Source organism: Chlorocebus sabaeus, chromosome 2 (genome assembly GCF_047675955.1).
Source record: "Chlorocebus sabaeus isolate Y175 chromosome 2, mChlSab1.0.hap1, whole genome shotgun sequence".
NCBI classification, from domain to species: Eukaryota; Metazoa; Chordata; class Mammalia; order Primates; family Cercopithecidae; genus Chlorocebus; species Chlorocebus sabaeus.
The window spans coordinates 98948394-99234867 of record NC_132905.1 but is presented as its reverse complement, the minus strand read 5'-3'; the positions used below and the strand labels follow the sequence as shown (position 1 = coordinate 99234867).

Below are 286474 nucleotides of genomic sequence, written 5' to 3'. Positions count from 1 at the left end.
CGACCACTATTTTTATTTTATTTTATTATTTCACCTAGAAATTTTGCCGCTGGTTTTGGTGGTTAACATCTATAATCCCAGCACTTTGGGAGGCTGAGGAGGGCAGATCACTTGAGGCTGGGAGTTCGAGACCAACCTGACCAACATGGCGAAGCTCTGTCTCTGCTAAGAATACAAAACATTTAGCCGGGCATGGTGGCGCGTGCCTGTAATCCCAGCTACTTGAGAGGCTGAGGTGGGAGATTCACTTGAACCCAGGAGGTGGAGGTTGCAGTGAGCTGAGACGGCGCCACTGCACTCCAGCCTGGGCAAAAGAGTGAGACTCTGTCTCAAAAATAAAAACAAATGTCCTCTTCAGCATGAATATAGCTGCTTTGATTCTTGTAACTTCTGTCATCTACAGGCCACAAGCTCCACCACATCTGATCACCCCCCCACCAGCCCCCAGACTCTGTGAGGACGTGGTGATCACGGACAAGGCCTCAGGGCACAGGAAGGCTGAGACCCTGGCACAGCCCGGCACGGCCACGCTACCACCTCTGCACTGTGTCCCATCCTGTGCCGGGAACCTCAGTGGGCTGGCGGCTGGGAGATTCCCTCTCTTCTTAAAGCAAAGAGCCAGTTTGGCCAAGGTGCTCGGCCCTGGCTGCAGGGAGGAAAATCACTTGGGAGCAGAAAACCTGAGGAAGCTGGGTCTCACCTGCAGGGCAGGCAGGTCCCGATCCCGGCTGGTGGGGCTGGTTTTGTGCAGGGGCAGGCCCCTGGGGGTGCCGCTGTGCAGCCGGGGGAGGGTGTGGGGCCCAGACAGTGTTTGCTGCTCTGCGGGGCAGGTCCCAGCGTCTCACCCCAGAGGCCATCGGGACCAGTGGATTCCCTCAGGGAGGGCACCTGGCCTGGCTGTGGGCACCGGAGGAAGTGCAGCCCTGGTGGGTGAAGGGCCTGTGTCCACGTCTGGAGCTTTGCTGCTGTCACCATCATCCTCGGATGACACGGCCTGACTCTGGGGATCATGCTGTCCCCATTTTCACAGTCATTTGATTCCTTAGGCCCAGTCCTGGGAGGACAGATGCGCAGCCTCTGGGCCCTGAGGGGAAATTGTGTCCTTTTCCACCAAGCAACCAGCCCAGTGCTTCAGCCGACCCCACTGCAGGGGCTGGGGGCAGGGGCTCCCACACTGTGCAGTGCCCAGTGGAGGGCCAAAGCCCCACACCTCTGCAAAGGGCAGATAAAGCCAGGATCAGCTTTAGCAGGGACAGGACTCCTGCATCAGAGAAGAGTGGATGTGGCCTGTGGTCGGTGGCCCCTCCTGGAGGAAGACTGTGACTGGCAACAGGCGGGTGCAATCACCAGATAATTGACTGCCAGCTTTTCTACGTGACACTCTCTCCGTGGACAGCCCTCCCTGAGCCCCCTTTCAGAAGCTCCTCCCCACCACCCGAGGGAGCCCCGCACGGCCCAGCCCGACAGTTGAGCGCAGCCATCCCCCTCTTCCCTCTCCTTTCCCATTCTGTGGACTTCCTGGGGCTGCTGTGACGAATGGCCGCAGGCTTGGTGGTTTTAAACAACAGAAATGCATGCTCACGGTCTGGAGGGCAGGAGTCTGAAACCAGCATCACTGGACCAAGGGGCTCCTCTGAGGCCCAGGAGTGGGTCCTGTTGGCTTCTCTTTGCTACCAGCGGCTGTGCACTCCTTGGCTTGCGGCTGCATCGCTCTGACCTTTGTGGACAGCCTCTTCACGGTGCTCTCTTTCTCCGTGGTCCATGGCTTCCTCCGTGTCATCTCCCTCTCGTACAAACCTTGAGACAGTCCTGGCATGAAGGTGGAGATGGATGTCCAGGGCTGTGAATGTGTCTCCTGGAGGTGGGCCCGGCAGATGCCAGGTTCAAGGCAGAGGTGAGGGGTTGGCTTAGGTCTTTCGGGTCTGAGGGGCTCAGGGAGGTGCAATCATCCAAACCAAGTCAGTCCCTGGACAGGGGAGTTCAGAGAAGGAGCAGGGATAGCACCCCGATGGGGATGGCGAGCGCTGTGACCAGGGAGCAGCAGAGAGGAAGGTGCAAACCAAGCCTGATACCCAGGGGGCTGGGGAGAAGGTTCCGAGGAGAGCGGGATGGCTTCCTGTGGCTGGCTCTGGGCCACCATGGCCCTGGTGGGAGCGGCTCTGGACAGTGATGAGAAGGAATCAGGCGGCTCGTGGCCACTGTGGCCCTGGTGGGAGCGGCTCTGGACAGTGATGAGAAGGAATCAGGTGGCTCGTGGCCACTGTGGCCCTGGTAGGAGCAGCTCTGGATAGTGATGAGAAGGAATCAGGTCTCCAGTTTAGGGACTCTGTTCCTGGTGACCCCTGAGCTAAAGGACTAATCAGGGGAATCTGAGTATTTTCCCCGACATGTAAGTCACTGAGGAGGGCGACGGTATGGTCACAGCAGTGCAACGTGCCTTCCTGTCACCTGAGAGGTCACCCAGGGCCTCACCTGGCTGCTTCTGTGAGGCCTCCCTCCCTGGCCAGCCCCAAAGGAAGGTGAGACACTGGGAGGGCAGGGGGAGAACTGGGGGGATGGGGAGGAGTTTGGGGTCAGGCCCTCCCAGAGCTGGTTTTGCGGGAAGTCCAGGTCAAACCACAACCACCTTGTCATGCAAAGAGAGGGCCCAGCAGGGACCGGCCTGGCAGTGCCCTTGTCCCTGTGTATTGGGTGGAAGTGGCGGAGAATTCTATGCTTGAAACTTCTATGCTTGAAACCCAGGGCTGGGTGAGTGGGCTGGAGACCTATATTACTAGCCAGGCAGGCTCCATGTGGCTCTGTTTAGAGTTTCAGTAAGAGTCGGCTCTGTCTGTTCGGTTTGTTTGTTTGTCAATGAAGATTGCTTCTTCCTTTCGAGTCTTTAGAGGAAGAATCACAAAGAGCCTGGGGCTGACTGGAATTTTCTCCTGAGCAGCCGTCCAGCGTCCCCTGGCCGTGTGCAGCATCTCAGTGTGCGAAGCCTTTTGTATACTTCCCTGGAATGTGGTTTTTATTTTGTAACAAAGCAAATCTATCACTGTTGGTTTTCCTTTAACAAACAAATATTGGCTCCAACACATGTCAGAGAAAGTCTACAACAATAAACCCAAGTATCTGTGATTCACGAAGGGAAAAATGATCCTCCCCACTCTTCCCCTCCCGAAACATAGGTCCCGAGATGGGATTTTCAGCCACAGACCCCCCTGGAGCCTGGGTGGGTTTCTATACTTTTGGGTGGTTGAGTTTTTTTCTGTGGCCTGGGGAGGCCCCATCCTGGAGTCCTTTATCTGCTGTTTCCCACATGTCAAGTGGGGCTAGAATCCAATAATGGGAGAGATGGCCCTGCTGTGCTCTAAGGAAGGACCCTGTGCAGAGCTGGTACTTACTGTCACATCTGTGTTTTAAAAAATACAAGGCCAGTGTGTTGATTCTCCCAGGAGCCTTACGGTATCAGCCAGCCCCTGGGCACTGTGGGGCTGGGGTAGCCCTTCCAAGTAGCCCCTATAAGAGCTGGGGCCTTACGGACCTTTACATACCGTATCCTTTCCTATTGGCTTATTTGGGGGAGGAAAACCTTTATCACTCTCCTCAGGTTCTGTTCCTGAGGCCTGCAAATTAAACTGATCAAAGACAGATTTGCAGCAGAAAACATAGCAGAAAATTAAATTTACATTTGAATGTTACATGCATGGAAGCTTCACAGACAGGAAGCCAAAACCCAAAGAAGGGGTGAGACACAGGGACTTATATATCATTTTAACAAAGGGTGATAAATTGTGGAGAAGTCACTGGACAAAGGGGAAAAGGGGGTTTGGACTCCCGGGGTGGTAGATCGTTGGAGGTGATTAAAAAACGTATGTGAGGTAAGGGTTGTATGGTAGGGGCATTTTGTAGTTAAGAGCCATTCTCCTCTGCCTGGTACTGGAAAGAGGAATGCCTTTTCCCAGAGAAATGTGTGCCCTGCTTTTAGGCAGAAAGAGGAGGGCAGAGAGCTCTCCCTGAATCTGTAGCTTCTGAATTGCCTTCAACTCAAAATAATTCTTATGCAAAACTGGCGTATTTTGGGGTCATGGATTACAATCCCCTTCACTAAGGGCTGTTCCCAGAGGGGGTGCAGTTGAACAAGGCAGCAGCCAGCATGCCCAGCAGCCGGATCCCCAGGGATCTGGGTAGGGCCCTCTGACCTCCACCACCAAGACCTCCCAGGCTGACCAGAGTCATCCCTCGAAGCTGACACCCCATTGGCCAATGCCAGTTACATCGGCTTCACCATCGAGAGGTATTTTTTCAAGGAAAACATTTGCCTGAACAAGAATGCAGGATTGCACCGCAGCCTTTGCTGAAGGCAGCAGTGGCTTCTGGTCGGATCTCACATGCCCTCCCTCCCCTGCAAAGCGTGGCCAATTCCCCAGGGGCTGGCGTCCCGCTCTCATTCCACTGATGTCACAGGAGCTCTGAGTTTGGTTCTTGCAACATCTGAGTTTGTTTTATGGCAGCCGTGGGTTCCCAGGGCAAAGCTCCCACAGAAACTCAGCCCAGGTCCAATTAATGGAGCATGCTCCCCCTTCTCTCCAGCTGCTGCAGAAGCCCCCACCCAGCAGAGAACCAATCTTGCTGGGGAGCCAGGGCTCCCAACAGGGACCCCCAGAGACACTGGCAGACAGGTGAGCCGGCACTCAGGGCCACACAGGCAGCTGGAGGGTGTCCCTGGGCAGGGTCTGCTCATCCCTGTGGCTGGTGGGGGCTTGTCAGAATCACAGGGACTGAAGCTGGGGGAAGTGGCTCAGCAGTGGCTGGCTGGGCCTTCCAAAAGACCCCTGGCTGCCATGAGGATGCAGCATCGGGGACCAGCCACCTCCAGGCCACCTCCAGACTATCATCTGTAGGCCACGTTCAGGCCATCTCTAGGCCATCATCTCCAGGCGACCTCCAGGCAGGATGCCCAGTCGTCTCTGTGCTTTACTCTACTCTTCCTCTCCTGTCTCTGGCGTGGTCTGCAAGGGCCTCTTCCCCACTGCCTCTTTCTCTGGTCTTCAGATACATCATCTAAAAGTCCCAGGGAGGATTGCTTGGTGATGTGAAACCTCCCTGGCATGTTCACCGCTGGTCTGTTAACCTGGGAGTTCCCATCTTGGGCTTAGGTGCCTGGAGGCTATGAATGGAGCTGAGCTGTGAGCCGGGCTCCTCTTGGGGGCATCAGGGTGGAGAGGAAGGGATATGGGCATGGGGCGGTTTGGATGGAGAGGGCAGGGGTGGGGAGGAGGCAGGGGAGGGGTGGGGGGAGGCAGAGGAGGGGGAAGGATGGAGAGGGGCAGGGGAGGGGCAGGGGTGGGGGGCAGGGGAGAGGGAGGGGCAGGGGAGAGGCAGGGGTTGAAGGGGAGGCAGGGGAGTGCAGGGGAGGGGCAAGGGAGCGGAGGAGGCAGGGGAGGGGCAGGGGTTGAGGTGGAGGCAGGGGAGGGCAGGGAAGGGCAGGAGTGGGGGGTAAGAAGGGGAGAGGCAGGGGTTGAGGGGGAGGCCAGGGGAGGGCAGGGGAGGGGCAGGGGTGGGAGAGGAGGCAGGGGAGGTGCAGGGGTAGGGAAGGGCGGGTTGGGGAGGAGGTAGGGGAGGGATAGGGGTGGGGTGGGGTGGAGGCAGAGGAGGGCAGGCGGGGAGGAGGCAGGGGAGGGTAGGGGTGGGGGGTATGCAGGGGAGGGGGAAGGATGGGGAGGGACAGGGGAGGGGCAGGGGTGGGGAGGGGCAGGGGACAGGCAGGGGTTGAGGGGGAGGCAGGGTAGGGCAGAGGAGGGGCAGGGGTGGGGAGGGGCAGGAGGAGGTAGGGGAAGGGTAGGGGTGGGGTAGAGGCAGGGGAGGGCAAGGGTGGGGTAGAGGCAGGGAAGGGCAGGTTTGGGGAGGAGGCAGAGGAGGGGCAGGGGAGGGGCAGGGGTGGGGAGGAGGCAGGGAAGGGCAGGGGAGGGACCGGGGTAAGGAGGGGCAGGGGTGTGGAGGAGGCAGGGCAGGAGCAGGAGTCGGGAGGGGCAGGGGTGGGGGTAGCGCTGCAGAAGGGTGGTGTTCATGTATGGGTGTCTGTTTCTGTTCCCTCCAACAGAGCTCCTGGTGTAGGCTGTGTGGGTCCCTCTGGGCAGTGTCCACCTCCAGGGCTTCCCTCTGCTTTGGGTAGTGCTTGGACATGGTGGAGGGGTAGGCCCTGCCCTTGAGCCAGTGGCAACATCCTCCTGGTTCCTCAAATTCCCCCTGCAGCTGCCTGATCCAGTCCCCCTTCCCTACGAGGGCTGATTGGACCCGAGGATCCAGGGAGCTTGTCTTCCACCCTGGAAGGAACTCTCTGTAGGAGGCACCGACGCCTGCACTGGGCTGACGGTCACCCCCATCCCAGGGGCGTCCAGCCCCCAGGCTCTGCAGCACCTGGCTGTGGCTCGGCCCTGCCTCCTCGGGTCTTGGTGGGCTTCTCTGTCTTTGCTCATGGCACAGTGTAGCGACCCCACCTTGAGCTCTCCCCTCATTAAGAGGGATCCCATGGGGAGGGGCTCACAGCCAAACCCAGCTCAAGGGCTGTGCCCCAGGGCTGGTCTCGGTTGGGTGGAAGAAATAAGCAGGGGTTTCTGAGGAGGCTGGCCCATCTCAGCCCCTGCTGCTGATCCTGGCCTTCAGGCCAAGAGCTCCATGGCCGAGGGACAGCTCCTATTTAGGGACCACCCAGGGTTTCTGGGCATTACCGTCAGAGTCTGAGTTTGAAAAGGATGATGGCAGGGGGTTGGCAGGGTATCACCGCTGGTCTCAGGTGAGGTGAGTGATGGCATTTCTCCACTGACCAGCTTGGGCGTGGGATCTCAGAGGTGTCCATGGGACAGGAGTGCCCATCTACCACACTCTCAATGGAATGTGGCGGTGGCTCAAAGCAGCTCCAGAGGCAACTGTTAGGTCAGCCCCTGGCCCTGCTCCAAAGCAGGTGTGAGCTGGGGGTGAGGGATCTTACTTCTATGTAAAATGGGGTGTTTCACACCTCCTGAGGGTGTTAAGAGGATAAGGTGCACAGAGCAGCTTCTGCGCCCAGTCAGGCTGAATGAGTGTTAAGTATTCATGTGCTCCCTGATGCCCCCTGGCCCGCGGCAGGCAGCGGTGGGTGGGCCTGTCACTGACAGTGAGTCTGGTGCATAGACTGTAGTGATGGCTCATGCCCCCACTCTCTGGGTCCCACCTTTGCTGTGTGACGTGGGACACCGCAGGCTCCAATAATGACCCAGTCACGTGACTGTCTTTGGCCAAAGGGATGTCAACAAACATGGCCCAGGCCCAGGCCCAGGCTTCAGGAGTGAGGTTGTGTGGCTGGACTTGTTTCCTCTGGTGCCTCTACCACCACCATTAGACCATGCCTGGGCTAGTCTGATGGAGGAAGGAGGTGTGCGTGCACTGGTGCTGAGTCACCCGCAGCCAACCCCAGTGTGGGAGCTCGCCCAGACAAGTTCAAGACAAATACAGAGAAAAATACACCTACACATATCAGTCAGATTGCTGAAAACTAAAGACAAAGACAAAATTTTAAAAGCAGACAAAAGGCAACTGCTTTCAAAGGAAAGCAAAACTTACAGCTAACTTTCCCAAGGAGACAATGGAAGCCGGGAGACAATGGAATGAGATTGTTAAAAAGTTTAGAGAGAAATCGCAGCTGTCTCCTGGCGTGCAGAGTGGGTTGGTCCCAGGACCTCCTGGAGATGCCAAAATCTGCAGATGCTCAAGTCCGTGCTGCAAAATGGTACAGTGTTTGCATATCACCTCCACACACCCTCCCATACGCTTCAGATCGTCTCTGTTACTTACAATACCTGATGTGCTGTAAATGCTATGTAAAGAGTCAGTATACTGTGTTGTTGAGGGAATCATAGCAAGAAAAAATCTGCATATGTTCCATACAGATGCAATTTCTGTTCCCAGTATTTTTCATTAGTGGTTGGTTGAACCCATGGAGATGGAGGGCTGGCTGTAAGTTCCAACCAAGGGTGTTTTGAGGGTTAAATTTATTTAAATTTGTATTCTGAGATCATTTTAGACCTTCTACACAAGAAGCATTATGAAAATAGTCCAAGAGTCCACATATTCACTGAGCTTCCCCAATGTGAATGTATTACATAGCCATGACACAATTATCAAAACTAAAAAGTTGTTGGTACGTTACTATCAAAGAACCAACAAGCTCTAGCAGCATTTCACCCGTTCTTCACTAACATCTTTTTCTGTTCCAGGATCCCATCATGCTTCTCCTGTCAAATCTCCTTCGTCTCCTCACATCTGGGACTGTTTCTCCGTGCGTCCTGGCCTTTCACGACCTGGACACTCTTGAAGAGGATTGCCAACGATGTTGGAGAGTGACCTGCAGTGGGGGTTGGGTTTGTCTGAGGCTTACTCACGACTGCGGTGGGTTATGGACTTGTGGAGAGAAAACCACGTACACGAGTTCCCTTTCATGACATCATATCAGGGTGCAGGGTATTGCCCTGACTTACCACTGTGATGTCACCTTTGATCACTTGGGCAAGGTGAAGTCTGTGCATTTCTCCAATATAAAGTTATTATTTTCCCCCTTTCTTGCTCAATTCATGGAAACTGAGTCACTAAATTCAGTCCACACTCAAGGGGAGTGACATTAAGCTCCGTCTCCTAGAAACAGGGAGATAAATGAGTGTGAGGACTCATGCTGCAGTCACTGCAATAATTACTATGTTGAGTTACCTAAATATCCTGTTTTTCCTTAAAATTCTGTGCACAAATGTTAGCATTTATCAGTGGTGACAGCAGCGATTACTACTGTAATGTCATAACAACGATTTTCTATTTTCCTTATTCCTTCTACGTTTATCCGCTGGAATTTTTCTGTAGTTAAGAGTTGCCCCTTCTTATGAATTTACATATTCAATCATTAATCAAATCCATGTGGACTCCTGGGTATTCATTTTTCCTTTGGGCTTTAAGTCAATAATATTGTAATTTATGTCATTGCTCAGTAACCAACTATCTTATATCGAGGAAAAATACCCTGTAAAAATGAAGTCAAAATACAAGCATTTCAGACACAGGAAAATAGAAAGTGTTTGCTTCCAACCAGGGGCACTGGAAGGCATTCCCAGGGGGCTGCTCTGATGAGGGGCGGCCGTGGCCCACAGAACACAGCACAGAGAGGGGGCGTGGAGGCCTTGGGGGGTAGGGATCACCAGAGTCACAGGACATCAGCGTCACATGACAGGCCTCACGGTTTAGAAGCAGGGGGTTAACACTCATGGAAACCACAGCAGAAGGTGTAGGAGGGAGATGCATTCATCTTCTGTGGCTGCGTAGAAATCACTGTGAGTTTAGCAGCTTGAGAACACACACCTGCACTCACGGACGGCATCTGGTGTCAGAAGTCTGGGGGCTCCGCTGGATTTGCTGCTCAGGGTCTCTCGGCCAGAGTCCAGGCGCTGGCCGGCTGGGCTCTGAGCGGGAGGCCTGGGAGAGGACCCGCTTCTGAGCCCATTACTGTTGTCGGCAGAATTCAGGTTTTTGCAGTTGTGAACCCAGGGCCCCCTCTCCCTCCTGGCTGTCAGCTGGAGCTTCTGCTCCTGAAGGCCCCACATTCCTCATCATCCTCCCCTTCATCTCCAAGCCAGTGAATTGCTGCAGCACAGGCCAGGGAACGTTCTCTGCCCTCGAAGACCCATGCGCTCAGACTGGGCCCATCCAGATGATCTCCGTATCATAAGTCCACGACCCTCTTTAAGGTCTCTTTTCTACTGTGTAATATGTAACATAACATACTCATGGGATCTAGGGATTCGAACAAACACATCTTTGGGGGAGGGGTCATTCTATCTGTCACTGGGAATCATGGAATTAAAGAGTTCAAAGGTCCTGGCATTGTCTGGGGAGAGGTAAAAAACTAACTTCCATTAGATTCTTAAAAATCAAAGATGCATATTGTAATTTCTGAAGTCACCACTAATAGAACACTAAAAGAATCTGTAGCAAGCTAGCGAATAGAAGGAGAGTATAAAATAATAGTTAATAAAGCAAAAAAAGAACATAATAAAGGAGAAGAAAAGATGGAACAGAAAGAGAAGCCACCTGCAGGATGAACGTGGAAACCCCACATATTTTCAAGATTACATCAATGGCAAAGGAACAAACACTCAAAGTCGAATATTGTCAGCGTTGGTTTAGAAAAGGCAGCAACATCCAGTAACATTCTGCCTATGGAGGATCCATCTAAATATACACGGAAAAATGGCAAGTAAAGGAATGCAAAAATACGTCATTTAAACACTAAGAAGAAGAAAGCTGCTACAGTTGCCGTGATGTCAAAGTAGCTGAGAAGCCACAGAGATGACCGTGGTTCAGCAGCACGGTCTTGGAGACAGTCTTGCTCTGTCTCCCAGGCTGGAGCGCAGTGGCGCGATCTCGGCTCAGTGCAACCTCCACCTCCTGGGTTCAAGCGATTCTCCCGCCTCAGCCTCCCGAGTAGCTAGGATTAGAGGTGCTCACCACCACGCCCCACTAATTTTTGTATTTTTAGTAGAGACGAGGTTTCGCCATGTTGGCCAGGCTGGCCTCGAATTCCTGACCTCAGGTGATCCACCCGCCTCGGCCTCCCAAAGTGCTGGGATGACAGGTGTGAGGCATCGTGCCCGGCGGGAAGGCCTTTCGATAAGCGGTGCTGTGTGGGTGGGAGGGCTTTTCAGTGGGCCGCGTTGCATGGATGGGATCTCTAACCAGGGAAAATGACCCCGTTCTCACCTCCCATCATTCTGAAGTATCAGTTCCATATGGATTATCGCTCTCAAGATAGAATAACAGAGATTTTAGAATGTGACATAGAGAAATACATAATCGTGATATTTTACACAGCCCAGAAGTGTGTATCGTAAGGTCTACGTGAAGTTTAAGGACTTCTGTTATCCAAAGACACTGTGAGGACTGAAAAGCCACACGGTGAGAGGGGCTACAGCACGCGCCATTTCTTAGGGTTGGTGGAGGACTTCTGTCGAGAATGTACGAAGAACTCTGACGAATCACTGAGAATAAAGCACCCGCCTGGCAGAGGCGTGGACAGACTGAGGCGTGTCTCGATGGGGGTGTCCAGTGACCACTGGGAGGGGCCCAACCTCACCCATCATCCGGGAGGTGCAGACCAAACCCTGAGACGCCGTCCTACCCCAGAGAGGCCAACATTTCAGAGATGGACAGCTCCAGGCGGTGGGCAGAGTGCTATGGCCAGTATGGAAAACGGTGGCCGGCATCCACTCCCGTCTAACGTTTCGTACCTGGGACCCGGCAGTTCCAGGCCTCAGTGTGCATTCTGGGCAGGAAGCACCTACTCATGTTCACCCAAAGACGTGAGGTTGTTTAGAGCAGCGTTATTCCCAACACCCCTGAACTGGAAAGAGCTCAGATGACCGCTGGCCGTGGGGTGGGGGTGGAACATCCACAAACTAGAACTCGGGGCAGCCACGAGACCAGCTCCTGGACGTGCAGCCACGTGGCTGCACCTCACACCCGGGAAGCACCTGTCGGGAGGCGCTGTCCCTCCCAGGCTCCTGCAAGCGTGGGGTGGGCACCTGGGATGAAGGGCGTCCTTCGTGCCGTGGCTCACTGCGGGTTTACTGCAGCCCTTCTCCGGGGTCCCCGGCCGTGAGGTTCCATCCCCATGGTGCCTCGACGTCCCAGCAGACTCATCGTCCTTCCCTTGCTTGCTCCACCTCCAAACCTTCCTCCCGCTCTGTGTCCCACAGGCTGCCCGGCAGGAGAGCTACAGGGTGGCCCATGAGGAGCTGAGGACACACACTGTCCTCCCTGTGCAGAATAAGGACAGAATCTCCCTCTTCTCTTTTCTTTAAGGTTTTTCTCTGTCCTTTTCAAATGTATGTAAATCTGCTTTCCAGCTAAGGAAGCCTCTGCCCAGGTTCACAACTCAGGAACGTTTCCTTGGGAGAGCAGCACCTCAGAGGAGCGGGCCTCACTTGCCAAACTGCAAACCCCGAGGAAGGCACAAGTGCGCAGTGCACACTCTGCTGTAAGGAGTGAGGTTTCTGTCTCCGCGATGCCTTCAGTGGGCTGCCCCGGCCACACCTCGCATCCTGGCTTACTCGGTAATAGAATTGCTTTTTCTCTTCCACCTTTCTGGAGAGGTTTTCCGGGTTGGAAAATACGCTGTGTTAGATTCTGTTTCCCCAGCAGACCTCTGCCAGGAGATGACAGCCGGGCGGAGAGCGGGCTCGAGGGCCTCTGCTGGGCCCCGGGAGCCGCCCACTCCAGCCTGGGTACTGTGCCCATCCCAACTGCGTGTGGGTCACTCTGTGCTAAACTCCCCTCCACTCCCAGGTTTGTGTCTCCCTCAGTCAGGCTCCGACCCGCCCTGGGAAGGAGCGTCTGCCTTGTTAGAGCCGGTTGCCGTGTGGAGGCTGCACTTGCTCCCGGTGGTCAAGGCCACACCAAGTGTCAGGAGTTCCAGGCCCTGCAGCAGCTGAACCTCTTCCCCTGGCTGCCGCACACGCTCTGCAAGACAAGACCTCACTGGCTCACAAGCCTCGCCCAGGGGCCGACCGCGGGATCCCGGGGACAAGGGCTTTGCCCTGTGCCTTGGAACTGAGGACACAAACTTTTCTTTATCTCTCCAAATGCTCTTTGCACAGTGCATGGCGGGTCAGCAACGTAGCCTGGGTTAGCTCTGCCCCGTGTGGGACGGCCAGGCCAGGCACAGCCTCCAAGATGCCTGGTCACCCTGCTGGAGCTCCAGGCAACACCCAGCCTTGTCTCCTCAGCCACGCTGGCCATGCCTGGACATTCATCAGACCTTCCCCCTCAGGGACCCTCAGGAGTACGTTCCCCAGGGGTCCTTCACTTCCCCAGCCCTTGTGCAGTCGTCAGGGACCATACATGATGGTTATGGAGGAGTGTTCACCGGCAGAGGCAGAGAGGAGAGGAATCTGCAGAGACAGAAGGGGCCAACCCACAGCCCAGCCTTGGCAGCCGGCAGTGGGAGATGAGCTCACGTGTATGTGTATCTGGAATGAGCGGCTGGGGCCGGATGCCCACGGGCCGGGCGTGGAGGAAACTGGTGCAGAGGTCGGGGAAAGGCTGGTGTGGGAGGCACCGTGCTGCACCGGCTGGAAGTGGCCCCCGGAGGCTTCACAGCTGCCTCGGGTGGGCATAGGATTCCCACGGAACTGGGACGGGGGCACGGGGCCAGGCTGGTTGCTGGTCTCCAGGGCCAGGAGGACCAGGCTTGGGGGCCCCACCCCACGTCCAGTTGCAGCGAGGGCTGCGTCCCTCCCCCACCAGCTGGGCCTGAGTCACCTCCGTGGCTGCTCTGTTCCCAGGCCCCACTGACCCGCCAGAGCCTGGAGGGCCGCCAACTGCATGCAACCTCCCTTCTCCAGCCTCCAGTTCCTCTCCCCAGCACCTTCTGTTCTCCTTCACCCCACAGGTCCAAGTCTGAACCCCGAGGACCCGTGAGGTGGCCGGGAAGACAGGACTAGGTGGAGGGGGTTGGACTCTCACTCCTCTGTTTAATTCAGTGTGAACTTTCCACAATGGGCTGGAAACGCATCTGAGCCCATGCTGACTTCTGGGCAACCCTTGGCCTGAGGGTCCTTCGCTGCCAGAAGGAAGTTGTGCCACCGCCACCCCCGTCAGGCTGTCCCCCTCACCAGGCCACCCAGCGGGAGCACCTCCCTGGCAGCAGCTCACACACCTCCTCTCATACGTGCCAATACCGCAGCCTCGCATCTCAGAGGGGCCGAGTGCACACCACCACCTGCCCCACTGCTGACCCGGAGGCCCCAGGAGTGGCCCAGGCAGAGAGGACTCGAGCTGAGTCCTGTGCAGCCCCCTTGCCCCAGAGACCCTTCCTTCAGTGATTCTTTTTTTTTTAGATGGAGTCTTGCTGTTGTCACCCAGGCTGGAGTGCAATGGCACGATCTTGGCTCACTGCAACCTCCGCCTCCCGGGTTCAAGTGATTCTCCTGCCTCAGCTTCCTGAGTAGCTGGGATTACAGGTGCCCGCCGCCACGGCCAGCTAATTTTTGTATTTTTTTAGTAGAGACGGGGTTTCACCATGTTGGCCAGGCTGGTCTCGAACTCCTGACCTCATGATCCGCCCGCCTCGGCCTCCTAAAGTGCTGGGATTACAGGCGTAAGCCACTGTGCCCGGCCCCTTCAGTGTTTCTTCTATAGCCAAGCTGCTGGTGCTGGGGAAACCAAGACGCCTGGAACCCTGATTTCTGACGTGAGGGATAGAACTCCTGATGTCATAGGAAGACACGGGCTCATGGGAGCCGACAGCGCCTGGTTTAGGAAGACACAGGCTCATGGGTGCGGACACCGCCTGGTTTACAGAGGAATGTCGTGAGGAATGTGGTGAGGAATGTCACGTTCCCGCACCTCCTTGGGCTCTGAACTCTGAGAATCTGTGAAAATCCCCCAAAGGCCATTCAAGATAAAAGGAACTGAAAAGGCCACCCCCTCCCAGTCCCCATCACATCAAAGCACAGATGGGAATTAGATTCCAGGCCAGCAGACGGTGGGAGGTCCTCCTCTCTCCACCCCGCGCTCAGAGGTACTTTGTGGGTCCAGTGACAACTGGCTGGTTCCACTGTAGCCCCTGACAGCCACACCTGGAGTCAGATGCACAAGTCACAGCTGCCTTCGGCTCCTGCCATCAGCTCCTCAGGGCCCCTTTCAGAGCAATCCAGTCTCTCATGGAGGAACTCCTGGTCTCTTCTGGGTGAACACTTCCATGGATGAATTCCGCGTTTCTCTCCTCTCAGGGGTCCCCGCCCTGGGGCCTCTCCCCGCTTCTCTGCTGCTCAAACAGGGTTTCTCCTGGGGAGTGAGAGCTGGGCCCACGCCTTGCCTCTTCCCCTCCCAAGGCCTGGTGCAAACCGTGTGCTCCTCCAGGACTGGGAACCCAGAAATCCTTTCAGTGCGGCCGGCTCTGGCAGACCAAGGATTGGCCGCTCACTATGGCCCGGCGACACTGCGCCAGTCAGGCTCCTCGGGCTTGACAGGGAGGACCGAGGTTGAAGGAGGCCCCCTTTGCTCCAGCCGGGACCTGGCCCAACTCCAGAGGCCGCAGCCTCAGCCCCCAGGGGCAGAGGTCTGTGGGGTGCCAGAAATCACCTGGCAGCATTACGTATCCGGCACTCCTGGGACCCCAGAGAGTAGGAGGGGAGGGAGGGCAACAGCGCGGCCCTGCTGTGGGGATGCTGGCAAGTCCCGTCCGCTCTTCCCACCCACAGCCTCGTTCTCCACCATCCCGTCTCCAGGCTGCTGGAATCAAATGGCTGGGATCGCTGCCTCGTGTTTTCAGGAGAAAGAGCAAACCTGACCATTCATAGACAGGGCAAGTCAGCCTCGTCCGGCCCCGTGTCCCGGTCAGGGAATTCCAGTCCACCCTGGCTCCACCCGGCCCAATCTCTTAGGGCAGCACCCGTGGGGTCACAGCTTCTCCGTGGGGTCACAGCTTCTCCGAGAGGCAAAGCTCAGCTTCACGGGGGGGGCTCTGGAAGAACAGTTTCCTGGGTCCCAGGCCCTACCCCTTTTTCAAACATCGCTTTGCTCTCTGATGCAGCTCCAGCCCCAGCCCCTGCCCCTGGCGACTCCCCCTGGCCTCCTGGTGCTTGCCCCAGGCCCCGGCCCAGGCTGAGCTCACAGGCTTCCCTGCCCCATCTCAGGCGCCTCTCCATCCTCTCCTCTACCCTGCAGCCGGGCCTGGTCCAGCGGCCCTGGGAGGGACTGCCGCGACACGTCTCACTGGTCGCTCGTGGAAGCGCACTGGGTGATTTTGCCGGCCGTCCCCGCGTGTTCAAGGGACTGTCATGGGCTCCGCAGACAGTGGGAAAGCGCTCCCAGCAGCCACTGGGAACTTGGCCGCCTGCACCCCATTGTCCACATTCCGGCCCCGCTTCCTTTGGTCGTGAACCAGCAGAAGTTGCTGAGATCTGTTTCCCCCATCAGGGTTCAAATGACCTGGGTGAGTCATATTGTGGCCACTTCCTTTTGGATACACTCACCAAATATCCACAATTTTACTCCCGGCAGCCAAGAAATTTCCATCTGTTCAGAACATACAATTAAAAATACATCCAAAGTGAAAGGAACTTATGACTCAGCAGGGCCCCGAGAGTGACTCACCGGCCGGGAGCCATTGGCCCGTGTTTCTGGCCCCGCACTCCTTTCTCATTGACTCAGCAGACACTCGCCAAGCTCCTACTGTGTGTCAGGCACCACGCAGAGCTCACACCGATGGCCAGAGGCCCAGTGTGCACGCTCAGGAGCGCCCAGTCTGGTGAGAGAAGGAGCGGTGGTCACAGCACAAGCCAGGCTGTGGCTGGGCTGGGGCTGGGTGTGGAGAGTGGGCGACGCCCCCGGACATGGCACGAAGGACGCCCTTCATGCCAGGTGCCCACCCCACGCTTGCAGGAGCCTGGGAGGGACAGCACCCCCCGACAGGTGCTTCCCGGGTGTGAGGTGCAGCCATGTGGCTGCGCGTCCAGGAGCTGGTCTCGTGGCCGCCCCGAGTTCTAGTTTGTGGATGTTCCACCCCCACCCCACGGCCAGCAGTCATCTGAGCTCTTTCCAGTTCAGGGGTGTTGGGAATAACGCTGCTCTAAACAACCTCACGTCTTTGGGTGAACATGAGTAGGTGCTTTCTGCCCAGAACGCACACTGAGGCCTGGAACTGCCGGGTCCCAGGTACGAAACGTTAGACGGGAGTGGATGCCGGCCACCGTTTTCCATACTGGCCATAGCACTCTGCCCACCGCCTGGAGCTGTCCATCTCTGAAATGTTGGCCTCTCTGGGGTAGGACGGCGTCTCAGGGTTTGGTCTGCACCTCCCGGATGATGGGTGAGGTTGGGCCCCTCCCAGTGGTCACTGGACACCCCCATTGAGACACGCCTCAGTCTGTCCACGCCTCTGCCAGGCGGGTGCTTTATTCTCAGTGATTCGTCAGAGTTCTTCGTACATTCTCGACAGAAGTCCTCCACCAACCCTAAGAAATGGCACGTGCTGTAGCCCCTCTCACCGTGTGGCTTTTCAGTCCTCACAGTGCCTTTGTGAGGAGGCCGTGGAGATGGAGGTGTTTCCCTGACTGTGTTCTTGCTGGGAAAAAGGACTCACGGGGCTTCTCTGTGACAGACCAGGTGCCTGCAGAATCCACACTCCACAGACCAGTGTCCCCAAGTCACCGCCCTGGGTGTGGGAGAGTTGTCACCGAACCCAGGAACAGAGCTGTCCAGCAGGCGCCGACTCAGGCCGGGAGGGTGACGCTGGGCCCCATGGAGGGGCGTTGGGAAGCGCCCACTCGCCCTGGGGGGTTCCGTGGGGCTCAGCCTCTCCTGCTCAAAGTCCAGACCTGATTTCTGCACTCAGGGCACAATGCACTTTGGGATGAGAGAGTGGCCTTTTGTGGGCCCTGGGGGCCCTTGTCGGTGGGACCACCCTCCCCTCCTGGGGCCGCTGTAGTGATTTTCAAAAGAAAATAAAACACAGATGAGGGTTTCTCAGAGTTTAAAAGCAACGCAAACCTGACTGTGTGCCCGGCAGCCAAGAAGAGGCCTAGACGTCTGAGATCAGCCAGGATCATTAAGGACAAAGATGCTCAAAGGAATTTGATGGAGAAAACCCCACAGAGGCAGTCAGAAATCCCAGCTCTCAGCGAGCAGCTGATGCTTGAGGATGTTCACAGCAGTCACTGCTGGGTCCTGGGCGCACCGGTGGGGCTGTGTTCCGGGGTCCCAGTGCCCCTGCAGGGAGGGCCCGCTGGCAGCTCTTTCCTGCTGACCTCTCTCTCCCTGCTGGCGTGGTCCGGTTGCTTCTCTCTCCTGCTCACAGAGAGGGGTCCCCTCTGCACCCTTGCTCTGTCCCCAAAGTCCTGATGCCACCCCAAAGGCGCCGACGTGAGAGGGGTGGTATGTCCTGGGTCTGGGGACGGGTGGGGCGTGGCTGGATGCAGGTGGGGGCCTGGGCAGAGCTTGGTGCCAGGTGATCAGGGAGGTGGGCGGGGGCTTCGCAGACCTCCTCACCCTGCTCCTAAGGGAAGGAGGCCCAGCCCCACTCTTGTGTCCCCGGGTAGGAGTGCCGGGAGAAGCACATGATGAACGTAGAGTCACAGCTCAGAGGTGACGCTGGGTTGAAAGCAACATTTTCAAATAAAATCTGTTGAAATTCAGACAGGCAGGACACGGGGGAGCTGGCCTAGGACCTGAAACCCAAACCTTGCAGGGCAGGGAGCTCACCAAGGCCATGCCAGGCAGGGTGACTCAGGCACCCCCTTCCCCTCCTGCCAAGACCCTTGAGTTTCACTAAGAGCCCCCTTGCTGTCAGCGTGCCCCTGCGGGGGGCCCTTCCCGCACGACCAGGCAGTCGGGCCTCTGGGTCAGCCTTCTCGGCCAGATGACTTGCAGGTGACCAGGGCTGTGGGGGGCAGCTGAGGCAGCAGGGAGGAAGGTCACTGGGGACCCCGAGCGCTGGCTCTGGCCCATCTGGGTCCTCAGGTGGTTGGCTCAGCCAGAGGCACCGCGGCTGCCTAGAGATGGTGGAGCTGGGAACAGGGGCTGGGCGGGCGTCAGGCTGAGCTCACAGCGATCTTTGCTTATCAAAGAGGGAGAGGTTTTCCGCAGGGAGACTTAGGACTTCGAGTGGGGCTTGGATTTTTGGGATTCCAGCCTGGCAGGGTGGCTTCTTGTGAGTCCTGGGCCCTTCCTTGGGCAGCCCACATGCCCCATTTTATGAGGCCGCTAAGACATCTGGACTCTGTCCCGTGGCTGCTGGAGGCATCTGCCTGCCTCTCCCGTCTCTGGGACAAGAGAGGGTTGGGGTAGCAGCCTGCCCAGTCTCTAATAGCAGGAAGGGTACCCAGGGCACCCTCCCCTCAGCCTCCAGGAGTAAGTGCCTCAGCTTCCCCTCCTCCCTACCCCGGGGCCTCGAGGTGGGGCCCCCAAGATTGTTTTCGGCTCAGCCCTCGCACAGAGCCTGAGGCTGATCTTAGCAATGGCCTCTGGCCCCCGCAAGGCTGCAGTACCCCAGGCCCTTCACCCTGCCCCAGGCACATACGAGGACCCAGCCTTGGCCCCTAATGGAAGCCCCAAAGCCAGCCCAGCGTCCTCGCCAGCTGCCCAGCTTTGCCTTCTGCTCAGGCCCCCAGAGCCACAGCCCCCGACACTCTTCCCTTCATAGATGTAACATTTTCTCTTCCTGTCTGTGCAATTTTTTTAACTTAAAAATTTTTGTGACATTTCTCCCTTTGTGGCACCTTTTCAATTCCCCTGAAATGTTCTGCTTCAATGTTTGTATGAGTTCCCTGTGGCTGCTGTGACAAATGACCACAAAACCAGTGGCTTAAAACAACACAGATTCGGCTGGCACGGTGGCTCACGCCTGTAATCCCAGCACTTCGGGAGGCCGAGGCGGGTGGATCACCTGAGGTCAGGAGTTTGAGACCAGCCTGGCCAACATGGTGAAACCCCATCTCTACTAAAAATACAAAAATTAACCAGGTGTGGTGGTGGGTGCCTGTAGTCCCAGCTACTGGGAGGCTGAGGCAGGAGAATTGCTTGAATCTGGGAGATGGAGGTTGCAGTGACCTGAGATCATACCACTGCACTCCAGCCTGAGTGACACAGCAAGAGTCCGTCTCAAAAAAAAAAAAAAAAAAGATTCATGATCTCGTGGCTCTGCAGGAGTCACTCAGGGTGGGCAGGGCCGGCTCCTCCCAGCCCCCAGGAGAATTGCCCTCCTGCCTTTCCTTGCCCACAGTCCCTGCTGTGGTCCTGTGCCTCGCCCCTGGCCCTCCTGCCTCCCTGGATAAGGGCCCTAAAGATTACCAGCAGATAACCAGAGGACCTCCCGTGTCAGAGGGCCTGGTCTTCATCACAGCGACCACGTCTACTCTGCACAGAGCCACACATTCCTGGGAGGGAGCTGGGTGTGATCACTGCAAAGACCGAGTTCACCCTGCCCAGAGCCACACATTCCTGGCAGGGAGCTGGGCGTGGAGGTTTTATGGGACGAGTATTCTGCTTAACACGATGTGCTGATAAAACCTCATTGTGTCTGGGGAAGATTTTGGTGGGGGCTGCTTTCCCCCTTCACCCTCCCTGAAGGCCTGGGCCTTGTCTCTGGTTCTGAGATGTCCATGTTTCCCTCTGGGCGGGGGAGGGCAGCAGGGCCCGGGGGAAACGGGAGCGGGGGCCGCACCTGAGTTATCAGACTGCACTGATGAGGATGAGGACAGGGACCTGTGTCCGAGGGGGTGGGGACAGTGGTGAGTGGATATTGTGAGGCTTCCTGGACACCAAGACGACCCGCACGATCCGCCTGCCCAGAGCCGCCTCCTCAGTTCCCACGTAATGAATTCGGGGATGGCTGGGTCTGGTCTAAGCAGTGAACGATTGCTGGTCCTGGTTGGACGTCCCTGGGGTGTGGATGGCAAGAGGGCAAAGCCACACTTGCCTGTCCTGGTGAACCTCAGAACAAACCTTTGCTTTGAGGCCCTGGGGAGTTCTCTGGGGACCGTATCCAGGAGGAGGGAGCGCCCTCTGCACAGGCTGGCGGCTTCCGGCTCTCAGGGTCTCCTGGAGGAATCGTCTCCCCAGCAGGACCTCCCACTCCCACCTAGAGCAGCTCCCATCCCCTCCCTCTCAGGCCTGTGCCAGCCGTCACGATGCCTTCACCTCCTTCTCACCTGCACGGAAGGAAGGCCCAAGACAGCAGTGGGGCCCGTCCTGTTTCCCTGCCCCTGAGGCCTCACCTGGTGCCCATGAGGACGCAGGGATGGTCGGGGATGTGGGGCTTCCCGCCCTCCAAGTGCCTAAAGCTCACACTGCAGTTTAAAGGCTCACTTATATTTGGCCACACACATTGCAAACCGCCTGTGCTAACGCTCGCGTGTGCCTGAAATTGCAAATAGGATGTCTTTTGTTCCATTGCGTTTTCTGGCTGGTGTACATGAGGGAGTGGGAGGTAGAGCCCCTTTCAGGACTCCTGGGGAGAGCCAGAGGAGGCATTAAACGCTGAGCTGAGGAAGGCATCTCCCTGGGGCCTTGACCCCTGGTAAGGTTCAGTGGGATTGGCCCTGCCCTTGGCTGCTTCCTGTGCAGGGGCAACCCACGCACAGACCCCGCTTCATGCAGCTCTCCTGCTCTGCGCCCAGACCAGCCCGCCTTCCCAGGGACTGCAGGGCTGGCCCCCACCCCCTCAGAAGCCCCGAGCCACCTCTGCTGCCAGGACACTCCCCTCCCTGTCCATCTGCTCGGCTTCTCATTCCTGGGCTGTGCCCCAGATTCCCGAAGGCTGAGACCGCCATGCACGCTGCCCTAAGCCCCCCACCTCTCTGTGGCCCTCTGGAGAGCTGGTGGACTAGAGCTTTGCTGTCCGATTCCCCAGCTGCAAATCCAAGCTCTATGATGCTCAGCCGTGCGGCCTCCCTGTGCCTCAGTTTCCTGCTCTGTCAAATAGGGATAGTGGTGGCACCTATTCGTAGAGTTGTGTGGCCAGGCTGTGCTCGCAGCCAACAGAACGTGCTAGTTAGGGGAACTGCTCTCCCACACTTGGTGTGGAATAATGAGGCTGATGAGTTGGACCTATTTTGTTCCATCGTCTTTTGTTCCATCATATTCCACCCAGGCCCCACGCCCACCTGGGGGCTCTGGCTCGATGGTGCCCCCCCAGGCAGCAGGGACTCGGGTACCAAGGATCATTTGACCAGTGGTGGAACGGCTGGATCCCCGGATCTTGGCTCTGACCTGAGCCAAGTTCTCAGTCCTGGAATTGGCTGTGAATCCAGGTTCTCTGTGGGGACGGGGCCCCGGTTCACAGAGCAGCCAGGAATGGTCGCAAGTCATCACTGGTCAGATTGCTGGCAGGAGACCACCATGTGTTCACCATACACGAGAAGGTGGCCTGACGGGGGCCGCAGCTGCTGCGGGAAAGGCTGCCTCTTGGGCTTCAAGCCTCACCCGTCGGGCGGCGTTTGCGCAGCTGGGCCCTTCCTGGCATCCACCACTAGGCCCGAGTGTGGGGCCCAAGTTGCTGGCTGGCCTGAGTGCCCTGGTCCCTGGGATCCCCATGGGGGATCGAGGGGCTCAGGAGAGGGTGTGGGTCTCTGAGGAGGTCCCAGGGCAGCTCCCTCTTCAGGTAGATCTGGGCTGCTTTTACGCTTCACCGATTGAGCCTCATTTAGACCAGTGCTGTTGTGTACGAAATCAACTGAAGACTTTGAAAACCACAGGACCGGGGAGGCCTGTCTCTTCCTTCCGCGTTTGACATGCTGTGAAACCAGGACGCTCCCCCCAGCAGCCCATAGGTGCGGCAGGGGCCAGCTCACCGTCTTGCTCCTGTCATGCCCCGTGCCCTGAGAGTGCCCGGCGTGCGGGAATACGCGTTCAGTGGTCAAGCAATACTAAGCTGGCTGGTGAAGAGAGAAATGAGTGGTGTGGGCCTGTGTGTGTCCGGTCCCACGCAGTTGGAAAGCATCACCCACAGTGAGACCGAAAGCAAAAAACTGAACATTCTTTTTCTGCGAAAGAACATCTGATTGGAAAAACATGGTCCCAGCTGCAGGCGCTGAGGTCAGCTTTGAAACGGGCCGGCTCAGCGTGTCTGACAGCGGAACCGCTCTGCAGTCCTGCAGTCTGCGCCTCGCTGGTTGTGATTGCGGACACACGGCCACTTCCCTGTGAGAGAAATCATGACTTTTCCTGGACTTAACGTTCTCCTTCTCTTCACTGCTGTATTTTGAAATTTAAAACTTAGAAGACAAAGTTGCGAGGATAGAGAGGGAGCACCTCACACGGACTCACTAACTTTGTGCACGTCGCCCCATTTTCTTTATCACACTTCCTCTCCCTCACTCAGAAGTGTTTTTAGAACCAAAAAAAAAAAAGGTGGGCGCGCAGAAGCCAAGGGAAAAACTTGCCCTTTGCCCTCCGAAGGTTCACTGGAAAATCAACTCGCAGAAGGCAGATTAACCGGAGAAAAGACCGACATGTGTTCTAATGTGCGTAGCACAGAGAATCTTAGGAGGATGATTATCCCGAAGCCCAGGGGGCCACACATGGCCATGCACCCCTCTTCTTGGGGGAAAGAAGATGGGTCAGTGTGGGTGACTTTAGGGAGGTAGTAAATGATTTTTAGGGAATTCAATGGGCTTGAAGAGCAGACAATGGCCTGGAACAAAGTCCGCTGGAGCAGACAGTGGTCGTGACATTTGCCAGGTGTGTTGACAAACCTCAGCCTTTCTTCTTGCGATAGGAGCTCAGTTAACAGAAACGCAGGGAGGGGACTGCAGGTCATTGTTATCTTCTTTGGCCAGTACGGACGGATGGACGGACGTCAGGCAGATAAGGGAGATTCAGGGAACAACTTTGTGCTTTGGGAGACACAGGAGCAGGGAGGTCAGAGAGACCTTGAGGCTGCCTCGGTTCACATCAAAGCTGCATCTCGGGTACTGGCTCTGAGCCCCAGCAAGCCGGGGTCATCATGTCCACTCATCCCTGTGATGTCAGCGTGTGCCTGCAGGGAACGCCCTTTGATGCAATCACCTAACGATGTGACACAACCACCTAGCGGGCAGGCAACTGTCAACTGTCCCAGTAATGTTCCTTCCCACCCAAGCGTGCAGTGCAGGAGCACGCATGGAATTTAACCGTCACGTCTCCAATCTCCTCGAACCCAGAACACTCGCCGGACCTCTCCTGTCCCTGGGGACCTTGGTGGTCTCTCCAACGCCCCTTACTGGCTATCTAAGGGGATGCCGGTGGGCCGAGCAGAGATGTGGTTCGTGGAGTCCTAGCCCCCGCAGCTCAGGGTGGGGTCCAGAGGGTGGGTTTGGGTGAAAGACCACACCTTCATGACAGGCGCCCTCTCCAAACTGCATGACTCTCGTTTGTCTCGCCTTGTGGCCTTGGCTATAATTTCCAGTACGGCACTGAACGGAAGTGGCCCAGCAGAAAGCCCCACCCCGTTCACAGACTGAGAGGGACGCCGTTAGGGAGGCCCACCCTAGTGGCCACATTTTCACTCGATTACTTCTGTAAAGATCCCATTCTCCAGATACAGTCACCTTCTGAGACGCTGGCGTTAGGATGTGACTTTTGGCAGTAGGGAGTGGGGCAAATTCAGGACAGAGCAGGAATTCTCCCCTCTTCCTCTGCTTTCTGAATGAGTTTTTGTAAGGTTGGCATTCCCACATCACATAGGAGTTTAGCTGGAGGTTCCTCATACGTAGCCCATAGCATACGGAGAAAGTTCCACTTTGTTCTTAGCCTGTCTCGAGTTCTTTTCTGTGATAACGGGTGCTGCTTTTTTGTTGAATGATTTCTCTGCGTTTGTTGAGATGACTGCGTTTTCTGCGATGACCGTGTTTTCTGCTACGGTGGTGAACGACATTGATTGATGCTCAAATGGTAAACGGCTCTTGCATTCTTGGCGGAAGCACGTTTGCTCGTGGTGTATCATTTACTTCCCTCGCTGGCCGTGATTGCTAACATCTGGTTGAGTGTTTTGTGTCTGTGTTGATGCGGGGGACGCTCCCCAGTTGTGTTTTATCATAATGTCTTTCTCAGGTGTCCTCTCAGGCTTACATCTGCCTGGTACCAGGCGCTGCGGATTTTATTAGTTTCCTTGGGCTGCTCCAAGAATGTGCAGAACAGGTGGCTGGAATGACAGACACTTCCTTCTCACAGTCTCGGAGCCTGGGTTCCGAGATCGAGGTTGGGAGAGCTGGTGCCTGGGGTCTCTCTTTGGCTTGCAGATGCCATCTTCTCCCTGTGTCCTCACAGGGCCGCCCCTCTGTGTGTGTCCGTGCCCTCATCTGCTCTTCTTATGAGGACCCCGGCAGACTGGGCCAGGGCAACCTTAATGACCACATTTTAACTTAATTACCTCTGTAAAGATCCCCTCTCCAAATACAGTTACCTTCTGAGGTGCTAGGGTTAGGATATGAATTTTGGCAGCAGGGAGAGGGGCAAATTCAGGCCATGGTAGAAGTTCTTCCTTCTGCTTTCTGAATGAGTTTGTGAAAGAGCGGCATTGTTTCTTCCCTACATATTTGATACAACTCACCATAAAACCATCAGGGCCTGCAGTTTTCTTTGCGGAAGGAGTTTGATAACGAATTCAATTATTAAAAGTAGATATAAGGCTATCCAGATTGTCTATTTCATTTCATGCTGATTTTGGTAAGTTGTGTTTTTCAGAAATTTGTGTCACCCGTGTTGTTAAATTTATTGACATCAAGTTGTTCATAATGTTTTATTATCATCCTGTATTGTCTCGAGATCTATATTGATATTCTTTCAGTCTAGATATTGGCAATTTGTGTCTTCTTTCTCTTTTTTAAATCAATCTTGCTTGAGAGTTAACAATTTTAACAATTAAAAAAATCCATTTGGGGTTTGTTGGTCTTTTTATCTGTTTTGTATTTCAATAATTTCTGCTACTACTTTCATTATTTATTTCTACTTTGTGGGTTTAATTTGCTTATCTCTTTTATGCTTCTTGTATTGGAACCATATTATTGATGTTAAACCTTTTTTTGTTTCTACTCTAAGCATTTAAAGCTATACATTTCCCTCTAAGCGCCCTTTGCCTGCATTTCCACAAATTCTTACATTCTGTATTTTCATGATCATTGAATTCAAAATATTTTCTTCAAGATTTCTTCTTTAAATTTTTTTTGTGACTGAGTCTTGCTACATCACTCAGGCTGACAGACTCCTGGGTTCAAGCAATCCTCCCACCTCAGCCTCCTGAGTAGCTGGGGCTATGGGCCTGAGCCACCTTGTCTGGCCTGCGATTTCTTCTTTGACCCACACATTATTTAGATGTGTGTTGTTAGTGTACAAATAGTTAAGACTTTAAAAAATATATAAAGTATGTATAGGAGACACTGCAGCGCCTCATGCCAAACCCAGGGCAAAATGTCCCAGCTTCTCGCAACGACTCTGCGAAAAAAAGACTATTATGATTCCTAGTTTTCAGGTGAGAAAACTGAAGCTCAGAATCATTAAATTGCCTTTTCAAGGTCAAGCAGGTTGAATATGGTCCAGCCAGGTCCTGAGCCTGCTCTGCTAGACTTTAAAGTTGGTGCTACTGACTACCTGTGAGTTGTGTGCACCTGTGTGCCTGTGTTTGTGTGCCTGCCTGTGTTCCTGTGTTCCTGTGTCTGTGTGTCTGTGTGCCTGTGTGTGTGCCTGTGCCTGTGTGCCTGTATCTGTGTGCATGTGTCTATGTGTCTGTGCCTGTGTGTCTATGTGCCTGTGCCTGTGTGCCTGTACCTCTGTGCCTGTGCCTGTGTGCCTCTGTGTGTGTGTATGTGCCTGTGTGCCTGTGCCTGTGTGTCTCTGTGTGTGTGTCTGTGCCTGTGTGCCTGTGCCTGTGTGCCTCTGTCTGTGTGTCTGTGCCTGTGTGTCTCTGTGTGTGTGTATGTGCCTGTGTGCCTGTGCCTGTGTGCCTCTGTGTGTGTGTCTGTGCCTGTGTGCCTGTGCCTGTGTGCCTCTGTCTGTGCGTATATGCCTGTGTGCCTCTGTGTGTGTGTCTGTGCCTGTGTGCCTGTGCCTTTGTGCCTCTGTCTGTGTGTCTGTGCCTGTGTGCCTGTACCTCTGCGCCTGTGCCTGTGTGTCTGTGTGTCTGTGCCTGTGTGCCTCTGTGTGTGTGTCTGTGCCTGTGTGCCTCTGTGTGTCTGTGCCTGTGTGCCTCTGTGTGTGTGTCTGTGCCTGTGTGTCTGTGCCTGTGTGCCTGTACCTCTGCGCCTGTGCCTGTGTGTCTGTGTGTCTGTGCCTGTGTGCCTCTGTGTATGTGTATGTGCCTCTGCGCCTGTGCCTGTGTGCCTCTGTCTGTGCGTATATGCCTGTGTGCCTCTGTGTGTATGTATGTGCCTGTGTGCCTGTGCCTGTGTGCCTCTGTCTGTGTGTCTGTGCCTGTGTGCCTGTACCTCTGCGCCTGTGCCTGTGTGTCTGTGTGTCTGTGCCTGTGTGCCTCTGTGTGTGTGTATGTGCCTGTGTGCCTGTGCCTGTGTGCCTCTGTCTGTGTGTCTGTGCCTGTGTGCCTGTACCTCTGCGCCTGTGCCTGTGTGTCTGTGTGTCTGTGCCTGTGTGCCTCTGTGTGTGTGTATGTGCCTGTGTGCCTCTGTGTGTGTGTCTGTGCCTGTGTGCCTCTGTGTGTGTGTCTGTGCCTGTGTGCCTGTGCCTGTGTGCCTCTGTCTGTGTGTCTGTGCCTGTGTGCCTGTACCTCTGCCCCTGTGCCTGTGTGTCTGTGTGTCTGTGCCTGTGTGCCTCTGTGTATGTGTATGTGCCTCTGCGCCTGTGCCTGTGTGCCTCTGTCTGTGCGTATATGCCTGTGTGCCTCTGTGTGTGTGCCTGTGCCTGTGTGCCTCTGTGTGTGTGTATGTGCCTGTGTGCCTCTGTCTGTGTGTATATGCCTGTGTGCACAGTTTGCTAGGTCTGTCATAATAAGCCACCACACACTGGCGGCTTAAACATCAGACATTTTTTATCTCACAGCAGGCTGGCTCCTCCCGAGACTGTGAGGGAGAGGCTGCTCCAGGCCCCCCGCCCCCAGCTTCTGGGCGTCCCACAGCCATCGCGGCTCCTCAGCTTGCAGATGCATCCCACGGCTGTCTTCACATGGTGTCCAGACCTCCCCCTTTAAGATACACAAACACACCCTAATTACCTCGTTTATACTTGATTAGCTGCAGACTCTATCTCCAGATCAGTTCATTCACAGATCCTGGGTGTTAGGACTCCAACATATGATTTGGGAAAGATGCAATTCAATCGATAACGGCATGCGTATGTATATGCTTGCCTGTGCATGTGTGTGCACATACGTTCGTATACCAGCGTGTGTGTGTTTGTGTGTAAACTGTGTGACTCTGCATAAAATCCTACCCTGAGGTTGACAGGTGGTGAAACCGGGGCACCGTGCAGGGCCAGGATGTGCCGGGATGATAGGAGGCGGGGCAGTCGCCTCCCCTGCACCCTCCCAGCTGACTCACCCTGTTCTGGGAGGTCAGGCTGCCCTGGCCATGGGCACAGGAATGGGCAGTAGGTTACCGATCCGAGGGTCTGCACGGGTCCTCCAGCCATCTGTGGAGGGGCCCCACAGGCGAGGGGGGATCAAGGGCTGTGTGTGCCTGGATGGAGGTAGCTGCTGGGTGGAGGGCTGACTGTGAGCACCAAAGAGAAAGCCTTGAAGCCAGAGCCAGAGGAGGCTGAGGAGGGGCTGGGCGGGGGAGCGCAGAGTCGCTGCGGGAGCCCTCGGGACTCAGTGCCTGGGTCCTTGGGAGGGACAGGGAGCAGGACAGTGTGGCCTGGGCGCCGGGTCCAGGCAACTGTCCAGTCTCTGGGGGCCAGGCCGAGGAGCTGGACTTCTTCTCCCACTAGATCCCTCGTGTGGTGTGGATTTCTGCCTTCTTTTTCTTTTTCTTTTTTTTTTTTCTCAGACGGAGTTTTGCTCTTGTTGCCCAGGTTGGAGTGCAATGGCACGATCTCGGCTCACCGCAACCTCTGCCTCCCAGGTTCAAGTGATTCTCCTGCCTCAGCCTCCTGAGAAGCTGGGATTACAGGCATGCGACACCACGCCCAGCTAATTTTGTATTTTTAGCAGAGACAGGGTTTCACCATGTTGGCCAGGCTGGTCTCGCACTCCTGACCTCAGGTGATCCGCCCGCCTCGGCCTCCCAAAGTGCTGGGATTACAGGCGTGAGCACCTGGCCCTCCTGGCTTCTCAAGTCTGGCAGATCCTCCCCAGATGCCTAGGCCCCCACAGTTCCCCGCATGCTGGGGTCCAAGCTGGAGGCAGCATGGCTTCTGTGTGGGCCGCTGGCTGCAGGGCTGACTAATGGCCAGGGCTGCCCTGGATCTGCCAGCAGTGACACCCGGCGGGAAGTGGGTCCCAGGTGCGGGCTAGTGGAAAGAGGAGGTTGAGCCACAGCCAAGCTGCTCAGATTTTCCAGGGTTGGACCCCTGGGTCATCCATGTGGGAGGAAGGAAGTGGTCCTGGGAGGGGCAGAGGGGCCCTCTGGCCCCCACAGGAAGGGTGGGCCCTGCATCCTCAGCCCATGCCCCTCTTTCCTAGAAGCTGGGGGCCCAGGTCAACCCCAGGGGCCTGTGAGGGCTGGTGTAGAGCTGAGGATGAACACATCCTCACAGCAGGCCCCACTTGGACGCCGGAACCAGAGGGGAAATTAGGGACGCTTCCCTGTTCCACTGCCAGTGCCCAGGCCATGCTGTCAGTGGACAAGTGGACAGGCAAGTGGGCAGGCAGCAAAGCCAGGCCTCTGCTGACCTCAAACCCGAGGTGTCCAGGAGGCCTCAGCGGGAGTGGAACACCTGTACAGCATGAGGTTCTAGTACCACATGTGCCAGGGCGGCAGCGTCTTTAACCACCACTCAGAGAAGTTGTTTGCTGAGTTTCTCTTGTTTTGTAGCAGCAAGACCTTTCCTCATTGTGGGAAGAGCTGGTGCAGAACCCCCCTGATCTGTGCTCTCTGTCAGTCTTGCCCTGTTTTGGGGGTCCATCCGGCTGCCACCACGTCCTGGTCCCCGAGGAGCCCCACGTACGCAGAGGCCCTTCCCTTCATCCTGGGATCTGGCTGCCACCAGGTCCTGGTCCCCACTGAGCCCCAGGTGTGTAGAGGCCCTTCCCCCATCCTGGGTCTCATCATTGCAGGGGAAACTCTGAGGCCCCCCAGCCTCCTGGTCCTGCCACCCTCCCTGGCAGGTTCTTGTCGACTCAAGCCCAGTGAATGAGGCAGCTGGAGGATGGAGTTGCGGTCAGCGCTGACACCGAGGCGGCCCTAGGGGGCTGCGCTGCCCACCTCAGCTTTGCCTCCAGCATCAGCTGCCCGGCTTGACCCTCACCCTGGGGTCCTCTGAAAATGCCGAGCACTGCAGCCCGTGGGAGGGGGCTTTCTCCTGGCCCCAGTCCATCTCCTGATCACCACACCCCTCTCACAACGGCTTCTGGGTTCTGAGGTTTTCATTTTCACACCTGGCTTCTGTGGCAGGTATATATGTAAATGCAGGTCTATGTGCAGATATGTGTACATACGAATTGTGTGTGTACATAGCTATGGCATCTGTGAGTGCATGCACCTGCATGTGTGTGTATGTGTGTGACATGCACCCATGCACATGTATGTGGTATATGTGGTACATGTGCACACATATGCAACACACGTGTATATGTGGCAGTGTGTGTGATGCATGTGGGTATATACATGTATATGGTGTGTGTGGGAATGCATCGCACATGTATTGGTCTATGTGTGATATGTATACACGTGTGTGATGTGCTGTGTGATGCAGGTCTGTGTGCACATACATGTGGTGTGGCACGTGGTGCATGTCTGTATGCATGTGTGTGGTGTGATACCTGTTTGTGTGCACATGTGTGTGATGTGTATGGTGCATGTGTCTATAAGCACATGTGCTGTGTGATGCAGCTCTCTGTGCACATACGTGTGCATGCCTGTGTGAATGCATGTACACGTGCACATATATAGCATGTGAGGGTGTGCACCTATGGTCATGGTGTGGTGTGTACACACGTGAATGCTTGTGCACACATACATGTGTGGCCTATGGGCGTGTGTGAATGCTTGTGCATGTGTACGTGTGCCTCTTTAAATTCAGGAGCTGCTCACTCGAATGACGTAGGAATGAGCAGAGGCAGGAACTCTGGAGTGTCCCTGAAGGCAGTAAGTTCTTCCAGATCTGGAACAGAGCTGCTGGCGAGCGAGCCCAGCCCCGCTTTCTCCTTCCTCCAGGGCGATAATGTTCCCATGAGGCTCATTAGAGAAGATGGATGAATCCTGGCAGCTTGAAGGCTTCCAGAGTCACGAGCGCACACACGCACACACACGCACGGCCCCACCAGTCTCATTACCAGCAGTTATGTAAAGCAGCTTCCTGGGAACAGCCTCATTAGTCCACTGGGGTGATCAAGCTGCAGAAAGAAGCCTCTCTTTCCCGGAGTGGGGCACACCGTGCCCAGCCGGTGCAGCTTAAACCTCACTCCGTTTCCAAAGGCTGGAAGTAATTTTCCGGCCCTGAGGGAATTCCCATGGATTTTTTTGTTTGTTTGTTTTGTTTTTAGAGAGAGTCTTGCTCTGTCATCCAGGCTGGGATGTGGTGGCACGATCATATCTCACTGCAGCCTCGAACTCCTGGCCTTAAACAATCCTCCTGCCTCAGCCTCCTGAGTAACTGGGACCTCAGGCACGTGCCACCACCCTCGGCTAATAGCTTTTTGCATTTTTTGTAGAGATGGAGTATCACTATCTTGCCTGGGCTGGTCTCAAACTCAGGGGCTCAAGCAATCCTCCCACCTTGGCCTCCTAAAGTGCTAGGATTGCAGGTGTGAGGCTTCGGCTGAATTCCCATGGATTCTATGTCAGTTGGTGCTGAGGACTTTGAGGCCGATGCCAGTGGTGATCCCTGGAATGTGGTGACCACCCACCTTGGGGATAATGACCCCAGATCCCCTCCCCCAGCCCTAATTAGAGCAGAAGCACCAAGGATTCTGCCTGGGAAATGGCTGGGAATACTCCTCCCCAGCCCCTGAGACTGGCGTACAGTGTGGGCATGGGGGCTGTAGGGTCCCAGGCAGGGCCTGACTCTGGCCTTCTGGGGACCCGGGCAGTCTGTCTCCCAGAGACTGGTGGTCTCGGCTGCCAGACCCCTGGTTAATGTGGAATTGGGGTCCAGCAACCCTAGATAGAGGCACCGGGCAAATGCTGCCGGCCAGCAGTGCTACCACTGGTTCCTCACATCCACGGCATGACCCTTGTCTTACAGATGAGGACTTTGAGGTCCAACAAGGTCACTAACTTGCCCAGGGTTGTAGAGCAGGAAGGGGAGAGAAGAGATTGGGAGTGAGGCAGCCTGGCCCCAGACACATGCCCCAGACACAGGCCCTCACTCACTGCTCTGCCCTGCCCTGGCCTAAGTGTTCACAGGAAGCCGATGATGGGAAGGCCTGGTGTCCTGACGATGCCCTGGGTCCAACTCCTTGGCTCCCAGGAGAACCCAGAGGAGGGCCAGGCCCTCCTACTCCAGGTCCTGGGATGCTGGTGGATAGGATGCTGGGACCCCTCCAGCCTGCGGTGCTGCAGAGGGGTGCCCCACAGAGGGGATTTGCAGACCACCTTGGAGCCCCTGCCCTCAGCCCTTGGAGCCTGAGACTCCCAGCACGCTGACCTGTGACCTTCAGTAACGATGATGTATCGGCTGGAATCAGACAGACCACCCAGTGACCTGGTCAATAAGGAGATTTCCTTTTACTTCGTTTGTTTAATGTCCTTCTTTTATCCACTCTTACATAATTGTATAACTTTTTATTAGGAAAATGAATCCATGAATGCATCACCAAGCTTCAGTGACAGCCAGGCTCCCTCTAGCCTCATAAATCCTCCCGTAGGGTATTCGAAATCAAATGAAGATGTCCTTCCACTGCGTCCCTAAACACTGTGGTATGTGCCCCCAGCAGATAAAATCTCTCCTTTTTAGAAAACATAGTCGCAATGTAATCACCACAACTGAGTCCTAAATATTCAGCCTGTTCACATTTCCCTGACTGAAAACAGCTGTGGTCATGTGTTTTCCTTGCTGCGCTGCCCGAGGTGTGTCTTCCGGCCCCGCGCCCTCTGTCCTCTCGCTTTCTGGGCATCTGCGTGTGGATCCCGGGCTATTCGTCCCGTGGGATCCCACTCTTGGGCTGCTGCTGCTTCTGCCTGGCCGGGTTTGATGAGCTCCTCCATCCCTGCATTTCCTCCAGCCTCGGGGTTGCCAGGCAGTGCCGGCTCCTGCCCTCAACACACTGTGGGGGCACAGGGTGTCCTGGTGCCTCTCGTCTGGGGATGGTCAGCCTGGTCACATAGGCCCCCAGAGGAGGGCTGGGTACTCCTGCCCCTGGTCCTGGGATCCCTGGAGGGCAGGATGCTGGCAGCCCCTCCAGCCTGAGCTGCTGCAGAGGGTGGCCCCGCAGGGGGAGTTTTTGTACCGCCTTAGAGCTCAGTGCAGTGGGAGGCTGCCTCAGCTCAGGCCCTAACCGTGGTCTCAAGCCAGCTCTCTCCTTGTAGGGACTCGGTTTCCCCATGTTACCCTACTCCCCTGAGCCTGACAGCTCAGCCCCTCTCGTGGCGGTGGCTCACCTCTGTCGTTTCATGAAGGTTTGCAAAACGGCGATCTTCGGATCCCATTGCTCCTTCTGCGTTTACTCGCTGGAGATCCTCTGGAAAGAGCTTTCTCCCGTGAGCTGCTCGGCTGGGTGAGAAAGTTCCTGTAGGAAAGCCGGGACCCATGCTTGCTTCCTCCCCCTATTTGCCAGTTCTCAGCATCATGGCTTGGTGCCCTAACCGCATCCGAGAGGGACAGGAGGTTTCGAAAGTGGTTTGATAAATTCACGGAGTTTTAACCATTTGGTGTTTTCTGCCATCACTACCATTAGTCTGTTCGATGTCTGTAGCGCCCCGGCTGGCACTGGGAGTCCCTCTGCACCCGCTCTGCACCCAAATGAAACCCCGTCTGGACAGGGACCCTGTCTTGCTCACCCACGGATCCTGGGCACAGCAGGGAAGACACTCCCCTGTGATTTCTTCCAGACGTGTTTGTGTCAGCCTCTGTATTTGCATCTGCAGACTGCACGTGGGAAGACGTGGGGCCCCAGCTTCCTGCATTCTGTATGGATCTGCAACTGAGTTGGCACCTTTAGTAAAGAGGTCCCCCGTTTCCTTGATCTGCAATCCTGAGTCTGTTGTGAATCAAGCGTCCCGTGTGTGTGTCTGTTTCTGGACCCTCCATTCCACTTCACTGACCACTGTGTGGCCCGGTCCAGACTCCTATAGCTTTGTAGTGGGCATTGGCACCTGTGGTCTGAGTTCCTCGCTTTGGTCGTCTTCAAGGTCGTCTTGCTATTCTTACCCTGTCCATTCCCATGTAAACTTTAGCTTGGCAACCCCCCCCCAACCCCCAACACATACACTCACACACATCGGCCTGGATTTTAATGGGGATTACACGAAATTTATACATCAATTTTTGTGTTTGTTAACTTGTTTTTAATCCATAAACATATCATATCCCTTCCTTTATTTAAATCTTCTTTTTTTTTCTTTTTTTCTGTCACTCAGGCTGGAGTGCTGTGGTGAGATCTCCACTCACAGTAACCTCTGCCTCCCAGGTTCAAGTGATTCTCCTGCCTCAGCCTCCCAAGTATCTGGGATTGCAGGCACACACCTCCATGCCTGGCTAATTTTTGTATTTTTAGTAGAGATGGGGTTTCACCATGTGGGCCAGGCTGGTTGTGAACTCCTGATCTCAGGTTATCTGCCCACCTAGGACTCCTAAAATGTTGGGATTACAGGCGTGAGCCCCCAAGCCTGGCTTATTTAAATCTTCTTTAATCTACCTTAGTAAATGTTTTATTGTTTTTGGAATATTTTTCTAAAACAATTACTAGGTAGTTGATGCATTTTGATACTACCAAAATGGTATCATTTAAAAATTCTCATTTTCTAATTATTTGTTGCTGGTCTATATAAAAACAATTAATTTTTGTATATTTAGCTTGTATCCAGTGTTGTTGCTAAATTTGCTTTTTAAAAATAACAGCTTTAGGTCGGGCGCGGTGGCTCAAGCCTGTAATCCCAGCACTTTGGGAGGCCGAGGTGAGTGGATCACGAGGTCAGGAGATCGAGACCATCCTGGCTAACATGGTGAAACCCCATCTCTACTAAAAATACAAAAAAATTAGCCGGGCGTGGTGGCAGGCGCCTGTAGTCCCAGCTACTCGGGAGGCTGAGGCAGGAGAATGGCGTGAACCCAGGAGGCGGAGCTTGCAGTGAGCCGAGATAGTGCCACTGCACTCCAGCCTGGGCGACAGAGCAAGACTCCGCCTCAAAAAATAAAAAAAAAAAAAAAATAACAGCTTTATTAAAATATAATTCACATACCATACAGTTCACCTATGTAAAGTGTAGAGTTCAATGCTTGTTAGTATATTCACAGAATTGCACAACCGTCATTGCAATCAATTTTAGAACATTTTTATCATCCTCCCTCACAAAAAGTACAACAAACAAAAACCTGTACCAACACTAAGTTCATTTTTCATCCTAACACTCACCTAGAGATTATTTTGGATTTTCTACAAACACAATGAGGTTCCTGCTGTGCTTGTGTTGGGAAATCTGCCGGAACCTACAGGAGGGAAATTTTAATGAAAGCACGGGCCTGCTGGAAGACGAACTGGGCTTTTGAAAAGAAGGGCTGAGTTTGTGCTGACATGAACAAGGTACAGAGAGATCTAAATGCATGGTATAGTGCGTGTTTATGTTGTCCAGAACGGCTAATTAAAATGTTCATTCTAACCTTAGACGTGGATTGAGAATTAGGCAGATGTATACAGAATTGAATTAGGAGACTCGGGCTACCAAGAATTTTGAGTGATTCCAGTACAAGCTCCTGAGGGTCTCATCGGTAAAGGCATTTCTGAATGCATCTTCTTCCCCTCCCCAAAGAAGAAGATTAAATGTGCCAGGTCTGTAGGGAAGGTCAGCAGGTGTGCTTGTGACCAAGCCTCCGACCCCTCACCTGTGCCGCTGGCAGGCCGGGCCCCCAGGCAAACCCTAGCGTCCGACTGGATCAACTGAGCAGAACAACCCTGGATTAATTAGGCTTCTGCCCCGAGCTTGGGGGAGCCAGCCACAGAGACCCCGGGCGAGAAAGCTGGGCCAAGCACGAGCCTTCTTCTGTGGGGGGCACAGCAGTAGCTGCTGGAGTCATTCCCAGGGGTCGGAGGCATCCACCCCAGGCTGCCTCCAGGTGATTTGAGCAATGAAGAGAAAAAATTCTGTGTCAAAATATGTTTCTGTGTTAGCCTAAGGTAAACTGAGAGAAAGAATCCCTGTTTAAGAGAATTTCTGCATAAGTAAGGTTACAAGTCAGAGTGAATTTCTGCATAAGTAAGGTTCATAAATCAGAGCTTGTGATTCTCTGGGGGAAAATGTCGTAACAATGTAGGAAACTTTATTTAGACAAGTTTGCTCATTCTATAACTTTGGTACACATACTACTATAAAATGTCAAGTTTTAACACCGAAAATTAAATTTCTGAGGGTAGCCAGGTGAACAATTCCCTCTGAGGAGAGGGAAGATCCACATTTGATGATTTATTTTCCACCTTTCTCTCCTTTTCCCTGTCCTGGGACTTCCAGAAACCACGGGAGGTGGGGCCAGAAGAGAACAAGGATCTGAAAAATGCTCTCATTCTAACTCCCATGTGGCATGTGTGAGCCAGTCTTAGCTTTGGTTTGCACTTTCTGAAAGGAAGGAATTATGTCGAAACCTTAGTTTGAGAGATGATGGATTTCTGGGTGGAAATGAGCAAATGGATGGATGGATGGATGGATGGATAGATAGATGGATGGATGGATAGATGGGTGGATGGATGGTTGGATGGATGGATGGATGGATGGATGGGTGGGTGGGTGGGTGGGTGGGTGGATGGATGGTTGGGTGGGTGGATGGATGGGTGGGTGGATGGATGCGTGGATGGATGGGTGGTTGGGTGGATGGATGGGTGGGTGGGTGGATGGATGGGTGGGTGGATGGATGCGTGGATGGATGGGTGGGTGGGTGGATGGATGGGTGGGTGGATGGATGCGTGGATGGATGGGTGGGTGGGTGGATGGATGGGTGGGTGGGTGGGTGGGTGGATGGATGGTTGGGTGGGTGGATGGATGGGTGGGTGGATGGATGCATGGATGGATGGGTGGGTGGGTGGATGGATGGGTGGGTGGGTGGATGGATGGGTGGGTGGATGGGTGGGTGGGTGGATGGGTGGGTGGGTGGATGGATGGGTGGGTGGATGGATGGGTGGATGGATAGCTGGATGTGTGGGTGGGTGGGTGGATGGATGGATGGATGGGTGATTGGGTGGATGGACGGATGGATGACTGGATAGATGGATGGATAGATGGATGGATAGATGGGTAGATGGCTGGGTGGATGGCTGGGTGGATGGATGGCTGGGTGGATAGATGGATGGATGGGTGGACGAATGGATGGATATGGATGGATGGACAGGTGGGTGGATGGATGGATGGATGGATGGGTGAATGGACAGATGGGTGGGTGGGTGGATGGTTAGATGGATGGACGGATGGATGGATAGATGGATGGATAGATGGATTGGTGGGTGGATGGTTGGGTGGGTGGATGGATGGTTAGATGGATGGATGGATGGATGGTTGGGTGGGTGGATGGATGGTTAGATGGACGGATGGATGGATGGATGGATGGATGGATGGATGGATGGATGGGTGAATGGGTGGATGGATGGACGGATGGATGTGTGCAGAGGAAAGAGGCAATGTCATTGGTCTCCATGTGAATTCCAGCCAGCAAGACTACAATGCGCCTATGAGACCAAACTGTATTTTGTTTCCATTTTGAGGATAAGCTTACGCTTAGAAGAAAAATCACGGCTTCAGCTTCTGAGCTACTGGTCTGTAAATTGGCAACAGCACGAAGCAGATAATGGAATACGCTTGCTATGGACATGTGCCCAGACATGAAGCAGATAAGAGAATACGCTTGCTATGGACATGTGCCCAGACAAAGAACAGTGGCTAGTTGTTCAAATATTTCCTTCCAAGGCTAATATTTTCCAAAGGAAAAATATAACAAAGGTGATTACTGCCACATTTACATCTCTGCAAGGCCCCGTTTTATTTTTAACCTGATAAAAGGGACCGGAACTAGTGGATCCATGTCATGACGCACTTGTCAAAACCCACAAAATGTTTGACACAAGGAGTGAGCTCTAATGTGAGCTGTGTGTTCGCGTGACTGATAATTGTACCAAATGCAGCACAGGAAGCAGGGTGTCAGTCCCAGAGGAGCCGAGGCACTGGGGGCTCCCTGGACCTGACACTCAGTTTTTCTGTAAACCTAAAAATGCTCTAAGTAACAAAGTCCACTAATTAAAATGTTTAAAAAGGAGCCAAACCATGCTCCTTCTTTAATATATCTTCTATGCTTTTCCCAATGATAATATGAATCATTTTAAATGTCCGATCTGGAGATTTTCATATCGTTTTTGAAAGACTGGGCATTTTGGAAATCCCCTTTTGGGTCATGTCATTACCTGATACAGTTCATTAAACATTTTGTGAATGACTCTGACACACATGATGGCTCCCTTGTTTTCATTCATAAATGGGATTTTATAGAAGCACTGATTATGTCATCATATTATAAAGGCCTACAAAATTGCTCCTGAACCTGAATTGCAGGGTGAAATTTAAAGGCAAGCATCGCTAATAATATCAATGTGGAAAGCTATTGTATTTTGATCTTATTCCATTACGGTTTCTGACATTCTCAAATGGCCTTTGCACTTTGTAGGAATAGGGCATTAAGAAATAAATACCTGGCCATGTGCGGTGGCTCACACCTGTAATCTCAGCACTTTGGGAGGCCAAGGTGGGTGGATCATGAGGTCAGGAGATCGAGACCATCCTGGCTAACACCGTGAAACCCCATCTCTACCAAAAATACAAAACATTAGCCGGGCACGGTGGCGGCTCCTGTAGTCCCAGCTACTCGGGAGGCTGAGGCAGGAGAATGGCGTGAACCCGGGAGGCGGAGCTTGCAGTGAGCCGAGATCGCGCCACTGCACTCCAGCCTGGGCAACAGAGCGAGACTCCGTCTCAAATAAATAAATATCTGAGTGTCTTTTAAAAATTAGAATTCAACACCAAATTGTGGGTTATTTAAAAAAATATGTTAAAGACTGACTATTCTGAAGATAAAAACACCTTTTTTTCTCTTCTCAGAGAACTGTACGACCTTAAAACCATGCTCCCAGGAACGACCACCTGCAAGCTTGCGCTCTGACTCCCATCCCCAGACGTTCAGGCCAGTATGAGCAGAGAGGTTCCCAGCACCGTCACAAGACCCCGTGATACCATTTTAGACTCTTTTGTGGCTGTTGACAACACCACACACATGAAATTATGCTCACTGGAATCGAAATGTTCAGCTAAACAAAGAATTGTATTGGTCATGAAATTATTAACAGGAGGGATAACATTCCAGAGTGGGCCATTCAAGAATTTGAATTCAAATCATTCTCATGTAAGATGTTGGAGCTAGATTTACACCTATGCGTGTGCACCCACCAGGTCAAAGTCTCACTTCTGCCCTGCCCCTGCCACAACCACCCCAGAGTCGTCAAAGGGACAGGCTGGTGGGGACTTGGGTGCAGACGGGAGGTAGTGCCAGTTCAAGGCGTCCCCATGGTCAAGTTGTGGCTACCTGAGCACTGAAAGAAAAAAAAAAAATCATAGTTACTTAAAATAAACTTATTACCTAAAAACTGCAAACCCCCAGTGGTACACAAAGACAACTTCCTTTTTACTTGTCTAATGAATAGTACGAAACAGAGGCCAATTGATTCAGTACAAATGCTACTCGCTTGAGCTGGGTTTTCATTGTGTTTTCTTTTCTTTTTTTTTTTTTTTTTGAGATGGAGTTTTGTTCTTGTCGCCCAGGCTGGAGTGCAATGGCCCAATTTCGGCTCACTGCAACCTCTGCCTCCCGGGTTCAAGTGATTCTCCTGCCTCAGCCTCCCAAGTAGCTGGGATTACAGGCACCTGCTACCACGTTCAGCTATTTTTTGTATTTTTAGTACAGACGGGATTTCGCCATGTTGGCTAGGCTGGTCTTGAACTACTGACCTTGGGTGATCCACCTGCCTCGGCCTCCTGAAGTGCTGGGATTCCAGGCGTGAGCCTCCGCGCCCGGCCTGTCTTTGCTCTTAAAAGGTGCAGAAATATGCATTCGTTTTCTGGGGCTGCTGCAACACTGTTCCACAAACCTGATGGCTAAGAACAGAGGTTGTCTCACAGATCTGGAGCCAGAAGTCCCAGATCAAGGTGTGGGGGGGGCCGCACCCCCTCCACAGGTCCAGGGAGGGGTCACAGGTCTGAGGAGGGAGCCCTGGCCCAGGGAGGGGGGCACAGGTCCAGGGAGGGGGCACAGGTCTGGGGAGGGGCACAGGCCCAGGTAGCACAGGCAGCTGAAGGCCCAGTGGGACCCTGACCCCTGACGGCCAAAAACACGAGGGTGACAGGCAGGCATCACGGCCCAGAAAGGCCCCCAGCCCCGCCTTTACCTACAGGCCAAGCTTCCCCCCACCAGCCACCCCCACGGGCCTCTCAGCTGGCGTGGGACACAGAACAGCATGTTGACAAAAACCAACACAAAGGCGGCAAAGCTGCCGGCCACGTCTCAGTGACTGTGAATGGATACCGGGGTAACGGTGAGATGTGTCCACGCTGAAGGAGCCAGGGGGTGGGAGTGGAGCACTGGAGGCCCCGTCTCTGCTGGGCAGGACACGGGGGAGTGGAGCGCTGGAGGCCCCATCTCTGTTGGGCAGGGCACGGGGGAGCACAGACCCCATCGTGAGCACAGACAGAGGAGAGCTCGGACTCCTCACTCCAGGGAAGGCATGTGGCTGCCCCCACACTGCACCTGCAAGACTCGACCACACCAGGAAGACCAGATTCATTTACCTAGAAATCAAGAAAGGCTCACATTCAATCAACCAGACACATCACCTGAAAATTTGGGGAAAAAATACTAAAAGGAACCCAAAGATAGATAAAGAACAGCACCAGTGAAGACAGCAGGAGGCGGGGACTTGGTCAGATGAAGGCCCGACTCTGAGGCCAGTGCAGTGCGGGGTGAGGCTGCTGAGAAACTCCTGGGAGCCCCCACAGGCAGACACCGAGGGAGGGAACCGTTCCCAGCCACGGCTTTCTTGGCACGACATAAACCAAGAAGCCTTTGAAGCCTGCAAGACCCAGGACCTTCTCCAGTCAAAGGCCGCTGACATCTGCTCCGTCCGTGGAGGAACCAGACCCACAGGTCACAGAAACCGTGGCCGAACATTTGAAATGATGAAACTCTTCCCCACCAGTTCATTATGTCTCCAGGGCAGGCCCTAGAAGTAGAATTTCCTGGTTGAAAAGACGGCATCTTTAAAAACCATCACATAAGAACAACCCTAACTGTCTTCCCCATGCTGGCCAACGCCGGCAGCCGCCTGCCTCACTCACTCCTCCCCACACCGAAGGCTTCAGAGTAGTTCCAGGCGCTGGGGATCCATTGCCACAAAGCAGGGGGAAATCCCTGCCGTGCAAACTCACGTTCCAGTAAGAGATGAGGAGACAGGCTGCTGGGTGCTGGTTGGGAAAGTGAAGGGGGTTGTCAGAGGGGCCTTGCTGAGAAGACCCCGAGAATGGAGGAGGCCAGGAGCGAGGGAGGCCTGCGTGGTCCGGGGAACAGCATCGCAGGCAGAGGGAACGTCGAGGCAAAGGCGAGTCAGGTGTGTGCCCGGTGTTCCAGGTTGGAGAGTCCATGTAGCCAGAGGGTGGGGAGGGAGCAGAGGACCTCAGGGCGGGACATGGGTGAGTTGGGAGCCACCCTGGCGGGTCTGCCAGATCCTAACAGAGTTACCAGTCTTCTGGCTCAAAAGCCAGCTGTCGGCCAGAGAGCAAGCTTTGGGGGCTGCAAGAGGGGTGACATTGGTGTCTCCGCCCAGCTCAGGTGGGACAGGCCGGCCTGGCTGACCCTGGGGTTTCTTGTCTGTCTGAGCATCGTCCCCACCACCTTACACGTCGGATGCACGTGTGGACAGTGATGACTGGTGGGCCTTTGTGGGGTCTGGGCTCTGCACAGGGGCTTGGTGGTGAGGGAAGAGCGGGGACGGAAGGGAACCCGCTGTTGGTGAGAACGTGCCCAGGACACCTGATAGTGTCTCATCTCAGTCCTGCTGTGCCGCTCCTCCTGGCTGCTCCCACACGCCGCAGGCCCCTGGACTCACGTGGACAGGAAGATGGGGGCACCCGCCACAGAGGGGAATGGCCCAAGTCTGTCAATGCTCTCCAGGTAGCAGCTTGTTGACGGAGGGCAGGCTCCTCAGCCCCACTCATGGCTGCCCCAGTAAAGCAGTGGCAGAAGCCAGTGGTTGAGGGCACGTCTCGGGTTTACCTGCACTTGCTGGGAACTGGTTTTTGTTCCTCCAGGGGCCCCGTGGGGTGGTTTCCATCTCTGAATCACCCAGGACTCCAGACGACCTCCTCTTACACCATGGGCGGACGCTAAGGGGGTTGCTGGAGGCTTGAGAGATGCAAAAGAGGGAGCCTGCTGGATCCAGAATCCCCACTGTGTCTCCTCCTCGGTGTCCAGAGGATCAGCTGTGTATATACACAGACACACATATGCACAGACACACGGACGCACAGACACATAGACACACACACAGATGCACCAACACACAGATACACACTGACACACACACACACAGTGACACACACAGACACACAGACGCACGGACGCACAGACACATAGACACACACACAGATGCACCAACACACAGATACACACTGACACACACACACAGTGACACACACAGACACACAGACACACAGACACAGACACACTGACACAGACACATAGATGCACCAACACACAGACACACACATACAGTGACAGACACACACACACACAGATGCACCAACACACAGATACACACTGACACACACACAGACACAGTGACACACACAGACACACAGACGCACAGACACAGACACATAGATGCACCAACACATAGACACACACACACAGCGACAGACACACACAGACACAGATGCACTGATACACAGATACAGACAGACTCACAGACACGGACACACTGACACAGATGCACAGACACACACAAACACCACACATGGGCACACACACGGTCCTGAAATTTAGGGAATTCTAAGAAAGATTTTTAAATGTTTAGTTTATTATTTTATTATTTTCAAATAGAGTTTTGTTCATGTAAAACCTAAAAGTGGCTTTAAGGCGATTTGGGTTTTATAAATAATCCTCACTGTAAATAGTTCCAGGACAACATGAGAGGGGGCAGCAGCCCCTGCCCCAGCCCTCCCCCTGCCCGCTCTCAGCCCCTGCCGCGGCCCTCCCCCGCCTGCTCTCCGGATAGTCGGCCCCCGAGGGTGGGTGCCTGTCCTGCCAGCGATTCCTAAGGAGGAAGGTTAGGAATCCTCCAGATGTCCTGCGGGGGCCACCCCCCACCCGACCCGCCGCATGTGTCCCCTCCCTCACTGCCCACTCTTGGCTAAATCCACAGGCACTGCTTGTCACGGCTGGGCCCTGTACACACAGCATTCCCCTAATCATCTGGCCCAACTCAGCTCTCTGGAGGCTCAGGCTCCTCCTCCCAGGACACGACCCCCGCCCTCTACCACACTCCACAGCGTGCTGAGAGGGCCAGACCCATTCCCCACATCTCCCCACGGGGCAACCCCTTGGTGGGCTGTGGGCCTCCCAGCCTGGGTGGTCCTGGCCCTGCCCTTAGCCAGCCTGGCCTCCCTGGGCCACCCTGTGCTGAGCGGCCGCCCCCACCAAGGCTGAAGCTGCCCCCGGGCTGACCTTCTTCTGCCTTCGGAGCAGGTTCCCGCTGGCTCACTGGGTATGGCCCGTGGGGACAGTGGGAACCGGGGGTCTCAGCATTCCTTCCAAAGATGCACAGCCCAGACTAGAATGAGGTGCTCATCTCCAGGGAAAAATTAAAGCAGAGAGCAGGAGGGTTCCGAAAACTCACTCATCAGAAAAGTGATATTTTAATGCAATACTTTTCAAAATCAAGAGTAATGCAAAAAATATCCATGACAAAAAGTCAAAACAAAAAAGGACATTCTTCTTTTCAAAAGAAGTCTTATTTCTTTCCAGTTCATTTTCCAAAAGTCTGAGGTGGTTGGGGGCCGCCGTGGATCGCTTCCCGTCCTCTGCCCCCATGCGGGGCTGTGGATGGAAGCTTCTCACCAATGCCCGGTGGCTCCACCCTGAAGGCCCCTCAGGCTCCTGGAGTGGCTCCACCTCCCCTCCCCTTTCCCACAACCCACCCCCCACCCATCTTGAGACCCTCCACCCTAGCAGAGGCCCCACCTCGGAGTTCCTGACCTGATGAGAGTCCACCCCCTCCCCCGCCACGGCCAGGGCCCCCCCCGCCCCCAGTTTCACCCAGAGACCCCACTCTGCCCCGTGAGGGTCCTTCCACCTGGGGCTGAGAAGGAGGACACCAGGCAGTGTTTGAGGAACCCCCTTCTGTGGAGACCTTCCAGTGGTTATGTTGGGTGAAAAGAAGGAAAACGATTGTGAAGAAGCCAGTCGGCTGTCCAGTGCCCAGCCCTGTGCCAAGCCCTGATCAACCTCCACCCCGAGGCCGTGGGCCCTGGCCACCCTCCTCCCGAGGCCGTGGGCCCTGACCATCTTTAACCCTGAGGCCCTGGACCCTGACACCCTTCCATCCTGAGGCCCTGAACCCTGACCCCCCTCCACCCTGAGGCCCTGGTCCCAGCCTGGCTGGGCCCCAGAGCAGTGAGCAGGGCAGCAGGGCGGAGTGAGCAGGTCCCCTCAGGTGACCATCAGGTGACGCCTGGTCCTGGGCACCCTGCATCCACTGTGCTTGGCCAGTGGCCCCTCCACTCAACGCTCCCAGAGGCCTGGGCTGACCCCGGCTGCCCTAACTGTGTTCGTGTATGGTACCTGAGGACTCAGGCCAGACAAGTGTCTATCAAGGGCAGCAGATACTGGGGCACCTGGCCCGAGGCCACAGGGACAAGCAGCCTCCCGCAGAGCCTGGCATGTGGGGGTTTGAATGCTCTCATCTCCCTGTTTAATGATTTCCTCAGCAAACACATCCTCAGAATTGCTCAAGGCTGAGGTCACTGTTCAGCTCAGCTTCCCAGGAGCCTGTGAAGACATTTGAAAAAGGGTCCACTGAAAACAGCACGGGCTGGGCTGCCAGCAACTTGGTAGGTGGGAGGGCAACTTCCAAACAGTCCTCCAGTCAGAAAACAAAATGGTAAAAAGACGTCTCCTTTGGGAGCCTGGTCTGTGACAGATGCACCTTTGAAATCCTGGGCCTGGTGTCTGTCCATCTGGGGCCAGACGAGCACTGAGTTCTTCAAGAGACGGTGGGGTTAGGACGCTGCACCCGTCCCTGGCGGAATTCCAGGTGGAGCTGGGAAAAGCATTGCTCCCACACACAAGAAAAAAGCTACAACAACTGCACGTCAACAGCGCGTGACCAGTCCAGGAGCCCGGAACCAACCTGGAAGAGGCAGGTTCCTCTGCGGGTGGGACCCTGGGCAGGTGCCAGGCCAGGACACCATGTCAGCTGGTGAGAAATGTGAGCTGGGGATGGTCAGCAGACTGCGGCCTGGGGTGGCTGCTGGGCGGGGTGGAGATCGGGAATCCCCCCAGGCTCTTCCCACAGTACTGGCTGAGGGGTGGCACCCTCCGGGACCACGGAGCCCAGGGAGGCCTGGGGTACTGGGATGTGGGTACATGTGCTGTGAGCAGTGCACCTGGAGGAGGGGCTGGAGAACTCTGAGCAACCTGAGCCCAGGCCCACGGCGGAGGATGTCCCTCTGGGCTCGGCAGTGGGCAAGACCAGGAGAGCTGTGAGGGACAGGTCTCTCTCTCTCCAACCCCTCGGGAAGTGAAGCCCCAGGGCCAGGCAGAGATAAGCACAGCTGTGTCTGGAGCAGCCTGAGGGTCACCGTGGCCACAGCAGACATCAAGCCAGGGGACTCCTGCAGGGCTGGGCTCAGCCCCATGGTAAAGGTAGGCAGAGGGTGGGGGCTGTTACGGGCTGAGTGGTGTCCCCCAGATCCATGCATCAAAGCCCTAATGGCCAGGACCCCAGAAGGTGACTGTATTTGGAGACAGCTTTTAAAGAGGTGATTAAGGTAAAATTCATTCCTTAGGGCAGGCCCTGATCCAGCCTGCCTGGGGTCCTTCTAAGGGGAAGGGAGGACACAGACACACGGAGGGACCACCCTGCGAGGACCCAGGGAATAGACGCCGCCCACAAGCCAAGGAGAGGCCTTGGGAGGAACCAGGCCTGCCACACCGGGACCTGGGACGTCCAGCCTCCAGGACGGAGAGAAATAACGGTCTGCTGTGGAAGCCGCAGCAGAAAACTTAAAAACTTGAACAGGATGCTCTGCTGCTGGCATGAGAGACGTTTTCCTGCGAGGCTGGGCAACTCCTCCACTGCTGGTGGACGGAAAATGGGGTGGCCTCCACGTGCCTGGTTTATCCCAGAGAGGGGAGGACCTGGGTACGCACAAGCGCACAGCCTGTGTGGCAGCGTCCGTTGCGGCAATGTCAGGACCGTGACGGCTGGAAAGGACCCGGAGTGCCACCCTGGTAATGGGGTGACAGACGGGAGCATCTGAGGCAGGAGGTGGGGCTCAGATACTGGACCACATGGAGGACTGGCTAACACAGGGCGGGGCAGAGGCAGCTTTCCATGAGACACGCCCTCCCGTGTGACATGTCAGTTAACGGTTGCCATGGCAATACCTGGGTGCTACTGCCCCTTTCCATGGCAACCACCCCACCACCCAAGAGTTACTACTCCTTCCCTAGAATGAGCGCCCACCCCACGCAAGGCCTGTGCCAGGGTGGGGTCCGAGATGTGTGGGGCTGTCTGTGGCCTTGTCGGCCTCGTGGGCACAGTGCAGACTTGGACACAGGTGGCAGGGCCGGGCGCTCGGAGCTGAGAACGGGTCCAGGAAATGCTGACACCAGCTAAGCTCCTGCTGTGAGACCCCTGACCCCCACCCTTTCTGATGGCATCACCCTCAGGGACAGCCTGCAAGTTCAGCGACGATGTCTCCATTTCACAGATGAAAAGGCTGAGGCTTGGTGCCAAGGGCTTCCCACATATCTGGGAGTGAGTGCTGTCCTCAGGCCAAGCCACCCTGGGTCCCTGGGAACTCGCTGCATCCTGTGGGTCAAGGGTTTCCCTGTGAGTCCCCCGCCCAGATCCCCTTGGCACCAACAGCAGCTTGGCACCAACACCTCCCCTGACTGCACAAAGAGAACAGCCACTGTCCCAGAACCCACCCACCTCAATGCCCTGCACGGCTACACACCCAGCCCTGCAGGCGGCAGCCCCAGGCGCAACAGACACCTCCTCACACACCTCCAGGTCCCCAGCGTGGCGCAGCCTCCAAGCACCTGACCACTGTGCCAGCTTCCGGTCCACCTGGCCCAGGCCCGCTCCCCTGGACTCACACCCCAGGCCTCCCGTCTGCACCAGCGTCTGCAGGCCCAGATCCTTCCACAGCCCTCCCAGCTGAGGACACACCCCAGGCCTCGAGGGGCCTCCTGGTCTCCACCTGCACCCACAAAGGTCTCTGCATCTCTGCCCGGCAGCCTCCTTCCCGCAGCTCCACCTCTGCCTTGGGACACTTGCCCAGCGTCCCCTCTGTCCCTCCACTCTCCCCTGGGTCTTCACACCCCCAGTGTCACCTCAACACGCCCTCGCTGACCTGCCATCCAGCCACATCCCCACCATCAGCACTGCCCTCACGCCACTGTGTGGGTCTCTCCCTTGGGTCTCTGCCCCGGCCGCCCCCAGGGCCTCTTCCTTGAGAGCAGGGCAGGTTCTGTGTGTTTCTTCCCCATGGGCTATCCCCAGCACCAAGCACAGCACCTGCCACACAGCAGGTGCTTCCCAAATAGAGCGGGGCGGGGTTTACACCGTTTGACTCCTCAGGCCACCTCTTTCCATTGCACACAGAAGGGGAGGAGTCGTTGTCACCCAGGCAGTCAGGGGAGGCTTCCTGGAAGAGGTGATTGGGGAACTGGGCTTTGAAGGATGAGGATGCCCACACCTCACCAGGCAGCAAAGCCCGGAGGTAGCAATGCAGCCTGTGAGCTGTGCCAGGGTGAATGCCAGCGGAATGTTAGAGTCAGCTCCAGCCAGGGGTGGGGCAGGAGGGAGAGAGCAGAAAAGAAGAGGAGGAGGTATCAGGAAGGGCCAGCGAGGGCCTCCACACCCAGCCACAGAGCGTGGGGCTGTCCTGTGAACACTGGGCATTGTCAGGGTGACTAAGAGATGACCAGCGCGGTGGTATCGGGGAAGCCCAAGGCCAGGACTTAGGGGGACCCAGGGCCCTCAACACACAGCTACAGCACGTCTGGGGCAGATCGACGGGACCGTATGGGCCAGGGCAGACACCGGGCGCCGGGTCAGACAGTGACCTCTGACAGTGTGTCCCCACTGCTCATGCGCTCATGGTTCAGTGCTTTGAGGGACATCGGATGATGCTGTGGGGGCAGGAGCAGGGAAGTGGACCCGAGTCCCACCCGGGCGTGTGGCGAGCCTCCTGCGTGCATTCTTCCGGAAGCTTCCCCAAGGTGTCCGTACATGTTTTTCTGTGGAAGTTCTCATCCTCTGCACCTCAGCGGCTGACTGGGGCCCATGCTGCAGCCTGGGGAGGTGCAACCCCCAAGGCCCCCCAAGGACGAGCCGGCCAGACGGTCCCGAGGGCCACAGCTGGAGGAGGGTCTTCCGGGCTTGGGCTGGGGACAAAGCCCCTTTGTGCCTTCCTGGCCGAGGCCCCATGGAGGACAGAGCTCCTTTCAAGGCCGCCCTGATCCTCCACAGTGAAGGCTGACTGGGTTTCGGGGATCCTGGGGCAACACCCTGTGGTCGACACCACGGACTGATTCGAAACAGCTGGCAAAGGCGCCAGGGCCCTGCGTCGTAGGGGGTGGTTTCAGCCTTTTCTAATCCGGGCTCTGACTCAGTTACCAACAGAGTGGGCCCAGAGCCTCCCAGGGGGCTGGTTAACACCCCCAACCTGATACAAGGGCCCAGAGCCTCCCGGGGCTGGTTAACCCCCCCAACCCCGATACAAGGGCCCAGAGCCTCCCAGGGAGCTGGTTAACACCCCCCAACCCCGATACAAGGGCCCAGAGCCTCCCAGGGGCTGGTTAACACCCCCCCAACCCTGATACAAGGGCCCAGAGCCTCCCAGGGGCTGGTTAATACCCCCCAACCCTGATACAAGGGCCCAGAGCCTCCCGGGGCTTTGCCAACTCCATGTGAAGACGACTTCAAGGCAGGGGCCACATGGGATGAGCCTGCATGGCAGGGGAGTGGCAGCCAAGGCCGAGACACAGACAAGCGCAGGGTCCAAGGAGACAGCAGTTCAGCCAGGCCCCTCAGAGGGCAGATGAGGGCCACAGCACAGCCCACAGGGACCACAGCCCACGTAACCTCAGCCCACGGAACCACAGCCCACAGAACCACAGCCCACAGAACCACAGCCCGTGGAGGGACCACAGCCCACTGGGACCACTGCCATGGAGCAAGGTTGGTGTCAGACAGCCAGGTGGAACCAGGTTGTGAACAGCCCCGATGCACCCTGCACCTTGCTCCTGGGATGCAGGCACAGCAGTCTCAACCCTCATGGGGGCCCAGCCTGGAGTCTGCTGCTCACTGAGGCTGCTCAGGAATCCCAGGGTGGGAAAGTGGGGCCGGGCAGTGGAGGGAAGCACCTACTCCTGGGGATGGGGTGTTGACACCTTTAGTGGGGGTTGGGGAGAGGAAGCTCTCCCAGGAACCACTGGCTCCCACCCTCTGCACTCTGCCCACGGCTCAGGCCTCCCACAAGCGTGGGCACCAGTGTCCTGCAGATAAGGGGGTTTTGTGGGTTTTCCCACCGGAACAGGCCAGTGGGACTTGCTGGGGTGTAGGTGGCTGGGCCACAGGTGTGGGTGGGTGTCACAGGCGATGGGGGAGGCTGGGGTGGGAAGGACGTGTCCACCTGCCACGCTGGGTCCCGGCTTCTCAGGGCTGTCCCGCTGGGCAGGGGTCCCCCACCCTCAGGGCACCTGCTCCTCCCGGGACGGCTCCTCCTTGGGGTCTTCCCTGCACCCCGGCCTCGAGGCCCCTCCGCACAGGCTCCTTTCAGCCCCGTCTCCTACGACTGTTCATTGCCGAGGAGCCCCACGTGATCCGTCCCCTGCCCTACTGGCACCGACTCTCCTTTATCCACTGGGATGTGAGTGAGCCCAAAGTGGGGGCACGGGGACGGGAATCGGGTGCTATGGCACCCATGGTGGCTGGGGATCCACTTTAAGATGGTGCAGGTGAAGAGGCCTCAGGCTGAGTCTGGGTGGCAGCTGGAATGGGACCCGCTGGCCTGAGGTATTGAGGGGGTCCTTCCCCCCTTCAGGCCCACACTCCATGGGACGCACGGCCACACTGTGGATGGGCACTGCCCTCTACACTCAGCCCCACCCAGCGGCCACTTCTGTCCACATCCTGCTGGCTAGAGGCCTGGGCATCAGACACCCCTAGACCGCCTGCCCCATGTTTGAGCAGACCCCACCTTCTGCCCTGGGGATTCCTGGCTGGGTGGTCAACAAGGGGAGTCTGGGGGTTCAGCACCCAACTCTGCTCGGCCAACATCCCCCTCGGGACTCACCTGGCCCCTGGGGGCCTCGGACACTGGGAGCACGGTGGACAGTTCACACTGAGCTCTCGCCTAGACGGTCCCAACCCAGACACAAATGCAGGAGCTCTTCCTCCTCCAGCATCCACAGTCACCCAGGATGCACCACGGCACCCAGACCCAGCTTCCTGACCCAGCCCTGCCCCTTCCTAGCTCAGGCCAGGGCCTAGGAGACCCCTCCACATCCCTCACCCCCACCCTACCCCATCACCTCCCTTCCACCCCCACCCCTTCACCTGCCTCCTGCCCCCCTCACCTCCCTCCCACCCCAAACCCTTCACTTCCCTCTCACCCCCACTCACCTCCCTCCCACCCCCATCCCCTCACCTCCCTTCCGCCCCCACCCCCTCACCTCCCTCTCACCCCCTCCCCTCCCTCCCACTCCCTCCCTCCTACTCCCCGGCACCCCTCATGTCTGGCTCCCTGGGAGGGTGACTCTGTCCTCAGTGTCCTGTCCGCCTCCACTGATGTCCGCTGACTGCCATTCACTCAAGGCTCAGCCTTCTCAGCCCCCCGGGCAGGACGGTGCCTCCTCCCGTTACTGCCGGAACTCCCCAGGCAGAGTGCATGGGTTTCTCACCTGGAGTTGCTGATGTCCGCTGACTGCCATTCACTCAAGGCTCAGCCTTCTCAGCCCCCTGGGCAGGACGGTGCCTCCTCCCGTCACTGCCGGAACTCCCCAGGCAGAGTGCATGGGTTTCTCATCTGGAGCTGCTGAGCCCCACCTGTGTGGGGTCCTGGGGCTGTCCCAGTCCTCAGAGCAGGCTCAGCTCATGGTGAGTGCTGGGGGGTGGGGAGGCTGAAAGAAGAAACTATAGGTGAGGCACCTGCAGGTCGGGAGGGAGGAGGGGCGGGCGGGGGAGGCGCCTTTAGGATGAGCCCAGTGAGGGTGACCCAGGGGACACAGTGCAGATCCCAGGAGCCCACACCCACTGGAGACCTTAGGGAGAGCTCCAGGCCCAGCACACCTGCCCCAGCCTTAGCCCAGGAACCCTGCCCTGTCGGGGAAGGAATGTGTGGAATGTTCCAGCAAAGAAGAGGTGAGTGGCACGGAGACCCTGGCCAGGTGAGGGACAGTGAGACCCTGGCCAGGTGAGGGGCACTGAGACCCCAGTGACCCCCAGGAGTGCTGTGGCCTGGAAGGAAGCAGAGGGGAGCTGACCAGTGAGCTGCAGGCCTGCCCACACCTGTGGCCCTGCTGGGACCCCTGGGGGCTTGGGGAGGGCTCTCTGGGGCTGGTGGCCTCCCAGTTTGGGGAGGTGATGTTTTCACTTTCAGAGTTCCCACGAAAATGAGCTCGCATCCCTGGGGATTTTCTGCTTGACCAGCACCCCATGAGACTGCCCTTGTGCAGCTGCCAGCCCAGCCCTCCCTGAGCGCCTTCCAGGGCCTGGCCCCAGGTCTGCAGGCAGGAGCCTCCGTGTAGGCAGCACCTGAGAACTTTCAGGTTTATTAAGGCGGAGGTGATTGAGGAGTGAAGCGCAGGGGTTGGAGGTGATTTTGTCCCAGGTGGAGAGGGTCCTGAGCTTGGCAAGAAGGCAAAGGGCAGCTGCATGAGTGCACACACGGCTGGCACAGAGCACCAGCCTCCTGGGGCCCACCCTGAGCTCAAGCTCTCGAGTCAGGGACGCAGACGATGGGCAGAGCCGTCCTGGCATCAGGGGGCATCCAGATGGCTCCTCCTGACAGACAGCCAGACTCTGCATGCAGGTTTGGCGGCACCGGCTCCGGGTTCTGGGCCCGCCTGGAGTACCTGCTCTGGCCAGGATGGGGTCAGTTCCCTGCATCCCTGGGTGTGGGCCAGGGCTGGGCATGGGGGGTGGTAAAGTTTGGGTGTCTCGAAGGAGAACACTGAGTCCTCCCAAGAGTCCCAGGCAGGACAGGACCTGGGTGGGGGCGAAATGGTGGCCATGGCTTCCCGCCCCACGCTGTCCTCAACGCCTCAGGGCTTGGGAAACAGCTCAGCAAGGAGGAACTCAGGGCCCTGTCCCCGACTCCATCCTGGGGAACCGTCAGACGTTGTGAGGCTCGGCCAGCCTGGAGGTGGCATCAGAGGGACTGCTGTGAGCAGAGGGCACTATGCAGAGATTCGAAGAGTCTGAGACTCCGAGACCTGCCTGAGGGGAGGGGGCTCAGGAGACGGAGTCCAGGCCATGACCTTGACCTGAGGGCTAAACACGGAGCAGGGGGAGGAAGGGCAGGGCCAGGACAGGAGAACCCATGTGAGGAAGAGGAGGGACGGGGCCGGGATGGCAGAACCCACGTGAGGAAGAGGAGGACGGGGCCGGGATGGCAGGACCCACACAAGGAAGAGGACGGGCCTGGGATGGCAGAATCTATGTGAGGAAGAGGAGAATGGGGCTGGGACGGCAGAACCCACACGAGGAAGAGGAGATCTACCACCCCTGTGATGGGGACTGAGGGTCGGCCTCTCTAACAAGCTGCTGGTGATGGTGACGTGATGTGATGATGTGACAGGGAGGGCCGGCTGTTCCAGGTGCCTACTGCATCTGGGGACTTCCTAGCAGTGCCTCCCTCACCCAGTCCTGGGGAAAACTCGGCCCGCTGGACCACCCGACTGCCAGCTGCTGATCCAATGCAGGAGGGAGCTCCGGGGGACGCTGGGCTCAGTGCCAGGCCTCGAGGCTCTGCTAGCAAACCACGGGCTGCCCTGCCCTCCTAGGGCTGGGAGGTCATACTCTGGGTCCTGGCCTCCCTTCACTAGTGTGTGCTCCTGAGCCCGAGTCCCTCTGAGAGGAGGAATACATTTCCCGGGATTATAGCCAGACGCTCCATCTAGTCAGGTGCACCTGGGCCACCTGCAGGAGGAGGCCCGTGGCCCCAGGAAGGCTCTCCCTGCGCTCACCCGTTTGGCATTTTCTCCGCATTGAAGTTATGTTTTTGAACCACTAAAATACATGTGTTATTTGGGCTCAGCCCTGGTGTTGGAGTAAGAGCTTCTAAAAATAAACCCTTGCTAAGCTCCCACAACAGATCCTCCAAGCCGAGGCTCAGCGGGACCAGACGCTCACCATGTAAGGCTGCCGAGGGCCAGCTCTGAGCGCCATCCCCCTCTTCTCTCCTAGGTCCCCCCAGGCCAAGGTGTTGGTCGAATTCCTTCAAACCTTAGGGGAGATTCACAGGAAACAAGAGGGAGTCTGGACCCCAGGTCGAAACGGGCCAGGAGCAGCCAGGTGGCCGTGTGGCCCCACGTCCAGCCGCAGCCCAGTGGCAGGGCAGACCTTGGCTCTCAGAGAGCATCTTAAGCCTGGACAGAGCCTTATAAGGCGCTCCCGGGGCCGTGACACACACTCCAAGAATAGCCTCCAGGCTTTGTCTTCTGACGGGCTGGCGCCAGGGTCCCGCAGAGAGTGCCCGGCAGCCAACCAGGGGCCCGTCAGGCACATGCACACCGGCCTCCTTCCTGCCAACCCGCTGAGCTGGGGTCTCCCGGGGCTGCAGGAAGGGTCTCCCGGGGCTGCAGCTGGCAGGTGCAGGCCTGGGTTCTCATCCTGGTGCTGACCCCACCTGGTCAGGCAATGCCCACACGGGACCAGACTAGGACCCTTAACCTTTTCTACTGCATCTTGCTGGCTGGCAGGCAAAGCCTCTGTGCTCACGGAATGCCATTTAAAAATGCGTCATGTAACATACAGGACCCTCACCCAACCATACTGCCATGCAGCAATAAAACATTTTAACTGTGTTGATGGCAAACATGTGAATTGAGTCTGGCTGCCACCACTGTCCTCTCTGTCCAGCTTCACAAGTGGCCGAGCTCCTGCAGGAAGGCCAGCCCCATGGCGTCTCTGGGTGTTGCCAACCAGCTATCTGGCAGGTTCCCTGCGGAGTCAGGGCCATTCCTCAGGCCTGTGCACCTGACCTGCTGCCTGCACACAGGCCTCACACCCTCACTCACACTCACACATGCTCCATCCTGACTCCAGCAGCCCTTCCCCCTCGGGGCCCAGGTGCCCCTTCCTGTCTCCCTCGTGCCTGAGGAGGGACCAGCATCTGGTGCCCTTTGACCTTGGCCTGGTTCTGAAGTGAATCACCCGGAAGGAAGGCGCTTGTCCTCCCGGACCCAGGTCTGCAACAGTTATGACCACGCCCATCCCAGTGGCCCTGCCAGACAGCGGGGTGGCCAGTCCATCTCCACGTAATGGGCCCCAGTCCTGGAGCACAGCCTAGGAGAACTGCCAGGCTCCCAGAGCACGGCCTGCAGAGCAGACAGACACAGGGCCAGGGCAGAAAGAGGCAGGATGGGAGTGGGGGCAGGAGAAGAGGCCAGAGCGGGGCTGCAGAGGGAGGGGCCTGGCCTCACCCTGGAGCAGGGCCTCAGGGGGCTGTGACCTCCAGGTTCGGTGGGCCCTGGGTGGGGAAAGGCACCCTTCATGTCATGCCCGGTGCATGCAGGGATCCCCGAGAGGCCTGGGCACCCAGGGACAGCCCCCAGCCCAGCCCACGGCCTGGCCTGGCGGCCACTGCAGGTGACCAGAAGGCTAGTCCCAGGCTGTGGGAAGATGGCCCAGGTCTTGGTGGGGAAAGAACATCAGGTGACGGGGCAGGAAAGGGGATGGAGCCCCTCTGGAGGAACCTGAAACCCCTGGGGTGGGGCACATGGAGTTTCTCAGCCAGGTGAGTGGGGGCCAGAGGAGTGGGGGCCAGAGGAGTGGGGGGCCAGGGGAGTGGGGGGCCAGGGGAGTGGGGGCCAGAGGAGTGGGGGCCAGAGGAGTGGGGGGCCAGGGGAGTGGGGGGCCAGAGGAGTGGGGGTGCCCAGCCCCTAGGACCAGCCTGGAGGTAACATCCAAATAGGGTGGGATTCCCTGAAGGCCACAGGAACCCCCATAAGCCCTCTCCCAAGTACTCCCACCCTGGACCCTCTGAGCTGGCCTGAAGTGGGGGTCTTGGGGTGACCGTCTCAGCCCCTCCTCAGGTCCCCAACTCCAGGCTGAACCAGGCATGGCCTCCTCTGCCGTGGCCTTCTCTGCCGTGGGTGCTGCGATTGCTCCTCTTCCTCCCACCCTGTTTCTTCTTGAGATCGGGGTGGGCAGCCTGGCTGGGGACACTCGAGGTCACCCTGGGCCCCCAGGGCCATGCATGGCGGGACCAGGCATCCTAAGAGGAGGCGGAGTGGGGATCCACTCACCAAGGCCACAGGAGATCCCAGGCTAACCCGGGTCCTTCAGACTGATGGGAATCTATGAAGTCAAACAGGGTGAATTTCTGAGACAAAAGCTGGTGTTGTTTATTTTTTGTGACTGAGTCACTTCCCAGCCTCTTCCCAGGATGGAGATGCCAACATTGTTTCTTGTCCCCTCGCCTCCTTCACATGTGTCCTCGACGCCCCAGTGAGAGAGGGAGGGACAGACAACAAGCTCAGGTCCCAGCCCCCACCCCACCCACACGCCCATTTCTGCAGCCCTCAGGAGCTGCAGTGCAAGTTCCATGCTAGTGGCTGGTGCTGTGAAGGTACCACCACCGGGAAGTGAGGTCCCAGGAGCAGCCTGGGCACCCCTGGGTGTTAGGTAGAAATGCAGAGTCCCAGGCTCCAGTCCAGACCTGCTGAGTCAGAATTTGCATTTTAACAAGAGCTGGTGTTCCAGGCCCTGTTGAGGGGCACTCAGGAGGCTCCCATTGGCCCCAGCCCTAAAGAAGTTGTGTGGCCTGTCCCGGGTACAGGTGTGACCATTTGGCCAAGGCTGCCCTTCTCAAAGGCCTGGGCGGGACCCCTAGATGGCTTCTTAGAGGCCTGGGTGGGTCACCCCCACACCAGGGTCTGGGTGGGCCCAGGCGCTTGCATTCCTACAGCACCAGGGGTGCCCAGGCTGCTGATTGGGGTACACTTTGAGCCACTCACAAGCTTAAGACAGCAAACTCCACCCACAGGAGCTTTTAGCTGCATTTAGGATAAGGATGGTTTGCACGTTTAAATGCTTGGAGAAAAATACAAAGAAAAACATGAGCAGAGCAGAGTGGGTGTAAGGACCACACGGCAGCAAAGCTTAAGTCCATGTTGAGGCTGGTGGGTCCCTGCTCTGAGTAACAGAGAAAGTAAAAGAGCACCCTAAGAGAGCCAGTTCCCTTTGATAACCACAGACCCTCATGCCCTGGCCTCCCCTACCTCCGGAGATCACACTCGTGTGCCACTGATGTTTGGTGCCTTCACACTTTCCACTCTTGCCAGTATTTTCTCTGGCTACCATGAGCTGAGCATTCTTTAGCATTTATTATTCCCCCATCCGCCACTGGCCTTGTGACTTGGTTTCTGGGGTCTTTTGTGATCAAGTTGTGTTAGCTTCAGTTGCAGTCCACTTTATCTTTTCCTCCTCTGCTCTGTGTGGGGCTGAGTCTGCGTTTGGGAGAGTTGCGACTCTAAGGTCCATTTGTCCTCTGATATCTTTTTTTTTTTAAGTTCTGGTGTATATGGGCAGGTTTGTTACATGGGTAAACATGTCCCATGGTGATTTGCTGCACCTATCAACCCACCACCTAGGTATTAAGCCCAGCACACATTAGCTCTTTTCCCTAATGTTCTCCATCCCCCACCCTCTCCCAATAGGCCCCGGTGTGTGTTGTTCCCCACCCTGTGTCCATGTGTTCTCATTGTTCAGTTCCCACTTATAAGTGAACATGCGGTGTTTGGTTTTCTGTTCCTGTGTTAGTTTGCAGAGGATAATGGCTTCCAGCTTCATCCACGTCCCTGCAAAGGATATGATCTCATTCCTTTTCATAGCTGCATAGTATTCCATGGTCTATATGTTCCACATTTTCTTTATCCAGTCTGCTGCTGATGGGCATTTGGGTTGATCCCATGTCTTTGCTATTGTGAATAGTGTTGCAGTGAACATACATGTGCATGTGTCTTTATAATAATTTATATTCCTTTGGGTATATACCCAGTTATGGGATAGTTTCGTCAAATGGGAATTCCGGTTCTCAATCTTGGAGGAATCACCACACTGTCTTCCACAATGGTTGAACTAATTTCCATCCCCACCGGTAGTGTAAAAGTGTTCCTATTTCTCCACAGCCTTGCCAGCATCTGCTGTTTCCTGACTTTTTCATAATTATCATTCTGACTGGCATGAGAACTCATTGTGGTTTTGATTTGCATTTCTCTAATGATCAGTGATGTTAAGCTTGTGTTGGCTGCATGTATGTCTTTTTTTGAGAAGTGTCTGTTCATATCCTTTGCCCACTTTTTAATGGGGTTGTTTGTTTTATTTCTTGTAAATTTGCTTAAGTTCCTTGTAGATTCTAAGTGTTAGACCTTTGTCAGACAGACAGATTGCAAAAAATGTTCTCTCATTCTGTAGGTTGTCTGTTCACTCTAACGATAGTTTCACTTGCTATGCAGAAGGTCTTTAGTTTATTTAGATCCCATTTGTCAATTTTTGCTTTTGTTGCCATTGCTTTTGGTGATTTCATCATAAAGTCTTTGCATGTGCCTATGTCCTGAATGGTATCACCTAGATTTTCTTCTAGGGTTTTTATAGTTTTGGGTTTTACAGTTAAGTCTTTAATCCACTTTGAGTTAATTTTTGCATAAGGTGTAACAAAGGGGTCCAGTTTCAGTTTTCTGCATATGGCTAGCCAGTTCTACCAGCACCATTTATTAAATAGGAAATCCTTTCCCCATTGCATGTTTTTGTTGGGTTTGTCGAAGATTAGATGGTTGTAGATGTATTGTGTCATTTCTGAGTTTTCTATTCTGTTCCATTGGTCTATGTGTCTGTTCTTGTACCAGTACCATGCTGTTTTGGTTACTGTGGCCTTGTAGTATATTTTGAAGTCAGGTAGCGGGATGCCTCCAGCTTTGTTATTTTTGCTTAAGATTTTCTTAGCTATGAGAGGTCTTTTTTGGTTCCATATGAAGTATAAAATAGTTTTTTCTAATTCTGTGAAGAATGTCAATGGTAGTTTAATGGGAATAGCAGTAAATCTGTAAATTGCTTTGAGCAGTATGGCCATTTTCATGACATTGATTCTCCCTATCCATGAACATGGAATGTTTTTCCATCTGATTGTGTCCTCTCTGGTTTCCTTGAGCAGCGGTTTGTAGTTCTCCTTGAATAGGTCCTTCACTTCCCTTGTTAGCTGTATTCCTAGGTATTTTGAACTCTATGCAAATAAACTGGAAAATCTAGAAGAAATGGATAAATTCCTGGGCACATCCACCCTCCCAAGACTGAACCAAGAAGAAGTTGAATCCCTGAATAGACCAATAACAAGTTCTGTAATTGAGGCAGTAATGAATAGCCTACCAACCCAAAAATGCCCAGGTCCAGACGTATTTATGGCTGAATTCTATCAGAGCGTGAAGAGGAGCTGCTACCAGTTCTTCTGAAACTATTCCGAACAGTTGAAGAGACTCCTCTCTAACTCATTTTATGAGGCCAATATCATCCTGATACCAAAACCTGGCAGAGACACAATTAAAAAAAAAAAAGAAAACTTCAGACCAATATCCCTGATGAACATCATTGTGAAAATCCTCTATAAAATACAGGCAAACCAAATCCGGCAACACATCAAAAAGCTTATCCACCACAATCAAGTCGGCTTCATCCCTGGGATGCAAGGCTGGTTCAACATACACAAGTCAATAAACATAATCCATCACATAAACAGAACCAATGACAAAAACCGCATGATTAACTCAATAGATGCAAAAAGAGCCTTTGATAAAATTCAACACCCCTTCATGTTAAAAACTCTCAATAAACTAGGTATTAAAGGAACATACCTCGAAATAATAAGAGCCATTTATGACAAACCCATGGGCAATATCATACTGAATGGGCAAAAGCTGGAAGCATTCCCCTTGAAAACCAGCACAAGACAGGGATACCCTCTCTTGGCACTCTTTTGTTTTGGTTTTTTGTTTGTTTGTTTGTTTTGAGATGGAGTCTAGCTCCGTCGCCCAGGCTGGAGTGCAGTGGCGTGATCTCAGCTCACTGCAAGCTCCGCCTCCCGGGTTCACCCCATTCTCCTGCCTCAGCCTCCCAAGTAGGTGGGACTACAGGCGCCCACCACCTCGCCCAGCTAATTTTTTTGTATTTTTAGTAGAGGTGGGGTTTCACTGTGTTAGCCAGGATGGTCTCAATCTCCTGACCTCGTGATACACCCGCATAGGCTCCCCAAAGTGCTGGAATTACAGGCGTGAGCCACCGCGCCCAGCCATCTCTCACCACTCTTATCCAACATAGTGTTGGAAGTTCTGGCCAGGGCAATCAGGCAAGAGAAAGAAATAAAGGGTTTCAAATAAGAAGAGAGGAAGTCAAATTGTCTTTGTTTGCAGATGACATGATCCTATATCCAGAAAACCCCATCGTCTCAGCCCAAAAGCTTCTTAAGCTGATAAGCAACTTTACCAAAGTCTCAGGATACAAAATCAGTGTGCAGAAATCACAAGCATTCCTGTACACCAACAACAGACAAGCAGACACCCAAATCATGAGTGAACTCCCATCCTCTGATATCTTATAGTTTCCTTTCCTGTTTAGGCTTTTACTGCCTGTGAAACATGTTTTTGGGAATGAAGGAAGGAATGGGGGGAATGGCTATTTATTACTGCCTCAATTTCAGAACTTGTTATTGGTCTATTCAGGGATTCAATTTCTTCTTGGCTCAGTCTCGGAAGGGTCTGACTTCACGTGTACTGGCGGGTCCATCGCACACCCCTCATTTGGGAAGCCACCCTTGTCACGGAGGGGACTCCCACAGTTGCGTGGAGCTTTTCCTGCCCTCTCCACTCCACGCTGCTGGTTTATTTCTCTGTTCCTGCTTCATTTACTCTCGTTTTCTTATGCATGTCTATTAGCGCAGCTTGTCCTTCTTAGTTTTTTTTAAATAGACTTTATTTTTTAGGGAAGGTTTAGGTTCACAGTAAAATCAAGCAGGCAGTACAGAGTCCCCATGCACCCTCTGCCCCGCCACAAACGTGCAGCCTCCCGCCATCAACACCCACACCGGAGTGGCCCATTTATTACAAGCCGTGAGTCTGCATGGCCACATCGTCAGCACCCAAAGACCCTGCTTCACACGAGGGCTCGCTCTCGGTGCTCTTCGTGCCATGGATTTGGACAGATGTGCAATGGTGTGGATCCACCATTGCAGTCCCACACAGAGCTGTTCCGCTGCCCTGAAGATCCCCTGGGCTCTGCCTGTCTGTCCCTCCCTCCTAAGTGCTGGTGACCATGATATTGCCTTTTCCAGAGTGTCATGTTGTTAGAATCTCACCGTACAGCCTTTTCTGTGTGGTTTCTTTCATGTTGTAATATGTAGTCGAGGTTCCTCCATGTTTTCTCCTGGCTGCTTGACAGTGCATTTCTTTTTAGCACTTTATTCCATTCTCTAGGTGTGCCACGGTTCACCTACCCCTTTCACCTACTGAAGGACATCTTGGTTGCTTCCAAGTTCTGGCGATTATGAATAAAGCTTCTATAAACATCTGCATGGAGGTTATTGTATGGAAATAAATTTTCACTTCCTTTGGGTAAATGCCAATGAATGTAATTGCTAGAATGTATTTAGTTTTGTAAGAAACTGCAAACTGGCTTCCAAAGTAGCTGTGCCATTCTGCATTCCCACCAGTGATAAGTGAATGCCAAACTTTGCTCCATGCCCTCACCAGTATTCAGTGGTCAGTGTTCTGGAATCTGACATCCTAACAGGTGTGTGGTGGCATCTCATTGTTGTTTTAAGTGCATTTCTTACAATCTTTACATGTGCTTCTTTGCCATCTGTGCATCTTCTCCAATGAAGTGTCTGTTCAGGTCTTTTGCCCATTTTGTAATCGGGTTGTTTGTTTTCTTCCTGTTGAGTTTTAAGAGTTCTTTATATATTCTGGATAACAGTCCTTTATCAGATGTGTATTTTGCAAACACTTTCTTTCAGTCTGTGGCTCATCTTCCCATTCTCTTGACTTTGTCTTTCACAGAGCAGAGGGTTTTAATTTTAATGAGGTCCAGCTTATCACCAATTTTTTTTTCATGGATTAGCCTTTGATGTTGCACTTTAAAAACTCATCACCAAACCCTAAGTCATCTAGATTTTTCTCTTGTGATACCCTCTAGGAGTTTTATAGTTTTGTATTCAACATTTAGGACTGTGATCCATTGTGTGTTAATTTTTATGAAGGTTTTATCATTTGTGTCTAGATTCATTTATTTTTTCTGCATGTGGATGTCCAGTTGTTCCAGCACCATTTGTTGAAAAGCCTATCTTTTGGTCCCTTGCACTGCCTGTGGGTTGAAGACCGGGGTTGAAGACCAAGTGGAGATATCTATGTGCATCTATGTGCACAGTGCTCTCCAGAGAAGCAGAGCCAAGAGGATTGTTGAATGGATGGATGGATGGATGGATGGATGGATGGATGGATGGATGGATTCATGTGTTTGTGCTGTCACTGGACCCGGAACATCCTCCCCACACACCTCCACCTGTGGACATGCTGTGTGTGTGTGTGTGTGTGTGTACACACGTGTACACATATTTTCTGGGCCACTCAGGTGTGGGTGTTGATGGCGGGAGGCTGCATGTTTGTGGTGGGGCAGAGGGTGCATGGGGACTCTGTACTGCCTGCTTGATTTTACTGTGAACCTAAACCTTCCCTAAAAAATAAAGTCTGTTTAAAAAAAGCTAAGAAGGACAAGCTGCGTTAACAGACATGCATAAGAAAACGAGAATAAATGAAGCAGGAATAGAGAAATAAGTCAACGGAGCAGATATGAGAGGGCAGGAAAACACTCACATATGTGTTTACACATATGTGGTTGCATGTGAGAAAGAGAATTTTGTTCTGAGGAGTTGGCTCACATGATTTTGGAAGCTGAAAAGCCTCACGATCTGCCATCTGCAAGCCAGAGACCCGGGAGAGCCAGTGTCATGGTTCTAGTTTGAGTTGAAGGCCCACACACAACGGGGGCTGTGGGTTCAAGTCCCAGCTGGAGGACAGGAGAAGATGCCACCTCTCAAGCAGTCAGGAAGAGAGAGAGAATCCTCCCTTCCTCCACCTTCTTTTTTTTTTTTTTTTTTTTTTGAGATGAAGTTTCACTCTTGTTGACCAGGCTGGAGTGCAATGGTGTGATCTCTGCTCACTACAACCTCCACCTCCTGGGTTCCAGCAATTTTCCTGCTTCAGCTTCCCAAGTAGCTGGGATTACAAGCACCTGCCACCATGTCTTGCTAATTTTTGTATTTTTAGTAGAGATGGGGTTTCGCCACGTTGGTCAGGCTGGTTTCGAACACCTGACCTCAGGTGATCTGTCTGCCTTGGCCTCCCACAGTGCTGGGATTACAGGCGTGAACCACTGCTCTGTGATGCACGGGTGGGCAAAGGCCTCTCTCACGTCTTCAGGAGACTCTAAGCCTCTGAGGGTGTCTGTTAAGGCCTGGAGGCCTTCTCAGAGGCATCTGACACTTCCTAAGTCCAAGGGCCAGGGAACTGACTCATCCCTGCTCCCTGGGAGGAGAGGCAGGTGCAAGGGGGTCAACCAGTGGTGGCAAACTTCCCACAACCTCTGCCAGGTGGCAGATCTGTCTCCTGGAACTGCAAGCCTCTGGCTCCGGAGCAGACCAGGCTGCTGGTGGACACAGATTTACCTGGGCTGACCTGGACCGAAAGGCATCTTGGGACAGGAGAGGTGGATGAGTTGGTTTCGGCTTCTTTCTTTCTGCAGGCTCTGGGAAAGGCCAGGGTGCCCAGTCATGCATCAGGGTCTATGGGTCTGCTACGGAGCAGCCCGGTTCTCAGATGTCCTCACCCTGCTTCTGGGGATTTAGTCCTTAGGGCAGCACCCAGGAAGTCAGAGGCCAGGCTGAGCTCGGGCACCGCCATCCTAGAGCCACCCCCCACCTGCCCAGCTTCCCCGGAACACCCGTGTTCAGGGCCAGGAACACCCTCCCCACACACCACCACCTGTGGACACACTGAGTGTGTGGGGGTTTGTATGTGTGTATATGTGTGTGCACGTATGTGCACATGGCTGCATGCACGGTGAGTGTGGGGGCTTGTATGTGTGTATGTGTGTGCACATGTGTGTGCACATGGCTGCATGTGCATGTTTTGCATGTGTGTACACGTGTGTGGATGTGTGTGCATATGGTTGTGTGTGCATGCATGATTGCATGTGTGTATGGATGTGTGTGCATGTGTGTGCATGTATATGGATGTGTGTGGATGTGTATGTGTGTATGGATGTGTGTGTGCACACGGCTGTGTGTGCATGTGTAATTTGCATATGTGTGCACATGTGTGTGCACATGGCTGCATGTGCATGTTTTGCATGTGTGTACATGTGTGTGGATGTGTGTGCATATGGTTGTGTGTGCACGCGTGATTGCATGTGTGTATGGATGTGTGTGCATGCGTGTGGATGTGTGTATGGATGTGTGTGGATGTGTATGGCTGTGTGTGCATGTGTAATTTGCATATGTGTGCACATGCATGTTCCTAGAGTGTCTCCATTATCCAGGACGGTGCCTGGCAGGGAGTGCAGTTCATCTCTAACCAGGGCCACCCCTTGCAGTCCAGGCCTAAAGCCAGTGTGCTCAAGGGCCCTGCACTGTTCCCTGAAAGTGTCTGAGGATCCTAGGCTCTCCGGGGTGGGCAGGCTGCCTTGGGGTTGAGAAGCGGCTGGTTTCCCAGGGGCAGCCCTTTGAACCTAGTTGGGTCACTGCCCCCTTCTGGGATTCTGTCTTCTCTCCCGTTTAAGGACAAATAGGTCTTTCCCTTGTGAGATGCAGTGCCTGGCCAGGGCAGGGAGGCAGATATTGACCCTGACTTTGTTCAGAGGCTGGGCTTCCCTGGCCCTGAGCCAAGAGGAAGCCCGGTCCAGAAGCCAGGAAGCAGAGGCAGGGCCAGCCCTGGCACTGCCCAGGTCTCCCCAGCTCGGCTCTGCTCAGCGCTGGCCTGGAGAAAACAGAATGGTGGCTGTCGGGGCTGGTCCACGAAGTGTTGTTTTGTTTTTACTTTTCTGATCAGGGTAGTGAGAACTAAAAGTTCAGGAAAAAACAGGTATTTTTGGACATTTTAAAAGCCATGACTCATTACTGGTAACTCATCTTCCTACAGATGAGTCAGATGAGCTTTTCTCCGGACAGCTGGAATGTCCCCTCGTCCTCAGTTTTGTGAAATTTGAATAAAATGTGCTACTTTGGGTCAAGGTGACAGTCTGCATGTGTCCTGGGGCTGCGGTAACAAAGTGTCACGAACTTGATGCTTTCAGCACCAGAAATGTGCTCTCCAGGTCCGAGGCCAGAGTCTGAAAGGAAAGCGTCACAGGGCGGCCTCCCTCCAAGGGCGCCAGGGCTGCGGGGGAGGATCCTTCCTGCCTCCTCCAGCTCCTGGAAGCCCCAGAGTCCCTTGGCTAGATTGTGCACTGTTCTCTTCTCTCTCCTAAGGACCCTTGAGATGTCATCTAAGTCCCCCCCCCCCCCGCCACCCTGATAGACCAGACCATCTCCTTGCCTCATGAGCCTGACCTCACCTCACCCACAAGACTCCCTCTTAGACAGGGTTCCATCCACAGGCTCCGGGAGTCAAACACAATGTAGGGGCGGCTAGGCTGGAGGAGGGCCGAGGCTGCCGGACGGCACCAGCGCTGTGGACTTCAGGAAAAGGTCCCTTGCAGGAAGAGGGAATCGGCTGCCACCCTGCCCACTCTGCCACAGGACCCTTTCAGCCCCCCAGCGGCACGAGACAGCGGGCAGGCAGCAGTTGTCTGCAGACGGCAGCCTGGGCTCAGGTAGAAAGGGGCGCCAGGCCCAGCCCAGCCTGCCAGGCACTGCCCCAGGTGCTCCAGTCCTGCCAGAGGCCCCAGCCTACAACTGAACTCTGGCTCCACGTTTCGCGTCCACGATTTTGCAATCTTCTCCAATGTTTATGAGAGCGTCCTCCCACTGCCCCAGCACACTGTAAACTCCCAGGGCCCACCCGGCTCTCAACTGTGGCTTTGAGGGCAGTTTCAGCAATGCTCCCAGTGCAGGTTTGGGGCCAGGCAGTTCATGGAGCTCCCACCGGCTGCCATTCCTCACACACCAGGACACTCCCTCCTGCTGGACCCAAATGCATCTCGGGTCCCACTATGCGAGAAGGACTAGAGTAGGGCATGGGCAGCCTGTGAGTGGGGCAGGTGGGAGATAGGCCCTGAAGTCCCACTGGACAGCAAGCCCCTGCTTTCATGAGGCTGCAGCTCTGCTGGGGCTGGCTGGCTGGGCTGTGGGTGTGAACATGTGAGTAAATGTCTTTAGGGAACAGGTTGCGTGTCTTCACTGTTCCATACAGAGCACTTCGTCTTTTTGTGCATGTCTACGTGTGCATTCCTGGCGTGTATTTGTACATCTGCCATTTGTGTGTGTTCTGGAGTGTGTGTGTGCACATGTGTCCCTGGTGTATTGTTCATGCATATTCCTAGAGCATGTCTGTGTACGTGTGTTCCTGGTTTGTATATGTGCTGTGTTTTCCTGGAGTGTTTCTGTGCACGTGTGTTCCTGATGTGTATTTGCACATGCATGCATGTGTGTGCTTGTGCACCCCAGCTCCATCTTCCTGTCGTCCTCTCTGCCCGCTGCCCTCCTGGGCCAGCCTCTCCTGTTCTGAGTGGAAGGCAATGAAGGCCAGGGCTGCACAGGCCTGTCTGGGGTCACAGGCGTGTCAGGGCCGCCTGCTCCTAAACCTCCTGCATTGAGATGGGGATGGAGAGAGGAGGCTGCGGGGTGCTCCTTCGGTTCAGACGCCTCCTCCCAAATGAATGGCAAATGTCAAATGCAGCCCCAAGGAAAATAGTTCCCACACCTAATCATGTCCGGGAGAGGTCGTGGCGGGGGGCGCCGGGAGCACATGCTGGGTGGGAACAAGGGCCCTTTGTGCGCCTTGGGCAGCTGTGGCCGCAGTAGCGAAGCTAAGTGGACCGGGTGTCTGGCCGCCTGGGCTGCCCGGAGACAAGCGCTCTCCTTCTTGTTGTGTCAGTGCCTGAGCCCAGCCCCCGCCGGGGCTGCGGGGGAGCCAGGGACACTGGCTGCAGGGAGGGGCACGCTCTCACCCGTGGAACATTCTCAGGCCAAGACAGTCACAAATGGGGTCACTTCTGACGGTGCTCAGCTGCCGCAGCGGGGAGCCATGAATCGCCCACACTGGCTTTGGCTGGGGCAGAGTCCCGGGGCCTGAGTGAGAGATGAAGCAGCAGGGACAGTGAACCAGACAGGCTCCCTGCGAGGTCCTCCCCATGGCACCTGAGGATGGGGCAGCAAGGATGGCCTGGGGGACCTTGCAGCCTCTGTAGGTGCCCCTTCCTCTGTTGTCTGGCCTGAGCACAGCTGCCCTAGGACTAGCAGAGCCTGCACCTCACCGCTGCCTCCCGCAGAGGGTGCGGCAGAGCCAGGGGCCCCCCTTCCACGAGAGATTCCACCCTTGCTTCGGAGAAAGCTGAATTCAGAAAGACCCCCTCCTTCCCACGCAGGCAGGGAGGGAGCCCGGTGGGGGTCTGGGCTCCATGGAGGAGGCATTGGAGCAGGACAGAGGGCAGCTTTAGGCGAGGCAGCCTCTAGGCCGGTCTGAGCCCCATGGGTCAGGAGACCGGTTACACACAGGAGGCCGAGCACGTGAGCACGTGTAGGGAGGCTGGCAGGGCCGACCGGAGGGGCGATGTAGAGAGGCAGCCACAGCGGCGCACGTGGTATTAGATTCAACCTGGAAGCACCAGAATGCAGGGTTCCCAATACAAATAGGTAGAAGAATCTGCAGATGAAATGTGTGTGCATGCGTTTGCAAAGTAAGAAAATGCCAGAAAACAAGGATGGACATGAAAAAGACATAGATGCCAGCCTGAAGGGTCCCCCGCTGAGACAAACGTAACATCAAAATAAACTAAATAAGGACAGGAACAGATGATGGCCCGTGCATAAAATGAGACTCTGTGTTCTATATAGATGTCAATTTACTTAATTAATAAATGGGGGAAAAAGAAAGCTCACCCACCCCAGTAGAATTCCAGCTGATAAGTGACGGCATGAGGAATTCCCCCCAGCAGCCGTTGCAGTCACCATTAATTCAGGCAACAAGAACATCAGTCAATGCCAAACCTTGTGGTGAAAGTGGAGTGAAGAATGGGGTTTTAAGTCACCTCTGAGTGTTCCCACGAAATGTGTATGAATTATAGAGAAGGAAGGAATTTCCAGTGGAGACCCCTACAGACGCCACGTTCCCCAGATGGTCAAGGTCAATGGCCCCCGGAGTGGACGCATCGGTACGCCCACCTCCCAACCCGGATGAACCAGCTCCCTCCACTGACAACCTGGGTCTAACCACAAAATAAATGCTAATTGAGAGTATTTCTCTTTTTCACAGAGTCAAGGTCGTAGAAGTCAAGGAAAGACTGAAGACTGCTCCAGGTTGAGGATGAGCATGAAGTCTCACAATCCATGTAATCCCAGCACTTTGGGAGGCTGAGGTGGGCGGATCACCTGAGGTCAGGAGTTCAAGACCAGCCTGACCAACCAACATGGTGAAACGCTGTCCCTACTAAAAATATAAAAACTAGCCAGCTGTGATGGTGCATGTCTGTAGTACCAGTTACTCGAGAGGCTGAGGTGGGAGCATCGCTTGAACCCGGGAGGCGGAGGTTGCAGTGAGCCGAGATTGCACCACTGCATTCCAGCCTGGGGGACCGAGTGAGATTCCTTCTCAAAAAAAAAAAAAAAAAAAAAAAAAAGGCATCATTGGGACAGTTGGTAAAACCCGAATAGGTCTCTAGGTGAAGAATACATACTCTTTGTACTGTTCTTGCAACTTTTTGGTGTATTTGAAATTGTTTTGAAATAAAAAGTAAAATTAAAAGCGAGAAGCACCCTGTGTGGCTGGCGTCCCCCGCTGCTTCCAGCATCTCCAGGAAGCAGCATGGTGGTGCTGGGAGGGCCCAGGCTGCCGCGGCCACTTCATGCTGCTGTAAGAAGGTACCTGTGACTGGGTGAGTTGTAAGGAGCAGAAATGTATCACTTACAGCTCTGGAGTCTGGGAAGTCCAAGACCAGGGCCCCAGCAGATTTGGTGTCTGGGAAGGACTGCTCTCTGCTTCCAAGATGGCCCCTTGTTACTGTGTCCTCTCATAGCAGAAGGTGGAAGGGCAAAAGGGGCCTGGCTAGTCAGACAGCCCTTTCATAAGGCTCTAATCCTACCCTTGAAGGTGGAACCCTTACGGCCTAACCCTCCCAAAGGCCTCACCTCTGGACCCTGTTGCACTGGGGATTCAGTCTCAATATGGATTTTGGAGGAACACAGACATTGGACCCACAGCAGCACCATCATTCCCAGGCTGAGACCCCACCTGGGCTCTCTGCCCAGAGCATCTCCTCCCTGGCCCCTGGAGAGACACAGAAGAAGGAGAGAAGGGCTGTTCTGTCAGAATTGCAAGACCGAGTGGACTCTCACCTGGGGGAGGGCACCTGCAGCCTGGCTGGCCCCAGGGATCGGTGGGCACGGAGCATGTGGCTGGATGCCTATCACCTTCTTCCCCACTTTATCCTGGGCACCCAGCCCCTGGACCACCACTGCCAGGCATGGAGCAGGTATGGAGGAGAGTTAGCAGAACGAAACTCACCCACACCACGGCTGCCACAGATGGACAGTCTCACGGAGAGGTGTGGCCAAGCGAGCAGGGGAGGGGCCCGTGGAGTCAGGTGGTCCAGAGGAGCGCCTTCTGGCAGGGGGCTTGTGAGAGCGTTCCAAGGAGGTGGGCGAGCTCAGCCAGGAGGGTGGAAGGGTAAGACAGTCCAGGCCAGAGGACGGCAGCCGCAGTGGGAGGGACGGTGAGAAGCCCCGTGGTCTGGCTGGAACTGAACAGATGACAGTAGGAGAGGTAAACATGGCAGGAAGATGGGGGCGCAAGCCGGTCCTTGGAGCTCAGAGAGTTTCTGGCTTTGGTCTGGGCTGTGTTTGGTGTGATGGCTGGGGGAGCTGCTGAGGTGGGAACGCCCTTGAGGGCTCTACCTTGAAGGGTGGGATTAGTGCCTCATGAAAGGGCTGTCCGAGAGTCCCTGTTTACAGGGAGATGGTTGATGTGGGAGGGAGTTCTGGCTGAATTCACAGTGCCCAAGGGCTGATCAATAACGAGCCCAGCCCAGTGTCACCCAAACCTCGCGGTCAGTTTAGCCTGCTCAGCAGCGGGGATAGAGGACCATGCACAGGGGCTTGGTGTCCCACACCGATTCTCCCACAGTCCTGCAGGGTGGGGCCAGCGTCCAGATGCTGTGGGGCCAGGGCCTCCGGGACCACCTTGGCTGGCAGTCAATGGCTCCTCCCATCCTCCCAGGGCCCCTCTGTGCTCTCTGTGTTCTCATCTCCTCCTTGGAAGTCAGTCCGGACAGGGCCACCCCAGTGACTCCCTTTTACTGTAATCACCTCCTTACAGCCCCATCTCCAAATCCAGTCCCACTCTGAGGTCCTGGGAGTTGGGGATCCAGTATATGGATTTTGGGGGCCCCACTCAGCCCTGACACTGCACTGGGCAAAGCATGCCTCCAATTCCAAGGGCGATGAATTCGCTGTGACCACACTTCTGTCATTAAACATCACTAATAACCAGGTGCTGACATTTGCTGGACGGGTGCCGCCCGCAGCCCCTCGCCACCCTGGGTCCGGCGGAGCAGCTGCTGATGCTGAGCTCTGTGGTCCAGACGCTGCTGGTGGCGGTGTCAGCCCAAGGGTGATGTTCTCGTCCCTCTGCCGGGAATACCCCCGGCAAGGACGCTGCTCACCCATCCCCGCACATGGAAAGGAGGTGAGGTGGCTGCGGCATCTTCACAGAACACGTCCCCCCGATACGCACCAGGCGCAGCCCGAGGCCCGGGCCTCCCACATGCCCCTGGGCTTCCAGCACGTCCTTCCCATGGCAGACACCAGACAGAGCCGGTGCAAGTGGCTTCCAGGTGGCGTGTCCCTTCGGATGGGCTCTGCCATCCCTGTCCTGTGCAGCAGCTGCTGCATCCACCCTTAGTGCCAGCTCTGGGGGCCTGAGCAGGAGCTCAGGGACACGAAGACCGTGCGGAGGAGGCATTCACTGTGGGGTGTCCCAGGGCTGGGCACCAAGGCAGGACCTCTGTGTGCCCCGAATGGCAGCTTCCCTGGAGACTGCAGTCAGCCGGGTTCTCTCACGTCAGCCTCCCAAGAGTGAGGGGGGCGCTTAGAAGCAGAAACACTCAGGCCGGGCAGGTTGAGCAGGTGAAGCTGCCCAACGCAGGGGACAGGACACAGAGGCGACTTACGAGCCCAGGGCTCCAGCAGCAACCAGGAGGGTCCTTGCCACGCCTTTCGCTCCCAGCTACCAGTCTGCCTGCCAGCATCGCCTTTGCTCGTGTGCCCGAGGCCCTGGCTCCCCAAGCAGCCGCTGACTCCTGGACGCCTGCTGGCCAGGCCCCAGTCACAAGTGCGTTCGGGGAAGGCTTCGGGCCTACAGGAACGGAAGGAAAAGCCATCGGGCCTCCCCGACCGTCCACACAGAAACTGATGGGTTCCCCACACACCGGCTGCCGGGACGCGCCTCGACTCTGGTTTTGGCACAGACAGGCCCTGCTGCATCCGTCGTCTCTGATGGAAGTGACAGCCGTTTCCCCTGCAGACAGGCCAGAGCGGCCCATCCACATTCCAGGGTGTGAGGCCAGTGGTAGCGTCCCCAGGGCCACAGCCCAGTGAGGCTGAGGTGGGGGAGCGTCCTGGCGAGGGCTGGGCCGCCTCCCACGTGCCCTGGGGAGCAATGCTTCGCACCACCCCGCCCTTTCCTGGCTGTCTGTGAAACTGAACATCTCCAAGTGAATGTTTTAACTGCTAAGCACAGGCAGCGCTTCGAGGCTTCATGATGATGACGTGGAAATCCTAACCCTGACCCCGCCGTCGAGCTGGGCCTGCATTTCCATCAGCACATGTGTCCCTTCTCCTCAGCAACCGCCAGCCCGGACAAGCCCCACACCACCCTGGTTACCTTCAGCTGTGAGACGGGAGGTGCCGGGCGCAGTCCGGACTGCGTCTGGTCCGTGCTGCCGGGATGTGGCCATGCGTGGGGCCAGGGCTTAGATCAGCCTCCTGTCGGGCTGAGCAGGGAGGCACACACCTGCCCCAGACTGCAGCTCAAAAGAGGCAGAGGCGAAGGTCAAGTGTTCCATACCCGAGGTCCCTGGGGCCCTGCCAGAGAAGGTGGGGGTCTCGGGGGGGGGGGTGGGTTTTGCTCTGTCTCCTGGGCCCAACCCCTGGCCAGAGCTGAACCTTCTAGAAGCCAGGAAAAGTCGGTACCAATTCCTGGACCAGACTCCCTGCCAAGCCTGCCCCTGAGTGCCCTGTGGCCAGTGTGGGAACCCAGAGGGAGACTGTGCTGGTGTCACCGGGGGCCTTCTGGCGGTCAGGATGGCTCACGGGGAGGCACTGGGGGGCTGTGGCCAACCCCGGGGACCCATCCACCCCCAGGGCTGCTGTGAGGTCTGAATGTGGCGGGGGCTCCCTGATGTGAGTCCCTCGTCCTCATCCTACAACGCTCGGTGTCGGATGGGGGGCAGGACCCACAGGCCCCTCTCAAGGAAACCCACAGAGGCCCCTGCAGGTGACCTCAAGGGAGGCCCCGTGTGGGGAAGAGAGCACCTGCCCCGCACAAGACAAATCAAGTGGATGCCAAGGAGCAGGCGAGTTTGGGGTGGATGAAGCCACAGGATTGCCCACAGTGAAGACGGAGAGGCAGCCTCGGACCCCCCACCCAGGGAGCCTCAGGGGTGGCCAGGGCCGCGGGGGTGGCACGAGGCAGGCACCAGGCAGCAGGCACGGGCAGCGCTCCAGGAAGCAAGGCCCGACCGGAGATGGTGGGGGTCTCAGGGCGACTCTGGGTTTTGCTCTGCTTCGTCTGGGGCTGAGCAGTGCTGAAGGCTGGTCTTGAGCTAATGGGATGCCAAGACGAAGGAGGACGGAGGATGAGGCAGGAGCAAGGCCTGGGGGAGGCAGCAAGAGAAGAGCTGAGGCACCCGGAGGGGAGTGAGCAGCTGCGGGAGTGGGGGGCTTCTGGGACAGGTGAGGGTGCAGGGCGGCCCTCTGACCCGAGAGCCACCCGAGACCCGAGCCACGGTCCTGGCGTCTTCACCTCTTGCAGGTGGCGCCCAGGACTCACGGGAAGTCAGGAGCTGCCTGAGACCCCACAGGGGCACCCTCTGCGTGCCTTGGGGCGGGACGTTCTGGGCAGGGGGCCTCCGATACAGAGCCACAGAAGGGGATGAGCCGCACGCGGGTCTGAGGGATGGGCTACGTGGGGCCGAGACCTTCAGCAGAGACAGTTCCCAGGCTTGGCCCCCGCCCCCAGCGCCGCGCAGTGCCTGCCGGTGTTCAAAGCCATTTCCTGACTTTCTCATGGTCTGGGATTCCCAGTTTCATGAGATTAAGATAGAAAGTTGTGGTTTGCGAAAAACCTTGCAGTTAGAGGATGAAAATTCCATCGATGGGAGCCTCAAGTGGTCTGGAGGGAAGGCCAGCTGTGGGAAACCTCTCCCAGACGACTGTCATTGTGCAGAGGGGCGGGGCCCTAGGGACCTCGAGGTATGGAATGCTTGACCCTCACCTCTCACCTCTGCAGGTCCTGGGCGCAGACTTCACCTTCTGGACCTTCTCCTATTTGGAAAGTGCGTGGCCCACACGGTGGTACGAGGAGCCCTGGGCTGGGCAGCTGCCAGCCTGGATCCGAGTCCTGCCCTGGTCAAAGTGCTGATTACTTGACATACTTCTGTATCTGCAGAACCAGCTGATTGATCCCCAAAGCCCAGCCAGCTCCAGCTCTGGCACCTGCACCCATGGGTCACCCTGTGCCCGGCCCACCCTCCTCGAACCGTGTTCCACTCACCGTGGCATGGCCGCCCCCAGAGCAGTTGGTGCCGTGTGCAGAGGACAGAGGCAGGCCCGGACAGAGATGTGGAGGGGTAGCCAGTATCAAGGGCACCCCTGCTTGCGCTTGCTTCCCCACCCGCCTGCTTTTGCCACTAATGTCCAGACATTCTTTTGTTAGACCCAAAGCCCCTGGGGTTCAGTTCCTGCTCTTGCAGCCCAAGGGCTCCATCAAGAGCTGGCGGCAGCGTCCACCTCCTGGGGGTCTCGAGGGGCTTCATAAGAACCCCTTGTCCTGAGCCCCCACCCAGGCTGAGCATTGGCAGCTGTTCAGTCCAGGCTGGCTTTAGTTGCTGTTGTTTAATATTCAATATTTGACATAAACTCTATTCTGATTGTGAAACCACTCAGCATTCTGTGGCCTCATTCCGGGATTTTGATTCTAAGCCCCTCTAGGAAATATCTGCCCCGAAGTGACCGTCTTGTCTAGAAGGTTCCCACAGAGCAGGGTATGATAAGAGCCCCACGGGCTTCCTCCCAGCGCAGACGCTGCTCCCGCGGCTCCGGCAGCAGCACCTTATCTGCGGATGACAGATGCCGAAACGTGCCGGGGCCTGTGAGCCTGTGCAGCGTCACACACACTCAGCCCCCGTGAGCTGCACACACACATCACTGTGTTTGCGATTATAGTTTTACAGTGTGTTGATTGTTGATGTCCCCTACTTTTCTGGATCTTCCATTTTTTTTTTTTTTTTTTTTTTTTTTTGAGATAGGACCTTGCTCTGTCATCCAGGCTGGACATTATCTCAAACAAACAAACAAACAAAATCAAAAGTGCAGCCCTCACCTCCTGGGCTCAAGTCAACCTCCCACTTCAGCCTCCTGAGTAGCTGGGACCATAGTTGTCTGCCACCACCCCTGGCTAATTAAAAAAAAAAAAAAAAATGTTTTTTTGTAGAGATGAGGTCTTGCCATCCCGCCCAGGTTGGTCTCGAACTCCTGCGCTTGAGCAATCCTCCTGCCTTCGCCTCCCAAAGTGCTTGGCTTACAGGCATGAGCCACACCCAGCCGTTCCCCAGTTTTGCATTGGCATTAGTAGCTTTAACTCTGTTGTGTTTCTCTTACAATAAGAACCTTTCGCAACACATTTCCTTCCATTGACAAAATAGGGAGAAAGGGGCATTTCCAGTGATTTAGATTACTTTAAAAAACATCTGTGTCATCTCTTTAAAATGTTCAGGAACTTTGTGTTGGCAGTGTTTTCCTCTGTGCCGTCAGACACATTCGGTACTGGTTTATAGAAAGAGTTAAGAGCCATCTCTGGAATCAAGGTGACTTTGGTAAATGCTGAGACCCGAAGGGATTTGGTGATAGCAACTCTCCTTTCAAATTCTGCAGGAGGAGTGGGTGTTAATCTGAGACGGCCACAGAGCTGAGGGTTCCCACAGGGAACGGTAACATGAGGTGTGTTCGTGGACTAGCCCCTGCTCCCCAGTCTCAGAAGACCTCGGGGAAGACACAGGCAGACACCTGGGACACACAGAGTCCCCGGGTCACAGGGACAGAGGAACAGAGAACAAAAGGGGCAGGTTTTTTCAATTATAAAACTACCATGTTCTGGCTTATACTGATACATTTTAAAAGCCAGGTTAAACAGATGATTTTCTTAGAAAATATAAAGTATGGCTGGGTGCGGTGACTCATGCCTGTAATCTCTGCACTTCGGGGGGTCAAGGCGGGTGGATCACTTGAGGTCAAGAGTTCAAGACCAGCCTGGCCAACATGGTGAAACCCCATCTCTACTAAAAATACAAAAATTAGCTGGGCGAGGTGGCACACACCTGTAATCTCAGCTACTCGGGAGGCTGAGGCAGAAGAATCGCTTGAGCCTGAGAGGCAGAGGTTGTAATGAGCAGAGGTCACTCCAGCCTGGGCAACAGAGTGAGACTCTGTCTCAAAAAATAAAATAAAATATAAAAACAACAACAAAAAGGAAAATATAAAGTATAACATTGACTCAAGCAGAAATAGAAAATCTGATTAGCCCTATGGGACATGGGCAGGAAACAGAAAAGAAAAAAAAAAAGTAGTCAAATGATATCCTTTAAAAAAGTACCAAGCTCAGGCAGTTTTATACGGGAATATACGGGACTGACCTCTGCAACGGAGAGACAGAACGACCGTTTAGGAACCTGTCCTCTGAAGGCCAACCGCTCAGTTCAAATCCCATCTTCACCCCCATGGCTGGTGACCTTAGGCAGATTACTTAAACTCTCAGCCTCTTCATCTGTCAGATGGACATGAAAGCAATACCTAGTTCACAGGGTTGATTCCAGGTTAAAGACTTGACTCATGTAAAGTATATAGAAGTGTGTTTGCTGCACAGGAATAACTTGATACAGGTGAATTGTTACTAAGAATTACTATTATTTCCAGGCACAGAAAAAGACAAAAGTATCACAATTTATTCTATAATATATAGTTGTGTGAGTCCATTCTCACATTGCTATGGAGAAATACCTGAGACTGGGTGATTTTTAAGGAAAGAGGTTTAATTGGCTCACGGTTCTGCAGGCTGTTCGGGAAGCATGATGCCGGCTTCTGCTCAGCTTTGGGGCGGCCTCAGGAAACCTTCAATCATGGCGGAAGGTGAAGGGGGAGCTGGTGCATCTTACATGGCCAGAGCAAAAGCAGGAGGGTCAGGGAGGTGCCACACACGTTTAAACGACCAGATCTCACGAGAACTCACTATTGCGAGAACAGTACCAAGTGGAAGGTACTAAACCATTCATGAGAAATTCACGCCCATGATCCATCCACCTTCCACCAGGCCTCACCTCCAACACTGAGGATTACAATTCAACATGAGATCTGGGTGGGGACACAGAGCCAAAGCACATCAATAGTTAACCAAAAACCTGAGAAACTCATGGCAAGAATAACACACACACATCTACACACAGTGATGCTGACATATTATTTATAATAGGGATGTAATCACCCAAAAATAAAAGTATTAACAGAATCCAATCCATCAGGAGCAAGTAAAATCTCTGGAAAGCAAAGATGGTTCAACATTAGAGAATCTGTTAGTACAACTCACTACATGAAGAGACTAAAAAAGGGGAACTTTGGGGCATCTCAAAAGATAGGCCCCTAATAAGCATTGGGTCAATTTAATATTTAGTCCTAATTTTAAAGCACGCACAACCACAAGATATTCAGAACGCTAAAAACAGCCAGAAACTTCCTTAACCTGTAACAAACGTTGTATTTAATACATGAGAACAGATATCAGCACACTTCTGTAAAGGCTCAGATCGTGAATATTCTAGGTTTTTCGGGCCATATTGCCTCTGTCTGGACTATTTAATGCTACTGCTGTGGCCTGAACGTAGCCATCAGACAATATGTAGAAGAATGGGCGTAACTGTGTTCCAATGAAACCACCTACAAGAAGAGACCACAGGCTGGATTTGGCCCCCGGCTACCAATTTGGAAACCCCCGCATTAGAATCATTCCCATTAGTCAGAAACAAGAGAAAGACACTTGATTTTATACTTGAGTCTTGGCCAACGTGATAATATATACAAAGTATAAATATTAGAAAGGCAGAGACACAACTATAATTACTTGCATAATTATATGACTGTTTACCCAAAAAGTTCAAAATAAGGAACGGACAAACTATTACAATCACAAGTGTAACATCAATATACATCGATCAACAGTGTTTATTAGAACAGCAAGACAGAATTACAACATTTTATGGGAAAGTGTCCCATTCATTATAACAAAAACTTGGTGGATTTCATAAAAATTCAGAAAATACTCAAGAACAAACCAAGAAATGAGCACGTCGGACATCAAAGAAATCTTTAAAAATCTGCCAAAGCTCTAAATTCGTTGAGAGCTGGAATCCATTTCCAAGTAGTAGGAATCTAAGTCACATGAATGTCAGTTTTCCCAACCGTCCCCATAAATGCTGCGCATCCCTTAAAACTCCCGCAGGACTGCTGTGGGTCTTGACACTGCTTCTAAACTTGACGTGGGAGAGGAAACGTGTAGGACCCGCTGAGGAATGCTTCTGAACGGCCTCGGGGAGGCAGCCCGCTGTAAAGTTGTCATAGTTGATGCAGACACAGAGGTCAGCCCCGTGAGTCAGGACGGACACACCAGAGACAGCACGAAGTATTTACCGGAACGTTGTTTACGACGATGGTAGCATTTCATGTCAGTCGGTGGAGAAAAGATTCCTTTTTCAATAAATGATGTGACAACTGGCTATGCATTTGAAAAAGAAAATGTGAGACCCGTCTTTCACACAACCCCAAACAACATTCCAGGGGATCAAAGAACTAACCATTTGAGATGGAGTCAGCGCTGATGCGTCCCCCAAATTCCCGTGTTGAAGCCTCACCCCCAGGGACACGGTGTCAGGAAAGGGAGCCGTGGGAAGGTGATTCCGTTAGCCAGGAATCCGACCCTTACCAGGAACCTGACCACGCGACACGGTGATCCAAGACTCGCTATCTCCAGAACCGTGGGAATAAGTTTCTGCTGTTTAAGCCCCGCAGTCTATGTCATTTTGTTCTCAGCCCTGGCCGATGAGAATGCCATTAGAACATCAGAAGCCAGAGCCATAGAAAGACAGAAGAGACACCGAAGTTTGTTTTAACCGTCTTGCCATAAGAAATACCCTGGAAGTCACACCCGAGACTCAGGCGTCCTAAGAAGGGGGGATGTGGACAGTCCCTCCAGCACCTCTCGTGGCCGGGCTGGGTGACAGGCACACAGGAACTCATGGCACTCACCTCATAACTATTGTTCACATTCAACATGTACCCAAATTTACAATAGGACCCCATCGACAAAGCTAAAAGGCAGGCAACGGATGAAAGAAACCATTTCCAAACTACCAAAGTGTCCCAAAAGGAAAAGACTAACTACCGGGCAGAAGATTCAGTTACACAAGTCACAGAAGAACCCGCAGGTTCCACTCCTGCAGAAGCTGGTCACTCTGCCGACACTGTCAGCGTCATGCGGAGGGGTCTCCTCCCCACATCCACAGCTCCCCGCATACTCTTCTGTGGGCCCGAGGTGGGTGTGTAGTGATTCGTCTACACCTCCGTCTGCTCCTGAGAGCAGCGCCCTTCACATCTGCATCCCAGGCCTCACTAAACACAGGACACGGAGGTCCCCCCGCAATTTATCAAATGAATGAACGAATGAAGGTCGTTTTCAAGATCTCTGGATCTTCTCTTAGAATCTCCAAGTCTTGCACTTGCACTTGCTCTGGAGGGGATGAAACAGACGCTGCCAGGGCCAGGAGGTTTACGATGTTTATGCTGAGGCTCAGGGAGCTACGGCCCCGTATGGATTTGTTACCCTGAACTCGGTGGCCAGGGCCTGCTCGTGAATCAGCAAATCCTCTGGTTGTGCTTCATTCCAGGGAGGAAACCCCAGCAGCCCTGTCCCGTCTGCGTTTCCGCTGGTTTCCGCTGACGCCATCACTGGAGAGGGAGAAGAGGAGTCCTTGAAACCAGCCCTCCAAACATAAATAAGCAGCCGGGTTCAGCGAAGCACATGACGCACTTTTCACCTCTGCCAGCGTCTCCATCTCAGAGAGTCCTGCGGGACAGATTCTCACAGTCCCCAGTGAGCCCCGTCCGTGACCCCCGCTCGCCCCCCACGTTTCCCAGATGACGGCAGCTGGAAAGCCTGCCTCCGACAGCGGCCCCAGGCCACAGAGAGGCGACCCTGCAGAGAGCGGATGTTTGTGAAGCTCCTCCTGGAGGGAAAGCTGCCGCCAGTGCAGAACACTCCCCTCTCGAGGCACAGACGGGGGAGCGGTCACGAGCCGGTCAGTCCCTCTTAGAGCCAAAATCAGGGGCTCAGAACATTTTCTAATGATTTCTGAGCCACCGAGTGCATCTGCCCAGTCTCTGTTTTCATTCCCTGAGATGTGGTACTTTCTCTCCTGGAGTCCCGTATTGGGGGTGCTTCAACCGCAGACCTTGCCTCCCTCCCACGGTGCTGAGGAAGGACAGGCCCTGCCTTCCCCAGGAGAGCTCAGGCTGGAGAAGCCCCGGTGTAGGGGGAAGTTCTGAGCAGGCATTGTCACCCCCAGGTCTAGTGTCTCCACAGTGCCTCCCCCATGTGCAGCCGCTGGGATGTGTCCAGGGCAGGACAGGAGGCAGGTGCCCAGGTGCTCCCCTAGGCAGAAGGCTCGGGTTCTGTTTTAGGGCAGGTGGGCTGGTGTGGCCCCCGGGAGCACAGAGTCCTCACTGTGGTCCCCCAAATCCCCACAGACGCCGACCAGTCTCACCCAGGAGGGCAGGCCCTGCTGTACTGCAGGCCCCCTGGGGCGCTGGTTCCCCCATGTGACCACACGTGCCTTCCTTGGGATCAGCGCACCCCCAGGAAATCCTGGGTGCCTTCATGTCTTGGTCACTTGGTGGTCTGGGACCCTCGGGCTCCTCCTCCGTCCACAGAGCTGGCCAGGCTGTCTGTGGGGAAGTGTTGACTGGGGGCCCCAAAGCTTCTGCTAAGAAATCCTTCTGAGTACAGCCTCTGGCCCTGGAGAACTGGAACTCCCTGCCCTGCCACTGACTTACAAAGTTGTCCCCTCCCTATGCACTTCCAGGCTCAAAAGACAGGATCTGATTACTGAGGAATTTCGATGTGCAGGGGTGGAACTCTGCCACGAGTCCAGAAACTCCAAACACATGAACCTGGTAACTCACTGTGCAAACAGAGAAGCAGTCCTGCACGGGGTCCCTGGCGTTTGCTCTCAGCAGTCCTCGGTCAGTCCACTCTCTGTCCCTCCCACTAGCCAGCCCCTCTCTGCCAAGGGACAGCTCCCTCGTCTCCATGGCAGGCTGGTCTTGGGGCGCAATGGTGACATCTCCAACTACCTTTCTCTGCTCTTCACTGCTGATCCTGCTCCCAGGGCCACCCCCATCGGGCCAGGAGGCTACGAGGTGGTGACGGGTAGATGCTCCAGCTGAGACCTGCCCGGCCTCTCCCCATCTGCACGTCTCTTAGGAGAGGATCCACATCCAGTCCCCACACATCCACCTGCTGTGGGCGTTCTGGCCGGCGGGCCTATGACCCAAATCTACCTCGGGCCCAGGGCTCACTCAGGGGGCTGGGGGCCTGGAGTGGCCAGAGCCGACCCCGCTGAGTTCTGCGGAGACGGACGATACTCAGGGCCCAGCAGGGGTGGAAGGATGGGCTCTAACAGGTGTGGCCCCAGGACCACAAGCCGCACCTGCTGTGTCTGAGCCCAAACAGGGCCTCCTTCCCCTCAGGTGAGGTTCTGCAGGGAGCTGGGCGGGGCGCGGAGGCGCTGGGAGCAGGTCAGCAGCTGAGGAGTGGCTCCGGGAGGGGCTACAGAGGCCCAGGGCCTGCTCTCAGGGGTCGCTGGGGACACGAGAGACTCCGACAGGGGCCGACCAGTGTGCACTTCTCTCTTGTGCTGGGGCCCCTCTCTTCATTCCCTGCTGGACATGTCCATGCTGTGCTTGGCGGAGCTGCGTTTCTCCTGCTCTCCCAGCACAGAGCTCCCGGGAAGGGCTCTCCTGCCCTCTCGTGGCGGCCTCAGGGCAGTGGCCTGTGGGGGCCGCCAGCTCCTCCGCTGTGAGCTGCTGGTCACGGAAGAGACTGTGCCGTGCAGGGGACGGGGCCACTTCCTGATACTCAGGGACAGACCTTCTTCTCTTGAGGAAAGACTCATAAGACCTCCTCCGGGTCTTTCCTGATTAGGAATTTAATCCAGGGGTCAAGAAAAGACTCCCCAACCTGATGGAGGCTGCCCAGGCAGGGAGAAGAAAGCTCAGAGACCACGGAGAGGCGGAGGGGCGCCAGGCTTCAGTGCCCCCTGCTGTGGCGCCCGGCATGTGGCTCACCGGCTCTCCTGCCTCTGTTACTCGGGAAGAAACAGCGGGCAGGGGGAGAGTCCCCGGGGCCTGAAGCAAGGCCAGGCCTTTGCCATGGATAAATGACTTGGGCCTGCTGGAGCTGGGGTGTGGACCGTGGCCTCCAGGTTGTGAGCACAAAACTGCCCGTAGGACCCCGGCTGTGAAGGCCACTGAGCCCAGCAGAGCTCCACCCTGAGTCCTCCCAATAGAGCCAGCAGGGTCAGGGAGGCCTGGCCCTGAGCAGCGCAGAGGCAAAGGCGTGGCCCACTCAGTTCCGATGTGGCCTTGGCTGTTCTGTGGATTTGTTTCGGGGTGCTCTGTGGCCCCCTTCGTAAAGAGGGTCAGCTTCTGCTTGGGCGGTCACTTCCCAGCCATTAACCACCGACATCTGGAAGGAGTGTCTGTTCACAGAAATAGCAGCAGCCCTGTCTTCAGAGGCAGTGGCCTGGGCGTGGCTGCAGTGCTGTGCGTCCCCGGGGTGGGGGGGCTGCAGTGCTGTGTGTCTCTGGGGCGGGGGGGCTGCAGTGCCGTGTGTCTCTGGGTGGAGGGGTGAGGGCTGCAGTGCTGTGTGTCTCCGGGTGGAGGGGTGAGGGCTGCAGTGCTGTGTGTCTCCGGGGCGGGGGGGGGTTGCAGTGCTGTGGGCCCCTCGGGGGTGGGGGGGACTGCAGTGCTGTGGGTTCCCAGTGGGGTGGGGGGGTTGCAGTGCTGTGGGTTCCCAGTGGGGTGAGGGGGTTGCAGTGCTGTGGGTCCCCGGTCGGGGGAGGGCTGCAGTGCAGTGGGTCCCCGGTGGGGGGGGGGGGGGCTGCTGCAGTGCTGTAGGTCCCTGGGATGGGGGGGGCTGCAGTGCTGTGGGTCCCCGGGGGGTGAGGGTTGCATAGGGAAACCCAACTCAAGGGGCTCTGTACCCACAGGGCCCAGGCAAACCCCTTGGCCTGTCCATGGGAGTGTCAGGGTCCTCCAAGGCTACAAGAGGTCACATCACCTGTCCAGGAGGACTCACGGGTGTGTAGGCAGGTATGTTCAGCCAGGTGGTGCCATTTCTCCCAGGTAAAGGTGACGGCTGGGTCATACGGCAGGTGTGTCTCCAGCTTCCAGCTTTCTTTCTGTGCCCTGACCACTCTGCAGCTCTGCCAGTTGCAAGTCTGCCCTGCAGGCCTGAACTCCAGCTGGGCTGTGAACATTTCCAGGCACTGATAAAGGCGTTTAGGTCATTGCCCAAAACCCTGAAACAAAGCAGCCCTGGTCCAAATTCCTTAAACTCTCATATCAACTCCACACCCACCCCCTCGCTGCAGACAGACCTGGGTGGAACCCCCGTCTTGCTGTCTGTCCCAAAGATATGCTATCTGTCCCATCTGTCCTGAGGATACACTGCAGCCCTCATGCCAGATCCCCTAGTAAGTGCTCTGGACAGATCATCCTGGCAACGATCGCCTCTTTCCCTGGAATCCCAACCAGCCCCATCTCAGGATGGTCTGAGGCACTCCCTGGTGGAAACTCCCCTGTCACGGCTTTTGGAAAGACTCCAGCTGTGGGTTTGGCCAGGGTGGAGCACAAACTGTGAAATGATTTCCAAAGGGTGTAGCTCCCATCGACTGTGTATGAGGGTTCCAGCCACTCCGTTCACCCACCAATACTTGGTCTCCATGTTTTTAGTTAGACTATTCCAGTGGTGATAACTGGATTCTCAGTGGTATCCCCACTGAGATGTTCACGTTCACTTCCCTTCCTGTCCCCATCGGCCACTCGGGTTCCCTTCTTGTCCGTCGGCCATTCAGGTTCCTTTATGCGTCAGGCTGGCTACCATCTTCATATCAGATTCCTGGATTTCAAAAGATCTTTATATGTTCTAGATATAGCCCTCTATCAAATCCATTATTCTGAATATTTTCCTCGTCGATGGCTTGCCTTTTCATTTTAAGTGTCTTTCAAAGACCAGAAATGCTTATTTGTTGGTGAAGTTCAATATCTTATTTTTTCTTTTAAAGCTCATGCTTCTGTGTCTGACTGAGGTCTTTTTTTCCCAAGCGTTTGTCCATCACCTGGCATTTCTGGGTGCTCAGGACTCCGCTCTGACTGAGGAGCGAGGCGATTTCTTTTACTGTCTCCTGTCTCTGAAGAAGGAAAAGTTGAAAAACAACAGGAATGAAGTCAGTGGCAAGACCAGCCAGTGCCACTGATGACCTCAGGGCTGCAGTGCTGTGGGTTAAAAGATTAACCCCCCCACTCTAGCCACATGTGCTCTCTATCTATCACGACCCTTTCACGTGGACCCCTTAGGGTTGTAAGCCCTTAAAAAGAGCCAGGAACTCTTACAGGAAGCTCAGTTCTTGAGACACAAGTCTGCCGAAGCTCCCAGCCAAATAAAGTCAAATTCTTCCTTAACCCAGTAACTGAGGGGTTCTGTCCGCAGCTCCTCCTGCTACATGACCTGCCTGTCTATCCTCTTACCCAAAGCAACCTGCCTTGATTCCTGCAGCTTTAAAATAACCCTATCAGGGTTAAATATTTTAATTTTTGCTTCACATAGCGTAAACCAAAAATAAAATTCTAAGCTTTCTCAACCCACTGAATGGACCCCTTCTCTCCACCAGGGGGATTCCAAAGAAAGCTGAAAAATGAGTTCAGGCCATGAAGGGATGGGGATTGGACATGACTCATTATACCCACCTCCCTTTGGAGTTCAGGTGCAGCTGACCAGACTGACATTAGAACAGACTATTAGACTGACAGAGCAGACTCTATACCAGCAAGACACCAAGTTCCAATCTGACGCTGGTATAGCATCACGTGACAGCAGGCCCTCAAAGCATCAATGTATTTTACCCCAAAATATACCACTTTGACAAATTTTGAAATAGCCCACAAAGCTGTGTCTTGTGGGGAAATTCATATTCTGTAGACTCTCCTTCCCTTTCCAGCTCCTTTTCTGATCCTGAGGAGACTGGCTGAGAATCAAGTGCCTTGTGAAGGTCTGAATAGGAAACATTTGCCATGTATTGCCTCTAAGGGCAGACGCCTCTGAGATTTCATCCATATAATAAGGACCTTGGTCTCCACAGCCCTTACCTTAACCCAGACACTCCTTTCTATTGATTCCAGGCCTTCAGATAGTAACTTAATTCTTTCAACCAATCGCCAATCAGAAACACCTTTGAATCCACCTATGACCTGGAGGCCTTTCCGCTTAGAGTTGTCCTGACATGCTGGATCAATCCAATGCACACCGCACATGTACTGACTGATATCTTGTCTCCCTGAAATGTCTAAAACCAAGCAGTACAACAACCGCCTTGGCCCAAGTTCTCAGGACCTCCTGAGGCTGAGGTCATATTTGGCTCAAAATAAATCTCTTCAAATATTTTACAAAGTTTGACTTTTTTTTGTAAACAATAGGCAGATATAGATTCCATTTGCTAATTTTTAAAAATGCTCTCTGTGTCTTGGTTCATGAAAGAACAAGATCACATCATGTTCTGTGATCGGTGGTGTCCAACTCTGCTATCAAGGCAATGCTGGCCTCATACATCAAGCAGGGAAGCGGCCCCTCCTCGTCCATTGTCTGAGTGGCTGGATTCCTATTATTTCTTCTCTAAATACGATTTACCAGCTTGGCTCTCTGGGCCTGGAATTTTCTGTGTGAGGACACATGATAACAAATTAATCTCAAATTTAACAGATAATGGGCATTAGTATTTTCTTTTTTGGTAACTGGCATCCTTCAATAAATTCGTCCAGTTATACTGTTTTGGGGGCTGCCTGCACTAGTCAGCATGGCGTCCCCTCAGAAGGCCGGGCCTGACAGCGCCGCACCCCAGGCCAGCTCTGTCGGCCCGTGCTGGTTCCCTGGGGAGCAGCAGGAGCTGCCTGGAGGCTGCGGTGTGTGGTGGCGGCGGGCAGGCACCTGGCTCCCGAAAGCAGACCTTTAATAACGCCTCGCAGAAGGGGCGGGGTGGGAGGCTGGCAGCGCAGGGGCGGCAGCTCCGGATCCCCGCGGGTCTCCGGATCACCCCACCGAGCCCCGCGCCTCAGTAGCGCAGTCCCTCCAGGGCTCCTTGGAAGGCCAGGCTCCAGCCCCGGTGCCCCCTCCCCGGGGCTCCAGGGTTGGGGGCACCTAGGAGGCCGCAGGCGCGGAGCTCGAGGGCGCCCCCCGACTAGAAACCCAGGCTCTCACGCGCGGCTCCCGCCCCGTCCCCAGCTCCAGGGGGGCGAGAGCACCCAGCGCCGATCCAGTATACGGACGCCCCCGTGCCCCGTCCCCACCGTCCAGCCCTCCCGCCCCTACCGGTCCCTCGCCTCCTCCCCACCGGCCCGCCCCGAGCCGTCCAGCGCTCAGCGCTCCCAGCCCCGCCCCGCCCCTTGCCCCGCCCCCGCCGTCTAGCCCTCCCGGCCCCCAGTCTCTCGCCCCTCCCCACTGGCCTGCAGGGTCCACCGACCTCCCGATCCCCGGACCTCCCGGCCTCAAGGACCTTCAGGAGTCCCTGTGTGGGCTGCGCCAGGTTGCCAACGACAGCACCGGCACGCACCACACCCACGGCCTCCAGGTCTGCGATGGAACCGCCGACCACGGCTCTCAGGAGGGTGGAGAATCCGCGCACGCGCAATTCCTGCTCCCGCCCGGGCTTGCTGGTGATGGCGCATAACGCATGCGCGGGAAGGGCTGCTCTGGGCGTTGCCGTGGCTACTGGGAACGCGTTTCACGGGGGCGGGGCTTGCTTCCGGGGCGGGGCGCGGCCGCCGGAAGTGCGTGGCCGGCGGGGGCCATGGCGGCACTGAGCTTCGTCTTCCTGCTGCTGGGGGCAGCGTCCTGGCCGCCGGCTTGTGCCTCCGGGCAGGAGTTCTGGCCCGGCCAGTCGGCGGCCGACATTCTGTCGGGGGCGGCGTCCCGCAGACGGTAAACGCGCGTCCACGGTGCCGATGCTGGGGTTCCAGGGTCGGGCAGGGTCAGAGGATGGGATGAGGGCGGGGTGGGTCTGGGATGCGATGGGATGGGGCGGGGTCAGGGGCCAGGGAGAAGGGATGGGGTCAGGGGGCAGGCACATGGGATGGAGGGTGGTCCGGGGCCAGGGGGATGGAATGGAGCGGAGTCTTGGGGCAGGGGCCAGGAGGATGGGATGGAGCGGGGTCAGGGGGCAGTGTCCAGGGGAATGGGATGGGGCCAGGGTTCTGGGGCACGGAATGTGGCGGAGTAAGGGGCCAGGGTGATGGTATGGGGTAGGGGGCAGGGGCCAGGAGGGATGGGATGGGGGCGGGGCAGGGGCCAGGGTGTTGGGATGGGATGGGGGCGGGGCACGGGCTGGGACCTGAAGGGGTGGGATGGAATGGGGGCAGGAGCTGGGGCCCGAGGGATGGGTTGGGGATGGGGCGGGGGCAGGGACCAGGAAGGATGGGATGGGGACGAAGTAGGGGCAGGGGCAGGGGTCGGGGCCGGGGCCTAGGGGATGGGATGGGGCAGGGGCTGGGGGCAGGATCGGGCCGGTGAGTTGGCTGTAGTCAGGGCTCCGTCACTACGGCCCGGGTCTGCAGGCGGGGTTGTCTGCGAGGCCGGGGGCGCAGCCTCGGGAGCCCAGGAAGGGCACCGGGTTGCTCGGGCTGAGCCTGGGCGGGCTCAGGAGGCCCCTGAGTGTCGCGGGTCCAGGCCTGGGTGTGCGAAGCTGGGAGTCAGTGCCCGGCGGGCGCTCCGCAGTGAATTCTTAGGGCCAAGACGAGCTTCGCGGCCGCCCTGTGGCTGTGAGTTCTCCAAGCGGACCCCGAGAGGGGCCTGGACGCAGAGGTGCGCGGCCCCTCGTGGCGTTCGCAGGCCTGGGCGCTGCACACAGTTTCACCCGCGACGGTGGGAGTCTGTGGAAGACCAGCGCAGAGCAGGAGAAGGAGAGTGCCAGGGTTTCTGTAACCGTTGGGGACCTGTCTGTGCCTTGGGGTGCTTTGTGTCCTTCCGCTAGGGCAGTGATCTTAAAGTGTGTCCGGGATCTCTGAGCTTTTGTAGCCGTTTATAGTAGTACCAGGGTATTCTACGCCTTTTTCACTTCTCTCATGAGTGCCCCGTGGAGTTTTCCTAGAAACCACTTGATCTGTGATGTCACAACAGATTGAATGCAGAAACGGGTATGGGAATCCCGCTGTCACCAGCCCCAAAAGAGATTTGCAAAAATTAAGAACATCGTCGCCCGGGTGCGGTGGCTCACGCCTGTAATCCCAGCACTTTGGGAGGCCGAGGCGGGTGGATCACGAGGTCAGGAGATTGAGACCATCCTGGCTAACACGGTGAAACCCGGTCTCTACTAAAAAACAAAAAAATTAGCCGGGCGAGGTGGCGGGTGCCTGTGGTCCCAGCTACTTGGGAGGCTGAGGCAGGAGAATGGCCTGAACCCGGGAGGCGGAGCTTGCCGTGAGCCGAGATCTGGCCACTGCACTCCAGCCTGGGCGGCAGAGCGAGACTCCAGTCTCAAAATAAATAAATAAATAAAAAGAACATCGTTACAGTCCTTCTCACTAATTCATTTTTTAAAATACGCTTATTTTTTGTTTAAATATGTGATTTTTGTTAACATGTAATGGCTTATTATTTTTAGCTGAATTAAATACTTGTAGCTTTAATGTCTAATATAGGACATATCAATAGACATAGTGCACATAACCAGCCATCAATCATTGTTTCCAGTGTAAAGGGGTCTTGAGACCAAACAGTTTGAGAACCATGTGGGTACTGATTCTTGGGTTCTAGTCACTGGGATTTCTCTAGCCTTAGTGTTGAACTATTGCTAGTTGTTAAAAGGACGTTAGCATGTCTGCTGCTTCTGCTTACGGGCTCCGTAACTGGTCATAGAGAAACAGGCCACTCACTACCTTCACAAACTGGGAACCATCTTAAGCGCCTAGAGTTGGGCCATACGCTGAGACTTCTGAGTAGTCAGGTTTTCCGTGCAGGAGCCCCAGCATTCAAGACCTGTGGTCCTCATTCTGCCTGCTCAGGTATCTTCTGTATGATGTCAACCCCCCAGAAGGCTTCAACCTGCGCAGGGATGTCTATATCCGAATCGCCTCTCTCCTGAAGACTCTGCTGAAGACGGAGGAGTGGGTGCTCGTCCTGCCTCCGTGGGGCCGCCTCTATCACTGGCAGAGTCCTGACATCCACCAGGTCCGGATTCCCTGGTCTGAGTTTTTTGATCTTCCAAGTCTCAATAAAAACATCCCTGTCATCGAGTATGAGCAGTTCATCGCAGGTGAGGCTGAGCGGCACGCTGGGAGGCCGTGGTTTTTTAACTGGGGCCGGGCAATCATTTCTAAGGTAGACATCAGGTTGGGCTTGCGACTGCGTCCATACTCACCAGCATCCTCCAGTGCCCGGCGCTGTTGCCTGAGGCCTGTGGCAGCACCTCCTCCACTCAGGAGCGCAGTCCCTTTCCCATGCTGCAGTGAGCTTCCCTAAATGTTTCTCGGGAAATAGACCTGAAGTGGATGAGCTTTGTGCCCCCTCACTTCTGGAACCCACGGTGGCCTGACGAGTAGGTGAATGCAGTTAGCGCCGCCCTAACACCCTAAGAAAGCGGCTACCCCGGGTGTTGGACTGACAGGACTCGGCTCCCTGTGCGGGGGTTGGACTGACAGGACTCGGCTCCCTGTGCGGGTGTTGGACTGACAGGACCCGGCCCCCTGTGCGAAAGGCCGTTTTACGTTGAGGATGACGTGCTGCATGCGGAGTGTGCTTTGTGGTGTCTCTGTGCAGCACCAGGGATAAAGGTCTGTCTTGTTTAACTTTGTGTTGCTTAATTTTTTTCATTTAATCTTAAGAGGAATTAAAGCTCTTCTTAGAATGAAGCTATTCAGAGCTTTTTGTGTTGTGTCATTTGGAAGATATAAATTTAAAAATAAGTGATGCTTTGCTGCTGCATTTGAGAAGCCGTGAAGACGAATGAGTTAGTTTTGAGTCAGGCTCCTGCTTTCCAGCAACTGTTGAGTTCTTACTGGACAGCCACTCTCGGGACTTAGAGACCTTTGCTCCCTGCCAAGGAGCGTGGCTCCCATGTCGTCATTTTTCAAGGATGGTGCTCGTTGCACCCTAGATCTTGTCACTCTGAAATGTTTTCTCTGTCAGGGTCAGTCTTGTGAGTGCTAGGGGCATGAAACAACGGGGAGTAACCTCTGACATCCTGGTTGATACCAAGTCACAAAGTCTGCTGCTCGTAAAAAGCATTCCTAGAGTGCATCCTGAGTTGACTTTACGATTTGCTCATGAGTCCTGGAAGTTGAAAGCTGTGGTTGGGTAGTTGGTGTAACTAGCAGCCAGCCCTTGGTCTGAACATTAGGTTACAGGAACTCGGAGACGTTATCCTTACCTCCCTTTGGGACCAGTGGTTTCCTGACAGGGAAGCGGGCAGGTCTGGGCCTTGGGCATCCAAGTGCTTAGGAAGGTCTGGGAAGACAGACCCCATGTGATGAGCTTCTGAGGCGGATATGCTGGCCTCATGCTCCCTGCCGTCTACCAACCTGGGCTTTGCTGAGCTGTTTCCTTGCCTGTAAGGTGGGAAGGAACTGGGTGCCTGTCCTGGGGCCAGGCTGCCAGGAGACCGCACACAGTGAGCTCCTGATGTGGCTAACACAGCACCCAGCGTGCGGGATCTTCACCACCTCCCACTAGCATAGAAGGAGCCCCTGCAGCTCCGGCCTCGGGCCTGTAGGCCATGCAGCCCTTAGCCCCAGTCATGAGTGAGCAAAAAGGACACCAGAAATTCACCTATGCAGTGCTACTTCCCTGCTTTGTTCCTGCCCCAGAACTTCACCTGCACGGTGCTCCCTCCCCACTACGTTCCTGCCCCAGGACTTCACCTGCACGGTGCTCCCTCCCCGCTATGTTCCTGCCCCAGGACCTCACCTGCACGGTGCTCCCTCCCCGCTATGTTCCTGCCCCAGGACTTCACCTGCGCACTGCTCCTTCCCCACAGTGCTCCTTCCCCAGAACTTCACCTGTGCGGTGCTCTTTCCCCGCTGTGTTCCTGCCCCCTTGAGCAGATCTTGATTGCTGACCTCTTGGGCGATGCAGTGTCACCTTCTCCGTGTGGGTTGGGCTGTGGGTAAGAGGCACGATTCCTGCTCGCCTGAGCTCCTGTCCCTGGGGAAGGCAGGACACCAGTGCAGTAGATGGTGGCCCAGGTGGTGAGGAGCACTGCGGGAAACCAACGGGGTAGGGGACAGTGGCCTCACAGAGGGCCAGAGAGCGAGTCCCCGGGGGCTGGACCAGGGGCGTGAAGACTGGACGGGCTCACACGGGCCCCTGTGAGGATAGGGCCTGCTGCAGCCAGGTAGGGGTGGGGCTGGGGAATCAGGGACCAGCTCCTCCCCACTGGCTGCTACTGCATGCTGTCGGCCCTGTGCCGTCATGGCCTATGCTCTGACCTATCTGGGCCTTTGTGAGCCTCCTGCAGTCTCTTTGGGAATAGGGTGGTGTACAGTAGTAAGAGTCACTTGCTGGTGGCTGATGCATGCCCGTAGTGAGCTTCCGATCGCTGTCACGTTGCCCGGCTTCTCTTGGTGTTTTTCAGAGTCTGGTGGGCCCTTTATTGACCAGGTTTACGTCCTACAAAGTTATGCAGAGGGATGGAAAGAAGGGACCTGGGAAGAGAAAGTGGATGAGCGGCCGTGTATCGATCAGCTCCTGTACTCCCAGGACAAGCACGAGTACTACAGGTGCCTGCCATGGCTGCTCCCCGCCTCCTCCCCCTGCCGCAGGCGCACCCCCCACCCTGCGGCAGGCGCCTCCCCCAGGCACTCCCCGCCCCACACCCGCCGCCTCCCGCTGCCACATGCACGCCCCTCCCCCCACATGCACACCCCTCCCCCCACATGCACGCCCCTCCCCCCCACATGCACGCCCCTCCCCCCACATGCACACCCCTCCCCCCCACATGCACGCCCCTCCCCCCACATGCACACCCCTCCCCCCACATGCACGCCCCTCCCCCCCACATGCACGCCCCTCCCCCCCACATGCACACCCCTCCCCCCACATGCACACCCCTCCCCCCACATGCACACCCCTCCCCCCACATGCACACCCCTCCCCCCACATGCACGCCCCTCCCCCCACATGCACGCCCCTCCCCCCACATGCACACCCCTCCCCCCACATGCACGCCCCTCCCCCCACATGCACACCCCTCCCCCCACATGCACGCCCCTCCCCCCACATGCACGCCCCTCCCCCCACATGCACACCCCTCCCCCCCCGCCACAGGCGCCCCCCTCAGCCACTCCTCCCCACCCCCGGCAGCAGTGCCCTCCACCTCCTCCCCCTGCTGTGGGCTCCTCCCATGCCACAGCGCCCCCACCACACACACACACAGCGCCCTCGGTGCCCACGCTGGGTGCTGATGCCGGGTTCTGGGCGTTCCCCTCCCCCCGCATCCTGACAGTGCTTCGGTGCCCCTCGTGGTGGTAGCGCTTGTGGCTGCCCACACCATTCTCGTCCTTGACAGGCGGGTCCCCTTTGTGCTGAGGCCTCGAGAATGGGCCGTGGCGAACACCTGGCTGAGACCCCGTGCCTTTTTCCCTGTGTCTTTTCCTGCATTTGGATGTTGCCACAGGAATGGGGGTCTTGTCGGTCCCAAGTGTTGATTGCCATTAAAGGCTCTGACACTGCCAGGCCTACTGTGGAAAAGCTGTCAGTTCACAGCATCCGTGTGTCCAGTGCCAGGGCAGCTGCTCTAAAGCACGGCAAGTGAGCTCTTGGGAAGGGCGCGGTTGACTTGGGTGACGGTCACAGCCAGCCTGGCCCTGAAGGTGCACAGGGCTGCCTCTGTCCTGCTCCCTCTGCCTCCCGGCAGCCCCCGTCACGGGGAAGGCCTCAGTGGTTCATCAGCCTGAGAGGCGCTTGTGGGCTTCTTTACAGTTTTACAAGAATGTCACGATCCACAGTCATGATCAGTAAGTTTTCCTAAAGCAGCCGCATTTCATCAAGAGCGAGCCACGGTGTGTGCGTGTCTAGACTTGATTTGTTTTTCTCGTGAAAGCAAAATAAACTGATAGAGCCGCTGCGGGTTTTGTTTTCCAGAGGATGGTTTTGGGGTTATGAGGAGACCAGGGGTCTGAACGTCTCCTGTCTGTCCGTCCAGGGCTCAGCCTCCATCGTGGCGCCCCTGCTTCTGAGAAACACATCAGCCCGGTGAGTGCCCTGCTCCCCTCAGGAGCAGCCTGGAGGCCGCGGCGCCTGCTCCGTGCGTGCTGGGCTAGGGGCTGTCTGTCTGCACCCCCGCATCCCTGGCCACCCACCTCACAGACAGCGGACCCTGGGGGCCCCGGGGGTGTTGGTTAGGGAAGTGGTTGCATGTGTCTCCACGAAACAGCGCAGTAGGTGATGTGGACAGCGGGCGAGGGGCACAGAGGTGAGGGCTCAGCCCGGCCGAGTGCGCGGGGAGGGGCTGGGCCGGGGGCGGCGGGGGCTTACCATGAGACTGTTCTCCATTTGTACCACTTGGGCAACTTTTACCAATAGCTGCCCCCTCCCCGCACCCAACACCCACTGTTTGATCTGTTTGCCACCTCACGGGTCTGGAGAGGATCATGCAGCCACCTTTGGCCATGCGTCTGCCACAAGTGGCTGCCGCCGCGAGGGTCCACCCAGGCGGCTGGGTTTGCAGACAAGTCGGTACCTGATGATGTTGTAAACTCTGGAGGGAACTGTTGATGACCACATTCTTACAACTTGCTGCAGACTGGGACCTTCTCCGTCACCTCCCTTGGATCTTCTTCTGAGTCCCCCAGCAGGCGCTGTGAGCACCTCCTGTAGGGTCCAGCCCCACAGCGTCGGTGGGTTTTTCTCCCCATGTGCGGAGACGAGAGACTGTAGGAATAAAGACACAAGACAAAGAGATAAAAGAAAAAGCAGCTAGGCCCGGGGGACCACTACCACCAAGACGCGGAGACCAGTAGTGGCCCCGAATGCCAGGCTGCGCTGATAGTTATTGGATACAAGGCAAAAGGGGCAGGGTAAGGAATGTGAGCCATCTCCATTGATAGGTAAAGTCACGTGGGTCACGTGTCCACTGGATAGGGTGCCCTTCCCTGCCTGGCAGCCGAGGCAGAGAGCAAGAGGAGAGAGAGAGACAGCTTACGCCATTGTTTCTGCGTATCAGAGACTTGTAGTGCTTTCACTAATTTGCTACTGTTACCTAAAAGGCAGAGCCAGGTGTACAGGATGGAACATGAAGGCGGACTAGGAGCATGACCGCTGAAGCACAGCATCACAGGGAGACAGTTAGGCCTCCGGATAACTGTGGGTGTGCCTGACATCAGTCAGTCCCTCCACAAGAGGTGATGGAGTAGAGTCTTCTCTGAACTCCTCCGGGGAAAGGGAGTCTCCTTTTCCCTGTCTGCTGAGTAGCGGGTGTTTTCCTTGACACTGACGCTACCACTAGACCATGGTCCACTTGGCAACGGGTGTCTTCCCAGACGCTGGCATTACCGCTAGACCAAGGAGCCCTCTGGTGGCCCTGCCTGGGCATAACAGAAAGCTCGCATTCTTGTCTTCTGGTCACTTCTCACTATGTCCCCTCATTTCCTATCTCTGTATGGCCTGGTTTTTCCTAAGTTATAATTGTAGAGCGAGGATTATTATAATATTGGAATAAAGAGTAATTACCACAAACTAATGATTAATGATATTCATACATAATCATATCTATTATCTATATCTAGTATACCTATTGTTATTTTACACATTTTATTATACTGGAACAGCTCGTGCCCTCGATCTCTTGCCTCAGCACCTGGGTGGCTTACCGCCCACAGTCTCCCACAGACTGGGCACAGCAGGGCATGGGTGCCCCTCGCACTTGCCCACGTTGAGGTTGAGGCTGCCTTGTCTGCTGTCGTGCCCTGTGTGCGCCTCTAGAGGCCATGGCAGTCACGATCCTATTGGACATCACAGCTGGCTCGGTATCACCCTGGTCAGTAACAGCTGCCACTGGCCCCAGTGGGCCGGGACCACGTGGTCTCAGCTGCTCTGGGCCTTTGTGAAGGCAGGTGGCTCCAGCACAGGCCCGCGTGTCTGCTGCTCAGCCAGCCCGGCTGTTGCGGAAAAACAGACTCAGGTTGTGGAGGGAACTAGGCTGAATTGTTTTGGTGGTTGAGATGCAGCTTTAATGTCCTGGGACTGGGTTCATTTCATGAAAATATCCGGGTTTCAGAAGCCAGTCTGCCTACCTGTGGGGCCGTGGAACAGTTGTGCCAGTCAGTTTTTTCTATTCACATTTGCAGGTTAGAATGGAACCGAGCCCAGAGGGGGGCTTCCAGCCAAATGGTCCTGATTGAGGAGAAACGCCTCTGCCGGGGCGCAGGGGAAGGAGGCTGACGGTGGGGGCGAGGCTGCCCCCAGCACCCAGGGAAAGTCTCTAATGGGGGTTAAAGCCCTAATGGGAAGGTGCAGCTATAAAGCCGTTAAGAGAGGAGCCTCACCACCTTGGGGCAGGAAGCTTTCTTCAGCAAGATGGGAAAAGCACGCACCAAAAAAGAAAGACTGGTAAAGCCAGTTACTTTAAAATCAAGAACTTTTGTCCATTAGAAGAATGGAGACAGGCCTCAGAGAGGAAGGTCCTGCAGCACATTTCATGAACTAAGGACTTTCCGGGATACAGGAGACGAAACCCAGTGAGTGAGGGACAGGCAGCCTGGGGTGAGGTGAGTCCAAGACGGGATCCGTGTGATTCAGGAGTAAGAACGGCTGCTGTTAATGCGAGCAGGTGCCACAGTGCTGTCGTGCTCGGGAAACCAACCGCCATCGGGAGGACAGGTCCACAGGGGCTCGAAGGCTGCTCCTGGAGCGAGAATTTGGTAAAACCCTGGGAGTCCGGTGCACCCCGAATGCGGGATGTGCACCCACAGACCCCTGCCCAGGAACGTTCATGGCCTCCCCGGACCAGGAAAACCCGTGCACCCCTCAGCCATGCACAGGATAGAGTGCGGTAGATCCACAACTGACGATGGGCAGACTGCTGCCGTTTTCAACAAAGAGAAATCAAGATATAATGCCCAGTAAAAAAAAAAAAAAAAAAAGAGAGAGAGAGATAAATGTGGTCATGTTCCATGTGTATGAAGGTCAAAGACAGTCCCGTGCATCGGAGGTAGAGATGGGGAATGCCGGGGAGGCCCCTGAGGACGGGGCAGAGCAAGTGTGTGAAGGGCTTTGTTCCTCCTTATTCCTCCACCCGGGTAGGGGCTGCACCGTGTTCGTTTTGGAGCAGTTTGCCTACCCGCACCTGTGCGGAATGTCCTCTACCCGTGCCCGTGCGGAATGTGCGTCTCGAAGTGCGGTATTGCGTTTCACAAAAAGCCTTAAACGGCATTGGAAGCAGGGCCAGAGGCACCCACCGAATCCAGTTATGCCCATCTCTCCAGAAATCACCTCACGTCGCCGCCTGTGCATGCAGCCGTCTTTCTAACACGTGGAATCACCATACACGCTGTCCACGCCGTTTTCAGTTTGCCCTTTTCTTCCCGCCCAGCCGCACACCTGGGTATTACAACACATGGACATCACCTCGCTCTTTTGCAGCTGTCTGTGTACAGACGGAAGAAAATGTGGCCTTTGGTTGTTTCCAGGTTTGTGTAGAAGAGTCTTCGTGTGAACCATGAGGGCATAAAACTGTAAGATGCCACCCAGAAGAGGACGATTGGTCTTGATTGCCTGACCTCGTGATCCGCCCACCTCGGCCTCCCAAAATGCTGGGATTACAGGTGTGAGCCACTGCACCAGGCCAAAATTAAAATTTTTATGTAGTCAAATTCATCAGTCTTTTCCTTAAAAATTTCTGGGTTTTTGTATTCCAACCTTTACCACCCCGGTATTCGGGTCTCTTTTCTCACGATCCGTTTTGTGTGTTTCGTTTTTATTTTGCATCAAGAGCCCTAGGGAGTGTGGTGAGACGGTTGGTTCAATGGCTGGAATAGGAGAGGCACTTCCCAAGTGGAATTAGGTAGCGTTTAGCGTGACAGTCACAGGCACCTGGATGACTTGTCAGACCCAAACTGGAGCAAGAAGGCGCTGAGGAGGAGGTGCCTGCCAGGAGTCTGAGATAAAGGCTGGCTGGAGGGCTCTCTGAAATAACCCCAGGATGTTCCTCACACATTTCACGCACCTCACACTTTCACAGCCACTGCTTCACACATGTGCACGCATTCCTGGGACCAGGTTTGCCAATGGACAAGAGCTGCAGTAACTCGGACGAGACGCTGTCGCAAGAATGCCTGCCCAGGAATGGCGTCTCCACCACGGAACAGATGCAGCTCCAGCTTTGAGACCGAGTCAGTGAATTTTTTTCCAAGCAGTTTACGTGAACCTCTCCCTTTTGCCAAAGAAAAGCTTCCCACAGCCGCCCCTCTTCAGGCACACCTGCAGCTTGCCATAGCCATCGGTGGATCCTGGATTCCATGCCTTCTGCCCACTCCCAAATACACTCCTCAAATTAGGAGATACTTTTGTCTGATGTCATTCTCTGAGTAGACAGTGGGCATTAAACCCTCAGAACTGTGGTGTGGAGGCCAGACGGCAGCCTGCCTGTGTCTCAGCCATAACCGCCCGACGCACCCTGGTTGGTGTCCCTTGAAGACTTGGTCTCTGCTTCCCCGGCCCAGGGTTCTCCCAGTTTGTGCTGTGAGAGTGTGACTGTCATCCTTAACTCTTATAACTATTGTCATGTTGTTTAAAAATAGGTCCGTGATGTTAGACAGAGCTGAGAACCTGCTTCATGACCACTACGGAGGGAAAGAATACTGGGATGTGAGTGTTTCCTCGGGAGCATCTTTCTAAATTAGTGTATGTTGCCTATTATTTAGTTTTTGAAAATTTAAAACAGTTGACAGCTCTTTTGAACTTTGCTGATTAAAATCATAATTGAAGCCCTGGATACGGGCACCTGCAGTGACTCTGGGCCGCCCGCGAGTCTCACGTGGCCGCAGAGCCAGGTCCTCGGGAGCCCGCAGGGCCGCCCAGCTCTCCCCTCTGATGCCACAGGCCCTGAATGCAGTGGCGGCGCCCTGGAGTCTGCCCCCGAGTCAGTGACTCCGTCAGTGGCTGGAATGTAGACCCCTCCTTTCTCCTCTCTTTAGCTTTGAAAGGTGGGACTGTTTGCTGCAGCGGGTCTTTCCCATTGCCGTTGATTTCTGTGTTGATGGGGTGACTTTCCATAGCCACCCCGGTTCTGTGAGTGAGTGGGAGTATAGGGCGGGAAGCGGCTGCCCCCTCCCGTGGGCACAGCAGACCTGCTGACATGTTCACCAGGGCAGTAGCTTGTAAAGCTGGAACCTGCCTGCAGGAGACACAGTCCCTGCTCACATGGGGCTTTGTGCAGGTCAGTCCCGCCCCATTTGGCAAAAGCAGGACGGCTAACCGAGTAAGCCAGAAGTCAAGTTAGGGAGACACTGAGGGGAAGGAGCTGCACACAGTTGTGCCAGCCAGGGGCAACAGCCAACTGAGCCCAGTGTGTGCCACAGCTTCCCGCGGGGGAGCCTGGCAGAGCCGGCCGGGGTGGGCGGCTTGCCCTGCATTGGCTTCATGCTGGAGACCCTCCGAGAGCCTCCGCCGTGGACGGCACTGCTTCTCGGGCGACTGTCGATGAGGAATGTCTCTGAGGGTCTTGTTCCAGCTGCAGGGGTGGGTGGCGGCAGCTATGGGAGAACCCGCTCCGGAAGGGCGGCATGGCGGGCGGGCGTGTTCTCAGCCGAGCCGTCGCCATTTCCACAGACCCGTCGCAGCATGGTGTTTGCCAGGCACCTGCGGGAGGTGGGAGACGAGTTCAGGAGCAGACACCTCAACTCCACGGACGACGCGGACAGGATCCCCTTCCAGGAGGACTGGACGAAGATGAAGGTAGCCCCTCTCCCTTTTGTTAATTGGAGAGAAGGTAAATCCTCTCTTGAGATGCCCAAAAACTCATGCCTTCAGTTCAGAGTCACAGCAGGGTTGGCACGTCTGTCGGCGTGGATGCCTCCCTGGAGTGTGAGTCACGGTAATTACCCGCTCTCCGGAGGCGCCAGGATCCTGGGGCCCTCGTCGCGGTGCAGACTCGGGGAGTCACTCTGCCTGGCTCTCCCTCTAGTAACACGGGAGTAGTGGCAGGCCCAGCAGCCTCAAAGGTGTTCTCAGAGCGCGGCGAGGCCAGGAGCGCGGAAGCAGGAGCTCGAGGTGATCAGAGGCACGTTCGGCCTTTCTCCCTCATGACCTGATAGATAGAGAAAAGCAGCGTTCACCCAGACTCGCCCAGAAGCACCGTCAGTGCTATTTTGGTCTAGAGTCATCCTTTTTTTATTCTATGTATATATTTTTAAGTGTTTTCTGAAAGTTTGGGTTTTTCTGTGGTGTAATTACAACAAAGTTGTTGCTTTTTCAACTTGATTTTGTTTTTAAGCATTTTCAGTGTCTGTTTTTTGTGTTTTTTAAACAAAACTTTCATAGAAGTGCCATTTTACTTGTTTGTTCTTTATGGGGTATTTGAGCTGTTTCCAAGTGGAATAGCATTAATTGTTCCAGCAATAATTAAGTTTCTTGGACAGTTTTTACTCGGGAAAAAATACAGAAGATTTTTTCATTTTATCCCACTTGTATTTCTTTTCAGTGTTTTTTATTTTTTATTCTTTTAAATTTTATTTAATTAACTTTTTTTGTTTTTGGTTTTGTTTTGAGACAGAGTCTCACTCTCCTGAGTAGCTGAGACTACAGGTGTGTACCACAACGCCCGGCTAATTTTTGTATTTTGTATTTTGAGTACAGACAGGATTTTCTCATGTTGGCCAGACTGGTCTCAAACTCCTGACCTCAAGTAATCCACCTGCCTCGGCCTCCCAAAGTGCTGGGATTACAGACATGAGCCACTGTGCCTGGTTTATTTTATCTTTTGTTTTTTTTAAACTTTAATTGTTTTTGGGGAACAGGTGATGTTTGGTTACATGGATAAAATGGTAATTTCTGAGATTTTGGTGCACCCGTCACCCGAGCAGTGTACACTGTACCCAATGTGTAGTCTTTTATCCCTCACCCCCTCCACTCTTCCCCTCGAGTCCCCAAAGTCCACTGTGTCATTCTCATGCCTTTGCATCCTCATAGCTTAGTTCCCACTTATGAGTGAGAACATGCAATATTTGGTTTTCTGTTCCTGAGTTACTTCATTTAGAATAATGGTCTCCAGCTCCATCCAGGTTGCTGCAAAGCATTCATTTCCTTCTTTTTTATGGCTGATATACCACATTTTCTTCATCCACTCACTGGCCAATGGGCATTCAGGCCGGTTCCATGTTTTCACAGCTGTGGATTGTGCTACTATAAACATGCGTGTGCAAGTGTCTTTTTCATATAGTGACTTCTTTTCCTCTGGGTAGGTACCCGGCAGTGGGATTGCTGGATCAATGGTAGATCTACCTTTAGTTCTTTAAGAATCTCCATACTGTTTTCCATAATGGCTGTACTAGTTTACATTCCCACCAGCAGTGTCACAGTGTTCCCCTTCACCACATCCACGCCGACATCCATAATTTTTTGGTTTTTTGATTATGGCTCTTCTTGCAGGAGTAAGGTAGTATCCTTTTGTGGTTTTCGTTTGCATTTCCCTAATCATTAGTGATGTTGAGCATTTTTTCGTATGTTTGTTGGCCATTTGTGTGTCTTCTTTTGAGAATTGTCTATTCATGTCCTTAGCCTACGTTTTGATGGGATTATTTGTGTTTTTTTAATGCTGATTTGTTTCGGTTCCTTGTAGATTGTGGATATTAGTCCTTGGTCGGATGCAAAGTTTGCGAGTATTTTCTCCCACTCTGGGGGCTGCTTGCTGATTGTTTCTTTTGCTGTGGAGAAGCTTTTAGTTTAATTATGTCCTAACTATTAATGTTTGTTTTTGTTGCTTTTGCTTTTGGGTTCTTGGTCAGGAACTCTTTGCCTTAGCCAATGTCTAGAAGAGTTTTCCGGATGTTATCCTCTAGAATTTTTATGATTTCAGGTCTTAGATTTAAGTCTTTGATCCACCTTGAGTTGATTTTTGTATAAGATGAGAGACGAGGATCCAGTTTCATTCTTCTACATGTAGGTTGCCAATTAATCCTGCACCATTTTTGAATAGGATGTCCTTTCCCCACTTTGTGTTTTTGTTTGCTTTGTCGAAGATCTGTAAGTATTTCACTTTATTTCTGGGTTCTCTATTCTGCTCCACTGGTCTAGGTACGTATTTTTATAGCAGTACCATGCTGTTTTGGTAACTGTAGTCTTGTAGGATAGTTTGAAGTTGAGTAATGTGTGCCTCCAGATTTGTACTTTTTGCTTAGTCTTGCTTTGGCAATGTAGGCTCTGTTTTGGTTCCATATGAATTTTAGGATTTTGTTTTTTCTAGTTCTGTGAAGAATGATGATGGCATTTCGATGGGAATTGCATTGATAGATTGCTTTTGTAGTATGGTCATTTTCACAATATTGATTCTACCCATCCATGAGCATGGGATGTGTTTCCAATAGTTTGTGTTGTCTATGATTTCTTTCAGCAGTGTTTTGTAATTTTCCTTGTAGAGATCAAGTTTTGTGGGGTTTTTTGGTTGTTTTGTTTTGTTTTGTTTTGTTTCATTCTTTTTTTTTTTTTTTTTTTTGCAGCTGTTGTAAAAGGAGTTGAGTTCTTGGTTTGATTCTCAGCTTGGTTGTTATTGGTGTATAGCAGTGCTGCTGACTTGTGTACATTGATTTTGTATCCTGAAACTTTACGAAATTCATTTATCAAATCTGGGAGTTTTTTGGATGAGTCTTTAGGGTTTCCTAGGTATACGATTATATCATCAGTGAACAGTTACAGTTTGACTTACTCTTTACTGATTTGGATGCCCTTTATTTCTTTCTCTTGTCTGATTGCTCTGACTAGGACTTCCAGTACTAAGTTGAATAGAATTGGTGAGAGTGGGCATCCTTGTCTTGCTCCAGTTCTCAGGAGGAATGCTTTCAACTTTTCCCCGTTCAGTATAATGTTGACTTTGGATTTATCATAGATGACTTTTATTACCTTGAGGTATGTCCCTTCTATGCCACCTTTGCTGAGGGTTTTAATCATAAAGTGATGCTGGATTTGTCAAATGCTGCTTCTGCATCTATTAAAATGATTATATGATTTTTGTTTTTAGTGCTGTTTAGGTGCTGTGTCACATATGTTGACTTGCGTATGTTAAACCATCCCTGCATCCCAGATATGAAATCCATTTGATCATGGTGTTACCTTTTTGATACGTTGTTTCATTCAGTTAGCTTGCATTTTTTTGAGGCTTTTTGCATCTATGTTCATCGGGGATATTAGTCTGTTGATTTAGGGAAGATTCCCTATTTCTCTGTCTTTTGGAATAGTTTCCGTAGAATTGGTACCAATTCTTCTTTGAGTGATTTCAGCTGTGAATCCATTGGGTCCTGAACTTTTTCTGTTGGCAATTTTTAAATTACTGTTTGAATCTCACTACTTGTTATTGGTCTGTTCAGAGTTTATATTTCTTCCTGGTTTATATCTAGAAGGGTTGTATATTTCCAGGAATTTATCCTCTTGGTTTTCCAGTTTGTGCGCATAAAAGTGTTCATAGTAGCCTTGGATGATTATTTGTGTTTCTATGGTATTGACTGTGATATCTCCCGTTTTGTTTCTAATTGAGCTTATTTGGATCTTGTCTCTTCTTCATTAATCTCACTAATGGTCTATCAATGTTGTTTATCTTTTCAAAGAACCAGCTTATTGTTTCATTTAACTTTTGTATTTTTTTGTTTGTTCATTTCAATTTCATTTAGTTCTGCTCTCATCTTAGTTCTTTTCTTCTGCTGGATTTGGGTCTAGTTTGTTCTTTTTTCTCTCGTTCCTTGAGGTATGACCTTAGATTGTTTGTGCTCTTTCAGATTTTTTGATGTAAGCGTTTAATGCTGTGAATTTTCCTCTTGGCACCACTTTTGCTGTGTCGCAGGGGTTTTGATAAGTTGTGTCACTGTTATTGTTCAGTTCAAATAATTTTTAAATTTCCATCTTAATTTCATTCTTGACCCAAAGACCAGGAGCAGATTATTTAATTTCCATGTATTTGTAGAGTTTTGAGGGTTCCTTTTGGATTTAATTTTCAGTTTTATTCCACTGTGGTCTGAGAGGGTACTTGACATAATTTTGATTTTCTTAAATTTATTGAGGCTTGTTTTGTGGCCAGTCATATGGTCTGTCTTGGATAACGCTCCAGTGCCGATGAACAGGAAGTGCCTCGGGTAACCTTCCCTGTGCTGATGAACAGGAAGTGCCTCGGGTAACCTTCCCTGTGCTGATGAACAGGAAGTGCCTCGGGTAACGTTCCCTGTGCTGATGAACAGGAAGTGCCTCGGGTAGCGTTCCGTGTGCTGATGAACAGGAAGTGCCTCGGGTAGCCTTCCGTGTGCTGATGAACAGGAAGTGCCTCGGGTAGCGTTCCGTGTGCTGATGAACAGGAAGTGCCTCGGGTAGCGTTCCGTGTGCTGATGAACAGGAAGTGCCTCGGGTAGCGTTCCCTGTGCTGATGAACAGGAAGTGCCTCGGGTAACGTTCCCTGTGCTGATGAACAGGAAGTCTATTCTGCAGCTGTTGGGTAGAATGTTCTGTAAATATCTTAGTCCACTTGTTCCAGGATATAGTTTGAGTTCATTGTTTCTTTGTTGGCTTTCTGTCTTGATGACCTGTCAAGTCATGTCAGTGGAGTATTGAAGCCCCCACTTCTATTGTGTTGCTGTCTATCTCACTTTTTAGGTCTAGTAGTAATTGTTTTATAAGTTTGGTAGCTCCAGTGTTAGGTGCATGTATGTTTAGGATTGCGACATTCTCCTGTTGGACTGATCCTTTTATCATTATATAATATCCCTCCATCTTTTTTAACTGTTGTTGCTTTAAAGTCTGTTTTATAAGAACAGCTACCCTGCTCACTTTGGGTGTCTATTTGCATGGAATATCTTTTTCCACCCCTTTACCTTAAGTTTATGTGAGTCCTTATGTGTTAGGTGAGTCTCTTGAAGACTTTTGCCTCACAGCTTTTAGGTGGATTTTTATCCATTCTGCCATTCTGTTTCTTTTAAGTGGAGCATTTAAGCCATTTACATTCAAATTTGGTATTGAGGTGTGAGGTACTATATTCTATTCATCATGCTAGTTGTTGCTTGAATACCCTGTTTTCTTTCTTTCTTTCTTTCTTTTAATTGTGGTGTTTTATAGGCCCTGTGAGATTCATGCTTTAAGGAGGTTCTAGTTTGGTGTATTTTGAGGTTTTGTTTCAAGATTTAGAACTTCTTTTAGCATTTCTTGTAGTACTGGCTTGGTAGTGGTGAATTCTCTCAGCATTTGTTTGTCTGAAGAAGATGATCTCTTCTTCATTTATGAAGCTTAGTTTTGCTGAATACAAAATTCTTGGTTGATAATTATTTTGTTTGTGGAGGCTGAAGATAGGACCCCAGTCCCTTGTAGCTTGTAGGGTTTCTGCTGAGAAATCTGCTGTTAATCTGATAGGTTTTCCTTTATAGGTTACCTGGTGCTTTTGGCTCACAGCTTTTAAGATTCTTTCCTTCGTCTTGACTTTAGATAACCTGATGACTATGTGCTGAGGCGATGATCCTTTTGTGATGAATTGCCCAGGTATTCTTTGAGCTTCCTGTATTTGGATGTCTAGATCTCTAGCAAGACCAGGAAGTTTTCCTCAATTATTCCCTCAAATACATTTTCCAAACTTTTCAATTTCTCTTCTTCCTCAGGAACACCAATTATCCTTAGGTTTGGTTGTTTAACATAATCCCAAATATCTTGGAGGCTTTGTTCTTTTTTTTTTTTTTACTGTTCTTTTATCTTTGTGTTTGTTGAATTGGGCTGATTTGAAAACGTTGTCTTTAAGCTCTGAAGCTCTTTCTTCTCCTGTTCTAGTCTATTATTGAAACTTTCCAGTGTATTTCGTTTCTTTAAGCGTGTCTTTCATTTCCAGAAGTTGGAATTGATTTTTCTTTATGATACTTATTTATCTGGAGCATTTTTCATCCACATTCTGTATTTTTTTCACCTTTCACCTTTTTCAGCGCTAGACAGGTCATCAAGACAGAAAGCCAACAAAGAAAGTGAAAAGTTGGTTTTCACCTTTGTCTGGTGTGTCCTTGAGTAGTTTAATAATCAACCTTCAGAATTCTTTATCTGGCAATTCAGAGATTTCTTCTTGGTTTGGATCCATTGCTGGGGAGCTCCTGTGATCTTTTGGGGGTGCTATAGAACCTTGTTTTGTCATATTATCACAATTGGTTTTCTGCCTCCTCATTTGGGCAGACTATTTCATTGGAAAGATCTGGAACTCATGGGCTGCTGTTCAGATTCTTTCGACCCATGGGGTGCTCTGTGGTGCTCTTCCCTTCCCCTAGGGATGGGGCTTCCTGAGAGCTGGGCTGCAGTGACTGAGATTGCTCTTCTGGGTCTAGCCACCCAGTGGGGCTTCCAGGCCCTGGGATGGTGCTGGGGAATGTCTGCAGAGAGTCCTGTGATGTGATTCGTCTTCAGGTCTCCCAGCCATGGGTACCAGCACCTGCTCTGTGGAGGTGGCAGGGGAGTGAGGTGGACTCTGGCGGGGTCCTTGGTTGTAGTTTTGCTGAGTGCACTGGCTTTCTCGAATGCTGGTTATGCTGCAGTGAAGTTGTCATGTGGACAGACTCCGGACCTGTGGTTAGCCAGGATGTTGCAGGTGGTGGAATTAGCTGTTGCTTTCTCCTTCCTTAGAGCAGGGTTCTGTTAGAATTTGCTGTAACCATTTGCATTGGTGGCCTCCAGCCAGGAGGTGGTGCTGTCAAGAGGGCAGCAGAGCATTCTGGCTCTTGGGGAGTTTGCAGCTGTGAGCTGCTTCATCCACAGGAGCTGGCACGTCCCTGCGGTGGTTCTCGGAGCAAAAGTTTGCAGCGTGAGTCTCCACATGCTGTTCTCTTTTTAAATACTTTTCTTTAACTCAGATAAAATGATCGGTGGTAATTAATACTGCTTCACTGTCTTCTTAGAAAGACATCTGGTCGCCCCTGAGATTCCACCTGAATCCCTCAGGTAGCCCTGGCGGCCACCCCATGGAGGAGGCCACATGGAAATGGTCGTCCCTCTGCGTCTCGAGTTCCACCCGGTGCCCAGGATGAGCCCCGAGCCCGCCTGTCAGTTTCCGCATTTCCTTGTGGTTCTTTGCTAGGTCAAGCTGGGCTCGGCGCTAGGGGGCCCCTACCTGGGAGTCCATCTGAGAAGAAAAGATTTTATCTGGGGTCACAGAGAGGATGTGCCCAGCCTAGAAGGGGCCGTGAGGAAGATCCGCAGCCTCATGAAGATCCACCGGCTGGACAAGGTGTTTGTGGCCACAGATGCCATCAGAAAGGGTATGGAGCTTCAGTGCCTTTCCTTTCTTTCTTTTCGTCTTGATCCCTGGTTCCATTCTGGGCAGACCTAGCCCTGCATGATCTTCAGCTAATTCCTGGGAGGGTAAAGCTGAATTGTGTGTCTGCATCTTTTGAGCCAGTTCCTAACGAATTAACCAGAAGCCAAGTATGCATGTCTTTCTGCTAAAGAGATACGTATCTGTTCCTACCAGAGGACCCGGTTCAAAGGGTCTCTCCTTCTACTTTGCAGAATATGAAGAGCTGAAAAAGCTGTTACCCGAGATGGTGAGGTTTGAACCCACGTGGGAGGAGCTAGAGCTCTACAAGGACGGAGGCGTTGCAATTATTGACCAGTGGATCTGCTCACATGCCAGGTGCCTGCCCCCTTCACCATCGGCTGAGAGGGGGTCGGGTGACTTTCAAAGGTTCTTCCGTCCCACGTACTCGGTGTCAGAGCAGATGGTTGCCTGTGTAGCCTGCCCACTTCACTTTCGGCCGAGAGCGGGTCGGGTGGCTTTCAAAAGGTTCTTTGTTCCAGGTACTCGGTGTCAGAGCAGATGGTCACCTGTGTTCACAGTGGTCATTTCCACACTGTTTACCTCCTCGTCTGAGTCTCCCGTAGCATCTAGTTCAGTGTTTCCGTGGGCTGAAGTTAATTGTTTATCTTGCCCTTTTAATTCTCACGTACAGACTTCCTCCATAGCAGGCTGTTGGCATAGCTGGCCTCATCTCAGAACCTCTTCTTGTGTCTCATTTTCCCGTCATTCCCAGTTTCTGCCCCGTCTGCCCCCTGCCCTGAGAGTTGCCCATGCCCTCAAGTTGGGCGCGTCCTTGGTGCTGTGTGTGTTGTTGAAGAGCATCATGAGCATCGCCGAGGCCGGGAGCCTGGGCCCTCGTGTGGTTGTTCTTGTGGGGTTGCCATGAGTGTCCCCGAGGCTGGGAGCCTGGGCCCTGCATGCCGTCATTCTCATGGGGCTGCTGTAGGAGGTAGGCCTGGGCCTCTGTTCCTCCAAAGACCTGTCTGCCCATCTGCATAGGAGACCAAGGTTAGGGTGAAACAGTTTGAGTTCAATAAAAAAGGAAAGTAGAGGGAATGGTCTTCCCGTGGTTAGCACTGTGCACGTGTGTAGGTCTCTGTGGGTTAGTCTGTCTCCCTCCTGCCCGAGGAATGCTGAGCGCCCTAAGCTGGTGCCTCTTCACACATCTGTTTCCTGTGGTGTTCTGGGCATTGTGCATAAGACCCATGGAGGCTCCGGGTGATGCTGTCTGTGGGGTGTGGATCCCTTTACCTGTTAAGCAGACAGGAGGCAGCGCTGACTTCTTAGGTCAGGGCGGAGGTGTGCGGGAGCCCAGTCACGAGCTTGCCCCTGCTTCTCAGGTGTGGCCTTGAGATTTGACTGTGAGCTTGGCAGTGCTGTCTCCCCAGCCCAGGAAGCCTGCTGTGGGGAGGCCTGACACTGAGCTCTCGGCCTCCTGCCCTCAGCTGCATGAAGCACTTGGCCCCACTCACTGAAGCTGCTCTGCCTCCAGGCCGGTGCAGCCTGCTCTGACAGGCCCCTGTGTGTGGAGTGGTGAGGGTCTCCCCACCAATGCCCCCACCCAGCAGCACACAGGCCTGTGTGGCCTGCTGGCCCTGTGGTTCCGTGTACAGCGCTGGGCATGTCACATTTGCTCTGGAAACATCTCTGGGGTTTGCTTGTTCTTGAAGTTCATGAAGTGCTGCTGGAGAGCCAGAAACCGACTGTGCAGGAGCCAGAGGAATGGGCAGGCTGCTGACCCAAGGTGTGAAGAAACCCCTGGAGAAGGGTGTCCCCACCAGCCCATACAGTGTGTGTGTGGAGGGGGCCTTGACCTCTGTGATTTCTCTTGTGCCTCAGGATAAGGACCCCCCATGCCTTGGCTAGACAGTGTTGTGATTAGTAGGAATCTCTCATTGTTCACCATGTGACCCCCAGGAGGTATTCGACCTGCACCGGCGTGCCTGGTCCAGGAGGTATTCGACCTGCACCGGCGTGCCTGGTCCAGGAGGTATTCGACCTGCACCGGTGTGCCTGGTCTGGGATTTGGTGATGGAGAGGAGAGCTCCTGATGGGGGCATGTGGTGGGACAGGAGTGTGGTGGCTGCTGACTGTGGGGTGGGGATGGGGCTGCAGCATCAGGCAGAGCCCCTCAGGGCGCACATGTCAAGGGCACCTGAGCGAGGGGTGCCAGCAGGGGGGCGGCTGTGTCGGTTCCATGTAACTCTGGAACTCATTTCACTCACCTGCTCCTCTCAGTTCTCCCTAAATCTGGAACCTCTGTGATCTTAGTTCTCCCTAACTCTGGAACCTCTGTGATCTCAGTTCTTCCTAACTCTGGAACCTCTGTGGTCCTTTGCAGGTTTTTTATCGGCACCTCAGTCTCAACATTTTCTTTTCGGATTCATGAGGAAAGAGAAATTCTGGGGTTGGACCCCAAGACGACGTACAACAGGTTCTGCGGAGACCAAGAGAAGGCATGTGAGCAGCCCACGCACTGGAAGATCACCTACTGAGAAGGCTCTTCCGGGGCCGCTCCCAGACCCAACTGACGTGGGTGGACGCAGGCTCTGTCGCCGCAGAGTCACCGTCTGCTGCCAGCCAGGAGCTCGGTGGACAGGACTGTCCCTCGCGGGGTCCTAAGCCCAGAAGAGGCCCCCACGCCTCTAGAGGTGCAGCGCGTCTAGAGTTGTGCTCTGTCCTTGGCGTTTCCAGCCGCCATGGCTGACGAAGAGGCTCTGCTGCCCTCGGGGGCAGTTGTGTTTTCAGGCAGTGTCTGTGAACCCACAGCTCGGTTGCCAGCAGGGCCCGCGTGGTGACTCATAAGCAGGAGTGTTTGTCAGGCTCCAGCTCTGACCTTACCAGCCACCTTCCATGTCTTCATATTTTAAGCGCATTGAGGATAGATGCAGGCGGGTGAGCTGCCCTCTGTCAGGTGGACACGGGCTGACATTTCCCTGGGAGCTGGTGCAAAGAGAAGAGTCATGTTAAATGTCTGCAGAGTGACCGGGGCCTCACGAATCCCTCTGTTGCCCTCCACGCAGCAGGAGGCTGCCTGTTTGTTTCCTTCTGGGATGTGTGCAAGGCAGACCTGGTGCTGCAAAGGGAAGGGCCTGAGGCCTCAGGGAGCCCTGTGGAGGGATGATACTTCAGGCCCTACCATCAGCACATCAGAGTGCTGGGAAGTTTTTCAGTGGTGTCTCTGGGACACTCGGTGGATTGTCTGTAGGAAACTTGCAACTCCGCTCCTCACACCAGGCCCAGCTGGCTGCCCCGCCCTCACCCTGGCTGGCAGGTGCACGTGGGGCCTCCAGGTCCACCATTCACTATTGAGAGCTAGAAATGAGGAAGGACAGTCAAACCAACTCCAAAAGGCTGTCTAGGATGAGCTGCTTTATCAGGGAGCTCCTTGTACCCATTTTACAGAAATCATTTTTAGGTCTTTGTGCCACCACCATGAGGGGCATCTGCAAAGAGGGCAACGCTGGACGCAGAATCTGTGGAAGGTGCAGCAGTGCCTCAGGGGTCCTTAAGGTCAGGGAGCCCCCCTCTCCCTCTTGGCCCGTTACCCTTTGTGACTTCCCACCATGGTGTCGTGTGACCCTCAGGCTGGTGGGGGCTGAGTCCTCACTGAGCACCCACTTTCCACATCTGCTAGAGGAACAGTGACACGGACACTTGTGTGACAGAGAGAGGAGGGTTAGTGAGGAGGGACAGACAGCTCTTCCCTTCGGAGCCTGGCTAGTCTAGGACATCACCTTGCTGTGTCTTCTCCTTCTCAAGCTCTTAAAATTGACCCTGAACATGTGACAGGGTCCTATGGTGTTACTCAAAGCTGTGCAAGGTAAATGGTGACATATTTATTCTTTTCCCATTTGTTCTAGAAACAGTGCCTTTTTCATCAGTTGCATTTTCCAGGTTGAGAGCTGTATAAAACATTTTGGACTGTGACCATGTACCTTCCTTTTTAAGAAAAATAAACTGCTTTATGGTAGTTAGCTGTGGAGTGTAGACTCATTAGACTCATTTCCTGCTACCCAGCGGAAGGTGGAAGAACCCTTTCACATCTCCCAGAAAGCAGATGGTGACCAGGTGTGGAACAGGGTAGGGGCCACTCCTGCTGGCCTGTGAGTGCTGTGGCATCTGCATCAGGACACCACTTCTGCCAGAGCCCCTGGGGCCCCCAGTGTTTCCTGGGTCTGCTCAAGGGGCCCTGCAAGCCCTCGTCGTCATCAACAGCAACCAGCCCTCTGTTCATTAGACTGCTGGGAGGCCTCTTTGGGGAAAGAATTCCACAGTTGTAAAAGTTTGAAAACTGCCAGGTTTTTAGGCACATAGGAGATGGCAGTATGGCTTTTGTGAGTTTAATTGTGGTGGGAAGAGACCAGCCAGTGAGAAGATTGTGTGCCAGGTGCTGGTAAATGCTGCAGAACTCAGGGGAGAACAAAGCCTGGAGGAGGTGGGAGGTTGGGAGGGGCCCAGGAAGGCTAGTGGGGCCGTAAGAGGCAGTGGCCAGGAACAATGAGTACAGAGGCCCCAGGGCACGTACGGCCAAGGCGGAGAGAAGCTGGTGTCCCAGATGGAGCAACTGGGCCAGTGATGCATCAGGAGGATGTGTGGGTAGGAGGGCCTCTGTGGGGCCTGAGCAGAGCAGGGTGTGATGTGACTGTGTAGAGAATAGCCTGGAAGCCAGAGGCTGGTGAGGAGGCTCTTGCTTGGTCCTGGTGAGACACAATGGTCAAGAGTGTTGAAAACTTGAGGCTGCACGCGGTGGCTCACGCCTGTAATCCCAGCACTTTGGGAGGTCAAGGCGGTTGGATTGCTTTAGGTCAGGAGTTTGAGACCAGCCCAGCCAACATGGTGAAATCCCATCTCTACTAAAAAAAAAAAAAAAAAAAATTAGCCTCGTGGGCGTGGTGGTGCATGTCTGTAATCCCAGCTACGTGGGAGGCTGAGGCAGGAGAATCACTTAAACCTGGGAGGCGGAAGTTGCCATGAGCCGTGATTGTGCCACTGCACTCCAGCCTGGGGTGACAGAGTGAGACTCTGTCTGAAAAAAAGAAAAACTTTAGAGTTTATTTGAACAAAGAACAGTTCATGAATTGCACTCAGAACCAGGAGAGGCTCAGCGAGCTCTACCCAGCAGCATGGGCAGGCAGCACTTAAAGACAGAACACGAAAGTGAGGCACGGAAACAGCCTGATTGGCCACGGCTGGGCCTCTGCGTCATGTGGGTGTGGTCTGATCCACTGGCAGCTTATGACAGACTCAGCTACTTGTTACAAGAATAGACTTACTAGGTTGAGTTTGTTTACATGCTTCGTTAGGTTGCAGTTCACTAGGTAGGAATTCAAAGAATGGCCAGCTTTAGGCCAGATGTAATTTAACAGAAGGACCCGGTGTGGGCACATCCCTGGAAGGAGGTACTGGGTCTGAGAGCCCAGGCAGACCCTAAGGGGTTGTCTTAGCTGCTGCAAGGATGATGGAACCCTCTCCCTTTTTTAAGCTAATGGTCTTTTTGTTGCAGGGAGAAAAGATGGACTTGCAACTTGGAATGGATGTAAATCATAGTGTTTTCAGCACTGTTGGTTGTGCTGAAGTCCACAGCCACGGCCTCTTCTGCCAGCTCCAAGTCATGGTTCCAAAGACTTTTAAAACAGTCCAAAGATACTCCCTTGATAAAGGTTTCATTTTTAAAATGTGTGTGAATGGTGGCAGCCTGACCCTGTTTCACTCCAGCGCAAGGCAGATGACACCAAGCCAACATGCAGAGGCCTGGCCAGGTGTTGTCACTGTGAGTTGGGGCACACACAAGCACAGGGGGCCGTCCTGCAGTGGGCTGGGCCCAGTGGCTCACCCTTCACCCTTTTTCCGCACATCTTCCTGGAGTAGACCAAGTTTAAATGTTCGTTTTCAGTAAGCAGCTGTGACTACACTAACACATTGAGTTAGAACCATTTGAATAGGTTTTGAATCTGCTTTTTCATTGTTCACTTTTAATACTATTAACTAAAGCGTTTATTTGGGAAACAAAGGATTGTGATTTGGGTAAACTGAGTCAGGGTGACCCTGAGTAGTGTGCTGGAAGGCAAACACTGGAGAGTTTTGGATTTTCTCTTTGTTTGAGATGGAGTCTGACTCTGTTGCCCAGGCTGGAGTGCAGTGGCGCGATCTCAGCTCACTGCAACCTCCACCTCCTGGGTTCAGGTGATTCTCCTGCCTCAGCCTCCTGAGTAGCTGGGACTACAGGTGCGTGCCACCACCCCCCCGGACTAATTTTTGTATTTTTAGTAGAGATGAGGTTTCACCATGTTGGCCAGGCTGGGTCTCAAACTTCTGACCTCAGGTGATCCGCCCACCTCAGCCTCCCGGATTACAGGTGTGAGCCACCTTTCCCGGCCTGGCTGGGTCTCAAACTTCTGACCTCAGGTGATCCGCCCACCTCGGCCTCCCAAACTGCTGGGATTACAGGTATGAGCCACCTCGCCTGGCCTGGAGAGATGTGCATAGGGGATTTCCACAAAGGGTTTTTGGAGGCAGTTCATTGTCTGGGGAGAAATCCTAAAGGAAGCCCTTTCTGGTGGGTTAGTTCTTCAGGGCCCTCCCAGCTGGGAGATGTGAAGGCCGTCAGGGGCTGACTTCAGCTGCTGGTCCAAGTCTACGGGCGTCCTGTGGCCTGGCCGTCAGTGTGTGAATGCAGGCCTCCCTTCCACTTAGAAAGCCTTAGCATTCATTGGTGACTTCGTTTTCTTTCACATTTCCCCCTTTTGATCAAGTTCCTCCTCCAGAAAGTCACAGATCAGTTGGTGAATGTGATGTTGTCCCTTGTTGCTGGGAGGCACTTGTCCCAGGGGGTCATGTCCCTCATTGCGGATGTGACCTCAGTCAAGCTCTAGTGTCACCTGCTTCACCTTCGTGTCAGTTTTCCTTTCAGGGGATTGTCTGAATTCCAGCAGGGGGTAGAGGTTTCTTTAAATGAGAAACCTGAATCCAAGGGCCGACACCTTTTAGTTTGACAGCACAGGGATTGGTAAGGAGTACCTCACGCGGACTCTACACTGAGGTTGAAGGAAATCTTTCTGTAAATGTCTTTTCCAGTAGAGAAAAAGATCAGGCTGAAGGTCGTGATGTCTGGTGCCTTTATTTCCTGGGAACACACCGTGTAAAGACTGTCTGACCAGGGTATGACTTGTGTGAACCGCCTTCATTATTCCTTTACAGTATTGAAGCATGTCTCCTTTAATACATAGACTGTTCAGAGCAGAAGGGACTCTGTGCATTGACCCTGCCGTGATCATTTCAAAAGATGACAACTTGCAGTTTCCGAAAGGTGCAGGCCTTAGATTCGGAAGGACCACAGGAAGTGCCTTTGGCCAGGGCAATTTTAGTGCTTCCTGAAATTTTGCCAGTTGACTCCTGGTGAGGCCACCTGTGCTTTCTGCCCGTCTGCAGGTCTGGGATGGTAGGCACAATGACAGCCCTGTGATGTGGACCAGACTTCACAGACTGGTTTTACGACCTGGCCAGTGGAGTTCCTTGCCGCTGCGCGTGAAGATGTGCCCGTCACGTAGGGAGAATCTGTTCTAGTGGAGTGTGCAGCGTCTGAGGCAGTGGCACATCAGGAAGGGAACGCTTCCACCCAGGAGGAGAACATGCAAATCATCACGACGTATTTATAGTCTCGGGAGGCAGTGGCTGGATGAAGTCCATTCGCCAGACCTCAGAGGGCCTGCTGGGCAGGTCAGAACGGCCTGGGACCGTCTGCAGTGTCTTCGCTGGGTTGAATTTTGGGCAAACAGCACAAGGCAGTTGTGCCTCTTTGGCCGCCCTTGAAATGTTTCTCCCCTAATACTGTTTTCTAAACGTGTAAGTTCATTAGTTGCCCAATGAGTCGTCCTGATGTTTTCATAGATTCTGGTAACACCGACCCACGGGTGCTTGGGACAGGGCGTCTTTAATAACACGACCTGCGTCCTTTTTTGGAAAATTATCTCAGCTGTAAGGTTTTTAGTCTTAGTGAAACTCAAGGCAGCGGCTTTTGCTATAGAATCAACCACATTTTTTTCTTTAGCTTCATCAGACTTCAATTTTGAATACCCAGAAACTGTGATTATGGCCCAAGCAGAGGGAAGCCAAATTGAATTTAATGAACTATTGACGAAAGTGTCATTTTTAACTTGGTTCCCTCTGGAGGTTAAAAAGCTTGTTTCTGGCGCCAGGCACAGTGGCTCACGCCTGTAATCCTGGCACTTTGGGAGGCCGAGATGGGCGGATCATGAGGTCAAGAGATGGAGACCATCCTGGCTAACACGGTGAAACCCCGTCTCTAGTAAAAACACAAAAAATTAGCCGGGCGTGGTGGTGGTCTTTTACTTTTCTGCAAGAGGTAAATAAAAAATTCTGTTTCATTCTTCTTGGGGGTGGGGTTGGGCCAGCTTTGGTCTGTTGAGCCCAGGTTCTTGTCGGACCTGGCCGTGTGGGCAGGGCGGGGCCGGCAGGTGGATGACCCGGGACCGCAGGAGGGGTGGGCCCGGGAGGACCGTGGAGAGGGCCCCAAGCGTGCAGCTGCCCCACCTGCCCAGCCTTTGCTGACTGCAAATCTCCCACCTGCTCCACAGCTCCCTTCCGTCTGTGACGGCAGAAGGTTCTAGAGTCTCAGAGAAGGTCTTGTCATTGTTGCACATCTGGGTTCTTTTGGGACGGATTAAGGCTTTCCCACAGCTATTGAAACGCATTTAAGAAAGGCGTCCCGTGCTGCCTGAGACAATGGCCCTGGAGGCTGCTCTGATACCACGGGAAGCATGTGGGCGGCCTCGGCTGTTCCAGGTGGAGCTGTGCCCTCCGCAGACAGCCAGCTTCACGGATCCTGCAGCTGCCCCACGTGCCCCCGCGGTTTCCCATGAGGACCTGCAGAGGCCAAGGATGGCTCCTGTGCCGGCCAGCATGAGGGTCTCATGGGCACTGTGGACTTGCGCTCCTTGGTTCTGGGCATGGCGCCCTCTCACCTGGTCTATAAACTGCCCTCTGGCTGCAGGTTGGGGCTTGGAGGCAGGTTCCCACTCTACAAAGGTGTCAACACCAGCCGGCATGTGGGGGTGGGGCAGGGAACTTTGCAGGCGTGAAAACATGGTCCCCGGATGGTGGTCCAGGGCCAAGACCCCCGGCTCCCCTGCCCACCAAGACCACAGCGGACACGAGGCTGTGCGAGCGAGGCTCCCACAGGCTCTGCTGTCTGTGGCGGCCCAGAGGCATTCGGCAGGTTTCCCATGGCTGCTCGGGGGTAGCGGAACTGCCTCGGATGGAGGGGAGGTTCTAAGAGATGGGGGGTCGGGGAGAGAGTCCAGTGTCTCACTGTGGAGATGAGGCCCGGGAATGGCAGCAGCTGTGTCTCCCCAACTGTAGCTTCGCGTTGGGGTGCTGTCACTTTGAGGCTCCCGTCCGAGCTGCGCCCCTGCCACACGCTGTCCCTGCCCAGGCCCCTGAGCCTGGCTGCACAGGCTCTGCTCCCACCCGGCAGGCAGCTGTGCAGGGCAGGGAGGGCGTGTGTGGAATTGTCTTTGAAGCTAGGCTTTGTCCCCTGCTTCTAGCGAGGAATGTGTCTGCAGAAATTATTTTCTTACGATAATCAGTCTGATGCTCTCGGAGCTCAGCCAGGCCTCTAGAGAGCTGTGCAGAGCAGATAACCTTTCCCAGAGCTGAAGGGGAAAGAAAACCACGGCTTCGTGGCTTCGTTACAGCTCCAGACTAAATGGTCACTGGCTTCCTGTGAAGCTGGAGCTTCTGCCAAGTTGGCCTGTCAGCCTGACCGTGCAGCGTTTGGGGGTCCCCCTGTCCCCGGGATGGTGAGGAACGAGGACTCGTGCTCCAGGGTTTCTCCTACTTGGTGGTGGAGGAGGGTGAGGGTCAGATCTCGCAGCCACTGTCCCGACCTGGAGCCAGGACCTGGAGGGGGCCCCATGAGGACACGGTCAGGGCTTCCCTGGAGGGACAGGAGGCCGCCTGCGCTCTGGCTGCCTGAGGCCCACGCTCCCAGGCTGCCAAATGAGGCTGGGGTGCCAGGGAGGTGGAGTGGCTCCTACATCACCCAGTGGTGTGGCTGCAGCACAGGACAGGCCCAGGCTTCAAGCTCCACAGCCCTTCCCTCAGTTCCTGAGCCCAGGGGCAGCTCTGGGCAGCAGCTGAAATCTGCTGTGCGCCACTGACCAGACTCCTCCCCGGCCAGAGTCAGGGCTGCAGGGAGCCTCTCGAGAGCAGGGGACAGTGTGGAGGGAGAGGGGGATGGGCACAACCAGGGTGTCCAGGCCTAAGCAGCCCCCGACCCAGCAGAGCCCCCATCAAGAATTACAGGTGCCCCCACCACAGGCTCTGATACCCCCAGCCAAGCACAGGGTGAGGGGAGGCTCTGAGCCCGGTGGGACTGCCAGGCCTCCTACTCCACCTTGGGGCAGTGCCCTGCAGAAAGGACCTGCCAGGCCTCTGTCCCTGCCATCTTTAATCACTCCCCTCCATCCAGGCAGCAGGGACCACGTGAGATTCGTCCTTCGTGCTGAGGGAGGGCCTCGCACCCAGGAGCTCTGGAAGCTCATGGGAGCTTCCACGGCTGCCCCTCCCGTGAGGCACCAGAACTGCCCCAGCTGCCACAGGCAGCACTGAGCCCTTCCTCCCTGCAGCCCTGGACTCTGCCATTCTCTTGGGGTCAGGGCGACTTGGTGCTTCCCACCATCCATGCCGGACCCCTCCACATGGCTCCCCCTGGCACCAGGAGGCCTCCTGGGTCAGCACCTCTGGGTCCTGCCCACGAAGCTGTGCCACCTCCCAAGGCACCTGTCACTCACCCACCCCAGCATGTTTTCAGTCACAAGAGAACAAAAGCGTGACCCAAGCTGGCTTTGAAGTTCAATAGCACAGACAACTCCCACGCTCAAAGGCAGTGGGTGAGGTGGCCTCAGGCACAGCTGGATCCAGGGGCACGGGCAGTACTGCTGGCATCCACTCCAGGCTCCTCTGCCATGGTGACAAGAGGGATGTCCCCACAGCAACAGCCACGTCCTCCCACTCCCACCCCCAAGCCTGGCAGGTGGAACAGCCCAGCAGGAGTCATGCCTGACCGCACATAATCACATGGCCCAGGGATGTGTGGCCACAGCTGCCACCTGTGGGTGGAGTTACCACCCAGGCAGGCAGGAGAGCTGGGCTGGGAGGCGGGGCCCTGGCCGGCTGTGGTCGCACCTGCTCTCCTGAAGCAGGTGAGCACCGCACCTTCAGCTCCACCAGGTGGGGGATCCCAGAAGCCCATTCATGCCCTGCCCCAAATACACTTGTACAGTACATGCAATTTTGGAAACTTTGGGACAAAAACCACGTCTTCCCCCCTGTTTCCTTCTGAGATCAATTTTGGGTTTTTTTGTTTTTTTTTTTTTTTTTGAGACAAAGTCTCCTCTGTCACCCCGGCTGGAGTGCAGTGGTGCGATCTCGGCTCACTGCAAGCTCCGCCTGCTGGGTTCACGCCATTCTCCTGCCTCAGCCTCCCAAGTAGCTGGGACTACAGGCGTCCGCCACCACGCCCGGCTAATTTTTTGTATTTTTAGTAGAGACGGGGTTTCACTGTGTTAGCCAGGATGGTCTCGATCTCCTGACCTTGTGATCCGCCCGCCTCGGCCTCCCAAAGTGCTGGGATTACAGGCCTGAGTCACAGTGCCCGGCCTGATTTAGTTTTCATTTCACTCTCTCTGCTACTGCATCTCCTACAGTCAATGGAGCCTCCAAATTGAGGAAACAGCCTCCCCCATTCTCACCCGCCCCCCATCCGCCCAAACGCTGAGCAGATCCCCTTGGGTACGAGGTCCTATTGTCCCCAAAACCAGAGCTCCTGGCCCCGTCCAGGAAACTCTTCCATGTCTCCGTCTCTGTTTCATCTGTCTGTCCCGCTTCTGCTCTGTTTGTCTCTGTGCCTCTCCCCTCAGTCACTGTCTCTTTGAGTCTCTGTCTCTCCCTCTCTCCCCATCACTCCTTCCCTATCCCCATCTTTCTCTGTCTCTCCCCATCACTCCTTCTCTGCCTCTCTCTCTCTCCCCATGTTTCTCTGTCTCTCCCTCTGTTTCTCCCTGTCTCTGTGTTTCTCCCCCATCTCTCCCTTTCTTTCTCCCTCTCTCTCCTGCACTCAGGGAAGAACACAGGCAGCACAAGAAAGGGCCAACACACCCAAGCCCTGCCCGGGACCCACCCAAGCCCCCGGGCTCCCTCTGCTTTCACAGGGTGGCCCTGCCTGCCCCCCAGCTCTGGGCCACCAGACTCCTCCCTGGCCTTCCTACCTGCCTCTGCCTCCGTTCACTCTTCCCTGAGTTCCCTCTGCCGTCCCCTCGGCCGTCGACTTCTTCTGTCTGCTTTCTGTTTCTGCTCGTGAGCAGCAGAAATTCTTCCCGCAACGCGGCCGAAGAGAAAGACATTGAATGAAACTAAACTTCGTCTCTTTGCTCGGCCTCCTGCTCACATTGTGCTGGTGCTGCGTCTCAACTCCCCGGTTGCGTCTGCTTTCTCAGGCACGAGAAATCGCATTCATGCCTGAGAATCGCATTTATGGGGCTCCAGCCTCGTGCCTCGTCACTCACCTAAAGGCCCTGCCTCCTAATGCCAGCCCACTGGGGTGTAAGATTTCAACACGTGAATTCTGGGGGACACTGACACTCGGGCTGCAGCAGCCCCAAGGACTGTGGGCCCAGGAGGGTACAAGAAATCTTCACCAGATGTTCTGGGGAGGGAGGAAGGTGCATGGGGTGGGGAGGCTAGACAAAGGGCTGTGTGGGGTTGGGGTCCTGGGGGGCCAGGTGGGCACCGTGGGGCCCAGCAGCGGCGAGCAGCGCCTCCAGCACTCACCCCAACGTTCTCCACAGCCTGGGATGCTTCTTGGGCCCCCACCACGGCAGGGAGAAGCTGGGCCCATAAAGTGCATTTTGCAAGTCGAACCCTGAGCCCAGCCCGCCTGGAACCTTGACCCAGAAGAGCTGTGGAAGAAAATTGAATGAGTCGTGGTTTACACCATTAAGTTTGCGGGTGATTTGTTCCAAAGCAGCAGCTAACCGGGACACCTCAGGTTATAAAAACGAGAAGCAGGAACTGCTCAGGACCTCGGCGCCCGGCACCTCCTGCGGGATTCCAGCCGAGTCACTCATCCCCAGATCCACTTCCAGCGGCACACGAAGCCAGGCTCCCCGTGCACCAATCACCCTCCTGTTTTCAGAAGGCTCGCCCTGCTCCTGGCAGGAACACCCACTTCCTTCCTGCGTGTCTCCGGCCCCAGCCAGGAGATCAGCACAGGCACCCAGCTGTCAGAGCAGGAGCCTGGAAGGGCAGGGAACAGGGGTGCTCAGCCACAGAAGCAAGACAGGGCCCCAGGAGAGCACAGAGTCATCAGGGACTCCAGGAGGACAAACTCTGCTGTGAGAAAACACCACAGCCTGGGCCTTCAGCACAGACTTGGAGGGATTCTCCTGGAGGCTGGGTCCGAGGTCAAGGCAGGGGCAGGGCTGCTTCCTGAGATACTCCTGGACTCACAGACACCGTCTCCTCCGTGTGTCCTCACGGGGCCATCCCTCTGCGTATGTCTGTGTCCTCACCCCCTCCTCTTACAGGGATACCAGGCGGACTGGGTCCCGGCCACCCTGCTGACCTCCTTTGCCTTAAACATTCATCTATTAAGGTATTTGGGGCACTGCAAGGTTACGTATCGAAGACGTACAACTTGACGACTTACGTATCGAAGGTGTACAACTTGACGACTTACGTATCGAAGGTGTACAACTTGACTTACGTATCGAAGGTGTACAACTTGACGACTTACGTATCGAAGGTGTACAACTTGACGACTTACGTATCGAAGGTGTACAATTTGACGACTTACGTATCGAAGGTGTACAACTTGATGACTTACGCCCTCCGTTTAACTCAATCACCTCTCTTAAGCCCCTATTTCCTTTTAAGACCTGAGTCACATTCTGAAGTTCTAGGGGTTAGAGCTTCAACATATGAATTTTGGGGGACACAGTTCAGCCCTGACACCCCTCCCACTGCACACACAGCTTCCACCTCAAGAAGAGGCTGGGGCAGGCTGAGTCAGTTTAGGGCAGATTCGCTGTCCTGCTCCTCCAGGCGGAGGGCAGACCCCCACCCTACCCAGCCTCCCAGCGCCTGGTGTGGCAAGCAAGGCACGTGTGAGGCAGAGCCTGGACCCGCACGGAGGAGTGTGAGGGAGGCCATGGCAGGTCCAGAGGGGACCCCAAAGGCGACAAAGGGAGATGTTTCCAGACCCCCCACTGCCGGGGCCATCTCCTCCCCACACTCCAGCCTTCTGCGACGGAGTCTTCAGGGAGGGGCGGGGCAGAGAATTCAGTGACCCAGCCCTGACAAGTGGGAACGACAGGGGCGAATGGAGGGGTGCACATTTTGGGGGCGCCGTGGAGCCGTGCCTCTCTGCGGGACCATCCGTTCCAGACCCATCAGCCGTCACAGCCACATCAGCTCCCCCACAAAGGCCGGGTGCTGCGGGAATCGGCCTCTCACACATGGGGCCTCTCGCCTCTATGGAAAGGCCTTTTCAGGACACACCAGAACTGCTTCCCGGCTGCGGGCTCGCTGCCCTCAGGGTGGCCATGTGAGTGGTATGGAGAATGGACAGCCCTGGGCCCGCAGAAGGCTGCAAGGCCATCAGCCCCGTCCCCACCCGTCACTTTCTAGAAAGGTTTGCACGAACACGCATGGTTGCTGACTCCTGTGAAAGGCCACAATGCTACAGCACATGAGCTGGTCTGCAGAGAATGCCCCTCAGGAGAATGGGCACACGCCACCTGCACCAGGAGGCAGATGTCACAGTCTCCTGAGCCAGCACGTGGCCAGCAGCAGGCCCAGCCTTGGGGTCTGTATGAATGGGGCCTGCCGCTGCCCTCCCAGACCCATCTCCTCAGGGAACATGGAGGATGAATAAACAGGCACATTAAGTGATCACAGGAACAGGGACAGTGAGACCATATCAAGGAAAGCTGTAGAACAAGTGACGTTCTGCATGCAGGGAGTGGGTGCACAGGCCCAGCGGAGGCTGGAGAGCAGAGAGAGAAGCTGAACAGGAAGGCCGGGCCACTATGTTGAGTCCTTCAAATGCCGGCCGCAACGCAGTTCTCTAATTCTGAGGAGGTGGGCCAGGAACATCCCTTCCAGAACACAGCAGAAGAGATGGGGCAGGAGGCCTCCCAACAGAGAGCCTCTAAAACCCGAAAATGCCCAATAACATCACATTTGAAAATCTTTCTGGGGAGAAGGTCACTGGAATCCCAAAAGGCCTGAGGCCATGGAGAAGCGTGAGTCCAGCTGGGCACAGCATCATCTGTACAGGTCCTGTTGATCCCTGCTGGCCAGGATCCTGAGTGTTAACGAGCCCCAGGCACACACAGGAGACGAAGCCCAGGGCCTGCATGAGCAAGAACCCAGAGCAGAAGCCCTGCAGGAAGCCAGGATCCCAGAAGAGGGGCCCTCAAGAGTGAGCCAGGGAAACCCGCCAGTCACGGGGAAGTGGCAGGGACGCTTGCTGCATGAGCCTCTGAAAAGAGGAGTAAATAAGAGAAAAACTCTCAAGAATTTCTACCACTGGCCATCCTCAAGTGGATTCAAGGTTCAAAGCAGCCACACCCACAAAATGTACTGCCAAGTGGGCTGCTCGGGTCCTGGCAAAGGCAAGCACAAAGTCTCCACAGGGATCCACCCTCAGACGCCTCAGAGTCCACCCATGCGAACGTGATTTCACAACATAGAGGCACCATACGCACCAGGAAGCCAGTCACCATGGGCAAGAGTCAGCAGAAACAACTAAATGTACAATCAGATTCATAACATTGCAAATAGCGGAATAATCCAAGGCAGAGTATACAGTAATGATGGCTAATATGTTTACAGAAATAAGAGACAGCATTGAAGTGTGACAAAGGAACAAGATGTTATCAAAAATGAAATACCATTAGAAATTAAAATATGATCATTGAAATTAGAAACATGAATAGCAAATTCGACATTTAAAAGATAATTCATGAACTGAATGATAAATCTGATGTTACACAGAATGCAGCCAAGAAAGCTAAAGAGATAAAAAATCAAAGAAATATGAAAGGACACAGAAGAGAGAATGTACAGGCTTCATCTTTATGTAAAGAATATTCTAGAAAGAGATAATAAAGAGTACAGGACAGGTCACATTCAAGGAGATGTCAGGTGAGGATTTTCCAGACATAAATCCTCACATTCAGAAGGCCCAATGAATCCCAACAGGCTAAATCAAAAGAAACCCACATTTGGAGAGTGATGGTGAACCTGCAGAAAAACAAAGACACAGAATGCTGAGTCCCAGGAGAGAAAAGGCAGATGACACAAAAAAGAGCAGCAACAAGGCTGACAGCCAGCTCCTTACAACACCGGGTGCCGGGAGGCGCCAGAATATCTCAGAGCACTTGGGGAGAATACTGTCAATCTAGACTTATGTTATCTGCAAAACTATCTTTCAAAAATAAGAGGAAAATACAGATTACTTCCAGACAAAGAAAAACCAACATGGTTTACCATAAACACATCTCAGTAAAGGACCTTTGAAGATGAAAAATAATCCCAGAAGGAAAGTTTAAGACACAAAACTGAAGCAAGGGAACATGAACATGAATAAAGTTAAACTCACTGTGTTAATTAATAATCATAACACAACAGCAATATCCCTGCTTGCTGGGGTGAGAAAAACAAGGTACAGCAAACTACCTTGAGTAGTCTGAGAGCAAACTACCTGAGTTTCAGAAACTCTGGATGTTTAAGAAGAATGAAAAAAGACTGAAGACACTGAACAGCCTTAGACTTTTTTTTTTTTTTAAGAGATGGGGTCTCACTCTGTTGCCCAGGCTGCAGTGCAGTGGCACGATCATAGCTCACATAGCCTGGAATTCCTGGGCCCAAGCAATCCTCCCACCTCAGCCTCCTGAGTAGCTAGGACTACAGGTGCATGCCACCACACTCAGCTAGGTTTTTCTTTCCCCCTCCATATTTTGTAGAGACAGGGTCTCACTATGTTGCCCAGGCTGGTCTCAAATTCCTGGCTTCAAGTGATCCCCTCACCTCAGTCGCCCAAAGTGCTGGGATTACAAGTGTGAGGCATTGCTCCTGCTACTTTAGACTCTTAAAGTTTTCAGATTCCCCACCAAAACAATAGGAAGAGAGTATAATTCTCAAAGTAGAGTGAAGGAGTGCAAGTGGGACAAACAGAAAGAATCAATCAACCAAGATAAAGGATAAGAAAGGAGAAAAAAACAACAAAAGGATAAATTAGAAAACACAAAATAGAGAGGTACAAACAATCCAAATACATCAGAAATCACAATAAATCTAAATAGATACAACTTCTGATCAAAGGCACAATTATGAGATTGGGTTTTTCGAAGTTGAGTTATGTGCTGCTCACAGGAGGCTCACCGCACAGCCACTGCCAGGGTTGATGAACAGGGGGTAGGTCCTGCCCTACTGCGGACTGTGTGGTTCAGCTCAGCATGGGGACTTGAGAATTTTTCAGAGGGGGCTCCTCATGGCCTCCACAGTGAAGGAGACAATGAAAGTTATCACATAACTCCGGGGGAGGTGCTTGGATTATCACAAACCGAAAGGACTGAAACAACAGCGTTCTCTGCTTGGAGCCTCACCAGGCCAACGGCAAGGCGATGCCCAGGCTGGGGTCTTGCCTGAGGGTGCTGGGGAGGCAGCAGTAACCAGGTTCCCTAAGGCTGCTGGCAGAAGCCAGCTCCTTCGACGCCAGCAGCAGCAGCAGCCAGTCTCCCTCATGCTTCGAGTCCCCGCCTTCCCTCCTGCCCCTCTCTCCTGCTGTCAGGGACTCACACCACCCAGAGGATCCAGACTCATCTACTTTAAGATCAGCTGATTAGGAATCTTAATGACATTGGCACACGTCCCTCTTGCCAAGCAATGCAGCATCTTCACGGGCGATCTCACTTCTGGGATGGCGTTCACCAAGGCTGGAATTCTGCCGCCCACACCTAGGAACAGAGCTGCTAGCCCTCCCTCTCAGATTTCCTGAGGGACAGAGCTGGAGACCTGAGCAGAGGTCAGATTCAATTCCAGAAAGGGAGCTTCATTAACCCTTTACTCACAGAGATCAATGAACCAGTGGGGCTTTTGGTTCTAAATATGCAGAAAAATATCATTTCCAAGTATAGTTCCTCTTCTTTTATCACCAAACTGCCCTCTCCTGCATTTATTCTGACATTGGGAGTTAGGCTGAGTCAGGAAGCAAAGGCTGCAGGCGGTGGCGCAGGCGTGCCCCGCACTGGAGGACAGCTTTGTCCTTCTCTCTGTTGCAGGTGTTCATCTGGACCAAGAGGAAAAGTGCCTCCTAAGACCTCACTGTCAGGTGTCCTTAATCAATCGATTTTCTGATATTCATCAATAGCTCATTGATCAGTAGCATAGAATCCTAACACAATTGGATTTGGCAGGACAGCATCAGAGTGAGCACTGGCTCTGGCTTCAGCCCCACCGACGTGAATCCACGCTCAGCCCTAGCCCCTGTGTGATTTGGAGCTATTTGCTTCTCTAACCCTAGTTTCTAAAGCTGTAAAATAAAACAGGGCGATTTCGTGGGTTGTCACACAGATTATGTGTGAAAATTCATGTTAAATGCTTACTATGGAGTCCGGAACATTAAGAAAGAGTTCAATAGATGTCAGCTACTGAGTATTATTACTAAAAGTAACACATCTGCTGAAATTACAGCTTTTTAAACAAGTCAACTATGGTAAAAACAAGTATCGGGCTGATGAGTGATGTTTTCTGCTCAGCGTCATACAGATTTTCTTTCTTTCTTTTATAAGATCCATAATTTGTTTGCATTAGGGGTGTGGTTTTAGTTTACAAACTTCTGGACAGCCTGAAACTCCCGATTCTCTTGAACCACCTTAAATACAACCCTTTTGCAAACAATCCTTTAAACATTCTTGTGAGTTTTGGTAACACAGAGTCTGCTGTGACCCAGTAATCCTACTCCTGGGGATGCAGCTTAAGAACAAGAATCTCACCTGAAACAAAACCACCACAAAGATGTTCACTATGGCATCACTTAAACGAAAAAACAAGTATTTGACTAAATGTGCAATAATGGAGACATTTTAGTAAATTACTGTACCTCTCCTAAATACACAACTAGGCAATATTGAAAAGTACAATAAAGTTAGGAGGCAAGTAGAAAGGTATCTGACTTGAAAGGGAGAATATTAAAATAACACAAGTAACACTTTTTATTTTTATTTTTTGTTTTTTGAGACCGAGTTTTGCTCGTTGCCCAGGCCGGAGTGCAATGGTGCAATCTCGGCTCACTGCAACCTCCACCTCCTAGGTTCAAGTGATTCTCCTGCCTCAGCCTCCCGAGTAGCTGGGATTACAGGCATGCGCCACCATGCCCGGCTAATTTTGTATTTTTAGTAGAGACGGGGTTTCTCCATGTTGGTCAGGCTGGTCTTGAACTCCTGACCTCAGGTGATCCACCCGCCTCAGCCTTCCAAAGCACTGGGATTACAGGCGTGAACCACCACGCCCGGCCACAAATAACACTTTGATAACCATTTGATGACTCCATGGAATGCAAGGCGTGTGCAAACCTACACCAGTGTCATGTGGGTGGGCTACAGAGGCCTGCCTTATATTTAGGTTTATCTTTAATATTTCTGGTTGCTTGTTTCCAGAAATTTAAAGAGTACTTTCTGATGATTACATTGCCATTGTCATCTGTCGTGATGTATCCATGAGATAAGACCGTCCTGAGCACTGAGCGGTTGGGCTGGAGACCCCCTCTAAAGCCATACACAGTTAGGACTCGCTGCGCATGACCCCAAGATTCATCCACAGATGTGTGTGGGCACAAACTGCCTCCCCCATGCTCCCAGCAGGTCCCTCGACCCTCTTCTTTCCAGGTGGAACAGAAGACAACTCCGGAAAGGTGAACTGGCAATGTCTGCCTTAAAAAAAGCAGGAAGGCAAAAAACAAAACAAACAAAAACAAAACAAAACAAAATGCTGTCAAGCCCCATGGCATCACAGAATTAACTTTCGGAGCAGAGAGAAGTCAGCTGGGGCCGGCTGAGGTTGTCCTCTCCACCCCATTACCCTCACCATTAACGGGGAGGATTCAGACTCAACTGCACATCCAAAGTTTCTGTAAATAACCCATTTCTGTTTGAAGCAGATTCCCCTGCCATTAATTCAGGGAGGGTTCACAGCATGCTGCAGTTACTTTGCTTTGTGAGTTAATGTCCCATAAGCTCAAACTTGTCACCAGGCTAGACACAGAGGACGTTTACCTCGCCCTCTCGACTGGCTGTCCTAAAACACCTGCTCCTGTGGGCGCTGGTGGCTGTTAAGGGTCATTGGGTTGGGGAGCTGAAGGGCTGCTGCTTGCCCCACTTTTCTCCCCCGTCTGCCCTTCCCACACCCTCTTATGGCCACACCAGAAGGTCACACTGCTCTTGGCAAGTACTGCTTGGCTACCACTGGTTATTCAGGGCCCCAGGGCTCTTTAGTCAGTAAGTGGTGAATCCTACCAGGACAAGGGCCCTTCCTTTCAGGGCATCAGGTTCCCTTCTGGCCCAGTGTGTGTCTAAAAATGTCAACAGGGACCAAGGACCTGGACTAGGCACTTTAGGACTCTGCTTGGTGACTTATTCTACTAGGGCTGAGCTGGTATCCAGGTTGCAAGACAAAGTCTTCTTTATTCTGTCCTCAAGCAGAAAAAAGGAGTCTCACCTGGAGCTGTGAACTGCACTGTCTGGGGTTGGGGAGGGGTGACACAAGCACTCCCTCAGCTGCCTCAGCGAATGTCTCAGTGGGTCTCGTGCACCTCAAATCCACTGGCTCCAAGCTCAGCACAGCACCAGGACTTTCCCAGGAATTGCAGTCCTTGTGGGCTAGACTGCCCTGCAAGTTTATTGAGGACCCCAGAACACTTTAACCCACGGTGGCAGGGCTTGCTGGAACTCAAGGTTCCAACCACTAGGATGGATGATTCTCCTCTGGCTAGGGCTGGTCTAATGCTCTCTCCATGGGCACTGGGTGAGTTCTACCCCGTGTTGCTTTCCACTGTGACAGGGCGGCAATGAGTTTCAACACAAACTCCCACAATCATTACACTCTCCCTCCCGAGGAACACGACTTCTCTCTCCACACCATGTAGCCACTGGCAAAGACGGGGGAGAGATGGTGTAGGTGATCCAAGACTGTCTTTCCTACCTTCTTTAATGTCTCTTTCTTAATATGATGCTAAAATCAGATACTTTGATCACTCACCTGACTTTTGGTTCTTAAGAACGTGCTTTTTTTGTGTGGACAGTTGTTCAATTTAGTATTCTTGCAGGGGGCATGATGGCTCAAGGCTTCCATTTGGCCATCTTGCTGCCAAACATTTTAATTAATTTTGCTGAGATATGGTTTACTACCAAAAAGTAAATAAATAACCAAAACAAAACTCTGTACTCCTAGGTAGGTAGGGCATCCCTGGGTCTTGGGTGGGGTCTTCTCAGTGATCTACCCCTCCCCCAAACAATAGGGGCTCTCTAATGGCCTGCACGAGGCATGTACTCCTGTTTCTTCTCCAGGGATAGAGGATAATTTTTGTTCCTTTCACCCAGTTGCAATAGTTTTCACCAGTGTCCTGAGGGTGACAGTATTTGTTCTCTTTCTCCTGCAGATTAAAGGGGGAAAGGATCCTGCCTTGTTCTGGAACCTCCTCTCAGTGGGTGCTATTCCTTTCCTCCAAGCTGCCTCTGAACTCTCTTGAAGTAGACTCTAGGGAGAAAAGACCCATGTATGCTTCCCTCATACCCACAGCTTAGGGTCCCCCACATTCTCTTGCTAGTTCTCACTTGGCCTCCATCAAATGTATCTTAACTTTCTTCTATGCCTGACTGCATCTGCCCCAGCTAAGCATGTGCTGATAGCCCTTAGGTCCCAACAGGCATCTACTTCTCCTTAGAGCTGGGCTGGTGGTTGTCTTACAATTTCAGCTCTACAAACGGCTCAAGAAGGTTCACAGATTTGCAATTTGGCTTGATTTTGTTGTTGTTGCTGCAAGGGTGGAAGTGACTTTCTTTCCAGTTGTCCATCCCTGAGCTGAAACTATCGGTAAAACTTCCAAAAGGTGCTTGTTCTACTTTATCCAGCATCTAGGATGTTATAGCAGGAAGGTCTTCCGGTTATCCTTGTCCACTCTTGTCAGAAGTAAAATGCTTGGGTTTAAAAATTCATGTTTTTTCTTGATTTTGAAGTCACAGATTCAACTGCTATTTCACTAATAATTACCTTAAAATTGTTGAAGTGCACATTTAACGGTTGTTTTCCATCAATATGGAGAATTTATCGGTATTCAAACCCTCACTCTGAGGAATCAGGGACACGGCAGTCCCATTGACTCCCTCTGTCCCACTGTCCACACTTCCTATTTGTAACTCCCGATTGTTGATCACATGAGACACCAATGGTTATTTAGATGTCACAATAATTATTACTGGCTTCTTTGCTTACTTTTTAGGCTTTTTTTTTTTTTTAAGGGCTATCTCAAGTTCACAGCAAAACTGAGAGGAAGATAGAGATTTCCCATATATCCCTTCCCCTGACACATGCACAGCCTCTCCCATTACCAACATCCCCCAGCACAGTGGTACATTTGTTACAACTGATTAAGCTACATAAATGTGTCATTATCACCCAAAGCCCACAGTTCACAGCAGGGTTCACTCTTGTTGTTGTACATTCTATAGATTTTGGACAAATGTATAATGACATATATCCACCACTATAGTGTCATACAGAGTATTTTTACTGCCCTAAAAATCCTCTGTGCTATGCCTATTCATTCCTCCTGCTCTCAAATGCCTGACTCCTGCTAGTCTTTTTACTGTTTCCACAGTTTTGGTTTTTTTCAAAATGTCATATAGTTGGAATCATACAATATATAGCCTTTTCAGATAGACTTATTTCACTTAGTACATGCATTTAAGGTTCCTCTATGCCTTTTCATTACTTGATAGCTAATTTCTTTTTTTTTTTTTTTTTTTTTTTTTTTTTTTTTGAGACGGAGTCTCGCTCTGTCGCCCAGGCTGGAGTGCAGTGGCCGGATCTCAGCTCACTGCAAGCTCTGCCTCCTGGGTTCACACCATTCTCCTGCCTCAGCCTCCCGAGTAGCTGGGACTACAGGCGCCCGCCACCTTGCCCGGCTAGTTTTTTGTATTTTTTTAGTAGAGACGGGGTTTCACCAGGTTAGCCAGGATGGTCTCGATCTCCTGACATTGTGATCCGCCTGTCTCGGCCTCCCAAAGTGCTGGGATTACAGGCTTGAGCCACCGTGCCCGGCCAAGATAGCTAATTTCTTTATAGCACTGATTGATATTCCATCACCCAGATATGCCACATTGACCTACTGAGGGAAGGACATCTTGGTTGCTTCCAAGTTTGGCAACAATGAATAAAGCTGTTATAAACACCCGTGAGAAGGTTTTGTGTGGACCTAAGTTTTCAGCTCCTTTGGAGTGCAATTGCTGGACCGCATGGTAAGATTATATTTAGTTTTGTAAGAAACTGTCAAACCATCCTCCAAAGTGGCTGTACCATTCACATTCCTACCAGCAAAGAATGAGCATTCCTGTGGCTTCACATCCTCACCAGCATTTGGTGTCGTGAGTGTTCTGGATTTTGGCTATTCTAATAGATGTGTAGTGGTATCTCATTCTTGCTTTAATTTGCACTTTCCTCATAAGGTTTGCAGCATCTTTTCATACGCTTATTTGCCATCTGTATATCTTCTTAGGTGAGGAGTCTGTTAAATTATTTTGCCCATTTTAAAAATCAGATCATTTTCTTATTGTTGAGCTTTAAGTCTTTTGTTGATTTTAGATAATGATCCTTCATCAGATATGTCTTTTGCAAACATATTCTCCCAGTCTATGACCTGTCTTTTCAGCCTCTTGGCTTTATCTTTTGCAGAGCAGTTTTTAATTTTAATGAAATCCAGCCTATTATTTCCTTCATAGATGTTGCCTTTGGTGTTGTACCTAAAAAGTCATCACCAAACCCAAGCCATCTAAGTTTTCTCTAATATCATTTTCTAGAAGTTTTGTAGTTTTGTATTTTACATTTAGGTCTATCATCTATTCAGAGCGAACTTTTGTGAAGGGTTTATGATTTGTGTTTAGACCCTTGTTTTTTTTGTTTGTTTGTTTTTTATGTGAACATCAAGCGCCATTTGTTGAAAATACTATATTTTGTCCATTTTATTGCCTTTGTACTTTTAGCAAATATCAGTTGACTATATTTATGTGAGTCTACTTCTGGGCTCTCTATTCTGCTCCATTGAGCTATTTGGGAAACAAACAGCTTGCGTTAGGCTAGACACTCCAGACCTCCTCATCTGCCAAGGCCTCTTTCCTGGGAGCCCCACTCCTTGATTCTCAGCAGTTTATATTCAGGGTGGAGAGGTGCTGGGTCACAGCGCCAGACAGCCCCACACAGCCATGTTCCTCTGGGCCGCAATCACTCAGCATTTTCTCCTCACTACTCAGCAGACCCAGCTGCACATCGATCTGACTGCCACTTCTTTCACTGTACTTTCTTTATCCAGCCAAAACTCCACCCCAGTCAAGACTCAAGGTGTGAGTTCCACCCTGACTCCCTGACGACCAACCAAGGGGTGGCTGGCCAGGCTTTACTGTCTTTGTTTTGCAGAGGAGGAGGCTGACTGAGGTATATGGGAGCAAAACTTTGAGACCAGGTACCTTGATCCCCAGACCACAGCCCTTCCACTGTCACCCGTTTCTCCCTGAGAGGTATATGCAGTGCAGGGTCCCTTGAGATAGCCCCTCCCTGCCCTCCAAATTGTCCCAGTGCCCTGAAGCTCTGTCCACTTTCAGGATTCCTAGGGCTGGATGGGACTGAGAAACCAGGCTTCTGTTCTGACGTCACTGACCTCATGGTGCACGGTGTGTCCTGTGTGAATCCCAGGGCTTCAGCGCCACCCCTTCTTGCCTAGGCAAGGGCTTGACATGAGGGATGCACAAGCTCACCTGAACTACCAAGGAGCTGGGGTGGGAGAGCCTGCCCTGAGGCAGGGACAACAGGGTGGCCCCTCCTGGCTGCTGCCACACTCACTGGTCACTCCAGGCACGTGCCTGGTTTATGAGCAAGTTATCCAGGGCATTTTGCTCTCCAGGGCACAAACATATTTCTCTACTAAACAGAGGTAAATTTAATCCACTTAAAAGTGCCTGCAGCACAGTTCCCCTCGCCTATTTTTTCCCTCAGTTTTGTCACAGAAAGAGGCGGCACCAAGGAGGCAATTGCAGCAAAACTGAGTGACAACAATGAATTCTAAGACAGAGGCTTGTCCCTTCAAAGATCAAATCAGATTTGTCTATGGCAATGTTTGTCTTCAACTTAAACACAGACAGGTAATCCTCAAGAGATTACTTTCACCTCAATTCACACAGGACAGGTGATGGAAGGCGATAAGAAACTGTGTCATATCCCCAAATACACTGCATATTGACCCACAGATGGGTGAAAGGGGGAAGTGACAGGGGTGGGGAGCTCTCTGCTTGGCAAGTGACAATATTCAACAGACAGTCAGCATTTTTGCTCTAGAATAGCTACATATAAAGCAATTTGACATGTGCCAGGAAGAGGCGATCTTCTGAAATCCTTTCAGTGATTTTTTAAAATAAATGACTTTATAGGATTACTTAGCATGAATTGACTGTTTACGAGGGAAGTTCTAGAATAAATAACAATGTACTTGTAAGAAATTGATTTTTTTTTTCTTTTATAAAAGGTAAACACCCAAATGAGATGGGTTTGCTATCTCACTGGGACACCCAGGCATCCATGCTAAGCTGATTAGTTCCGGGCAAAAGGAGAAAAACAAATAATAGTTTGAAGGTCACCCTCCTCTGATTTTGCGTAAAAATATCCGGGCTCTGTATAAGCCCTTCTGTCCTCATTCTCCAGTTCAGCTGCTTGAGGTTTGCTTTTCTGAGAAGAAATGTGTTCTCCATATAAATGAGGCTTGAGGCTTGGGCGTGGACAGTAAGGACACACACACAGCACAGAGGCCCTGGCCTGGGCCCCCAGCCCCAGGAAGGGCCCTGCAGCTCAAATGATATTCAATGACCTGCCTGCTGGTTTGCCACACTGGCTGGTGCCAGGCCTCGGGGGCAAGCAGCCTGGGGTGCACTCTAGTGTCTTGAGAAGCTCAGAACTGGCTGTAAGTCCACCACTGAGTGCTCTGGCTTGGGGTGACTTACCCCTTTGCAGATGAAACCTGAGAAAGAGCACCCCCTCCTCAAGGCAGCCCCAGAGTCCTGTAGCCGGGCTGGGCTGGAGAAGAGGCTCACAGGCAAGCGGGCTATACGTTTTTGGTTTCGCTCCTAATCTCTGCATTTTGAAAACCTGTAACTCCTCATGTGCGTTTGGCTCATAATTCAATTTTTAAATTATAGAGTTGTTTTGTTTTATACAAAGGTTGTGATTTCTGTCCTAAATATTGATCTTTACAGAAAAACAAAAAAACTTTTGGTCCTCCTTTACATGTCCACATTTGTGGCTCCTTCCACTGTGGCCACACCAACTTCTGCCTCCACCATCTGGGCACCCCTCACCACTCATCCCCGACATGGCCCCAACCCCCAGCCCTCTCTCTGCCCCAGCCCCTCCGTTCGCCTGGCATCACCTCAGGCCACCTGGGCCCTCTAGCGGTTACCCTCGAGTCCCCGTGGTGACTGAGACCTCCAAGGCAGGATCCGTCTCCAGTTTAGGAAAAGCTCTAGGAACCAGAGGTCACTCTCAAAAGAGCACCCACACCTGTGGCCGACGGTACATGGCTGGGACATTGCGGGACTCACCCGGAATTGAACACGGTAAAGATGGACGCCTTCCGCTTCCGACTTCCGCTCTGCTGCTTCTGCCTCCGCCTCCGCAAAAGGATGAGCTTTTGCCCCTTTGGAAGTTTTGGTCGTTCCTGAACTTGATTCGGCTTCTGTCACAAAATTTGACCCTAGTGCCATCTACTTTGCCTCTTGAAAGTCTTTTATGCTTACCTCGCCCGATTCTCTAAAACAAAAAGGTTTAAATGGGGTCAAAAACTTAAAATTTATTTTGTGACCAAAAGCTTTTAACATCTCTCTCCTGCGTTCTTTTCACAAGAACATTTCAGTTTTTCAGAAAACATTTGTTACAAACTGATAGACAACTGTTAACACATGAAGACATTTGATTGAAACTGACTTGTTAATGAGAAGAGTGGGGCTGTTTTTCCAGCCAATTGGTTCCCACACCCAAGGAACAAGAGGACTCAGCTACAGTGAGGCAGGCTTCAGTCTCAAGTATATTTCTCTCATCATTTTTATAGACCATGCCAGGAAACTTTGTTTGTGTGAATATGTAGATAAGGAGGTATAGTATAGCAATGGCCCTCAATTGTGTTCTGAACTCTTCTGAGTAATAGTTCCCAAATCAGATGATGATCTGAAATTTTAAAATTGTAAAAATTATTTTAATGCTTTATCAGCTATCAACTCAGTTTTTCATTCAAGTGTTTTGAAAGCAAAGGATTAGAAACTACTTGACTTTTGGGAGGCCGAGACGGGCGGATCACGAGGTCAGAAGATCGAGACCATCCTGGCTAACATGGTGAAACCCCGTCTCTACTAAAAAATACAAAAAACTAGCCGGGCGAGGTGGCAGACGCCTGTAGTCCCAGCTACTCGGGAGGCTGAGGCAGGAGAATGGCATAAACCCGGGAGGCGGAGCTTGCAGTGAGCTGAGATCCGGCCACTGCACTCCAACCCGGGCGACAGAGCGAGACTCCGTCTCAAAAAAAAAAAAAAAAAAAAAAAGAAACTACTTGACTTGCAAAACAATATGTCATCCAGTCAGTCTCAATTTCTGGAACATTTACCAAGAGGCTGTCCTCGTCTCAATTTATCAAGGGACTGTCATTTATCCTTGATTCTCTGTCACCTTATTTAATCTAATATAGTTTGAGGGGGTTGGGAACATTAAAATGTTGTTAATTTCATCGCTTTTTGGGGCCAATTTAATATATTTTACAAAATGCTTTTATTATAGTATTATTTTAAATGTGTTTTCATTGAATCCTTGGAGTTGCAGATGTAGTTCATTCTATTTATGGCAAATGTCCTCCATATACCCTAATCCTCCTTCTCAAACCAGTGAACCAAATTAGAAATTTTTCATCAGGAAAAGTCTGACCTACTTTTTCAATTGAAATAAAAGTGTTAGCAAGCTTTTTCAAGGATATTTAAAAAAAGAAAACCACTGAGAAGTAAATTATAGAGGACATCTTATTAAATTACTGAAGGCAATAAAGTTATGATTTAAGATGTGTAGAGCTAATATAATTAATTGACCCACTTTATGATATGCCATTACAAGAAAATACATCTATATACCACTTTTCTTCCTTAATTTGTAGCACTTCAGTGAAGCCTATGGGTAAATGTTCAGGTCATGTTCTAAGTGAGGACTTGTGTGTATTTGTTTATTGAACATTACTCAGGAGCAAAACACTAAATAAGAATCAACTACAGGCCAGGTGCAGCGGCTCATACCTGTAATCCTAACTGTTTGGGAGGCCAAGGTAGGAGGATCACTTGAGCCCACGAGTTCAAAACTAGTATGAGCAAGACGGCAAGACTCTTCCCTACAAAAAATTTAAAAATTAGCTGGGTGTGGTAGCATGCACCTGTAGTCCCAGCTACTCAAGAGGCTGGGGTGGGAGGAGCCCAGGAGTTTGAGACTGCAGTGGGCTACAGTTGTGCTACTGCACTCCAGCCTGGGTGAGAGAGACCCCATCTCTTATTAAAAAAATCAAATATAAAAGTCATTTATGAACCCTCCCCCATTAATTCTGCTATGCATTACAGAAGTTCAGGAGGGGCTGTGCAGAGCTAGACCTCAGCCTCTGAGGTGGAGTGCTGCTGCCCTGCTACTGGCACCTGTGAAGGCAGGCAGGGAGACTCCAAAGCAACCTGCTAATGAGAACCAATAGCAGCTTTGCAGTTGTAGAACCATTGTGGCTGAGCAGCAACAGCAAGCAAATGGCAGGAAATCACCTTCTCCCTCATCCTGTCTGCCATGGTCCCTCTTGTGCTATCTTTGGCAGAATATAAAGCCAGCAGAGAATGGGAAAATCATATTTGCAGGGTCCCAGCCCCATATTACGAAGCAGAACATAAATATTGGATTTGGAATTGGCAGATAAAACATCATAACTGACCCAAGTGGTAGATAGTATGAAAGGTCCAATGTGTGTTCACTCTAGGTTCTAGAAGGAAAGCAGCAATGCATTGAGGAAAACTAACAAGTCCCATAGCTGACAAAGTGTAAGGTGTGTCTGCAGTATTATGAGTATCTAAGAGTATTCAACTTATCCATAGAAAATAAGAGAAATGAGCAGACAGGCCAGTAGCCTGTGAGACACATGAGCCAGTAGACTGCGGAGAGGAAATGGGAGCATCAGAGGTATTCAGTATTCATGAAGTATTCAGTATTCATGAGGCATTCAGTATTCATGAAGCGTTCAGTATTCATGAGGTCAGACAAAATTATCCACGGGTTATTGACTTCTATTTTGGCCCTACTGTTTTCTGCCTGGGACAAGCAGATAAAAGCCCTAATTCATTTAATCTATTAGAGTTAGTCAAATTCTCAACGGAGTCAATTTTAACATCTTACCACTTCCCTGATTAACAGATTTCATAAAGATTAACATAAAATCTTTGACCTTTGTTCATTAGAAAAATAATGGAGATTCCTATCTCTGCCCCACTAAGACAGCAACTTAGACATACTCTCATATACTTGGGTCTCCATGTCGCCCTGGCCTTATCACATTGATATTACCCAGACTAAATTCTGGGTTATTAAAGATGTGTGTTGTCTTTCTTTCACTTTAGCTCTGTTTTTTTATTTTGAGATGGAGTCTCACTCTGTCCCCCAGGCTGGAGTGCAGTGGTGCAATCTTGGCTCACAGTGCAACCTCTGCCTCCCAGGTTCAAGAGATTCTCGTGCCTCAACCTCCTGAGTAGCTGGGATTACAGGTGCCTGCCACCATGCCTGGCTAATGTTTTGTATTTTTAGTAGAGATAGGATTTCACCATGTTGGCCAGGCTGGTCTCAAACACCTGAGCTCAGGCGATCCACCCACTTTGGCCTCCTAAAGTGCTAGGATTATAGGCGTGAGCCACCACGTCTGGTCTGACTTTAGCTTTTTAAGAACCACCACAAACTTACCAAAGTACTGATTTTTACGTTGTAAACCTCTTGTAAGATTTCCTAAATTTTGTTTCTCAATTTAAGCATCTCATGCAAGCCTGCTTCCCAGGTGGCAAAGCTCTGAGATATGGTATGTCTGGGAACTTTTTAAATTAATTTAGAATATATTTATTTAATGTCTGCAGCATAGCAGGCTTGTACCAAGTGAATAGCCAGGAACAAACCAATGCCTCTCATCCCCTGATGTCTGCATTTCATAGGGGGACAAATAAACAAATGCAAATGTCGTTAATCAGTGCTAGGAAGGAAAATCAACCAGGGAGAACAACATAAGATTCAGCTGATGTATAAAGTACTTGTTTCCACAAAAAATGCATTTAAAATGACTAAGGAAGTAAATGATTGCAATTTTAAAACCTTCCTGATATTTTTCTTATTTTCTTTAAATTTACATTTTACAGCACTAAAAGTTGTTGCTTTTGTGTGAAAAAAATCCCATGAGTACTTAAGAGTACCAAATAAATGGCATTTTAAAAAGTCTGTGCTAGCACTTTTAAAATCTTCTTATGAACATTTGTAAACATACAATTACCAACACTTGGCCGGTATTGTTTCATCTGGATCTTCTTGTCTTCTCCATTAATGGAGCTCCCTGTCCCTGTGTTTTTTGTTGTTGTTGTTTGTTTTTTTGAGACGGAGGCTCGCTCAGTCGCCCAGACTGGACTACAGTGGCGTGGTCTTGACTCACTGCAACCTCCGCCTCCTGGGTTCAAGTGATTCCTCCTGCCTCAGCCTCCCGAGTAGCTGGGATTACAGGCGCATGCCACCACGCCCAGCTAATTTTTGTATTTTCAGTAGAGACAGGGTTTCACCATATTGGCCAGGCTGGTCTTGAATGCCTGACCTCATGATCTGCCCGCCTTGGCCTCCCAAAGTGCTGGGATTACAGGTGTGAGCCACCTTGCCTGGCCTCTGTGGCTGTTTTAAGGCCATCTCAGACACATCCTTTCCTCTGTGGTGCCTTCAGTTTGTGAGTGTGATGAAGTCCATGAATATCCTATTAGCCAGATGTTAGCACTTCTATAAGCCAAATATTTTAGTATTTCTATATTTTCTTTTTTGTTACCCTCTCCTTTTCCATGTGGTCTTCCAGTGGTAAGTTCATTCCATTATTTAGCTCATCTGTTGTGTTTACTCCTTCAAATTCTGCTTGGTTCTGTTTTCTGATCTCTTTTAGGCTGTTTAATTCCTGGACTGTGTTCTAAAATGTTAGAATCTATTGTCATAGAATCTCTATGCAGTATTACCATTTTGAGCTTGATATAGTTGTGCTCTTCAGATTTCTCATTTCTCCTTATGAGGTCATTTTCCCCTGGAGGCACTGGCTGCTTGGCCCGAAGGTGGGATGAGGGCATAGTGGGAGGTGGGCCAGTAGAAACCCACACTCACTCCTCATCCCTCAGGTCTGGCCTCACAGTTTTTTCTCTTGCAGCTGTACTAGACAGACCAATCTCACCAGTCCTGGAGGGTGGGATGGGGGAGGCACCTGCCAGAGGCTGATTAGTTCCCACCAACTCTCAGTCCCTCACCAGCACAGGGCCTTTGCACTGCCTTGATCTGTTCCCAGGGACATCTGGGACCCAGTGGTGTGCTAGTACCTGCTAAACAGACTACCCTGCTCCAGTGTATGCACATGTGTGTGTACATAAGCTTACTGTACATGTTACAGATAGAAAAGGAGCAGCAACTTAAAAACATGCATAACATATACAGTACTGTTGTAAATCCCACAGAGCCAGTTTTTATGGAATGATTTCACTGAGTCTTGCTGAGCCCTACATCTGAAGCCAACACAGGGTTGCAGCTGATGAATGAGTATGGTTCTGACAAGAATGCTGGGGAGGTTTTCACTGATGAGTCAGACAAAGGCGAAGCAGCAGGATGGATGTCAGAGCTTCACTCCTTCAGTGACGGAGTCACTTCTTTGCTTAAGTAGGTAACAGTTTCCAGAGGCTGTGAGACAGTTTCTTCAATTTTCTGTGCCATTCACAATGTAACAGCTACATTTTCAGTTTGATCTGCATCTTCCTCCATCACTTTCTAGGTCTAGAGATAATCACAACAGTGAATCAAACCGAGTCATGGTGTCTGTGGGTATCAGTGGTGTGAAAGCTCCCACCACAACTGACTCCAAGCTACTGATGTGAGTCCCCAAGTGCAGCCTAGGAGGGGTGTGCCCACCATTGCAGAGTATGTGCACGGTAAGAATACAGATTGTAGTAAAATGCAGCAAAAGGTAGGAAGTGACGAGTTTCGAGTATTTATTACCTTTGTTTTTAATATAATTCTAAGTTTATAAAATGTAACTTTAAGTAACAGCTGTGTTCACCTACTGACAGGCCAGGTTCCTGGCACGGCAGCCTCTGGCAGTGGCACGCCAACACCTGGTCCAGTGTTCCGGGCTCGCCAGGCCCCTCTGGCTGACCATCTGCCTTGCAAGCCTTCTCCGTGAGGCCACCCTGATCCCAGGACTTACCACTGCAGCCCGCCCCACTGCACTATCCTCACCTGCTTTTTTTTTCTTCCTAGGCACCATTCCCTGACACTGGCATCTGGTGTGTTGTTTTCCTGCAGAGCAGCAGCTATTTGGGGGAGTCTGTGTTGTGTTCACCAACCTGTTTCAAGCACCTGGAACAGTGCATTCCGGGTTGGCCTTCATTACGCATGTACTGAATAAAAGCTCAAGAACCTCAACATTTACAGTCAGGCTCTACGAGATTCACTATACAGTATCTCGTAAAAAGCAAAACTTTCATCTTACTTGGTCAAATTCGGGACATTTCCCCAATTCCATGATAGAATAATGAGTCCGAGTATTCCATCCGGTGTGGCCCCCAAGGCAGCTCCCGAAGAATCGCTGTTCAAAGGATTTACTCGTCAGGGAGAGGGTTCCCTTCGTTCTTTTCTCTGAAGCTTGTTTTTGCTGCAACATATTTTAACGTTTTTATTGTGGGAAAATGAAATAGTTTCAAAATTGATGCAAATGAGAAAATCAAGTTATCTGTCTGTAATAGTGCTTTTATTATTTGTATGGTGCTTTTGACTTTTCAAAATATTTTCCTAAATTTTTCATTTAATTGTAGAAACATGAGACAAATGGATATGCTTTTTAAAAAGGAACACAAAATCAAAACCATCCCAAATCCCATGTTCACAGACCACGGCCAGACTCCCTCCTTAGCCAGCCTGGCCCACCTGTGCTTGTACAGTACATGAAGCATATATACACTGTCACAGCCACGACACAGAAATGCCGCTTAGCTGCCAACTTTCCACTTAATTTATTGTGACTGTCCTTCCAGTGTTGTAACTAGAAATACCATAGTTCTATGGTGGCACTTAGCACCTGTTTTTTTCACTGCACCCCAGCACCCGTGTCACTGTTGACTCTTGTTGAGTGTGTAGGTTCTTCCTGTGTTCTATCCGCAAGTAACGTGAGGGTAACGAGTAACATGGGCATGTGTTGTCATCCATTTTATATGCAGGATGACAGCGGGGCAGCTGCATACTTTTCCTCTATACCACCTTATATATAGGAGAGGTGCCAACATGCTCTCCAGGAAGACGGTGAAGAAGTCAAGAATCTAACAGGGGTGGGGACTGAGGGGAGACTGTCCCAAGTTGGGGAAATGCAAGTAGCACTGGTGCAAGCACAGCAGGTGCAAGACGAGGTGGAGTCAGTGCTGCAGCTGTTGGGCAGGACTCAGCCACCTTTTCAGGTTATACACGTGGGCATCCTTCCCCAGGCCTGCTAGTGGAGCTGAGGGCAGACATAATTTGAAAGGAAAAGAAAGTCTCAGCAACACCAGAGGAGTGAAACATTTTCTTTTTATTGAGAACATCTCAAATCCTTTGTCTGTATTTGACAGCGTCTCATGCTCAGTTCCGGCTGGTCTCGGTGCGAGAGGAAGCTCATGCAGTTGTAACGTGTGGTGTATACACAGATTTACATACAGAGAACACTGAGGATTGCATCTTAGCAACACGTTTCTTGGCCGAATTACATTCATAGAAAGTGTCCAGATTCTAAAATCAAATTAAAAGCATGTAACCCAAAGCCTGAAAAAGCAAACAGCTTTAAGGGCTGACTCCATTAGCGTTCCATAGACTGTGCTTTTAAACGTTCAGTTCATGTTTAATGGCCCATCGGTTCCTTACACACCATTAGCTTATGCTGTGGCCAGAAGAAGTGTTCTTGAGGCTTGGTACTCGTCCCTTCAGACAGTAAACAAGAAAGTGCAGACGGTGCTGCCAGAGACAGGAGGATTTTCACACGAGACTGAAAAAGCCAACACATCCTTACAACTAAAAGTCATGGTCGAGTTGGACCTGCCATCCACCTCCACCGGTCCCTGGCACCCGGTGGGTCAGAGGTTTCTCTAATTCTATTCCCTGGCATCAGTTGAACACTAGAACTCACATGGAAGGCCCCGAGCAACCCACTGGCCTTGAGGCTGGGTGCACCCACTCCTCACCCAGGGAGATTGTCACAAAACACACTAAGGGGCAGAGACGCTGTAAACTGGACACACACGGAACACAATGCCCTCTCCACTTACACAGTGTGGGGCTGATAAAAAGGAATCTTTTGAGCGACTCTATAATTTTACAGAATTTAGAGGTGGGAAAGATGGCCAATTTTCCTTCTCTACGCCTGGGGCAGACCACCTGCTTCTGGGGTAAAGTGTTTGAGAAGGAAAAAGAGCCACTGTGCATGTGTTTGTTTTGAGACACGGGCAGATCCAGATGTGCCCTCTCCACAGCTTCGCTAATCCCATCCTAAGATCTCCGCACAATGTGAAGACAGAGCCGTCCCCTCCTCAATGTACCTGTGTGAGATTACAAGGAGAGGCACTGTCTTCACGAAGAAAGCGGCAATTCCACAGCCCGGAGATAAACAGTTATTTGAATAAAAATAAATTCCGCAGAAATCCATGCCTTGTGAGATACTGGCTTGCACATTTTAAAATAATTGCTTTTAATTACAAAAATTTCTCAAAAATAGGAAAAGATGATGAAAAGTTTACATTAAGACTCAGAATCAAAACTGCAGTTCTTTGGCGTCCCTTGCTGGGAAGAGGTGGGCCTGGCCTGTGACCAGGTGATGAGAGCTGAGGAAGGTGGTGACGACATCTATCTGGACCTGTCCCTGCCTCATGGCACAGAACACACCGCCCCACCTGAGACCTCCCACTAGCAGGACTCTGTCCCTGGCAGAGCTGTACCTGAGTGGTCCCGAGGGACAGTGTCTTTGTGGAATTAATACTTCAGGTTTAGCTAACAAAACAAAACAAAACAGAAACCCTCTCTTCCCCTACTTGTCAAAATGTCCTCAAAATGTAAGATTTTCCTTAAAAAATCAAGTTCTTGTTTGTGTCGAATTTTCTGCTAAGTCTCTAAAACCCACATCAAGGACACTGGATGCAAAATGACACGTCAATGAAACAGCTATAGTCTAATGCACACCGAGCGCTCAGAAGGGAGGGATTAAAGTGCTAAGTTTCCTAATCTGTCTCAGGGAGGAGTCAGCATTCTGTATTATTATTTTTTTCTGATTACAGATGAGCTGTCATAGGAGCAGTGCAGAGCCTCTGGTCCCCTGCACATCATCTTCCTCCCCGCAGCCGCCCCGCCCAGGGCTCCCGGAATCCAACTCCTCCCCGCAGCCGCCCTGCCCTGCCCAGGGCTCCCCGAATCCAACTCCTCCCCACAGCCGCCCCGCCCAGGGTTCCCCGAACCCAACTCCTCCCCGCAGCCGCCCCGCCCAGGGTTCCCCGAACCCAACTCCTACCCACAGCCGCCCCGCCCAGGGCTCCCCGAACCCAACTCCTCCCCACAGCCGCCCCGCCCAGGGCTCCCCGAATCCAACTCCTACCCACAGCCGCCCCGCCCAGGGCTCCCCGAACCCAGTTCCTCCCCACAGCCGCCCCGCCCAGGGCTCCCCGAACCGAGTTGCCTCGGCTGCCTTCCTCCTGCCTGGACGGCTTGGGGCGGGACGCCCTGTGCCTGCCCTCAGGGCTGCACGAGTCCACCCCGGAAAGGAGCCACCTCACACGGTCTCAGGGCCGCTGCTCAGGCCCACAGGCTGAGGCACTCACTCACTTGGCGTGGTACAGGGAGCAATCATGCTTACTTTAGCTATTACCTGACAGAAGGGAAAAGCCAGACATACTGGGTAGTTTTGTATGTATATGGAATATATTAATACTAAACTTGGTAACCAAAATCCACATATTTTTAAAAACTTAGTCCATCTCCCAATCCCCATTAGAAAAAAATACAATTTATCAAGACAAGAATAAAAACGCACAGACTTACAAGGTGTTTTTTCTAGAGTGTGCAAGAGCCTACTTGGGGGAAGGCCAGCGGCAACAGACACCTCTCCTTCTGCAGGTGCAGAACCCCAGCACCGTCTGCCCAAACAAGACCCCACTGTGGTGACGGAGTGGCTGAGATGCCCACTCTGACTGCTTCAGGGAGACAACTACCCTCTTCGGTAGAGGAGAAGGCTGGTGTGGGGCAGATGTTCTAGCCTCTGAACCTGCTCACGTCCCCAACGATGAGCCCTAAGCAGCACCTCTTCCTGCCACGCTGGGACGAGATCTGTGTGGACACACATGGATAGGGCTCCCGACATCAGGAGGCACACCCCCCACCAAAGCCACAGTGATTCAGGTTTGGGTCTGAGCGCCCAGCGTCTGGTGGGAGCACGATGCCCCTCTGCCCCTGTTCTAGTTTCCTAAGCCCATCACAGACATACAGGTGCCAACACCCTGGATTTCACTGTGGCAGGTGTATGCTGTAGGGTAGTCTGCACCAATCTCTGCCCATGGCCCCAGGAGACCCACCTGAGCACCGTCCAGAGCCTTGGATCTGGGCACTGCACTGGCGAGCAGAGCACTTCTCTTGGCTCCTCTTTCATCCTGAGCGGAGGCAACAAGGCACCGGGTGCAAATCTCTGAGCTCGGTGGAGGTGGTCCACACAGGGCCCTCGCCCGCCACGCTCCTGACCTCCTGGGCTGGCTCCCTGCTATCGTGGGGCTGTCCTGTGCACTCTGGGTGCTGGGCGGCCCTGAGCTCCTCTGTCAGGACCGTCAATGTCTGGTCTACACTATGCCAGCAGCACGTGGTCTCACCAGCTCTCACTTGGATGCTTTTTATTTTTCAAACATGTCTTTGATAAAGCTGGAAACAATAATTTAAAAACATGCCTGCTATGGCATTTTCCAAGAATGATTATCTACTGAAATCATTCTACTTCCATTCTGTGAAGGCCTTTGGGCAGTCATCCACATCCATTCAATTCGGAGGAAGGAACAGAGGGAACTTAGGCCATGTATTGTGCAGTAGCCCTCCTGATTCCTTCTAGTCCATAAAAGTTAAATATCCTTTAAAAAACCTGAATGAATGGCCAGCCCGGGGTTACTGGCCATGTTTTATCTGTGATTACTTAGAAGTAAACTGAGAAAAGTTTTCCATGATCTGATCCTACAAGGAGTACAGAAGCTTCTAGAGGAGGCTGAGGGCTACAGGGGCCTGGGTCACGACTCTGCAGGACACACAGTCACCACTGCGGGGCCCCGTGTGCGTGACAAGGCCACGCTACCTCATGCTGGGAGTCTGCTCCTCAGGGAGACTGTTAAAACCTAGTGTGTCAAACTACCCAGGGAAGTACCTATGGAGAAAAGAGACCTAAGTTTAGACAGACGTATGGCGATTTCCTTTAGACTACTACTTCCTACCTCTATTTTCCCACCCTCCTCCATATATAGATGCTTTTCTTGCAATTAAAATAATGTGGCATAAAAGTGACCTGACATAATTACTTATTTTATAAACCACATTCCTAGCTCTGAATAAATTATTTATTCAAGAATTTCACACAAAGTAATTTCTATTTTCCTAAACTTAAGGAAGCCCTACTCAGTAGAACTCAATTTCTAAACGTAAACCGAGATTGAAAGCAGTCACTGGACGGTTCAGAAGGGGAAATGCTGCGGCAGAGAGATGCCAGGCGGCGATGCTGGGCCCCGACACACCCCATCCCCTCCCCACACTGCGCACCTGCCCCAGATCTGATGTGAGATGCTGGGGACAACCGTGGACACCTAGTGGTCCCCTGTGTCCCCCAACTCCTTCCCCAAGGTATGCACCTGCCCCCAGTTCAGATGTGAGGTTCTGGAGGACGACGCTGGATGCCCACAGCCCCCTGCACCCCCCATCATGTCTGCCCGGGTCAGGGCGTGAGTGAGAACTGGTCCTGCTCAGTGGGCTTCTCCACCCAGGCCCCCAGCCCCGCCTTGATGAAGGCTGTGAACAGACGCGCCTTGGCGGCCTGGTACTCCTTTGCCGCCAGCTTGGACTCATGGTACATGTTGGGCTTGGTAATCTTGGAGCGTAGTAAGTGGGAGGGAACCTGTGAAGGGATAGAAAACAAATGCAACTGTTGACGGTGTAACAGATAAAAATAACACCTAATAAGATGCCAAAACATGGCCTTTAGAACTGCATTGGCTTCTGTGGTGAAGCAACCCAGAGGAAGGCGCCTTCTGCCAAGGGCACGGCTCCACACAGAACAAGGTGCCGCACCTCCTGAGGCCTGAGTTATCGCCAGGGCGCGGCTTCACACGGAAAAAGGTGCCGCACCTCCTGAGGCCTGAGTTATCGCCCAGTTCCAGTCTTGCTAGTCAAACAGGCAGCTACAGACCCCCGAGTTCTGAAGACGTGCTTCTGGGAAACCACCAATAGCTGATTCAAGTTTCATTTTTAACTATAAGAAGCACCACTGATGTTACGTGTGTGTTATCACCCTGATGACCTCGGAGGCCTTCCCTCGTGTGACCGGTAGCTCCTTTCTGTGTGGACTGTGGCTTTGGGGCAGCTGGCCTGGGTGCTGCCCCTGTGTGAACAGGACCCTCCTGGGCACTGTCACTTCTGGCTATACCTCCCATGCCAGTGCACAATGCTGGTCTCAGAATAAATAGATGCTATCTACTTGATTGAAGAATAAATACAAACTAGTAATATCCTGACTTACTATATAAGGTTTCATTCTGGGGAAAAAAGGGCCCCACAGCTAATTCAAAAGGTTTAAAAACTTTCATGGAGGGTTATCAGAATCCAAGCAATTTTTGTGTTGCTGAGAAGGAGGGGACAGCAGGGAGACTGGCATAATGACTTTCAATATCTGAGAGTAAGAGATGTTTCCACCACACACAGTGGCCTGGCAGTGGGTGTTACTCTGCAGAAGGGAGGAAAAGAGCTGCCTTTGAGATGGCACTAAGGTTTCAGGGACATGGCCACACTTCTAAGCTAACACAATCTGAAGGAACAAAAGGTTTCCAAATGATCAATTTAGGAAGCTGTGCATGATGACATGATGAAACAATTTAAGGAGCAGTAGGTGTGAGGACAGACAAGCTATTAGGGAGGTGGAGCCGGCGCATCACGGTGAGGGCGCCTCAGTACCTTGCCGTGCACACGCATCCAGCGACAGTACAACGCGTGCTTACACAGGCGGGACGCGCGGCCCAGCTCATCCTTCCCCGTCGTGGCGTTGATGACCTCAATAGCAGAGTCGCCTACCGTCCAGTTGACGCTGAAGTTGGGGGCCTTCCCTGGCTGCCGTGCTTCTGCATTGCTGATGCCTGAAACGGAAGGCACAGGAAGGCGGTGTGAAGCCCGCGTTCACCCCCAGGGAGGGAGCAGCCAGGGGCGGCACACTGTGCTCAGACATGGCCACAGAAGTGCGTGGTGGAGGAATTCTGCCTGCTGAGGAACATACGCAGACTTGAGTGTGCATCTGCCGTGGCAGTGGCCTCACACTCTTCCACTGCCACCAGAACAGAAGCAGTGCTGAGAAAGCCGAACTGACCCATGGGTATGCACTTGTCTGACAGGGCAGGTGGGCAGAAGGTTGACAGAAACCTGGAATCATGAGACTTCCTGACAAGTGTGTCTTTTCTCACTCTGGTGCTGCCTGAGAGTGGATGGATGGAGCCACTTCTGAGACTAATGCAGGGTCCTACGAGGTCGTGCATGTGGGGGCTGCTCCTGTGTCACCCACCTCTGGCACTCATGCCCGCACATGCTCCCCTGCCACTGAGAGGCCAGGCATGTTCAGGTCACGTGGCTTTGCACGTGTGACATCCATGATGCAATAGGAAACCCTAATTCTTAACAAGTGTCTCGAAATGGTTCACAAGGGTCTTGAAAAAGTTCATAGAAAATGCGTATTATGAAAAAACTTCACGGATTTCAAAATTGTTTGGCACCCAAATAAACTTGTACTAACTTGCTGAAACATGTCTGAATAGGATCTAGTTTGAGGCACTAAGAAGATGAAGACATCTGTTTGAAAAGAGCTCCTATCAGAGTTACATGACTTCGGCTAAAATTGAAGCAAGAACAAACATCAAACAGGAGATAAAAATAGCTTTTACAAAGACAATCCTGAAGAAAATGCATAATCCCCCCTCAAAAAAGGCTACCAAGAGGTGGAAGGGCCCGGTCAGGGCACAGGCCATGGCAGCATTTTTGGGATGCTCAAGGCGTTCTGCTTGTCGGGTTCACATGGAGGCCAAAGGACAACATCTGCTTACGATGACAGTGTTTCGAGAAAGTGAGCCAAAGCTTTAGCAGAAAAACCCCTGGGGAAGCTTCACCAGAGACCATCATGACAAAGCGCCTATCCATTCCTGTCATCAAGCAAGGGCGACTGTGTGAGGGTTTCGACAGGAAATCATGAGCCATCCACTTTGTGGTGGTTGCAAATCCACCTCATTTGGCTCCTTCTGACTTCTTTTTGTTTCCTAATCTCAAAAATTCCTTAATTTTAGGAATTAAGGAATCAAGGAATGTAGGGCACCCTTTAGGGTACTCCTTGAGGAATTTTTCTTCAGTTAATAATGTAAGAAAGTCTGCATTGACATGGTTAAATTCTCAAGACATTCAGTTCTGTTTTTCTTTTTGAGACGGAGTCTCACTCTGTCACCAGGCTGGAGCACAGTGGTGCAATCTCGGCTCACTGCAACCTCCACCTCCTGGGTTCAAGAGATTCTCCTGCCTCTATCTCCCGAGTAGTTGGGACTACAGGCACATGCCACCGTACCCAGCTAGTTTTTGTATTTTTAGTAGAGATGGGGTTTCACCATGTTGGCCAGGATGGTCCTGACCTCATGATCCTCCCACCTCGGCCTCCCAAAGTGTTGGGATTACAGGCATGAGCCACCGCGCCCAGCCACCATTTAGTTCTTTAGGGACAATCTAAATGGTTAGGATCAGCGCTTACAAAAATGTCTGGAATTTGATAGAGCTTATGTTGATAAATAAAGTTTATATCTTTTAAAAAATTTTTATCTTTTAACTTTATGAACTTTTTGAAGTACCCTTGTACTTGTTTTCTTGCTGTGTTTAAACTGTCTCATCTTAACTAATCACAGGCTAATTTTGCAGGGTTGAAAGTTTTTGAAAACATACTTGTATAACTGGGAACTGAATACATGTATCTCCATTTATATATTGAGCTTGATAATTCATATCACATGGATGTCATAGGCCACCAAAATCAAAACTAGTTTAGGATATGAATCTTTAGAACATGCTTAGAACATGGGCGGACTCATATTCTGAACCCAGACACTGAACTGTCAAGCCCACTGGCCAGAAGCAGCACACTGCACTCTCAGATGACTCAGTACAACTCACTTCATGCCCTGTAGAGGCCACCTCCACCCTGCCACCATGCTCACTTGCTTTCAATGACCATTTATCCCTCCCTTGGAGAGATATTAAAATCCAGATGACAGTTTACTGCCAGAACAGTTTACTGTTCAGAGTAAGGAACCGGCAGAGTGTAGCAGATCCCCTGAATTGAGAGTCAAGGGAAACCAAGTCAGCCAGATTTCATAAGACAGAGTACCAGAAGGAAGAGAAATGCAGAGAGAGAGTGAACCCTGGAGATACTCAGAGAGCCAGATTTCATAAGACAGAGCACCAGAAGGAAGAGACAAGCAGAGAAAGAGTGAGCCCTGGAGATACGCAGAGGGTGTCCTTGAATATCCTGTGGATCTCTGATCAGAGTATGCATGTTACTCAAGGCTGGGAAACAGCCTCCTGAGAGAATCAGAGGAAAAAGTGCCTGACATTCACATACAGAAGATACAGACATAAAGATATAAAAAGGCCTAAGCCAAACTTCTAGAGATGAAAACTACAATGTATTAGATAAAAAATACACTTGATGGGACTAACCACAGAATAGAAACCGCAGAAGAAAAGATTAGTGAACTTAAAGACACAGTAACAGAAACTATCAAAAATGAAACACAAAGAGAGAAAAGAGAGAAAAAAAGAAGAGAAAATCAGTGATATGGGGCAGGTTTAGGTAGGGTGAAATATGCGTAATTAGATTTCATGAAGGTGAGGAGGGAGAAGGGGGAACAGAAAATATATCTGAAGAAAGATGAATAAAAAACTTCCAAATTTCATGAAACCAACCAACCCATGGATTAAAGAATTTCAATGAATCTCAAGCACAAGAAACATGAATAAAACTATACCAAAGCACAACGGAACAAATTGTTCAACACCAGTATTAAGAGAAAATCTTAAGCAAACCCAGAGAAAAACACACACAGAGGAATAAAGATAACAACACATTTCTTACTGGAAACAATGCAAACAAGAAGTTAGGGAAGCACTGTCTTTAAAGTACTTAAAGGAGAAAAGGACCCTGCCATTCCAGCAGAAATATATTTGTACAGCAAAATGTACTTCAAAATGAAAGCAAAATACTTTCCCAGACATACCAAAGCTGAAATAATTCATCATCATCAGACTTGTGCTACAAGGAATGTAAAAGGAAGTCCTCCAGCCAGAAGAAAAAATGATACCAAAATGGAAATCCAGATCTATATAAAGGAATGAAGAGCCCTGGAAATGATAGCTATGTGGATACATATACAAGGGGTTTTTTTTCTTATTATTTAAATTCCTTTAAAAGATAATTATTAAGATGAAAATAATAATAATGTAATGTGGATTTTTTTAAACATATGCAAAAGTGTCTGAAAACAATACCACAAAGGTTGGGAATGGAAAAACGGAAGTATACTGTTGTAAGGTTCTTTTACTATATGTGAAGTAGTATAATATCACTTGAAGGTAGACTGTGGTAAGTTAAGAATGCATCCTATAAACCCTAAAACAACCACCAAATTAACAAAAGTTACAGTTCAAAAGTCAAGAAGGAGTCAAAATGGAATCATCAAACATACCCAGTTAAGGCAAAAGCAGTAAGAAAATGAGGAAAAAGTGAACAAAGAACATATGAAACACACAGAAAATAAGTAGCAAGATGAAATTTAAACCTAATAATATAAATAATCACAATAAATGTAAATGCTTTAAGTACCTCAGTGAAAAGGCAGAGATTGTCCATGGTGGGAGAGAGAAGCAAGATCCAAATATATAACTATAGTAAATATATGCCTATAAGAAACATATTTTTAATATAAAGTACTTTAAAGGGATAGAAGATACACTGTGCTAACACTAATCAAAAGAAAGTCGAAGAGGTTATATTAATCTCAAAGCAAATTTCAGAACAAATACTGTTACCAGAAATAAAGAGGGTCATCGTATAATAGTAAAGGAGGTCAGTTTATTAAGAGAAATCAACAATCCTAAATTTTTATGCATCTAATCACAGAGCTACAAAATACAGGAAGTAAAAACTCTAAAAAAGGGGAAGAAATAAACAATGTATAATTATAACTAAGAGATTTTCAATCCTGCCTCTCAATAACTGATAGACCAAGTAGAAGATTGATAAGAATATAAAAGAAAATAAATAATATAAACAAACAACTTAGCCTAATTAACATTTATAGATCATTCTACTTCAAAGTGGCAGATTCACATTCTTTCAAGTTTTGTGGAACACTTACAAAGATAGACCTTTTTTTTGGTCCATAAAACCAAGTCTAAACAAATTTCAAAGGACTGAAGTCATTCAATGGAACTAAAAAACCAACAACAGAAAGATCTCTGTAAAATCCCTAGTATTCTGAAACTAAATAGCAGACTTCTAAATAACCCAAGGGACAAAGTATTTTAATATAAGTGAAAATGAAAACATAACATGTCATAATTTTTAAATGCTACAAAAGCAGTAAAAAGGGTCTTAAAACAATGACTTCAGCTAGCACCTTAAAAAACTACAAAAAGATGGGCAATTGAAACACCATGTAAGCAGGAAAAAAAGAAATAATTAAAATCAGAGTAAAAATTATTGAAATATAAAACAAAAGACAAAAATCACTGAACCTAAAAGTTGGCACTGAGAGATGATAAACAGAATTGATAAACTTCTAGCTAGACTGATCCGGAAAAAAAACAAGAGAAGATACAAATCATCAATATAAGGGATAAGACGATATCATTAGAGATATCACAAATATTAAAAGGAATATTCTGAATAATGCCAATATATTAGACAAATTAGATGAAATGGACAAATTCCCTGAAAGACAAATTACTGAGGCTTACTCAAGAAAAAAGATAAAAACAGATAACATGAATAGCCCTAAATCTATTATAGAAAAACAAATTGTAGTTAGATATTTTCTCACAAAGCAAACTTCAGGCCCAATAACTTCGCTGGTGAATTTTACGATATATTTAAGGAAATAATACCAAATCCAAACGAACTCTTCCAGAAAACTGAAGAGAAAAAAATGTACCCCAACTCATTTTATACGTAACAAAGACATTAAACTAAAATGATAGACCAATATCCCTACAAATATAAATACAAAAATTCTAAATGAAATGTTAGCAAACCGAATCCAACAATATATAAAAAGAATAGCACATAATAACCATATAATGGTTATCCCAGGATGCAAGGTTGGTTTAATTTTTTTTAACGTCACCATTAGTAAACTGAAAAATGAACTAAATGCTCATCTCATTTTTTGTTGTTGTTTCAGATGGAGTCTCACTACATTGCCCAGGATGGCCTCAAACTCCTGGGCTCAAGTGATTCTCCTGCCTTAGTTCCCAAGTAGCTGAGACTATAGGCCCAAGTCACTGCAATGAAAATAGTCATCTAAGAGCAGAAAAAAAACATCTGACAAAATCCAACATATGTTCTTGATTAAAAACGCTTAGTAAGCTATAAATAGAAAAAAAAAAAAATGTCCTTAACCTGATAAAGGCATCTGTAAAAAACCTACAGCAGCCAGATATGGTAGGTCATTCCTATAGTCCCAGCCTTCTGGGAGGCTGAGGCAGGCAGGTTGCTTGAGGCCAGGAGTTCCAGACCAATCTGGGCAACATAGGAAGACACTGTCTCTATAAAAAATTTAAAATGAACCAGGCATGGTGGCACGCACCTGTAGTCCCAGCTACTCAGGAGGCTGAGACAGGAGGATCACTTGAGCCCAGGAATTTCAGGTTACAATGAGCTATGATCACGTTACTGCACTCCAGCCTGGGTGAAAGAGTGAGACCTTGTCTCTAAAACAAAAAACAACAATAAAAAACCCTACAGCCAACATCATACCTAATGGTGAAAGACTGAATGTGTTCCCCGAAGATGACATGTAAAAGAAGGATGTCTGCTCTCATTACTTCTACTCAACATTGTACTGGAGGTCCCAACCAGTGCAATAAGGATGTAGAATTGATGAGCGGATTATAAAATTTTTATGGAAATACAAAAAGGACCTAAGCAGCCAAAACAACTTTGAAAAAGTACAAAGTTGGAAGACTAACTCTACCTGACCTCAAAACTTATAATAAAACTATAGTAATCATGACAATGTAACACTGGCCTTTAGACAAATAGATGAAAGGCAAACAACAGAGTCCAGAAATAGACCCACATGTACATACACATGCCAGCTGATTTTTGACAAGGGCGCAAAGGCAATACCATGAAGAAACGAGGAACTTTTCGCTAAATGGTGCTAAATCAATTGGATATCTTACATGCCAAAAAAATGAACTTCAGTTCATACTTCATACCCTACACAAACATGAACTCAGGTGAAATATAGTCTTAAATGTAAAAACTGCAACTGTAAAATTTCTAAGAATATAAGAAGATATCTTTGTAGCACTGACTTAAATACTTCTTAGATATAATATCAAAAGCATGATCCATCAAAGAAATTTTTTATAAATTAGATTTTGTCAAAATTAAAATTATGTGGTTTGTGTAAGACACTATGAAGAAAATTAAAGACAAGCCACTGACTGGGAGAAAATATTTTTTCAAATCACACATCTGATAAAGGATCTGTAGCTAGAAAATAGAAATAACTCTCAAAACAGTAATAAGATGTTAAACAACTCAGTAAAAATGTGCATAAGTTTTGAACAGTTTATTGAGGAAGGCACAGGGATGGCAAATCAGCAAGTGAAAGGGCATTCAACTTCATTAGTCATCAGAGCAATGCAAATTAAAACCATAAGGGAATATCACTAAACACCTGCTAATATGTCTAAAACGACTGCACGTACTACATTCTGGCATATCAGTGACAGAACTACAACTCTCGTACACTAGTGGTGGTAATGTAAAAATAGTACAACCATTTTGGAAAACAGGTTAATAGTTTTCTAAAAAGTTCCACATACACCTATCTTATGATTCAGCCATTCTACTCCTAGGTATCTACTAAAGAGAAATGGAAGTAAGCGCCCAAAGATTCCTACAGAAATGTTCTCAGCAGCTTTGTAATATTAAAAGACTGGAGACAACCTAAATGTCCATCAATATTTCAAGGGATAAAAACAAATTGTGGTTTATTCACACAGTGCAATGCTACTTAGCAATGAAAAGGAATGAACTATGGATAAACCCAACAACATAGATCGATCTCAAAATGATTAAGCTGAGTGAAAGAAGCTAGACACAAATGGTGCAAACCTTATGATGCCGTTTATGTAAAATCCCAGAGAATGGAAACTCATCTGTATAGACAGACGGTACATCTTGGGGATGGGGAGGGGATACGGAAGAGGGAGGGATTACGAAGGAGTGCTAAGACAATTTTAAAGTGGATAAGTATATTCATTATCTTTATTGTGGTGATGATTGCACAGACCTAAACATAGGCCAAAATGTATCAAATTGTATACTTTAAATATGCAGTTTATCATATGCCAATTATACCTCAATAAAGTTGTGAAAAGACATGAAAGATAATTCAAAAATAAAAAAAAAATTGTTCTCATTAAAAAAATAACATTTGCTCACTGCAGACAGTTCCAAAAATTTACACAAACCTTAGAAAAGAAAATTAACGCTATAAAACCCAGAGACAGCCACTATAATTTTGTGGTTCTTAAGCAGGTATGTTCAGTAGAATCAGATATGAAGCTTTAAACAATAAGCACACTGAATCCCACTTCTGAGATTCTGACTCGGTAGGTTTTGGGCAGGACCCTGGCCACTGTCTTAAAAAAAAAAAAAAAAGCAACAAAAAAATCCTTCATGAGTCTTTCCACTTTTTTTTTTTTTTTTTTTTTTTTAAGAAAAAGGGTCTTGTTCTGTCATCCAGGCTGGTAAGCAGTGGCACAATCATAGCTTACTACAATCTTGAACTCCTGGGCTCAAGCAATCCTCCCACCTCTACAGGCTCATGCCACCACACCCAGCTAGTTTTTTTTTTTTTTTTTTTTTACAGATGGGGTCTTGCTATGTTGCCCAGGATGGTCTCCTGGCCTCAAGTGATCCTTCCATCTCAGCCGCAGAAGAGCACTAGAATTATAGGCATGAGCCACCATGCCTGGCTGAGTAATTCTTAAAGACTCTAAAGAATCTTAAACCCTCCCAGAACAATCCTTCCTTCCTAGATGAGCTTTGCCATTTTAATGCATACTCTTTCAGTGTATACACACACACGCATGGTGAGCATACATATTAACGAACACATGCTGACTTCTGTAAAGCACTGAGATGTTATGGATCCTTTCTGATAACCTTCTCATGGATAAACTATACTAACAGGTGTAAAATGAAACTATACTTAGGTTCCTGGGCATATTGCTAAATTTGATTTTATAGTATTTCATTTAGGAGTCTTGCATCTATAGTCACAGGTAATTCTGTGGTTTTTATTTGCATTTTGGCCAGTTTTGGTATTTGGATTAGGTCAATTGCTCTTTTCCATGGCCTGGAAAGTTTATAGAGAGGTAGAATTACATGTTCTTTGATAGATTAAACCATCTGGGAATTTGCTGGAAGGTAATTTGTGGACAACCTTTTCAATGTCTTCCCTGGAAATTTCCTTTGCTATATATTGTATTTCTTTTTGGGTTAACTTTGATAATTTACATTTTCTTATTCTTTCTTTGTTGTTGTTGACAGTTTCAAATTTAGAAGTATCAGAGATGAACAAAGAATTCTTTTGAAATCTTGATAATTCCAGGACCCCCACTGAATGCCTGAAACTACAGATAAGACCAAATCCTATATAACTATGTTTTCTTTCTCTACATACATACCTATGATACAGTTTAATTTATAAATAGGAGTAAGAGATTGACAACAATAACTAATAATAAAATAGAACAATTATAAGAATATACTGTAGTAAAAGTTATGTGAATGTGCTCCAAGTACTATAGTATTTTCCAACCTTGGTTGACCTCCTGGAGAGGGAAACTGCAATAAGGAGTGGGACTGTACCCTCCTCCCCATCTGTGGGTAGCCCTCAATTTCCACTTGGTTACTTTTATCCGATATTAATTAGATAGCCCTGGCAGTGGTAGATCTGTTTGATTGTTCTTTGAAGTCAATGACTCTTAGTTTTACTAATTTTTTTTTTTTTTTTTTTTTTTTAAGATGGAGTCTTGCTCTGTCACTCAGGCTGAAGTGCAGTGGCATGATCTTGGCTCACTGCAACCTCCGCCTCCTGGGTTCAAGCAATTCTCCTGCCTCAGTCTCCTGAGTAGCTGGGATTACAGGAGCCCACCACCATGCCCAGCTAATTTTTTTGTATTTTTAGTAGAGATGGGGTTTCACATATTGGCCAGGCTGGTCTCGAAATCCTGACCTCGGGTTATCTGCCTCCCTCAGCCCCCCAAAGTGCTGGGATTACAGGTGTGAGCCACCATGCCTGGCCAGTTTTACTAATTTTAATCTTTTTTCCTCTTTCCTATATTATTCATTTCCTTCCTCCTCCCCTCTCTCCTTCTCACTTCTATTTCCTTCCTTCTTCCTTTATTTCCTCTTTAGCTTTGTTGTTGCTTTCCCTCCCAATTTTGGAAAAGAAAGGCTTAATTCGGCCGGGCGCGGTGGCTCACGCCTGTAATCCCAGCACTTTGGGAGGCCGAGGCGGGCGGATCACAAGGTCAGGAGATCAAGACCATGGTGAAACCCCGTCTCTACTAAAAATAGAAAAATTAGCTGGGCGCGGTGGCGGGTGCCTGTAGTCCCAACTACTCGGGGGGCTGAGGCAGGAGAATGGCGTGAACCCAGGAGGCGGAGCTTGCAGTGAGCTGAGATTGTGCCACTGCACTCCAGCCTGGGTGACAGAGCGAGACTCCGTCTCAAAAAAAAAAAAAAAAAAAAAAAAAAAAAAAAAAAAAAAAAAAAAGAAAGGCTTAATTCACTTATTTTTTTTTCTATTCATTGAAGGCCATGATCTCCTAAGGGTAAGTGGGGCTCCAATTCACCATTTTTGATATGTGTATTCTAAGTAGTCAGTAGTTTAAGTTCTGGTTTCTCGTCTGATCTAATAATTAGAAAAGTTTTTGCTTTTTTATTTTAACATTTTAAAAGTGACAGACTTTGCAGAAGAAACAGGACACCACCACCAAGCCTGTGCTCCTCAGTACACCCCTCCAAGCACAAACTTATACTGGAGTCTCTTTGTTCTGTCTCTCAAGAATTGTTCAAAATCATGCCTTAGTTTCATTTGCTTCATGTCTAAGCCATTCCTTTCCTGAATAGCTTTTTTATGTTCCCTGGAGTTTCCACTCTCCTTTCCTTTTTTTTTTTGTCCACAAAAGAAGTGTTTGCTTTCACCCTACCATTCAGAGCATTCAGCTTCTCAGTTAGGCTATTCATTAAAAATAAATTCACCTTCTTCTAAAAACATTCTTTTTAGTGTTGTTTAATATGAATATCTCTTTTAATTTGGAAGTTACTTTTCAGGCTTGCTGCTGAATTATCCTTTTCAATTGTACTTTGGATTTATAAGGTATTCTTTCTTAAATTCAAGTTTTCTCTTTCTTAGATGTCTTTTTCGTTTTGCTAGAGTATCCTCAAGTCATTTTGTTTTCTCCAAAAGCATATGTCCTCTGAATCCTTGACTATCTAAAAATTACCACTTTGTCCCAATGCTTGATTGGGTAGGAAATTCCACAATAAAAATATTTTCTCTTTAGAACCAGAAAGTCATCTCATCACTCTGTTCTGACTTCCGGTATCCTGGTAAGGGTTATATAAATCTCTAACATATTGCAGCTAACTTAGAAGCTTGTAGGATCTTCTCTTTGTCCTTGGTGTTCTGAAACTCCAACGGGATATACTGGGCATGGACTTTTCTCATTAATCCTGCTCAGTATTCAGTGCGTCCACTTAATTCCAATACTTGTGTTTTCCTCTGTACTGAGGAATTTTCTTCTGTTGTTTCCTCCTCCCTACTTCCTATTTTTGAAATGCTATTAAACAAACATTGGGCCTTCTGAATAACTTTCCACATCTCTGAAGGTTTTTCTCATAATTCTGCCTTTCTGTTCCAAGTTACCTGAGATTTATTTGACCTCACTGTCCCCCTGCCCTCATCAGAGCAATAGCTCCATAAGGAAGAGGTTTTGTTTGTCCTGTTTACTGCAAAATCCCAACACCTAGAACCATGCCCAATGCACACTGAAAAAAATGGAATATTTTCTAGACCTTCAAATTAATATTAGATTTCAGCACTTCCTAAATAACATACAAATAAGGTTTATCATTACTTATTTCTCTTCTGTTTTCTAAATTGTTTCTGCTTTCTCTCAGTTGTTCTATTTTCTAATATAGATCTTTCTCTTTTGTGTTGTTTATTTTCCTCATAAGTTTGATAATCCAAGTTTGTAAGTAAAATATTTTTATTTAATACAAGCAGCTGGCATGGTTTCTTCTGCTTGTTTCTTTGATGTGCATTCAACTCTGCAGAAGGTCTGAAGGAAAACAATCAGCCAAGACCATGTCCTCATCCCAAGAACTCAGAGTTCCAGCACCGTCCTTCCCTGGTTGTCGGGGTGGTCAGTCAGGTGTGCCCTAACCACACACAGGGCTGGGCTGGCCTCATCACAGGCACTGGTAGGAGCCTCATGTCTTCCTGAGGTCACTGTTCCTGCATTTACTGATTGCTGCTGGGGTGGTTTTTAGCACACGCTCAGGTTTCTCCTGTGGCACAGTTTTGCCAGTGGAACTGAGGTCTTCGGTGGCTGTTACCAGCACACCCGCCCTACTTCCAGCATCTGCCTGCATGTTCTGAGTTCCTGCAGGTCCCTGAGCTGTCACTCTGTAGAGGCAGCAGCCCCAGGAGCATGTTCAAGGCCACACGCTTCAAGCAGACAGAATCAGGAAGGATTTCTTTCGCGGGGGTATGGCTAGAAGAGTAGGTATCCAGTTAAACTGTTGGGGAATCTCTGACCATAATGGAATTGAATCTTTCATAAACAAATGGATAATGCTTATATTATCTTCCTTGGCAATTCCATTACTTCTTATCAAAATAAAGGATTACTGTTGAATGATACTTAAACCTTAGAATGACAATATTTTTCACTAAATGATTAATTAACAAAAAGTGTAAGATCCTAATAGTACAAAACATTTTTTATATTTTAAGTTAAATCAAGTCCCACCTTGAAACAAAAATGGAGGAAATAAGGCAAAAGAAAATAGCCCACGCTTCCAATACTAACCATATGCTTTTTCTGGGGCAGAAAGCCCCTAAATGGTCATAAGCGTATCCTTCTACGAGTCCCTGAGGCCAATGCAGTGTGAGGGCTGACACCAGTGAGATGCTTATCTTTCCAGGCTGCAAAGAGGGAACTAGGGTAATGAGTTAATCCCAGGCCGTGGTGCAGAAACCAATAAAAGCCAGAACAACTTGGCTGGTAATGAGAATCCCTCTGTTGTTGTAAATTAAGTGTGCTGAATCAGAGCTTTTAAAGCAAAAATACAGAGAAACTGTGAATTGGTCTAATAACTGCTACAATTAAAAAACTCAGAAGAGCTGGCATTGATGTTTTTTCTTATTTCTACCCTAAAGGTATTTTCCAATAGGTTCCTCATATAGTAGGGTAATCAAAGATGAATGATATACATAATGATTAACAATAAATATTTTAGGGTTATTATGGGTTCATGTTATAGAAACTATTAGACATTTATTAGTGGGTCAAGGAAAATGTGTACTTACAATCTTGACTGAAAGCGGCCTCTATTCTGCAAATAAGAAATAGTCAAGACCTGGGCATGAGTTAAAGTGTAAGGAAAACTCTGCACAGCACCCCCGTAGTGAGGATGATACAGGCCACGCAACACAGGGGGGAGCCTCTGAGCCCCTCTAGGTCCAAAACCAACCTGCCATTTAAGCTGAGAGCAGAGCACCTTTGAGCCTTTCATTGTGATTGTCTTAAGAAGGGCAGTTCTTTGAGCTGACAGAGAAATGAACACAATCCATGAGAATCCATACAGAGCAAGATGGCTGGGTTCTCTTGACCCTTCCAGCCTATTCCCCAAGGCTGCTCTCAGGCTTCCTCTGCCAGCTCGGACATGCCTTGTCTTGGTTGTCCACTAACCCCAGCCAGGTGCCAAGGGCTTTACACAGAGGACCTCTGGCCAAATAACACTCCTTTCTCAAAGGAGAACACAGGGTTTTAAAACACCAGCTGTGGAAGAAGCCCCAGAGCTGTGGTCCTGAGTGAGGTGGGCTCATGTCCAGAGAGTTGCATGGGCAGGAGATGCTAACTGGATGTGGATGAAGGTGAGCAGCAGGTGGAGTGGGGCTGAGAGACTCACAGAGATCCTGCTAGCTCCTCCTTTTCCTGAAGCAGCTCCTGGGGGAGCCCCAAGGCACTCTTGTGCCCTCTCTGTCCTCCATAGGAGGCAAGCCTTGGGGTGGTGAAAGATCGGATGTGGGTTCAAGCAGTACTTGTCCTATGGACAGTGGAACATGGCTGTGAGCTGCAAGTCCTGTGGTGTCTGCCAGCTGCGGCTGCTTCCACTGTGAAGGGTGACGGCGGGCCCAGCCCACAGGGCTGCGGCGTGGACCCAGGGATGTATGTAAGAATCTGGCTCCCGACTTGAGCACATGCACGCCTGGGAAATGGCTGGATGGCAGTCAGTGAAGCATAACAATCATTATTTTTAAAAACCTTCAAAGGTGTCATTGATACAATAGGTAACTGTACTGTACCATTACAGTCATCCACACAGAGAATTTAAAAACAAGCACACTGCACTCCGTAGGATCTTGAGTTTAGAAGACACTTGGAGGTCATGTGGGTTAATCCTTTCAGCCAGAACCCATCACCATGTCCATAACAACAATCTCCATCCAATTCCAACCTGAACACTTCCAGTCAGGGGAGCTTAATTCCTTTTAGGAAACTCTTTTCTAGACAGTTCCAATCACTAGAAAGTTGTTCTCCTAGTATGCAAAAGGAGAACTGAACACCCAACAGACATGAGGAACCCTAAATGCAGCCACTGAAAACCCAACAGAGATGAGGAGCCCCACATGGAGTCACTCTCCCAGAAAAGAGAACCAGAGCAAGGGAGAGAGCCGTGTGGCAGCCATGGTGCAGGGAAGTGGGCCAGGCATGAGCTCCTGGGGAGCCTGCTCTGCTCCCCAGGGAAAACAGTTTACTCCTGAGATGGTGACAGAGAAGTCAGGCCTTCTCGTAGAATGCAGTGTAGTCAGAAAAGCACATCAGATGAGAGAAGAGACACCGACTGCAAGACTGTGACTTCTGCTCAGCAGCACTTTCAGGGACAACAGAGAGGGCAGAGAAGATGCTTCTAGCAGAAGTGACAAGACAGAAGGACATTTCTAGGAAGTGAAGAGTCAACAATCGAGATCAGAGGGTTCAGGGTAGTAAGTAGGAAAGAAATCCCAACAAACTAGCCACACACCTAGGCTTAATCTGTTGAAATTTCTGAATTTTAAGGAAAATAGATAAATTTAATGCGACCAGAGAGAAAACAAGGGGGTACCTTCTAGAAAGGAAAGAAACTCATACTGGCTCTGTGACAAAGGGTGACCATGGAGGTCTTCACGTGTCCTGGGGGGAAGGACGAAGCCCAGACATCCGCAGTGCCCAGTCCACCTGGCGCACAGACGAGGACCAGGTAAAGTCAAGATACAGGGCAGCACACAGGCCTTTTCTCCAAAAATCAAACAAAAACAGCCAACCAAGAAATCACCCTGTCACCCCAATTAAGGATGTATTCCAGCAGAGTGAAAAATAAATCTGGATGTGGAGTTAAGGGCAGGGGCAACGGCTACAGAAAATTGGTCAGGAGAGAAACCAGGAGCCCTTACATTTTCATCCGAACAGCTGTTGATCATGTGGCTTGTGACTCATTAAGAAAGGCTTTTAAAGAAAAAGCACGGGCCGGGCGCGGTGGCTCAAGCCTGTAATCCCAGCACTTTGGGAGGCCGAGACGGGCGGATCACAAGGTCAGGAGATCAAGACCATCCTGGCTAACCCGGTGAAACCCCGTCTCTACTAAAAAATACAAAAATCTAGCCGGGCGAGGTGGCGGGCGCCTGTAGTCCCAGCTACTCGGGAGTCTCGAGGCAGGAGAATGGCGTGAACCCGGGAGGCGGAGCTTGCAGTGAGCTGAGATCCGGCCACTGCACTCCAGCCTGGGCGAGAGAACGAAACTCCGCCTCAAAAAAAAAAAAAAAAAAAAAAAAAAAAAACAAGAAAAAGCACAGTATTAAATGAGTTTCCAAAACTGAAGATGATGTCATCAGAATCTAGGAAGACGAGGATGGGAAGAGTGTGGAATAAAAATGAGCCCAATATTTCACCTTTTCCCAAGTTTGGATCTTTACAAATATTAATTCTTGATGCCAACATTTTTTCAAAGTGATTTAAACATATTTATTTTAAAAAATTGGGGTGACCACTGGTCAAAATAGAAATAAGGTTTAGAACTTCCAAATCACCAGTGGGAAGAAAGGGGAAAGACAATTTAATCAGTCCAGCAAAAGTAAAGGGGAGGAAAACAGAAAGTAAAATGGAAAGAAAAACTGTCAGCTGAAAAGAATGATTCTGTACTTGGAGCCAAGCTTGGTGGTCGTCCTCTTTTACAATGACTTATGGCACGTTCACTCCTCCTAGAAACCAGGGAAGGAGGAAACTGACATTACCAACACCTCTTTCCCACAACCCCGATGACCGCTCTTACCTGGAGAATATGCATACACACACACACTCGCACACACACCCCCCCCCACACCCACTCTCACACATGCGTACACAGGCACACACATACACACACACTCACGCATTCACAAGCACACACACGCACACACACATAAACACACATGCACTCACACACACGCACTTATGCACACACACACTCTCACACTCTCACACACTCTCACAGTGATGTTCCTTCTCTCTCACTTCAGCCAGGGCCTCATCAAACCAGCTTGCCTTGCTCTTCCTGCCCATGATATTGAATGGTCTTGGATGGACAGCAGCTCTGCAGGCACCTGCCTCCTTCCCACCACACACCTGGGCCTGCTGCCAGCCCCGTCGGGTACCTGTGCTGTCCTCCGAGAGATACTGAAATGCAAGCTGTTCACGAGGACCCTACCCCCATCAAGCAGCCTTGTTTAACGTTTCATGCCAACGTTCAACACGAAAACCGGCAGGATAGGGAGCCTTGTCGGATGACCCTAGAGCAGGCTGTCAACAAGGTCCCCAGAGACATCACATGGGGCATTTGGGCACCCTGCTCCTTCTTCTTAGGTTCTCTTAGTGAGTCTTGGATAACAAACTGGGCCAGTTGAGGAGCTCACACTCAGGGGATCAATGGACATAAATTAGAAGCTGGAACTGTCCAGCTTGCAAGTGCTGGATGTGAAACTCATTCGAAAGAAAATTGAAGAAAGCTCAAGAGACTTCCGTTTCCACAGTGCTAAGCAAGGGTACCAAGTGTGCAAACCCACAAAGGCAAAAGTTTCACAGCTTGGCACCAAGAACCTTTCTGAAAGTAAAACTAGTGTTCAGGCTGAAATGAAAATTAAATTCTTCTCACTTTAATCCTGACAGCATTATTTTTTTAAGAGAAAGAAACACCCTATCCCTACATTTTTACTTTGATTTGCTCCCGGTTTCAGGTAATCTTTTCTTTGTATTTGTTTATGTCAATTTTTGCTCCTCCCTAAAGACGCTACAATTCGCTAGGCGCCATCATACCTCGCTCTCTTTTTAACATGGGAATGACCCTTATAATAAAATGTGAGGTGACAAAGTGTAACACACACAACGTGAGCTGTGACGCACAGCAAGGGGGCCAATGCCCTGGTAGCTCCTCTTTCCAGGTCACTTGTTAAATGTAAGACTTTCCTTTTAATAAAGTTTTGAGGGCTTTGCTTTGGGACCCATTTTTAAAGAGTGTGACCTCCCAAATCTATTAAGACATCAACATTTGCCTCTCCAGATTTCTCTTATTTGGTTCCTTTTGTCTCCAGTAACACCCATAGCATTGCTTGCTTTTGACTTCAATTCTGAAGCAGAAGCATCTGCCCTCCCATCCTGCTCCATCCCCCGGCTCACCGAATTTCCTGCTATGCTGTCCTGCTGATTGACAGGAGTCCTGGTCTAAAGGTGTCTTCTCCAAAGCTACTTGCTTTGCTCATCTGAACTCTCTTCAGGGAAACAACAACAAAAACCCATTTCCAAAATAAAGCATTTACCAAAAATAAGATATTTCAAATAGTTTGCATTTTGAAATAGACTTTGGTGCTAGAGTGACACTGTTTATTGGCTCAGCATTTGAGTAACGTTCTGCCTCCTGGAGCTTGTGTGGTGTCCTTTTATTTTCATAGGACAGTGGCACATTTGTCCAGAAGGATTGCAAGGGGTACCCTGCCACTGGGCGTATGAAGAACCCAAGACACAGAAGCTGCCAAGGAGACAGAGCTGACACAGGGGCAGCCTCACGGCTCTGACCCAGGCTCTCTCTGCTGCTGCTGAATCAGCTTGGCACAGCCCCCTGCAGCAGGGACCAGGGGAGAGGTTTGGTTATGTGCTTTAGGCTATTAAGATTAGAGATGATGGAGGCCAGGCATGGTGGCTCACCCTGTAATCCTAACACTTTGGGACCCCGAGGTGGGCAGATCACCTGAGGTCAGGAATTCAAGACCAGCCTGGTCAACATGGTGAAACCCCGTCTCTACTAAAAATACAAAAATTAGCTGGGCGTGGTGGCACACGCCTGTAATCCCAGCTACTTGGGAGGCTAAGGCAGGACAATTGCTTGAACCTGGGAAGCGGAGGTTGCAGTGAGCCAAGATCGCGCCACTGCACTCCAGCCTGGGCGATAGAGCAAAACTCTGTCTCAAAAAAAAAAAAAAAAAAAAAAAAAAAAAAAAAAAATTAGAGAAGATATTGAGGAGGAAAGGATAAACAGCAGCATCAGCAACTCCGAAGTCTCTATCTTGCAGACACTATTTTTCAAGGTCTTTTAACAGATATAAATGCTTTTCACATAAGTGAAATATGATAAAAATACACTGACTTTTATAAATGAGCTCCACTTTCAATATCTTAGAAAATTTTTTTAGCAAAATGATTCTGCCTTTGCAGATTTTAGTTATGGATGAGATATTGCTTAGACAGCACTGTTCAACGAGGCCCTAATTAACAACTATTTTTGAGTATCACCTATGTGTCCCATATTCCACATGCAATGTTTTAAGTATCTATGCATATAAAAGGTGAGTGACAGCTAAAATTAAAGCACTCTTCCCTCAACTACAGAAGATAGAGAACAAAGAGGGAAATTTTTGGAATCATGAGAAATTCACACACCAACACACAACAAAATACTTCAAAAGACACTGATTGGTGCTACAATTTCAACTTACCTACCATCAGGTTTGATCTGTCTATTTCGTTTTTCTTAAAACACAATGGTTAAGTTAGGGAGCTGTAAAATTTAATTCAAGGCAACTGTTTTTCCCCATCCCTGCCTCCTTCATGTGCTCTGACAGGCATGCTTTCAAATAAAATTCCACACTGCTTTTTCTCAAATAAAAGGCGTGCTAGTAGCCAAGCACTAGAAAACAAGGCAGCACACACACACGCACACATCCCCCAAAATAAACGTCACACACACGCACACCCCCCGCAAAATAAACGTGTTTCAGGTTAGGATTATGGTTTTAGTTTTGAGCTTTTAAAAAAGTAGTAAAATTATACATTTAAAAAGATAAAAATACCTTAACTGTGTCCTTTTAAATAAAGGTGAGCTTAGAAGTTAGGACCTTTGAATTCAAAAGTTCCTGTTCACTTTACTGTTAGCCACTGAAATTCTAAAAAAAGAAAAAAGAAAACCAGCAATGAAGGGCATCGAGGGTAGTGCAGACACCAGGGAGACAACCTCTGCCTGGCGTTGGCGCCCCTGGTTACACGGTCACTACCTCTCGGAGCCAGCAGGGCCTCTCCAGGGAGCCCATGGCAGGCTCCAGGCAGCTCATCACTGTGGACACCCTGGTGGCTCCAAGACAGCGTAAACGTGCAGGAGAACTGGCTCAGGGTGAGTCTGGGAAAGCCAATGCTGACATAATTTTCAGTGTCTGTGAGTCTCTGCCGCTGAGACAGGAATGAACACACTGCCTGACTGAGAGGAAAAGAGACAGCTGCCCAGACCAGTCATAATTTCATTCTTTTCATTTTTCATTTCTTTCTTTTTTTTTTTTTTAAGACAGGATCTCACTCTGTTGCCCAGGCTGGAGTGCAGTGGTGCAATCTTGGCTCACTGCAACCTTGACCTCCTGGGCTCAGGTGATCCTCCCACCTCAGCCTCCCAAGTAGCTGGGACCATAGGCGTGCCCCACCTCATCTGGCTGATTTTTTTGTATTTTTGTAGAGATGGGCTTTTGCCATGTTTCCCAGGCTGGTCTTGAAATTCTGGGCTCAAGCAGTCCACTAGCCTTGGCCTCCCAAAGTGTTGGGATGACAGGTGCGAGCCCATCAATTCCTCTATGAATGGCTAGGTTTGTGATCGGTAAAGGAGATTAATCTTGCAGAGGGACTCACTTAAAAGGCCCTAGAGACAAGGCCCGGAGAGATCCAGAAACATCACCTTGGGTCCCTTTAGAAGGACTCTCATATTCTTCTGATAGCCACAGAGCAGCTCAGGTGGTGTTTTTTTCATTCATGAGGATGAAAACATTGCAAAATCAAGACAGATTAAATCAGCACACTCCAGAGATACTTGCCACTGAGCAAAGGCTTGTTGAGGGTGTAGAGAGGTGGCAGGTCCTCTATGTTGGAGATCCGCTGGTACATGGCCCTGGAAAGGTGGTCCCCATGGTAGAGGCTTCCCAGGATGATGCTCGAGAAGTAAATGGGCTCCACGAAAATGCTGAGCAGGGATCCCTGGATGCCCACCACGTTCCAGCTGGAGGGAGAAGAAAGCACAGTCTTCAGGGAGCTCGGACTCAGTGCCGACGCGGCCCAGTCCAAGCCTGAGTGGTTACAGGGATGCACTGACAATTCTGCAGGATCCCAACCAACTGACGAAGGAGCGCAACAAAAGTAATAGACTGCTTTAGCAGCTTACGATCGCAAAGACAAAAATCTACTTAAAAGTTATTTTACGCTGTGATTTTCTTTACCGTTACGTTTCCCATAATCAATGAGCCATGTGTGTTTCTTGTGAGAAAGTTGTGGGAAATATCAGAAAGGAAATTACGTATTTATTTCATTACAGCAGGTCCCCTTATCTGAGGTTTCACTTTCAGAGGTTTCAGTTACCCACTGTTAAGCATGATCTGAAGATACTAAATGAAAAAATTCCAGAAATAAACACTTCCAGACTTTAAATTGGATGCTGCTCTGAGGAGTGTGATGAAATCTTGCGCCACCCAGCCCAGGGTGTGAACCATCCATGTTGCAGATGCCACTGGCCCGTCAGCAGTCACCTTGGTGACCAGATTGATGGTCGCAGCATCACAGTGCTTGCGCTCAAGTCACTCTTATTTTATTATTAATGACTGTTGTTAATCTCTTACTGTGTCTAATTATAAGTTAAACTTTATATAGGAATGTACTTACAGGAGAAATACCAGCACGTACAGGGTTCAGTCCTGTCTACAGTTTCAGGAGTCTACTGGGGGTCTTGAGACACATCTGCGGAAAAGCAGGGACCACTATACTTCTTATAAAAATGATAGCTCTTCAAGGAGCCCTTCAAGACATTCAACTGCTTATTTCCTGTTCTCTGCAAGTGACAATGGCACTGAATGCACAGGGAGAGAGGGTGTGGGGTTTACAGCGGCTGAATATGTGCAGCTGACATGCACGACACCAACTATGCACGCCAATGGCAACTTAGGTATTCGTTATCAGCTCCAGCACACACATGCCTTCACAATACGCCTGTTTTCTCTTTCTGAGCCCCGCAAACAGCATGCTCTGCTCAGCCTGGGAGTTGCTGTGTCCACAGCACCCTTTGCTGGGCACTATATACACATAGTGTGAGGTACTGGGGGGAGACACAGCCTAGGAGCTAAACAATAATGCAATGAAAAGACAAACGAAGAACCATAAATTGAGGTAAAATCAATTTGGAAGAAAGGGCAGGGTTCTGTGAAAAAGAAAAAGGGGTGTATGAACTTCAAGGAATGCTCCTGGGGTGACCCTGAAGCTCAGCCCCAAAGGAGGGGGCTGTGAGGCTGAGGGAGGAAGACATGTCCCAACCTAGGGGGCAGGGGACGCAGGACAGCAGTAAGGGCAGCCAGGGCAGAGGGGCAGGGCAGGGGCCCCTGAGCAGCCAGGATCCTGATGAGGGATGGGGCGGTATTCAGACGGCAGAGAGAGGCCAGAGAGAGAGAGAGAGCCAGCCACTCAAGCCTTTTGCTTACCTGCTGCCTGAGGCCTCCCTTCCCTGCCGCCCCAGCCCTCCACCCCGATTCTGACCTTCATGTAATTTACAGGTCCATGTCGGGCTATCCGTCCCATCCTACCCCAGCACGGGAAGAGGTTTCTGTCGGCTTTCTTTACTGACCTATCCCAGCACTCACAATATGTACCTGACACACACACAAGATCAATAAATGTGTCGAATGCACAAATCCTCCAATTCCTATGACACGTTCCTTCCACCTTCCAAAACGGAAATGAAAATGCAGGTTTCCCTAACTTACAGAAAAAGCATGAAATGATTCAATGCCTCTAAGAAACACAGGCCTATTTCTTCTCTAGATTAGAAGCCTCTACACACTTAGAGCATCTTTAAGCTGAATTCAGTCTTCAGGGCAAACTTTAAAGCAGTGATCCTGCAAAAACCTACATTTGTTAGGAGTCATTAATTCTGAACACATGCTTTGTAAGAGAATTCCAGGAGTGTCTACAGCTCTGCAGAGGCCCTGGGTGGGAAATGGTGTGGCACCAGCTCCCACCAATGCTCCTCACAAAGGACAGCTGGGACAAACGTCATCAGGATGAAATCGCCTAGCGCCAGTGAGAGGGCGTCAGGCACAGTCAGCATCCATGCAAGTAAAACAAGTAAAGCTCTGCAAAAACTGCGGGCAGGACATCTTCTAGAGATACCCACTACACGTCCACAGCCACCTGTCCTGCGGACCCCATGGAGGGTGTCCACTCACAGCGTGCTGTGACGTGTTTGGCTGACACTCGAGGAACCTAAAGGTGTCCCCACTCTCATAGCATGGCCTCAGGCTCACTGCACCCGGGTCTAGGCATCTGTGCCTGGCCTTACTCATCTTTCATTTTCCTTGTGCCATTTATTTAGGAAAAGAGTCCAGAGCACTATCATCTGATCTGTCCCCTGATCCAGCAAACAGCCTGGCCTGAGAGACTGAGCTGCAGACAGATGTCGGCCAGACCACACAGGGCAGGAGAACTACTCTGACCCAAACCACAGCCTCCACAGCCAGGCTTTGAGGGAAGGACTACAGCTTCCTAGTGGTTGCCCCACACCCACCCTTTCCTGCTTCCAACCCAGGACCAGCCAGAGATGCCCCTGGGTTCTTCAAACAGCTGCACGGGAGGCCACCTTCTGCAGAGCCCATCCTGGTTTCCCCTACCTCCATCAGAACATGCCCAAAGCCTCCCTTTTTCCCTACAATAAAGCCATCCCCCTTCCTGTGCCTGCCTTTGAGTCTGCCCATCACAGTGGTCCAGCCCCCTTGCCATAGCCGACTCTGAACAGACAGGCTGCTGGTCCTCCTTTGGATGATCTTGTTTGTTCCCACAGCTCTGTGCAGCTGAGGACAGAGGCCGAGGTCATCTGAATCAAGACTCTCGTTCCTTCCCATGGCTTCCACGCCAACATAATCACCGAGGGGTGGCCAACCCCATGGGAGCCTCTTACCCCGTGGTCCTGCGGACAACTCTCTGGGGCTGCGTTCACCGCCAAACTGCCTGCCAGTGGGACGGACAACCTGGTGACCTCCAGTGGCAGTGCCGTGGCTCCCACCCCACCCTCAGCCTACCGTGGCCCTGGGCCCTCCATAAGGGAAACAGGTCAGCCTCACCCAGCCCCATCCACCTGGCCCTCCAAGGTGGCTGCTCCCCACTCCCCACTCTCCCAGAGCAGGGACACAGCTGCAGCCAACTGGCCCACCAGGGCTCTTTCTGGGCAACTTTTCTGGCCATTTGCTATTTCTTGGCCCACCCATGCTGTCTCTTCTTTTTTTTTTTTTTTTTTTGTGGCCCAGGCTGGAGTGCTGTGGCCGGATCTCAGCTTGCTGCAAGCTCCGCCTCCCGGGTTCCCGCCATTCTCCTGCCTCAGCCTCCCGAGTAGCTGGGACTACAGGCGCCCACCACTTCGCCCGGCTAGTTTTTTGTGTTTTTTTTAGTAGAGACGGGGTTTCACCGTGTTAGCCAGGATGGTCTCGATCTCCTGACCTTGTGATCCGCCCGTCTCCGCCTCCCAAAGTGCTGGGATTACAGGCTTGAGCCACCGCGCCCGGCCGACGTCTCTTCTAAGAATATCCCTTGTCCTAGGTTCTATCAGCTTGTGTTTGTTTCTTCCTTGAGGTAAAGTCTAGTTACTATATAATAAAAGGCTTGGAGCTTAAGGGTTCAGGTTCATGAGCCCCGACTTCTGCATTTATGTGTGTGACATCCCCACGCCCCAGCAAGGCTCCTCCAAATGGATGGCTTTGTGCTTTGCAGGTGCAGGAATCAGCTTGTAACTAAGTCAAATCCTTTGTTGGTCACATGAGACATCAGATTATCTCTTCCCAATATGTGGCTTTTCTTTTCCAAATATGTGGGTTATAGTAAATAATTCTTGAATTTTTAGCTTAGTCAAATTTATTCACTTTTCTTTATAATTTGGGTTTTCTGTGCCTTATTGAAGAACCTGCTTGAGACCAGAAACACTGCCAGGCACTGCTGTGCGTACTGAGGTCCTTAACTGGCCTGGCATGTGCTTTGTGGGTAGTGTATGGCGGGCTGCTTCTCTGCACAGACAGCCTGTTGTGTGCAGGGAGGTGGTCACAGGGAGCCCTCGCCCCTTACCGTGCAATCTTGTCACTGCAGGACATGGTGAGCAGCCGCTCCCCTTGCAGCACCCCGTCCCACGTTTGGATGCTCGCATTGGAGCGCACTGGAATCGTCCCCTCACCAGACTCTATTTTGGTCCGTAGCTGTCCTCTTGCTTTACGATTTGGGTGTCTATCTGCTGGTTCTAAGAGAGAAAAAAGAGTTAAAACCCCACAGGTAGTAAACCATCTATTTGATTTATTGAAAAGCACATCTAACAATAGCTTATAAATTTAAAATATAGTTTGTGCATATAAATGCACATGTTTATGCCATACATACAAAATACACATACAAAATAAGTATGTGAAACTGAGAGGCTGAGTATGATGGCTCACACCTGTAATCTCAGCACTTTGGGAGGCTGAGGCAGGTGGATCGCTTGAGCCCAGGAGTTTAAGACCAGCCTGGGCAACACGGTGAAACCCCATCTCTACAAAAATTACAAAAACTAGCCAGGTATAGTGGTACATGCCTGTGATCCCAGCTCCTTGGAAGGTTGAGGTGGAAGGATCGCTTAAGAGCCCAGGAGGTCGAGGCTGCAGTGAGCCATGATTGCACCACTGCACTCCAGCCTGGGTGACAGAGCGAGACCCTGTCTCAAAAAAAACACAAAACAATTACATGAAATTGAGTAGGAACAACATAACACAAACAAAATTCACAGAAGTGGTCTCCAAGGGAGTTGGGGAAATGGGGTTTTCACTTTAACTGAAATTATTTATTTCTATCATTAAAAACGAGCTGAAGCAAATAGCACAAAATACTAACATTTGCTAATTCTGGGTGATGGATACTTGGGTGTTTGCTATGTTTTTTTCCTCTATATTTTTAAAATTTCCAAAATAAATCTAGACAGATGCAGAAATAAACCCATAGAAAGTATAGTAAAACACCCATAGTGAGTATTTCTGGGTTATAGGAATATGGGTGATTTTAATGTTCCTTCTTATATTTTAAAAATATTTAGCAATATTCCACAGTGAGTATGCCTGTTGCTTTTATAATCAAGGGAAGTAATGTAATAAAACGTTCCATTTGGAATAAACACTACCTAAGAGCTTGGGAGAAGGGATGTGGATACAAAACACTAAAAAACAAAAGTGCTAACCTCAAATATAAAAAAGGATGGAAAAAAATATGATCACAATAGCGGTTTCACTTTTCATTAGTGTCTATCTGCTGCTGAAATATCAGGCAAATAAATACTTTAATTACACATTTAGCAAATTAGAATTCCTCAGAAATATGGAGGATCACATATACCTCTGATATAGAGATATTTATTACCCAAATCTAAATACAGATACAATTTTAATCCAATACTCTCGCTCCATTCTAATTACTTGGTTAATTACAATCAGCATTATTCATTCATTAAAGTTTTCTAATTAAGTTATTAATTGCAAAGAAAAAAAGTCCATGCTTTTATAGAGACTCTTATCAGATCCACATCCAAGTCTAAAAATAAAAAGAGAAAAAAGGAAAAGGGATATTAACATAGGTTAGTTCTTTTATCAATTACATCATACAGATACATTTTCTTGAGAAACTGGCTTGTTGAAGAATCTCGTCTCATACCTTCCAGGATTGGCTCATGTGGTGAGAAGATTCTGGCATCTCCACAGGGAGAGGTGCTGATGTACAGATGAAACTGGACATTCTCCTTCAGCCTAAACCCTCCTCGCTCTGATTTCTGAAAGATGGATCTTTTTTGATCATCTTTGTTACTGAAAGGAAAAAAGTTGCAAAAGTAACATTGAAAGCTGTATATAGTTAAATTTTAGTCTATCATAGTTTAAAATAATTTTCAGAGGCTAGTATTTTCAACAGGGGAAAGATAAGTTTGAACTGGAATATTTATTTTACATGTTTAGGGTAATTAATACAGTTCTTGTCCACTCAATAATGGATATGTCATCAGAACGTGAGTAACTTTTCCTTCTTCCAATTTATGACTTCAGAACAGAAAGATCACATACAAAAAATAGCATTGTAAAGAAAAGGAGTTTGGGCCGGGCGCGGTGGCTCAAGCCTGTAATCCCAGCACTTTGGGAGGCCGAGACGGGCGGATCACGAGGTCAGGAGATCGAGACTATCCTGGCTAACACGGTGAAACCCCGTCTCTATTAAGAAATACAAAAAAAAACTAGCCGGGCGAGGTGGCGGGCGCCTGTAGTCCCAGCTACTCGGGAGGCTGAGGCCAGAGAATGGCGTGAACCCGGGAGGCGGAGCTTGCAGTGAGCTGAGATCCGGCCACTGCACTCCAGCCTGGGCGACAGAGCGAGACTCCGTCTCAAAAAAAAAAAAAAAAAAAAAAAAGAAAAGGAGTTTGGACACATGACTAGCCTTTCTAGAAATAGTGACTAGAATAAAACTTACTATCTTTACCTGGCATTTTGGGAACTTCTATTTATACTGCATACAACAAAATCACATGGTCTTAAACACAGACTTGAAATTTATGACCATGTCATGTTATTGTATGTATGTGTGCATATGTTTCTTGAGCATTGTGGGAGAATGGGATCCAGCCTTATTGTTACTAAAGTTATGATTTTGAGAGATTTTCCATGATTACAGAAACAATGAAAGGTTTTGCAATAGTTTTCTAATAGAAGAATATTTTAATAGCTTCCTGTCCTTATTTGTTTACTAAACTTACTTTAAGTAAAGCTCAAGTTGTGTATAAAGGAATCTGAGCAAGGATCTCCGAGAGATTATTTCTGCATGGCAGTCATTTAATGCAAGGCCACGATCACTCATGTATTCACCATTAATACATTTTGTTCCTGTAGAAACACTTATCACCTTGGCATCTTTAACATCTGTGCCTGAAAAAAAAAAAAAAAGAGAGACACTATTTTCTGTAATTCACAGTAATGTTTGCCTAACTGTGCTCCTAAAGTCTGACCCTTATTCTCAGTGACTTACCTTTTCAGGGGCCAACAGACTTTTCAAGCTCATCTTCATGCATATTCTTACCACCTACTTTTTTAAGTGGGCAAATGTATACACTGCAAACAACTTCCTATTGAGGACTCACTTTGTGACATTTCTGGAAAGCCAGCCATCCTCACTGCTTAGTGCACAGACACTGAACTCAAGGAAGTAATTTCCTCTGGTATGCAATAGCATCTTTTCTTGAATGCCCACAACTAGAACACATCTGGGCAACACTATGGAAAGGTAGACTCACTGGTCTGGTAATTAATCTTGACATCACAGGAAACAACAGGTGCTGGAGAGGATGTGGAGAAATAGGAACTCTTTTACACTGTTGGTGGGATTGTAAACTAGTTCAACCATTATGGAAAACAGTATGGCGATTCCTCAAGGATCTAGAACTAGATGTACCATATGACCCAGCCATCCCATTACTGGGTATATACCCAAAGGATTATAAATTATGCTGCTATAAGGACACATGCACACGTATGTTTATTGCAGCACTATTCACAATAGCAAAGACTTGGAATCAACCCAAATGTCCATCAGTGACAGATTGGATTAAGAAAATGTGTCACATATACACCATGGAATACTATGCAGCCATAAAAAAGGATGAGTTTGTGTCTTTTGTAGGGACATGGATGCAGCTGGAAACCATCATTCTTAGCAAACTATCACAAGAACAGAAAACCAAACACCGCATGTTCTCACTCGTAGGTGGGAACTGAACAATGAGATCACTTGGACTCGGGAAGGGGAACATCACACACCGGGGCCTATCATGGGGAGGGGGGAGGGGGGAGGGATTGCATTGGGAGTTATACCTGATGTAAAAATAAATAAATAAATAAATAAATAAATAAATAAATAAAAAAATAAAAAAAAAAAAAAAAAAAAAAAAAAAATCTTGACATCAAATATCGAAGTACTAAAGAGGATATGAAGGAGGGGTCAACAGCACCCAGAGGAATAAGAAGGAAAACAGAATTAACTTGAGATGTTTTCATTAGCAAACTGTCACCATGTAACCATACTGGGAGTGAAATCACAAGCAGTGGTGATCTCCCATAAACATATCACTCTGTCTCAACTGCGTGAGATAAACTGCTGACCACAGGTGTGATGCCGGGACCCTGGAAGTTACCTGCTGGGAGACTCGCATTCACTACAGCTGAACCAATGGTGTGCCCACCATGTGGCAGGTATGCACCAGGTCTTTTGGGTAAATTGTCCTCACTGCATTCCCACGACGTCCTCTGAGGCTCATGCTACTAATGTCTCCACTGTATAGATGAGGGAACTGAGGCACAGAGGCCTCCTAACCTGCCCAAGGCCACTCAACCAGCAGGAGCCCCTGAATCAGCTGTCTGGAGTGCCAAGTGCTCCAGCATCCTGGCTTCAGATGTAAACTATGGCTCTGAGCAAGTGGTCTCGGTGAAATACACACTAAGACGTAAAATGTTCCCAGAAGGTGATCGGCCTCTTCTAAGGTGGTTAAAAAACAACAACAACAACAACAACAACAACAAAAACAATGAAAGAACACGACCAGCTCCCTCACCCAGGCTGCTGGAAGAGGCAGGGAGTCTTACCTAGGGAACTACTCTATTCAGTAGTTGTGGTGTTCACCTTTGATTAATGTAAAAGATAGCAGTAAGGAGAGAGGTAAAGGGGGAGAAAATACAGGTACAAAACATTAGAACAGAAGCTGCTGTTTGAGTACTTCCTCCTCCCCAGACACGGCACAGCAAGGAAATAAGTCATGAGCAGAACAGCCAGGTTTCCTAGGGCAGCAAGAGGTGGGTCAGTGAAGAGGGCTGCAGAGTCTGATAGAGGTGACCCCTCAGGGGAAAGGACAAGAAAGTCACATACTGAGAACTGGGGGGTTTCTCCTGGGCTGGTAGATGTAGAGAGAGAAACCGTCGCCAGCTTCCTCCCTTACCTCTAGGGCCTGCTTCCTGCATCTGGCTGTCCAGGCTGGGCTGAGCAGATGCTGGGCACAGAGATGGCCCCACATGATGGGGGTCCTCTCCCTGAGTCTTGCTCCACCCTGGGGAGCCAGGCACTGGTCAAGGCTGTGGCTTCCTCTGAGCTACTCACAGAGACACACTGCTGTGTGTTCTCACTCCCGGGATGTGGGAAGAGGATTCGGGGGTTCCTTTTGCTACTGGGAACTTCTAGACTAATTTAACAGAATTTCTTCTATCATTCTAAATTGTGTTTTTTTCCCCCACAGATTTTCTACTCTTGCTAGAGCTTTCTCCCTCCTCAAAAGAAGTCACACGGAAACTTGTCTGGCATCGTTAACATTAACTGATACAACAGATAGGCACTACTTTCAAATAAAGCCAGAATTGGTAAGCCCCCTGCCATCTTCCAGAGCAGACTGAGGCCATTCACAGGACGAAGATGACAGGAATCAGATAGTATGCTTTCTCCAAATACAACAAACTTAGGTTAAAAAGAAGAACATTTGGGGGAAAAAGCTTGTATGTGCAGTTCCTAAACTTGCATATGGCAGACATTTTGAAGAAGAAAGGAAGTAACCATCTCCCGCTGGTGTGCCACGGTGGTTTCTGTCAACCGACAACATTTCACATTTGTCAGACATGAAAACAGGCAGGGTTACATACAACACCAAGATGGTTACCTGTTGTCATGACGACTCCAGCCAGCACTTTTCTGCGAGCGTGAGGGGAGGAGAAGTTGTCGGTCAGGTCACCAAACTTACCCAGGACCAGGCGTGAGACAGCGTCAGCTAAAACCTGTGTGGGAAGCACAGACGCAGGTTAGGGGCCAGGTGCAGCTGGGAGCAGGGCTCACTCTCTGAATGCTGCACGCACTCTCCCTTATGGAGTGACACAGGCTGCTTCTCATTTGGAAAACCACACAGGTAAATCTGACAAACAAGTATGTGTGTATGTTTCTTCCAGAACATTCCTTGGAAATAGACACCCCAGGATCCTGCCAGGCTCTGGCTGAGTCCTTTGCCACCCGCATGGGGCCAGTGTGGAGTGTGGGCACCACATACGAGCATCCCTCCAATCCTCACCGCAGGCCAGCCCAGCCCTCAGGAGGAAACTGAGGCAAACAGAGGCAAAACTGCCTGCTCAGGGCCACCTGCTCACGCCTACACCCACCTAGTATGGCCCTCCCACCCCCCTTGCCCTCTCTCACGTGCACACACGGTGTGGCTCAGTCAGCTCCAGGTCACACATAGCTGGGAGCACAGCCCAGGGTGATGTGCAAAATCACAGGCAAGAGAAAGGAGCAGCTTGGAGATGCGGTCCAGGGAAAGAAGCCATAGGCTGTGCACAGCACCTCCCTCAAAGGCGCCACCGAGAGGTTCTCAGTCACTCCAGCCTCTCCACACAAACGCGCTCTGGCTGCACTCACTCGCCCAGACGGCACGATAGAATCATGTACCAGAGGACAGCGCAGGGAGGGAAAGCGCTTAGACGTCCGGAACACCTGAACAGGTATATGTTCAGGTCAGCCAGACACCTGTTTTAAGGTGCTTCTGAGAACAGACATATTTGTTGCATTTTGGACATGGTCTTATGGCTTATGATTTATCTAGGATATAATGAGCCCGTGGCATTTTGGGAAACGATGTCTGCTGGGAGGTCGGTGTTAAGAGCCAGTTTCAACTCATGTCCCACCAATTTCACACTTGTCTGGAAAATCAAATGACCACTAGGAAAACCCAGCATCCCCAGGTGGTCCTTAATAAAATATTTCTGAAATGAACAGAAAAGATAGTTGTCAGGGTGTTTTCCTCTTATCATTGCACCAGCAAATATCAGTGAGCCCCACAGGACAGTGTTCAAGACAAGTCATGTGGAGAATGGCTTTGGTGGCAGGGATCCATGCACCCGCAGGCAGCGGCATCCGCAATGCAGGGGTGAGCGGATGCGGGGAACTGAGGCTGTGACAGAAACACAGGACGAGGCCAGGGTGCCAGAGGGAAGGGGTAACGCATTCGAATTGGCCAGGGTGCCAGAGGGAAAGGGTGATTCATTCGAATTTAGAGAGAGAAAAAGCCATAAGAAGATTAGGGATAAGCCAGAGGAAATAAAAGTTTCCATTTCATATAAGAATAGGCAAATCTCCAAATTTTCGAAGAGAGGCGAAGAAATCTAACTTCAGAGTGAGCTCCGAGATTCTTGAGTGGAAGGTCTGGTGCTGGGGCTGAAGCTGGTGAGCGCCGGCATCCGAGGCACATGGCCAGGGCTCAGCCCCCTCCCCTTGAGGGGATTACTGGCCTCACCCTGCATGGTTAATGAAGGACTTCCCTCTTAATTTGGGGGACAGATATAAGAATAAAAGAAACATGCTTTTAAGAGTTAAACCCATGCCACACAGTCCCAGGCAGCACCATTTACCTGCAATGGCACGCAGGGATATCTGACCTACGTCCTTCAAGGATTACTCTAGAAAAAGAGTGAGGGTTTCCCACCCACCCTAGAATGCACATTTTGAAATTTCCTGTCAGAAGACAATAGAGCCCAGCAACAAAGCCCAAAGGATGGGTTCTGAGAGGCCACCTGGGTCCTGCAAGGAGCGTATGTCACATTCCTGGGCTACCCTGGGGGCTCTGAAGACACAAGGTGGCAGGGTCCCCTGGCAGAGACTAGAAGTGCAGCTCCATCCTCTCATGCCCTAGTGGTTCTGGACATGAGGCCTAGAGCCCAGGGGAACATGGCATCAGGGGGCTGAGATGGCCCTGCCCACCTGCACCCCTCCCCAGGCTGGAGACCGACAGATGCCCCTCCAGCCTTCCCACGCCAGGGGCTCTGGTCCTGCTCCACACAGAAGTCACTGCAGGCACACCGCCAAGCCAGGGAGGCAGGGCTGACGTCTATACTGGGGCTTCTATCTGCGTCCGCCTAAGGTGCTCACAGCCTACATACTAAAGGCTCAGACATCTGGGATCCACGGCATTTGATGTCATTTCAATGGTTTTATATGCCACTCTGTCAATATTAAGGGAAGACAAGTCACATGAGACAATATTTTGAACTCAGGCTTTAATATTTTAGCAAAGAGTAATCCTGAAAATAAAAAATCACATGGGATCTAGCACCACTGATTTGTTAAAGTACAAATGGACTAATAATCCTTATGAACAATGTTGATGAGAGGTTAATAAGGGAAGCAAGTATTTGGTTTGTTAAAAAAATCAGTGAAATACCTTGAATATATTATTTTATACTGATGTTGTATTTGGTTCCTTTAGGCAAAATAAAATACATTTCCTTCCTTTAAAACAGAACTCCGGGTCATCTCAGACTACAACTGCACAGAGGTTATTCTAATTGTAGACAACAGCAAAAAAGAAACTATAAGACACTTGGATTCTTCCAGGGGAATACAAGTCACCTTCAAGTCTTCTGGTCAAGGGCAGTATACATGTTATCTTCGAAGTGAAGACGACTCTGATACAAAGGAATAAATGAATAGAGGGTCAAAAGAATAATTTTTGCAATAGACCAGAAGAATTTTGGATTTCCAAGAAAAGAAGCAACACATAATCAGAGAGTTTTAGGATTTAGAGATGAGAACTAAAGGCGATTTTCTCCTTTACTTTTTCTTTTTCATGTAAGCCAATCTGAGCTCACCCTGGAACTTCCCCTTCCTTCATCCTGATTTCATTAGGCTGGGGGAGCAGGGGAAGGTCAAATGGAAGAGTGGCTGCCCACCTTCAGCCTGGGCAAGCGGGGAAGTCCTCATAAAGTCCATGCAGGAAATTCAAAGTAGAGACTCCCAGACAACTGGCAGGCCCTAGAACAGTTATTGGAGGCCCCTCCCTCCCTGCCCTCTGATAGGTGCTCACTGCTGTGCTGCCTCATTCTCTGCTTCGAGGGGCTCCTTGGCTGAGGGACAGCGAACAGCCACCAGTCAGTCATGTGGGAGCCCAGAGGCTGCCATCCTGACTCAGACTTGGGTTTTCAGCTGCTGACGGGCTAGTGTCACTTATCTTGAATGTGAGATTCCTGGATGAGACCTTTGAAGGAAAATGGTGCTGAACTGGGGGCAAGGTTTCAAAGACTGGGCTCTTATTCCCTCTCTCCTGCTAAAGACTTGCTGTGGGATGAGGGTCATCGGTTGGTGGGGGGGTTGCCTAATGGGAAGAGAGTTATGGATAGTGTTGTAAACACTGCCCTGGTGGACGGGGCCTCAGGTGTCCCTGCCTTGCATTGCGACGGGCCCAGCAAGCGCTAGGATGCAGATGGCTTCTCAGTGGCCACATGGCCATGGGAATCAAGGAAAGGCTGCCCCAGCAGCCAGACTTACCAGTAACTCCTCCTGATGGGGACAGAGTGATGTCAAGGGGGAAAGTCAATAGTAATCCTAAAACTAAAATGTTGTCTAGAAGCATTACCAAGAGCAATGACCCTGTGTTTTAAAGCAGCAGCACTGTTCCTCACCTGCGGTAAATGCAGCTGAAGACCCTCACTGGGAATAGGCTGGCGAGATGGCGTCTGATCCAAGTGCAAGTTAAAAATGGTGGCCAGGGCAGACTGTGCAGCCCGGGCCTTGGCAAGCTTCTTGTTTCTCCCCGAGCCTTCAAAGAACTGACCATCCACGACCACAGACATGACGAAGCTCTTGGCATGGCTCTCCCCACTCTCAGAGAGGAAGTCATACTTGAGTCCTGGGCGCAGTTCGTTCAAGATCATCACGGGATTCTTCCCACTCGGGGGTGGGAATGGTGGTAAGACAGGGAGAGGAGGCTGGGCTAGGCTGGCAGGCACCGGGGAGGCCGACAAGCTGAGGTCCCCGCTGGAACTGAAGGAGTCATCCCCGTTGGAGCCCACGTAAAAGGGAGGCTCCGCCTTGTCAGGAGTTTCAAAACCATTGAAGAGCGTGTCAGGGAAGTCGGCCTGGTCAGATGTGAAGTCCGTGTTGACAGACAGGGTCCTCCCCATGGCCAGGTGGGCCTCAGAGGCATTAGGAAACTGAACGAAAGATCTCAAGGCCTTCTCAGCAGCATGGAGTTTGGCCTTTTTCTTTGTGGGACCAGAGCCCTCAAAAACCTGGCCATTCACCTCCACAGACATGACAAACAAAGGCGCGTGCACGGGCCCAGTCTGGGACAGGAGCGTGTACTGCAAACCAGGCTTGATCTCATTCAGCTGCATCAGGGCGTTCTTGGGAAGGACGGGCCCTGGTGTTCTCCTCCTTTTCTTCAGGCGGTACTTGGAGTGGCCATTGCTGCCCTCCTCCAGGGACCGCTTTCTGCCGGGGCCACCACCACCCCCATTGGAGAGCTGAGAGCCCTCGCCAGGCCCAGGGGTGCTGCCATCTTTGGGGGACACGTTGTCCAGATTGCGGTTTTCCTTCACATCAGTGCTGCTGGAACCTGTGGTGCCCAGAAAGAGTAACTTACAATGCCTTCGTTGCAGGATCTTGTAAATGCAAAATTTATAGATTCCTTTAGCTCTCTTTGTAACTGGTTAAGTGATGTGTGCTTATCAATTTTATTCCTTGATGTATACATGAAGAGTTAGACATTTAAAGAACTATCAGCCTCAACTAAACAAGTAATTTGATACTTTGCTCAGTGACTAATACCATTTCTATTCAGTGTCACCAACTGCTTTTGCTTTAAAAAGTAAAATCTTTAAATAATTTTTTTTTCTGAGAATATTCTGAAGTATCTAGACTTTTTCAACCTTATCAAAATGTGGGATGATAAATTAATCCAGAAAGACCTTACATATTAAAAAGGTCTTTATAATGAAATGACAATTTAATATCAATATATGGATTAATGTATATTTATTTTAGCATTTTCCTTTCACTGTTGTTTACCCTCATTTTATCTATGGGTTTTAAATTGCAGTGTCTCTCAGAAGAGAAAACTATTTTAAAAACTTGCATCCACAGATAATTAGTTTTTCAGGTTTAAAATATTCAATCAATAAATGCAATTATTTGATTTAGTTTATGAACCAATCTTTAAAAGCTGCTTATGTAATTGTGCAAAGTATTACGGCTTTTTAGTTGTTGTGTTTGGAGGGTATGGTTTTATTTCTAGCATCTATTTGAAAATGAGAACATTATATATGGGGGCTGATTAAGTCTGAATCCTTAATACCACTCCATGATAGAAAGTGTGTAAGAACAAGACACAAAACTGAAGCTGTAGGCAGGCTACAACTTCCTAACTTCATAAATACACTTTCTGGTGATTTTGTCTTTTTTAAGACAATTATTTGATGAATTTCCAGAAAAATTTGTTTATCCTAACTTTTAAAAGTATTTTAGATTTCAAATTAATACAGATAATTTTAGAATTCTAAAATTACATGGCAAAATAAACATAATTTTTAAATTTTATTTATTTATTTGTTTATTTTTGAGACAGAGTCTCAGTCTATTGGCGAGGCTGGAGTGCAGTGGCGTGATCTCAGTTCACTGCAACCTCCACCTCCTGGGTTCAAGTGATTCTCCTGCCTCAGCCTCCTGAGTAGCTGGGACTACAGGCTTGCACTGCCATGCCTGGCTGATTTTTGTATTTTTAGTAGAGATGGGGTTTCATCATGTTGGCCAGGTTGGTCTTGAACTCCCGACCTCAGGTGATCTGCCCGCCTTGGCCTCCCAAAGTGCTGGGATTACAGGCATGAGCCAGCGTGCCCGGCCCTAATTTTTTATTTTAAAATTAGAGTAAAAAGTGTTCATTGAGCTTTTTAAAAAATAGAAGAAGAAATAATTCCTTTCCATCATGGCTAGGCAGCTGTCACATGGAGCCCAGGGGTGAGGGCTACAGTGCCCTGCAAGGTTGTAATGTGAATGAAAGTTACAGACATCTACCACCAGATTTAAAAAATCTATATTAAGTAACCAAAATATTGCTAAAATTGTAAACCAATTTACACGTGCCCCATATGGTGGCTTTAGGGTCTATTTCTACTACATGTGTAAAGGTAGATTCTCATTATGTTAAGCAAACTGAAAAGTTGTGAAAATGTTCATCAGCTTCATCCATGGGAAGGTTGAAAGGGACCAAGTCCTTGCCCTTGGCTGCCAATCTTTGAGGTTAAAGATCTCTAATTCCAGGGCTGGCATCATTCAGCCAAGACAGCAGAGCATAAACCTGGTTTAGACACAACCCGTGGGAAAACTGATGCCACACTGTGGCAGAGGCTAAGAAATTTAAAACTTTCTCTACAGACATCATTTCTCCAAAATAATCCTCACACACACACCACTTCTCCCAGTTGACAAAGCTGATGGAATGGACATTAAATTTTCATTTATAACATCCTCCAGCAAAAGCTCGATAGGTTACTCCTTTCGGTGCTCAAAGGGAAAAAAAGGTTAAAAAAAAGTAGAGCCAAGATGGAAGTCAGAGATTAATAAACTGAGCAAGAACATGACATACTAGATTACTGCTTACATTTTGACTTTGTTGCTAAACAATTATCAATATCAAAAATCAAATCATTATAAATGTATTTAGACAGGCATTTAACCAAATATTTATAACCTCTGAAATAACCAAATACTTTTCTTTCAGAAATAAAAATAATTACTATTGGATTGACAAATAATTTTGAGAAGAATATACTTCTGTAACAGATTACAAACATTCTAAACTCTTACTCACTTCAGGAGCACACTGAAATACTTTCTCATTGTCATTGAAAATGCTATTATAATAAAGGAAAATACTAAAACCAGAAAAAGATGCCACTTTCACAGCTTTTCTTAAACAGATGCCTTCTCTCTCTGTATCATGCTACTACATTTCATAAATGTACATAACTGATCATGATAGGGCTTTGCATTGCTTTCAAAATGATAAAAAAAAAATACAGAACCAGAATTTCCAAGCTTCAGCAGTAGAACATCAGCTTATCTTTACAGAAAAATTATTCGGGAGGATTGTTTATCATGTCAAGTTATCACAGGATCAGTTTTGGGAGAGTTCCAGAACCTACACGATCATGAAGCCTCTGTCCATGCGAGGTGACTGCAGCTGCAGGCTGTAGGCCACAGTCCTGACACAGAGGCCCTGGGGACCCCTGCACACGCTCTGTCGGTGGGCTACTGCACGGGCCAAGCACAGGTCACATTTTCTCAAATGAGGAGTATGGACGTAACCTCTCTCTTAAAGCTTGTGGCAAAATTGGAAACAGTGAGTAGAACTGCCCAGTAAAAACATAAAGCTGGGTTTTTAAAAGATCTCAAGAGCAGGACTGATGAGGAAAAAAACCTGAAAAAACAATCACCAGCAGCCACGGGCTGCGCACACATCAGCAGAAGTGAGGTGAGCACACCGGTCCCGTGGGAGCCAGGTAGCGCTGCAGGAAGTGGTCTCACCCTCACACCCCAGACGGCTGACTTCAACCAAAGCCAACACTTAGCGTACAGTCCATAGAGCAGAGGCCCAGCCCCCTCCACAGCATCCACAGCACACCCACGGGGCAGCACTACCACGCAGAAATGTTTCGCTGGGTCACAGTTTGGGTTCTACACGGTACACAAGAGCGATTCCAAGACCCCAGATCATCAGTTTTGCGTGAAGTCAAAGGGAAAGTGCTGAGCCAAGTTCTAATGCTCAATAATCACTCCCAGTGACATGTCACTCATCATTGATAGCTGCATGTTATTCCTTAAGACAAGTAAGAAGGTAAATACGGATAGTTATATTAGTTAGAGCAATGATGCCTTTGTTGTAATTTCTCTACTAAACTCTCCCAACTTCTGTGAAAGCATTTAAATCTGTTTTCTGAGACTGAAGATGAACTAGAAGAGATAAGTACCTTCAACGAGCTTCTTATAGAAGAAAACACAGAGGAAACACTGACGTACCCCAGTGGCTTTCCACCCACCCACCCCAGAGAGAACAGCATGGAAGGAGAAGGCCCACACCAGTCCCAGCTTTCATTAGCACCTTTGCGAACTTCAGATCAACAGACACGTGTGAACCCCCTTCCTTCAAAATGCAGGGAGAACCTGCATTTTGAAGGGAAATATTTCTGTACTATTATTGCAAAGGACTGGGTATTTAAATCAATCTCAGACATTTATCTTCGATTTGCATGCATGAATACTCAGAGCATTATTCTAAGAGGCGTGCCGTGACAGGACTCCACACGAAACAGTGGGGCTTCATGAGATGTGCCCAGAAGCCCATTCCATCGTCACAGTGATGCCCCATGACGATAACGAGGAAGGAAAAACCTAGACATACCGCTGCAGGGAAAACGTCTACAGCAAATTCTGACACCTGTTGCAGAGAACACACCAAAAATTAAAAACATGCCACTGTCAGTAGAACATGTTACGGGAAAAAACACAATTCCCCACATTGGTCTCATGAAATATATTTGCAAAAACACCAAAATGTTAACATAAAATTAGCTATCTGATACTACGTGATAGGCCTAGATCTTACTCATGTTTTCTTCATCTTCTATATCCATGGCAAAATACTTTTGAGGGTTTCTTGACTGGCGGAGACTGTTTCTGTCTGAAAGACAGTAAGAAAATAGCATTTAGTGTGCCGATGATATGAGTAATGTGAAGTAAGTCTACTCTAAGGAAATAATTACAATATTATTACAAATTAAAGGAAAAAAATCATAAAATAAGAACTAGGTCTTGTTAGAGAAGTCAGATCTGCCATCTGGTAAAAAATACTCCTCCTTGGCACATTCCAGTCCAGCAAAGGACTTCTCACGTGAATTCCAGTCCAGCAAACGACTTCTCGTGTGGATTCCAGTCCAGCAAAGGACTTCTCCCGTGGACTCTCCCACATGGAGGGATGATGAGGGTGGGACCAGGTCCCAGCAAGGGAGGTTCAGGGCCAGTGCCCAGGGACCTCACACCACTCTGAGGAGGGTGGGTTTGATTCCGGGCAATGGAGGGCCATGAAGAGCGCTGAACTAGGGACAAAGGCACTGGCATCTGCACCCTGGAAAGACATCTGCTGCGGGATGGCCTAAGGACACAACACGCCACAACAGATGGCGACAAACCTCAGAAGGGCGCTTACATACTTGCCATCTATCATTACTCTGGATAGACTTTTGGCTTCCAGCTGTAAACTAAAGCCACACCGCAGAACCAGCACCCACAGCTTCTCTCTAAACTACTTCTCTCTCACCTTGAATAGCTCCTCATGCAGACAAAACTAAAGTGCATATGACTGTTAAAATTCAATCTAATTTCTTAGCTACATAAAAGTACTATTTTGTTGGCAGGAGAAAACACAGGAAATCCTCAAAGAACAAGTATCACAATTTCTGGTTACTAACAAATTTAGGAATTTCCTTTTCTTAAATATTTTAGATATACTTTGTTAGACTGTATTAATACATGATCTATAATAAAGAATATCCTCAAATTGCAATTGAGGAAAAAGAGGATTTGCAAATTTTATAATCACATTACTTTGTATACAAATAAAACTTATAAATCACTAAAAGGCAAACTCATTGCTCTTAGAAAATGGTGACTAAAATGTACTAAAACATGCATATATCTTATATCTCTATATCAAATATCTGAAAGTATTTATTTTAGATATATAGTTTTTCATAAAATCATTTGTTAATAACTTTCAATCTCACTATATTTCAGGCAAATATGTTGCTAAAAGTTAAATCAGTTTCTCTTTAGAATCCTTTATTCAGGAAAGTTTGCCAGATAGTTTTAAAAGCATTATTATTTTATAGTCATTAATTATTTCAAGATATATTTTCTGAGAATCAATTACGTGCACAAGAATCTAAATCGGATTCTGAGAAACTTAAATGTAAATATTGCCTGAATAGCTGATTATATTAAGGAATTATGATACATTATTTTAGGTGTAGAAATGGTAATTCTCTTTTAGTGACATATACTGAAGTATTTACAAATAAAAGGACAATATCTAGAATTTACTTCAAAATAATTCAGTGTGGCGTGAAAAACAGAGATGAGGTGTAGACAAAACCAACCAAAGGGCCCTGGTTGGTAATTACTGATGTGGCTGATGGGCATGCAGAGTTCTTGATACAACTGTGTATTTGTATATGTTTTAATATTTTCATTATGGAAGGACTGATAAAAAGTGATTGGGTTAAGGTCTAGAATGGGAAGTGAGATGTAGGCACAGAGGGCAAGAGCCCTGTCTTGCAGGCAGGGCAGATGCCCTCAGTAGGCTGTGGGTGCTCCCAGGAGCCTCCTGGCTGGAGGGATCAGGCCAGAAAACTGGGGACATGCTCATTAAACTGAGCTTCAGACGAGAGGTCTGGCTGAGCATATCATGAAGACGGGAAAACAGGTGGTGTGTGTGAAGGCACTGAGGTTATGCAGGCAAAGTGATGGCAAGGCGCTTCTCAGAAGCCTAAACTATAAACTGGAGGAACAACAAATAAGCCTGTCCAAATAGCTCTGTTCTTATTGGCTGAAACTCGTTTTAAATAGGCAAAGGAATGTCCTCAGTGGGAAGGCGGAGTTCTCCTTTTTCCCCCCATCAAATACAAATAAGAATCCTGGATATTATACATAAAACACACATAAAAAGACTGAGAGATTCAGAGAAAGCTGACAAGCCAGGGGGCCTCAGGACCTGAAAAGCGACCCTGCATTTTCCTTTTGCTTCATTTTCTCAACATAGAGCTGAAGAAGCCAGAACCCAGAAACATCAACAGGCATTGGCAAAAACAAAACACATAAAAAGCCGCAACAAAAGCTGCTCTCTCTGGCCAAAGGACCAGGAAAGAGGTAGCCCAGCAAGACAGAAAACTTTTTAGACAAGAATTGCTTGATTCCAGGCAAACACTAGAGAGAAAACCTCAACCACATCGCCCCCGTGCCAGGCTGTAAGGACAATCCAGAGTCCCCTTGTTGGGTGGTGTCTGACAAAGCTGAGTGACAAGCCACAATTTTCATTCCCACCAGGCTCTAACAACCCCTTCCCTTCCCACACCACAATGCAGAGTCATGGAAAACTGTGTGGGGAACCTGGACTCTCTTCCCAGCTGGTGGAAACAACGCTAGCCCGTGCTGTCAGTGCAGGCTCCAAATGGAGCAGTGATGAGGCCCTCTCACAATGGGGAGGTATCCGGGAGCCCCAGTGGAGAACTTGGACTTATCCCCTATCCAGCAGTAATGAGACAGCATCCCTGCTTCCTCTGACACCATGGTGTATGAGAAAGTCAGCTAAAACAGAAGGCTTGAGTAAGATTTAGAGTCTCATAATATCATATAAACAGGTTCCAATAAAAAATCACTTGTCACACCGAGAAACAGAAGATATCAAACTAAATGAAAAAAGACAATCAACAGATGCCAATAGGGAGATGACACAGATGTTAGAATTCTCTTAGAAAGACTTTAAAGTAGCCACCATCAAAAAGAATAAAGTGGGAGCAATCAGTCTAGGTGATCTCAGCATTTATTACAAAGCTACAGTCATCAAGACAGTACAGTGTTGGCAAGAGGCAGACGAGCAGATCACAAGAGGATAGCACAGAGAATCCCCAATAGACCACACAAATATGTCGAACTGATTTTGGACAAGGGTGCAAAAGCAATTCCAGGAAGGAGGCACGGCCTTATTGGGGCAACTAGAGATCCAAAAAAATTAACCTCAATTCAGGTCTCCTATCTCAGTCAAAACTTAACTCAAAATAGATTATGGGCTTACATGCAAAACATAAATCTATGAAACTTTTAGAAAGTCATAGGAGAAAATCCTCAGGATCTAGGGCTAGGCAAAGAGTTTTTAGACTTCACAGCAAAAGCACAATCCACAAAAGAAACAACTGACAAACTGGAAGTTGAAAACTTTTTCTCTGCAAACGTCCCTGTTAAAAAGATGAAAAAACAAGCTACAGACTAGGAGAAAATATTTGAAAAACACATATCCAACAAACAGAATATATAAGAAATTATCAAAGCTCAACAGTAAAATAAACAAACAGTCCAATTAGAAAATGGGCAAAAGACATGAAGAGGATGTACAGATGGGAAATAAACTCATGAAAGGATGCTCAGGATCATGAGTCACTAGGGAATGCAACTGAGAACTACAGTGAGATAACTCCGCTGCACGCCTCTGAGAAGGGCTATTAAGCATAGGGTCGCTTTAAAAATAGTGACAGCCCCAAGTGAAAAGGAGGCTGTGGAGAAGACGGCTCTCTCGGAGACTGCTGGCAGACATGTGAAATGGGATAGATACTCCGGAAAGTAGTTTGGCAGTTTCCTGAAAATAAAACATGCAACTACCACATGACTCAGCAATTGTACTGCTGGGCATTTATCCCAGAGAAATGAAGGCTTATGTTCATGTAAGTATTATTTCTTACAACTACATGTGAATCCATATTATCTCAAAACAAAAAGTTTTTTTAATTTTTAATGTTTTTTTTTTTTTGACAGTCTGGCTCGCCCAGGCTGGAGTGCAGTGGCACTATCTTGGCTCACTGCAACCTCTACCTCTCAGGTTCAAGCTGCCTGCCCCAGCCTCCCAAGTAGCTGGAATTACAGGGACACGCCACCATGCCCGGCTAACTTTTGTGTTTTTAGTAGAGAAGGGGTTTCACCATGTTGACTAGGCTGGTCTCGAACTCCTGACCTCAGGTGATCCACCCGCCTTGGCCTCCAAAATGCTGGGATTACAGGCATGAGTCACCGCACCCAGCCTTCAAAATAAAAAGTTTATTAATAATAGGCAGAAGACACACAAAAGGCTAATTTAATTCTTATATATAATTAATCAATAATTGGTTTGCTTGAGAAGGCTGACTTCTCTCAGATACCCGGGACCAGGAAAAACAAACTTTACAACAACAATAAAAGTGCTGAGGCACCGGAGTGAGCCCAGCTCATGTCGTTCACCGAATTCATGTAGTTCACCTTGTTTTCCTGCCCTTACGTATTAAAATTCTTTTAAAAGGACATGGAAAATGTCTCACAGTAGAAAACAGTCATGCCGAGTGTGGTGGCAGGTGAGTACCGGCAGGTACCGCCCACATTAAGAATGGGAGCTACAAATCTCTTGCAGAGCAGAAGCCAACATTTTCAGCTTTGACAAATGCCAACTCTTGTACCAAAGGTTACAAAACAAAGCAAAATAGCAAGTGCAAACACTTTAGCACATTTCACAGAGTTATTTTTTCTTTCCTTTTTAAAAGAACCTCTTATGACTTGAACTACAAACAAGTAAGAATTAAAGCCCTATCAAATATTCCCTATGGAACAAAATTCCAAGAATGGTCAATTTTAAAAAAGCCTTATTTGATAGCAATATTCAGAACAACCTCTTCCTTTCTCAGAATGCCTCCTAATGCAGTAAGAAGTAAAACAGAGCTGGGAGGTGGTGAGTGTGGAAGAACATTGAACTTGACTGCAGAAGACCGGAGACTTCAGTTTCACTTGGTTCCAGGTACAAATCCAACTTTTTTTTTTTTTTTAATGGAACTAGACAAGCTGATTCTAATGTTTACATGAAAAGGATAAACACATACTCAGGAAAACTCTGAACCAAAGGAGCAGGTGGCTTAGTCCTTCCTATTAGAAATAAAGAGCCTCAGTGCCTAAAGCAACACAGCATGGCTCATGGACAAAGAGGGTCAATGTGATGGAAAAAAAAATCCAGAATCAGACACAACACATCCAGATGCTGAATATTTGGTAAAGGTGGCATCTTAAATCAGGGACATATGAACGTGCTTTTTATTTTTAATAAACAGGACCAGACACTGGGTGCCAACATGGAAGAAGATCAAGTTGGATCAAACAAGGCCATTCCTTCACCGTGTCCTGATCATTTCTTCATGAGCTTGCTTTTGATTTCAGCTAACATGATCAAATTGGCAATGTTATATGTTTTATACTGGGGGTAGGTAAATGATTATTGTATTATTCTTTATACCTTTTTATAGATACTTACACTGCAACCACAAGTATAAACAATATATATAAATATAATGTTCTTATCAACTTTGGACAACGAGCATACCTACCCTTTTTCTCCCCTTCCCTTAATGAAAAGCCATATCCTGGAACAAAATAGTGAAAACAGGACTTATTTACACCAAAGATGCATCAGAACTTGAATAGTCTCTATCGTGCTGGTAAAAAATGCCATCTTTAGGAGTCCACTAAAAGGTTACAGATTAAAAACTGTTTAAGACAACTGGTGAACGTGATTAAAATTACTAACATATATTACTGGATTAAATCCATTTTCCCCTCAAAAATGGATAGCTTTGAGAAAACTTTTACATATTCTTTATGACTGCTATGGGTTCCATATTTAATAGCTTTGAACTGCAAACTAAAAAAAAGAGAAACGTTATTAAAGCGGAGATTATTCGTGTTGATTCTTTACTATACATCAAGCAGCATTCCAAAGCTAGATTAACTTTGTAGCAAAAAAATTGAATGATGATTTGCTCATTTAACAAAAGCAATTGAAGTATAAACCTCTTAAATCATTTGAATGAAAACAATCTGAAATTCAATAAGCAAATCATGCATGTTTAGAGATATACTTCACCTCATAATTTATATTTTGCTTTCAGTATTATCTAAACCAAACAATATCACTAAAGTGTTCCAAAATATTCAATTGATAATATTTTCAGTGAAATATTTTACCTTCTAGGAAACCCTCCCTGCAATCTGCTGCTAAGTGAATCTTTATATTTTGTACACATTGAACAAGATACAGATCTTGTACACAGAGCAAGCAAGATTTGTGCCTAATTTTCAGCAAACGCATTTTTTCTAGTGCAATGCAAAAGGAGATAATTAAAACAAGTATAATAATGTACAATATTCATCATATTAAGTGGGAAATATTGATGAGAATAGGAATCTACTGAAACAGAAGAGGAAATTCTATCAATGACAAATGACAGAAAGGAACATGTAGAGGTGTCAGTCAGGGCACCTTGCACAGGGCACTAACACCTCAGTTGCCCAGTCAGCAACTTCATCAAACTGTGGCTCTAGTTCTTCCCTCATTAAAAGGGATGCATCATGGGAGAAGCACATGCCAATAGCACAGACAGTAGTAGACTGGCCTAGCAAGGCAGCTCTAGGGCGGCTGGGCGGGGGTGGGCCTGGTGAGGCCTGGGTGCTCCAGAGAGCCTCAAGTAAGGTGTTTTCAGCTTTGACAAATACCAGCTCCTTGTTCAACTGGCCACCCCGGGCAGATGTACCAATGCACATGAGTAAATCTTGTCGCCTCGCTGCACCCATCTGTCCCTGCACTGCACACAGCAGGCGCTCAGGCCAGACACCTGGAGACTACCTGGTTCTCTCTCCCCTCTTACCCCACACCCCATGTCACCAGCTCTTCTCCCAAAGTTGGGCTAAACACATCAGCCTGTCCGCCTCTGCCCTGCTGTTACCACTCAGCTTATGCAGGAGCCTCTCTGCCTTCTCTTGACCCTGAGAGCCCTCTCCTCGCAGCAGCCAGGGCTATGTCTTTATAAATAAAAAACGTGCTCTAACACACGTCCATGTGTCACGGCCACTGGGAACATCGTCAGCCCTTCGCCATGCCCACCAGAGCCTCTCCAACTTCCTGAGGTGCTTCCCTGTTCCCTCCTTGCCACGTCCTCGTGCAAGGCTTCATCAGACCCCACCTCCTACTGCCCAAGTCCCAGCTCACACAACACCAGCCCACCCCAGTGCTCCCCTCCCTCTCCCTCCACACAGTGCAATCCACAATTTGTCTCCCTGTTTGTGGCCTGCCTCTCCCAGCAGGCTGTGAGGCCCACATGGCTGGGGCAGGCTCAGTCTTCTCCACCCCTCCCCACTGGGCGCCATGCCTGCCCCACAGGAACACTGTGCACTGAGTTCCTCCACCCCTAGCTTTTCCTTGGCAGCCCCTGTACTTGTGCCAACACAGGGGCACACTTGGGGCTTTCATGGCCTACTTCAGGCCCCATGGACACATGCAACAGCTGTCCTCCCCTGTCCAGTGTCTTCACTTGGCTGCTACAGTTGTTTCCTAAAAATAAACCATACAATCCTCTGAGTGCCAAAACATCCCTGAGATGCCTACACATCCTGGATGGTGCCTGCAATGTGGCAGTGGCTCTGCAGCTTTCTGCTCTTTAAAATAGGGCCATGTGTTGGTCTTCGCCAGAAGGAAGAAGCATGAACTTCTACCATTTATTATTAATCTGTACTTTTTATTGAAAGGTACCAACTAGTGGCAACTATTCAAATGTACACTAGTCGTCACCAATTTAGGGATCAGCAAAAAAAACCCACAGCCCAAGTTGACTGTGTTGAGCGAACTCAGTTATGGAAACGTGGGACAGACAGCTACTCTGAGTCTACAGGAGCAGGGCCAACGGCCCCACACAAAACACAGCAAGCATGGGGACAAGCGTGGCAGAGCACAGAGGGCCAGATGTCCCCCGAGTTTCCCTTCAGTCACCCCACTCACTGCTGCCTGGTACTCAGCATCACCCTGAGCAGGCCCAGGGAGCACACTGTCCACACCCCTGACTCCCATAGGCCCCAGCAGCCCCCAGCAGCCCCCAGGAGGTTGCATGTGTGCTACCATTGTGGTGAAACTGCACAAGGCTCGCTGCTGTGGATGGAGCTGTGGGCGCCACAGGCCTTGAGGGCCCAGTCAGCGCCCCCGGTGGGGGTCCTTGAGGGCCCAGAGTCAGCGTCCCTGGTGTGGGTCCTTGAGGGCCCAGAGTCAGCGCTCCCGGTGTGGGTCCTTGAGGGCCCAGAGTCAGCGCCCCCGGTGGGGGGCCTTGAGGGCCCAGAGTCAGCGTCCCCGGCCCAGATTCAGAGTCAGTGCTCCTGGTTGAGCTGGGGGATTCCTGGCTCCTTGTGCAGAGTTGGTTACCCCTCTCTGCTCACTCCCCCCATGGCCTGACCACCCTGCTTTTCCCACCAGGCCCTGAGCTCTGCTAGGGCAGACTTAAGCCTCATCCTCAGTGTCCACAGCTCTCAGTCGGGTGCTTCCTGTGAGGAAGATCGTGGATGCTTCCAGTTGTGGTGTCCTCAACTAACTAATCACAGCCAGGGAATGTTACCTGTGCCCTGTTGCCTTTTGGGACCACGTGGGCTGTATCCACTTTCTCCAAAACACATCTAAACTTGATTGCATAGGAACTAACCTCTAAGTCCTTAAATCAGAAATATTTGTAAATGAAAGGGCTTTAAACTGGTTACTATTGATGTGAAAGGGATCTACTTAGTACAATCCTCATTAACAACTGTTTTCCCATGCAGCTATGACTGTCCTCTTCTAAGAAACAGGAACATCTTGCTGGGTGACTCTGGATGGGAAGCCTCTGACCAGCCTGCGGTCTGCAGAACGACAGCTGGACGAGTGGGCAAGGGAGCACTGGGCGAGAGTCTGGGACTGAGCCTGTTTCAGGCCCTCGAGCTCTCCGACCTGGGTCTGAAGTGTCTGATGCTGTGAGTTAAGACTCACATCTGTGTCTGAAGTGTCTGGTGCTGTGAGCTGAGACTCTCTCACACCTTCTTGGTGGTGGTTCTACAGGCAGGGCAAGCCCTGGTGATTCAGCACCAGCACAGCACCTACATAAAGGAGCACTCATGGGCATCAGCTACTGTCCCTAAAGCAAGGAGTGGGACTTTCGTGGACAGACCTGCACGCCCCTGCTTCCCCACGTCCCTAGTCAGGTGTGGCTCTTTTTGGTAAATCAGAGCCCAGTGTCACAGGATCCTCAAGGTATCATTTTTCTGGCCAGAAACCTCTGTCACTGGTGGCGCCTTTACCCAAGTTTTGCTTGGGCCTGCTGGGCTTATTCTGCCCACACAGCATGGCAGGCTGCGCTCGGTTCACACTTCCGGCTTGGATCCCATGCCTGCCAAGGGTGAGCCAGGCATAGAGCGGGAAGGGATGTGTGAGTGAGTGGACGTGGGGTCCAGCCATTGTGTACAGCCAGGCACACTGGCTGTGGCAGAGTGGGCAGCTCCAGGCACTGGCATGGGCCCTGGCTCCCTGCAAGGCTGCAGCTGAACCAGGCATACCACACATAGCTTCCATGGCTGAAACCAGGGAACATGGTAGTACCCAGAAGCCTGGAAACACCAGGAACTGCAGGGCCCCAATGAGGGCATCACCGCCCTGGCTCAGGGAGCTCCTAGGTCTGGGCTCCCTGAAGGGTTGCAGTTCTTCTCTCCTTCTCTCCTCGTTGCTTGCAACGTGGCAAGCAAAGGGTGTGTTTCAGCCCTGTTTCTGTTACAGCTCTTTCAGCCCCGCCATTCAGCAGATCCCAAGTTCTCCCGTGTCCAGGAAGAAAGAGGTGCATGGACAAGTGGAAGGTGAGCAATGCAAAGAGGTGCTTCACTGAGTGACAGAACAGCTCAGAGAGACCCGCAGTGGGTAGCTCTTCTCCACAAGCAGGTCGTCCCTTCTTCTGCCTGAGTCTGGCTGAGTCCGGGGGTTTTTATGGGCTTCAGAGGAGAGAAAGTGTGTGCTGATTGGTCCATGGGCAGCCATGGGTGGGCCCGGAAAAAGCACCATAAGTTCTCACTCTGGTCTGTGGAACTGGCAGCCTGGTCCCCAGGCCTCAAGCCCTCTGTGAGCTGCAGGTGGAGTTTCACCAGGGACCCTCCCCTTTCTTCCCAGGAGTTTGTCTGCCTCCTGCCACCATTATCCTGCTGTCCACAGTGCGCACGGCACCCAGCCTGTTCCTGCCGAGGGGCACCTGCAAGGCCTGCGCTGTGCTGCCCTCAGTCCCACAATGGCCTCCCTCTCATGCTCCTCAGTGCCCAAAGTCTGGAGGGGGCCGAGGCAGCAGGGTGCTGGCATGTCAGCACTGCCCTGAGCGAACACACTCCCAGCCAGGTTGTGACAGTGCCCCGGCTCGGCCACAACTTTGCTCTGAAATTGGAGCAGGTGCTGGGAGCAGGGAGAGACCAGGCAGTGGGAGCAGGCACTTCTGAGCCTGTCGGGGCAGGGGGGCTTCCAGGGCCCTGGTGAGTGCAGGGATGCCTGGGTCCACAGCTGCTAATGGGTGGTTGCAGCTGTGCCCAGGATGGCGGGGCTCCTGCTCCTCCAACTTGCAGGGGGGTGGGGCTTCCACCTGTTCCCGGCTCCCACCAGCTCCATGGAGCACAGAGCCCCAGCCTCCCCCGCTGCAGCTGACACATGGCAGCAGCAACTCCAGACAGGCTGCAGCTGCCATCACCAGCTTCATCCACACTACAAAAACTGACATTGACTAAAACACTAGATGGTACTGACTACAGCAAGCAAATGCAGGCCAATTAATCCTGCCAAGTTATTTGCAGTATAAATCCTATAAAGCAGATATTTAAAACCCTGGCTATTTATACTCTCAGGAGAACTACAGTAATTCTTACAGAAATATATTTTCAGTCATGTTTTAACTTGTTTTCTGTTAACCTTCTAAGTGCACACCTTCTGTGCAAGTTGATTACTTAACAACACAATGACCCTAATAGAAAATGGGATAATAACACAGAGTTCAACTTGTGGAAATGAACAAAACAGGAGTAAAACCCAAATTCAGTATACGCTCTGTAAGGAGGACACTCACCATGATGAAATGATTAGGTGGCAAATAAAATTCTACCTTGTTTACAATAAAAATCCATAATGTTATGAGTGGAAGTCATATCCAGGAAGATTTATATCCAGGAAGATATAAAATCTAGAACATGCTGCTTATATTTAATTAATTAACAATATTTAGCACTGAGATAACTAAACAGAAGTAAGCAACTGGAAGTATTTTAAAAAACACAATCATCATGGCAAAGCACTGCTGGGGCAACTCTACGGGAACAAAGCTGAATCAGAGAGCATGGGGAGAGTTACAAATGTGCATGGAACATGTGAACACACACACGCTGCAAGACAGTAAGCAAGAAGGCTGAAAGCCACTCCTTTTAACGGGAGTTAAACAACCAAATAGAAAGAGGCTATGTGAACGTCTGTAAGCCCTCCCACTGCAGCGGCTCCCGGCAGGGATCTCCCACCTCCTTCGGTCCAGCTCTACGGGGATCTGTGAAAATGATGAAGGTTAATTTGTCCAGTTACCTGCACCCTGAGTCCACTGGATAAAGACCATGTGTTTTCCTTCCATCTAAGGGACCTGGAGCATGTGCCTTGACAGAAGGCAGCCCCTTCCTGATGGGCCTGAATGGAGGCAGACATGGTGACCTCCCTGAAAGTTAAAACCAGGTTTCTATGGTCAACCTTCCAGCAGCCTACTATGGTCGATAATATAAAGACAAACAACCAATTTAAAAAGCGGTAGACAAAATGTGAGCAAAATTCATAAAAGAATAAATGCAAACAGGCTTTAATACATTGACTTTTGAAAGTTTCCTTTCATTCTGTAGAAAGCAAAGATAGTTGTCAAAGTGATACATCATGGAAGTGATAGGTTGGCTCAGGACCAGGGAAAAGGGTCACTTTCTATGGTAAGCAGCACCCATCTGGCCTCTTGGAAGCCAACACAGCCAGGCCTCCCATGGGGAGCAGCCCCCTTGGCCTGACATATCTTGTTCACACTGCTGTCCAGAGGGTAAAACAACCCCGAAAGTCAGAAGGGGCTGGCAATGTGAGAGGACTATGGTGGCTAAGAGGTGCAAAGGAGGCTATTCGTCTCCTGTTGGACACCAGGAATGAAGTTGGAGGGATGCGGCCACCCCTCTTGTATACTCACATCATCCTCCAAGGCAGAAGTTAGGCATTACTGAGCTCCTGGTCATAATAACACAAAAATACAAAGCCTTAAACAATTCTAAATCTAATTCTAGTACTAGGAATTGGAAGAAAATTATTATGGCTTTGCTCCCATTCAAAGATTTAGCTTCAAGGATGATGATATGGTTTGGCTGTGTCCCCACCCAAATCTCATCTTGAACTGTAGCTCTCACAGTTCCCACACGTGCGGGAGGGACCCAGTGGGAGATAATTGAGTCACGGGCGCAATTTCCCCCATACTGTTCTCATGGTAGTAAAGAAGGCCCATGAGATCTGACGTTTTTAAAAGGAGTTTCCCCCTTTCGCTTGGTTCTCCTTTCCCTCTTTGCTGGCTGCCATGTAAGACGTCCCTTTGTCCCTCCATCTTCCATCATGATTGTGAGGCCTCTGCAGCCATGTGGAACTGTGAATCAATTAAACCTCTTACCTTTATAAATTACTCGGTCTTTATTAGCAGTGCAAAAACAGACTAATGCAGATGATCACCTTTTTCATAAAGTTTTTCATAAAGTTTATTTTGTACCTATGTTTCCTAATTCTTACAATGAACATGTACTGCTTCCATAAGAAAAAAAGTTAAATTTTATTCTAAGCCTTCCTCCTACATACACGAATATGCTTTATGCAGAATTCCACATGCAGTCTGGAAGGGGAGCAGACCCACGGGAGACTGAGCCACACTCCAACCCACCACGAGCTGTCTCTGCAGTCTTATCTGTAACCACCATCAACCGAAAGAACTGCATGCTTTTCCATGATATTACACAAAATACTGTATGTCCTGTACATTCCAGCATACTGTCAGGTCTCAGACAGCCTATGCAACTGGCCCAAATACAGGCAGAATAAATAGCTACTAAGCAGAGGGACACCTGCGGGATGTGGGGATGTGAGGAAGGTAGGACAGCTCAGCTTTGGTGGAGGAAGTGGGGGAAACACATATGTGACCTGTGAGCCCCGAGCACGAGGCTGCTGCACAGTGGCTTCAGGGAGGTCCCTCCCCAAATCCCCAAGAGCCACAAAATGATGTCACTGGTACAGGACCAAAGATCCCTAAACTCTCTGACATAATTTTGCAAATCTAAGGCATTTATTCCATCCTATTATCACTACTACACATACTATATATTTCACACCTAACAAATTATGTATTTTATAAGGCCTAGAGCAAAACTTCCAGATGGTTCCATTTGCTTCCACATTCTGACTCACTGTGTTCTACACTGACACCCTCTTCAGACGGGGCTCTGAAGGCAATGATCAGAAAGAACCCCCAAAGGATGAAGCCAGTGGCTGAGAGAACGACGGACAAAGGAGTCCCCCTCCGACCTTTCCCCCACCGAGAAGAATCAGGGTCTGGAGAATGAGGACACTCCCTGCTGTGCAGGGTGCAGGAAGCTGGCAAGACAGGGCCAGGCTGGGCCCTTCCACCTCCTCTCCTGAATAAGTGTATTTTATTGTGGTTCCCCTGTCGCTGCATGGCTCCCAGGCTGCTGGCCCACGACGAGCCATAGCCAGACCAATGAAGCAACAATCAGGGATCACCCTGAGGTCTGGACACTAGCTGGAAAGAGGTGATGGGCAAGGACCCAGGCTCACTTCCCGTGGGGGTTCTGTGCAATTTGTGGCATGTGCCACTGCATCTAGGCCAACTCACACAGCTTCCTGCATGCTTCCCTGTATTCTTTCTCGCCTATCTATTACTGGACTAGAAGCAACTGCCAAGGTGACTCCAGAACCTTCTGTTAGAGAACAGAGCTTCTTCCAGGATGGAAGAAGCCTAGGTCACTGAGTGACTTCGAGGGCCAGCTGTGCCACAGAGCATCACCCTTGCTTCTGATGTGGTCACAGGCCCTGGCCCTTCTTGTCCCTGTCCCCCGTTCCCCCAATCCTATGCATGTATGTCAATACGCGTTCACATGTACAGAGCCACACTGATCCACGCACTCGTTTCCCGCCTCAGTCCAGCATGCCTAACCAACGGCAAGCTTTAGAAAGCTACATGAACTGCTAAAGCAGACACTCAGCAGCAAAATCACAGCTCAGAGCTAGCGCGTGAGAGCACAAACTTCAGAGGGCCCTGCCTTCCTGAAGGTGCTCTGTCCTTCACAGCGCACACGCAGCAGCAATGCATTTGAAAGACTGTCCACTTTGCTCTACTTGACACAACCTAAGTAAGTTCCTGCTTATTTGAAAATTGTAGCTAATTTTCTGGAATCAAAGGGAAAAAAAGACAACAATGTAAACTTTATTTTCAATATTAACACTATAATTACACTAAGAATTGGCACTGTTATGATTTGCTTTGGATCCAATTTCCATAGTATTTCAAGTGCATTTCACAAATCTACTTCTATACGCTTGCTTCAGAATTTCACCTGTTAACCTAGAGTGTACGTGCCTGTGCTTAAACTGCACCCTGTAGATGAGAGGAGCTCCTGTCCAGGCAGCAGAGTCTTTTTTGTGCTGCGAGGCCCATCAGCACAAATGTAGTGAAAGGTACACACACAGCCATTACAACAGGTTCTAGGAGATCTGGGCCCTCTATCCATAACGCTGCTGTCCACTGGGGGTTCAACCTTCCTTACTTGGGCCCCTCTCCTGGCAGACACTGCTAGAGAATGGTGTCTTCCATTCTCACCAGATACTGGGGAATATCCCTTCCCACTACTACACATATAGTGCAGCAGTGACAAATCACATAAATCCACCCTCTTCATGCACCTAGTGGGATTTCAGGTGGCCCATTCCAGAACAAACCTCAAGCCTGAAAGTTGTGGCTGTCCCCTGCTACTGCCATCCCATTACCCCCTAAGCATGTCCAACCCCCTGGTGCCAGCATGCAGAAGGGTGTAATGGGTACTTGTTGGATGAACAGAACAATGGATTGATGGAGGAATGGGTGGGGAGGGGGTGGATGGATGAATGGATGACAGATGATGGCTGATGGGTGATGGGTGGGTGGATGGATGATGGGTAATGTGTGATGATGGGTGGGTGGATGGATGGATGGGTGATGACGGGTGGGTGGGTGGATGGATGATGGGTGATGGGTGATGATGGGTGGGTGGGTGGATGGATGGGTGATGACGGGTGGGTGGGTGGATGGATGATGGGTGATGGGTGATGATGGGTGGGTGGATGGATGGTTGATAGATGATGGGTGAATATGGGTGGGTGGGTAGGTGGATGGATGACAGATGATGGTTGATGGATGACGATGGGTGGGCAGATGGACAGATGACAGATGATGGGTGATTATGGGTGGGTGGATGGATGGATGGATGGATGGATGATAGATGATGGGTAATGATGGGTGGGTAGATGGATGAATGGATGATAGATGATGGGTGATGATGGGTGGGTGGGTGGATGGATGGATGGATGAATAGGTGATGGGTGATGACAGGTGGGTGGGTGAAAGGATAACATATGATGGGTGATGATGGGTGATGATGGGTGGGTGAAAGGATAACATATGATGGGTGATGATGGGTGATGATGGGTGGGTGGGTGAAAGGATAACATATGATGGGTGATGATGGGTGATGATGGGTGGGTGGGTGAAAGGATAACATATGATGGGTGATGATGGGTGGGTGGGTGGGTGGATGGATGGATGATGGGTGAAGGATGATGGGTGATGATGCGTGGGTGGGTGGATGGATGGATGGATGGATGAATGGATGGATGAATGGATGATGGATGATGGATGATGGGTGATGATGGGTGGGTGCGTGGGTGATGGATGATGGGTAATGAGTGATGATGGGTGGGTGGGTGGATGGATGATGGATGATGGGTGATGATGGGTAGGTGGGCGGATGGATGGATGGATGAATGGATGATGGATGATGGGGGATGATGGGTGGGTGGGTGGATGATGGATGATGGGTAATGGATGATGATGGGTAGGTGGGTGGATGGATGGATGGATGATGGGTGATGATGGGTGGGTGGGTGGGTGGATGATGGATGACAGATGATGGGTGATGATGGGTGGGTGGATGAGTGGATGGATGATGGATGATGGGCAATGGGTGATGATGGGTGGGTGGGTGGATGGATGGATGGGTGAATGGATAATGGATGATGGGTGATGGGTGACAGGTGATAATGGGTGGGGTGGGTGGATGGATGATTGATAATGGGTAATGGGTGATGATGGGTGGGTGGGTGGATGGATGGATGGATGAATGGATGATGGGTGATGATGGGTGGGTGGGTGGGTGGATGGATGATTGATAATGGGTAATGGGTGATGATGGGTGGGTGGGTGGGTGGATGGATGGATGAATGAATGAATGGGTGATGGGTGATGATGCGTGGGTGGGTGGGGGGATGGATGATGGATGATGGGTAATGGGGGATGATGGGTGGGTGGGTGGGTGGATGGATGGATGAATGAATGAATGGGTGATGGGTGATGATGCATGGGTGGGTGGATGGATGGATGATGGATGATGGGTAGTGGGTGATGATGGGTGGGTGGGTAGATGGATAGACGGATATTGGATAATGGGTGATGATGGGTGGGTAGGTGGGTGGATGGATGGATGGATGGATGGATGACAGATGATGGGTGATGATGGGTGGGTATATGGATGAATGGATGATAGATGATTGGTGATGATGGGTGGGTGGGTGGGTGGGTGGGTGGATGGATGGATGGATGGATGGATGAAGGGTGATGATGGCTGGGTGGGTGGATGGGTGGATGGATGGATGAATGGACGATGGATGCTGGGTGATGGGTGATGATGGATGGGTGGGTGGACTGATGAATAGATGGGTGATGGGTAGATGCTCAGATAGATGGATGACTAGATGGACGGATAGATACTGGATGGGTGGGTGGATGGATGGGTGAGTGGATGGATGATGGATGGGTGGGTAGATGGGTAAATGAGTGAATAGATGGATGATAGGTTGACAGATAGATGGATGGACTAAAGTGAGTAGATGGATGATGGATGGACTGGTATATGGATGGGTGGATAAATGCCATCCCATCCTATACCTCCAGGTGCTACCATGCTCTGCATCTCACAAAGAATTGCTCTCTTTGCAAGGTAAGAGTTATGGCTGGCACCAGAGAAGGAGGCTGGCAAGATAGCTGCCTGCTTCTTCCCCATGGCCAGCTGGCTCTCCTCACTCTGTGAAGGGTGAAGGTCAGGAGTCCCAGGGCTTCTCCTCCAGAAGTACTCAGGGGGAGCAGGCCTCTCTAGGTTGGGACCTCCATCTCCACAGAGGTCCCCACACCCTGTTCACCTCTATTCTGGAAACATGGGGGAGCCCAGCCTCAGACTAAAACACACTTCAGAACTGCTGCCAGAGGACAATGGTCTTCACATGTACACACATGACTAAGCACAGATAAGGATGTTATCACATGGGAGACAAACAAAACACTCAGTGAGAAATACATCTAGAAATATAGGATGCTATTCAGACAGCAGGCGGGTGGGGAGTGAACGACTGCCTCTGTGTTCCCACCTCTCTCCCCTCCCACTGGTCATCAACTTAGCAGCAGTGCTGTGAGTGAATGAGGCTACAGCAGCAGTCACTGGGCACTGGCCGGGTGCAGGAAGTGCCTCATATATGGGCACTAACTGCTCCCCAGAATCCTGCCCTGTGGCTCCCAGACCTCTCCCAGGTCTCGTGCTGGCAGCATCTGCCAGGATGGCAGTGTCCGCTTGATGGGGGCTCTGGCTGCTATTTAAATGGCACATTATTCTTTAGTCCTATTTTCCTGATGATTAAGCTAATCCATCTGAGGCTCACACACAGTCAACAGTCAATTATTTGCCCTGTGGAAGGGAGTAACTGCATGGATAATTCAGGAGTGATGAAAAAAATCACTGAAATTATATTGCCACTGAAGCCAACTAAAACCAGTAACTTGCTACTACATTGTTTTCATCAAATAATTACATTTTAAAAGGTGTACATTATACCAGTCTTAGAAAAAAACAAAACAAAACAAAACCATGTAACACACATGATTTACCATACCTTAAAAATATACAGTATAAAAGACTATATTTTACATCTTATAAAATTTTGCCAGTTTGGTATAACTGTGATGGCCAATCTTAATAATATCTGTAATTTTCAAAGGTATTTTTATTAGTTTCAAAGATAATGCATATTATAAAATATCAACAGCAAGAACTAACACATAACGTGATGTTGTTTAATAACACTCACAATGAACTTACTCATAGGAATGACCAAGGAATACAAGTCATTTAATATGTGGGCTTCATTGTCACATCTTATAACCCTCTCAATTTCTTATAACCTTGGTCTGAAAATGTAACATACTTGAGAGTAGTTTTCCCGCTGCAGAATGAGATTATGGAATGCATGAAAAAGACATTTTAAGCTTGAATCACAGTACATTCCAAAAGAATGACGACAGACTTATTCTTGTACTTCTCAATATTTTTCCCAACTTAAATGATTAGTGATGAGTGTCCATGGGAAAAGTGGTGGTAATGCTAAATGGAGGGTATTTGGTAAAAATGTCCTTTAGTTTTTGCCTGTGCATTTGTTTTGCCCCCTATTGCCTATCTTAGTAACATCTCAATTTCTAAAGCTTAACTGAGGAAACAAAAACAGGCCAATGCTGTGACTTCTTGAGGTGAGGGCAGAGGGGGCCGCACAGATTGGTTATACTGAGACCGCCCGTCAGTCCGGGAAAGCATCGAGGGTGTGGTATCCCCAGCCCTGGTCACAAGCAGCTGGCAGCACGGTGCCCAGAGGGCCCAGGGTCAGGGGTTACCCACTCCAGACACAGACTTCCATGAGGTGCTGTCGTCCTTGTTATATTAGCAAGGCACTGTTACACGACTGCTGACTTTGAGATGCATCTGTTCTTCTTCTTTTTAGGAAGCCACACCAAAAAACTGAGGTTAATTTTATTTCCTCAAGAGACAGCCATCTCCTGCCACAGAATGTCCCAAAGGCCCTGTGGTGGTGAAAGGCTGTGCTCCGGTCCTGTCGGGAAGGGGACGCTAAGGGGGTGCCCAGAAGACACAGAGGCAGAGGCACTGACCACACCTGTCTTCAGCTGTTCTCCGGGCTAGATACATCTTTTCACTAAGGCATTTTCTATTAATTATTTCATATTATACAAAGAGAAAAAAAAGTCAACAGCTTTTAAAGCAGCAGTTCACGTCCAAAAACCAGTAGCTTGTGATGTGTATAGTCATGGACAACTTTTGAATCTGGTTTTGAGAAAAAATAATCTAGATTTTAACAACTTAAAACATTAAGTTGAATTAAAAACTGGTATTAGCCTGGAGTGCAGAATGTAAGGAATTTGTTCTCCATCCTTTTAAAGGGGAAATATTTTCACAATGCTTGCTACAGCCTTGCTTTCTGCAGCATGAAGAACAGTTTTAATGTAGAAAAGTCATTAATGAAGAGTGCGGCAAAGGAAATCTCATATAAGCATCTATCTCTGGGAGAAAAACCTTTTCTGTGGCTCAAAGCTACAAACTTTAGGGTTTTATAAATATCTTTCCAAAGACATACTCCAGACTCTGAAGCTAAATGATTTCTATTCATGTTTACAGACATGTTTTTGAATCTTCCTTTTTAAGTGCCCCTATCTAAAATTCTATAAAATGCCAACAACAAAAAAGGCACTTAAGAAGGGAAAATAGGAAGTAACTGGCATCAGCAAGATTAATTCACAAAGTCATCTATCCCAGAAAACACTTCTGTACTGCATTAAAGACTAATGCTTCACATTGAAGAATAAAAACTAAATGAATTACCTTTCCTCTCAGAGCGCTTCTTGCGCCTCCTTTTATACCGACGCCCCATGACGCTGAAAAAGGTCCCCATGTGCAAAGGCCCAGTGGTGGACGACGCCATGCAGACACGCCAATGCCAGCGCCAGCCGGCCCCAGCCTCATTCTGTCCCTCAGTCACTCGGGGCAGCAGCACAGCGACTCACTTCAGTGTGCCGGCAGCTGCGACAACAGCAGCCCCTGCCGACCAGGGAGCCTCCTCCTTTGCCTCGGGCCCATTCATCACGCTGCAGTTAGGCAGAACTAGGCTGAAGGGGCCCAAACACCATAATGACTTCAGAGCACACCACCCAGAGGATGACATGTGACAGTTAACCCTTCAGTGCAGTCACGGACAAAACACCACGAGCAAGGGGGAGAGAATGATAGCATGAATCTTCCTAGGGAAACAAATCTCCCACAGCAAACACACCAAAGTCCTGTTTAAATGGAAATCCTAATACAAAAAATCTATCAATAAGAGAGTACAGTGTAGAAAATAAAACTGCAAAAAGTAACAGGCTACCACACAACGCAATGCAGGGGCTCAGCAGATGCCAGCTGATGAAAACAGCTCCACGGAAAGTGCAGCTGAGTGGTCAGGATGTCACCAGTGAAATCCCTGGGACAGGAAACTGCAGGCCACTGACAAACGGATCTCCCTGCTCCCAGAGAGCGCTCTTTCTCCTCTTAACTCTGTCTCCCACCAACGCCGACCTGCCTTGTTCATTACTGCAGGGCAGGGGCACGGCTCATGGCCCAGGTGAATGACGCGCAGCCAAGAGAGGGGCCAACACCAACATCTTCCCATTTTCCGCTGTGCCTGGTTTGATCAGCACTGCCAGCCTGTGACTAGCACAGTACCATGACCAGCCTGGGGCGAGCAGGGACATGCATCACACATGTACATCATACAGCACTTGGTGCCTCTGCCGCTCAGGAGCCAGCATTTAGGGCTGGCACAGCAAAACCCACAGCCTTCAGCCCCTTCTTGTCCAGAAAAATGCTGTTCAGGCCCCAAGGAGATGCTTCCCCTGAGATGGCCTGTGTCTCTGGAAAAAAAGGCAGCTACATCCAAATGCCCTGAAGATTAGGCTGTCTTGGGAGGAGTCCGATTATGGGGAGGAGGCAAGTAGAAGAAGCACTCACAGGCAAAAGAAAAAAAAGACAAATTAATTAACTAGTCAGATTCTTTCTCTTGGCACGATGCGATTACTGTCTCGTGTAACAAAGTACCTTTTCCCAATAACGGCCGGCATCCACTTTCTAATTCATTATTCCAAAGGTATACATGAATTAGTGCAATGTTTGTGACAACGATACATGGCACCTGAGGAAATTATGCCATATTAAGCAATTCTTACTACTTTTAAACTTGTGTGTGTCCAGACATACTCTGCTTAAGCATAGTGAATTCTTTTCATTTTCTATTGTCTCAGCATCTATCTGGAATATGAGCTGCACTTTCTCCTAATAGCAGCAGGGTTCAGCCAGCCTTGACACTTTCTAGTTCTACACCACACCCAAGTGGCCCAAGCCAGTACCAGAGATGAGAACCGAGAGGCATCTTTCACTCAGGCACCTGCCCACACACTTCAAGTGACCCCACTCTACTCCCTTATTTGTTCTGCTGGTTGGCTGCAGTGCTCTCTCTCTCTGCTTGACTCTTTGTTCCTGCCTTGCGTGACCCAGGGACAGAGGACTGCCCTCGTGACTCATGGCACCCTCCCTGCTCAGGACCTGTAAGTAAAAATCTTTGAACATGCTTCCCATCGTGTGGTGTGCTGAATTTGTGCCTGAATTTGTGTCGGGCTCCTGGCACGAGTGACGATCAGGCAGGAATAACCTGGACATGGATCAGACAAGAGCCACCAGGGCATCTGTCAGTACACACACAATTCAAGAGGGATCCCCCCTGGTCACAGGTGGAACAATGAGACATCAGGCCGTCCGCTAGGCAAAGCAGCATCTCATGAAAGCACTGGAAACAGCACGCCCAGCCCCTTCACTCATCATTAGGGCGGGGCTGCCAGCCACTCTGGCACTGGAACCCCAATTTAGCTGGAGGCCCTCAAAACACCATAAGACTCAGGCTCCATGTCAGCAATCAGAGAGATGTCAGACATCAGAATTATCAGTAGTTTCATTTCTTAAAAAATTATTAATATGATTTAACTAGATTTTCAAATTATTAAATTTAAAACTCAGCTTTAAACAATTTTGATTTAAACATTTCACATTAACTACTTTATGTAACTTTTAATAATTTAGAAAAAATAATTTTCTGAAAACACAAAAAATTATAATTTTTGCTTTGTTATTTACTTAAATTCAAATTTTTAATAGAAACATATTCAAATTTTGTATACTTCAAATTCAATGACATTTTTGGTTTTTTGCTTGTTTGAGACAGAGTTTTGCTCTGTTGCCCAGGCTGGAGTGCAGTGCCGGGATCTCAGCTCACTGCAGCCTCTGCCTTCTGGATTCAAGCGATTCTTCTGCCTTGGCCTTCCAAGTAGCGTGCGCCACCAAGTCTGGCTAACTTATTTTGTATTTTTAGTAGAGACGGGGTTTCACCATGTTGGTCAGGCTGGTCTTGAACTCCCAACCTCAGGTGATCCGCCCTCCTTGGCCTCCCAAAGTGCTGGGATTACAGGCGTGAGCCACCACACCTGGCCCAATGACATGTTTTATTTTTTAATCCTTTAGATCTAGTGGTAGCAAATATTTTCTGTAAAGGGCCAGAGAGTAAGTACTTTAGACTTCATGGCCAATGTCTCTGATGCACTATTTTATTTTTAACAACTCTTTAAAAAATGTAAACGCTGCACAAAAACAGGCTGTAGGCTGCCATGTGCTGGCCCTGCATTAAGCCATGAACACCAATAGAACAAGCATTATCTGAAAATGCTTAATATAAAACATAATTAGTGATTTGCAGAAATAAAAACAAAATAATCAATGTTATGGGAAACATACGCACCTATTCATCAATCATGTCTTGATCTGTTACTCATTCAAACATGAGTGGCATCTGAACAGAACACCCAGATATGCACAGTAGCAGTTAAATTCAGTGGTCTTTGATATTTTGCCAACATTAACTCATATAAAAACCGTAACTCTCCACATATTTTTTCCATCTTGAAGATGTATTTGCCGAAGATGACACAATGTATTGTATCAATAGTGCGCTGGCTTGACCTAAAACTCTGAAAGATTTAGACATGACATGTGGCCTCCATTTGAACTCTGGTGCCCTAACCACTGCCAGTGTCGGGGACAGGCCCAGGGACAGCAGGGCCACCTGAGTGCCCCCAGATGCTGTGTACAAGGAGACGGCCAGCAACTCATCAGCATGCATGGTGCAGTTGCGATGGATTTCTGCTCCAAAGGACAGAGCTGGTGTCAGGATGAGCTTCTGAGATAGAGTAAGGCAAGTGGGGAGCCTGCCGAGAGGAACAGGGGCCTAAGACAGGAACAGAGGCCACATCAGGAGCCAGCAGAGGCTGACGCATCATGGCAAGCTGCCCGGGGGCCCATGTTGTTGCACCCAGGAACATGCGGGTGTCTGGGTTGTGCAGGGCCAGACCTGAAAGGGCCTTTCACGCTGAGGTGATGTCTTTGAACTCCATCCAGAAAGCCATGGAGAGTCTGCAGGTTTGCATCCAGCGGTAAGGAAGGTGGACTGATTATGTGGGGACAGGTGAGGAAGACAGGAGAGAGGGAACAGGGGACAGTCACAGCCCTACCTCAGGCCAGTCAGGGATGAGACGGCCTAAACTCTCCCATGGTGGCATGGGTGGAGAGAGAAGCTGGGGAGGAGAAACGATGCAGAGATCTCACAAGGCCAGGGAGCTGGGCTGGGCAGCCAGGGAGAGAGAAACAACGCTCCCAGAGGACGGACGGATGTTAGAGAAAGCCGAGCCCAGCTGCTGGCGAATGCATCTGTGATGCCCGTGAGGAGCCGGGAGCTCAGATCTGCTCTACTTCTCGACTGCCGCAGAACTCAGCACCAGCTCCAGTGCTCTCAGAGCCCTGATTTTTTTTCACAAACCGACTCCTCCAACCTTCCCCTGTGGGCAGTTCACACAGGCCAGAGTCACTTTGTCACATCTCTCCTCTCTCCACCAGGTCATGGGCAAACCTTCCTGACGTACTTTATGGCATTACAGCAAAGGGGAGTCCAGGCTCTGGTGCTAAGGCAGGAGCCTTGGTGTCATCAGGTGGGAGCCTCCGCCGCCTGTCCGGATTCTTTCCTTCAATGCTCACAATACTGGGGCTGTCATGGGACAGTGAACTAGCAGTGGGGCACTTAGGGTCGGCCTGACACCCACAGGCAATCAGCCACTGGTAGCTGTGACTCCACCTTAATTCCTTTTACCCAGCTCATACCCTCACAGAGGCTGCCACGGTCCTGAGGGCTTGGGAATGGATGGGCAGGCCCCTCAGGGCATAAAGGAGTGAAAACCAAGGAGGAGGTGGGTGGGACAGAAGCTGTCTGCAAAGGCTGCCCCCACGTCTGGGGCAGGCTCTTCCGGGAAGCAGAGCCTCCGTTCTCACAGACGCTTAGCTTGTGACAGGTGCTGGGAGGGGAGGTCGTCTATTTCTGACAGTGATGCCGACAGGCCTCTGGTGTGGTGAGTTCAGGAGGGCTGTACCGCAATGCCCTGCCCATCACTCGACGAAGCCTCACCAGACAGTTGGCACAGGCTCTACAGACTCTTGCCTTCTCTCGGTGACAGAGGAGAAGTGGTGGTGGTAGAGCAGGAACCGCTGCATGGGGCTCAGAAGAGAAGCTGAGAGGATGCTGGGAGCAGAAACAGAGACAGGTGCCAGGGGCAGTATGGGAGCCAGGAAGGTTCACGGTCGCTGACCTGCATGGCTATCACAGTGAGATGGGGGACCAAGGCAAGGTCAACTGCAGAACGCGCTGAGCAACATGCAGGGTACGACTCACAGCTCTAGGGCCAGTCCAGCTGCAGGGGTCCCTCCTTCACTGCAGCTGTGTTGTTCCTGTGCCCCCAGGAGGCCTGGTCTGAGACAGATAAGATGACCCATTTTGGTAAAAGAGGCGTGTGGAAAACATCAAATCATCCCCTTCCCTCTGCAGTCTAAGGTAGCACGTTTTACAGTTTCACATTACGAGTCGCCTTGCACAAAATCCTTACCTAAGCATGCATCTGTGCACACATCTGTGCTTAGCTCCCTGCTGGGAGTTCGGGATCTCCTGTTAAATACGGATGCACAGCATATCTCCAACAGAGGAAGTCAAAAGCAACCCACAGGATTAGAACCAAGAAACCACAAAAGGGAAACATAAATGTTCTTTAATTATTTCAAATAAGAAACAATGAAACCTCTTTTGACCTATTTTATAGTAGAAATTCACTTACTGTATTTGAAAACTGTAAGTGGGAGTTTCTGTAGGTTTATTAATTTAATTATTCCCTTGCTATGCATCAAACGAGTGAGGTGCACAGTCATGAAAAATGACTCCACACTGTGATTAGCCAGGTCTGAGAAACTGAGGACTAGCCAGAAGCTCAAAAACACCAGAGCTATGAACAGACCTGGCTAAGAAGAGCTAGACACCAGGTAAGCAGTGCCGTGGCCCCTGAGGAGGGGCTGGCCAGGCCCAAGCACAGTGGCTGCTGGGACTAGCTGCATTGTGTCTCCAGCCGAGGCCCCAGGGGTCTCCTAACAGGGACAGAACCAAAGAAGAAACAATTTGAGAAGAGCCAGAACTTCTAGACAAGAAGCCAAAATTTTTATCCAGGAGAAAGCACTTAATATTGTCATGGTTTTAGGCAGTCCAGATCAAGCCAATCATACGGTAAGAAAAAAGGAAAAGACAGATGGTAAAGAGCTGTCTGAACTCTGGATTCTTTATGATGAAATTATTCTGGAGAAATAAAGTGCTTATAGAAGTTGGGTAAAAACGAGGACTGTTGCTGCCCGGTTGCTGGACACACTCACATTTTCAAAAGTCCAACTCTCTGCCTTCTCCCTCTGGGTCAGGGTTTTCATCTGATTTGGTTTCTACAGGAAGCTGAGCTCAATAGCGGGCTTTAATCTCTCTAGTTTACCCCCACACGAACCACATTCATGGAAAGAGGTGGCCAAGAGGTCAGGCCACTCCCACGGAGGCCGGTGGTATTCTGTGTCCTGCCAGCTCTACCAGGACACAGCCCTGGGAGAGTCCCAGTCCAGAGGAAACCAGGTTGCCTTGCAACTTCCTATCATCCCGTTTCCCAACTGATACATAATGCATGATTATTGTTTTCCTTGAAATGAGAAAAGTATAATTTCCCCATCTGCATTGTAACCCTTACCTTAAAAGACCAAAACTTACGGCAAGCCACAATTCAGAAAAGTATATTCAAGAAACAACTTGCAAAGTATACCTCAACACCCATACTGTAAAATCCCGGCAGAATGGATCAGGTAAGTGTGAAACCGTAACCCCATCACGGGCAGTGACAACAGCTATCTGGCCACAGGTAAAGGCTCCTAGTGAGGAGTCCACGGCTCAGTGAGAATGTGGTGAACATGCCTGGCAAAGGTCATGCCAGCTGGTTTGTGTGTAACTTTTCAGGAATCTGGCAGGTCTACTAAATGAGATATGACTTTAAGTGAAAATATGCTAAAAGCACAATCTCAAGAGATATGCCGTCATTAAAAATTAATCTGGGATTACAGTTAACATTGTGAAAGATACCATGGTAAGCTTGTTAAGAGATCCTGCCGGCATCCCCCAGCTGTGCGCCCATCCTGGGCTCTGCGCGCCACCTTGTCAATGAAGGCAGTTGTTCTGTGCTTTCTCAGATTCTGTATTTGTCAGTTAGGCATCCAGTCCTCACAGGACCAATTCTATTAAGTACGTTTTCTTATTCCTAATGCTCTGGCATTTGTGGGCCTTACAGACACAGGGAGAGACTGGCCCTCCCAGGGCTTAGAGCAGCACAGGGTTCCAGGAGGGTGGTCGGCTCTACCCACCTCCCTTAGCTAACTTCCTGCCTGCCCTAAATCACCCAAGGGCCTGGTATCAGGCAGCTAGTGATCTTTCCTACAGCCTAAGGCCCACTGGAACTGTTCACACTAGCCAGCCCTACACCGGTGCCCTGCCCTGCCTTTCCCGCTCAGGGGAAACCCCACTCAGGCTCTGTCCTGGGCTTTCCTGTGGCTCCTTTCTGCCCCTTGACTGACACCACTGTGCCCCGTGGGCCTGCTTGGAGCGAGTGCCCCTCCTCTAGGAAACGCAAGTAATAAAAGTCTCCTTTCAGTGGCAGAGGCCTCTTGGGTTCTGGTTCCTTGGTCACCTCCACATGCTACAATTCTGTGGGCACAAAGGAGACAGAACAGTTCTCAAGACCTTCTTGGTTTAACAATACATCCTTTTAGACTCGTCTATAAAACACAAAAGCATGCTAGTTTCCTGACTATCACACTGTATAATCTTGTTTGATATTTGTTCTGCATTCATATAAAAAGTTAGATTAAAATGGTATTTACATATATTTTGCCTTCATTTTCATAAAGAGATCATTTGGTTTTTTCATCAAATGACAGAGCCCAATGCAGAGTAAATCTTCCTAACATCAAAAATGCATATTTTTTGGTTTCTTGAAAGTCAGAGTAATTTAGACTCTCCCGGCATGACAAGACAAGCTGTGCCCTAACTGTGGTAAATCTGTGTGCCAGCAAGTGGAAAGGTGCCCTAGTGGGGTACTGGCTCTCTTCCTGCTTATTAATTCATTCTGCAGTCATTTCACATGAAGTTACCAGAGCTGAAGTAATGCCCTCACAACGTATCTATGGTTCTCTTCCTTTTTCTTCTCATTTCTTCTTTCTACCTTTAGGATTATTTAAGAGAAACATAAAAATAGAATGTCTGATTCATGAGAATCCAGAAACTCACAGCAGAATAGCAATGATTCACTGTATCACGTATGGTTTCTATGATGATTAAATTGACAGTTTATAATTTTAATAAGATACCTTAAAGCTCTTTTTTCCCAACTTTAAAAGTTCATCAATTTCTGACTTCAGCTGCCATGTCTTTGCAAGTTAATAACTGTTTAATTCTAGGAGAATGTCACAAATAGCCATACACCATTTAGTATCTGACATTCCTGGTATCTAATTAATTTTATTTTTATCTATGTCCTCAGAGTAAAGTTCTCAAATTTAATGTTCCCAGAATATTAATTTAGGAAAACTCTTAAAAGCATTTTTCTACTCTTATAAGAAGGGGAAAAAATGAGTTTATTAGAATTCTAAAATCTCTTTGAGAGTAATTTACTCATTATTTACATAAAATCAACACATGGGAAATTGTAACATTACTTAATGTAATATTAAAGTACCTCAGAAATGTATGTTAATAAGAAAAGTAGCAAATATTCATTCATCTACGTATTTACTGAGCATCTGCTATGTGCCAGTACTATCCTAAATGCCTGAGATACATCAGTGAACAAAAAGACGTTAACATCTACTTTCCTGGAGCTTATGTTCTAATAAGGAAAAAAAAAGACAACTGACAATGGGTGTCATAAAAGATTAAATGCCATCAAGTGTCAACGGACAACAGTGACTGTTACTCTAGGAAGATGGCTGGATGTGGGAAGGCAGTAGTGGCTATGCCATTTTGGAAAAGACTGCAACAAACTTCAAGGTGGTGAGGAAGGTGGCCATAAGACAGCTGGCAAGAGTGTTCTGGAAGGGAAGATGGAAGGTTCTAGGTAGCTGCAGCACCTGAAACCGCCCAGGAACAGCCAGGCAGCCAGACTGACAGCAGCACAGTTAAGAGTGAGTGAGAAGAGATGGAGGCCACTCTGCACATGGGACCTCCTGGGCCACAGTGAGGACATGGCAGTCACATGGTGGCAAGAGATTGTGGTAGCATCTTGAACACGGGCTTTAATCTAGTTCTGATCTAGTTTTAAAAGGAACACTCAGGCCAGAGTTGGGGACAGGGGCACAGGAGGCATGTTCTGAAGGCACTGCCCACAGGCCTCCTGGCTGCCATGTGGAATAGAAGAGAAAGGATAGGCTGCCTTCAGCCTGAGCGCCTGGAAGGAAAGAGCTGCTGAGATGGGAAGATTATGGCAAGAGCAAGGGAATGAGAATTTGGAACCTTAAGTTGTGGAGGTCTACAGACGCCTGACAGAAGATGCTGCTGGCCTTGGGGTCTGAGTCTGGAGAGCAGGGGGAAGGTGTGGGCTGGAGACACAGGTGTGGCACTCACCCATAGAGGTGAGGCTGGGTGCAATTCCTGAGTGAGGAGCATACTGCCAGGAGATTAGGAGAGGAAGAAGCAGGGAGCAAGGAAGGGCACCTGCCAAAGCAGAGGGCACAGGAAAAGTCGGTTGAGTGATGGCCACCTGCCAATCACTACACATGCATTTGCTCATTTAAACGTCATCAAATCTCAGTAAAGGAGACTGAGGTTTCAGAGCAGCGGCCTGGACATGGCTGCTATCTGTTTTACAAGCATCATAGATGCCATCTGAGCTTTGGCCTTTGTGGGTGGAGCCTGCACAGCTGTGCAGCATGGCCATGGTTTCAGCAAAGCAGTAACCAGCACAGAGTCACGAGCTGGTCCCCCTGGTCAAAGCCCTGCTCCCTCTTCTACTAGCCAAGGGCCTTAGGCAATTTCTTACCTTCTGGGCTCCTCAGATGCCCCCTCTGCAAAACACATGACAGAGCCAGGACACAACCCTGAGTTCATGGGGTACCAAGTGAGGATACTGCTTAGGCTGCAGCAGCTGCACCCCCAGTAGGCAGATACCACATGGCTCCCACCACCTCATGGGGAGGAGCCTGGCAGCCAGCTGGGCTGAGTCGCTGACCAAGGTCACATGCTGGCCATACACTAGGACCCACTCCAAACCCAGAGCTCTCCAACCTGGGGACCCACACTCCACCCTGCTACAATGCGGCCCAATTAAAGAAAAAACACAGCCAGGAGTGGTGGCTCACACCTGTAATCCCAGCACTTTGGGAGGCCGAGGCGGGCAGATCACGAGGTCAGGAGATCGAGACCATCCTGGTTAACATAGTGAAACCCTGTCTCTACTGAAAAAAAAATACAAAAAATTAGCCAGGCGTAGTGGCGGGCACCTGTAGTCCCAGCTACTTGGGAGGCTGAGGCAGGAGAGTGGGGTGAACCCGGGAGGCAGAGCTTGCAGTGAGCCGAGATAGCACCACTGCAGTCCAGCCTGGGCGACAGAGCGAGACTCTGTCTCAAAAACAAAAAAGAAAAAACAAAACTACTTGAGTTTATTTTATCAAGATTCCTTACAATATTAAGTCAAATAACATATACATATTTCTTTATATTAACACATTTCTGTTTTCTGAATGAGAATGTTTCAAACAGAACAGACTAACTTGCAACATTCCTCCACTTCTTCACACAAATGAATTCAATTAAGCTTTTTCCATTGGCTTTAAAGGTGACTTTACCAGGCAACTTAGGGTTAAAAATCAAAGTCTACACTTCTCAAATTAGTATAGTAGGTGTTCGATTTGAAAAACAACAAAAAGGCAGGAGCCAAAAAAAGGAGACACTTGACTTGAGGGACCTTAATTAGCTTCGGTAGCATAACGTGGCTTAAAGCAAGCAAGCAGCCACAGACAGTGACCAAGGGTGGCTCAGGTAACCCAGGGGTAGGTAAGGTGACCCGGAGTGGCTAAGGTGGCCCAGGGTGGCTTAGGAGACCCAGAGGTGGCTACGCTGGCCCAGGGGTGGCTAAGCGGACCCACAAACAGCTAATATGACCATGAGTGATTAAGGTGAGAGGGTGGCTAAGGTGACCAACAAATGGCTGAGGTGATCCTGGGGTAGCTAAAGGTTACTCACAGGTGGCTGAGGTAACCCACAGGTGGCTAAGGAGACCCTGTGATGACTAAGGTGACCCTGTGATGACTAAGGTGACCCTGCGGTGGCTAACATGGCCCAGGGGTGGCTAAGGCGACCCGGGGATGCTAAGGTGACCCTGGGGTAGCTCAGGTGGCCCACAGGTAGCTCAGGTGGTACTATGCCAGCAACAGAGGACGACTCAAATGTAGGAGGACTGGCATCCTCCAAGGACAGCTCCATTCCCATTTACAGACTCTGGGAAACTTTTTAAATTCTTACGAGCTCTGAATATAAATTTGATACTAAACTGAGACATACATCGACAGGTATTTCTTTAAAGATTCTTGGGCATTATTTAAAAACAATGTTTTCTATAATCAGCTATTAAAAATAAAACAGAATGCCAATCCTTTGAAATATCTTCTGTAAAACTGTTACTACATATTTAGATCAAGGGAGTATAGGCTAATTTTTTGCATTTTAACATAATTATTACCTATTTGGAATATTAAGCTTAAAACAATAGAATCACAAAATTATGTTACACAAATACCACACAAGCAAAGTAACAACCTTTTTTTTTTTTTTTTTTTTTTTGAGACAGGGTCTCACTCTGCCACCCAGGCTGGAGTGCAGTGGCGCGATCTCGGCTCATTGCCACCTGTCTCCTGGGATCAGGCAACTCTCCCACCTCAGCCTCCTGAGTAGCTGGGACTATAGGCACACGCCACCATGCCTGGATAATTTATTTTTACTTTTATTGTTTGTACAGACAGGGTTTCACCATGTTACCCAGGCTAGTCTCAAACTCCTGGGCTTCAGTAATCCTCCTGTCTCAGCCTCCCAAAGTTCTGGGATTATAGGCTTGAGCCACCACAGTCAGCCACAGTTTTTTGAACTGCAAAAGATGTGCAAAACTTCTCATTCCATAACACAATAAGCCCCTTCCACAGACTTAGTTTATCAAATTTATAAATTACTTGATAAAATTTTATTTACAATTCAGATCACTCACTGAATTAAACCAGCCATAAGCATTCCATCTCACTGCCTCATGGATCCTCTAAATGGTGAAAATAAAGCCAGGGACCAGAAAGTTTTCTGAAGGAAACGGGCTTCTGGACGCACATTGGGAATGCAAACACACACACACACACACACACACACACACGCACAGATGGTGTAAAGACAGGAGGTTTGTCCTAGTGGCCACTGCTCAGAACACCACTCAAATTCCACTGAGCCTCCGCCACTGAGTCTTAGAAGCGGCCCTACAGCACCATCTGCTGTTTTGCAGAGGTCACTCAACGCTCCATGCCAGAGCAACCAAGCCAGGAGCCACCCGGAAGCTACCACGCATGGGCAACCTGTACCTCACAGCCTGGTCCGGGTGCTCTGCTGAATACAAACCATCTGACAGGACAGCAACATCAGAAAATGTCGCCCTGGGCCCTGATGGGCAGGACACCTGCATGGGGTGAGAGGAAAGTTTGGGGGTAAGAAGAATGTTCTCTACCCCGACTGCTTGGTGGTGTGGCACTGGCACACATTTGTCAGAATACATCAGAGTGCACACTTTAGAAGAATGGCTTTTGGCTGGGTCGAGGCGGGTGGATCACCCGGGGTCAGGAGTTCGAGACCAGCCGGGCCAACATGGTGACACTCCGTCTCTACTAAAAATACAAAAACTAGCTGGGCGTGGTGGCAGGTGCCTGTAATCCCAGCTACTCAGGAGGCTGAGGCAGGAGAATCGCTTGAGCCCGAAAGGCAGAGGTTGCAGTAAGCAGAGATCATACCATTGCAATCCAGCCTGGGCATCAAGGGTGAAACTCTGTGACGAAAAAAAAAAAAAAAAAAAAGACTTTTATTGTCTGTACATTTTACCTCAGTAAATACAGTTTTAAAAAAAATCAGAAATTCCAGAAGAAAACCAATTCTGTAAGAAAGGTAAGTCTCAATTTGAAATAAAATAGAAAATACATGTATTTCAAGAAGAATGAATTAAATGGGTTCCAAGAAACAGAATGAATAAGCTGGAAAAGGCTGGAGACAGCATAAGAAAGGCAGTGGTCCCTCTCAACAAGAGGACACGGAGAGGCAGAAGTGCTGATGTTCAGGGCCCACAGGCGCATAGGGCCCCATACTACCACTCACCACGCTCGCCGTGCCCGACGGGCACCTTCCCCGCCCCACGTGACAGAGGAGGAAGTGGAGCGGGGATCGAGGCACTTGCTCGACTGCTGGATCCAAACTCAACTCGATTCCCCACTCCGCTCTACCACTCCATGCCAGGCAAGAATACAGGAAAAGAGAAAACAGAACCAAAAAATCAAGTACACCAAATCCAAGTATAAAGCAAATTAAACTGTGGCATGACTTTCAGCAATCGTCATAATAATATCAGTGCCACGTATGAATTTGGAACTTTGATTGAACCAAGGTTACAGAACAGAAAAAGTTTTCTACTTTGGTAATCCCAGCACAGTGGGAGGCTGAGGTGGGTGGATCACCTGAGCCCAGGAGTTCAAGATCAGCCTGGGCAACACAGCAAAACTCTGTCTCTACAAAAACTACAAAAATTAGCCAGGCGTGGTGGCAGACGCCTGTAGTCTCAGCTACTCAGGAGGCTGAGGCGGGAGAATTGCTTGAACCCGAGAGGTGGAGGTTGCAGTGAGCCGAGATTGTGCCACTGCACTCCAGCCTGGCAACAGAGCGAGACTCTGTCTTAAAAAAAAGGAAAAAAAAAAGAAGACAACAAACTGACAGAGCTCAGACAAACTGACACCACCGAAGAGGTGAGGGCCAGATAAGTGCTCCTGCTGCCTTCCACGCAGGAAACTGAGAGGCCGCCCAGCGCCCACAGGCCACAAGCACATGGGCCACTCAGTCTCTAGGATGACCAGCAGAGGAGCATGGCTTCAAGCTTGGTAAACTGACCCAGCGCTCACCCTCGAGCCCTTTTCCCATGCCCCTCTACCAAGGGTGCTGCAAGAATGAAAGGCTCATTTTCTCAGTCTCTTTTGTGACTAAAGCTGGCTACAAAACAATTCTGGCCAAGGAGAAAGATACAGTTCTGGCCAAGTGAAAATATGCTGGGGGCAATGCCTCTGACAAAAGGAACAGACAAGAGCTCCACTGCCTGCTCCTTCTCAGTTGTTCCTGCCTCAAACATAGATGTGATGTCTAAAGCTGCTGCTGCTGTACTGCAATGATACTGACCCAGAGCCCCAACACGGCTGAACTCGGAACTAGCTCTAGCAAACTCCTCCCTCTGGATTACCTATGACATAATAAGTGTATGTATACGTCCAAGGTGTGTAAGATACTGTGAGTCATGCTATGACTTTCACCCAGAATCAATCTAAATGATACAGGAAAAGAAGGTTGGAGAAATGTCAGGGAGCTAAATCCTCCTCCACGTGAACTAACAGTGCACAGATAATGTCTCAAGTTCATAAATCAAACCATAGCAAGTGCAGGATGCAGCCCTTTCTCTTGGTTAAGCTCCTACTATGTTGCATCCCTGTCACTTATAGCCAATCCTAATACTAATACAGAAATACAAATATCTAAAATGCATTTTAAAAAATCAGTGATGCCGCTGAGGAGGGCAAGAGCTATACTCTATTGCTTCTCATCAAAAGCCCTTCTAAGTTTGAGGGCATCGCTTCCAGAGAAATTAAAATTAAGCACAGGTCTGCTCTTTTCCTGGCACCAGCAGGCCTAGCCTCTCCCCACTCTCCGGCTCACCAGGCTTCTGGAGTCATATCCTGAGCCCCTCCTGCCTAGGGCGCCCACCTCCCATGCCATCTGCCTGGAAAACACACCTAGTTTTCCAGACTTGCTGCAACCCTACATCCATGAACCCTCCTGCCCTGCCTCCCGGGCACACCTCCTTCCGTCCCCACTTTCCTCACAGTGCCACCATCATCACAGGATTCCTCCCTTCCACACCCACCGGCCGTTCACACACAGCAGGCAGAGACTGCGTCTGAACCCTCAGTGCCTCAATCAGACGCAAGGCAGAGGCCGACCTCTGTCACTGAATGCAGACATCCTCACGCCGCCCTCTGCAGAGACTTCAAATGTATTATTTTAAATTGGATTGATGGGCCTTCACTCATCAGGGTCACTAAAGCATAAAGCTCCTGCCACACCCGAAGTGCCACTCATGCACCCTCAGACCAAGGAATGGCGGCCAGGGGGCAGGAATGGCCAAGAGCCCCACCCCCACCACCAGCATGGGTAGGCATAAGTTAAGAAAGGGGTTAGAAGTCATCCGTCTTCCAGAACTCTCCACATATCAGGATCACAATGGGCTGCAGGCTGGAACCTCGGCCTCCAGCGCCTTACGTGGGGGAATCTGTCCACAAGAGGGAGCTGCTGTGTCACTCCAAGTCCCTCCACGTAGAAAAAGCCTTCGGGAAATACTGAAGAGAAGTAAATTCAGATTGTCCTGGATATACACATGAATCTTCTCACTTCTTTCCTTTTACACACACCAGTCTTCAAGGTATCTGGATTCATTACTTTTAGTTCAGTCATGCTCAGAGCACAACAAAGCTAAAAAAAATTACCAATTTCTAAGAACTTCAGATCTTTATGATTTTACACTCAACAGTGTATATTTTGTTAAATTCTTATCTATTCAAGTTATACATCTGTGGTTAATTGTGCACTTCTTCAGAACCTTAAAAATCACATATAAACTGGGAATCCAACCACTTCTTAGGAATTTATTTAACTTCATGCTGTTTAAACCAAGATTTACACAGATTATTTCTTATGTTTTAAGTGGAAAACAATCCCAGTCACAAACTCCCTTGTTCCACACCTACCAGTGTCCCTGGCCCCTGTGGACACCAGCTGGGGCGGGCTTCTCCCTGCAGCGCACCCACCAAGCAACCTGGGGGAGAGCGGCCGGGTACCTACTCTGGGTTCAGGAACACCCCTGCTCTCCCAGCAGTCGCTGGCTGGCGGGGCAGCTCCACTGTTTTCTACCTCCCACTAGCTGTCACCACAGGACTGGTCTGTCCCCACATTTGTCCCCAGGCCTCGGTCAGTGCCTCTCCACAGGGGCTCAGTACATGTCTGTTGTTAAAGGAATGACTCTCTCTTGAGCACTGCTACAGGTTCTGAAACGTGATGCCGGGTATAGCAAACACCATGACTCCACAGCTCACTTCACAAGCAGCAGTTCCACTTAATTGCACCACTTGATGTTATTTTCCCTGTAGTCTCAGCTACTCTGAGACTACAGGCTGGTGTATCTTAGTTTTTCCCTGTCATCTCAGCTCAGGCTGAGGCCCCAGGTCTGAGTAAGAGTGCCAAGGGTCCCCCTGTTTTTAAGAGCAGGGTCTCCCTGCCCACTATGTAGAGCTTGCTGGAAGACTGGAAAGCAGGGCACCTGACAGGAGGCCAGAACCAGAGCTCAGAGACCAGTGGACTTGTCCTAAGAGAGCGAGTCCTCATGGCAGCCAGCCACCAAGCAGGGGAGGGAGTGCATGGTCCTCCACTCCTTCCCCTGGTTTTACTCCCCTCCCTCTGATCCCTCTGATCCCTCTGATCCCTCCTACCCCCATGGGCCCGGGGCCATCACAGGATGAACACAGGCGCGTATGACTTGCACTGTGTCCCTGCTCTGATGCTGCCCAGTCCCGTGGCTCCTGGTGGCCTCTAAAATTAGAAGGGTCTTTGCAAGGGGCTGTGCAGGGTCAGATTTTCAGGACAACATTCAGCTTCACCCACCCCATCACAGAGGACCCACCAGGGAGGGGGAGGGGCAGCAAGTCTCCACCGGGCCCACCTGCAGTCCAGGACCACAGGACCCACGGAGGGCCCCCTTGACCATGGCCACACCTTTCTGCTGACATTCCACACTCGGCATGTTTTTTTCCAATTTCTCTAATACATTTTGAAATGTGGATAGCAAGCTTGTCAGTTCTGGAAAGCCTTTCTCGCACTCTGCCTTCATCTTCTGAGGCCTCACTTTGCTTTTCGACCTAAATTAGGTCCTGTCTCTTCCAGTCTTTCCGCTTCATTAGGGGCTACTCTGCCCATCTATCGCTTACGGTTTTGAGGTCACCAACTCAGGACCCCGTATCTGTGTGCACTGACAGGCGGGCGTCACACGGTGGTCCTGCTGACTGGCAGGACTCACCCAGCTGTCAGCAGCAGCCAGGGATGTGGTGCTGGGTGCGCCTGACCACGACTGCCATCACCCACTGACCTAGATGGCAAGGCGTCTTCATCCTTGGGATCTTCACCACTCATGGGCCCAGCCTCCAGGGGGTCCTCAATGCTCGCCGGATGAATGAGCGTGTGCTCACTGGCCATTTCAATTTCATCTTTTGTAAAAAAAAAAAAAAAAAAAAAAAAAAAAATCTGTGCAAGTCTTTTGCCCCAAATTCCACTGTACTGCCTTGTCCATGGGGATCTGTAGGATTCTTCATGTACTGTGGACCCTGAACACTAAGCCAGGCCTCTGTCAGGCATATGCCTCTGCTGGGCACACACACCTCTGCCAGGTGCACACACCCATGTCAGGCGCACACACCCCAAGTGCACATACCCCTGCCGGGCGCTCACACACCCATGTCAGATACATTCACTCCTGTCAGGCGCACACACCACTGTCGGGCATACACCCATCCATCAGGCGCACACACCATCGGGCACACACCTCTTTCAGGTACACACCTGTCAGGCACAGGTATGACAAATTCTTTTCTCAGTGTAGTGTTAGCATCCTGCCCCTGGGGTACACACCTTGTACACTCCCCTGCCTTGCAGGTGGGAGGAACTGTGAACATGATGGGAGAGAGTGTTGCATAAGGCAAAGGTGAAGGGATTTTACAGATGCAATTAAGGCATCTCATCAGCTGACTGAGTTCATCAAAAGGGAGATTTTCCTGGGTGGGCCTGGCCTGATCAGGTAAACCCTGAAGGATGGGAGAAGTCAGAGAGGAAAGGAAGAGGGGAGACTCTCGCGTAGACGCCTTGGAAGGCAAACTGCCATGCTAGGAAGAGGGCCACCGGGCAGGGGCTATGAGCAGTCTCCAGGAGCCAAGCGCCACAGGCCTATGGCCACAAGGAACTGAGCTCTGCCAAGAGCCAATGGGCTTGAAGAGCACCCCCAGTCAGATGCGACGGCAGGCCCTGCTCAATACAGGCACCTTAACTACTGACACTTTAAGGAACAGAATCAGGGGCTCAGGCTTCTGAACAGAGGCTGACACCCCTTCGACAACTGTCCGATTCCACCAGGGAAATGAGCTGGGCTCACCATGGCTTTGCACCCAGAAGCACATGACTATGAAAACTTGACAGATGAGCCACCACCCAGCAGACAGGAAGTAGGACTGGAGGAGCTGGCACAGAAATGCTGATTGTGGCTTTGGAATATTGTTAGTACTCTCTTTAATGGTGTATTTTCTAATGTGCGCACAAGGAAGCCCCTTTTCTTTCTTCTTCGTCTATCTCTAGCCCTAAATCCAGTAGACTCTGCTCTCTGCTTTCAAAGCTGAAATAAAACACTGTTTAGGTGACATCTTACTCTCCTGAACTTTCAGAATTCAGGAATACTCATGCTAAGACACTTTACTCTTCCTGACAATGGAGTTTATTGCATAGGTTCAGTAAGAATGTGTCCTCCTTTATAATTGGATGTAACTGGACAAAAGAAAAGTGCCACCAATCCCACATCTGGAGTGTCACATCTGAAAGTGAATCTCACATCCCCTAAGCTCATCCACAGGAAGGATCTGTGCCCTGTGGAGCCAATGCCCACCCAGCCCCACAAGGGAGCAGGCCTGGTCCCTGTTCTATACTTTATGGGGGCCCAGAAAATTGTGAGGGCCTCAAGTTAAAGAAGTTCAACATTTTTAAAGACTATGGGCAAAACCTGGTGTGGATACATTTCTTGGGTCTGGCTTCCTAGTTCCAGGGTAGAAGAACAAGTAAAAGCAATCTTAAAACTCTCTGGAATAACAGAAGCTACTGGAAAAGCCATCTTAGTTCCTCGCAAAGCTTCAGACAGAAATGAATCCTCTGACCTGGCCAGCTGCTCTCCCCCTGCCCCTCTGCTGACCTTCCAATAGGACGCCATGTGCCTGAGCGCCTCTGAGCAGATGCAAATCAATCAGGCCCAACACCACACAGACAGCTTCCTGGTGACAGGGGTCACGCCAGAAAAGCACATTCAGAGAGACTTCTCGTTCTTAGCCAAATTTTTACTCTATGTCAGTAATCTTTTGAAATATTTAGATACTAAAACATCACCTTTGCTCAGTTGGTTGTTTCAGTCAGTAAATTACTTTGAAGGAAGAAAAATGTCAAGTTTTTGTCACAATATCTGAGGACCCAGAATTAGTGTCCTCACAATAATGTGCTTCATTCGAAGGCCCTTGTTGGCCTGACCATCCACCCGGCCTGCCCATCTCCAGAACCTCCATGCAGAGAAGAACCTTGCAGAGGCTCACGGAGCTCTGCACCAAGACGCCGCCAGGCACCAGGACAGAGGTCAGCACACAGGACACCCCAGGGAGGGCACCTCCACACTGTGTAAGCCTTGAATGACAGCTCCCTTCTTCTGGCCCCTAGAACCCCCGTGAAAAGCCCTAGCCCCTAAAGATGCAGCTGCCTCTTGGCACTGGGCTCCATGCCCCTCCTCACTTCTCCTTTCAGTCAAGGCTTCAAGAGAACTCTAGTTCCTGACCAGTCGGTCAGGCGGCCACACCACACTGTGCACAGAGCAGGAGGCAGCAGCGATGCCCGGTGGTAGCAACAGGTAGCAACGTGAGAAGTGGCTTAGGCGCCATAGTGACATGGGCACTCCTAAACCTCCTGGAGGGAGCAGGGCCAGCCCGGAAACAAAGAATGGTCCTGTACAAAAGGACTTCCATGCAGGTGGAAAGGCTGTTCATAATTCTCTAAGCCCAGGCCCAGCTGAGTTGTGGATTCACACGATGTGTTTTTCTATACTTTTAACACATACTCAATGTTCCAGAAACACAGAGACTATCTAGAGACAGGGAAGACCGAACACTGCTTCCCTCAGGGTTCACCATTTCAGAAAGTAATGCCACTCAGCTCTATTGCTTATGGTTTCCAGGTCACCGGCTCGGTACCCCGTATCTGCCTGCACTGACAGGCCCACTCCACTCAGTGGTCCAAGGGAAAGCAGCAGTGCCTAAATATTCACTCAGTGGCATAGAAAAGTATTTTATTCTGTATCTTCAATTTATCTTTATATTATATTTGGGCATGACACGGCTTTTTAACATTATATGGCTATAATTATATAAGATAATATCTTCTATGAACTTCATTTTAAAATAAAAAGATGGGTTAATAAATATTTGTTACAAAAAGAAGATGTGGTGTGTGGTGGCAATGAGAAAGACTAAGAAAGCTTTCCAAGTTTAAACAAGAGTCAAGGTTTCCTGAAGCCCTCCCCAGCAATTCCCCTTGAGCAGGGGAATTACTATAGAAATTCTACCTAGTGTATCCCCCCAAGGTGTTCCAGCCTCAGAAGATAATCTCATGTATAAAAACACAAGAAACAACTTCAGTCTTTCCAAGCAAAAAGAAAGGCAAAAACAATGAGTCTGCCTAAAACGAAAAATAACACCCCACACCTACCTACAGTGCGACCTGTGGCTACACTGCACAGACAGCACTAAGGCAGGACCAGGGAGGGAGGCTCAGAGGGAAACCAGGCAGTGCAGTGAGGCTGAGGATGGCCGTGTTTCCAAAGATTTTCCAGCCAAAATCTTTCATGTTTATTTATTTTTATTTAAACCACCCTGAAAAGGGAAAAGAACAACACACCAAACTGTTTGCTGCCGAAATTAGCTCTTATTTTATGAAAAAAAGGAAATACACGATTTCTATTCGCAGCTAACATTTAGTGACACAGAATCAGGAGGAGGGGATGTGACTCATCATGTCGTAATATTTTATAAATTCCAGCTCTTCAGTTTTGCTTTCTCAGCACATGCTTTAGATATCTCCTTCTGGCCTGATTACTTTTTCTATGCTTTTAAGAACAATTTATTGGTGCAAAGGATTATAAATAATTCATTTCTCCAATGCACAGTTACATTATATAAAAATACTTGCTATTTCACATATATGGTATAATTAATGCAATGCTTTACTTCTGTGGCATGTTAAAAATAGGTAATCACAAATCAACACTTAACTTAGCAATATTAAACCACAATGTCTCTTTCAGACTCATTCCAACTCTGGGATCCTCATTCTTTCAATAACCTCTGGTTACAGAGAAGTTGATTTCCTATCACTAATTAAGCTAAAAGAAGCGCTACAGCTGAAAATAAAATTCCATCCCACTGGCACAAGCCACAATAAAGGTGACCTGATTTTGACCTTCCCATACTTGGACTGCCTGTGTACCCCCCAAAAAAAGCATCGGTTGAAGATAAAACCTCCTTTAAAGGTCTCACTAGGGAACCCGTTACCTGAAATTCCTGACACTTATAGACAAAAATGGTAAGCAGGATCTTTGCTGGCACAAACTCAAAACCCAGTAGTCAGACATGGGCATGTCTCTACTCCCCAAAGACAGTGTCCCCTGTAGGCTCCCAGTCACTCCCATCCGTCCATACTCACGCCCCGGTGACCGCTCCCTCCCCACGGCTCTGCATGCCGTCCAGAACTCCCAGGTGGGAACACGTCTGTCCCCTCCCTCCATGTCTAGTGAGTGGCTCACATGAAAGCTGCCAAGCAAGCTCCTGGTCCCTGCCATGCCCAGAGGGCATCTGAGGCCCAGTGGGCACTCGTCAATATCCACAGAGCAAATGAACACAGGAGCACACCTGCGTTCTTCAAGCCAGCAGCAGCCCTCTGACACTTTCTCCTTCCCCTCATCTCATCTGAATCCATGAACAAGCTTCCTTGGAAATGTACAACTGGACTTCCTGAGTTAGTCACTCAACTGCTCATAAGTAAATTAACCTGACACCATACTAATTTTACTGGGATTTTAGTATTTGTCACAACTTCTCTCAAAAGTAGATGCTGAATCATGGGATAGTCACCAAAAACAAGTACTAAAGAAATTTTCTTTTTTGCTTTATTTTTTTTTAGAGTCTTGCTCTGTCACCCAGGTTGGAACGCAATGGTGTGATCTCAGCTCACTGCAGCCTCCACCTCCTGGGTTCAAGCAATTCTCCTGCCTCAGTCTCCCGAGGTTGGGACTACAGGCGTGCACCATCACACCCGGCTAAATTTTGTATTTTTGGTAGAGACAGGGTTTTGTCATGTTGGCCAGGCTGGTCTCGAACTCCTGGCCTCAAGTAATCTGTCTGCCTCAGCCTCCCAACATGCTGGGATTACAGGAAAATTTTCTTTTAATTGCTCCTAAGAAAATAATAATTGATGGTAAAAGGCTTTCACCAAGTCTAGCACCTGGCATGAAGCACTGACTCAATAAATGGTGAACTGACCCCGAAGAGGGCAGCAGGTGCCGCACACGCCACCGGAGGGCAGCAGGCGCCGCCCCAGAACCAGCAGGAGGGACTCATGGGTGAGCTAAGGCTGCAGTAAAATTAGAAATGAACCAACAGTAACGGATCATCTGTCCTGGGAAGTATTCGATAAGGCATCTTTCAAAGGCAAGCCAAAAGGCTTAATTAAGCAGTTTATATCAAGAAAAAGGCATTTCTACCAGTCAGATTTGATCAGATCTTTACAGGTTTTTACTCACCTTGAAATCTGTCTAGCTTTATGTCTGCTCTGATCCCAAGGCAGCTTCCTTCAGTGCGAGTGGACTGAGAGGATATCTCAGCAGGACTGAAGTAACTAGAACTCTGCAGTTGGCCAGCATCAATATCCTTCAGTCGCCCCTTAAGCTCTCCATGATAGCTTGAAAGACTCCACTCTGCATAACAGAGAGATTCAATTACTTCAAACTTGTTTGATCCAGTATCAAAAGCTTTGTCACCATTTCAGAAGTGAACTCTATAATAATAAATACTCTCCATTAAAAGTCTCCTAAATACAAATTAAAGTTATTTTAAATGTATTCTTCTGAATCTGTAAAGGGGATACGCGCAATCCATCATGTCTCCTTCCATCTGCCTGCAGCAGGGAGAGGCACACACGACAGACGGAGCCAGATCATTGCCGGTCCAACATCTCGGCAACAGGCGGCACCAGGCCACACACTGAGGAGTGGAGCCTCAGGCAGAATTTCACATGTACTCATCCTTTTTTACAATTAAATACGCAAACGCCCCTACAATGCACGCATGTGAACGTGAGTCCAGGTACAGAGACGCACCATCCCCGCACTTGCTCTGCCCAGGTTTGGAAGCTACAGGCCACCGTCTGCTTCTGAAGCAGAGGCTGTGAAACAGTATCTCCATCTCATTTCTGCTCTGTGTGAAAGCGTTTTCAACCAGCAAGCCATTAGAGAAAATATCTCAACATGGTAATATACTTACAAAACCTCACTATGGAGTATTAAAATTTTCTTCTTGAAAAGCAAACTGATATCCAAAAGAAGGGGAAGTCTGCAATGGGTTTCTCCACTGCAGAATTCCAAAGAGAAGTTTCTGGGAGCTGTGTCCAGGGGTGAGTGGGATTCTGAGTGGGAACCCAGAAGAAGGAGGTGAAGTGTGGAGGATGAGGTGCGCGTGAAAGTGGCTCGGCTCTCGCTATGCAGACTTGGCCAGGCCATCACAATGCGTTCCTGTTGCCCCGGTCGCTGCTGCAGTCCTCAGAGGAGATTGGAGGCTACCTTCCAAACCTCCCACCTGTGGCCAGTTGATATTCATCTAGAACACATGTCAGCTCGTCTGCTGGGACAGACCTAAGACACAGAGACAGGCTCACCTGTGTCCTGCACTAGCACCACCAAGTCAAATGGGCTGTCACTGAAAATGCTCTATCAGCCTGGAGTTATAGGTCACAGAGTCATCTTGTCCAGCACAGAGAATGAGGGCCACATGTCCAGAACTGTCCCCACTGTCAATGACCCCCATCATCACCACACCAGATTCAAGTTCCCAAATCACCCTCCACAGCGGTCCCAATCAGCATGCCTGGGTGGAGAGTGTCAAGAAGTGCAAGGACGTTGGCCTCTGACCTTTAGCGCTGCCTCCACTCAATCCAAATCAAGCTCCACCACAGCCCCTCCCCAGTGGGCAGAGAACAAGGCCCCCCAGTGAGCATGAGCCAAGCAAGCTTCTCTGGAGATGGCACCTAGCCTCTCTCTCAATCCAAAGAGCCACAAAGAAGTAAAATCCATTCTAGAAGCTTTACACACCAAAAAGTCCACCGCCTAAACAGAGAAAGAAAAACACAGCAGAAAGGACATGAAATCAAGATTTACAGAACTGGGTTCTTCTAGTGCCCACATCACGTCCCACCAACTCTGCAAGCCTGGCCAAGAAATCCGACCTACAGGATGGGAAACTGCATGGGAAGTCCAACCACCCTGGGGAGGGAGCAGGTGATACGCAGGGCAGGTTCTGGAAGCTGCAAAGTGTAAACGTCAAGTGCAAGAATGGTTGCCTCTAATTTGAGCATACTCATACCAACTGAGGTAAAACTGTCATACTTGCCAGGGGTATTGCAAGGGGTTTCAGGAAAAGCATGGCTTCCAGGAAAGAGGGGTCCAGGCCACCACCCTAGACCACAGCCTTGCAGCCGTGTGACTGGAACAGTGACTCAGCCCCTTCCAGGCTTGCTCCTATGAGGACAGGATGAGGACACAAGGAACACCCGCCGCAGATGGTGCCGTGAGGATTAAATGGAGGAACAGATGTAGAGTGCTTGGCCCCGTGACTAAGATCACAGTAGGGGCGCAACAAAAGATGGTCAAAAACACCGGAGTCTCTTTGTCATGGAGGGAGTGGAGAGGAGCAGGTCACAGAGACAGCAGCTGAAACAACAAAACAGAGGAGAGATGGAAGATCTGCACAACACAATTAACAAGCTGCATGGCGGTCACAAGCAAGACACTGCTCCTAACGTGCATTATACATCAGTTCCTCAAGGACACATGAGCCACTTCTAAAAATAGACCATATCCCAGTCATAAAGAAAATCTCAACATATTTCAAGTGGCTGAAATCAGATAGAGCTCATCCTCTGATCACAATACGATGAGCCTAGAAATTAATAACACAAGTATAACTAGAAAGTCCCCATATGTTTGAGAGTTAAGCAATATACTTCTACGAAAGAAAATAATCACAGCAGAAAACAGAAAATATTTAGAAGTTAAAACTAGAAAAGATTATATACGGAACTGTGCGGCACACAGATAAAGCAGTACATCAGAGGGACATTTATAGCTCGGTGCTCAAACTAGAATAGAAGTAAAAAAATTAAAGAGGGCCTACCTGAACAAGTCAGGGAAAGAAGAACAAAGTAAGCTCAAAGAAAAGAGAAAAAGGGAACTAGTAAGAAATTCAACCTGTATTAATTACATATAATGGCAGGTACACAAAGATCAACATTGGTTCTTTGAAAAGACAATGCAGTGAACCAGTGATCTCTGGCAAGACTCATGGAAACACAGAGAGGGAACACAAGAGGAAAAGCCCAAAATTAACCAGCCTTGGAATTGAATCAGAGGGCGGGAAGGCCTGATGGCCACAATGCTGTGACTCTCCTGTCCTTGTGTGGGAAGATCTCACTCGCCCCCAGTGAGTCCAAGCAGGCGGGTGACTGCTCTGGCCCATCGAATGCAGTGGATGTGGTACTGCCAGGTCCAGACCTGCACCGGAAGAGGATGTCTGCTTCCACTTCCTGTTTCTTGGAATACCGTCTCTGGGGAGCCAGCTCAGATGCTCTGAAGAAATCACAGCGGCCACATGCAGAGAAAGATGTCTAGTCAGAGAAAGATGTCTGAGAAGAACCAAGAAAGCCAGCCAACAGCCAGAACCAGAGCTCCAGACACTCAGGCTACCTGGCTGGGCATTATAAAGCGATTGTTGTTTTATGCCACTAAGTTGGGAGTGAGTCATCAGGCAGCAAAAGAAACCAAAATGGAATTATCACTTAAACTCTGACAACACTAAAAATGTAATAAAAGGCTTTATAAATTTTATTCCAAAAAGCTCGTAAGCTTAGGTTAAATAAAGAAACTCCAAGAGAAATACAACTTATTAGGCTGGGTGTGGTGGCTCACGCCTGTAATCCCAGCACTCTGGGAGGCTGAGGCAGGTGGATCACTTGAGCCCAGGAGCTCAAGACAAGCCTGAGCAACATAGCAAAACCATCTGTCCTAAAAATACAAAGATCAGCCAGGCGTGGTAACACGTACCTGTCATCCCAGCTACTTCAGAGGCTGAGGTGTGAGAAATCACCTGAGCCTGAGTGGTCGAGGCTGCAGTGAGCTGAGATTGCATCACTGCACTCCAGCCTGGGCAACCAGAGTGAGACCCGGTCACACACACAAAAATCACCATTTAAAAAGAAAAGAAAAGAAATATAACCTATTAACACGGACTCAGGAGGAAATAGAAAATCTGACAAAACCACAAACATTAAAGAATTAGAAGCCAGGTGCAGTGGCTCAAGCATGGAATCCCAGCACTTTGGGAGGCCGAGACAGGCAGATTGCTTGAGCCCAGGAATTCAAGATCAGTCCTGGCAACATAGTGACGCCTGTCTCTACAAAAAAATAAAATTAGCCAGGTGTGGTGGCATGCACCTGTAGTCACAGCTACTCAGAAGGCTGAGGCAGGAGGATTGTTTGAGCCCAGGAGGCAGAGGCTGCAGTGAGCCAAAATTGCACCATCACACTCTACAGCCTGGGAGACAGAGTGAGACCTTGTCTCAAGAAAAAGAAAAGAGAAGAAGAGGGAGGGAAGGAAGGAAGGAATGGAGGGAGGGAGGGATGGATTATAGTCAGTAAACAAAGATCATCCTAGAAAGAACACTCCACGCCTAGATGGCTTCTCTAGAAAGTGAATCCAGCATTCAACACGACACTTCTGTGAGGAAGATGAGAAGGAAGCAGTAAGTCAATCTTATAAATACAGATGTAAACATCCTATACAAAATGTGATCACACTCAATCCAATAATATTTTTAAAAGTGATCAATCGTGATTAAATTGAATTTATGATGAGAATGCAAACATGATTTAATGTATGAAAATCAATTTAGGTAATCTACCTCATTAATAAATCAAGAGAAACACAAAAGAATATATTGATGACTCCCCTTAGATAAAGTCCCATCACAGGCAAAACTGAACTACATTGATTGGGGATGCATTCTTACATGGTAAAATTAAAAAGAAAAGGACAGGATTATTTCAAAATATAGGATATCACGAAACACAGTGGCTCACACTTATAATCCTAGCACTCTGGGAGACCAAGGCAGGAGGATCACTTGAGGCCAGGAGTTCAAGATCAGCCTAGGCAACACATGGAGACCCCATCTCTACAAAAAATAAAAAATTAACGAGGCATGGTGGTGTCTGCCTGTCGTCCCAGCTAATCAGCAGGCTAAGGCATAAGGACTGTTTGAGCCTGGGAGTTCAAGGCTGCGGTAAGCCACAATCCTGCCACTGCACTCCAGCCTGAGGGACAGAGTGAGACCCTGTCTCAAAAACAAACAAAAAGGCCAGCATGATGGTTCACACCTGTAAGCCCAGCCAGCACTTTGGGGGACAGGTGGGAGGATCGCTTGAGCCAGGAGTTCAAGAACAGCCTGGGAAACACAGAGAGACACCATCTCTACAAAAAGTAAAAAAAATTAGCCACGAGTGGTGGCTTATTTCTATAATCCCAACTGCTCTGGAAGCTGTGGTGGGAGGATCACCTATGCCTGGGAAGTTGAGGCTGCAGAGAGCTGTGATCACACCACTGCATTCCAGCCTGGGCCACAGAGCAAAACACTGTCTCATAATAATAATTATTATATATATATACACACACATAGTATATATTAGATGTGTCATATGGATGAGGGGGAGTTATCATCAGGGAGGAGCATGAAGGAAACTGTGAGGTACACAATGTCTATTTAACCTGGGTGAGAGTTACAAGGACATACAATTAAAATTATTCTCTTATATATGTGTCCATCTTTATGAAAGGTATCTCATAATACAAATGTATTACAAAACAAACAATTAGGCAATGAAGCAAAAAAAATGCCAGCAATGACAACAGATTTACACAGCACTATCAATAACAATGGGACCAAGTACCTGCTGTATGATCAACCACATGAAACAACTAACCAACCACTGCAACCAGCTAATTGTCTGCCACGGTCTCAGATAAGAGCTAAGGAACCGCAGGTGCAGAAGAGTTATGAGATTATGCAAAAGGCAACTAGAAACTTTATACTCCTCACACAAAAAAGAGAGACTGAGGAGACTGTGTTCAAGGAGATCGTGGTTGGATCTCCTATGTGCTAAGCAGCAAGCTCACAAGCTAGGGCCAAGAGTTTCAACCTGTGCCATTTTTCCATTTGCCTTGAGCCATCCTGTGAAACTGGTTGGGAGTGAGCCACCCGAAAGGGTGGATGGCGAAAGGGAAGTACTGTGGGATAGGCAGCTCTGCACGTCTCCCACCTCCGCCCACTGACATGCCAGGGGCTGGCAGCTCAGCTTCAACCCCAGCACCACCACCTTTCCAGAGCTTTCTCTGGGTGACTGCTCCTAGTTGCAGGAAATCCTCTTCTGAAAATAGCATGACTCCAAATTCGTCAAGCTGAAGGGGTTTCCACAATGGGTTTATATCTCACTATCTCCTAACAAAGGGAAATTCCAGTGCCACAGCAATGCTATGAAGAGGGACCACTGAGGATTTAACATGCCTTATACCAACAGCAAGTACACTGCAAGTTGTATTAAAACACATTTATCATTCACAGTACTTGATGGATTTGCTTTGCCAGTAATAATCACATTGATTAAATGAAGCAATTGTGTTTCCTTTTAAAGTGATATTTATCATTATAATTTAATTAGACCGTGGAAATTGAGGCTCTGCTCTGCCAAAAACTAAGTACTCTCCTTTTCTACCTTGCAGGAGCATAAAGCCAATACTATTACACAGGTGTGCAGTTACAACTATGGTCAACTGATGAGATTTCACTGTTTCGAGACAGTAATTATTTCAGGAAGTACAGAGGCATGATATGCTCACGGCAAGTAAAGTACAGGTCAGGAGAAAGTAATCAACCGGAGGGTGCTAGAGCAAAGACGTCTTCTTCCTAATTTTTGCCAGGAGCTGCCATTTGAAGTGCTTTATTAGTCCTAAGAATTAGTAGCAACAATGGGGGATGAAAGTCGATGGCCTGAGAGGAGGGGATACAGCTCGGAAACACCCTCGAGCATGCTGGAAAAGTCAAACACACCATATGTGAACAGCAAACAACTGCTTAAGGAGATACAAACAGTTGGGAAACAGGTAAACTAAGAATGACCAACTGGACTTGGCAGGGCAGGGAAGCAGAGAGACCCTCCAGAAATAATAGCTATAATGACTAACGTTAAAAGCTCAGTGGACAGGTTTTAGCAGCATATTAGACACAGTTAAAGAGAAAATGACCGAACTGGGGAGCAGAACTGAAGCAATAACCCAGAAAGCAGTGCAGAGATACACAAGAGACAGAAAATACCAGAAGCATGGGAGCTCTCACAGAAACAGATTTGGCCAACTAACCTGCAGCAGACTAAATACAAATAAGCATGAACCCAGACACAGCGCAGAGAAATGACGTGGGAGCACAGGGGGAAAGTCAGGCTGAGAGCAGATGCTCAGGGTCCAGGGAAGAAACCAGGTAGTGGAGCAGGACAAGATCTTCAACGTGCAGACAGGAAAACAAACTCCCCACCTAACGACAGTCTTTCCACAATAAGAATAAAGACGTTTTCACACAAATCATACCTGAGACAGTTAATCCTAAGGGACACATTCCAGAGGAGCTGTGCTCTTGTAGAGAAAGAATATGTAGCAAAAAAGAGTGGCTATAAAAGGAAGCAGCATGTGAAAGCGCTGGTTGAATAAAGGAAAAGCACAAATCTTACACACAGCGTTCCAGCGAACAAAAAACAGGGAACATTCCCAACTCGTTTTATGAGACCAGTATAATCTTGGTAGTAAGATCTGTCAAGGATGTGCTAGAAATGAACTATTAGTGGCTTTTATAAACGTAGACACAAAAATCATAACAAAATTAGCACATTTAAATCCAGGGACATATAAAAGACAGTAGGTCACACCTGAGTTGAATATACACACACCAAGAATACACAGCTGACTTCAGATGTGAGAATCGATCAATGCGCTGAACAGCGACATTTCTATTCAAGGGTTCTTTAACTTAGATTTCTCAATCATTCAAACTGGTATTTCTGTAAATTTCCATCAGCAGAATAAACCTCACACTGTTCTCAAAACATACATGACCTGTGGAAGATAAAAAATTGGAGGATAAAGCTAATAAAATGAAAACATTGTCACCAATAATGAAAGTAAAGGCCCAGCACACAGCTTCTCCACGTTCCTGCCCTTGCTGGGGGAGGGCAATAAGCTTGGGAGTTGCCCCAGAGCAATGTGGTCGTAGGGGTGGTGTCCTCAGAGGGTCCTGGTGTGTCCATGATAAGGCCATCATGGACAGAACCAAAGAAGGCAAAAGGGGGACATCTGGCTTTCGCAGGCCTCCTTAGTGTGTTTTCCACACCTGTGAGGATCCTGAGTGAATGCCAGGACGAGACGGAAGAAGTGCGGCTTCACGCTCCTCTCTACAGCAGGCATTCTTAATCAAGGGTTCACGAATGAGCTTCAGGAAGCCCATGAGAAGTGTGAAATCATATATGAAATGGTACGTTCACATGCACAGATGCATTTCTCCAGCAAAAACGTAAATGGATTTAATCAGATACTCAAAAGAACCCAATACCCCACAAGAGTGCCAACATCTGACATGCAAACTTATCTGTACGGTAGCGGCCAAAGACAGTCCTCACCATGGGCTATGAGATGACCCAAAACCCAATCCTTTCCTTGGCACTTAACCAACAAAATTTCATAGCCTTTCTTTTCTCAGTACAACTAAGGGCTAGTCCATGGTAACCTACGAAGTGAATTATTACGGGGCACTAAGATTTATAATTTATAACCCACACCTGGGGTGTTACTAGACTGTATAGAGGTCTAATTCAGTACGAAGAAATGGGGCTCTGGTGCAAAGCTGCAAAGCTCAGTAATGTGCTGTGTAGGGGCCACAAAGTCCTCATCCTCAGAAACAGCATTTCGTTCATCATCAATGACAGTTTTATTTATAATGGATTTCAATTGCCAATATTCCTGCTTTTATAATTTCAATGTCAGTTTTTTCTCATTTTCACACCAGTTTAATGTGGGTTGTTTGGATATACAATGATGAAAATTCATAGTTTTAGGAGCCATAATTTTTCTACAACTTATAAGTATCCTAAGTCATCTCCATCTTTATTTCAAAACAGATGTATAGAACCTCCCCTAAATTTTGAGGCAGTAGTAACATTTTATTTATTGGTGATGTGCTGATTAAGAGTATATGAAATTTAACTAATGTGCAACACACCATCAAGGCAAGTGTAACAAAGTCGCCCAGCTATTTTTCAGTCTATGGCCACACTCTTACAAAATAAGGAACGACATGTCTCATAAGAACTGATGTATCAAAAGTACCTAAACTGGTTCATTTAATTTCATCCCAATTCTTTGATAATGTTGAGTGATATTTCCACTGGAGAGCAAGAATAGCTACTGGTAAAGTTGACCAAGGCACTAATTTTGGCACTGAGAGTAATCTAAAAAGGCTTTTAGGCTAGGCACAATGGTGTGCTCAGCACTTTGGGAGGCCAAGGTGGGAGGATGGCTTGAGCCTAGGAGTTCGAGACCAGTCTGGGCAACATGGCAAGACCCCATCTCTACAAAAAATTTAAAAATTAGTCAATGTGGTACGTGACTGTGGTCCAAGCTACTCAAGAAGCTGATACAGGAGTATGGCTTGGGCCCAGAAGGTGGAGGCTGCAGTGAGCCATGATCACACTACTGCACTCCATCCTGGGCAACAGAGCAAGACCCTGCCTCCAAATTAATTAATTAAAAGGGTTTTTAATTAAAAACGGTGATAAAGTACACCATACCTTCTCTCCATTCTTCCCAGAACTCTGTTAAAATGTCAGAAAAGGTACTTTTTGGTGGTGAATGAACCACCCAAATAATACGGTGAATAGTAGTGCATGGTGCTAAAAATTTACAGAGGGATTTAGCCGAATACAAGAAAGCCTGCCAGGGCTTTTAGGGCATAAGGCAGACAAAAGCAGGTTGATGCGAAAGAGCAGAGGAAACTGCAGAGCAAGACAACAGAGGTGAGGGGTCTTCCCAAGAAGGAGGAGCCACAGAGAATGCTTTTATTCCTGGGCTAAAACCTGAGAATCGCTCTCCAAAGAAAGCCTGAGGTTTTCTAAGGGGTGATCCCAATATGGGCACGCAGACTGGAAGAGAATCAGATCAGGGTTTAGTGTAAGGAAAATCAAACTGTCAGGACATGAGACCCAGGGAGGGAGAGAAGGAGAGAGTAGAAGACGTTTACCTGCAATAGAACAAGGATCAAACGGATATCCAACTCCTCATTAACAATACTAGACTCTGGAAAATAATAGAGAATATTTTCTGATTTCAAAAGGAAAATTATATGATCCTAGAATTCTAGACACCATCAAATTATCAATAAGTATGAGAACAAAGTAACTGCATGTTTGAACCTTACGTGCAAAAACCCAGGAAGTCTGCCAGCCATCCATTCTGTAAGGAAGTGGATTAAGGAGGTGCTCTAGCAAAACAAAAATAGAATCCAAGAAATGAACACTATGGGATAGGAGAAATTATGGCAACTGAGGCAGCTAGAAACAGCAGACATCCAAAGAGAAACTGGGAGTTCCATCTGAATATTCTCCTTTTATTGGGAAAGGTTTGGTGAGGCAGAATTACATTTCACACCACTTGGTTCTATGGCAAAATACACTATCATAATACTATAAATGTTGCTTTTCTTATATTAAAATGTTTAGACTACACTTGCAGGAAAAGCACAGGGAGCCTAATGATAGATGGGAAACACTACAAATGTTTTAAGCCTTGTCAATACAAATCTCATCAAAATTCAGGGTGTGAAGGCACTGTCCATTGATTCCCACATGAACTCACAAACAGAAAAGTTAAAGTTATAATGGTGACTACAAGAAGAACTTAAAACAAGAGAAGAAAACATAAACTGTACTTTGTTTACCTCTGGAAACAGGGCGGGGAGGGAGAAAGAGGAAAAAGGAAATCTCCAACTTAATTTATACCCATTCATGAGTTACAATGTGTTTTTTACCAAGTGCTGGTATTACTTTCATTTTTTAAAATGGTCACATTAACAGGGCCCCTTATCAATAGCCCATCCATTAAATAACTGCAGTGCATCTATAGGACAGAATAATATGTTCTTTTAACAAGTAAAGTAGCATGAGCATTGCATTAGTTACATAAAGTTAGAATTTTTAAAAACCCTTTTTTTTAACTGTGAAAGAAAAAAGATAGTGTCATAGTCCTATGAAGAGAACGGCACTGCCTGTACTGACATGCAGGATGTGACGCGATAGCTGTGTTACAGAGTGATGTGCACAGAAAACCGCTGTATATCTCAGCAATCCCGTATACGTAACAGAAACTCCTCATTTATCATATATACCAGAATCCAGTGCTGACACAAACTAGTGGGTATGTACCCTTCCATAATTTCCCTACGTACACACACACAACATTTTGTAAGCCTAAAAAGCTGGCACAAAATCAAACCAACTTCACAAGGACAAGCCAGAGAGTCCTTGGGGGATGTCCTCCCAGGAAACTCAAAACGGCAGTGGCTAAGTCTCCCTGGAGGAGGAGGCTGGGAAGAGCATCCGAGGCTAAGTCTCCCTGGAGGAGGAGGCTGGGAAGAGCATCCGACAGCGCTGCTGCCTTCATCCTTGAAGGGAGCAAGCCACGAAATGCAAGGCTGTCTACTTCACGTGGTTTCCTGAGAATACGGGTAGAAAACATTTCCAGTAAAAGCTTCACTAAAATGTCATACAGTGAAAATTAAAATACAAACCATTACTCCATGTGCCAGTGTCATCTGCTAATTTGCACAACATCTTGTTTCGATGATCTGAGAGGCCCACACAAATAGGTACAGTAACCACAGTCTATCAACTGTGCTTAGAAAAGAAAAAAATAATACATACACATAAAAAGATACAGATATTGTTTGGCTGTGTCCCCACCCAAATCTCATCTTCAATTGTAGTTCCCATAATCCCCACGTGTTGTGGCAGGGACCCGGTGGGAGGTAATTGTATCATGGGGGCAGTTACCCTCATGCTGTTCTCGTGATAGTGAGTGAGTTCTCACAGGATCTGATGGTTTTGTAAGGGGCTTTTCCCCATTTTGCTGGGCACTTCTTGCTGCTGCCACATGAAGAATGATATGTTTGCTTCCCCTTCTGCCATGATTGTAAGTTTCCTGAGGCCTTCTCACTCATGCTGAACTGTGAGTCCATTCAACCTTTTTCCTTTATAAATTACCCAGTCTTTGGTATGTCTTTATTAGCAGCACGAGAACAGACTAATACAGATACAAAGGAAATATACAAAATGATAACAAAAGTTGCTTCTACGCAATGGGACTAATCACGTCTCTTCCTAGTTTTGCATTTCTGCAAAGTATGCACAGTCCGTAATAAGCATATTTCGTTTCTAAATAAAAAATTAAATCTTTCAGAAGAAGCTTGGAAATGCAGAGTTTTCTCCAAAGACTTAGCAGTCGAGGCAAGGGAAGGCAGGAAAGGGTGCTGTGCAGCAAGCACAGGCCCTGCCCAGGCCAGCCCACCCTGGGGCTGAAGATAGAGAGAAGGCCAGTCCAAGACTGATCCTGTTCAGAAGACAAAATGAGCTCAAGCAGCTGCTCCTGCCACTGTAACCTGAGGAATTTCACCCTGGGAACACTGAGAGATCATAGCAGATACCATCTTAATCAGCATCCCGGAAAGCACTTACCTTTTCACCCCAGGATGCCCCAACCTTGCACAAAGGACTTAGTCTCCACTCAGCAAGAATGCAACACACAGTTCCTCATGGAAAGAGGATGGATGACAAGGGTGAAATCAGTTAATTAACAAACATGTATCTCTTCTGCATTTTGCTTTGCAGGGGGAAAAAAAAGATAAGCAAGCATCCCTACTACTTGAAGTGGTGACATCCTGGCCCCAGATTTTAGGTGAGACACTAAATCCCCTTGACCCACAATACCACATCTTATGTAACAGCACCAGAAACTCACATATTTGAACTTTAGAGCAAGTGAATAATTCCTTACACGCATTATAGAAAGAAGAAAAAGCATACGACTTCTGCAAGAGTCCTTGGGTTTAATGGACACAAATTTTAAAAGCTATCTCATCTATTAAGTTTAAATAGTAAACTTGTAAACATGTTAAACATTTACATAGTAAACATCCTTCAAAACCCAAGGATGCAGAAGAAGGGGAAGAGATTATGCTGAAGTCAGAAGATGTACACCTATAAGAAGTCAGTGATTTGATTGCTAATTTGACTGGGATGTAAATGGCATCCGGTGATACAGATGTTCTAACTGGGTTTCTTATTCCTTGCTCTGTCAGGGACAAGCTGAGTGATCCAGAGACATCACCCTGACCGGCTGGTACCCCGTGAGGAAGCTGGTGCACTGCTGACCCGATTCAGGAGAGCTCTCCTATCACAGCAGGCCCAGCATTCACTCACTCTGAGACTCACAGACGGTCACTGGCACCACAGCAGACCACCTCCTCGTGCCCCCCAATCAAGAAGGTCAAATATCCCAAACCATGTACTTCTGCACTTCTGGGGTAAAGGAATAGATTACTTTCAAATATTGTTTGTCACTGGACGTTTGGTCACCTTAAATCTTCCCTGGGCCCTTACAAAGCAAGAGGCCCAGAAAGCCTGTCTGTGAGTGGATGCATGACTTGAAGAAGTGTACTTCCCAAAGGATCATGCCACTTTGCTATTGTTTCAAATAAAAGTTCTCCAATCCATTAAGAAAATGTGGCACATATACACCATGGAATACTATGCAGCCATAAAAAAGGATGAGTTTGTGTCCTTTGTAGGGACATGGATGCAGCTGGAAACCATCATTCTTAGCAAACTATCACAAGAACAGAAAACCAAACACCGCATGTTCTCACTCGTAGGTGGGAACTGAACAATGAGATCACTTGGACTCGGGAAGGGGAACATCACACACCGGGGCCTATCATGGGGAGGGGGGAGGGGGGAGGGATTGCATTGGGAGTTATACCTGATGTAAATGACGAGTTGATGGGTGCAGCACACCAACATGGCACAAGTATACATATGTAGCAAACCTGCACGTTGTGCACATGTACCCTACAACTTGAAGTTTAATAATAATCAATAAATAAAAAAAAAAATTAAAAAAAAAAAAAAAAAATGGGGTAATCCAACATCTACTTCACAGCTTGCAAAGCGGATTAAAAAGCATGTGGAAGAAGTTCTTTAAACATATTTAAACATCTTTAAACACTACAAACATAAAAAGCAGTTAACATGGTGGCTGGTACATAGTAGGTCTTCAATAAACTACAATAAACTTCAATAAACTTTTTTCAATTAAAAAAAAAAAAAAAAAGTTCTCCAATCCATTCCCCATGTCCAGCTCTCCACAGGTCAGTGCAACCCCATGACCAGGATTATGAACACAGCGTTGGAAGTTTGCCTGCTTGAAGATCCAGCAATGCAGCCCCCGACTCTGAAGCTACTGTCACCCTGCAGTGTCTCAAGCATTCCCTCTGGCAGGAGCAGGTGCAGATGGCCGCAGCAAAGGCTGAATAAAATAATGCAGGCAAAGAACTCAGCACAGTTCCTGCATGGAGGAAGAACTCAATAAATGTTAGCTATTACCGGAGGTGATGATGACAATGCTAAGATGACGATGACAACCTCAACAATGTTTTTTTGTTTGTTTGTTTGTTTGTTTTGAGACAGAGTCTTACTCTGTCACCCAGGCTGGAGTGCAATGGCCCACTCTCAGCTCACTGCTACCTCCACCTCCCGGGTTCAAGCGATTCTCCCGCGTCAGTCTCCTGAGTAGCTGGGACTACAGGCGTGCACCACCACGCCCGGCTAACTTTTGTATTATGAGTAGAGATGGGGTTTCGCCATGTTGGCCAGGCTGGTCTCGAACTCCTGACCTTGTAATCCCCCTGCCTCGACTTCCCAAAGTGCTGGGATTACAGGTGTGAGCCACCATGCCCCGCCATTTCAACCAATATTTTAAAATTCACTATCACATTTTAGTCCCCAAAATATCCCTAGGAAAGGCATGCAAGCAAGGCAAGTAGATTTCCCTTTCCACAGACAAATAAAACTCAACTGAGTTTAGTCAATGAGTGAAATACTTATACATTCTGCCTCCAACTCCAGCCATCTTCCTATGGCTACCCACATGGCCCCAGCACCCCTTAGGGCCTGTGTACAAAGGACACATGTGGCCCCTCACAACTCGCAGGGGGCATCCTCCCTGTGACGCTCTCCATCTTTGAGATAATAACTGTGGGGATCATGACCTGATCTCCCCAGGACTTCCTGGTTCTCACATGTCATCTTGGGGTCATTAACAATCGCAGGCCCTTTCACTCTCAAAGTGTCCCTGTTCAAGCAGTAAATCACATGGTCACCTATTTACAACACAAGCCCGCATCCCCCAAACTGGAGGTGAGACCAAAGGTCCGCAGAGGTTGCCGGCTCCTCACACCAGGGCAGACTGACCAAAGGAATGTGGGTGACTCAGGACTATCCCCCTTTATTTCCACCCAACTGCATTTAGAACAGAATCCGAATCTCACCACGCAACTCTATACAGAGATACACACCAAGAGGAAGGCTCGCCCCCAACCCCAAGCCCTGGCCCCAGCCCAGAAAGGCCAGGGAAGAGAAGAGTGAAGGGTTATGAGGAGCCCCAGGGATGGGGGAAGTCCACTAAGGGCCTCGTGTGCATGTCTAGGCAACTTGCACTCATCTCGGCAGATATGAAGTCGCTGTGCCTCTTTACACTGAATTAAAAAGGCAATTCTAGAAAAGACACCTGAGCTAGACTCAAAAATGATGAGCCAATTTCTATCATTTTGAGAGGGAACACCAGTATTTTCTTGAAGAAGGGATGTAGGGCATGACATGAGGTGTGCAGAGACACCATTTCCATACCTACTCCTTCCCTGATGACAGAAGCTGTAGCTGGGCACTTTGGGAGGCACCTCAAAGAGTCCAGATGACCACGAAATTTAACAAAAGCTCAATCTCACTAGCATGCAGGTCCATGAGACTCAAAACTACAAAAAAGTACCACACACACCTGCCAGAATGGTAAAAATTAAGAAGACAGAAACTTCCAAAGCAGTTGATGCCACATGAGGAGTGTGGTGAGAGGAGGCAGTTGAGTGCCCAACCAGGCACCATGCCAGCATCACCCGCTCACGCTGAAGTGTGTGTGCTCACAGCCAGCCCATCCACCCCAGCAACACCTGTGTTTCTTTACCAAAACACATGTATCAGTATGATCAGAGCAGTTATGCTTATAATTGCCCCAAACTGGAAACCATCTAACTATCCATCATCAGCAGAATGAATATATGATATGGTCAAACAGCAGACTACTATGTACAGCAATACAAATGAACAAGCAACAACACAGGCAAGTCTCACACATGTAATACTGAACAAAAGAAAACACACAAAAACGCATCCTTTGATTGCATTTATATAGTTAATAAATAGGCGAAGCATAGGACTTTTAGGGCAATAAAATAATTCTGCATATCGGAAGGACGGATCCATATCGTCATAAATGTGTACAAACCCACAGAACGTCCAACACCAAGAGTGCACCTTCATGAAACTATGAACTCTGGGTAATGAGGTGTCAACGTGGCATCATCAACTGCAACAAATACACGGCTCTGGATATGGATGTTGATAATGGGGGAGGCTGTGCCTATGTGGGGGCAGGGGGCATATGGGAAATCTTTGTACCTGTCCCTCAATTTTGCTGTAACTATAAAACTGCTCTAAAAAATAAAGTCTATTAAAAAGTTAAAAACAGGCCGGGCATGGTGGCTCAAGCCTGTAATCCCAGCACTTTGGGAGGCCGAGATGGGTGGATCACGAGGTCAGGAGATCGAGACCATCCTGGCTGACACAGTGAAACCCCGTCTCTACTAAAAAATACAAAAAACTAGCCAGGCGAGGTGGCGGGCGCCTGTAGTCCCAGCTACTCGGGAGGCTGAGGCAGGAGAATGGCGTGAACCCGGTTGGCGGAGCTTGCAGTGAGCTGAGATCCGGCCACTGCACTCCAGCCTGGGCCTCAGAGCGAGACTCCGTCTCAAAAAAAAAAAAAAAAAAAAAAGTTAAAAACACACAGGCACACCTAAACGAACAGGTTGCAGGATACACGCTCAAGTGACAAACCTGTCACCCACAGAGGTCAGTGGCAGGCGCCCATACTAACAGGAGGAGCCTGAGGAAGTCTTCAGGGACTGCAGCACTCTGTGTGCTGGCCTGGGTGGAAGGCACAGCCCAGCGGGCTCTGTGATGCTTCACTCAGCTGCGCCTTCCTCTTGTGTGCTTTCTTGCCTGCATAGTGCTTCTCAACAACACGGGTAAACCTTGATTGTCTTACAAGGAACTGTTGACGAGCTGAGAGACGCAGGAGTGCCCCAGCCCTCTCGACCTGAGCTCTCACTAGCACCATCCCCTCACAGAGCAGAGCAGGGGAAAGGGATGAGTGTCCAAAGAGGATGGACAGATGGGCAGAGCTCAGCACAGCACTCAGGAGTACCCTCCAGAAGGTAAAAACTGACAGAGATGTACCCACTGCATTTAGGAAGCAGCACAAGAATCTCGGTTTTCTGTCCATGAGATGTAAATGTTCATTACTTTTTAAAATAATGGTAAATTACCTAATCAAAATGAATGAATCCTGACAGCAACTATAACTAGAAATATTTAAAAAGCCACAAATGCTAACAACTCCTGGAATATTACAATTTCCAAAAGGATTGATACATGCTTAAATATATTAGGTTTATTAATCAAACTGTTATAGGTGAGGAGTTTAATCTCCTAGGAATTAAAATACATTATTGTCAGTAACAATTGTTTAGTTCAATTCCTGAAGAAAAAGGAAGTGAAAAACAAAGGGGAAACAAATTCTCCACACCCTGCCTCACTGGCTCTTCGACGACAAGGCACCACAGCCATGCAGAGACTTGCCGGAGGGTCCAGAAAACACAGCTATTACTTGGCACAGAAATGTGCTGGTTTTCAAATTAGCTGGAAATAAGAAAATAATTATTTCATAGAATAAACAGATGAACATTTTAAGGTTTGTTTCAAGAACAGAAAACGCTAAACATGCTACCCTGAGGGTAATCCCACCACTGTCCGAGTATATGACTGAAAATAGTTTCTCATCAAGGAAGAAAATCATGCAGAGGAAAGACCCTCACATTTTCTTCTCAAAATGTGGAAGTGAAAAGGTCAAGTAAAAATAAATACAAAGCAAACTGACTAATTTGAGCTTCTTTCCTCCCTGCACCCAGCTAATAGAGCAGAACATTAAAAATAAAAGTGGTCAGAATTTTTCAGAGCGAGGACTGTGAGGTAAAAATAGACGCTCACAGCGCACTTCCAGCTGAAGCGTGACTAGAGGTAGCCCCCACGCTACTTGTGGCTTTCCACTAATGTCTGTAATGACAAAAAGAGAGAAAACTCCTCACAACATGGCTGAAAACTACATACTGACGTATAACCTCATACAGAAAGTTTTCAAAGGAAAATTTCAGGAGCAAATAAATGATTTTTGCTTAAAACCAGCATGCTTTGGCTTCTCTATCACCAAAAGCATCCAAAAAGAGGGGCACCAAGACGTTTGTTTAATAGTAAACCTGGAAACAACCAAAAGGTGCATTGCTAGGTTAAAAATACCATAGCCCATCCATTTATTCTTCAACAAGTATTTGAGTGCCTTCTACATGCCAGGAGGATGGGACAAAAACAAAAGTCTCCATCTACACGGAGCCTCCAGTCCTGGGGGGCGCAGAGTGCACGAGCTGACCCTGCAGCATCAGGAGGTGGCGATGCACGCGGCGCAGAAAAACAAACCAGCCTCCAAGCTGAGAAGGAAAGGTGGATACTTTTCCAGCTTTTGACCAAGCCATTAAAATCCAGGTCACAGAGAAACGGCCTCCAAAATGGGAAACTGCTCCTGACTCGTGAAATGAAAGCATTCATGACAATGCGGTGGTGCCACAGGACTCATGGTCACACACGTGCGCGCACACACACGTGCACACGCATGTGCGCACACGCACACACACACGCACACACGCGAGCACACACACGCGTACAGGAGGAGGCAGCAGCGCAGACTGGTGATTCCCGCATGAACCCCAGAGCCTGGTCTGGTCCTAGCTCTGCAGCTGAGAGCTGTGCCATCCTTGCAAGGACTTACTCCAGGTCCTTTTGCCTCTGTTGATTCAGCCCCAAAAGTAAAGTCCTAGCAAAGCCACCTCCTTCAGGTGTGTTTGCAGGGCCCTGCTCAAGTGACCCAACTTCTGGCTGGTTTGGCCTGGGCTGCAATCACACAGCCTTCAAAGACGGAATACTATCCTTCTAACTCAATTCTGTGTTTAATCTGTATCAGGTACCTTCCAGCCATGTGTCTTATGAAATCCATAATGAAAGCAGAGCCGTCCGAAGAAAAAAGGTAGAAGTGTGGAAACTACCTAAATTTAACAACCCCTAGGTTTGGGGACGTGGGTGTGGTGGTTGGAGGGAAGGAGAAAGAGCCCAGAGTAATCCACAGCAGAGCGGGGGCATCCTGGCAGCCTGTGCATGCAGGTGCATAAGAATTCAATACCTGCTTCCTAGGAAATCTAGGGAGATTACTGCTGCTTTTGTTACAAAGTCTATTTCAGAGCACACTGAGAATAAATTTAGAAGTGAACAATCATGAACTTTAATGCTCTTTTAAGCTGAAAAGACAACTGGCTCTTCACCTTTATTTAATATATCATTTCCAATTAAGCATGTACATGAGACATTGCACCATGATTACAAATAGCTATCAAGTGAGACTTTTGATTATTTGCAAATCTGTAAGAAACGGTATCTTAGTAAAGTTTGCGGACCATTTTTATGCATGTGTATATGGGCATATGTGTCTGTTCATACTTTTTCCCATTTTCCTAGGATTTCAGGTTTCTTCCCCCTCAACTTTTAAAATATTTATGATATGCTACGAAGGCTTTCTCACAATTGGTATTTTTGTCTTTCGACCTTACTGTATTTTTCTGTTTTGTTTTTGGTCAGGCAAAAGTTGTTACTTTTCTTTTTTTCTTTTTTTTTTTTTTTTTTTGAGACAGAGTCTCGCTTTGTCGCCCAGGCAGGACTGCAGTGGCGCTATCTCGGCTCACTGCAAGCTCCATCTCCCGGGTTCATACCATTCTCCTGCCTCAGCCTCCCGAGTAGCTGGGACTACAGCTGCCCGCCACCGCGCCTGGCTACTTTTTTTTGTATTTTTAGTACAGATGGGGTTTCACCATGTTAGCCAGGATGGTCTTGATCTCCTGACCTTGTGATCTGCCCGCCTTGGACTCCCAAAGTGCTGGGATTACAGGCGTGAGCCACCGCGCCTGGCCAAAAGTTGTTACTTTTCTTTTTGAGACAGGGTCTCGCTCTGTCACTGAGGCTGCAGTGGCACCATCATGGCTCACTGCAGCCTCAACCTCCTGGTTTCAAGTGATCCTCCCACCTCAGCCTCCCAAGTAGCTGGGACTACAGGTGCGTGCCACCACGTCCAAACAATTTTTGTATTTTTTCTAGAAATAGGTTTTGCCATGTTGCCCAGGCTGGTCGCAGTATTTTGGAATGTAGTCAAATTCATCCATCTTTTCTTTTGTTGAAGATGAATTTTGAGTTACACCTTTAAAAAAGCGTTTCCCAACACATAGGTAATATTCACCCATGTTTGTGTCTAACACTGGAACAGCTGCCTTTTTCACACTGAGTTCTCTGACCCACTTGCAGCCTATTTTTGTATGTGGTGTAAGGTATAAATCCTAATGATGTATTTTACAAAATGGAGTCCAATTGTTCCAAGAACATTTACTCTAACAATCTATCTTTGACCCAACAATCTGAGATACTACCCTTATCATATACTAGATTTCCATCTACATATGGGCTTATTTCCTCCATTGGTCTGTCTGGCTCTTCATGCAACCTTGCCACACTATTTTCCATATAGAGTCTTTGTAGTATGTTTTAATATCTAGTAGAGCTATTCTCCTTTCCTTGGCTCTTTCTTTTCTAAGTTTTCTAGGTATTAATGCTTTTTCAATTTTAGAATCGACATTTCCAGTCCAAGGAAAAAAAAAAAAACTGAGTCTTTTTGTTTTCATGTATTTATTAGCATCACATTAAATTTGTAAATTAACTTACAACTGACATCTTAACGAGCCAAGCCATTGTAACCAAGAACAAGGTGTCTTTTCACCTGCTCAAGGCGACTTCTTTGTCTTTCTCAACTTACTGTTTTCTTCACTTAGCTTTTGAACAGTTCTCATTACATTTATTCCTAAGTACTTTCTCATTATTGTTGCTATTTTTTGTTGTTGTTTTTATTTTTTTTAAGACGGAGTCTCGCTCTGTCGCCCAGGCCGGAGTGCAGTGCGCGATCTCGGCTCACTGCAAGCTCTGCCTCCCGGGTTCACGTCATTCTCCTGCTTCAGCTTCCTGAGTAGCTGGGACTACAGGTGCCCGCCACCACGCCCCGCTAATTTTTTGTATTTTTAGTAGAGACGGAGTTTCACGGTGGTCTCGATCTCCTGACCTCGTGATCTGCCCACCTCGGCCTCCCAAAGTGCTGGGATTCCAGGCGTGAGCCACTGTGCCCAGCCTGTTGTTGCTATTGTTAATGGGCTTGTGTTTTCCGTAATATCTTCTGATTATTTTTGTATATATGAATAACATTGATGTTTGCATATTAATTTTGTATTTCTACCCGACAGGACTGCTCTAGGGTTTTCCAGGTACTCCCAAAAGAGGTAGTTTTATTTCTTCTTTTCCACATTTTATGCCTGTTTTTTCTTTCCTTTACTCAACCTAGCCAGTGGGTACATTAGCATTCCTTCGTGTTGACTAAATGAAACTGCACATCTGTGCTTTGTGCAGCCTCTTCCTGGCCTTGCCACAAGCCCTGCCCCAACGCACTCAACTCCAGCACCTATTCCTTGCTTTGGGGAGATACAACTGACACAGAGAAGAGACAAATTTGCATCCCAAAAGCGTATCCGGCCATATTTATTCTCAACAATACCTTCTTTACCTTTCTTGGCTCTTGTTTAACTAAAATTAATTAAATTTGTGTACCTCCCACTGGAAGGACCCTATCATCGATAGCATTAAAAATGGTTTGTAAAAGTAAAGTGAGCTAAATATTTTAAGTTGCTCGTAAGTTCCCAAGTCACTCATTATCCAGAGAATAAGGGAAAAGGGGGACAGCAAAAACCCCAAGGCCTATGGCTCCCCAGAGTTCTCATGGGTTTCCAAGTGCACACTCACAGCTGAGAAATGGAGTGCAGGCATCCCAGTACTTTGCCTAGGCACCCCCTCTGTCTCCACGTCACGTCCTTAGGATGGCCTTAGAGACATGATGATAAACACACTGAGAGCAAGGCTAAGTTAAGTGACAGATGACAGCTGTACTTAATACACGAGTCTAGATTGCAACATTAAACACAACCACGACCACGCTGAATACAGAGGGCTTTGTTAAATATCATAAAAAGGCTTTAAACTCAGCAGGCAACATAGCCAAATAGAGAAAGGACCTACTAAAACAAAAAACAACAACAAAAAACCAACCAAACAAAAAAAAAAACGCCTCCCACAGGATTTAACAAGCCTGCTACAAGATGCAATTGCAATAAAGGCAAAGAAAGGAATACCGCTGTAGATGAGAAAAGAAAGCAAATAGCTAAGAACAACTTCATCAGGTTGAGAAGCAAATAATCCAAAAACATGACATGACATCAGGGCAGCTTGTTCTTACAAAAGAATGTCTCCACTAGATCGTCGGGATTCCTTCACAGTCGTTTTACAGAACAAAGACAACTATCACTAGCCAAAAGTCTAAAAAAGCAAAGAAGCTGATTTCCGCCAAAACTCCTAGACAAGGTACACTATAAAAAGAGAACTCGCTCAACAAGTTCATAATCATAAAGACTGGACGGTGGTGAGTTTCTTGAAACTTCACCTCCACAGACAGATGAATCATGTTTCCAGTCCCCTATCTTCTTGCAACCAACAATACGTTTTCACGAAGGAAGCCAGTCCTTGAAATCATCTGCATACTGAGAAATACACTCGTGTGTGTGTGTGCATGAAGCAAATTTAGTAAAGAACATAAAAGTAACACAATGTTAGAATGCTTTTAGCTTTAGTGTTCAAAATCATTCCTTATTTCCTTAGGGCTCTTATGAGTTTTCTCTTTTAAAATATATTCAATTAATTGTGATCTGAGAAGGAACAGATGAGGACCAGTCAGGAACAGCTGAAGGAAACAGAGAAACCAGGCCTTCCACCTCTTGTATCATACTTAGACCAAAATGAAACCAAAGCTCCTATTGAAAATCATAAATTACACAAATATTAAAACACAAAGAAGCAGGCTGGGTGCAGTGGCTCATGCCCATAATCCCAGCACTTCGGGAGGCCAAGGCAGGCAGACCACTTGAGGGTCAGGAGTTTGAGACCAGCCTAGCCAACAAGGCGAAACCCCATCTCTACTGAAAATACAAAAATTAGCCAGGTGTGGTGGCAGGCACCTGTAATCCTAGCTACTTGGGAGGCTGAGGCAGGAGAATTGCTTGACCCCAGAAGGTGGAGGTTGTGGTGAGCCAAGATCGTGCCACTGCTCTCTAGCTTGGGTGACAGCGCCAGACTCTATCTCAAAAAAAAAAAAACAAAAAAAACGAAGCAATGATCCATCTACAGCATAACAAAAAAAAAATCGCCTGGGAAGTAAAGTCAAAGCTTCACATGCCATCCTTGTCTCCACTTCAATCCTATTAGGTAAGTTTCTCCAACTCAACCTTATTATCCAACTGTATTATCAGAACCTGGGTGCTTCATATTTGGGAGCACTTCCCCAAGGGAAACATAGAGACTTTATATCAATGTCATAAACACCTAGACCCCTTGTAGCCAGCTGGCACCCCAAAAAAACTTCAAAGAGCAGGTGTGGAGCTGCTCTGTGTGAGGCCACCCAGGACAGTAGGAGGCACCTACGGCAGCATGGGCAGCCTACCAGTGCCAGACAAAGTCCCTACTCCCCAGAGCACATGCTTGCCACTGCTGACATTTCCCTGCTTACAACTCTTCACAGGGGGCCCTGCAATGCCATGTCCGTTTTATTTAGCCAAAACAGACCACCTCAACTTTGCTAGAGGTTATTGCTAGTAAGTATGATGGGAGTTTCGTCTCAACCTTTGAAGATTCCTCTTCTTGAGAAACACCTCCAGTTCTGGGTCCATCCCTCATTCCTTGTATCTCCAAGCTGCAGGAAGGCCTGTCCCTGCCCTGACTCCCACTGTGTCTCCACTGACCCAATTCTTCCCTGCTTTCTTGGAACTCACTCTATCCCAGGAGTCCCCAGTCAAATGGGTACAGTAGCAACAGCCTCTCTCCCCTGACAATGCTCCTTTACAGGCTCCACTGCACAGGACAACTCCAGACTCCAAGCTGACAGCACCCGGACAGCACCTAACTCTTCACAGAAGTGACGGTAGCACATAAATGTATCCCACTGCACCAAAACTAACCACAGCCATTTCACAGATACCCAAGGCTGTCAAGCACTAGAAGCCAGACAAGAAAGGAGAAGCCCCAGTAGAAGGAGAGGGCGGCAGGTGTACCTCGCTGAAGGGAACAGAACGCATTTGTGAAAAAGTACACGAGATAGCTGAACATGCACTGCTCCAGGAGGGACCCCCCACCACTGACAAGTGAACCCCTTGGAGATCAACCATTACTGACCCGTGGGTCCTGGTTCAACAAGTGTGCCCTGACTACTCAGTTTTCAAAACCAAGGATATACTGTTCAAGGGTAACAGACAGAGTTAAGAAATCAAAGAAAACTAGTGGAACCACTCACACAAAAGTCAGGATAATTATTTATTTGGAGCAGAAGGTAAGGACACAAAAAAGTGTTTTTTAAAAAACACTCATTTTTAAAGTAAACATTATTTTTAGAACAATTTTAGATTTGAAGAAAAATTGAGTAGATGCGACAGAAAGTTCCCATAAACCCCACACCCATTTTCTATCATTAACCTCTTACATTAGTACGGTTTAATACAGGAGTCCCCAAATCCTGGGCCACGGACAAGTAACAGTCCGTGACCTGTTAGGAACTGGGTTGCACAGAATCAGCTCCTGCACTGATTCTGTCAGATCGGCGGCAGCATTAGATTCTCATAGGACTGGAACTCAATTGTGAACTGTGCATGTGAGGGGTCTAGGTTGCACATTCCTTATGAGAATCTAATGTCTGATAATCTGCCACTGTCTCCCCTCACCCCCTGATGGGACCATCTAATTGCAGGAAAACAAGCTCAGGCTCCCACTGATTCGACATGATGGTGAGTTGTATAATTATTTCATTATATATTACAATGTAATAATGGAAACAAAGTGCACAATAAATGTAATGTGCTTGAATCATCCCCAAACCATTCTCCCAGCCCCGACCTCAGTCCATGGAAAAATTGTCACCAGTCTCTGGTGCCAAAAAGGTTGGGGACTGCTGGTGTAATGGACCAGTATTAACACATTGTTATTAACTGAAATCCACACTTTCGTCAGATTCAGTCGTCCCATGTGACAGTCAGATGTCACGGCTCCTAGGCCCCTCTTGGCTGTGAGTTTCTCAGACTCCTCTTGGTTTTGGTGACCTTGACTGTTCTGAGGAAGCTGTCCCTCAGCTGGGATCTGTCTGATGTTTTTCTCATGGTACAGGAAGGGACTGAGTGTGGGGACGAAGCCCCCAGAGGTGGAGGCCCACTGTCACTCCACGGTATTGGGCACACCCTGTCACCATGACTGACCACTGTGAGGCTGAGCTGACCCCTGGTGGGTTGAGGCCCCCTCTCCATGCTGTCCTCTCTGGAAGGAAGTTGCTCTGCACAGCCCTTGCCTTGGGGTAAGGGTTGTGCTCCACCTCCTGGAAGACACAGCAGATACAGCAGATACAGAGATGATTTGGAATTCTGCTGGAAAGGAGCTTTGTCTCTTCTCCCCATTTATCAGTCATTTATTTATGTCAGTCTGGACTCATGGATATTTATTTATCTCTGGGCTATAATCCAATACTACTTTGTTTTATTGTGGAAACTGTTCCAGCTTTGGCCACTGGGAGCTCTTTCAGTAGGCTCCTGGGTCCCTTTGACACCATCCATTGATGGGGTGTGGTCATGTTTCTCAGCGTTTCCTTGCCATTTCCTTAGAATTTCTGGCACTTGTGTATTTCCTGCACAGTCCTAGAATCAGTTATTTCTCCAATAAAGAATCCTCACTCTATTTTTTATATGCTCTTTTATGGAACATGCAGCTACATGTTTAAAAAATATAGTTTTGGTACCAGCTGGTTTTGCTGCTTGAATCCATCCCCTTCTTTCTGATAACAGCAACCCAAATGTGCTGAGGAAACTGTCTTCTCCCATTGAACTGCCTGCATAATTACTTCCAAGAAATCAAAAATTATTTTAAACCCTTGTGCTGATAACAGACAGACACCAAGGTAAGGAAGTTAATTATAGAAATTCTGATTTAGAATTAAAATAAGTACACTGGCCAGGCATGGTGGCTCACACCTGTAATCCCAGCACCTTGGGAGGCCAAAGAGGGAGGATTGCTTGACCCCAGGAGTTCAAGACTAGCCTGGGCAACATAGCAAGACTCTGTCTCTACAAAAAATTTAAAAAGTGAGTTGGGTGCGGTAGTGCGCGCACAGCCCCATAGTCCCAGCTACTCAGGAGGCTGAGATGGGAGGATCACTTGAGCCTGGAAGTTGAGGCTGCAGTGAGCCATGATTATCACTGCACTCCAGCCTGAGTAACAGAGTGAGACCCTGTTCCAAATAAATAAATAAATAAGCACAAAATATGTTCACTTTAAAATAAACCATGTCTGGCAAAAGTATGTCCGCCACTGTTACTACTGATCCCTTACACAATTTTAAGCAGCACTCATCTCTCACGTAACAGTCAGCAAGACTGGTGTGCTAGCGTACCCAGCATTCAGAAACTCCAAAAGCTTGCGTAGCAAGTACACACTATTCAGAAAATTTCACGTGCTTTCTGCTTGGGGAAAGAAATATCAAAGCTCTACAGATGGTGATGTTCGTTACAATTTCCAAAAGCAAAAGGATCACTGATTACTTAGGAAGTAATGCTTCCTTTAAACTCCTGTACAGGAGGTAAATGTTACACACTAGCAAAACTTTTGAGAAGCATTAAAAAAGGTTTTCGTTACATCACAGGTATACTTAATCATAATGTCAAAGCCTTTAAAATAAAAACTCTGTGCACGCACTTCAGGAGTTTTTCCCATGTGCCGCGAAAGAACGGAGCATGGGTGTCTGCAGAGATCCTCTGCACCCAGCACTCGGCGACTGGCAGCGGGCGTTTCCGCACCTGCTAAAGTCCGCTGGGCAGCTCGGCAGCGCCAGGTGCGGGGCTGCGGAGACACGGCCGCCCGCGCGCAGGGCACAGCGAGCAGGTGAGCTCAGAGCCAGCTCCGGAGCGCTAGGGCGCGCGTGGCGGCACACCTGCTCCCCGTGGTTGACCGTTAACAGTTGTGGGCAGGGGGTAGGCCAGGTTACGGCTGTCAGGATCTCACTGGACAGGACCGGAGAGGACCCCGCGGAACAGACACTCTCGGCAGCGACCGCGGCCGCGGCACTAGCTAGGGGATGAGTGGAGCGCAGCGCTCGGTCATGGCGGCCCGATCCGCGCTGGCGCTGCTGCTGCTGCTGCCGGTCCTGCTCCTGGCGGCGCAGAGCCGCTCAGAGCCCGAGGCCACCGCGCCCACCCCCCGCCCCAACCCCGGGTGGCAACTCATCAGTGAGCAGGTTCCTACCCAGCATCGAGCTCCACGCCTGCAGCCCGTACCCCAAGCCAGGCCTGCTCATCCTGCTGGCCCCGCTGGCCCTGTGGCCCATCCTCCTATAGGGGCGCCCAGCCAGCCACGTCTAGGCCTGCGCCTTCGAGCAACAGAGACGCCGGAGAGCTGCCCGCCTCCATTCCTTGACTTCATTCAGAAATGGGTCCAGAAAACAGAATCCCACCAGGACTGGTTTGGAGCATCCGGAGACCAAGGTTTCACCTCCTGGGATTCCATGAAGAGCCTCAATGCAGATGCCACATCCTACTGAGTTAAAGTTGGGCTGAGGAACTTGGGTACCCACAACTCTGCCTTGGGAATCAAAAGAAAATATTTATCTTTAGTTTGGTTCATTAAATGTATAAAGTCAAAATACGACCAGGTAGTGTGCAAGGCCTCCTTGTTCTGGGTAGAGCTGGGAAAGGCAGGGCTGGCAAGCGCTCCCTAAATCTGCCACCTGCAGCCTTTAGAGTTCTCTAGGAAATGCACTGTTGCTCTGGTGTTCAGTGCAACGCAGCATTTGACTTGGGAACAGTGACTGATGGGGGCCAGTGCAAATCTAGTTAGTAAGCCCAGCCTGTCTACTCCACTGTCCCCCACACATCCCCATTCATCCAAAGAACCTTGTAGCTATCATTTCAACCTAGTTCCAAAGAGCAGACATATATAATCTCATATAATCTGCAATGCTACTTTTTAAATTTCTGTATATGTTGAATAATTTTTACAAGTTAAAAGTGACCTTTTTAAACATATATTTTTAAATCTTTAACATGAGGGGAAGGAAAAGGAAAGTTTTTGGAAAGGGAAGACTAGAAGCTTGCCTGCTTCAGTTCACACAAATTTTACACTATTTCTATACATGTGTTATCTTTATAAATCCACATTTGGAATACTTCCTATATAAATATTTTTAGATAGAACCTAAGACTAAGCCTTGAGTAGCTTCTGGAAAATAACCCCAATACCACCATCAAGGTGCACACACACCAACGTCCAGCATCTAGGAGGGCTTCAGGGCCTCCACAGCCCGAGACGTGCCAGCCCGAGAGAGCATTCCCAGGAACTCCAGATCCAGCCGGCCTCAGAACAGCATGTGAACACTTCACACTTCACACGGGCCTACTGCGCATGTTTTGGATTATGCCTTGTGTTCAGTAATTATGCCTGGATTTACATAGCTTAAAATGACATATTGTAACATAAATGGCATTTTTTTTTTTTTTTCAGACAGAGTCTCGCTCTGTCACCCAGGCTGGAGTGGCCCCCCCGCAAGGTTCAAGTGATTCTCATGTCTCAGCCTCCTGCTCGCTGGGATTGCAGGTTTGTGCCACCACATTCAGCTAATTTTTTTGTATTTTTAGTAGAGATAGGGTTTTACCATGTTGGCCAGGCTGGTCTCAAACTCCTGACCTCAGGTGATCCACCCACCTCGGCCTCCCAAAGTGCTGGGATTACAGGCGTGAGCCACCCACCGCACCGGGCCTGTAAATTATTTTTTAAAAAAGGCTCGCATAGCTATCTGAAGACCCTAATTTAACAGGCTGTACACTAGGCACTGAAGGATGATCAACTATAGCTTTATTAAAGGAATAATGAAATTGCTGCTCTCCCACAGGAAATTACAGTTCCCTGGTCACCAGCCCTACCACCCCCTCCTCAAGGACAAATGTGGAATCAACAACCCTTAAGAGAAATCCTGAGAGGGAAGACGTGTGAAAATCCCCATCAGGCTATGATCACGGCTAAATTTCAGTCCCAAGCATCTACATGTCACCTCTGAAGTGCCACCTATCTGCTGGTAACACTACCACTGACGCATTTGTCCCGCTGAGGGAAAACAATAGGCTCCTATGTTAGGGGGCACTTCTGCTCTGCAGGGAAGGACTCTGTCTAACCTTACAAACCAAGAATACTAAGAATAACCTGACCTCCAATTCCGAGGCAGAGGCAGTGAGCTCAGGTCAAGGATAAGCTCTGACAGTTGTCCACTAAATGCCAGAGAAGTTTCTGCCCTAAAAGAGAAACACAAACAAATATACACAAGATTGAAGGCCAAGGTAAGTGCTCGAAAGGAGGCTAAGAGCATATATGTGCAAAGAGCCCAATGAGAACAGCAGCTCCCACCTAGCACTCGCCATCCCCCACACTGCCACACTTTACCTAATCATGTAATCCTTATGAGAATGAGGCAGGTTTGAGTGTCCCCATTTTGCACATGGGGAAACTGAGGCCCAGCAGGTTAGACCACATGCCAAGATCACGCAACTAGGAAGAGGCAGGGTGGGGATGATTCAGACTCAACAGTTTGGTTCCAGGTGCCAGGCACCCAACCACTCCTTGGCTGCCTCTCCACTGAGAACCTAGAGGATGCCTCCATAAACAGGCAGGTCAGGACGGGATGGGAGACAATGGTCATACGATGCACTGGGGCAGGAGGGGCCGTCAGCAGAGGAAGAACACACATGGAAAGTCACTAGTTGGGAATAAGCAAAGCCCAGGCAAGAAACTTCCAGAAAGCTGTGAGCAGCCCCTGGACAGAGATGGGGCAAGTGGTCCAAAGGAGGAGGCCATGGGCCTGCAGCAGACCTGGGAGAGTGCTCCAAGGGGGTCTGGAGACAGATGGGAGCCGGGTCAAGCACAGCCTTGGGGTTAGGAGGAAGTCACAGTTGTATTCCAGATGCCCTGGTGGGTCTGTAGGGCTGGAAGTACAGGGCAGGAATGACCTGCCGCTGCTGGACAGCAGGGAGACATGGAAAGGCAAGCACCTAGGTAGGGAGTGAATGCAGGGACAGCAGGCACAAATATTCGAGGGGACTGGGTGTGACAGTGAGGGAAAGCGAGGTGGCTAGGACGACTGCCAGGTTTCCAGCAGCTGGGTGGGTGTTGCTGGCGTTCACTGTAAGGAGAAAGGCTAGGAAATTTAGGAAAATGAAGTTCTGGTTTCAGATGCTCATTTTGTGACACCTGTGTGACATCAGTGGGGAGCAGGGGAGGCTGCCTAGCGGGCTGGGGCAGAGGACTACATGGAGCTTAGGTCGAAAGGCAAAGGCACTCTCCTTTTCCTTTAGGGAGCGGTGGTTTGTCTCTGGAATTACTTCCACCCAGTGGTCTCCCTGACAGCTCCCCTTAAGTGCCCCCAAGTCAGCACACCCAAACAGACCTGCTAGTCTACCCTCCCCACCCTCCACAGTGGGCTCCCTCCCAGCTGTCCAGTCGTAGGCACTGCCTTCCATCTTGCCACATGGCCAGCACCCAGGCATCCTCAGAACCTCGCACATGTGTCTGAAGTCCCCATCAGCCATGCTCCATCACCCTTGCCTGTACAGCGGCCCCTCGGCGTCTGCTCTCCACGTGTTCTCCTGCCACAGGGACCCTTCCATGGCACAACTCTGAGTTCATGCCCCCAACACAGTGGCTTCCCACCTCCAGAAAGAAAAAAAAATCACAATTCTCTACCATGGCCAACACCTTATACTTTGTACCACATCACACAGGGCCTCGGTATCTCCTGACTAGTTTTCAAATTGGGAGGGGGCACCAATCCATCAGCCCGAAAATCATGCTGGCCTCCCTCATTTACACATCAGGCTTCCCCAAAGCTCATAAGCTTAGTTTTTTCAGCATTTGCTCTTTTGTCCTGTTACCAAAGGGAAGGTATGTGACCATCTCACAGTGGAAAACACTCTCCTTAAAGAATGGAAAGGGCCACCCCCACCCGCCTCATACCTAAAGGGTGATGCTGAGGAAGGAAGGGAATTGCATCTAGTTCCCAGCAGAAAACAGGCAAAAGAAACCAGACCTGAAGAGGAAGCTACTTGGGAACATTTAAAAAGAGGAGAAAATTCCTCCCAAAGCCCAAGATGGCTTCCCAGAGTTCCCTCATCTCTCAGGAGCTCTTCTGGGTGACAATGATGGGGTCTTTCTATAGTATGATCACCCCAGGAACGACCAGGGAGGCCTCAAGGAAGTTCGTGGGGACAACAGCAGTTCTTTCTGGAGGGATGGCTCACCAGAAGCAGTTTCAGAGACAGAAACCACTGTCCCTAAAGGGAAAAGAGAGTGGATGATGAGGGGAAGAATTGGGGCTGCCCCTCCAACAGCCTCAGGGCAGGGCAGTGTGAGGACACAGGCCCGCAGCAGCCAGCCCAGACCTGCAGGAAGACAGGCAGGGCTGGCACAGCTGGTGTAGGGGTTGAGACTGCCCAGCTTCCAGACTTCCAACAGGAGATATGCAAAACTCTTCCTCAGAGCAGAGGAGCACTTGTCCCTTGCCCTTCTCTTCCCTGTGGACAGAATCCAGCTCACCACTCTTTCCTGCAGAAGGAGGCATGTAGAAGGAGGAAATGGGTTGCTTAGCTCAGCCAGTCCTCCTCTTCTCTTGGGCTAGGCATACCCACACCAAAGTGCTAGGGTTTCTTCTCCTGCCACGTGGAAGGGGCTTGCCCCCAGCCATGCTCGTTACTAGGTGGAAAGTTTGTCTAATTTGGGATAAAGGATTAGCAAACCCACTTGGCCAGTCAGCCACTTTCTCTAGTCGATTTTATCTAAAACAGAGCCTGCATCTGATCTCCACTTGCCTATCTACAGTGTGTGCGGCTCTCTCAACTGGTCCGGAACTTGAGGGGGTAAAAAACGGGTGCAAATATAAAGCCCCAACAACGCCACTTTTTAAGCCTCCCTCAGTCAGGAACTAGGATTTACAGCCTATAGCTCCTTGCTGATCTGGCTGCAGGAGACCCTAACTCACAGAGCCTGATGCTGTTGAGCACAGACCCTTCCCCAGGCATCCGGGCAACCAGAGGTAGTCATGTAATGCGCTTCCAGCCGATGAGAGACACCGAGTTTCCTGAACTCCTTATCGCTTTCCTGATGCAGAGACCACCCCTTCCTGCCTCACCACCTCTCAGCTGGAACATCAGGCTGGAGACATGACCCAAGGAGCCAAGCACGAGAAGGAAACGTGCACTCTGAAACAGCAGGATGGAGAGACAGAAGCCTCAGGAAATGCGGATGGCAGTGTGAGACCCCTGTCCCAGCCCCATGACACTGAGAAGAGCTCACAGAAAAAGCGGGCAGAGAAAAACCTCTGGGTTGGGTCTGAGTCAATGGTCACTGTGGGAAACTGAAAGGGGGCATGATGGACAGGAGCCTGGGGAAGGGATCCAGAGCTCAAGCAAGTCTGTGTTGCTCAGGGCAAAGGCTGGGGCATCACAGGCAGAGCAAGCAGGGAGTGCAGCCTGGGCTGGGGGCAGATAGGCTGCACCTGCAGGGCTCCTGGTGGCAGGGGGACCTGCACAGAAGACTGAGCCAGAAGGATGCCAGGTTGGCACAGACCACAGAATCCAAGAAGTTAGTCAGTTCTGTACAGTCTTGCTGAGACACTGATTAAGACCAGGACAAAATACAGGCCACTGACCTTAACAAGAGACAGAACATTAGTGACTAGCAAAAGCCATTTCAGAGGGATAGAAGGCCAAAACTTGAACACAACAGATGGAAGAAAAATGTCGAGGAAGTGGTGACAGTGGAGAAGGTGCCTGGCACATGGGCAGCAGAATGAGGCTGCCAGCTTTCAGCAAGGAGACTAAGTGCAAACCTCGCCTCTCAGTGAGCGTCCCGGCCCCTCTGCTGATGGAGGTCTTCAATCTGTCTTCCTTCATCACAGCTACCACTTTACATCTGTTTGTGTGATTACTTGATACACAGAGATCTGCATCACTAGACATTTCCACGAAAGCAAGGACCATGTCTCATTTGCCCCCTCTCTCTGCCCTCAACATGATATGAGAGTCTGGATGGGAGGACAGGAAGGGGAGCTGTGGGGACAGGAAGCCCACCAGGTCAGCTGTGTGAGGAAGAAGTGAGTCCATGCATGTCTGGGGCCTCAGCAGGGCCCACACGCAGGGCCGCAGAAACCTTGAGAACAGAAACACAAGCAGACATAGTGCTTGGGGCTGCTTCCGTGTACAGAGGATGCTACCTGATCTGGCGGGGCGCCTGGCAGCACATGAATGTGGCTGATGGTAGTGGTGCCAAAACAACCAAATATATCTCCCTGAAACCTGCCATTCAAAAGTATCCTAGGGAATAAATCAAAAACTCAAAAATTTTACTTGAAGATTTTCCAGTTTAAAGGTAATTTCAGGCAATAAACTAGTATTGGGTCTAAAATGAGCTGACAGTACCTGGGAAGCCACACCACTGCTCGATAAAGACACGGACCAACAGCCTCACAGAGATTACCAGTGGGGGATCTTGAACAGAGCTCTAATCAGGTACACGCTACCTGCTTTAACAGAAAACTGCTTGCAGAGTTAGAAAAAATGCTTTGGAATGTTTCTGAACAAATAATTTGATATATTCTATTTCTGAAAAGACCCTCACTTTTTAAACACAAAATCACCAAAAAACCATCTTATGAAAGAGAACATTAAATATAACATTAAGATCAAGAAACTACCTTTTAAAATTCTGTAAATAAAGTAACAATCAGGATGGGCAGACAAATAATTTGATCACTCACAATCGCCTCAATCAATGACTAACAAATCACCAGTCAAAACCAAGTGCGAAAAAGCGAGTTATTTAATTTTATCTTATCAGACACTTTTCTGAGGAGCCCCCTTGTGCTGTGCAGGGTCAAAAAACCCAATCCTAATGTACTTAAAAGGGCAGACGAGAGACATCTGCCCGAAATTAAAACACAAAGTAATTCTGTTCTGGGACTTTATTTGAAAATCCAGGAGAAGCCCTTGGCCGGAAGCATCAGCCTCCAGGGCCTCTTCACCCTGACATTCCTGGGGCTGCAGCACAGTCACCCTATACCCCTGAGCCCCCTGGAGAAAAGATGCACTCATGCCTCATGCCTCCTCCAGGCACACAGTCAAAGGGCCTCTTCCTGAAAGAAGAGGACAGAACTTCCCAACACCCCAAACCTTCGCTCCAAGCAGGTTAAGACCTAGTTTCAGAGTCACGGCATGAAACACGAGAGGCGGCAGAAAAACCCACAAGTCTGAGAACAGCAGCTGTGTGGCCCAGAGGGCTCGGCACCCACAGAAAGCCAGCTCCTCTCTTCCTCTTGTCAAGGACATCAGGCAGATGCCTGTGGACACCTGCCAACGAGAGCAATGGCCAGACCTAGAAGAGCCAAGCCCGGTGCGCCCTCGCCTGGAGTTGTGAGAAAAGTCCCTGTAGCCCCAGATCTAGGGCCTGCAACATTCTCCTCCCCGAGACTCCAGGCTGCCCTGAGAACCGGTGAGGAAAGCCAAAGCGCACCCCGCAAACTGCCTGGGATCCGTCCAGGTTCCTAAAGCAAGTACCGGGGGGCGAGGTCCAGGCGCAGTATGGGCAGCGGCCGAGCTGCTTCCTTCCTTGGTAGGCGGTTCCTGAAGCCAACTGCCGGGGGCCGACGTCCAGGCGCAGTATGGGCAGCAGCCGAGCTGCTTCCTTCCTCTGGAGGCTGCTTATTTCAGAGACGAATTTCCTGGTTTTCACTGTGCCTATTGTGTGAATATTCAGGGGGGTGGGGTGGGGTATAAGCTGAGACTCATCAGAAGGGTTTCGGGGCCCAGGAACAGATTACCCTGTTGGCTATAGAAATGGGACTGAGATAGCCTCGACTTTAGAAAATGGAACATGATACTAGTTTTGACATCTTTAAGACTTGGGCTCCATCAAGAAAAAAAAAATTTAAAGTACAAATGTGTGATGATGAATCACTCCTATTTTACAGGAATGGGAGGCTTGATTTATAAAACAGTTTTTAAAATTATTATTCAGGTAAAGGTTAGATTTAAGCTATAAAGAGCTTGACTGATTTTCCTCTGCGTTGTCTTCTCTGTTTTGGAATAATCCCTAATATTGTTCATTACTTCAATATTTACAGAAAGATGTTTTGGTTTTCCTGTGTCATACTATTAGTATAAGTCTAGTCAAATGACTTGTAAATACCAATAAATAGAATGTATCCATTTTTAAAAATCCAACAGGAGCACAATAATAGGGAAAAAGTTAACTTTTGACTAAAGCTGAATTCCTAATTCTAAGATTTAAAGGTCACCTACTAGAATTAAGATTTGGTCCTCACAACTGTTACCGGAAGGTAAGAGTAAATTCCAAGGGTATAACTATATCAAAAAATAACAGATAATTCCATAAAAATTGTTTATGTTTATTTTTTAAATCTCTCTCATCAACCAGTTGTAATGTAGTAGAGAGAATGAGGAAAGAGAGAGGTCAGAAAGTCACCCAGTAAACAAAAGGACCACAGATTTTTCTCCATCCTCAACAGAGATTCCAGCTGATGAAGAAGGCTGCCATGCAGGCTCAGGGCAAGGAGAGGGAATGTGCTGCTAGCACTGGAGCTCAGCTCCGGGCAAGGCTGCACCTTCTGAACCCACGGCCCAGGAGCAAAGTGACCCACACTTCCTCCAAAGCATCACTCTCCAGACATGGTGATCCAGGCCCAGAAGCAAAGGTCAGTCCCGCTGTGCCTGTCACACACTCTGCTCCTCTACACCCTACTCTAGGAAATGAAAGAGGAAGGATATTGATCTCTAGGGTCTTTTAAATTGTTCCAAATAAATAAAATAGAATTATTTTCCCTTACTAAAAATAAAACACTGATTTTCATACTAAAGACAAATTAATTGTGCAAAGGATTTAAAAAGCAGAAATCCAAATCAGTTTAGCAGAAAGATGAACAGATGGATTTCTGAGGTCCACTGGCCTGCATCCAAATTTCCCAGCCTAGCCCACGGTTAAACTCGATCTGGAGTCTTCCAGCTCCTCCTCCTACAGGGAAACCCCCGCTCTCCCTGGACTGTGGCCCATAGGTCTCCCTGGACTGTGGCCCACAGGAGAACAAGGAGCTCTACTCCACAGGACACCAGAACATCAGCAAACGTGTGGCAATGCTGTAGGATGCTGTGACCAGGATCCTGCCCCGGGAGCCACTAAGCTACCAGAAGACACAGTCACCCAGGCAAGGCTGTGAATAGCACCCCATATCCCTACTGCTCTCCCTCTGAGCCATAGACAGAGATCATGCTGGTGGGGAATAAGGTCTCATGATGTCCAGAACTATAGTAGAAAACTGTAAGCTGATCTCCTGCTCCTCACTAAGCGATGACAGTTCACGCAACACAACAGTGCCATTTCACCAAACTGTGCTATTACAACCCTTTCATCATCAACCTTTCTAAAGCAAAAATCGCCAGATTCAAGTCTCTTGTCTTTTCATCGTAAGAATTCAATAAAAGCAGAAATAATTATATAAGTAGTTAAGCCAAACGTCAACTAGTACGAAAGCAGTGGAAGAAATTGGATTGATTTAGAGTTGATTTAAGATAATACCAGGAGCAAAGGCAAGTGGATGTCTGAGTTAGGGGAAAATTGGCAAGGACGGTCAAATAGAAAAAACACGTGACTTAAAGACATAGCAGAACATATGCTCTGTGAAGAAAGGGACTGAGTTATTTCATTCACTGCTATACCTTTGGTATCCAAAGTGCTCAAAAAATATTTATTCAATGATTGCATAAACACATGAATGAAAAACGTCAGTTTAGATGAACGAAGTTGATGAACTTCATGAATATAAGATGGCAGCAATGCCCCACATTTAAGAAAAGTTATCACAGAACCTACATTGTTTAATAAAGCCAGTGCCACAATAATAATCAGATGCTCAATTTTTCAATAAAAATCATTACAAACCCTGTATTTTTTTTTTTTTTTTTTTTTTTTTTTGAGAGGGAGTCTCGCGCTGTCGCCCAGGCTGGAGTGCAGTGGCCAGATCTCAGCTCACTGCAAGCTCCGCCTCCCGGGTTTACGCCATTCTCCTGCCTCAGCCTCCCGAGTAGCTGGGACTACAGGCGCCCGCCACCTCGCCCGGCTAGTTTTTTGTATTTTTTAGTAGAGACGGGGTTTCACTGTGTTAGCCAGGATGGTCTCGATCTCCTGACCTCGTGATCCGCCCGTCTCGGCCTCCCAAAGTGCTGGGATTACAGGCTTGAGCCACCGCGCCCGGCCTCAAACCCTGTATTTTGCTATCTATAAATGAGGTGGCCAAGGCAGTTCTTGGCGGGAAACCATAGAGCTGTATGTGCACAGAAGAGAAAACCAGGATGACGTGAAAATAAACAAGGTATTAAATCCCCAAGTGAGAACAAAGGTGGAGAGAGGTCAGAACCGGGGCCCTCCTGGGTCCTCCTGGGGAGGGTAGGAGGCTGAACGGCACAGGTGCCAGGAAGCCTCCAGGTTGGTCCAGGGGATGGCTGCGCGAGTGCTCACAGACATGAGAGTCACCAGGCTGCACGCTCAGGCCACTGGTGTGCGTGTCACACCCATTCATGAGAGAAGAGAAGACTGTCACATTTTCAGGCACTCTGTAAACCAGTTGACAGCTCATTGGTAGCTTCAAATAGGGCATGGTAGGGACGTTTATACCTTGGACATTGGCAAATGCTACAAATCAGGGGTTTCCACACATTCCCACCCCTCCTTGCCACCAAAAGCCAGGTGTTAAGCACTTACACCACTGTGTAGCTACTACAACATGTAAACCACGTGAAAAACATGAAAGGCTGGGGGTAGGGCTGGGGAGAGACTCATTTAGAAAAAATTGAAGGTATTAAAAATAGCAATTTTAATTTTGCACTGTGTTAAAAGTAGGATTTTCCCCAGAATGCAGGAATGTTTAATATCAGGAAATATATTAATGAAATCTGCTATATTAACAGACTGGAGGGAAAACCATGTGATCATCTCAACAGATGCACATATGGTAAAATTCTACTGCCACTCATGATAAAGATTATTTTTAAAAGAACTCTCAGGCAAACCAGGAAGAGAAGGTAACATGCTAAACAAGATAAAGGGTATATACAAAACAACTAGAGTAATATCACACTTAAGGATGAAATACTGGAAGGATTCACACCAAAGACAAGAACGAGAGGCAGCCTGCTAGCCATCACTATGATCCAAACACTACACTCAGCACAGTACCAGAAGTCCTAACCAATTAATACAGGGGAAGTACAAAGCTTAGGAAGATGCATGTTCCTAAAAGGATCCTCTATCTAGAAAACATGAGACACAAATGACGAGCTGTGGATACAACATACAAAAACCAATCACTTTTCCACACAAGAATAATAAGCCATTTGAAATGTCATTGAAAGAAAACATTTAGTAGGGATAAAGGTGATACTTCTGATAATTGGGCAAAGGGAAGACTACTCAATGACTAAGGCAAATGATTAGCCAATTGAAAAAATATCCCAACTTCAAACTGTACAAAAACAAATTTCATATAGATCAACATGCTAAATGTGAAAAACAAAATAAAACCTATTAGAAGAAATTAAAGAAAAATATGATTATTGAAGTAGGGAAAGTATTCTTAGGATTCAAAACCGAAAAGCAATAAAGGAAAAAAACTGATAAATTTGACTATATTTAAAATTTCTTTCAGAAAAAAAAAAATCGACCAAATCCAAAGACCAAGATAAACCAGGTAAACATTTTCACATGGGAAGAAACCGAGGTAGTGGCTGAAACCAGAAGTGGCCCTGCCATTTCTGCCATTCTCCCATCATATTCGGCTATGTGCTTTCTTTTTCAATGTTTTATGTTGAAATTTTAGGCTTATGGGAAGGCTGAAAAATAGTACAGAGAGTTCCCCTATGTCCTTCTCCCAGCTTCCTCTAAAATCTTGGATTTGTAAGTTGTGAGCATGAGAAGTATGTATCAATCACAGACCTATCCGTTGTGAGCTGGGAGGACATATCGAAACCAGAAAACAAACACTGGCCCAACATGATTGGCTACTCCACAGACCTCATCGGAATTTCGGTGGTTTCTCCACCAATACCAGCTTCTGTTCCAGGATTCTGCCCAGAATCACAGGCCACAGTTAGTCATCGGGTCTCTAAGCTGAGCCCAATCCTCAGTGTTCCCAGTGTTCATGACCTGGACACTTCTGAAGAACACTGATGAGGTATTTTGCACGATGTCCCTCTACTGGACCGTCTGATATTCCCCCCATGACTAGACTGTGATTGTGCATTTGTGGCAGGAGTCCCTGAGAGAGCACACGGCTTGTGGTGTGGGGCTGCATATGATGGCAACTTGTCTCGTCAGGTGATGCTGATCTTGATCGCCTGGGTGACATGGTGTCTGCTGGCTTCCTCCATTCTAAAGTTACTATTTTTCCCTTTTTAATAAATAAACAACTTGAGGAAGAGATACTTCGAGACCAGGCAAATATCCTGTTTCTCTCCAAACTCTGGCCCACTAATCAGCATTCTCCCGCAGAACTTGCCTGAAGTTAACTATTTCTGTAGTGCTGGCTGCCTGAAGGCGATTTTCTACTTTCTCACTGCTCCTACACCAATTAATTGGAATGTTTCTGTCAGGAAGAGATGTCCCTTCTCCCTCATTTTTTCAATGTCTTCTTATATCAATAGGTAGTGATACTGACTTTGTTCTATAGATTATACACCTATACTATCATTACACATTTCCTTGCTCAAACTGACCCCGCTTTGGCCATGGGGCTCCTCCAGGTTGCTTATGTGCCTCTGACACACCACATCCTTTTTGGGCACTTCCTTATTTCCAGTATCATCAGAGGTTCCAGACTCATCTTCTGCAAGGAGCCCTGCTTATTTTTATCGGCAACTGATACTTAAGTGTGCTACCTGTTGCTGGAGGTCATCGCTTCTAGGTCTTCCCAATGGACAAAGCTAGGAGATGCATGTGTAGGTACATCACTAACCCATGCATATAATGTGTACACCTATATTTACTTCTGTGTGGTACGTGCATATATTAAAGACCGCAGGGTCACACTGACACCTGAATCCAATCCAGCAGCACGGGCTCCCTCTGCCATCTTCCTTTCCTTATTTGTAACTTCTTCCTGGGACAGTGAGAAGCCTGGCTCTCATTATCTACTATGAGTCTGCTTACTTATTCAATCCCCACATACACATGAAGTCGTTTCACACTGCTCAACATTAACACTGAGAAAAAAATTTACTTCTATTTTGTACAGTTCTCTTCAGCCTCACAGAATCCAGTCAACATATCATTTTCCCAAATAAGGTTAACACTTGCCTTTCCACCCCCTTCGCTGTGGCTCTGCCGCTTTATACTACAGTGAGATGTGTGTTTGTGGCTTATATTTTATTTTGGGTCCCCCACATCCTTGCTGATACTAACCATCTATTTTACTTTGGAGTGTATGAAGTACTGCTATGGTTTCAACAGCTGGGCCACACTAAAAGGTGTACTGAGAGCAGCACTGCCCCCCACCTACGACCCAGCACCCACTCCACTTCCCCACCCCCTCGCCCTCTGCACCCCACCTACGACCCAGCACCCACTCCTCCTCCGTCCCCTCACCCTCTGCAGTCGCCATCTCTTTTGTTTCTGGCTCTGCCCTCCCATATCTCCTCTGCACAAGTGTGCAGGGAGCATGTGTTTTCCTGCATCCCCTTCTTCTCACATCAAGGGCAGCATTTAGATGTTCTTTGGCATTTGCTTTGTTCACATCTGCATGCCCTGAAAACCACCTCAAACCAATTCACAGAGGTCATCCTCAATAGTGGATGTGGTTGTGTGGCTATACCAGAGTTTACTCAACTTTCTCCTGCATATGGATATTTAGGTTATTCCAAGTGTATTTTCATATTGTTGGAGGTCTATCTTCTGGAAGGATTCCTAGAAGTAGAATTGCTGGGTCAAAGGGTAAGTGTTTATGTGGTGTTGTAGGTTGAATGTGGTTTTAATATGCCCAACAGTACTTCATTGACTTCCTCTTCTGATAAGTTGAGGGGAAAACATCAAACACCAGTGAAGAACTCATCTGTTGAGAACCTAATAGTGTGCACCAACAAAGGGTGGTCATCTTAAGAAATGCTAATAGCCTCTGCTCGATATTATAACCATATTTCATCCTAGAAGAAATAGGTTCATACAGTTCAAGAAGCACAGTGCACATCACAGAGACAGACTTCAAGAGCAAGACATCTGAAACCAAATAAATGGCCCTTGCTAGCATTATCAGTATCAAACAAAGACTTCTGTCTTAAACTCCATTTCGAAGCTCCTATGAACGCCTAGGAATCTACCTATGAGAAATGAAAATACACATCCACACGCAGACGTGCTTGCTAATATTCAAAGTCACATGATTCATAACGGCCAAAATGCAGAAACAACCCAAAGTCCATCACTGCAGCGGGATAAACGAACATGCTACGCCAATACTAGTAAAAGGAACAAACTACTGATACGTGCTACAACACGGATGTACCTGAAAAACATGTTAAGTGAAAGCCTGATGCAAACAACTACACAGGACATGAGTTGCTTCCTGTGAAACGTCTGCAAGGCACATGTGGAAAGAGCAGGCGGGCTGCCTGAGTGGTTGCCGGTGGCTGGGCTGGGAGCGCGAACCAACTGTAGACAAGCACAGGGAGCATTTGGGGTGATGGGAGTGTTCAAGAACTAGACTGTGGTGATGTCCGCACAACTCAGACATTCAGAAAATCACTGAATTGTCCTCTTACAGAGGGTGCATTTCATGGTAGCTGTTTAAAACAAAACAAAACCACCTCAGAATGCCTTTCCTACGGTTTATTTTCCGCCCATATTTTCCCAGAGCATTCTAAAAAGGTGAACACTCAAAGCATTATTTGATCACAACTTGCAATTTGCATTGTTTCCTTCAACGATCAATAAGCCCAGGAAATCATCTAGATAAATTCTCGATGCAGTGTGAAAAGGCACACAGGGCAGGTAGCTCTTCTGTCCAACAGCATCGCCCTATCCCGGCTTCACACATAGCAAGCAGTGTCTGGCGAATCAAAGCCTGCCTTTTCCAGTCTACAGCATAGCTCAAAATCATTGTCAAATAAAGGAAAAAAATCTTACTTTTCCTACAGCAAGTGCTTCCAGCGATAAACAGAACTAAAATCTATCAGGCACTTCTTGCCTGTACCACACATAACACGTGCCTATGGCTAATTCGTGCATGGAGAATTCAAGGTGAGCTGCACAGTACACTGTATCTCAGTTCTGCAGGACAGGCATGTGCTCAATGACTTCCTGTAGGTTCACGTGACACCAGCCCTTTCTGTGTAAATATAATCAATTCCTCACAGTTTCATTAGAGGGATAAAATTAAAGAATAGAAAGCTTCACTATGAACGAGATAAATATGTCACTCATTCACCTGCATGTGGGTGAAAACATCTACTACGTGACACCAAAAAGTGCGGAGGGAAAAAATTCCAGAGTAGAAGTCAGAAGATGTCACTTTTAACCTGCTCTGCTCCTGGGTACATAAATACATAGTATGTAAAGAACTCAAATTCAAAATGACCAAGACTAATAAATATGCATTTGATGTGACTACTTTCATTCATATCTAGAATAGAGGGGACGTAAAGAGTCAAATAATTGCTGTTTAACTGCAGCTGGGGTGCTGAAGTCTCTGGAAACTCTAACCTCTGTTTAGATTGACTTCATGCTATTTATGCTCAGGTCTAAACCAAGTGAAATGTGTAGATTAACAATGTTTCCCACCATTCTTCATGTAAAGGTCAGAGGTCACGTCTGTAGCTCCCCAGCATCTTTTGAATCCCCTCTCTCTACCTCGGGACATCCCTAAGACAAAAGCCAGAATTCTATTTCCTGTTCTCACAGCCAGGGTGCACTCAGCCAGTCAGATGAACCCACACAAAACCTCACCTCAAATGACAGAAATGTGAGGGAGCAGGTCCCTAGTGGAATCTATTCCTGAAAAGGGAAAACAATGAGACAAGAGAGGGCTTGGGGATGCAGCAGCGGCAGACGGCCCACCAGCGGCATCCAGCAGCCCAGGCTCACTGCACATGGTCCCAGGGTAACCAGGTATTGTACCTGACTCCAGAGCCTCACGAAGACCACGAGAAGCCACTTGACATCCTTGAAAAGATTCCTTTTTTCAAGGAAATCAACTCACTCTAAGTGACTTAACACTGGGTGGGTTGGACACCTTGTGCCCAACTGTTACTAATCAAAGAAAAAGAAACAAAACTGGGTTTATGTGCACTGCCATACGTAAACACACAGGAATAAAATGCAACTTTCCAACTTACTCTCCAGCCTGACTGATATATATGTTAAAGACCTCCACTTCTAGCTTTATAATTTTAGAAGTGAGGGTTAATGAAATATTAACTACTATTGAATTACCTCTGGTTGCTTATGATAAGCTCTGGACTTAAAGAAGTGAAAAAAATCCCTGCTCCATTTAATTCAAGACAACTAACACAGTCTAGTCCCCCAACCAACAGAGAAAGGGATCAATTCTAATCCCCTGGAGTTTCATGTTTTCTATTGGACTCTGAATCCATCATTCCAACCCTCTAGATCCTGCTTCCTAAGCCTGCTTAACCCCTAAGGCCTATGCCCTCCCTTCCTATACCTCACCTTTTTCCACAGAGTTACTGAGTCAAGAGAAGGGACATGACTCTGTGCCAAGTGCCAGCCTCGCGTGAGCCTCGGCAGCCATGGCAGGAAGTGGCGTAGCACCACCTACATTAGACAGGACTACATATAGGTTCTACGATGAATATTGGTTGGATAACTGAATGAATGATTATTTGACTCTGACTTACAATAGTCTTCTAGAAATGGAGAGAACCTCGGCAACAAGCAATTCAACTGCCCTCATTTCACATCCAAGGAGCCCGCAGCACAGCCATGAAGAGAATGCACCATCCTGTTCAGAAGCAGGGCTGGGATTACATTCCTGATCTCCCAAATTCTGGGACACTTTCCTATTTGCTCCTTGACCAAAAACAGCTTATAAGAGATGCTTTCTTGGCCAGGTTCAACGGCTCCGCCTGTAATCCCAGCAATTTGGGAGGCCAAGGCAATTGGATCCCTTGAGTCCAGGAGCTCGAGACCAGCCTAGGCAACACGGTAAAACCCTGTCTCTACAAAAAATACAAAAATTAGTTGGGTGTGGTGGCATCCACCTGTAGACTCAGCTACCTGGGAGGCTGAGACTGAGGCAGGAGGATCGCTTGAACTCGGGAGGTTGTGGCTACAGTAAGCTATGATTGTACCACCGTACTCTAGCCTGAGCAACAAAGCGAGACGCTGTCGCAAAAAAACAAAAAAGATGTGTAACTCCTTTAAGCCTCCACAGTTGAATCAAACGTATTTTTTCATTTTACTTGGCTGCTTTTTCCTGAATCCTCCCAGAATTATTCGAAATATTCTTGTTTCTGTCAAGATGTAGTTATAACTATTACTTCAGAGAATGCATTTCAACTGTATCTTGTCCAAAAGGGGTTAAAATGATGCTGGCAGGACAGAGCTACTTTTTCAGGATGTCGCCTCCCTGTTTTCAACAGATAATTTACTATGTCACATTTTATGGTTTTATAATAATTTTGAATGTTTTGTAAATGTTTATATTCTACATAGACAAGCGTGGAAATCTGGAGATAACACAGACATATGGGGCATAAATATATGACTGATTCACCAAGTACAATAGGATGGGGGGCAGTGTAGGGAGGCAGCAAAAGCATATGTTTTCAGAAGCAGATAAACTTAATGCTGGTTCTACTACTTACTACCTACAGAAAAAGTAAGTTAAAGTTATTCTCTCCTTCAGCAAAGGCTTACAAGTGTCTGTCTGCCAGGCATTGCTCTGAGCCCTCAGGATAGATTCAGAGCAATAGCCCTGCCTTCCTGAGGCTTCCATTCTGGCCAGGCAGGCTGTGTGGGGAGGAAGGAAGTGGTGGGTACAGATGGCAGAAATAAACAGAATGGTGAGCAGGGCACACAGCACACAAGGGTGCGTGAACACCGAAGTGAGGGCTAGCTATAGGCCCCAAGACAGCTGGAGCCATGGCTGTGAGTGGCAGGAAGGGACAGCAGGAAAGAAGGCCGCAGGGGGACTCTGAGCAGGAGAATGACGTGATGTCTTCCATGTAGAGACTCAGATCTGACTGCTGGTCAAGAACAGACTGAAGGAGACCAGGAGTGGAAGAAGAGATCTTTTAGGAGGCTACTAAGGTAAGCCAGGCCAGTGTTATCAGTAAAAAGGGATGATGACAGTGACCCTTAATAGCAACATCCTAAGATCATCATGAGGATTAAACTAGATTAAACCCACTTTACCATGTCTGACACATAGTAAGAGCTTAATAAATGTTAAATATTATCCAGCTTTCCTAGGACGTCACTGAGCCTCTTAGCATCAGTTTCCTGATCTAATAAATAGGGGTAATGAGACCTCCTACAAGACTGTCGTGAGGAATAACTTAATTACAAGGACCCTGAAGAAGAGCCAGTTTTACCTAATAAAAGTTTAAACGCATGTGTCTGTGTTTTACAAACAATGTATTACAAATTTTGCAGGCCGTGGGAAGGTACAGACAGACCCTGGCTTACAACAGTCTGACTTACATTTTTTTTACTTTATGATGGTGTGAAAGTGATACACATTTACTAGAAAGTGTACACTGAATTTTGAACGTTAGGTGTATTAAATGTATTTTCAACTTACAATATATTCAAGTTATGAACCTCATCGTAAGTTGAGGAATATCTATACAAATATTCTGCAAGTCACATATGAGGCGACAACTGCTTTGCAGAATCAAACAGAACCCAATACAAAATGAGGCCTATAGTTGAAGAATCCTCACCTGAGATCCTCTGGAACACGGCAGCATCACATCATTACCATCCAAAGAGTTCCAAGAGCACTTCTTGGTCCCTCTACTTCCCTTGTCTCCAAGACCCGATCTACTGCCCACAACCAAGAATTCACAACTGCTCTCTTTTCTCCAGCTCTGCCACCTCTGCCGCACGAAATCATGGCAAAAGCGCCAACCCAGGCCTCCGTTCTTTCTCTTGCACTTCTTCACTCCCTGGCTGAAAGCACTCTGAGTCTGCAGCACCTGGCCCATGTGTCTCTCCAGCCTCACCTCCCAGCCCCTGACTGGACAATGGTTCTGGTCCTATCCTGGCCACCCTAATAAGCAGGCCCTCTGGCAGGCTATCCCTTCTACCCAGAAGGCTGCTGTCCCCACTCCTGACATGAGCTCATCCTCTCCCTTTGGACCTCAGCATACCACATCGCACTCAGAGAGGTGTTCCTAGAACATCATGCCTCCACCAGGAGCCACCCTCTGATGCCATCTATCTCAGCCGCATCTCTCAGTCATGATGATAAAGATAACACAGGGGCTCCTTGACTGATGGTGGAGTTCCAATCCCATGAACCCATTACAAGTTGAAAACATCCTAACCTGAAAAAGCATTCAATACACCTACCCTACCAAACATCAAAGCTTAGCCTAGCCTACCTAAAAGGTGCTCAGAACACTCACACTAGCCTACAGTTGGACAAAATCATCTAATACAAAGCCTATTTTATAATAAGGTACTTAATATCGCAGGCAATCTATTGAATGCTATGCTGAAAGTGAAAAACAGAATGACTGTATGCGTACCACGGTCAAGTCAAAAATTATTACTGGAACCATGATAAGCCAGGTCTGTGTGTAGTTGTGAGACATGGTGTCTGCCTCTGTGATCTGTTTAGTTTCCCCACCAGAATGTCAGCTCAAAGAGGCACAGACCTCCTCTCTGTCCTTCTCCACCACATCCTCCCACGATGACTCACACAGAGCAGGCACTCAGGAAAGCCTGCCCCTGAGAGAAAAGAGCGAAGGGAATATGTTTCCACAGCAATGGGAACTACTCTCCACTGCACAGATGATGGAGAGAATGCAAGGAAGCTGGGAAAGGCTTCTTTGCCTTTCATCGCATTGGCTGAACTACTAAGAAGATGGGTGTTCTGAAACTCCAAACCTGAAAAAATCAAATAATCACAAAAACAAATCAAAACTCATGCAGTTAAGATATTTTACCAAGTTAACAGGCAACTTTATTTCACTGAATGCTGCTGACCCAGTGGAACATAAACATATACATGCAACAGGCCCGAAGCAACAATACCTGCTTTCCTCTGGAGGTAGGATTGGTGAGGGAGTTATCTTAAATGCAAAACTGAAATTCCCAGCTAGGCAAATCAAGAACAAATCAGGCACCAAGTCTTCTAGTCCTCTGAGTACTGAATTTGGTGAATTAAGGTGACAACCTCCAGGTAACAATACTTTTAGAGAAAAGTGAATTTTTTAAATAAATAAAAAACTCCATTTCCACATGTATCTTTCTGTAAGTACGCCCCACGGCATGTTCAGCACAAGCTAGTAAGAATCTGGATCCTGAGTCTTAGGGTGAGATTCCCAACTTTTCAGGACTGAGGACACCACCATGATTTATTTTCTATCCTCCTTTCAAAAGGGCAGCATGTCTTGAGGAATATTTCTCAGTCCAGGCTCCCACACGCAGAAGTCCCGCCTCCCTCCTGAAGTCCTGCCTCCCTTCTGGAGCTGAGCATCCCTGCTCTTCCTGCCTCCCTCTCACCTTCTCAAGGACTTGGCTCCAACATTATCCTCTTTCCTGGCATATTATAAATGTTTCCCTCTACTGGATCATTCCTATTAGCTCATAAACATGCTATCATTCCTCTCATTTAAAAATACAAATAAAAATTTCTGTGCCCATGTCCCCTCCAGCCACCATCCCATGACTCTTCCCTTTTAACAGAACTCCTCTAGATAGTCGTCTACACTGATGTTCCCACTTCTACTCTCTCTGTTTCCTCTCCCCACCACTCCAAACCTATCAAGGTCACTCACAACCACCTCTTATCAAAGCCAACAGGAAACTCTCCAGCTAATGAAGAATAAGAACCCCTTGGTGTCTTGGTTTCCAGGCCACTAGACTCTCACTAGTTTCTTCTTTCTTCAAACAGAGCCCTTTTCAATGGTATTGCTAGACCCTCCCTCCCAATGTGAACGCCTTGCCAAAAGCTCCCAGGTCATTCCTCATCTCCCGCTCTTCTGTATCCATACTGTATGCCTCAAAGATCAGCAATATGCAAATGACTCCCAAATTTACACACTTGGCCCCAACCTCTTCTTGAACCTGACCTTGAATTTCCATCCATATTCACCTTTCTCTACTCAGATGACTAATCATAAAAATAATAAGCAAAGTAAGCCCCGTTAAATACTGTCAGTCACGTACTATTTTAGGCACTTTACATTAGCAACTCAACAACTCTGACAAGTTGCTTTTATTCTTCCTAATTTATAGATGAGAAAACTGAAGCACAGAAAGATTAGACTGCTTGCTCAAGATCATGTAGGAAATAGCTGCACAATGACCCAACCCTCATCCTCCAGATCTGGCCCTTGAGTGGAGCTGCTGAGCTGGGCTGCCTTTCAGAGTCACAAGCTCCACATGTTCAAATCCTAACACTGGCTCTTCCCAGACTTCCCTATCTCATACCTGGCACCAACACCAAGTCAAAAGCTGAGTTGGAAGAATCAGATTCTAGATGTGAAGAAATTTCAGAATTACTTTATTTCACTTGTATTTTCCTTTTTGTGAAAGTGCATGAATGATAAGATTTTAAAAGTCAATGCTTAGTCTAAGCTCTTTCAATGAGTATAAATGAATGCTGGGTAACAAGAAAGCACTGTGTCACAATCTACCTGGCTACATTTTCCCTTTGTTAGTAGCATAAAAAATGATAATGCAACTTAAAAATGATGGCATCTTACAAATGCTGAAATTCAGTAGGCTGAATCTGATCTCACCACTTCCGCCCTGGTCTGAGGTGCCGGTACAGTCATCTAGCTTTCACAAAAGTCTAAATGATCTCCTTGCTGATATTCCTCCTCCAGTCTGCAGTAGTGGAGGTGAAAAAAGCAAGCTGCAGTAAGGAGGTAAGGGTACATCTTACCACTGCCACTTCCTGTGTGACCTTGGGTAAATCACTTAACCACTCTGTGCCTAGGTATTCCCCCCTATAACATGGGAATAATGATAATAATGCCTACTTTGTGGACTGCCATAAGAATAAGTGAATTAATATATGTAAAGCTCTTAAAACAGCCTGGCATATCATAAGCCCAACAGCCAGAGTGGTACTTTTTAAAGATAAATCAGATCATGTCATTCCCAAGGAAGGAAGGAAGGGTCTCTTAAGGCTTCCCATCACACTTAAAATCTAAATTCCTTACCACAGCCTGTGTGCTCCAAGATGCAGCTCTCTGCCACTCACGTCTCATTTCCTGCCACTCGCCCAGCTCTCTGGCAGCAATGGCCTCCCTGAGGTGACCAGCATACTACAAGGAGGCTCAGGAACCAAGGCTTTCACCTAAGAGGTCCCTGTGCCTGAGAGGCTGCTGCTGCCACGACCTCAGCCCAGCTCGCTCCATCCTCATCACCTATTTGACCTTCTCTCACCTACCCTGCCTCATTTGCCCTTCGAAGCAGTCAGGATACCAGATGCTTGTTTATTGCTCTTCTCCTTCCCAAGAAAATGAACTGCTCGAGGGCAGGAACTCTCCTCATCAGGCTCATCCTGAATCTCCAATACCTAGAACAGTACCCGGGCCAGGATGCATGGGTGAATGCCTGTTGGATCAATAAGCAAATGAAATAGAACCAGGTTCCAAAATCACCAAACTAGAAGCAAGTAGAGCTTCCATTTCACTGTACTTCCAATAAAAATACAAGGTATCTCAGAGTTATTTCACTCCCCTTCCAGTTCCATCACAAAGACGTTAAACCTAAAACCAAAGTCACTTTTCTTTGTATATGCCTAGGACATCTTATAGGTATACAGGTGGAGAAGTGCAGTAAGCAGTACTAATCAAACTACAAAAAAAAAAAAAAAGTGATAATTTGGTATTAATGGTCCTAGCCCAACAGCTGTCAAGCTATGGATGAAGCAAAACTCTGCAAATGGAAGGTGCAGTAAGACCCTGCCACGAAGACCTCTGTGGGCTACCGCGCTGTCCCTGTCCACACCTGAGATAAAAAGTTGTTGCCTTGGAAAGAAAAGTCACTCAAGGAATAAGGAAGAAATCTTAATGATTTCACTGGACAATTTTTAATTTTCCTATTTGCTTTTCCTACCTCGCGTATTATGAACATACAATATAATATAGGTTTTTTTTTTAACACTACCATTTCCAGCACACCAAATTACAGATTTAGAAATTCCTATTTTAGAAATTTGACACAGAAAACCATTGAGTTTTCTAATAAAATTAGACCTCTCTGAGCTTTTTGGTTTCAAACTAAGCTTGATAACTTTGCTTAACTTTTTTATAGGCTGGTAAATGTATAACTTCATCTATTACTCTCCAAAGTTACCTACCTCTTATCTATTTAAATTATATTACTTGATCACAGAGCTAATCACAGCATTCAAGAGAATAAAACCCAGTTCTTAAGTAAAACGTACAGCTAATAAATTTTGATAATAAATAATTAGTAGGCTTTGCTTGTACCCATGTGTAAGAATATCCACTGTAGCAATGTTTGTCATATATTAAAACATATACAACTGCGTACATACTTTGACTCCTGCTGGGACAATACACAACTGGGTGCAGCCTTTGAACCAAGTGCCCAGGGACGGAGTGGAATGAGGTTTTACCTTTCTGTAGGTATTGCGTGCATGCTGATCTTTTTAAACCTATCAATACAAATCTACTGCTTTATGCCAGAAGCATTTTTGATCTCTACCTATCTTGTTAAGTACTGCATCTCCTAGGGCCTAAAACAGGGAGGGTCTAGCACATAACAAGCCACAGACAAGTATTTGTCAAATGAATTAAGTTTGTTTTATGCATTCACTGGACAAATAGAAGTTAAAAAAAATTCCTATTCCAAAAATCTAAAAGAATTCAAATACTTTACAACACATAAATTCACAAGGAAGTGAAATTAGCCTCTGAGCCACGATGTTTTTTGTGGATGATGTTATCACTTCATAGCTAATCCTTCCCCCTTGGCCTCCCTGCATGAACACGTCACACCAGAGACACATGGGTCATCAGTTTCTCAGAGCTAGATCGATTCTCTTTAAGCCCCTGTCCCTGCAGGAGGGCCTCCTTTTTTCCTTTCCAACTAAAGCTTCAAATTTGATGTAGATGTAGTGGGATATACCCAGTCTTAGGAACCCTCAGACATCTAACAGGGCATCACTCACAGACAATGCATTCCTTTCAAAGCTTGTGTGAGTTCATCCTCTCCACCACAGGCAAGATATAGGCACCCAGCTCAGCCTGTCTCATCAAATATTTATCAAACCCCTGTTGTGGCTGCCCATGCATAGTGGACCCTGCCCTCTGGAGGAACCGCCCAATGAGAGACAGTTAATTTTCTTATCCAAGAACGAACTGTTTCAGCCAACCTTTTACCCTTTCTTCCTTCTCCCTTTCCCCTCTGGGAAACCCTCAGCAGGCAAAAAGGATACAGCAGTCTCAATCCCAAGGAAAAGATGGTCATCAAAAGACAATTAGTTTTTCTATCTCCTAGGAACAACTGCTCTTAAGACAGCCTAGTGTTTTGGAAAATGCAGCTCTGGGTGTCACCTTTCGAAGCAATAAAACATACGGCTAAATTTAAGAGGAAACAAAGAGGATTAAATACATATTTGTATTCTCAATTTAAAAAACTACGGTTCTATCATCTTAATCACGGAACTAAACGTAAAGAAACAAGTTTGATATCACGCCACTTTTCGTTATACTTCGAGAATGGAATGCAATAATGGTTAGTGTAAGAAGGAAATAAAATGCCTGTATCAGAAGTAACAGCCCAAACCTGCTACCCAAAAATATTAACTGCGAGCTAAACACCACGGTGCAGATCTCCGACACAGAAATCTGGACAGGAACACATTTTAGGTTAGGTTCTCCAGCGCGTAAACTGGGACTCCAACACGTTTCAGCGTCCACAGTCCAATATGACACCTTCCCTCGCACCCATCCACCACGCAGTAATTTTCCTTCTCCTCATGTGAACACGTCAAAAGTCACCTCGGGCCCCCAACTGCCCCAGATTGCTCCCGATCGCTGCAGACGCCCGGCACCCGCAGGAACTCCCAGCCCCGGGCCGCCCGCGGCTCAGAGCATCCCGCGCGGACACTGCGCCCTCGGGAGGAGACGCAGGACCGTCCAGGGCGCAGCCTCGTCCCCAGCGCAGTCTCCACTCCCGGGGCACAGCGTCCCCTCCTCACAAGGCAGCCTTCCCTGCCCGGGCCCAGCCTCATCCCGGGGGCAGCCTGGCGTCCCCCCCGCGCAGCGTCCCATGCCGGGCGCAGCGTCTCCCCAGGGACATCGCCTCCCGTCCCCGGGCGCAGCCTCCCGTCCCCCAGCGCAGCCTTGTACCCGGGGCAGCCTCCTCCCCAGCGCAGCCTCCGATCTCCGGGGCACACCGTCCCCTCCCCAAAACGCAGCCTCGGTCCCCAGGGCGCAGCCCCTTCCGGACGCACCTGCCCTCCCCGCGGCGCGGCGCATCCCACGCGGACTCGGCGCCCTCGGGAGGGGACGCGGGGCCGCCCGGGGCGCAGCCTCCTCCGGGGGCCGAGCGCCGGAGCAGACGGGCGCCCCGGGAGGGTGGATGCGAGGCGGTGCCGGGGCAGCCTCGCCTCCCCACAGGCGCCCTCCGCTCCCGGGACGGCCCGCAGCCCCGTCCCCGCCGCCAGCCCCTGCCCGGCGCTTACATAAACGCCGCCGCCGCGGGGTCCGGAGCCCGCGCCCGCCCGAGCCGCCGCGGCCCCGCGCCGCCCTCACCTCAGCCGCAGCCGCGCCGCGCCTGGTCCTCCGCCCGCGCGCCCCAGGCTCCGGCCGCAGTCCCGCGCCGGACGGCGTTCTGCCTCGTCGGCTGTGCGCAGCGGCGCGGCGTGGCCGTAGCCTCGCGCGGCCCGGAGCCCCGGCCGCCGACCTGGCCGCTTGGCAGCCGATGCCGCCGCCGCCGCCGCCGCCGCCGCCGCCACGGCCGCCTCAGCGCCTCAGCCCGGCTGCCGGCGGCTCCGCCCCCTCCCCGCCCCCGCCCGCCCGCCGGGGCGCGCGCACGCCGAGGGGCGGGGCCGGCGCAGCGACGCCGGACGTGCGCGCGCTCGCGCGTTCCTGTCTGTGGTAGGCAGCTGGGCTGTGGCGTCTCCCCTCACGACCACCTGCGGCGGACGGGCGCTGGGCCGGTGAGGCTGGAGCGCGGCCGGAGCTGAGAGACCGCAGCTGGGCGGCACTGGAGCGTGGGGCGGGGGCGCGGGACCGGCCTGGCGTCGCGGCGCCACCCGCCCGAGCACCGCTGAGGAGACCCTGCCCGCCTTCGTGTCCTCTGGGTGCGCGGCTGCTGCGTTTTGGGGACGGGGTCTCACTGTCGCCCAGGCTGGAGCGCGGTGGCCCGCTCTTGGCTCACTGCAGCCTCGGCCTCCCGAGCTCACGCGATCCTGCCGCCTCAGCCTCCCTGGTAGCTGGGACCGCAGGCGCCCCGCGCCCGGCGATTGGCGTTTGCGTTTTGCGGAGGTGGCGTCTCGCGGTGTTGCCCAGGCTCCCGGCTCCCGGGCCCACGCGCTCCTCCCTGCAGCGGGCGCCGCCCCGCCAGGCCCCCGCCGAGCCGCCCCTGCTTCCCCCGCTCCCGGAGTTGTCTGGGACGCGCGGGGCCCGCCCCGCATTGGGTCAGGGCTGGGGGCCGGCGGCGGTCGCGGCTGTCCCGCTGGCTCCCTCTCCCCGCCCGTCATCCTCACTGTAGACTCGGGGAGAACCGGGTCGCGGCCCAGGACCCCGGACGCGGTTCCCTCCGTGTGCCATTTAGTCCGCACTGACACTAGCAGCTGCTCCCAATTACCAATGTTTAGGTGATGGTGGTTTGGTTTGATTTTTTTGTTATTTTAGGTTGATAGTAAAAGCATTTTAAAGCTTTTTTTTTTTTCTTTACAGCGTATGCAATAGACTTACTCCTCGATTTATCTATATTTACTGACTGTTCCACAGTTATACCAAGAAATGTTTACACAGATGATGATAAGCATATGTAGAGATGCAACGTTTTCACAGACCAGAATAACCAGCTCCAGGCTGCAGTTCTCTACACGAAGATAAAGTTTGTTGGGAAACTCCTGACTGCGGCGACCTGAGCCCACAGGAGCAGCCGGGGGCGGCGGGCAGAGCCGGGTGTGGACAAGCGGGTGGGTCCTGCACCTGGGTGGGGGAAGCGGCAGGCTCCAGGGTCAAGTTGAGGTTGTGCTAGCCCTGGCTTCCAGACCTCGGGCGGCCCACTCTGCCCTCTGCCTGTTTCCTCTCTTGTAAAGTGGGGAGTAAGAGACCATCACAAGCCAGGGATGGGGTGGCACAAACTGTGATCTCAGCCACTCTGGAGGCTGGGTCATAGGGGTGGAGGGGTCACTTGTGTCTCAGAGCTGGAGCTGTGGTGTGTGAGGCCGGCACCTGTAAATGGCCACTGCACTCCGGCCTGGGCAACACTGAGACCCTGGCTCTGAAAAACAACAAAACTTAAAAGATGAACACAGATGAAGTATGGGAGCCTGGTATGTGGTAAGCACAGGTGTCAGCCGCCAGCCTGCAGTCCAGGACAGGTCAGGGGGAGACCCGGAGTCTGCGACAGGCTGCCGGCTTCCATCACTGCCTGATGGAAAACAAGCCTGTCTTTGGGGCCAACCAGCTAACAAGTGAGCCCTTTACCCCATCTGAAGGCGAAGCACCCAAAGGGGCAACCATGGACCACTAAATAAAAATCAGGACTCCTGGGACGCCTTCTCCGGACACATTCTTAGTAAAGAGATACGTGGATGAGGACGTTGTGTGTATTTCTGTGTAACAGGCCACCCCCAAACCTCAGAGGGCGGAAACCTCTCTTCACTGCTCATGACCCCGTGGGCCTGCAGCTTGAGCCAGTTCAACTGGGACAGCTTGCCTCAGCTCCATGGGGTGTCTGCTGGACCCACTTATGGGCAGGGGCCCCCCAGCAGATCTGGGCCACGTATCACCCACCCACCGCAGGCTGGTCAGGCCTCCCTCCCATGGTGGCTGGGCTCTATCGGCAGCAAGAGAAAGCAAATCTCCATGGTGCTTCCCTCCATCTCCCCAGGAGAAGCAGGTGAGATGGCCAGGGCCTGAATGGATGTGAGGGACTGTGCAGGGGACAGGCATGGGAAGCTTGGTTCATCAGGACGGTCACTGTAACAGTCTTCCACAGGCCTTCACTGAGATGCAGGTTGGTGTAGGGAACACAAGGGAACTCCCCAGAATGGAGGCTGCTTATGCAAATTTCAGCTTGTTCTTTTTCTCCCTCCAGAGCATAGGAGAGCAGATGGTGGCCAAGGCCGGGACCCTCTGCTGCTCCCACGAGCCTCTCAGGCGGCTCTGCAGGACCAGTCAGCAGCCTCTGATTCTCCCTTCCTTTTCCATGGCCTCAGATGCCATCCTTTCCACAGAGACAGTTTCTATCGTGACACTCTCCCTGACTTGGAAGAATGGCACTCAGAACATTCCCCTTGGTGCTGATGTCAGGGATGAAAGTTTCCAGTCGCCTGGGGCCAGGACACAGCATTCCCAGCTGTTGTGGAGCAGGAAGCACCAGGATACCCATTTGGGTGCCTGTTGAGATCAGGCTCTTTGAGAAGGAATCCTGTGGTCGCCTGAGGAGGCCCGAAGAAATTTCGAGGACATCTCAGCCATCCATCCCCTGTTCACTGTGGAGGTCGAACACCAAGGTTCCTGGAGGGGGACCCTGGGTCTCCACAGAATTGCTGGCAACCATCTACTTCCCGACCTTCTGTGTCCGCCCTACCTCTGTTCTGTTGTTTACCGTCCCCTTTGTGGGAATTACGGAATAAACGATCACTTTGGTGTCCTGGAAAATAAACCTGATGCTGGAGGGCTTGAGTGTAGGAATCCCACTGGGCTCCCTCTGTCTGCCCCAGGAGTTAGGCTTTGCATAAGCATGTGAGACATCAACCGCTATGAAATGTGGTCTACACAGCACCAAAAAATCCATTTCACCACATTCTCCCTTCAGTGCAGTTAAATGGCATGACCTTGTGACTGCCCCCACGAGAAGAATTAAAAGTTACACTGGCCCTGCCAAAGCCTACAGGACACAGTGGCACAAAATGATTTCCATGATCTTAGGATATAGACCCAGGCCGACTCGACAGATTAAGTGGATTTCGAACTGTGATCTCAAGCCTTCTGGGAACTGCCAGAAAGGAGGGGAAGGTGCCGAGTGGCCCAGCTGCCCAGCCTGTTCACACACTGGGCTTTCCAAAAGGAGGAGAATGTGCCAGCCTCAGAGTGGCCCAGCTGCCCAGCCTCTTCACACACTGGGCTTTCAGTTGAAGAGAGTGTTCAAAGCTTACACATGTAAATGCCACTGATCTGTGAACCCCCTTCCTGTCATGCCCAGGGACTAGAAGACTGTGTCTAGAAGGGTGGGACCAGAGGGGTGGGTCACGTGACCTGCACACGGGTGTGCTGGCCTCCCTGGGCCTCGGTGGCCAGGAGAGCCTCCCTTTCCCTTTCCAGCCACACAGGGCAATCTGTGTGGATTTCTGTCTCCCCAATTACAGAGCGTGCTGCCAACCTGCTGTGCTGAGACTGGCCTGGTCTTGGTCCTGGTGTCCTAGGGCTAATGACTGACCAGAGCCTTTGTGCTTTTGAAGCCCATTTGACTATAGTCCTTGTGTACAACTAAAAATGAAGCTTTAAACAATCTTGCTTTGTTTTATTTAATTCTGCCCAATCTATTTGAGAAAGGACACTCACAGGTACTTTTTAGATTGTAGCCTAAAGTGGATTATTGATTTCCTGGTTTCTCAAACATCAGGAAGAGCATAAAACTGCTAATAAGAGGTGACAAATATTTGGTGATACCGTGATTTCAGACATATTAATTTTGCCCTATATTTTAAAAATAAAAAGAATGAGACTGGAGTAGCAAAACCAGATGGTGCCAAACCATTCGGTCAACAGCTGCCATGGTGGTGGAAACCGTGTGTAAGGCCCGACCAGCTCACAATGTGCCATCGTCTCTGGAACAACTCCCAGCTCCCACAGTGATGCAGCAGGAGCGGTCTGTCTGTGCTCTGTGACAGGCACACAGCCCCCCACCCCACCCCCTGACTCCAGGACCTCAAGCGGATTCTGACTCCCAGGATGGCCCTGGGCACATAGAGCTGGCATTGAGACAATTGTGAGTCTCTCTTTGTGCCTAGGCCTGAAAGGTTTAAATCCAGCACAGTTAGGATGGTCTCCATCACTTGCCAGCCTAAAGAGAGAAAACGGTTAGACACACAGGGGCAGGCGAGAGAGGACAATCTGATGGCCTTTCAGCACTGTAGGCAGTGTCCTGTGCATGGGTCAACATGTGGCCAGGAAGATGTCTTTGCTTCAGGGCATTCATGTTCTAGTGGGGAGATGGCATCACGGAGCAGCACAATGTATTAACTGGGCATTCACGTTCTAGTGGGGAGATGGCGTCACGGAGCAGCGCAGTGTGATAACTGGGCATTCATGTTCTAGTAGGGAGATGGCGTCATGGAGCAGCGCAGTGTGATAACTGGGCATTCATGTTCTAGTGGGGAGATGGCATCAGGGAGCAGTGCAGTGTATTAATTGGGACACCATCCAGGGCAGGAAGAGAGGTGTGACAGTCAGTGCGGACCTAGCTGTGCCATGCAGCACCGGCCAAGTTGTTTGGCCTGTCTGAGCCTGTTCTACATCCAGAAGAGGGAGACAATGGGTGGAAAGGCTCCAGTGGTGACGTACAAATGCAAGCTCCTAATGGAGAGGCATGTGAACGGTTGCAGGAGTCCAGGGCGCTGCAGCCGCACCGCTCAGGTGTGTCGGAGCAAGCTGCAGGAAGCTGCGCTGAGCCTTGGGGATGAGAAGGCACTGGCGGCAGGAGTGCCTGTGGCAGAGGAAAAAGCACTTCCATGGCACGTGAAGTTGGAGAAGAGAGGAGGTTTCTGCCACCATTGGTCAGAAGAATCCTCCTGATTGGGCCACTTTGCACTCTCTAGAGACCAGGCAAAGGGAATGTGCTGCGTGGTTAAATCAGAGGTGGGCAGGCTGAGCCTGGGCCCAGTGGTGTCCAGTCAGCAGTTAAGAATGAATATTAAACATGTAAAGTGTTGGGGTGAGTGGGGGGTTATGAAGAATAGATGCAGTGGGCTTCTGTGGCTGGCAGAGCCATAGATCTTTGCCATCTGGCCCTTTACAGAGAAAGGCAATCCCTGGTTTAGCCAAATAGTGCCTAGCTCTGGAACTGGGAGTTAGAGCAGCTGCCATCAAAGTGCATAGACTGTCTGGAGGTGGGAGAAACACAACCCAAATCAGCACCACAGGTGAAGGGATGGGGGCTCTGACGTACTCGGTGGTGTTTGCCTAGAGCTCAGGCATGCCTGCAGCTTCCGTGCGGAAGACTTCCATCAGGTGTTGACAGTGGAAGTGGAAAGAGTTAAGAGGCTTTTGGAATTAGACTCAACAGGATTTAGTGATGGAGTCACTAGAGGGGTCTGGGGAGGGGAAGCATCAAGGCTTACCCAGGATCCTGGCTTGCACATATCAGTGGGTGATGGTGCTCTGGGATGACACGGGGGATGGGGAGAAGAAACCAGGCATTTCTTTTGGGTGCGTTAAGTTTGCAATGCCTACAGGATGTCTGAGTGGCTGTGTTAGGAAGACAGCTGCGTACGAAAGACTGATGTCCAGAGAGGAGAGCCGTGCTGGAGATGGACACTTGAAACCCTTGAAAATGGAAGATGTCACCGATCCCCTAAAGAGAGGGTGGAGAAAGGAAAGAAGGGAACCTGGCACCAGACCTGAAGAGCCTCAGCCTGGCATTAGAGGTGAGCATAGAAAGAGAAGGGGGCGTGGGAGGCAGGAAGGCCCAGCGAGGCAGGAGAGAAAAGGCAGAAGTGTGTTTCTCTGGAGGCCGAGGCAGGGAGACTGCTTGAGGCCAGGAGTTGGAGGCTTCGGTGAGCTAATACCTCACACAGCTTGTATTCTTTTGTGTCTCGATTCTTTCACTTGATCATGGATAAAGA

At 49.5% G+C, this 286474-nt stretch overlaps 3 protein-coding genes, 6 long non-coding RNA genes and 1 pseudogene across 24 annotated transcripts; 5 read left to right on the top strand and 5 right to left on the bottom strand.

Moving 5' to 3' along the window:
* The first annotated feature begins 49281 nt into the window (after window positions 1-49281).
* LOC103220153 (uncharacterized) lies at window positions 49282-50670 on the top strand. Its single transcript, XM_073004971.1, has 3 exons — window positions 49282-49291; window positions 49432-49982; window positions 50157-50670. Exons 1-3 carry the CDS (start codon window positions 49282-49284, stop codon window positions 50565-50567), a joined length of 972 nt encoding a protein of 323 aa, XP_072861072.1. The 3' UTR covers window positions 50568-50670.
* Window positions 50671-76237: 25567 nt separating this feature from the next.
* LOC140710116 (uncharacterized) lies at window positions 76238-85847 on the bottom strand. Its single transcript, XR_012091021.1, has 2 exons — window positions 85643-85847; window positions 76238-78797 (listed from the first exon to the last, which is right to left on the bottom strand). It is a non-coding gene; the product is annotated as an uncharacterized lncRNA (long non-coding RNA).
* Window positions 78953-80294, top strand: LOC140710206 (putative uncharacterized protein encoded by LINC00205; annotated as a pseudogene).
* A 97-nt stretch (window positions 85848-85944) lies between the features above and the next one.
* Window positions 85945-109592, top strand: POFUT2 (protein O-fucosyltransferase 2). 2 transcript variants are annotated; one of them, XM_007970417.3, is made up of 9 exons: window positions 85945-86100; window positions 88179-88429; window positions 90746-90890; window positions 92254-92364; window positions 96909-96975; window positions 97939-98064; window positions 105401-105581; window positions 105832-105955; window positions 107961-109592. In XM_007970417.3, exons 1-9 carry the CDS (start codon window positions 85970-85972, stop codon window positions 108112-108114), a joined length of 1290 nt encoding a protein of 429 aa, XP_007968608.2. In that variant the 5' UTR covers window positions 85945-85969; the 3' UTR covers window positions 108115-109592. The 2 variants fall into 2 exon arrangements, with proteins under 2 accessions (XP_007968608.2, XP_007968611.2); XM_007970420.3 differs by lacking the exon at window positions 107961-109592 and adding an exon at window positions 106057-107251 and having other exon boundaries at window positions 105832-105961.
* LOC140710115 (uncharacterized) lies at window positions 88430-90279 on the bottom strand. Its single transcript, XR_012091020.1, has 3 exons — window positions 90171-90279; window positions 89543-89619; window positions 88430-88489 (listed from the first exon to the last, which is right to left on the bottom strand). It is a non-coding gene; the product is annotated as an uncharacterized lncRNA (long non-coding RNA).
* LOC140710113 (uncharacterized) lies at window positions 107251-108137 on the bottom strand. The gene is made up of 3 exons (XR_012091018.1): window positions 107910-108137; window positions 107619-107876; window positions 107251-107583 (listed from the first exon to the last, which is right to left on the bottom strand). It is a non-coding gene; the product is annotated as an uncharacterized lncRNA (long non-coding RNA).
* A 32270-nt stretch (window positions 109593-141862) lies between the features above and the next one.
* Window positions 141863-280382, bottom strand: ADARB1 (adenosine deaminase RNA specific B1). 13 transcript variants are annotated; one of them, XM_073011180.1, is made up of 13 exons: window positions 278879-278895; window positions 274492-274606; window positions 226852-227025; window positions 184161-184235; window positions 179182-180116; window positions 175401-175515; window positions 172464-172632; window positions 171380-171528; window positions 170274-170393; window positions 169775-169943; window positions 165502-165683; window positions 145484-145662; window positions 142615-144431 (listed from the first exon to the last, which is right to left on the bottom strand). In XM_073011180.1, the coding sequence occupies exons 4-13, from the start codon at window positions 184186-184188 to the stop codon at window positions 144252-144254; spliced, it is 2226 nt and encodes a 741-aa protein (XP_072867281.1). In that variant the 5' UTR covers window positions 184189-184235; window positions 226852-227025; window positions 274492-274606; window positions 278879-278895; the 3' UTR covers window positions 142615-144251. The 13 variants fall into 13 exon arrangements, 12 of the variants coding, with proteins under 12 accessions (XP_072867281.1, XP_007968589.1, XP_007968535.1 ...); XR_012091012.1 differs by lacking the exons at window positions 226852-227025; window positions 274492-274606; window positions 278879-278895 and adding an exon at window positions 221350-221435 and having other exon boundaries at window positions 141863-142618; window positions 142864-144431; XM_007970398.3 differs by lacking the exons at window positions 170274-170393; window positions 274492-274606; window positions 278879-278895 and adding exons at window positions 221350-221467; window positions 280200-280382.
* LOC140710107 (uncharacterized) lies at window positions 187560-191410 on the top strand. The gene is made up of 3 exons (XR_012091011.1): window positions 187560-188046; window positions 189034-189143; window positions 189451-191410. It is a non-coding gene; the product is annotated as an uncharacterized lncRNA (long non-coding RNA).
* LOC140710106 (uncharacterized) lies at window positions 251444-264177 on the bottom strand. Its single transcript, XR_012091009.1, has 2 exons — window positions 256377-264177; window positions 251444-254757 (listed from the first exon to the last, which is right to left on the bottom strand). It is a non-coding gene; the product is annotated as an uncharacterized lncRNA (long non-coding RNA).
* A 107-nt stretch (window positions 280383-280489) lies between the features above and the next one.
* On the top strand, window positions 280490-284338 carry LOC140710105 (uncharacterized). Of its 3 annotated transcripts, none has more exons than XR_012091008.1 (3): window positions 280490-281266; window positions 281349-281596; window positions 282517-284338. It is a non-coding gene; the product is annotated as an uncharacterized lncRNA (long non-coding RNA). The 3 variants fall into 3 exon arrangements; XR_012091007.1 differs by having other exon boundaries at window positions 280494-281266; window positions 281349-282642; window positions 282702-284329; XR_012091006.1 differs by having other exon boundaries at window positions 280495-281266; window positions 281349-282642; window positions 282724-284329.
* The last annotated feature ends 2136 nt before the right edge of the window (window positions 284339-286474 follow it).

What these genes read in the sequence shown, in the direction of transcription:
- ADARB1 (XM_073011177.1), bottom strand. Translation starts at nt 221,371, where the DNA reads ATGAAGACGCCTTGCCATCTAG. An exon ending in AGAAGATGAAGAAAACATGA is followed by an intron (nt 180,117 to 184,160) that starts GTAAGATCTAGG and finishes TGGGCACCACAG; the next exon opens with GTTCCAGCAGCACTGATGTG. An exon ending in TGCAGTGACAAGATTGCACG is followed by an intron (nt 165,684 to 169,774) that starts GTAAGGGGCGAG and finishes TTCTCCCTCCAG; the next exon opens with CTGGAACGTGGTGGGCATCC.
- POFUT2 (XM_007970417.3), top strand. Translation starts at nt 85,970, where the DNA reads ATGGCGGCACTGAGCTTCGTCTTCCTGCTGCTGGGGGCAGCGTCCTGG. An exon ending in GGGGCGGCGTCCCGCAGACG is followed by an intron (nt 86,101 to 88,178) that starts GTAAACGCGCGT and finishes CTGCCTGCTCAG; the next exon opens with GTATCTTCTGTATGATGTCA. An exon ending in GACAAGCACGAGTACTACAG is followed by an intron (nt 90,891 to 92,253) that starts GTGCCTGCCATG and finishes TTTGTTTTCCAG; the next exon opens with AGGATGGTTTTGGGGTTATG.
- LOC103220153 (XM_073004971.1), top strand. An exon ending in TCTCCTTTATCCACTGGGAT is followed by an intron (nt 49,983 to 50,156) that starts GTGAGTGAGCCC and finishes TCCCCCCTTCAG; the next exon opens with GCCCACACTCCATGGGACGC.